Raw genomic sequence first — 288,358 nt, 5'->3', positions numbered from 1 at the left:
TTGCAATATTTGTACCGACAGCTATATTGAAACGCCTGTAAATAGTATCGTAACTTAATATTAACGCCAGCGTTAAGTTAACGACTAAATTATCTTATTGAAAAGGGGCTCAGGATGATAACAAATGCACTTATCAAAAATGCAAACATGCAACAAAGCCGAAGGTATATATTTTATACTTAGCGCGCACAACGTCAATAACAAATTTGCATATCACGTGACTTTCTTAATACAAAAATAACATTTTGGGTTATTTTTGCAAATAACATGCATTTGGCACTTGGTTCAAAAAATATCCTGTCGGTGTCACTAAACTCAGCTCCACGATGAAACGAATATTGAAGAATGCTGCGCTTAATAAAAAAACGAATCTCTCATCAGAGCGCCAGAATATACCTCGTCCAGAAATTGAATGACAACAATGTCCTTGCAAATATCGGGACACAATAATATTGTATCTATTAAAAACTATTGCCACACAATTCCAAATCGACATAAGGAAATATCCAACATCCGGTACTACCGTGAAAATACCCAGTAAAAAGTCTATGCAAAACGCTCAGTCTGAGTCTAGCCAATTCGCCAGGAATGCTCAAGTTCACATAGTCACTGATTCCACACCAAATCTCACTGTTTCTGGTGGATAAAAAAAAGATGTGTTCCAATTCACGGAAGGAATATCCATAATGCATATCCATCAAAATGACAACAAGCCATGTGGTAATCCCCCTCTAGAAAACGAATTCTTTAGTTGTGCTCAAGTACTGACTAATTAGCTGACGTTATAGAAATAGAGGGATACTGCTGATCAATTGCATAACATAAATATATCGATAAATAGTGAATTTCTTACAAGCAAAATGAAACTTGCATGGAGAGTTATTTTATGTATAAATATGTCCTATTAGTTTGTTAAATATTAAATTTATAATGAAAATTTATTCAAGTTATATTTTTTTTTTTTTTTATAAGAGCGTTATAGTTGCAAGCCACAGGCAAACTGGCTTACTGCCTTCAAGGTCGAGCATTATAGACTAAGCGAATGTTCTCAAGAATTCAGTTCCTGATGGTCATATATATTGACGTCTTAAAATAAATCTTACAGTACAGAACATTGCGTTTCGTTACTTTGTAAGGGGTGAATCATTTCTCTACAAAAAACACGTGTTGAGTCAATATTCCAATACTCAGTTATCATATGCATGGTTATTATGTTCCTCTCAAAAAGCTGCACTGACTCAGGAATTCCCCAACAACAATTAAACAATAAACAATCTATTTTACATGTCGAACATTTAAACCATTTGGACACTAGTCATTCCGCTCCTGTTAACGATAATTCATGTTAACTTTCATGAATGTCAAGAAAGCAACAGTTTATGTTTGTCCATGACCAATGTTTAAACGTAAATAACTACGACATACCAAACGCAATTTTGCTTCTTTCAGTCTCTTGTACACAAAACAAAACTGATATGTACTCCGGCAACATTTTTCACTATAACTTTTCTTTCGCTGATTTTATTTTTACGGAATATGAATGAAAGTGAAAGAAGATAAAAAAATTGAACATGTAATGTATTTAATGGTTTTATTATAACAACTTTAAACATAATATTACACATTACGTAATCTGTTAACAACTGAGCAACATGCACACGATATCATGATTTTTTTTTCGATTTTTTTCTTTTTCAATATCTCGGATGCCCACCGTTTGCGCGAAAATAATACATAAAAGATAAAATAAATTATTTACTATGTTGCTGTCTATTGTTATGAAGAGTTTTATCAGTGAAATTGGACTTTATTTCACTGTTTAAAACACCACTCGTTCACGTTTGGTATTTACTAAGCATTAGATTTCGGATAGTGCGCTGATATTGCATCCATTCTACCGCTGTACATTTCCTATTGCAAATTTGTGATAATATCAGGTATCGATCTTGAACTCGTGCCGTCGCCCTTTCGCTAGGTCGCCTCGGGAGATCATTTACACTTCCGGTTCTTCTGTGCTTTCGACCTGCAGTTTTGAGATAGTTCGCGACTGTACTTCCATCCTTCGCGCTGGAAAATGAAATGAATTTTGATTGGTTAAAGTTTTTTAATTATGAGATAATTTAGCAAATTGTATCGTCTGATCGTTTATTTTACGTATATTTTTAACGTGCTAAAAGTTACCTCGAAATTGGAATCCCTGCTTGCAAACACCCGGTGGCTTTACCACTATCTGCAATTGATAATCGGTCCTGTTTATGTTTTTAAAGTGTGGCTATCATTTGGCTATCAAATTCCATGTGTAAGTTTTTCGCAACGTAACACGATTTGTACGTGCAACTTATCTTGTTCTAGCGTTTACGCTTCAGAGCGCATTAGCTAAATAATTTCACAAAACCGGTTAGTACAAACTATAGATGTTTATCTAAAACGACAAAGTGAAAACAAAGTAATGGCAGCGAATTAAAACGGAGAACTTATTAGTTTGTGCAGTGTAGAAATCAAACGAGGCCAAATTATTCCACAAACGTGGCAGATTTCTGAAACGTACGCACAACCGGCTAAACATGTGGTTTATAACACTGTACAGAGTTTTTAACAGACCACAAATCCCTATCCGTAAAATTAAGTTTGAGTTTTAGGGAGTGTTGTTAAAAGCAGAGTTAAGAGGCTAAGTCTGTTGTTGTTGTTGTTGTTGTTGTTTTTGTTTTGTAAAATCATTTATATCCATTTCAAGGTGCTTAATTCTTACTTATTTTTGAGTAAATGTCCTGCAAAAACTTTATTACAAATATTCAGCGATTAAACTTGAATGCCCTCAATTCCGATTTCATAATTAAACCTGAAATTAAACAGTGCATTTTGGCGATTTAATTAACCTTTTCGAAATTGACATCAAAAATAAACTTGGACATTTAGGGGGTTTCGTGCCGGATGCTACTGGTCCTCTAAATCTCGTGCATTAGTGCAGTTTTCTTCGTTCTGATTTGTATATCTTGTTTATACATCCGCTCCTCCTCCCGCCCCGCCGCCCCAAAAAACGTCCAAGTTTAAATTGTATGTCAATAACAGAAGTTAATACAGGCTTGGGAGAGTTCGAATAGTTAGCTACTGCAGAAGTCGACAATCGTCGACTCCTCGTCGTCACTCCAATTTGTTTGAAGTTCACGTTCAACTATGTTGCCAGCCGTTGCGGAAACTAGGTCAATGTTGACATACAGCAAATAGAGAACGAAATTGACGTTTCACTGAGTTCACTTTTCGCTGAAAAGAAAACGCGGAGCACTTGCAATATTTGTACCGACAGCTATATTGAAACGCCTGTAAATAGTATCGTAACTTAATATTAACGCCAGCGTTAAGTTAACGACTAAATTATCTTATTGAAAAGGGGCTCAGGATGATAACAAATGCACTTATCAAAAATGCAAACATGCAACAAAGCCGAAGGTATATATTTTATACTTAGCGCGCACAACGTCAATAACAAATTTGCATATCACGTGACTTTCTTAATACAAAAATAACATTTTGGGTTATTTTTGCAAATAACATGAATTTGGCACTTGGTTCAAAAAATATCCTGTCGGTGTCACTAAACTCAGCTCCACGATGAAACGAATATTGAAGAATGCTGCGCTTAATAAAAAAACGAATCTCTCATCAGAGCGCCAGAATATACCTCGTCCAGAAATTGAATGACAACAATGTCCTTGCAAATATCGGGACACAATAATATTGTATCTATTAAAAACTATTGCCACACAATTCCAAATCGACATAAGGAAATATCCAACATCCGGTACTACCGTGAAAATACCCAGTAAAAAGTCTATGCAAAACGCTCAGTCTGAGTCTAGCCAATTCGCCAGGAATGCTCAAGTTCACATAGTCACTGATTCCACACCAAATCTCACTGTTTCTGGTGGATAAAAAAAAGATGTGTTCCAATTCACGGAAGGAATATCCATAATGCATATCCATCAAAATGACAACAAGCCATGTGGTAATCCCCCTCTAGAAAACGAATTCTTTAGTTGTGCTCAAGTACTGACTAATTAGCTGACGTTATAGAAATAGAGGGATACTGCTGATCAATTGCATAACATAAATATATCGATAAATAGTGAATTTCTTACAAGCAAAATGAAACTTGCATGGAGAGTTATTTTATGTATAAATATGTCCTATTAGTTTGTTAAATATTAAATTTATAATGAACATTTATTCAAGTTATATTTTTTTTTATATTTTATAAGAGCGTTATAGTTGCAAGCCACAGGCAAACTGGCTTACTGCCTTCAAGGTCGAGCATTATAGACTAAGCGAATGTTCTCAAGAATTCAGTTCCTGATGGTCATATATATTGACGTCTTAAAATAAATCTTACAGTACAGAACATTGCGTTTCGTTACTTTGTAAGGGGTGAATCATTTCGCTACAAAAAACACGTGTTGAGTCAATATTCCAATACTCAGTTATCATATGCATGGTTATTATGTTCCTCTCAAAAAGCTGCACTGACTCAGGAATTCCCCAACAACAATTAAACAATAAACAATCTATTTTACATGTCGAACATTTAAACCATTTGGACACTAGTCATTCCGCTCCTGTTAACGATAATTCATGTTAACTTTCATGAATGTCAAGAAAGCAACAGTTTATGTTTGTCCATGACCAATGTTTAAACGTAAATAACTACGACATACCAAACGCAATTTTGCTTCTTTCAGTCTCTTAGACACAAAACAAAACTGATATGTACTCCGGCAACATTTTTCACTATAACTTTTCTTTCGCTGATTTTATTTTTACGGAATATGAATGAAAGTGAAAGAAGATAAAAAAATTGAACATGTAATGTATTTAATGGTTTTATTATAACAACTTTAAACATAATATTACACATTACGTAATCTGTTAACAACTGATGAACATGCACACGATATCATGATTTTTTTTCGATTTTTTTCTTTTTCAATATCTCGGATGCCCACCGTTTGCGCGAAAATAATAAATAAAAGATAAAATAAATTATTTACTATGTTGCTGTCTATTGTTATGAAGAGTTTTATCAGTGAAATTGGACTTTATTTCACTGTTTAAAACACCACTCGTTCACGTTTGGTATTTACTAAGCATTAGATTTCGAACAGTGCGCTGATATTGCATCCATTCTACCGCTGTACATTTCCTATTGCAAATTTGTGATAATATCAGGTATCGATCTTGAACTCGTGCCGTCGCCCTTTCGCTAGGTCGCCTCGGGAGATCATTTACACTTCCGGTTCTTCTGTGCTTTCGACCTGCAGTTTTGAGATAGTTCGCGACTGTACTCCCATCCTTCGCGCTGGAAAATGAAATGAATTTTGATTGGTTAAAGTTTTTTAATTATGAGATAATTTAGCAAATTTTATCGTCTGATCGTGGGAGATGGATAGTATTTCAGAGAAGGAAATACGGTTCCGAGGATTTCAATCGTAAGTGGGAAGATTACAAATTTGGATTTGGGGACCTAAAGAATGACTTCTGGTTGGGCAATGAATATCTGCATCTTATGACAAGGGGGCAGCCGAGGGAGCTGCACATTGATTTGGAGGATTTCGATGGAAACAAAGCCTTTGCGAAGTATTCATCGTTTAGAATACGTTCAGAGGAAGAGAACTATAGGCTTGAAGTGGATGGATATAGCGGCACGGCAGGAGATGCGTTGGACTACGCTGGACAGGATATATGGATTCATAATGGTCAAGCGTTCTCTACACGTGACAGAGATAATGATGAATGGTCGGGAAATTGTGCGGTCACATATCCAGGAGGATGGTGGTTCAATGATTGTTTCGCTGCTAATTTAAATGGAAACTATTTTGGAAAGGGATAGAGCACTAACAGTTGGCAAGGTATACTCTGGCATTCATTCAGAGTAAAGCCGTCCTTGAAATTTGCTGAAATGAAGTTCCGATGAAAGCAGCGACGCAGTCCAACGCTCTTTTTAAGTAACCACTAATATGAGCAAATTGTACCCAATATCACTTTTTGGGGTGATTGTTTAAATGTTCGATTATAATTTCGTCAAATTATAAGAAGCTATTTGTTTAAAAATATATATCAAATTAGTAGTTTAAATGTGCACAAATATATGTATAGGGGGATTTAGGTCCTACCCCAACAAATATTTGGCTAATAATTACAGCTGAACGTCACCAAGACGTAGACCTTAGACCAACTGACCTCAAAATCAGCAGGGTTCATCTACTGGTCATGACCAACCTGCCTAACAAGTTTAAGGTTCCTTGGACTTTGCGTTGGCAAGTCTTTGTACGGTAACCATGGGGACGGACGCACGATCGGTCCGATGTCGCCTTTCGGGGGTATAGAAACCTCACAAGCCATACATGTTGGTATGTCCGCTTCTTCGTCCGTCGGAATCTATTTTTAACTTACTACTGGAAATAAATTCATGTAACTTATGTCAAGTGTGTATAACCATATTGCACGGGTACACGCGAAAGATTCACATGGATCGGGCGAGTTACAGAAGAGTAATTGCCCTTTAATTAATTATTAAAGCTAGATTTGTAGCCATCATCTTTACTCATTGACAAAAAAAAGAATCTTATATGGAGTGTTTATAACAAAAGTGCGGTATTGCACGCATACAATTCGACTAGATTGGGTCAAACGCAAGAGTTATTGCCCTATAAGTAAAAAACGTCCGGACCGATCACTGTGTAACTCATTCGTTGAAGATCGTTGAAGATCGGGTAGAATTTTGCCTCTAGAGAGTTTATGACTCCTTAACCATTGACTAATATTCAAACTTAAACGAGAGTAAACAGTAAACAGAGAAAAACATTCTGATCGAGCATAATGGATGATGTGTAGAAAACATGCACTATTCTGTAAAATTATTCGATTTTTTTACCAAATTCAAAACTTGACCTAGAATTTCCAGTTGCACATCCTCACCAAATTTCAGACAATTTAGTAGAAAATATTATGACCTCTTGAGAATCAACAAAGTATGTTTGAACACTTTATCGTTTGGCCTACTTTTTGACAAGACATGACTCATAGCTCATATGAAACATTCTCACTATACATGTATTTCATTTAGATTGTTAAGAAAATATACATGGGCTCTAAGCTCAAACTTGACCGTACAACCTTTTTTGCCAGACAAAAAAATGTTGATGACGGACAATAGCCAATCATGTCTTCTTAGATGAGCTGAAAATTGATAAAATATGCTTGCAATATAATAAGCCTATCGACATATAACTCAAAACAAGGGTTTGCAGTGCAGTTTTCAGAAGGTCGAGTTTCTAAAGGTATTAATCTCTAGGCTTTTTGCACAAATGTCAAGCATTTTTGTATAAAAATGGTTAACATTTTGGTTTGATCAAAGTTGGCCAAAATGTTATCTGATTGGTCGGAATCTATCCGAAAATTGCTATTAGCCAATCTAATCATTTAAATATCCAGACAAGCCTAAAGAGCCTAAAAACTTATCCAAGTTTAATACATTTGGCTGCTGGTGTATAAATCAATATTCAAAACAAGATTACTTAAGTTTTATTTGTGTTGATAAAATAGTATACCGATTTTTGTGCGACAAACATAAACAACTCTTAAAGTAAAAATGTTGAAATCAAATTCCTAGGTGACAGCATTTGTTTGTTCACGATATAAATTTACCTCCTAGATTGAAGTTTTGAAAAGTAATGTACTTGACTTTTGAAGTGTCCATTCATTTGTATTAATGTTAGTAGTATAAGCTTACTTCAAAGAGTTTGTGGTGACAAAGCATCCAATTGTCTACAAAGTAAATGACTGAGAAAAACTGGTAGCTACCGCTTAGTCCTTGATGGAAGTTTGGTCATGCTCAGGTCACGTTGACATTAAACACAACTGATTGTCTGGTGATGACTATTGCTTACTTGGGCATAATGTCCTCAAACTTGGCAGGGAGGTTGCTCATAACCTGCAGGTGACCCATAATGATATGGAGACCAGCATGTCAAAGTCACAGTGACCTTGAACACAAAAACCTAGTCCGACCAAGATAAAGAGTACGCTTGGACCTGATGTCTTCAAACTTGGTGGGAAGGTTGGTCATGACCTGTAGATCTCTATAGATTTGAGATCAAAGATTAGAGTCGCAAATTGGCTACAGTCATGGTCATCTTTCAAGAGAGGTATTATTTTTTTTAAACAATGATTAATAACTAAAATGCAGCCAATCCGCTGTTAGGGGAGAGGCCCGGCCCCTCTACTTACACCCAGTGATGTTTAAGTTCAGGACTAAACGTGAAATCAAAATTGAGAACATTCAGTTTTAAAATGCTGTATATTTGGGAAAGTCTGTTTATTTGCGGTACATTTATTTGTTTTAAGAGGTACCTTAAAATAAATATACTAATCAATGTATTAATTCAGCTTCAATCCAAAATACTCAATCTATTCATAAGGATTGGGATTTGTGGTATGTTATAATCTCTGTATAGCCACGATGGTGGGGTCGTTTCGGAGATCGGCCACGGTTGTGCCATAATTTGGCCACGTTTTAGGAATAACTAAAAAACGGACCGAAAGAAACTTATGTAAAGCATTCTATTTCACTTTTCTGCTAGACATTTGCATTCACTTTGAAGTTAGTCTCTTTTATCCCTCTGATTAAGGTGTCACAAATAAACTGCGGAAGTCACCCGTAGACCAAGATGAATACAATCACCGAAGATAAATTGAAACTGAGTTATATTCCGTAGAAGAAGAAAATCGGTTCTTAACATCCAGTTTTAACCAACAGAGATATCGAACCAAGCGAGTTCGAGCCAACGGGGCTCGACTGAACAGTTAAATTAACCATGTAATTATTTTAAGTTCGTTGGACTGTGTCGCTCCTTTCATCGGATCTTCATTTCAGCAAACTTCAGGGACGACTTTATGCTGAATGGATGCCAGAGAATACCTTGCCACCTGTCTCTGCCCTGTCTCTGTCCATTTATAAAATATTTTCCATTTAAAAAAGCACCAAAACACTCATTGAACCACCATCCACCTTCATAAATGTTCGCACAAGAGCCCGATGCTTTATCATTATCTTTGTCACGTGTAGAAAACTCCTGTCCATTATGAATCCATGTATCATCTCCATCGTAGTCCAACGCATCGCCTGCCGAGCCGCTATATCCACACACTTCAAGCTTATAGTTATGTTCCTCGGAAAGAATTCGAAATGAAGAATATTTTGCGAAGGCTTCGTTTCCATCGAAATCCTCCAAATCAATGCGGAGCTCCCTTGGCTTTCCCCTTGTCATAAGATGCAGTTTTTCATTGCCCCACCAGAAGTCATTCTTCAGGTGCCCAAATCCAAGTTTGTAATCTTCCCATGCACGGTCGAAATCTTCTGAACCGTATTTCCTTCTCTGAAATACAATCCATCCACCGCCGTCTATATCCACGTCACAGAAAACTGGAACCGTTTGATTGATTTCTTGCAAGTAAATATCATGTACTTGGCCTTTGTTTGACATCACTTGATCACATGATGTAGGTTTGGGGATAGCCTTTGAACGGCCATTCATCTGATCAAACCGGTTTGCTCGCAAAGTATCTAGTCCCTTTGTCTGATTGGAAATGTCTTCAAAGCATCGCCAATTTTCACTATAGCATGAATCATTTATTGCCGTTAAGTCGGCATTAACTTCAGAAATCGTTGTCCATATTGACGTCTTCTCTTGGTCTAGTTGTGACATAAGTCTTTCTTCAATACCACGTACCATCACTGTAACATTGTCGTTCAATCGATCTCTGAATGTATGAAGAGAACATTTTTCTTCCGCAATGATGTTTACAGTTTCCTCTGAAAAAAATGCAATTGTCTCTTTAAGGTTGTTTTGAAGGTTTAAAAGTTTGTTCTGCAAATGTCCATTGATTTGTTTTTCCCGCTTGAACGCATTTAACAGTACCACTAAGAGGTTGTCTTTTGATAGTGATTCATGTTCAATACACGTTGAGCATGTGTTTACATCTTCATGTCCTTGTATATCTTTAACAGAACCTGTAGTATTTGCTTCCTGTAATTTCTTTAGCACTTCGAATATTTCTTTAACGTCCTCCCGTCTGTATCTTCTCTCTCGTCTCAAATCCTCTTTGAGATCTTGAAGATCTTGACTGGTTTCCTTCAACTCTTCTTCCACATCATCTAATCGTTCTATTACACGTTGCAACGACTGATAACCATATGACAGCTTTGATACAAATAAAAAGATAGCAAAGTATCGGAGATAGAAGTTTATGGAAGCCATCGTCGTTCGAAACTGTTAAAGTCTGCCCTGTTGTTGTAATAACGTATATTTAATATATACAGAATAATTGTTAATTATTTTTTTCGTGAGAGGTTCAGATCTGAGTGACCGTGTCCTGTTTTTCAGTCCCTGTTGTTAAAATAAAATATATTTTGATATAAAAAGAATGTATGTTAATTATGAGTGTGAGAGGTACCGATTTGAGTGGCAATGTCCTGTTTTTCAGTCTTACTTCAATTATAGTAAGTACCAATAAAGCCATGTGCCACGAAATTTGTATGCAAGTGTAGATATTCAAATGATAAAACTACCATCATAACATTTTAACAATTTGATAGTTTTAACCCTTAAAGGGACACACTATAGGTAACATTTGATAAATGCATTTTTTATTTGATTGCATTATTATATTAAACTCTTTTGACTTAAATGACCAAAACTAAACAAACAAAAAATGTTTGTGCACATATAAAAATATGTTTAGAGACTTCGTGGCCACGTAGCTTTAATTAGTTATAATGGATTTTATGTTTTTACCTGTACATAAATCATATCCTTTTTTGTTTTGATCATTTAAGTCAAATCAGTTACCTTACTGCATTAAAATTTAAAAAAAAATGCGTCAGCCTACATTGTGCACCTTTAAAGTCAGATGGGCAAAAGTTAATTGTAAACACTTTTAAATTAGACGTGAACCAACAGGGATCTTAATCAGGTCGCCCTAGCCACGAAAATAAGTGATCCTCGAACACGCATATTTCCTGTTACGAACTTCATCAGTTAATGGTTACAGACCAATTAAAAAAATAAACGACTGGAGATATTATTCAAATACTAGTGACACTTAACAGTGGCTTTGACGTTTGGAAGTTTTCCTTTGCAAAAGGCTAATTAGGACTGAATGCGGTTTTGTACCAAGACGTTGAAGTTCGTAACAGAAAGTAATTTAATTAAACATGTAAATAAATTTATTCCGTACACTATCCATGATCATTCTCTGTTTCACAACTATGGTTTAATAAAAATGATATCTTCACTCGACTAAGTGAGGGATGTTGAATCAATACTCTTAACATGCATATTTGACAGAGTATAAACGTAAAACAAGAGGCCAATGGGGGCCTATGCTCTACTGGCATGGCCCTTGTGGACATTTTCAATCCAGAGCATGTATGTATGGGCAATAGGCAACAAACATATAGTTCATGTTTTGTGTTTCGGTTAGCTGAAAACCTTGCGCATTCAACATCTGAGGACAGAAAGTGCTGTAAGCAGATTAGTTGCATGAACTATTTTAATATGTGCACGGTCAAGATCATCCGGGGAAATAAAGTACTTCTTATCAAAACTGTACTCATATCAAAATTTCACTGCTGTAGCTTTAAAATTAAAAAAGTGTGTCAAAAGGTCACGGTCAAGATCATCCGAGGACAACATTGATTCTTGTTTGCAAAACTGTACACATGGTCCAAATTTTATTGTTGTAGCTTCAAAAATAAGAAAGTAGGTCAAAAGGTCACAGTCAAGGTCATGCGAGGACAAGGTCATCCGAGGACAACATTGATGCTCGTTTGCAAAACTGTATACATGGTCCGAAATTCATTGCTGTAGCTTTAAAAATAAAAATAAAGTAGGTCAAAAGGGGTGAGGCCAGCTTTGGCCCCAGGGGCATCATTTCAACTGTTTTGCTAGAGGGTCATCACATGATGCTCCACAACAAATACCAAAGATATGAGCCTTGTGGTTTAAAACAAGAAGACTTTGAAAGTTTTTCTTATAAGTCTCTAGGAAACTTGTGACCCCCGGGGCAGGGCCAGTTTTGATCCCAGGGGCATAATTCGAACAACCATGGCAGCAGACACTAAATTATGCCTTAATCAAAATAGCAAGGGTCTGCCTGGCAGTTTCAGACAAAAAGATTTTCAAACATATCCCAATTTAAGTATACCAAACCTGTGAACCCGGGGGCGTGGCCAGTAATGATCCCAGGGGCATAATTTGAACAAACATTCACAAGCAATTGTGGCCAAAATAGCTAAAAATGGCCTTTGGCCAATAGAGCTAAAAATCAACCAACCCCTTTAAACTGTAATTTTGATTTCTTTCAACAAGGGCAAGATAGAGTACAACATACAATCAACTGCACAACCCAAATAAAGTTGTCTCTCATTAATCCTAGACTTGGCTATACATGTAGACTTAGCTAAAAATAGCATTTTTATACTTCAAAGGGCCATAATCTAGTCATGCATGGGCAGATCTGGCTGGTTTTCGAAAGGACCCGAGTTCTGATGGATATCTAACTACTGTACAAATTTCATCGAGATACAATCGAAACTGAAGACTGTATTGTGTTCACATGCAACTGTTTACAGACGCACATACGCCGTACACATTACCATTGCATTAGCTCTTCTTGCCTTTGGCCAGTAGAGTTAAAAATGAGGTGTCTCTCTAACACAGCAGCCACCATCTCCTCTTAAATGTTGACACTTGTATTTTCACCAGTTCACTCAGCGGACCGAATAATATGCAGGTGTATAGGAGTTTTCCCTTTTTTAATTTTAAAACTCTTCAAGGCAAGGCAAATGCCATTACCACATTTAACCGAACACTTTTTTACCATTTAAATATCTTAAAGCGCTTTGATGTGTTTTACTATCTGATAATGTTTACTTTAAAAAAAAAAAAGTTGTTGTGAAAATTGCAAGCAGCCCTCACCAGTTTTATGACGTCAGCGGTCAATATTATATGACGTCAGCGGTCCATATTATATTTTTTGCCTGGTCTGGAGCGGCCAAAACCACGATATGGACCTCTGACTGGATTTTTTTTTTATTATACATCGATTTACGGACCAATCAACTTTATACACATAGAAGGAACACATTTATGTAAGGTATATATTAATATTCGGTATAATATAAAAAATATAATGCCTTGGTCCATATACACCTTCAGGGGCTGACTGGCTGTTCCTTATAATGTCATTTAACCCTCAGTGGTGTGTTATATTCAGAGTTCATTGGTCAGAGTGGAAGTTGTATCCTAAACCCATTCTCATTCATCAGAAGCTAGATATTGATATATCGAACGCATAGGATATTAAACGGAGTCGAGGTTTACCACAAATTATCCATAACAAGGGTAAGGATGTAGCTATCTTCCCCGACGGCTCATGGTAGAGGCTTTATACCCTATTTCCAGGAAAGTGTTATATTTTAAGGTTTTGCTCGAACTCTTTTGGTACCTCCTAGCAATATTATACGGCAATAAACAACGGTCATGGAAATATATAAACTAATTCAAGGTCCGTAAAAAGGAAAAGAAAACAATGTCATGGAAAAAGATTTATATGATACCTTTTGAATCGAGTCAATACCTCCTTAATACCGAAATGAATGGTTCTTTTGAATGTATATGAAAGAAAAATTATAGGCCTAGTTGAACAGCACAAAATCTTTGTAATTAAAACAATTTACATTTACATTACAATAGTTTAAAAATTTACAATAGTTTATAATTTTTATTTTTAGTAAAATATGAAGTTCATACTTATTTAAATGTTGGTGTTTTTCCGTTTTATTCTATTCTATTTAATAATAAGATGCCTCAGTTTGAAATCTGAATCTCGTATATAGTGACCGACCTTAAAAATAAATATGAAATACAAATTACTTGCATTCTTCCAATAGCACGAGAAAAACTTAAAGCTGTGTGACATGGAACAAGTTGACAACTCATCGAAGAGTATGTTACACCAAAAATTATCACCAACAAAATCTACATTTCTGACAAACAAAACACATTCATGTTCAATTTCAAAACATAGAAAATGTCGCACGTGATACGAGATTCTGAGAGGTTAGACTTCTTATATTACAAACAAACACTCCTTATCAGCAGTTACATCCATTTCCTATGTATTTGTATCTTTAATGCATTGGCATTGATTGCAAGGAGACATGAACAACATATTTGCACAATTGCAATTTTCATTTCTCCTTTTTCTTTTTATATCTTAAGGTACATGTAACATTAAAACCACTACTTATTTTATCCGCTCAATCGTCATTATCATTGTCGCTGTTAGGCTTATGACTTCAAAACATCTCTATATATGATTGGCATACATTTTAGGACATTTTATATGTTGGTTTTCCCTACTTTTTCTTAATTTCACAAGCTAAATATAAACTTAAGACTCTCTAACTTACCTGACTCAATAATCAATATAATAATATTTTTATAATTTTGTAAGTATTTGTAGTTTTAAGTTTTGGCTCTTAAACAGTCCGCATTTAAATTCGAAATATTTTGACGTTCATTTAGTACAAACAAACTGAAATCCTGAATATAAAGATCACAAACTACAATATTGGTCAGTACAAGAAACAGAAAATTACATCAACTGTTAATTGCTCAGCAGAATGGCCTACCAAGTGCAGTTTAATTGACTGGTTCAATTTCCTGGACTGATAAGCCCTTTTCTCAATCAAATAAGCCAGGTGAGCAACTTCCCTAGACTGGACTCACACGGTTAACGTTTGTAAATCCATCACTTTGAATTTAGGCAATTCATTTTGTGACTGATTCCTACAAAGTGAACCAACTACCCATAAACTTCACTATAAGTACCATATTCAAATCATGTCTAATATTCTTGTTTAAAATGTTTCAAGAACCATTTAACGAACTAGCATTTTAGTTTAGACTTTATTTTGCTTCTGCACGAAGAATAATGAGTTGATACACAGAATGAAATAGGATGATCAATGAAACAGAAATGTGTGATGTTAAAACTAATGGGTTAGACACATAGTCTCATCGCTGTTAGTTGTTAAAATCATTTTACAAAACCAGGGGTATCTACAAGTAACAAGAATGCAAGTAACAGTAAAATCATTATGGTATGGAGGAAAAAAACTACGAAGAACAAACACAGGGAATGTTTCACTGAATTTCAGACAAATACTTACGATGGTCACCAGACTTTATGTGGAGCAATTCCTGCCTTGACCATGACAAGATAAAAGACAGCTCCAATTTTCTCCTCTAGTCCTAATCCTAGTTTTACAATTCCAGAGATTTCCATTTCCAAGCTGAAAACTCCATACCTTTACCAGTACCCGTGTTCCCCAAAATCAAATAAAAAATGTTGGAATTCTTGTCGAAGTTGAATTTTGGGGAAGTCGAGTACTCATGGTAAAGAGCATGAATTTGAATTAATATCCATTAGATCCTTGGCCAAGATCCAGAACAAAAGTTAAAGGGGAAATGATTCAGTCCTAAGAAAACTAGGATTTCCATCCATCATTATTTCTTTTCTTACAGTATTTTTTTACAGAAACAATCACTCATCCCCCTATATATCCAAAGAATTTGTATCCTTAAATCCTGTTAGATCCAAGGGTAGTCTTTGGAATTATATCCTTAAAATAAAATCCATGAGTCCCAATCTTTTAATTACTTGCCAGATGCTAAGGATACATGCATTTTTGAAACAAATATTTTTCCATTACAGAACAATCCAAAAAAAATCCCATTTCCATCCTGACCATGTGATGATAAGGGTATATTTTTCCAATCTTGTGTAATCTTATCCTATTTATTCCTTATCCTATGTGCAGCTACTGGAAATCCTAAGAATTCCAGGAACAGTTATTCCTTCCTGGAGCTCCATTTGATCGTTATCCTCAAATCTTATCCTGGTCATATCCAAAATTATTCCTATCCTGGTCATATCCAAAAATAATCATTTCTGGGGCGTGTTTCCTAATCATTAAGTTAAGGCATACTTATCATGAAAGTCATTAATATCCGAGGTCCAAATTTAGATTTTAAATCCTCAGCTTATATTTCCAAGGGATCCATCAGAAGGTCCAAGTGTTTAAATCTTAGTACTACCCTCCATATCCAAGGCCAAATAATCCATTCCAAAATCCAAATATGAAAGTAGGAGATCCAGTTAAATCCAAAATTTCTTAATCCCTTTGGAGATCCCATCCTTATGCGTGGGCTCCTGTGGATCCTAAGGCCTGATCCATGTGCCCTTTATAATGTAAATAATAAACGTTATTAAAACAGAACTTCTAAAAGAAGTAATAAGAAGCATCGAGTCAACAAGTAATGTTAAGTTGTGAAAGAAAATTTACATCATATGACAAAGATTTAATGACAATCAAGGCTCTGAATACTATATAGAGTACAAAATTACATCATAAAGCAAGATATTATCTGCTATCTGTGATATTGAAAATGTTAATTGAACAATACAAACACATCCACATTTATACTATTTTGATGCTCTTCACAGCATACCATTCGCTTTCCAGTCAATGATTAGGATGATAATTAAGTCACATTTGTCATTGCACTTAATAGCCAGATTAAGACCAGGCTCAGAGTACATTTACAATGAAATATTACATCCAATATTATCTGTGTAAAGACTGTTTGGTTGCCACTAAACTGGGCTTTCACAACAGTAGAAAAATACATTATAAACGTTACACAACATGATCATCAAAATACTTTGTAATAAAAATTGGATTTTTAATACGCAAGGAAATGAAATATGGTCTTGAAAGGTCTGATATTGTGATTAGTAAGGTGAGCGTGATCTTGATCTCATGGGCGAGTATCTTGGCGAGCCCCGTGTGCGTCTTCCAGGTGTTGGACTCCTGCTCCGAGACCGGCCGTAGCTGCCACCACCACCACCACCACCGCCGCCTCCACGACTGCCTGTGTCCTCCTTTACTCTGACATATGATGTCTCGCCCTGCAATATTTATCAGATAATCATCCATAATCAAGCGCAAAAGAAACTGAGAACACCTATTGCATATAGATGCATTTTAAACAAACACAATTTTGTATGACATTCTTATATTATTTTGACTTAATATATTAACTATTAAAAACAGTTTTAAATATATAGATTTTTAAAACCTGTTAGTAATAATAGTTTTAGTATGTTTAATGCAAATCACAAGCATTTTATTTGAAATAGCTCCAGGGGCAATTGTTGGGATATGAAGTTATAAACGCAGCATCAGCTTCTGCCATCTATTTACAGTCATTTGCAAAAGGGAATCATTGTTGACTAAATTATTCAATTAAATGGATGAAGTGAGATCTTCACATTTTCTAAACGCATCAACTAAACATTAATCCAACCTCGTGTGATTTGAATTTGGAATCATCCAGCTTCCTGCAGGCATACTTCATGTCTTCCTTCCGGAGGAATTCGCAGACACCAGTACCATCTTTGTAAACATCTGCGTAGCAAACATCCCCTGCCTCCCTCATGTGGTCCTTCAAATCTTGCCAGCTACCAGTTGGAGGTAAACCTGCAAAAAATAAATGGAAGTGTCATAAATCACAACTTGAACCAGCTTGGATGAGTCATAAGTCAACAGTTTTGATTGCTAGCTTGAAAGTCATAAGTCACAATTTTTTATTGCCAGCTTGAAAGAGTCATACATGTAAGTCATTAAGTTTTAATTCCCAATCAGGAAGGGTCATAAGTCACAAGTTTTCAAACTTATTCCAAAACTATTATTCCAAAATTTGATGAAAATGTTTTACCTGAAACTAGAACTCTGTATTCTGATCTGCGGGAAGGAGGACCTCCCCTCCCACCACCACCACCACCACGGTCACCACCACCACCACGCCCTCCGAAACCCCCTCTATCTCCACCATATCCACCACCTCTTCCACCTCCACGGAAGCCACCAAAATCCCCAGGTCCTCCAGGTCCAGATCCCCTCGGAAATTCAACTCGAAGAGTGTAGCCATCATAGTTGTAGCCATCACGGTCTCTCACCGCATCAACTGCATCTCTGTAATTGGTGGGTAAAATTTTTATTTTTTTTAAACATCAAACATTTCAATAATTGATCCTTTAGCAATGTTGTTAGTAGTTAGCTAAAGCTGCCAAAAGGTTTTTGTTGATTTATTAGGGGGTGGTGTTATTCATGTCATTGAATTTGACTGCTGCTTACTGACTTGGTTGCGGCTTCTTTGATCTTCAGATTTCGAACAACTGACTCATGCACTGAAATTCTCCAGAGATAAGTTGATGCTAATTTGCATACTGTATACTTGGGGTCATGTACTATTTCTCACGGAAGCTCTGATCAATTGAAATCTGATTTGCCGATTTAAAAATCTTTATCGCATAGCATCATGGACCTATAAACCATGGATTGGCAACTCTCATCTGTGTTCATGCGATAATCTCAAACTCACGCGTGCAGCGGGATTTCATTCCGAAATCTTACCATGTGGTCATTTTCGAGACGTCTGACATCGGCCGAATATATACATGTAGGAAAACATTAATTAAAATTGACTCAAATGTGCAGACCTTTTATTTGAGTTGATAATATTCCAATTGAATCTGATTAAAATCACAGTTATTAATTATAATTAAATATATAACGAACAAGGCATTATTAGCAGAGTTGGCGGAAATAACCAAAGATCGCCGTTAATCACCGATCCGAAATTCGGCGAAATTTTCCAATATTTGCCAAACCCACGCTAAGGATTGTGGGTAAATTATAAAATTATTATTTCTTATCGTTTCACCTATATGGGGCAGTTGCCAATCCATGGTATATAAGTCTGTGATAGCATGGCTCATTTGCGTTATTTGTCTCCAGTAACATTAGTTATCTCCCTTTTATGAAAAATAATGAATGCATTCAAATAATTTGTCCGGATTTTATAAGCTGGCATGAATTGAATTATATCAAAACCACTTAGTAGAACAAAGTCGCGCTTACCTATGATCTTCGAATTCCACAAAAGCGAAAGGCGGTCCTCTCCTAGTTTTCAGATCAACAAATGTGATTTTTCCAAACTTGTAAAATAAATCTTCAATGTCCCTTGCTCTTATATCTGGGGGCAAATTACCTACGTAAATTCTATTATCAGGCATGGTTCTTGATCTGGAAAGTTTAAACAAAGTAAAATTTATGTAAATTTGATCTTTTTATTTTAGCAAGATGGCGTCTTTTCAAAGCGAGACTTTTCGAATTAGACAAAACGTACCTTAGTCGGTCTATAAATTTAAGCGAGGACTTCGATTTTAGCTGGAGCCTTTAATTTACACATAATTATAGGTCACCGATTTTATGAAAATAATACCTTTGAAATAAAGGGTAGATATGAATTAACATATGATCGAGTACCAGTTTGACAGTAGATTTCGGACACTTTTTAAGATACATGCTGATATTTTTCACAAACAGTAAACTTCAGCTACATTTTTTTGTATTTTTTAGTTAATACCATGCATACAAAACTAGCTTAACTTGAACATTATAGCTTCGTTTTTGTTTCTGTGGTTCCGATATTAGCTCAAGAAAGGGGGTTTCCTACAGTCACGATTTTGCCAGCTCCCACTAACACCACCACCCAACGTACCCCCACCACTATTACTTCTGAATATCGTTATCTGTCCAGCGTCCATACAGATGTTTAAGTTTTGATTATAACCGAGCCACGATGAAATAGTAAAAAGTTTCATTTGTGTATTGAATAATGGTATACATGTAAGTTTTGTTATCTGGTTCTGGATAGCGTAGTGGCTAGTGCACTCGCATCTCACCAGGGCGACACGAGTTCGATTCCCGGCCTGGGCGCATGTGAGTTTGGTTTGTGCTCACCAAGCTGTACAATGGGTTTCCTCCGGGTATTCCGGTTTCCACCACAACACAAGACCATACTATCGCGTAACATCTTGCCAACGAGAGTGATTAATATAATGCTGTAATAACCTGAAACACAATCGTTGTAAAATAAATAATTTTAAACTAAGTTTTGTTAACGTGCCCATGCATGATTATTGTATTTAGCTGATATCTATATCTCATGGAACCGCCCCTGTCATTGTGGATATAAGCTTGAGGAAAATTAACATTAATGATAGTTACATATTTTTCCATTAATAATAAACAGAAAAGTGAAAATAGTAAAATATTGGTTTAATCTCATGAACAGCTTTAATTCAAATGATATATTTTATGAGACTTACCGTATGCTTTTAGACGAATGTGAAAAAGGTCATGTAAATTGGTTAACCAAAGTAAAACTGTTATTACAATCAGCCGGTTTTTATGAAATTTGGCTGTTTAGAGACTCAGTGCTTAATATGTTTTATAAGCCAGTTTAAATTAAGACTGAAAGATACTTATATAACACAATGGAGTGAAGGTGTTAATAGCTCAACAAGTCTTACTCTATTTTGTGCAGTGAATTCCACTTTTGAAATGTCTTGCTACCTGAACATTGTTGACAATGTTAAACATAGACATGCGTTAAGTAAATTAAGATTATCTTCTCACAGGCTTAAAATAGAAGAAGGTCGTTAAATATTGGAACATTCCCCGACATGAAAGGAGATGTGGTGCATGTTCATTGAATGACATTGAAGATGAATATCATTTTGTACTGATATGTGATAGATATAAACACCTTATCATTATATACTGAGTTATTATCGAACACGACCTAGTATGTTAAAATTGATTACTCTTCTTAACTCTAAGAAGAAGTCGTTGTTACACAAACTGGCTATATACTTACTATTAAGGCAAATCAGATCAGAGACAATATAATTAATATTACAGCGTAACTTAAACTGGATGCTATTGCTCTCTTCTTGTTGTTTCTTTTTGTTTGTATTCATGTTAATTTATATATCCTGTTGTGCATGCTATGGTGATTGTTTTGATGATCATAAGCTGTGTATGCTTGCATCTATATAAATGTTCTGTTCTGTTTTGTTCATATCCAAAAAAATTTTTTTTTTATAATTTCAAGGTACTTAAATACCACAATGACATTGTGTTATGTATCTCTATGTTATGTGTTTACAGCGGGCTGAGCCTGCAGTACGTGTTTGGACTGCGGGTCGATCCCTGAAAAGAAAATTGCATCCGTAATACTTCAGACTTTTGGGAAAAGTTACATGTAAATTCTTCTTGTTATTGAAAAGTGTAAGCGTACAATTGAGTTGCCTCACTTTGACAATACAGTGTACGTGTGGCTTCATTAGAAAACGTGACTCCAAGATTGGACATTATAGTGGCATACATCTTGATTTTATTTTGTCTAAGGTGATGCACTTTGGTTAAAGCAATATGAGATAGATTAAGTTAACTAGGTTTTTTAAATATTGGAATCAACTTCATCAATCTAAATTTTATACAGGCTAGCTGTTGTTTTCTGAAAAAAATGTATGTACTTTAGATTCAACCAAGATTTTGGAGTGCTTGGTGTGCCTGACTGCCTTAATGGGATGGAAATCCTAGTTTTGCTAGGAATAAAATGACATACAGGGTAGATTGGTTTACAATTAGCGATAATCGGTTTAACAGTCAAAATCTAGCATCGGCGAATTAAGAGTGAGTTGATATATTTTAAACAGTACTAGAGGGGTATATATAACATAAATCTTACCTTAAAGCGTGCTTTATACTATACTACAGTGACTTGGAAATAAATTGTGTTCCGATTGACGATCCATGTAACCGTTTTAATTGGTGCCGTTTAAACTGCTTAACACAATTCGACTTCCGGTCTAAGCAACCTTGAAAATATTAGAATTTTAGAAAAAATAGTTTTCTACAAAATATCAGCTATGTCAAGTGCACTAAGAAAGTCTTTCTTGAAGCTGGCTTTAAATTCGATCAAGACAAACCATGCAAATCCTTCATATGCATCGTTAAAGCATTTAAATCCTTCACTTGTATGTGCACGTGGGTTGAACAGCAGTCTGTCTTGTGTTTCATCAGTGTTCAGAAGTCGAAAACATAATGCTGCCACATCGGCAGTTCCTTGCAGACAAGTTCAAACAGAAGGTACTATTGATATTCGTGTATAAAAGAGATGTTGATCGGGAAATTTTAGTTTTACGCTCAGATAAAATACTGATCATGAAATTTACTGATCTGTCAAAAGTTGTAGCCCGGAATTATAGCTATTCTGGTTTTTCCGACCTAATCCTCCGGTACAAACAAAATTAAATTGTAATATACACAAGTTACTTAGGAAACAATTGAGTCATTGGGCTGTTACATGAATTTCAATAGCTCAAAATTCGCCTTTTATTTGTACCGGCATGGGAAAACCCTGTTATGTTAATTCCGGGCTATATGCAGTGCTCCAGCTAGCCCGTTTTTCAATGGCGCAGCGCCCGTGCCCCTTTTCTTACCACCCTGCACCTATTTGAGTAGTGCCCTTTTCACAAATGCTCTATTCGCGCTAATTATCCCGTAAGTGCCCTTTTTACTATTGAAATCATTATTAAAGATCGGCAGCCGCTGTCATAATTGAGACAAATTACGTAATATTTATGATAATAGTGTTCCCGCTAGGTGTCACCATGCTGCCCCATTACCGACTGCTTAAAATATGCTGTACTGCCCTTTCATCTTCCCATGTGCCTTGTCCAAGTCATATGACAGCTAATTGTGTATTTGTGTAGTGAGCAGACGACATGTGTTTTCATAACCGGTCATCTTTTAATCCGATAATAAGGGAAAGCCAAATAGGGAACATCGGCAGGAGGCGGAGCTATTGAATACCAGCCAATCAGAATATACATTGAGAACTCGTTTATTCAATGATGAAAGTTCGTAAAATGCGACAGAAAATGTGAGGGGATGGTGAAAAATGTTGTCAAGCACAATTAAATATTTTTAAATAATTGTTTATTGTATTGTACAGACGAGACTCGCCATTTTAAACAGTGTTGATTTGAAGCAGATGGTCACTGCCGATTTATGAACACAGGAAAAGTGGCGCTAACACAATCAAATACATCACTTATTCAGTAAATGTTTTGAAAGTTTATTTGTAAAATATTGATGATGAAAATTTCTTTGTAACCCACAAAAATATGTTGATGCTTTATCTAGTGTTTACCTATCATGTCCACGATCTTGTCAAAATTCGCCGAAACCGCCATTTTGTCAGACCAAATTTAGGAGTTATTTTATCAATGTATTATGTTTTATAAGTGACTTTTTAAGAAAGGGCAGTGATTTTTATTGTCATTTTATTCTAAAACATGAGCATATTAAACATTATTTTACCAAAGACAATTAAATAACAGCCAGGCTGAATGTAACATTCGTACCCAATCCTGAACGTACCAAATTAAGATTCGTCCCTTACATATTTGTTTTTTGTGTATTTATTTATTTGATTGCTTCAAATGTTTAACTGTCTTTGTTTTTTTCTTCATTTTACATGATTTTTAGGAGAAATATGTGACATTGCACTAAAGAAGACTCCAGTCAAGTACAATCACACTATACCACAGACAATAAGACAAATTTTAATTTTGATATTAAAACACACCCTTCTAAATTTTGAGAAAAAGCCCCATTTTGTTCAAGTCTGAAAATCATGGAAAATGATTTAAAATGAGTATGAAAAACAAAACAAATTCTAGGGTGAGACCTCCCCCCCCCCCCCCCCCCCCAGAAAAAAACCCCTTGTGACAGGGGTGGACCCCTCCCACAACCACCCCCAATCGCCCCTACACGACTCATGTAGCTTGCCCTTTTCAAAACTCCATCCTGCCCTTTTCAAATCCTGGCTGGAGCACTGTATATGTATCCCTGAATCAGTTATTTTTCAGATGCAATCTATTTCCCTTAAATCCCAATTTTGAAACAATGCATGGTTTTGTGTGAAAAGTGCAATTTATATGTGATTTTTTCCAGTATTAACAATAGATGTAGATCTATATGTGACTTAAAAATCTAAAAGAAACAAAGTGTAAAAAATATATTTTATTTTGAATTTCTTTATCCTTTCCAGCCGATTCAAAATTGGGTGAGTTTCTTAGTGAAGAAATATCACGAGAGAAGGAGACGGTGCCAGAGGTTATTTCAAAGGTAGAAGGCTGGGAAGTGGAGACAGATGGTGCAGGAGTCATTCTCAGAAAAAAGTTCAATGATGAAAGGTTTGCTGATGAAGGGTATTTAATATTTCTTTCCAAACAATCTTAAGTACTTGAATAAATTCGAAAGCAAAAATTTATACTGATTATCTTATATGTTGTTTAACATATTAGTTATTTCATTAAAGCATATTTGTTTTCAATATTAATGATGACATAAACATGATGTAACTCAATTTTGAATTACAAATGTTTGATAATTTTAGTGAGTGAAATAAAACTATCTTCAAATTTTATCATTTGAAAGATAAATATAATTCTAATTCAAATTATTGTTTGTGACGATTGCAGTTTAAGAGAAAAGAAGTTGCATGCTAATTGTAGGTTTATTTTTTTTCAGTGTCAAGGTTGAGTTTGATGTAAATGACAGTGTGGACAGTGGAAGTCTGTATGATGCCCCACCTGAGGCAGAAGGGGGCAGTGAAGTGCCTCCAGTAAGTCAATTTTGCAATGTTTTAAACTTTGTTAACAGGGATAGGAAATTATTATGTAGCTGTTCAGATTTTTATGTGTAAGGGATTTCAGCGTTTTTGTAGGTAAGATTAATTTATGTCCCAAGGATGAACAATTAACATTTATAAGCTCCGAGGGATTTTTAAAGCAACATACATTTGTAAAGTTTTAGAATCTGCCTTGTGCATGTGATTAAGAACTGTTTACCATTCCTGGGTGATTACTAGTACTTAGTCATTGACGAAAATTCAAGTTAGGATCAAACCACCTACCCTCTAATCAATAGTCTGAATCACTAACCATTAGACCATCTTCGCAGAAAAGCAATTCCTAGCAATACAGCCTCCATTTTCCCCTATAATTTTGGTATGATATTTTTCCCGAAAGGTTTGGAAATGTTTTCATCTTCAAAATGGTGATGAATAAAGAAACAATGAAAACGCTCTATTTCTAACTGACTGATTAGCTTTTATAATACACTGTTATTTTATCCCAACTTGAAGTGGTATGAAAAATGTCTATTTATGGGTTAATTGACTATTTTTTGTCTCATTTTAGTAGATTTAAATTAACAAGCTTCTTAAACTGGAAAAATTTGAGGTGGGCAGTCAGGCTGAATTTTGAAATTGTAAGAAAGACAGCCCTGATATTCAATGGTTTTAAATTTGGAGTATGTGGTTAGTGACTGGTAACATTATTTCCTCACTACTTAAATATTTTACAGAAAAAATATACAAATTTCGAGTATAAGAAATTCAGCTTTCAGATCAATTGCCCATTTATGTAAATTTAAAGATGCACTCTTGCTCCCAAATTAGATTTACCACAATTAATAACTGTTTTAATGTTCCAAAAAGGATGAATGAATGTCGAAAACAATGGTTCATATGAAGGATAACGAGTTTATTTTGAAAAAAAATGAGCATTAAACACAGTATTTCTACATTATGAGAGTATAGCAGAACACAGCATATCTTTAAGCATTCACCAATCATTTAATATATTTGCGCTTTCTGCAATTAAATACATGGTTACAATCTCGTTATCAGTAATTAACATTGTCCATAAATGTATTATTTAGTAAGTAGTCTGACTATATATATCATAGGAATGCTCCAAAACAGTTTTTATTTGTTTTTCCCATGGAGCTCGTGCTAATTTCTATCACTGATTCTATATAATGTTTATTTAACTTAAAAATGTTTGTTTTCTTTTAGATGGTTTCAAGACCTCCTTTTGAAGTGGAGATCAAAAAGAAATCTGGTAGAACTCTGACATTTATGTGTGAATTCACAGCACAGGAGCCACCATATGAGGGGCAGAATGAAGAGGGCATTGGTAATTTTGTTACTTGTACCTTACCTTCAGATGTGACTTTGTTATAAATCTATGCCCATCTGCCTTGTTGTAGGTTTCTTCTTTTTTAGGATGCCTTCTTTGGCAAAATAACTGTAATGGTAAGTGATGACTGCTGAACTGAGTGCTAATTCCAGGAAAGCTATCACAAAACCTGATTCTATATCAAGTGAACTCTTTCATTTAAAGATTAACCACAGACAGTAATATGAATAAAGGAAAATAACCTCATTCACCATGCAATGAGTGTTAAGTATGAGTGACATGTGTTTTTGTTATTTATTCATTATTCAAACTGAATGTAGCTAGTAACCAGCCATTGTACAATCATTTTAGATAATTATTTAATTAGTTTTTGGATTAACTGATGGTAGATTATGCACAGCCATTATATTTTTTTTGTTTCAGAGGATCAGTTCCAGATTGTAGAAGTTCGTGTAGATCAGCCATCGGAGACCGGCACCATAGAGAATTTCTACTCGCACAGCTCTGCCGTCATGGATGGGGTAACTCGCCTTTTCATGTTCATATGATTGCTGTTAATTACATGTTAGATGTTATTTATGTCTCCTCAAATCATGGTCAAGGTCGCGGTGACCTTCAGGTGAAAAACGATTAATTGATGGACCTTATTAAAGCTTGGTTCCCGCTCAAGAATGCTTGCACCAGGAGTTTCATACTTGGTATGCCAGTCGGTCATGACTAGAAGATGACCCCTATTGATTTTGAGATCAATTAAACAAAATAGTACTTCTTACATCCAGCTATCACATTAATTCTTAATATTAATAGGATAAATGGCCTTCACTATTGAATGCGGGTGAATAGGCCTAACTTCAAGGTCACTGTAGGTTTGTCTCGAGTCCAAGGTACAAATTTCATGTCCATCATTGACATTGATAATTTCTCAGCCACAACCACACAATGAGGGAGACGAGCCCATTTTCAAAAGAGCAATATCTAGTTTTAAGTTGATGCTAATGTTTCAGAGTGGCTTCATACTTATGTGTACTCACATAGGTCTACATTCATGATCATGATAGACTATCTCTTCTAGTTTCCACATTTAAGTGTCTGTGAGCAGTTAGTTTCACCTAAGCATCTTTGAGCAGTCATGGTCAAGACAGACCAGTAACTCCCTTGTTAATTTCACTTAAGTGTCTTTGAGCAGTCATGGTCATGACAGACCAGTAACTCCCATGTTAATTTCACTTTAAGTGTCTTTGAGCAGTCATGGTCATGACAGACCAGTAACTCCCATGTTAATTTCACTTAAAGTGTCTTTAAGCAGTCATGGTCATGACAGACCAGTAACTCCCTTGTTAATTTCACTTTAAGTGTCTTTGAGCAGTCATGGTCATGACAGACGAGTAACTCCCATGTTAATTTCACTTTAAGTGTCTTTGAGCAGTCATGGTCATGACAGACGAGTAACTCCCATGTTAATTTCACTTTAAGTGTCTTTGAGCAGTCATGGTCATGACAGACGAGTAACTCCCATGTTAATTTCACTTTAAGTGTCTTTGAGCAGTCATGGTCATGACAGACCAGTAACTCCTTGTTAATTTCACTTTAAGTGTCTTTGAGCAGTCATGGTCATGACAGACGAGTAATTCCCTTGTTATACCCCCACAAACGAAGTTTGAGGGGGTATATAGGAGTGAGCTTGTCGGTCGGTCTGTCGGTTTTCATGGTTTCCGGACGATAACTCATGAAAGGCTAGACAGATTTGAAAAAATTTTGGTACACAGGTGTAACATCAGAAGATACAGGTCAAGTTCGATATTGGGGCTGGTGGGGCCAAGGTAAAGGTCACTGTTACTAAAAATAGAAAAATGGTTTCCGGACGATAACTCATGAAAGGCTTGACAGAATTTGAAAAAAAAATTGGTACACAGGTATAACATCAGAAGATACAGGTCAAGTTCGATATTGGGGCTGGTGGGGCCAAGGTCAAGGTCACTGTTACTAAAAATAGAAAAACGGTTTCCGGACGATAACTCATGAAAGGCTAGACAGATTTGAAAATTATTTGGTACACAGGTGTAACATCAGAAGATACAGGTCATGTTTGATATTGGGGCTGGTGGGGGCAAGGTCAAGGTCACTGTTACTAAAAATAGAAAAATGGTTTCGGGACGATAACTCATGAAAGGCTTGACAGATTTGAAAAATTTTGGGTACACAGGTGTTACATCAGAAGATACAGGTCAAGTTCAATATTGGGGCTGGTGGGGCCAAGGTCAAGGTCACTGTTACTAAAAATAGAAAAATGGTTTCCGGACGATAACTCATGAAAGGCTTGACAGATTTGAAAAATTTTGGGTACACAGGTGTTACATCAGAAGATACAGGTCAAGTTCAATATTGGGGCTGGTGGGGCCAAGGTCAAGGTCACTGTTACTAAAAATAGAAAAAAACGGTTTCCGGACAATAAGTCATGAAAGGCTTGACAGATTTGAACAATTTTTGGTATACAGGTGTAACATCAGAAGATACAGGTCAAGTTCGATATTGGGGCTGGTGGGGCCAAGGTCAAGGTCACTGTTACTAAAAATAGAAAAACGGTTTCTGGACGATAACTCATGAAAGGCTAAACGGATTTGAACAATTTTTGGTACACAGGTGTAACATCAGAAGATACAGATCAAGTCCGATATTGGGGCTTGTGGGGTCAAGGTCACTGTTACTAAAAATTGAAAAATGGTTTCGGGACGATAACTCATGAAAGGCTTGACAGATTTGAACATTTTTTGGTACACAGGTGTACATTTCAGAAGATACAGGTCAAGTTCGATATTGGGGCTGGTGGGGCCAAGGTCAAGGTCACTGTTACTAAAAATAGAAAAATGGTTTCTGCTTCATAACTTTAATTGGGCATGAGATATTGTGATGAAACTTGCTGTATAGGCAGCCTCTGTGAAGACAATGCTTGTGATTGAAAATGGGGCCAGTGGAGTAAAGGTTTTTGTGCACTGTTACGAAAATAGAACAACGGTTTCCGGACAAACAATACATGCATGATAAAAGAAGATGCAGTGTGCAGTAACCTTGGAGTTATGGCCTCTTTTCAAAGGAATGGTTTGCCATTCCTGTGTCCAGGCGGCATTTGGGGGTATTCGTCACTCCTGTGACAGCTCTAGTTAATTTCACTTTAAGTGTCTTTGAGCAGTCATGGTCATGACAGACGAGTAACTCCCTTGTTAATTTCACTTTAAGCGTCTTTTAGCAGTCATGGTCATGACAGACCAGTAACTCCTTGTTAATTTCACTTTAAGTGTCTTTGAGCAGTCATGGTCATGACAGACGAGTAACTCCCATGTTAATTTCACTTTAAGTGTCTTTGAGCAGTCATGGTCATGACAGACCAGTAACTCCTTGTTAATTTCACTTTAAGTGTCTTTGAGCAGTCATGGTCATGACAGACCAGTAACTCCCATGTTAATTTCACTTTAAGTGTCTTTGAGCAGTCATGGTCATGACAGACCAGTAACTCCCATGTTAATTTCACTTTAAGTGTCTTTGAGCAGTCATGGTCATGACAGACGAGTAACTCCCATGTTAATTTCACTTTAAGTGTCTTTGAGCAGTCATGGTCATGACAGACCAGTAACTCCTTGTTAATTTCACTTTAAGTGTCTTTGAGCAGTCATGGTCATGACAGACGAGTAATTCCCTTGTTATACCCCCACAAACGAAGTTTGAGGGGGTATATAGGAGTGAGCTTGTCGGTCGGTCTGTCGGTTTTCATGGTTTCCAGATGATAACTCATGAAAGGCTAGACAGATTTGAAAAAATTTTGGTACACAGGTGTAACATCAGAAGATACAGGTCAAGTTCGATATTGGGGCTGGTGGGGCCAAGGTAAAGGTCACTGTTACTAAAAATAGAAAAACGGTTTCCGGACGATAACTCATGAAAGGCTTGACAGAATTTGAAAAAAAAATTGATACACAGGTATAACATCAGAAGATACAGGTCAAGTTCGATATTGGGGCTGGTGGGGCCAAGGTCAAGGTCACTGTTACTAAAAATAGAAAAACGGTTTCCGGACGATAACTCATGAAAGGCTAGACAGATTTGAACATTTTTTGGTACACAGGTGTAACATCAGAAGATACAGGTCATGTTTGATATTGGGGCTGGTGGGGGCAAGGTCAAGGTCACTGTTACTAAAAATAGAAAAATGGTTTCCGGACGATAACTCATGAAAGGCTTGACAGATTTGAAAAATTTTGGGTACACAGGTGTTACATCAGAAGATACAGGTCAAGTTCAATATTGGGGCTGGTGGGGCCAAGGTCAAGGTCACTGTTACTAAAAATAGAAAAAACGGTTTCCGGACAATAAGTCATGAAAGGCTTGACAGATTTGAACAATTTTTGGTATACAGGTGTAACATCAGAAGATACACGTCAAGTTCGATATTGGGGCTGGTGGGGCCAAGGTCAAGGTCACTGTTACTAAAAATAGAAAAACGGTTTCTGGACGATAACTCATGAAAGGCTAAACGGATTTGAACAATTTTTGGTACACAGGTGTAACATCAGAAGATACAGATCAAGTCCGATATTGGGGCTTGTGGGGTCAAGGTCACTGTTACTAAAAATTGAAAAATGGTTTCGGGACGATAACTCATGAAAGGCTTGACAGAATTTGAAAAAAAAATTGGTACACAGGTATAACATCAGAAGATACAGGTCAAGTTCGATATTGGGGCTGGTGGGGCCAAGGTCAAGGTCACTGTTACTAAAAATAGAAAAACGGTTTCCGGACGATAACTCATGAAAGGCTAGACAGATTTGAACATTTTTTGGTACACAGGTGTAACATCAGAAGATACAGGTCATGTTTGATATTGGGGCTGGTGGGGGCAAGGTCAAGGTCACTGTTACTAAAAATAGAAAAATGGTTTCCGGACGATAACTCATGAAAGGCTTGACAGATTTGAAAAATTTTGGGTACACAGGTGTTACATCAGAAGATACAGGTCAAGTTCAATATTGGGGCTGGTGGGGCCAAGGTCAAGGTCACTGTTACTAAAAATAGAAAAAACGGTTTCCGGACAATAAGTCATGAAAGGCTTGACAGATTTGAACAATTTTTGGTATACAGGTGTAACATCAGAAGATACACGTCAAGTTCGATATTGGGGCTGGTGGGGCCAAGGTCAAGGTCACTGTTACTAAAAATAGAAAAACGGTTTCTGGACGATAACTCATGAAAGGCTAAACGGATTTGAACAATTTTTGGTACACAGGTGTAACATCAGAAGATACAGATCAAGTCCGATATTGGGGCTTGTGGGGTCAAGGTCACTGTTACTAAAAATTGAAAAATGGTTTCGGGACGATAACTCATGAAAGGCTTGACAGAATTTGAAAAAAAAATTGGTACACAGGTATAACATCAGAAGATACAGGTCAAGTTCGATATTGGGGCTGGTGGGGCCAAGGTCAAGGTCACTGTTACTAAAAATAGAAAAACGGTTTCCGGACGATAACTCATGAAAGGCTAGACAGATTTGAACATTTTTTGGTACACAGGTGTAACATCAGAAGATACAGGTCATGTTTGATATTGGGGCTGGTGGGGGCAAGGTCAAGGTCACTGTTACTAAAAATAGAAAAACGGTTTCTGGACGATAACTCATGAAAGGCTAAACAGATTTGAACAATTTTTGGTACACAGGTGTAACATCAGAAGATACAGATCAAGTCCGATATTGGGGCTTGTGGGGTCAAGGTCACTGTTACTAAAAATTGAAAAATGGTTTCGGGACGATAACTCATGAAAGGCTTGACAGATTTGAACATTTTTTGGTACACAGGTGTACATTTCAGAAGATACAGGTCAAGTTCGATATTGGGGCTGGTGGGGCCAAGGTCAAGGTCACTGTTACTAAAAATAGAAAAATGGTTTCTGCTTCATAACTTTAATTGGGCATGAGATATTGTGATGAAACTTGCTGTATAGGCAGCCTCTGTGAAGACAATGCTTGTGATTGAAAATGGGGCCAGTGGAGTAAAGGTTTTTGTGCACTGTTATGAAAATAGAAAAACGGTTTCCGGACAAACAATACATGCATGATAAAAGAAGATGCAGTGTGCAGTAACCTTGGAGTTATGGCCTCTTTTCAAAGGAATGGTTTGCCATTCCTGTGTCCAGGCGGCATTTGGGGGTATTCGTCACTCCTGTGACAGCTCTAGTTAATTTCACTTTAAGTGTCTTTGAGCAGTCATGGTCATGACAGACGAGTAACTCCCTTGTTAATTTCACTTTAAGCGTCTTTGAGCAGTCATGGTCATGACAGACCAGTAACTCCTTGTTAATTTCACTTTAAGTGTCTTTGAGCAGTCATGGTCATGACAGACGAGTAACTCCCATGTTAATTTCACTTTAAGTGTCTTTGAGCAGTCATGGTCATGACAGACGAGTAACTCCTTGTTAATTTCACTTTAAGTGTCTTTGAGCAGTCATGGTCATGACAGACCAGTAACTCCCTTGTTAATTTCACTTTAAGCGTCTTTGAGCAGTCATGGTCATGACAGACCAGTAACTCCCATGTTAATTTCACTTTAAGTGTCTTTGAGCAGTCATGGTCATGACAGACGAGTAACTCCCATGTTAATTTCACTTTAAGTGTCTTTGAGCAGTCATGGTCATGACAGACCAGTAACTCCCTTGTTAATTTCACTTTAAGTGTCTTTGAGCAGTCATGGTCATGACAGACGAGTAACTCCCCTATTAGTTGCACTTAAGTGTGACTGTCTTTGAGCAGTCATGATCATGAGAGACGAGTAATTCTCATGTTAGTTTCACTTCAGTGTCTTTGAGCAGTCATGGTCATGACAGACGAGTAACTCCCCTGTTCATTTAACTTAAGTGTCTTTGAGCAGTCATGATCATGACAGACGAGTAACTCCCCTGTAAGTTTCACTTAAGTGTCTTTGAGCAGTCATGATTGATGGGGTAACTCATCTTTATTAGGCTCACTTGAGTTATGAGGAGCTGTGACAGCCATGATTGACTTTTCTATGAGCAGTCACGCTCATTTTGGAGAGGCTAACTCACCATCTAATGTTCACACAAGTTTCTTAGAGCTGTCATGATCATGATGGACAGAGTAACTCGCCTTTTTGTGTTAAAACATTTTTTAAATAACAGTTATGATTGATGGGGTTACTCGCCTTCTAGTGTTCTCAGATTCTTCTATGAGCAGTCATGTTCATTATATATGCCTCAAGTATTCACATAAGTTTCTATGAGCAATCATGGTCATGCTGGACGGGGTAACTCTCCTTTAAGTGTTCACATAAGTTTATCATAGCTGTGATAGCCATAAAAGGATGGACAATTAGCCTTCTTGTGTTCACATACATTTCTAAGAGTTATTATGGTCATGATACACAGGGAAACTAGCCTTCCTAGTGTTAACATAGGTTCTTATGAGCAGTCATGGTCAAGAAAGAAAAGATAGCTCACCTTCTAGTGTTCACATAGGCTGCTAAATTTTAATATTGGTCTTATGAGGTTACCCTTAAATGTTTGGTGAATTTGTAAGTCAGACAGAATTGATTTGGTTTTAGTTTAGATGGCATATGATTAGTAATTCAGACAGAAAAAAATTACTAGTAGTACATGTAATAAGTTTGATTATATGAAAGCAAGACATTATCACTGTTTAATCTGCATATATATTTAATATACCATTATAAGGTGTAAAATTTAAAAATATTATTACAATTAGTAACTGCCTGTTTACAAGAGTACATAGTTCCAGTATAAATCCTTATTTCGTGGCTATATACTTTTATAGACTTATAAAAGTATTCATGGGGCAAACGTGTGTGAATTACATCCCCCCCCCCACCACTCACCAGCACCCCAAAAAAAGATAATCAACAATTAAACATGCCACCTCATACTTTTCAGAATCTGTATGAGATGCTGATGGACATGCTGGATGAACGCGGAATAGACGACAACTTTATCAACAAAATGGTCGACTTCGCCACATCATATGAGCAGCAACAGTACCTTAATTTCCTACAAAAGCTTAGGGATGTCATCCAGGAAAAGTGAAGCTTGTTGAAAACTTGTAGAGAGTTTAATAATTGCGTGGAAATGTGCTAAGTCCATCTATCTTGTTATCTTTATATGTAAAAGAGGTGTTGATGGTACTAAATGTGACTGTCAGTGTGTGTTTTCATTAAGATTTTGTTACACATGTTTGTGATTCATATCCATGAGAACAAGTGAACATTATTGTTTAATTGAAAGAAAGTCTAACGAGCAAAAGCTTCACAAGCTTTGAAATTCCCTTAAAATTACTTTGTTTATTTTAGCATTGTAGTGTTATTTCCTGAAAACCCTGAAATTGTGTATTTTCACTATCAGTATGGTTTGTTTTGTTCTGGTAAGATTACAGTGTAGCATTGTAAGTTGTTGAACTTTTACTAGTGTAAGATAGCCTTTTGTAACAAATAACAAAATCTCATTGTGCATGAACTGAATAAAAGTTTCAATATACATAAATTGTTTTTATTGTCCAATAAGTCATGTGAGGTGGTATGGCAGAACTTGTATTTGTTATGAAACATAACGACAGGGAGGTTTCTGCCTCATTTCGCACCAATCGGGGATACAGAATGTCAGTATAGCGTATTAAAAAAGTAATCTTGTATCAATATTAATGATGTGTAATTAAAGGGTGTATATGTGAGGCTCTTCACTGCTTTACCAAGAACATTATTTTATAAACTTGTCCTAAACCTATGATAGATGACCATCCATGTATTAAAGCTACTCCATTTAACAACTGATTGTTAATTGGTCATAGTGAAAGACCTACACTTGATCCTGCCCTGCTACTCTAAAAAGTTGCCATGGTCAAGGGAAGATCTTGTACTGTTACTTATTATGCTTGTAACCTCTACCAATAATAGTCATTCTAGTAAAAAAAACTGAATTACAAGTTAGCATTTAATAGTGCATACATATACATAGCATGACATAAATGACACTTGGCAATTATGAACCACTCATCATGCTAGTAATTCCCCCCCTCCCCCAATATAAATCCAAGAAAAATTATAGAAGTTTATGCTACAACGTCGTGACTGGACTACAACATCCTTCAAAACTTCATTTATGACTTGATTAAGCAGATTTGGTGAATTAAAGTAGTTTATGTCACAAGAATGTGGAAACTTACAGACGGACAGTGGCATAGTGACAATGTACTACAACATCCTTCAAACCTTCATTTATGACTTGACTAAGCGATTGGGTGAAATTAAGTAGTTTATGTCACAGGAGTGTGGAAACTTACAGACAGACTGTAAACTTCATTTATGACTTGATTGACTAAGCCGATTGAATAAAGAGTTTAGAAACTTTGAAACCAGGTACAGGAGCAGGTACATTGTCATGGGTTTAGTTTGCTTTTTTGAACACGAGATCAAACTTTGACTTATTTCATTCCTTGGGAGTTGAAGATCTGGAGTATACAAGGCTCAAACTAGACATGATATCGTGACTTTGGCTTTGTGTGGTTCCAACATGTATTCAGCATGGTTAATAGAACAGACGAGAGAAATTTTAACTGGCATCCTTCCACGGTTGTTCAATTTAGGGTTGACTCGAAAGTAAGGGTCCAACACTGCACCCAGTGTTTGAATTGTGACCCTGGGGGCCATTTAAGAAAAGATCGTAAATTAAAATTATCTGAAGTGAACCAATTATTTTGCTACATATTTGAGTGATTTGAACTTGAGTCAGTATGATAAATAAGCACAAAGTTGTTGAAATAAAAAAAATCATTGTGTTGACATTTGTTGGAGCTAAAATCCACTAACGAAACAGCCCCCAGACATTTAGGCATAGGTTATGAAGTTGACCATGTATTGTGACCTTCACTTTGAGCTGGTGTGGTTTCCATGGAACACAATGTTTGAGAGCTCTGCAGGGCTTTTTCTGCCCATTTTGGGAAAAAGACCCTAGACATTTTGGGAAATTTTGCGTCGAGAAAATGCCGAAATTGGGAAATTTTACAGTTAAAAGAAAAAGCTGTCTAGTCTCCTGCGAATTAGGAAATGATTTAATATTAGTTTATTTTCCCTTTAAAAGACCCACAATGGCTGAAATATCAATCCTTGGGGTGTAAATATCTATTGCAATAAATCATGACAGATAATATTTCATGTTTCAGATCTCTGAATTTGATAAAAAAATCAATGATATCTGAGTTCAATTACCAAAAAAACTTCATTATCGAGAGCCAGTACAGGTTAAAAAAATCTCCAAAAAAAATATTTTTTTTTTTTTTTTTTTTTGATTGGGATTTTTTTCTCAAGATTGGGAAAAATATCTTATATTTTGCTTTGGGAATGGGTCCGATAGTCGGACCCGTGGGTACTATAGAAAAAGCCCTGGCTCTTATGCAGATGAAATCTTCAGTTCTAAAATTTTTGACTATAATAATTATAGCCTTGACTTCTAAGTGGGCACAAGTGATTTTTTTTTCTTATTGGTTGTATTAAACACATACAATCCCCTCTTCACAATAATACAATACATATACAGGTAAAACAACTATATCAGTGGGTTTGATATATATAAAGTTTATTCAATTTCATGCTGTACTCTCTTAAAAATGAATTACAAATTTATGATAAACATGTTTGGCAGAAGTACATCTTATTGCATACAATGAATGATTTACAAAGAAAGAAATAAGAAGAAAAGAAACAAGAATTTCAGCTGTGAACTTGAGAAACATAACTAAGAATAAGCAACAATAAAGCAAATAAATGTTATATAACAAAATATTAAGCTTGGAATTGTAATCGCATTCTATGCACAAGGTTATGTCATAAATCTTTATGTAAGTAAATATGAAGAATAAATTCATATAACAGTCTCCATTTCTTTATAGATGAAAATGATGTCTTCATTGTGAAATTTCTCCATTACTGCTCTGGGTTGCCACCTCCAACCACTTAACTTTCCATCTTTTTACACAGACGAAATCTTGAAATTCACAAACCAAAGGTGCATTAATTCTGTTGACAGATTGCTTTAAAGGCAAACAACTGTATTCATCAGTGTTAATTATTCATTTAAATCAAATCTCAGAAATGACTATTAAATAATTGTAAATGCATTTATTCATAATTAGAATATAATTGTGTTTTATCATAAAAACAAAACCATAAGTCAACTTGAACAATTTCGATTTATTTTTATGTCAAGTTTATTTGCTTAGAATATTTTTACTATTACTTTTTTGATAATAAAATTTTCACTGAACATTTTTTAAAAATTCTCTCATTTTGAAAGTCTTAGGAAATAGATGTTACAATTATTTGGCATCTAATTAAGCTATACAGTCAAAACTCTTTGGCTCGATATCTCATGGCTCGATATCCTCGTTGGCTCGAACTAGATTAAAAGGACCAATTTATTTTTACCTCTTGTTCATATAAAATTCGATCAGATGGCTCGATATCATGAGGGTTGATATTTCTCCACACTCAGTCGTTTTCGCGGTCCCAAACAAGAATTCCACACTTTGTTTTGTTTGCTTGGGTCGATGTCATTTTTGCGGGTTCAGTTAAGAATCCCTCACCTTGATTTGTTTGCTTGGCTTCATTTAGCACAAGGCGCTAATCGATTAAACTTGCTTGAATGGTATTATAATTATTATCAAATTTAAATGGTTCAACAGTTTGAATAAACATGCTATCACTTAAAGTTCTGTCTCTAATTGTTATCCATCTATAAATTTCTATGCATTTTGAAATAACTTATAAGCTATGTTTGTGTTACCCACTGTTTACAATTGCTTGTTTGTTGTATTCGCATAAATGTATTTTAATAATAAATAAAACAAGAGCACCGCGAAACGGAGCATTATACGCCCGAAGAAGATTCGGCTTGAGGTCTTTAATAAACATTTAGGTTATGCTAGTATACTGCTTACTAGGTGTGAAGTGTTTACAACAAAGGCTTAAACTTCCAATATTGAAACTTTAATGATACTTAAGTTAGCAGTGCTAATAAAAACCTTTGTTCAACAGTATTTTTTTACAACATAGAATAATTGTAAAACAACATACATACTGGTAAGTAGTGCAATGAAGGATCTACTAATATGGAATCAGATTTTATGAAATGAAATATTTTTATAAAATCAGCATACAAATATGGTTGGTACATATCTCCTGGAAAGCATGCTTGACAAATCCTTTTAATGTAGAGATTATTTGTATAAAGTTATTTGAAAATTGCTTTAGTAGTAACCCAGTTATGGCCTGGACATGGGATTGCTAACGTCCCCCCCCCCCCCATGGTGATTCTAGTGTTTGAGGTATGGACCTGGAAATTGCGCGCGACACATCCTTTTAATGTAATGATGCTTTGTATAAAGTTATTTGAAAATGACTTTATTAGTGACCAAGTTGTGGCCCGGACACGGATTTGCTAACGCACCCCCATGGTGATTCTAGTCTTTGAGGTATGGACCTGGAAATTGCGCGCGACACATCCTTTTAATGAAGTGATGATTTGTATAAAGTTATTTGAAAATCGCTTTATTAGTTACCAAGTTATGGCCCGGACACGGAATTGCTAACGCCCCCCAGTGAAATTAGCCTTTGAGGTACGGACCTGAAAAGCATGCTTGACAAATCCTTTTAATGTAGAGATGATTTGTATAAAGTTATTTGAAAATTGCTTTAGTAGTAACCCAGTTATGGCCTGGACATGGAATTGCTAACGTCCCCCCCCATGGTGATTCTAGTGTTTCAGGTATGGACCTGGAAATTGCGCGCGACACATCCTTTTAATGTAATGATGCTTTGTATAAAGTTATTTGAAAATGACTTTATTAGTGACCAAGTTGTGGCCCGGACACGGATTTGCTAACACACCCCCATGGTGATTCTAGTCTTTTAGGTATGGACCTGGAAATTGCGCGCGACACATCCTTTTAATGTAGTGATGATTTGTATAAAGTTATTTGAAAATCGCTTTATAAGTTACCAAGTTATGGCCTGGACACGGAATTGCTAACGCCCCCCCAGTGAAATTAGCCTTCGAGGTACGGACCTTGAAAGCATGCTTGACAAATCCTTTTAATGTAGAGATGATTTGTATAAAGTTATTTGAAAATTGCTTTAGTAGTAATCCAGTTATGGCCTGGACATGGAATTGCTAACGTCCCCCCCCCATGGTGATTCTAGTGTTTCAGGTATGGACCTGGAAATTGCGCGCAACACATCCTTTTAATGTAATGATGCTTTGTATAAAGTTATTTGAAAATGACTTTATTAGTGACCAAGTTGTGGCCCGGACACGGATTTGCTAACGCACCCCCATGGTGATTCTAGTCTTTGAGGTATGGACCTGGAAATTGCGCGCGACACATCCTTTTAATGTAGTGATGATTTGTATAAAGTTATTTGAAAATCGCTTTATTAGTTACCAAGTTATGGCCTGACTTTTTGTAACAAATAAAAAAATAACATGTAAGCAATCCCGCTTGGCTCGATATTCTCGAGGCTCGAAGTATTTTGGCCGGTCCCTAGAATATCAATCCATCGAGTTTCGACTGTATGTCAAACTTAAACAAGTTTCTTATCTAAGTTTATACAGTACATTCTATAATGACCGATGAGTGGGGTAAATATTTTGAAAATTACGATATAATTATTTTAAAATCAACAAATTTAATTGAAAGTATGATTTCAAAAAATAATGAAAACAATTAGTTATAATGATTCAAATATCTGAAACTACTATTGAACACAATCTGGTGTATCAAAAACAAATAAAATTTTGAAACAGGTATTTTTGTGACACTTTCGTTTTCAATCTTTAAATTGAAATTTACATTTGCAAATCAGATCCTGCAACAACAAAACAATATACAAATTTACATTGTACATAGCACATGCACTGATAAAACATAACAATTTAATAGGTACATCTTTAAAAATTAAATTGGTTCATCACATGTTCTGTTTGGCACGAGCCTGCTGTTTGAGTACTTTCTTCTGTAACTGCATGGCAGTTTTTTGCAGATCTACATCTTCGTAGATCTCAAGGGCCTGCAGCACACATACAAGTCCGGTCTCGTACTCCTTCTGCTGACAGAGGACCCTGAAAATGGGATAAAATGCAAGTTGCATAATAATGAAATGTTTTTTTCGGATGAGGCGCAAGCTATTTCTGTAATCATATATGAAGAGGGACAGGGCCTGTGGCACCGACATGGGTAGTGCCAAATTATGACATATCGCTGACAGTGGAACCGGAAAATAAAACATCTACTGGTAAAATACTAGTGACCAGTTACCAAGCTGTGAGGTGGGTGTTACTGTTTTTACACTAACCTTCATAGGGCAGAGATTTTACCCATAATTCCAGGCCTTGCAAGTACATATCATACATGTAGGTGTAATGTGTGTAAGTGTCATATTTACACTTTTTAAAAGGATTTGAACTCCCCTGACACAAATTCTTTGATAGTTTTTTTCTTTCTTGAGCCCAGTCCAATAATCTAAAACTATCAAATTTTTACATTTGTTAATCAAAAGAACAAAACAATTGGTTAAAATAAGAGCTAACCATTTACATTTTCAAATCCAATTTTAAATTCACTAAATTCAGCAGTTAAGACATAATTGGGCTTCATTTTTGCAATTTAAACGCTGTGACTTTGGAGAACATTTCTTTGGCAAGAAAACACAACTAAACCACTGAATGTCTTCATAATCAAATACCCCAACAACATACAACTTTGCCTCCAGCCTTCTCTGTTTGTTCAGATTGTGATTTTTAACTAAAACATGGAATTCCAATATTTCCTAGAAATAAATGCTGTAAAAAAAAAATGAAGTATGTTACTTAAAAGAAAAAACAAACTTTTGAATACAATTTTTTTTTTCTGGGAGTCAATTTTTTTTTAATTTGGGAATTTTCACAAGTTTACAGCAAATTATGAATGAAATATTAATGTTTTAGCATTGGGAATAGGGCCAAGTTTCAGCCCGAAATTGGTCAGATGTAAAAAACACTGGCCTACCTGCCCCTCTCAACCAGCTCATTGTACTCCATCTGGTCCTCCTCTGGCAAGTCTTCAAACTCTGAAATATTATCTCATCTTTCACACATACGATAATTAACAGTCAATTTCATGCATAATTTAGAATTTAACATATGTGACTGTGTAAAGTGAAATAGTACTCAGCATCATATATATCTGAATCATTTCAAATCTACTTAGTAACATTGTTTAAATCTTCACTGAAATCATGATGCCAGCTTGACTGTTAGTGTAGCAATTATTTATACAATAGCACCAGAAATGGGTGCCAACACTTGACTGTTCTTGTTCTTTCCAGTCAACCAAGGGCCATAACAATTATTATTAATATCCGTAATGGACCTTTGTACAAATATGGGTAGTCATACTAAATTTTGTGTGAATATTGAAAGGTTTTTGAGATATGCTCAAGGTCAAAATTTTGCATGTCTGCATTGTTGTCAACAAGGCAATCAAAATAAACAACAAAAAACAAACAAAAAATAAAACAAAGCAGCAACTTCTCTTGTTGGCCACCTATCATTTTGCTAATTATCTACGTTTTGTTTTAGATACATCACTTTATTTCCAGAACCACTCGGACTCACCTAATTCTCCTCCCTCCTCCTCCTCCTCCATGTCTTCCTCTTCATCAACATGATCTTCCCCATCTTCTATAGACTCTGATAACCCTTCATTAGTATGGCTCACTTCTCCCTCCGTGTTTTCTTCATTCCCATGTTCCTCAACAGCCATACCATGCTCATTATCTTCTACATTTGTACTAACTTCATTAACATTCCCACTGGTAACACTAGAATTGCTTTCTCTATTCTCTTCATTGTTAGATTCTCTAGCCCTACTTGTGTTAAAATGTTGCTCCTGAGAATCATCATTATCTTTTTCAGTCTCTTCGCCATTTTCATCACCAGTATGGTCAATATATCCATCATCATCGTCATCATGACCATCCATATCATTTTCACCATAATCATTCTCATCACCATCACCACCATCAATTTCATCTACACCATCATCATTTTCCTCATTAGCAGGTGATACACTCCTTTCACTTGTTTCATCTTCCTCATCTGAACTTTCAATCACCCTTCTTTTAAAGGCTGTAGACTTCCTTCGTGACTTTTTCACCACTGGACTTTCAGCAACGATGCTATGGTTTGCTCTAGTGCTATTTAAGCTCTTCTCCAAAATACCCTTAATTTCAGTCACAGATATATTTCCAGGTTCAATATTTTCCTTATCCTCATCATCTGATATCACCAGAGAATCTTCTATAACTGATACTTGATTGTCAATTTCATTTTCCAAAGCTGAGTTGTCAGTACTGCTAGAATTTCTTTGGTGTGTATTTGAAGTCAGAAGTGGGGATTCCCCTACAATGGTTTGAAAAGGCTTTCTTGATGACTGATTTTGTTCATTCGAACTCCTGTTCAGTCCAAATCCCTTTGAATGATTCTGATCACTTGTATTGGGGCTAACACCTGTTCCTGACATTGTAGTGGAGTTGAACATTGGGTTGAAGTTTGTTACATTGGGTAATGATGTGAAGGAAGAGTTTGCCGAACTGGAAGGTCTTGTCTTGATCATGTCCGTTCTAGGATCGGGTGAGATTATTATTTGCTCCTCCACAGTTCCTACATCTTTGCGGCTTGGAGTTTTGGGAGAGACCAATTCCTTCTGGCTAGTTTCCAGGCTATTAAACTCCTCAGCAAGGTTTTTCATGCCTGTGCTGTCCCTAGCGTGTTTGGCGGGTGTTTTTATTGGTGTTTTTGCTGGTGTTCCAGTTTCCATTCTGTTTTCATCATCTTCATCACTGGATATAACATGTTCTTCCATATCTTCATGATCTTCAGAACCTGAAGGTGAGCTCTCTTCTTTCTGTAATGGAAAATAATGTTGAGTGCATGTTAGGGCCAGAGTATGATTTATACACTGGTACCTATTATAGACATGCAATAAAAAAGACAAGGGAAAAGCTGAGTGAACACCAACAATTATGAATAAAAAAACAATTGTGTTTAACTTTTGGCAACCCCATCCTGCCTGGCAGAACCCATTAACCCTCAAGTGTTTTTTTTTCAAACCTTGATAAAACAAGAGGGCTAAAATGGCCCAATATTGCTCACCTGATTAAAATGACCAACAAGTCAGTGGTTATTATGGATGTGGCTGCTTGGGCCAAAAAATAATTATTGTGTTATATCTTGCTATATATATGTAAGAATGTTATTGCAATCATTGGGGAATGGCTTTAGAGTAATATTCAGTATTAAGCATTAGATATTTTTAAACTACATATTTAAACACACACTAACAATTTTTTTCATTCTTTTTTTTCAAGGTGGACAAAACGTTAGGGACCAAGCTTATTTCATAGGTAGGGTCGAGAAACCCAAACCAGAATTAAATTAACTAGGCATTATATATCTGAGTTCCCTCCACTGTAGTCAGTTTTACTCCAATATGATTTTCAACACCACATGGACTCAACTTGGGACCCCTAAGGTGGGGCCTTTGCCACTGCCAGGCATGACTGCCGGGTCCGGACCGATTGAGGTTCCAAACTTTTAAGAGCCCTGTCTGAGATCCCCAGTGCGCGGCTAACCTTGTCCTCAGGGACATAATTTGAACAATCTTGGTAAAAGGCCATATAAGCTATCAGCTTTAGTCATAATCTAGCTAAAATAAATTAGTATATACTAAGAATCACTATCTGAGGCTGCATATCAAATATCATGGGTCATAAATTTCAGAGAAGATATTTAAAAATTTCAAATGAAGACCCTGGACAATAAACAATCACAATGGCTCTCCTTGAGCATTGTGGTCGGGTGATCTAAGAACAAACTTTGTCCCTAATTTTTCAGCATTTATGAGACTGCTGCCCTAAAGTCAGATATTGTTTTTAGGCCTTGCCGTTGTTTTCCGAGAATCAAGGGGCATTACTCAATGATTATTTAGCAAGAAAAGTGCACCTAGCTATACAATATGTGTACTAAGTTTCTTTGAATATCATGAACTTCTTTTTCTAGTTATGGCCAAGGTTAAAGATTTTGCATGAAGACAACAATGAGGCAGCTGACAACACTGAGGCAGCTGACAACACCATGGCTATTACAATATCCACTGCTGACAACACTGAGGCAGCTGACAACACCATGGCTATTACAATATCCACTACTGACAACACTGAGGCAGCTGACAACACCATGGCTATTACAATATCCACTACTGACAACAATGAGGCAGCTGACAACACCATGGCTATTACAATATCCACTACTGACAACACTGAGGCAGCTGACAACACCATGGCTATTACAATATCCACTGCTGACAACACTGAGGCAGCTGACAACACCATGGCTATTACAATATCCACTGCTGACAACACTGAGGCAGCTGACAACACCATGGCTATTACAATATCCACTACTGACAACACTGAGGCAGCTGACAACACCATGGCTATTACAATATCCACTGCTGACAACACTGAGGCAGCTGACAATATCCACTACTGACAACACTGAGGCAGCTGACAACAGCATGGCTATTACAATATCCACTGCTGACAACACTGAGGTAGCTGACAACACCATGGCTATTACTATATCCACTGCTGACAACACTGAGGCAGCTGACAACACCATGGCTATTACAATATCCACTACTGACAACACTGAGGCAGCTGACAACACCATGGCTATTACAATATCCACTACTGACAACACTGAGGCAGCTGACAACACCATGGCTATTACAATATCCACTACTGACAACACTGAGGCAGCTGACAACACCATTGCTATTACAATATCCACTACTGACAACACTGAGGCAGCTGACAACACCATGGCTATTACAATATCCACTGCTGACAACACTGAGGCAGCTGACAACACCATGGCTATTACAATATCCACTGCTGACAACACTGAGGCAGCTGACAACACCATGGCTATTACAATATCCACTGCTGACAACACTGAGGCAGCTGACAACACCATGGCTATTACAATATCCACTGCTGACAACACTGAGGCAGCTGACAACACCATGGCTATTACAATATCCACTACTGACAACACTGAGGCAGCTGACAACACCATGGCTATTACAATATCCACTACTGACAACACCATGGCTATTACAATATCCACTACTGACAACACTGAGGCAGCTGACAACACCATGGCTATTACAATATCCACTGCTCACAACACTGAGGCAGCTGACAACACCATGGCTATTACAATATCCACTACTGACAACACTGAGGCAGCTGAAAACACCATGGCTATTACAATATCCACTACTGACAACACCATGGCTATTACAATATCCACTACTGACAACACTGAGGCAGCTGACAACACCATGGCTATTACAATATCCACTGCTGACAACACTGAGGCAGCTGACAACACCATGGCTATTACAATATCCACTACTGACAACACTGAGGCAGCTGACAACACCATGGCTATTACAATATCCACTGCTGACAACACTGAGGCAGCTGACAACACCATGGATATTACAATATCCACTGCTGACAACACTGAGGCAGCTGACAACACCATGGCTATTACTATATCCACTGCTGACAACACTGAGGCAGCTGACAACACCATGGCTATTACAATATCCACTACTGACAACACTGAGGCAGCTGACAACACCATGGCTATTACAATATCCACTGCTGACAACACTGAGGCAGCTGACAACACCATGGCTATTACAATATCCACTACTGGCAACACCATGGCTATTACAATATCCACTACTGACAACACTGAGGCAGCTGACAACACCATGGCTATTACAATATCCACTACTGGCAACACCATGGCTATTACAATATCCACTGCTGACAACACTGAGGCAGCTGACAACACCATGGCTATTACAATATCCACTGCTGACAACACTGAGGCAGCTGACAACACCATGGCTATTACTATATCCACTGCTGACAACACTGAGGCAGCTGACAACACCATGGCTATTACAATATCCACTACTGACAACACTGAGGCAGCTGACAACACCATGGCTATTACAATATCCACTGCTGACAACACTGAGGCAGCTGACAACACCATGGCTATTACAATATCCACTACTGGCAACACCATGGCTATTACAATATCCACTACTGACAACACTGAGGCAGCTGACAACACCATGGCTATTACAATATCCACTACTGGCAACACCATGGCTATTACAATATCCACTACTGACAACACTGAGGCAGCTGACAACACCATGGCTATTACAATATCCACTACTGACAACACCATGGCTATTACAATATCCACTACTGACAACACTGAGGCAGCTGACAACACCATGGCTATTACAATATCCACTACTGACAACACTGAGGCAGCTGACAACACCATGGCTATTACAATATCCACTGCTGACAACACTGAGGCAGCTGACAACACCATGGCTATTACAATATCCACTGCTGACAACACCAAGACTATTGTAATATCCGCCACTGTCGATACCAAGGCAATCACAATATCCAAACTTTTATTTTGGAAAAATAGATGGTATTTATTTTGTTCAGTGTAGACTATTTTGTAGTTTTCTCAATTTAAAGTGTTCACTTTAGCAAAAGCAATGCAAAGGAGCTGACAACGCTCATCTATTATAAAATTTGTCAAGGAAATTATGTATATATAAAAGCCGAATATCATAACAAAACTTCTCAGAATGAATAAACAATGTACAAACCTTGGGCTGCCAGGGAAGGTTTGAAGTATTCACCTTCACATCTGGGGAGTTAGTGAGGTCAACCATCGATGGACCAGGTACATCTAGAGCAAGAGATCAACTTAGAGTTGAAAGGGTTCTTTATTAAAGTGAATATCTACTTATAAAATATTGCACAAAGAGAAGTTCTACCACTTTTTATGATCAGCGTGTAGTTAGTACTTTTTCAGCTTTTGAGACAGAACATAATTGATTGGCAGACCTTTGCCAATACAGACATTGGGCCAATTGTTCAGAACTTTGTTAAAGTTAAATAACAATGTGGTAAATGGGATCATTGTTAACTTTTAAAGGTGGAATATTTTATGATGTGCTACTATATTTAAGTTAAACAAGCAGAGCTGAAACAGTTGTCTTTATATGAAGTACTGCAGATCATAAATGTATCAATGAAATTTTCAAAGTAATGAAGAAACATAAACAAAGCTGCAATGTCGACACATTTTCAAGGTTTCTAACATTTCATTTCCACCCCCACAGAGCACAACTATTGGGAAAATACCTTCTTCCCCTCTGCCAGTGTTTGGTAGCTGGGGTGGTATGTTCCAGTTCTGAAATCTGCCGGCCACTGACCCCTGCTGGGGGCCCTTCCCCAGTCTCTCCTCTAGCGAATTGCCTTGTTCGGACTCCATCTGTATCAACTCACGAGCCTTCTGAGCCTGCATTATGCCAAGGAAAGGGAATGGTTTAAATCAAAACAATGTTTTATTTGACTAGAAACAGCAGTGTTTCTGTATGAGTAATGCAAAGAAACTTAAGTGACAAGAGCCCTAAAACTTACGACGATACTTTTTAGCAGTGCTGTCATTCTAATGATCAATATTTGGCCCTGTTCCCCACTTTAACAAGAGAGCAACTGTCACAAAATATGCTTGTCTTATTGTTAGGACACCAAGTTGGATGATAAGTTTTTGTACATTAAGTCAAATTTAGAGAGCAAAACCATATTGCTGTTTATCAAACTTGTCTTAGATATTATGCCCATACACATCCTGACCAAATTTGGTGATGATAGGACAAATGCTTCTCAAGTTATTGATCGGACAACATACTGGATGCTGCCCACCCACAAGTGAAACTATAATACTTCTTGTTCTATTAATTGGCATATATAAACACTAACTCTTCAAGGGCAACCTACCATTGAGGTTTCATGGTTCTATCATTGACCTACAATTTTCTTTATATTTCTACATCATTCAAATGTTGATATATTGTTGCAGAAGCTTATGGACATTTACTCCAGTGATTATCTTTAATAAGCATTGATGGTGCCTTACCTGAGCCAAAACTATTTCTAAGTTTGAGATTGCCTTTTTCTTCTAAGCTACATTTATTACGAAACGTCTCAATTTCAACAACAGGTAAATAATAAAAAATCCGGTTTTCCAAAATTGAAAAAAAAATTGCAGTTTTTGGATATTAATAAATGAATATAATAGCCCCATATAGAAAAGTTCCTCACAGGAAATCTAATCACAGAATAAAAAAATATCATACATGCCATATCCCCCGGCGGGAGGGAAAATCCCCCGAAATTTCGATCCATCCCCCGGCGGGAGATGAAAATCCCCCGGAATTAAAAAAAATAAAAAAATATTATTTTTTTTGAAATTTTACATCAGGCAATAATGACAAAGTGAAACCACAGTATGTGAGTGTAACTGAATGTACAAATCCACGTGGGTGAAATGACAACAAGTGATCAATTACTTTGTAGTAATTATCAAAGGCAAAGAAATATTACTATTTTGGAAGGAAGAAATAATAATATTTATTCTATTATCTTATTGTCTGAAAGTCATCAAAGCTGATCTAATTAAGCACAATTTTTTAATTGTCTCAAAAACATATTTTTGCAATGACATATTTTGTTCTGAAAGTGCATTACAGTATGAAATGACAGTGTATCATAAGAATATGATAAATCATGACATACAATAATTCTGTGTAATGAAAAAGTTAGGTTTTCAAAGCAAACTATATGTGAATACATTTTTTCGTACTTGCGTCTAAAAATACTTTAATATTTCGCCAACTTAGACCTGCTAAAAAAAATCCCCCTGAATACAACCAAAATCCCCCTGAATTTTCAGCCTTTTGAACAAATCCCCCTGAATGGTCTCCAGAAAATATGGCATGTATGAAATATCTATTTAAAAAGGTATACTTTCTTTGTCCTTCAGGGTAGTAAAAACTTATTATTACTGCTTGAAGACTGCCATTGTTACTAGATTTGTATCCTGTTCAGGAGAATCATTTTCCCCAGACATTTCCCAGATTTTTAAAATTCATTTTTTCTGACCATTATTCAAAATTCCCTGAATATTATCACTGACCACTAACATATGGGGTAAACTGGCTGTGAGTACTCAACCCCTAACACTTGTTTATAAACTCATATCAAATTACACTTAAATATGTGCATGATATTATCTTAAATATTAAAATGTGTTTTTTTCCGTACCCTATTCTGTATGTAGTCTGTCTCAGCATCGTGACTCCCGACTTCCGATCCATCATCCTCATCCTGTTCCTCTCCCCCTGTCCCTCCCTGGCTAAACATAAGGTCATGGTCACTCAGACCAAACATCTCTGAAAATACATAGCAATACTTTAGTTAACTACTATCTTACTATTCACTGCCAAATTTACTTCAATTTCTTATCTTATTTAAAATACCTTTTTAACTATTCATTGCAGAATTTATATGAATTACTTAATATTATTTAGGCTATTGAACTTTGAAGGTCACTGCTTCATACCGCTGTCATGAAAAGCTGTTATTTTTGGGTATATAAATAACCGCCATTTGTGTTGCAATCCTGATTTATTGTTTGCAGTGGACAGGCTTTTTTGGTGGGGTTGATAGGGACAGTAGACATGAAGACATAATGTTGTTTACTCAAGGTCTTTATAAATTTTGTCTTTGCATTTTCAATAAGCCTATGCAAACAATTTTTAACATTTACATCACAGTGGGAAATACGTTTTTAGTAATGAAATGCTTGTGAAACCAAGCAACATTAAATCTACTGATCTTAATTCACGACACAAACTTTCCAAACTATTTTTCTGAATATTTTTTGGATTCTTTATTGGAGAGTGCATCAATAAGAACTGCTCCAAGAATCGTAAAATTGTCTTAAAAGAATGTTAGATTATGAGATGTCTCACAGTTCTATAAATAACAAATATAGATTGTTTGAATAGTCTGTGTCCAGAGAATAAAACCTTACATTTTTTGTTGTTAAAATTGCAATGCTGGACTCATTTTTTGTTCAAGTAAATGGGGGGGGGGGGGACTTTGTTGTCAAGTGTTCCATAAACTCAAACCGATTTAAAAAAAAAATTGTGATTGCATTTTGTCATTCATTTGTAATATTGATATAGAATTAATAAATATCTTATTACCACATGATTTCAAAGCCCTTTAATCCAGTGTAAAAATACTAGCAAGTATCTGCATAATTCTATTAGTTGCGCAATAGTATGCAAAGCTGATTGATGACAGATAATCCCTGGCATGCAAAAGTGGGATTATCCAGTCATGCTTAGCTTCCTTTCGGATTTAAGCAGATTAAGTTTTGGATCATCAGACAAGAAATTGGTAAACAAGCCCTGGCGAATTTCTATGACAACAACAGTAGAATAACAAGGGATTATCTCCCTGTGCAGTAAAAACAAGCTTCTGATCATGTGTGCACAAGACTGATTTATAAAACAACACTGATATACATTATGTAAAACTTCAAACTTACATTTCGAAAAGTTTTCAATATTATAAATATTTTTTGTTTGCCTTTTTTAAAGAAGGAGAATATCCAGAAAATTTCAGAATTTGTATAAAAAAGAAAAGAAATCTGTTCTAAGGTCTAAGCAATTATAAATTATACAATTTGAGTTTAACAAAGAAAAACACATTCCCAAGTATTATGTTATTATTTATGGGCAAATCCTCCTGAACAGTCCCCCACCCCACCAGTAAATTTAAAGTAGTTATGCCATTTTCAAAGGTCCGTTATATTTAATATTTTGTGAATAGCAATACTAGTCATGTTTATCCATAAACAGTATCAGAGTTGGTATAATAGCATAGGGGTTACTTTGTCCCTGACTCTACAGTCACACAATGATGTTGTATTTATTATTAGGGTTCCCCTGTTTGTACCAAGGGAATAGAGATAGGCGATGTGTTCATCCAGACTCGGGTCAGTGAGACGTTGACCGCTGTGCATTGCCTCCAACTGTTGTTGGGTCGTTGATGACTTTGGATCGTCCATGGTGAACAGTTCACGCAGCTCATATTTGCTGAAATACCTGCAATGACAGCAAAGTGGCCATGGATGACATTTATTTAAAAGTTTTTACCATGTGAAATAAATAACATACCATGTATAAACTGATTTTTCAAATCTACAATACCATTTATTTTAAAAAGGTTTTCAAAGTTAAGCAGTACAAAAGAAAATGTAGAATGTCTTATTTAAATTTCAGTCTCTTCATTCAGAATCCTACTTATATGAATCTTTTTTGTTTCTTATTAAAACTTGAGAGGTAAGTTACATTTTCTGTAATATGGGAATATTTACTATTTATAATAACTAGGTAAGGATTTCATGTCTTTAGGACATCAGAAATATTATACAGATCATTGTCTCAATAACATGTACAAAAAAAAGATAATTCAACAGAGTGGGTTTTTGCAAAAGTAGCCAAAGCGTCCTTATAACTGCATAAAAACAAAGCGTTTATTTACAGATTTAACCCTTGTTCTATAAAACGAAGAGCTTATCTTTTAAAACCATCGGGTATTCAAATCTAAAATTACAAATAACTTATCAAAGATGACCAGTTTAAATGAACTAACACAAAACAAATTGCTATTGACACAACAGTTTTTTAATGATAATTAGTAAAACAACAAAAGAAATTATATTGGTATAACATGATAAAATCATGGACAAATTCCTTTAGAGACTAGATCATGAAAGTTTGTTCATCAGAAATTTGTCATAAAATTCACCATTTCTAACGTCAATTAACTCAAAAGGGGATTTGTAGGTCTAAAGACATGATTTAGCACTTATGAAAATGACATGTGCATTCAAATTACTCCTGATTGGGGCCATATTCTAGTCCTGCCTGAACTGTTTTACAACACTGTACATGATAAGTCCATGCCACAGTAGGGGCCATATAAGTGCCAGTGGGTGACAAGTCTGCCAGACCATAATCAGGGACATGTGAGCAGGGCCTCATCTGGATGGGCCTCTGGAATGTGACACTGGCTAGTTGGAGTATAGTTGACTAAACATTATGAAAATGACATGAAGAGTAGATATTGTTGGATAGAACTTAAGAGCATGACACCTATCCAATAAGTGGCAGATTTTGGGTGCTTAAGTTATTACAACTCTTCAATGTTGCAATTGGCCAGAGTTAATTATTAGCAATACATTTTTGATATAATTGACATCCTATTTTACAAAGCAAATTTAATTATTGGCACCTTTTAAAAATAACTATTAAGTTTCCTAGTTTAATAAACATCACTTATGTCACAAATACATGACAAAATAAGGATGAAAAAAAATACAATACAACATAATGAACATATTTATCCAGATAATTATTTACATTTTCCAATTATCAATACATTTTAGGTTATATAAACTTATTATATCTGTTCAAACAAACAAACATTTTATTTATGGAGGAGTACATAGTTTTACATTATTAAAACTAAATCTATTTACATTCATTTTATGAATTTTGTATTAGATTTGGGATTGTCTTTCACAATTTCCTTAAATATAAATACATCAGGATATTGGTACAATTTTCTCTCAATGAAAATTATTCTAAATCCTTTAAACTACCTACATTTTGATGCAAAATGAAATTCACTGTTTTTATTACAAAGTTCACATTTTTTCACTTTAAAAGGGCATAGTTTGAGTGACTCAATAAATTGTGACACCATCTATACTGTCACAAAATTGTACTTTTTTCAGAGGCATAGTTCAAATCTCTCATGATTGAGTTTATGAGAAAATTTTGCCATGTGTAATAATCTGACGGAAAATTTTCTCAACAAATATAAGATCAATCCTTAGTTTATTCAAATGGTGAATTATATCCTAGAAAACTGTGACCATTACACCACACTTGCAAGTGGGTGTAGGATGATATCCCCCCCCCCCCCCCCCCCGGATGATTGCCCCCCTAGACATTAGCCCCTAGGACCATATCCCCCCTGGATGATAGCCCTCCCAGACAATAGCCCCCCCCCCAGTCAATAGCCCCCCTGCATATATATAAATTACTTTACATATAAAACATCTTCAAAAGAAATAAAACATATAATGTCGCATTAAGGATTACCACCCTATTAAATAATTAAAGGTCAATGCAAATGATAATTAAAGGTGAGAACTTACTGATCAAAGATTATTAAATAAGTGCTTAGTCAACAAATTACAGAGAAAACAATTCACTTTTAAAATAATAAATGTTTCATTGTAAAATCACATGCTTTTTCCGTTTATTTTTCACTATTCATGATTTTTTTTTCATTGATTTATGCCTTTGGGTTGTTTCATTTTATAATAAAAATCATTGTTTTGCAAATTTGCTTAAATAAACTGGTTATAATATGCATTTTAATATTGGGGGGATATCGTCCGTTTTTTCACTAAGACGGGGGCCATCTTCCGGGAGGGCTATGGTCCTAGGGGCTAATGATTGGGGGGGCAATCATCCGGGGGGATATAACCGTACCTCCTTGCAAGTCTACCTATTATGTGTTATTTGCAAAGATATTGGCATGTATAATAATAATAATAATAAAAAAAAAAGTGCCTTGCGGAATTATTGCATAAAACATTTACGATAAAATATATGTTAAAAACCTGATTCATTAAATGCTTAAATTTATCAAAAAAATATTTTACAAGTAATTAAATGTCAATAATAATAATTATATCATAGCCGCCGTCTAAGACGAATAATTATATCAAAACATGTTTGTTTAATTGCATGGTATGCTGACATCAAAAAGATGCATTCCTTAAATCATCTTTTCAAAATAAATCATATTTAACATTATCCAAGCATTTAGGTCATATAAAAACATTATTTTTCAATAAAAAGAAATATAACATCAAAGGCAACCTATGTAAAGAAATATCACAGGTACAACAAATGTGTGAGATTGTTGTAATACCATAGATTGTCACTATGCATGCATTGTTAATGTACATTCCTACAGATTCCACTGATAACAGGGGCCAGGTGCTAAATACCTGAACCAGCACCCCAGGCAAATGCTGTATAAGGCTTCAATTTTTATCTCAACAACAACCAATTTTAATATGCCCTCAAAATGGTTGATAAAAATTTAAGTTATTAAGATAATTATGATAGACAATAAGGAATGTTTAGGTTTCAAATTCTTTATACGAATTGAGATATTTAACATTCATCACATTTTATTACAATTTCAACACAGTTCCTTTTAACACTTATTTAGGACTCTATGCCAATTATCAATTGAAGAATTTCGTTAACTAGCATGTCCAAAAAAACAACACTTGTAACTACTTGTTATTCAACTAAAACCATTTTAAAAAAATATATGGAGAGGTTTGAGGGTACTTGATTGTTCCACATAAAACAAGATAGGGCGATGGTTCCTTTTATCTTTTTTTCCATCCAGATATTTTTTTCGAAGAAAACTTTGAAAAAGGCTTTTCAGTAACACTAATTATGGCATCTGATGGAATGCCTGTTTTTCATTCAATCCTTGATTGTTTTCGTTCACTCCAATCTATATGGACTACACCTGGGTATATTTAAAACTGACTTGGACATAAAACACAAAAGTTTTTGTTTATTTAAATTCTGTTTAAGTCACACTTGGGGATGTGACGGGGTCAAGCCATAATACAGCCATTATAGGGTGCGGGCAGACCTTTATAAACTCAACAACAACAACAATAAAACACAAGTGCCAGAGTGCCAATGCTTGTCTGCACTGTTTTTTTTCAGTCAATAAAGGCAAATTATACGTTATTTAGCCAAGTCACAGTTATGGTCCTTGCATAGATGGTGCATTTTGTCTCATGAATATCAAGTTGCATGTGAATATCCACAAAAAAAATACAGCCATGCATTAAGTTTCTGCTTCATGATGCTGATATCACTACGGAATTAAGTATGTTGCCTTTTTTCTAAGTACCCTTACAAAATTTACATCCATCAATTAAATGCAGGTATAGACCTGAAATCTAATGGATATCTTTTAGCAGTAAAAAATTGTTGTATATTGGTTGATACGGTTTCAGTTTAATTGCTACATATTTTTATTCATAAATTTCGAATTATGAAGAAATGCTCAGATTTGGCATCTGTCAACTGTTGCTTTTTATAATTAATTAAAAAAATATCATTGAATCTACTCAAAATATTGAAACTTGACATGTTGAATAAACAGTGAAAATTTGGAAATTCCTGGCATTCTGTGGATTTGCTATCAGATTATACAATACCCCATGTCACAACATTGGCATGTGACACTCGACCAATTAGAGTAGCTCTAATAGTCACATGACCATGCCACAGCCAATGAAAGACAGTGGGAGGCTCAAGACACTCTGATACCAATTTTTGATTGGCTAGATCACCCTTAGGGCATTGTTTACAAAGAGCTATGATGCAGTGTGACAATCAGTCATTGGTAGCCCTTTGTTGTTCTCACAAGTTGTTTACTCTCTGCATAATGTATTGGATTAATTAATAGTTGTTAGAACTTTTTCAAAGAGAAATATGCAAAGGATTATAAGACTTAAGACTTCTTAAATGTCACATGCATGGGGTTTGTATCCTAGGGAATTGGTTGACCTGATCAGTTGAAGACAGGAAGTGAACAACACAGGATGTCTATTGGAGCAGCTACAATTAACATTGGATAATTTTAAAAGTTAAACTTTATATCATTTTAAATTAAACTTGATTTGAAGGACAATGATTGTGGAGCAGCCTGTATCATATTGAGTGCAGGGAAGATCAATCAGTCTGCACCAAAATGATGCCAGGTTTCATCATAGTCAACAAACAGTGAGCCAAAACTTTATTAACGCAAGTAGAGAGTGTCTTCAATTTGGATAAAAAAGAGGGACATTGGAACTTCATCCACATTCACCATGGTGAATAGCATGAACTTGGTATCTTGCAATTCAAGGTTTGTTTTAGGACCTTGACATTGTTTATAAGGAGAACCGTGTTACCGAAATAGATACTGTTTGGTTTCTGACCTTGGCATTGTATTGTGTGTAAGTGTTTTGAAGATCTTGCACCAATATAATGCCAGGTGTTTGCAACATATCAAACAAACCAACTGAATAAAAACACTGTACGATCAAAGTTATGAACTAACTCCATAGTGGTTTCCAGACCCTTGCATTTCTAATGTGCTTGCATGAAATTGCATAGCTAGCACTTACTAATGCTGGGGGCCTGTGGACCACATGTAACATGTTTAGTTGTAAAAGAAAGAGGTAAACAAACTTGAAGATGGCTTATATGTTGAAGAATAACAGCAATGTATCCTGCATTTAAAATGTGCTAGCTTTATAGTTTGCAAGCACTTATAAATGCTAGGGGCATATTGCTTGTTACAGCACCAACCTTTCAACCATGTCAACAGGCAATATGATTCTCAGTATCTCAAAGGGCTGGTGTGTTAACAAAATTAGCACTTAGATATGCTGGGGGGTTCTTTTGCCTAATTTCCACAATGCCAAAATGATTGAGAAAAGCTTCATATCATTGTTGCGCGTTTGTACCTTGGTATTCAAAAGTGCTTGTTCGAAAAACACTAGCACTTATGTATGCTGGGTGCTAACATGCACAAAATCATCAAGAAGGCAACAAAACTTCAATATATCTTAACCATTTCGACATATATTTACTGCCCGAAAATTGTTTATTGACAAAAGGCACACAAAAGAGTTGTTTACGATGCCTGGTATTTTTAAGTGGATTGTGTAATATTACATAACAAGCACTTACGAATGCTGGGGGTTGTGTGACAATGTCTCATCTTACAAAGAACCAAGAAGAAACATGAAAGGACGGTTGTGTCATAAGCTTGGCAAATATTTTTCCTTACTATTCCTAGTATTTTCAAGTGCAAGTGTTTATTTGACTACTAGCACTTACAAATGCTGGGGGCAAAAAAGGAATTGTTCTACAATGCAAGTGTGAAAATCCCGTATTGCCAAGCTGTTAAAACCAACTGTCAGATGATACCATTGAAATGACAGAATAAACATTAAATTTCCATTTCAATGAGATTATTTTAAGGGTAAATAAAGTGAGACTCCAAGTAAAATCCAAGCATATTTTCTCAAATATGTCTTCAGTAAATGCACTGTTTAAAAGGTAATTATTTAATGATAAAGCTAGAGTTTAGCTCTTCATATTTTACTGATTTTACTTAAAACATTTTTACACCAGGCCAACAAACCTGTAAGGATTTTTGGAATTGCCAGTTGTTTGTCGTGTGATGGAGTCCTTGAAGATTTGCCTTCTGTAAATCTTTTCTTCAACAGTTGCACATGTAATCAGACGGTAGATGACCACATTCTTGTCCTGACCAATACGAAACACACGGTCCACTGCCTGGGCATCAGTTGCTGGGTTCCAGCTGGGGTCATCTGGGGAGAATTTGAACCAATTTATTAATTAAAGAAATTATGATATCCTGCTTGATACACATGCAAGAAAGTTAGGATTCCATATTGAATTGGAATATGGAAAAAATAAGTTTCCTATCCATAAAATATATGAAAACAAAGATTTTCCATCCATTTAGTAAGGTATGATGTGACAACATCCTTTTCGTTTATAAGAATATTAATGTTATTAAGAATGAAGATAATGGGCAAGTTAGTCCATCCTCATCGTTATCACATATGTTTTAATGCTGAATAAACACTAATAGAATTTCTGTTTTATTGATATTATTTTATTTCTTTCTACTTTCAATTTCATGCCTATCACATAGTTGTATATATATTTATATCAGTGTGTGTACACCACATGACAAATTGCACCATAAATGCTATGCCTGAAGGAATTTTTTTGACTCAAACGAAGACATTAAACAAAGATACTATTTCTTCACCATTTCAAATGAAACATAGCGCAGTCAACGCTGCTTACGGGGCCCCACCCTGGTCTATTATTGGAGTTTGATTGAGAGTTTAGTTTCTTATTGTATAACAAATTTAATTATGTTATGAGAATAGGTGTTCAAATTATTAAATAAGTACATTTTACTTAAAATTGAACCTGTTTGACTTACAAATCACCACCCGATCTGCGGCAGTCAATGTCAACCCAACTCCACCAACCTGTAATATGCAATGAAATGCAGGTATATTGATATTTTAATGTTTTAATTATTAGTACCAGCGTTTTGTGAATGTGGCATGGGACCTATAAATAGTGAAAATATTGCAAAAAATGCCCATCATATTTTAAGGACACCAAGTTCACTGACTGGTTGTCGTGTTTAGAGATCAGATACTGTAAATAGCTTTTGCCAATACACGGATCACAACTCTTGAGTGACAGAGGCTTGTTTTCAAATCTGATAGAGTATTATACCTTTACACATTCTGACCAAATTTGGTGACCATTGAAACCATTTATGTCTATGAACAAGCATATAAAAATCCTGACTTAATAAAAAATACTATTAAAAACACTTCAAATGGGGCATGCAATATTGCTACTCACTATTGTTCAATACAAAAGTACACCTGTAGAAGCCAGGCATTGACTATACAGTCAATGGCCAAAATTATGAAGTAAAAATCTAGTAACTTTCAGAATTGTGAAACAAATATAATCCTTCAGGATATGTGAATGAGGCATAACTTGCGAAGTATGAAATCCAGACATTATGCTTTGCAACACATGGGCACAAGTGTAATTGTGATTAAAAGTTTTATTTGAATATCATGAAAGTTTTTATCATTCTGGTCAAGGTCAGCTATGAGTCATAGCCTATGACACCAACCAGGGCTGTTAAAAATTTGAAACTCAATTGGTCCAGCCTCTACTACCCCAGGATTTTACGATCTACTGCATGGTAAAAAAATTACAATCCAATTGGTGTTTTTCAAAAAAAACATATTGTTCTTTGTGTGCTTCTTTAGTTATTTAAAACTGTCCTAAACTGTTGCAACAGTTTGGTTATCAACAAACAGAATGATGTGGTACTATCCATACACCCAGCTTAGCAGTGTGTTATATGACGTCATTTGTTTTTGTCCCCTGTGATCTACTGCATGTTTGGACCACCAATAAACATATCGATTGATCTGCATAGTGGATTAGCAATGTAAGAGTGGGTCTATTGGTTATCTGGACATGTTTATTGAGGTATTTAAGAATCTGTGAAGGTCAAGCAAGGTTTGTGCATTATATTTTCTACTGACTTAGCCATTTTGGATCCAAATTACATTTTTTTTTGAAAAAGTGGACTTATTTTTTATTTTACTGTAACTATTATCAGTCAAGCATGGTCAAAATCAGTCAAAACCGACAGATTGTTGGATTTTAGCAGCCCTGATGCTAACACAGTTGACACCAAAGCTATAACAATATCTCAGTTTTGGGCTTTAAAAACAGATAAGTTAAAAATGTTTCACCCAGACAAACCTGTGTGGTGAGTAGGAAGACATTGTACGAACTATCTGTCTGGAACTTCTGTATTCTGGCCTCCCGTTCCTGTACTGAGGAGATCGTGCCATCCAGACGCATTATCTTGTGACCCTAGTGTGAGGTGTGTGGGCAAAATGAGATCTCGTAAATTGAATTTCCAGTTACATCCAAACAAATATATGGTGAATATTATGAGTGGACATTCAATACAGAATTTATCTAACATGTAACATTATAAAAGAAATAAAACCAAGTTTTAATTGACTTAAGAAAACAAACTTTAATGTCTTTTGAATTGAATGACCAATTATGTGGTATACTATTTACATCATAATCAGTTATTTTAAGATTTTTATCATTTTTAGCACTAAATACAATGCTATATAGGATGTACATTTTCAATGTTATCAATTCATTTGTGACGTCACATCAAAAGTTATTACTCTTAATTCTTGAAAGTCTATCAATTATGATATAAGAATTGTTTTGCACAACAAAAAGCCCAGGTTATCTTAATGATCACAATTGTTTTAAAGCAATTTCAGAAAAAAAAATTCAGACAAACAAATCCCAAGATGCCATAGCATTGTTTTATTGAAATATTTACTATGACTATCAATTTGGGGAATATTTTAGATAGGAATCATCATGACATGCCTCATGCGTGACTATTGTCCAACTCCTAGTTGACAAGTTTACCAAGTTTCATGTTAATCTAATAATAAAAATAAGTATTTTCACAACACCTTGAAGACAGTGAGGACACATCAAGCCTATCACAATTTCATGTCTTTTTTCTCCAAAATACAAACAAGGTAAATCAAAGTCTTAAGTAAGGAAACGCTTTGTTTACCACATACCTTGTTAGTAAATACTTTCTGCATGATGTCCAGCATCCTGCGTGACTGTGAGAAGACAAGGCAGCGGTGGCCCTCAAATTTCAGCCTGTCTAGCAGCTGCATGAGAAACAAGAGCTTTCCAGACTCCTGGACGAGGGTGTCGTCTGGGATGTGCTGTATACGGGTGACTGCACTCAGACTTCCTGTCTCAGTTTCCAATAACTCTTCATCAACTCTAAAATATAGGTGGAGGCAGTGTTATTATTACATGACATTAGCGTGTTGGACTCCTGCAGGAGTGTGTGATCAAGTCAGTGCTGTATACAGATGACATTTCCCAGGCTGTATGTCTGTTTCCAGAAGCTCTTCATCCACTCAAACAGAACAGCTACATATTGGGTTAATTTTCCATCATGTCAGTTTGCCGGACTCCAACATAAACATGTTGCTGGGGATCATGGGATGTGCTGTATTCGAGTAACAGCAATTTGGCCTCCTATGTCTGTCTCTAGTAATTCTCCATGAAGGCAAGAAAGAGAGAGAGGTACACATAGGATTCATTTTACATCAAACAACCTTGCCAGACTTGACGGTGCTATATATGGTTTAAAACACCCCTGCTGCCTGTCTAGGTTTCTAGTGAATCATTTCAATTAACTATTTATGCTATAATGTCCATTCTCAAATCTGTAGTCATTTCACAAATGGCAAAAAAAGTCATCTGACTTTAGTACACATCTGACTAAAAAAAAGACACTAAGAGATTTTTGATTCACAAATAAGACCTTTGTATGTTACATGAGCTCTGTACAGAGTTCTTTATGTGTGTGGAAGCAGAGATAAACAAAAAATAAAGCACTTGGAGTCTGACCTTTTTATATTTAACAAGAACAGAGTAGGAAAGTGGTTTGCACATAAATTTTCTTATCAGAAATTATGGAATATTTTGATCATAAAAAATGAAATTTGCTACCAATATGGGTATTTCATCTTTGTATGTGCGTTTTAAGTTTCATTCAATTCTCTTTAATGAATTTCTGAGTTATGGCAAATGTTTTAGTTTCTTGAACGATATTGACACCTATAAATTTATGTAAAAAAATGCCCTTTTAAAAAATGTTCAATGACATAAAATGTTCCTAAATTGGTATTTAAATTCAATTCCAGTTTTTCAATATCTTGTATTCATAGTCTATCAAATCAAGATCAAAGCCAAAACAATAACAATGAACTCAAAGTGAAATTTGATACTTTGAACTAGTAAAAGAAAAAACAATGAAATTACAAACCATATGCAAATGAGAATGAAGATAAATAAGTGTTGTCTATTCTTTAAACATGTGGAAGATCAGAAGATTAGAAGACCATTACCATACTATAATATAGTTAAAACTTTATGGCTGAGACACAAATGCTTGCTGTCATTTTGTGTAATAAGGAATACGATTCATAACAAGACAATGGGGTGCTGCTCAAGCAGTGCTTCTGTAAGTATAACAAATATATCAATAAGTATTTTTTATTTCAACTTCAAAAAAGGCAAAATAATATGTACGGGGGTACATAATAAATCTATTAAAATTATAGACATAGTTTTATTTCCAAACCGGGGGGAAATCTGATTTATTTAAGCCAAGCTTAAAGGAGTCTAAATTGTGTCATGTATCAATTCAGTTTTTTCTTCTCTTTTCTTATCAATAATCTTGTCCTGAAGGTTGTCAAGTAAAATCTCTCTTATCTTCTAAGCAACCTTTCCACCAAGCATTGTCAAGATCCATTAGAGATGATTTTTTTTTTCTATATTTAATGACAGTTATCTTGACCTTAAATGCAATTCCAAGCAAGATGTGATAAAATAATCTGTGAAGACAAATTCATTAAAAGGAAGTGGTTCTGGCTTATTGCTAACAAGAGCCACGCAGAGCAAAACAGACTTTTTTTTATCAAAAAAGTGGCATTATTTAAAATGGTCTGGGTTAAATTTTTGCACAATATTAACTGTCATAGAAATAAGTCTTTTGGATGAACAAGCCCAAATTCATATACTACTGCTTGGCTTTACACTTTTGAACAAGCCCTACTATATAAAACCCAGAAATTGAGCAAGCCCAGAAAGCATTTTACCAGTGCAGGGCTTGCAGGTTTGTGCCTAGTTAGATCACAATACATTGACTTTTTTCTTTGAAACACAGGATAGCTAAAACATCAGAACAGACATTACTCGTTATTAAACACCCTTATAGAAGCCAATCCTATGTAGTTTCCCTTTATCTTGCCACAGGCTGGAGTGATTAGCAAGGAGCAGCTACATGGGGCAGCCGCCCAGCTGTGTGGGATACAACCCAGCCACTTTGTGCTAGAACTCAGCTTCTCAAAAGGATTAGGACTCAAACAGGCCCTCAGCCTTATCAAAGGTAGGAAATACAATACTAATCTTCCTAAAAGGAGCAGCTCCACAGACCAGAGTGTTTTTAATGAGCAGCTACATGAGCCATGAGCCAAGCTGTGCAGGATCAACTGGGCCATTTTGTGCTAGAACTGGGCTTTTCTTATGGACTTAGGCTCAGACAGGCCCTCAGTATTATCATGGATAGGCTATACAATATGTCATCCCTAACTAAGACTTTTAGCATGCCAAAACAACAATGTTTGACATTGTAATAACCAGGTTTCACCAGATGACTCGTACCTTACATTACCTTACATCTGCTTACAAACATTAACCTGTCTTTACAATCAAGCTAGAATAAACAACCTTGAACCAAACAAAACTTTCTTGATGCAATAAGCCAATACAGATTACAATCTTGTGAAGAAAGTTGTTTTTTCTCTAAATGAATAAATAGAACCTTGACTAACTATTCATTATTCACTAATAATTTATATCTGCAGGAGGGACAGGGCGTGTAGTTGGTACGGAAACCTCAAAATTAAACATCTCCGCAGTAACGAGAGAGCTATGTGAAGATATAGAACTGGGGGCACTGGAGGTTTGCCTTCAGGATTCAGAATTGCTTCCCTTTATTCACAACATGTTTGATGTGATATATACAGTGAATGGCAACCTCACGTGGGCTGACCAAACGGCTGCATTGAAGGAAATATATCGGGTGTTAAGGCCGGGGTGCCTGTTTATGACTTGTGTGTACAAAGAACCGGTGGTGACTAAGAAAAAACAATCTAAACAAATACAAATTGAAAGAGAGTTTCATTCTGATGAATATGTGCAAGATTTAAAGGAAAGTGGTTTCACAAAGGTGAAGATTAAAGAACACAGAAATGCTGTTTCTGGGTATAAATATCTAGCTGTGTATGCATATGCCAGGCAGATGAAATGAAAAACAAACAGTGTCAAGGTGCCAGGACTTAATCAGTCTATGTGCCTACTATCCGTAACATATTTCATCATCATTCCTTGTTCAATACAAGCTGGGCACAAGCTTGTGTGGACAGCGGGCAAGGATTGTCACAAGTTTTCTTCAGCATGTTCAGGGAAACCAGTAAAGATTTGCTAAAAAACAACAAGCTAATCTAAATTTGTAAATTGAAACATTTCTCAGCCCAAACTTACCCTTCATCCTGGTCAACTCCAAGCTGGGCACAGGCTCTTGTGGATAATAGGCGAGGATGATCACAAATCTTCTTCAGCACATTCAGGGCAACCAGAGGGGACTTTGTAGTCATCAGCAGCTGAAATATTGTCAAGATTTTCTATGAATATTTTGTATGGGCTGGTATGAATTCATTATATGACATGGTCGAAACTTGTTGAGATTGGTAAATTTTTAGACTCTTAAGGTCTAATGCCTTTTTTAATGATAACAACACTCAAGAAGATGAATTTTTTCTACAAATTGCTCTTGACATCGCCCTTCCAATTAACTCCTGAATAAATTGCTTTCAAGATATAAAGTTGCTATCTTTTATCATTTTGATAAGCACGTAATTATATCATGAGTATGCTACGCCCTGGTTAATAATATCAGAAAGGCATAATTTAAATTTAAATATCTGAGTGATGGTGCATGCACACACATTATGTGAATTCCTATGTGTAGAAAGTGTTATGTATATAAAGCTTTCGATACCTTGGGACGACGACCTCTGCTTTGTCTATGACAACAGTTTATATTCTCCAAAACAAAGACATGCCATTTATTTCCACCAAAACACAGACATGCCACTTATTTTCTCCAAAACACAGATACTAGTATGCCACTTATTTTCTCCAAAACACAGACATGCCACTTATTTTCTCCAAAACAAAGACATGCCACTTATTTTCTCCAAAACACAGAGATGCCGAACCCACCTCCTTGACGGAGTCTAGTGACAAGAAATCCTGGTAGATGGACAGCTGGGTTTCACCAAGGAATGTCCACACTATCAGGTCATTCTTCCGAGTCATATCTGGCATACTGAAAGACATGTAAAACATCACTGAAGAAATACTCAGAAATTACCATCACCCATTTATAATATTAAAGCAAACACAGTGAATTTTTTGGAATTATTTTTGCTGCCTGTACCTTGCCAATTGGGAAAAAAGTCGACTTTGGGAAAAATACAAAATCAGGCAAAAAAAGCTACGGTTTTATAATGGCAAATATACATTTTTTTTACTTTTTATGCATACATTATGCTGTGAAAGAGTAAGTCTTGTCTAGATTTTGTTTATTTTTCAAGAAATTCATTTTTTAATCATGAATGTAATCTGCATTTATCAAATTGGGAAAAAATTATATAATTTTGGGAAAATGGACAGTTTTCACAAGGGGAAACAAGCTTTAAAAGGCAGTGAATTGCATAAAAAATCACTGAAACAGGAAGATACATACATGTTAAACATAGACAAATCTTGTTTAACTAAAATGATTTATACCAAGTGATTTCGCGTTTGTGAATAGACTTCAAGTACACTGCAGAAAGTTAGGGGAATAATTAAAGTAATCACTACAACGAAAGGTGTTGGAAAAAAATATTGCACATACATGGCACATTTGATGTTCTGGTCAACAGGCTGGTCTCGTCCCTGCTTCTCTTGCTCTTTCACCTCGGCCTTGGTACGCCTGAGAAAGAACGGGGCGATCATCCCTTTCAGCGTCTCGGCCATTTCCATTCCCAGCTTCTTCTCGCCCACAGTTGCATCCTTCTCACGAGCCTAAAGATACAATTGTTGTTTATGACAATCTAAGATAGATCTGGGCTATGACATTCTTAATCAAGCAAATTAATTATATTTTTTATCTAACAGCTACCCAATGCTGGTCTGTTTTTGTTTTTTTGCATTCAAACACAGTATTATTTCCCGTCATTATAGGAATGGGACCAGGGCCTTTCTGTGTCATTTTCACTGAAATTGGGAATTCCTATTTGCCTTGAAATGAACGAAAATACTTTAAAAATCGGCATAAAAGAATGTGAATGTTCGTTTCTTTAAGAATGCACATACAAAATATGGTTTTGGGGTCTACCGTAATGTTTATGAGATTTTTTTTATCTTTTTTTCAAAAACAGAAATAGGGAATTTTTATTTTTCACTTTGGGGATAATGTACCTGGTACATGTTTTAGCACTAGGAATAAAAACCCTTATACAACAGGCATAAATTGACAAATATGATATCAAATATAAATCCTACAAACTCTAAGAATTTGGTCAAATAATCAATTAAATGTTTTCACTTTACAGGATTGTATTATACATGGACAGCACGAATCATGAACATTTTGAGATATGGCATATGTCTAGCATTTTTTCAAGATGACCGCGCTGCTGATCACACTACATCCCTCATATTTATGTAGATAACATGATAAACGGATGACCACCAACAATAATAAGTTACTTTGTTAAACAAAAAAATACACTGAACTCAAGTGCATGCGTTTTGTTCAGCAAAAGGTGAATCTCCGTTGGTTTGATAGTTCAGCCTTCTGGCAATTATTGTAAGCCCTTAAATAGATGTTTGCCTTTCATGTATGGATATACACCTCAATCAATCTTAACTGCTGTCTACTGAATACAAATCTTGTCGCTTACCCTAGTTATTGGGTTATCAAACTCCATTTTGAATGTCCTCTGTGTGCCCAGCAGTGACCCCTGGTGGACAAAGTCAAACAGAGCCCATAACTCCTTAAGGTTATTCTGCACAGGGGTACCAGTCAGAATAATCCTGTTGTGGGCCGGGATGGCATGCACCCCTTTGCTGGTTTTTGTTGGATTTTTTATTTTATGTCCCTCATCCAGTATCATGTAATCCTGAAAATTCATAAAATTCAGCGTTCATTCCATTCTGAAACCATAAAGAAGTTGTCAGCTGTTCTAAAAATGGCAAAAATTTGAGTTGTAGTAATGTATTGCATTTTCAAGTGTTTAAAGCTACCTGTAAATAGGCGAGAAGTTGACAAAAAAGGGAAAAGGATTGAGATACCAATCAATATGAAAATTAAACATTCCGATGCAGGAACATGTAAACCTTCTATTGACGTAACACTACCTGTTATCATGTGAAATTTTGACGATCATATTGACTTCATATGGTACAAATAGGGGATGAACAAGTTGAATGTTTGCTGAAGAAAAGGCCGTTTTGGGTGAATGTTTCATTGTCAAATGACCAGCCATTGAACATTATTGCCATAAAAGGACTTTTCGGATTTTCTATGAATATTATACATATCTTTGACCATACAGGACACTTCGGATTTCTGCGAATTTTACACATATCTGTGACCAAACAGGACACTTCGGATTTTCTCTGAATTTTACACATATCTGTGACCATACAGCTGCTTGAAATGAAAATTTGCAAAGCAAAACGTGAGAAATCTATTTTTTATCTGTTGAATTTTGCAACTTATTTTTTTTTTAAACAAATATCACGATTGAAAAATTGACAAACACAATTTTCCTTATCACCTCCATTTTAAATTTTTTTTTTACCGTTTTGGAACCAGACGATAATACATAAATTATGGTATGAAGTAACAAACACCACAAAACTTAATAAAATCAGCTTAAGTACCCACCCAGATGAACTCGGAGCCATTCCTCTGCCCAAGTTGTTCCCAACTGGTGACAACAAGCCCGTATGTGGTCAGACAGATTCCGCCACGACGCTGGACCCGCATCAATGCACGCTCTTTTTCCCTTTTGCTGTTTCCATGGAAGGCAACGACCTTCAAGCCTGGCGCCCTGAGGATGATTTTAAAATTAACATTAACCAAATCAAAGACCAACCATATTCATAGTACTTGATACCTGAATATTGTTGTCAATGAAACAGTGTCAGTGTGATAACCCGCAGAGCTTCCCTTCAGAATTCCTTGCCATCAATTTAGTAAGTTTTTCTACCAAATATGGAAGTTGAAGTTTCTCGAATGTCAAAGATTTCTCCATTATTGCACAAGTCAACTATTCTGATAAAATATGAAATAATAGAAGATTGCAAATGGCAAACCCATAGAGGTTTGTAGTATGCAAACAATAAATTTTAATTCATGACCTTAAATGTAACACTAACTCAAGGTCTTGGATATTTTTAACATCCAAGTCTTCGCCTTTGGTAGTTTTCTCCTATACTATGGAAGTTATTGTATTTCCAAGGACTCGATTTGGAAAGTTATAGCCCATTTTATAGGGAGTAATATATTTCCAAACTTCCGTTAACAGAAGCCTTGAACACAGGAGGGATTCAGAGTTGATCCCCATACAAGTGAGAGCTATCTTGCCCCATAATTAAATTTTTAAAGTACAATGAAAAGAGTGATTTATATCAGCTTAAAGATGTCTATATAGCTTAGCAAAACAAATTACTTAAAGTATTCAGTGCAATGTAAATGAAAGCAGCCCATGTTACTGTACAAACCATTTGTTGAACTCCTTTTCCCAGTTCACCATGACAGCCACAGGCAGCACAATCAGGACAGACTGTATCTTCTGCATGTCAAACATCCCCGATAGAAATGCTATCACCTGGATCGTCTTTCCAAGCCTGCAAGCACACCATACTTAGTTGACCAAAAAATATTAGTAATGTTCGATGTTAATTCTAACTGAAAATCAGACGAAAAGGTCAAAATCAACCAATATAGAGTGATCTCATCATAATTGGTTATTGAAATGTAGTTATAAAGCAATGAAGCAAAAATGCAAAATAAAGTATATGTTGTAGCAGAAAATAATGGATTATTAATCAATCATCGAACGCTTTTCAATCCCGGATAATAAATACCAATATGGTCAAATTCCCAAGACTGATTGACATTGTGTTCTGCATTCAATATTCGAAGAAAAACAATTCAATCTGGTTTAGCATTTTTTTGTGAATGTGCTGTTTTTCTGTCATTTACGATAAATAAATGGTTTCTGCGCTTTCAAAAATAAATGGAATCATCAGTTCTTTATAAACACTCAATAAACCAGCAACAATGCACCTACCCCATGTCATCCCCAAGTATTCCGCCTTTCTTCCTGCGAAAGAGCGACCACATCCAGAGCACACCCTCCTGCTGGTGGGCATACAAGCTGGCATGTAGGTCCTTGTATAGGTAGAAGCCCTTGCCCAGGTGAACCATTCCATTATCCTCCTCCTCTTCCTCACTTTCATCCCCACATGCTGACAGGTAAGCCTAAAAATCAATTACCATATGATAATTACTCTTAATTCTGGAACACCTTTTATTGTAGTTCTTGGAAATTTTCTGAAAAACACATAGCAAAAATTGTGACTGTCCAAGACTTACAACTGTCCAAGATCTCCTTCTGCCCAAGATCTATTCCCCTTCTGGTAAGCATATACAACAGTTAATACAGATAGTGATTACCCACATCACATAGAATTTCATAACAAATTATTCCTTTTGTTCCATATATTATAACTTATTAAAAGCAAGGGATCAAGTACCTCCATCTTTTCAATCTTTCTCGCCAGTTTGTCTGTATGGCATATCTGTAGTGCCTTTTTATGGCAGGCTAGGGCCTCCTGTATTTTGCCCTCACCAATCAGCTGTTTACCCTTAGCCAGGTATTTCTTGAACCTATCCGCTGGACTCCTTTCCTCATCCATGTTTGCTGTCTGGTTTTAATAATTCACCTGAAATTTAAAAAATGACCAATATTTAACAAAAAAGTCATATTTTGGAAATCAATGGAAAACCTTTTCAGCTATTTTTAGAAAATTAAAAAAGCTACAGGTTTTTTTTAATGTGTACAAAAAATTAAAATGGAACCTCATAGAACTCATGTTGGTGAACTGGATGGAATTTTAAATTGACTGGCAGTTATTTTACTTTTCCAAGGCTTTGGGCTGGTGATCATGACCAACCTGCCTACCAAATTCGAAATCCCTAGACTCCTGCGTACTTTAGTTACCACAACCTTGACCTTTGACCTCAAAATCATAAGGGTTTATTTGCTGGTCATTACCAACATACCTACCAAGTTTCAGGTCTCTGGGCCCAAGATTTATTCAGTTTTTGTTTGGAAACACATTTTCAGCTCAAGATCACCATTACCTTGACCTTCGACCCACTGGCCTTAAATCATAAGGATTAATATACTGGTCATGACTTACCAGCATACCAAGTTATAAGTCCCTGTGCACCAGCATTCTTCAGTTATTGATGGAAAATGGATTTCAACTCATTGTCAACAAAAATTAACTCATTTTGCTGTTTTGTCAACAGTGTCAATAAAAACAATATCCTTGCATGACGGAAATGAGTTGATTGTATTGTCGGAATACAAATTAAATGAAGAAAAAGCTATTTAACCTTTATGCAAATATATTTCCTTTAGATCAGATTTTAGTTGTAATCCAAATAATTGTACGTTTACGGATTTTTTTTAGATTTTTGATATGGCAAATCCTACAAATTGTTTAGTATCAAAAGTGGGTAGTTGTTCCGATTAGGATTCCGGGTTAAAGCATATAGCGTCTATAAAATATCATAAAAACAAGAAATATTACCAGATAATGTTATATATTTTATATTAGTTCCGTACACAAAAAATAAATATCCAACTTATAATTATGAGTTTGACGGCTTTTCTTCATTTTATTCTGTCAAAACATAACAATATATACATGAAGGGCACCTGCAAGGCTTCAGGGCACAGTTTTAAATCGCTCGGAACATTTCGGCCATCCCGACGTCGATTTTTTTTTAATTTTCGTATCCAAAATGGTGCAATTTCCTGCATTTTAAACAAGTTTACAGTTATGTTCCTATGATTTAGAATTACCAACTCAAGTCCGATTAACATTAAAAATATTTGTGAAAAAGTTTAATGGTTTCTCTTCATTAATTATTGATATTTCTCAAGTTTTCCGACAATACAATATCGACGATATCGATCGACTCATGTTTCGTTTAGTGCGGGTATTATTTTGACACCGTTGACGTCACAGCAAAACGTGTAAAGCACGCTGCATGCTGGAACACAAAAAAGCCCGGAGCAAAGCGACTGCTCGTGGGTGTATTCGTATTTAAAGCTGCTACAGCTAATATTTTTAAAGCCGGGTCGGCTAAATAATTACATAAAGGGAATGTAATATGCATTTTCAGATTTATTTATCTTTTTTTCTAAATAAATTAAAAGAACAATAAAATAATCAAAGTTTAATAATAAGCAACACAAAATATAACGTAACCCTTTTAAACTAAAGACGGGAACGCGACTCAATTACATACGACGACATAGCATAACCCTTGTTTATAATAACACAGATATCTTCACACGGTTCTCAATAATAATTTAATAATTGGTTAACAAACGGACTCGGGATTAAGAAACAATATAAAACGACACATGATTTATGTTACCGAACTCAATTAAGACATATTGTTTACTTTGCGTTCATAGATGATTATAGTGATGAAGGTCGCAATTACGGCAGTGGTGTTTTTCACACATTCCCATTTTGATAAAGAATAGGAGGAGTTTGGTTAATTGCACTGTTGAACCTCACCGACACGCCTTCATGCTGTCGTCGATCCTGAATGGCTGATACAAATGCCGTATTAGTCCAGACACGCCTTCTGGCTGTCAGTCAACCGTTGCAATCGCAACAAAATTGTGTATTGTCAGAACTGATGATTGTTTTGATAAGGGTTGTCGCTTAGCGGATTAAAGCATGTCGGCATAATAAACGCACGTCGGTAATTAGCCTTGCCAGCGGAAGGCACGTCGGGCCCGACAAGCCATAAAGGGCTGGCGGAAACCCTGACTGAAACAATTTCAATATTTTTAAAACACCCCCGTTTTTTGCACATTCCTGTTTAGACGTTAGGGATTGGAAGAAACCCGTATAACATGTCTATTATTTAAGACTAATTTTAGTTGGTAATTCTAAATCAAAGCAACATAACTGTAAGCTTGCTAAATTACAGGATATTGCATCTTTTTGATTACTAAAAAAACAACAAATAGCTGGCAGGAGGGGACCACTCCTAAACCCTCCCCATCCAACAAACCTTTTGAATTTCTGGCGGAAAGCCCTTGACTATTCAGGGGAAAAAAAACTACATTCATGATTTGCAAGGGATCCATTAATTTAATAACCATTTGATAATCAAATTCAAAAATCCGTAAGGCGTGTTTGAGAATGTGGCAGCTTCCGTTGAATCTACAGTAATTTGTAAATGGACAAAATAGAAACAGGCTGCTCGTCAGTTGATAATTGAACTTGAAGTGGGCAGTGTGACAGTCGATTAGTATTTTAAAGGATTACATACAGTTGATATAATTACTTTTGGCTGATGACACATTCGTCTTAGATTCTTTTTTTAAATGAAATTTCCTCCAAAATTATTTCTAATACGCCGCGTATTTCTGTCACTAAAATATCGAAATGTTGTAGAAACAGCGAATATCTTAAACCCCGTCCACATTCCGTACCATAACAAACGTACCTGTCAAATACGTAACCCCATTCTATAGAAACATTAGTATTGAGTTTGAATTATACATGCATTATTATTAGACTACCGGTACTTTATTTAAAGTGACAATACGAATAGAGTTATGGCATTGCCTTTGAATGATACATGCAAATTATAACATAACTTATGTATTTAAAGGCGCCCATTGTAGGTTGATGCAAAAACATTTTTTTTTTAATTCATTATCATGTTTTACTCATTTGACATTAATGATAAAAAACGTATGATTGAAGTTCAGATAAAAAATATAAGCGAAATTTTGGTGATTTTTTAATGGGGAATTTGTGGCTACGCAGCTATTTAAACATCTGAAAAAGTGTTGTTGTTTTTTTCATCTGTACATAAATCATACTCAGTAGTGCTTTTTTGTTGAATCATTTCAGACAACGAGTTAAACATGAAAATGCACTAAAATTGAAAAAAATAAATATGTTGTCAACCAATCTATATTGTGCCTATTTAATATGGCAATAAGAATAGTGTTATACTACTTGCCGTTATATCGGACACCATGATTATTGGATTGGTTATGGTGATAAACCCTTACTGAGTATTTGGGTCAGTAGGTCAAGACCATGTCGAGTTTTACTAGAACAATTATGGGACCTCCCGACAGGCAAGACATGTAATCATTTACTGAATGCTGATGCAAACAATTAGCCTTGCATACCAAATACCGGTACACTCCTTCACTTCATACCGGAACCCGAGGTAACAATGTTTTAGAACCATTATGTTGGTCAGCATACAGAATAATGCCACATTTTGAGTTTTGCGTATCGCTTTAGACAGGCTCTCCAGTGGGTACTGGCTGTTTCCTCACTTTATCAGTCAGTCTACCTTATATATTTTATAGTACAAAATGGGTAGGTGTTGCCTCAACATATCTTTACAGTTTGTCAACTTTATTATAATTACCAACTATTATATCATATAATGTATAAGGTTTGAACAAACACGAACTTATGAAGAAAGGATTAATGTTAGTCGACAATTTGATTGATTTCATACTGGTGATGGGTATTTTTCCAAGCAGGGTGTTTGAAGTCTTACATGTCGATGCATGCCTAATTTAATTGTGCAATGTTTTCTTTATGCGCATGTTCTAATGTTTGGATATATTCGACGAGAGGATGGTGACGGCTTATTGATACCATCAGAAAAAATGAGTGGGACTCCAGGGCTTATAAATCGGTCAATGCACCAGTGAGTTATTTTGAATTCATCAGGAGTGGGTGGGCCCCAAGGCATTGTTAATCGTTTGACAGATTGAAATTATCTCTAAGAGATAATAGGGCTGGGGTAAGGGAATGACAGAGAAGTGGGAGAATAGAAATTAATCATAAGATCCTGTGATAGTTATTATATGTATGATTATTAATGATTATTTTCCTTAATTTGTCATTCAGTTTGCACTTGAAAAAATGATAGTTAAAGTACAAACTTGAGTATGGGTTCATACTTAAATGGCTACGTCCTTTGGAAAGTCGGTCCTTGCTGATCGCTTGGCTGTGGGCTTTCATCCCAACTGCCTAGGGGATCTTGTTGCCTCTTTCGTATACATATTATGCAAGGGTTATTGGATAACTTTGTCTTAAACATGAACAAATGTTTGTGTCAATAGAAACAAATTCTCTTCATATTTAAAGAAGTCTATAGAACATACATAGGATGACTTCTCCAAATCTGGTGCGACTTCCAGCTAGTACGAGTTCTCCTGTACCTTTGTTTAAAAACTTGCATGCCCAATTTACATTGACTAACCAACATTGTGATTGTAGCCTTGTTCACAAAGCGCCACCAATGTCGTGCTCACTCCTGAATAATAATACAGTAGTCTTGTTGGTGTTATTCCATCGCAAAGTTGTTTTAGATCCCTAAAATTGTGGCCAAGTTAAGCCCAAAGGAGATACAAAGAAAAGAAATTGACAAATGACCTGTTCGTATGGCCTTGACTTTTGATATATTGACAACATACCAAAAGCTCAAAACAGTGAACAGCTGAGCATTAAAAAAACACAGCCAAGTTAAAGCCTGGACAATGCAAAACATAAGGATTTTTGACAGACTCCCCAAAGTGTAACCTAAACCTTCTCATACTGAGGACATGACTTTATTAACTGACTGATAAGTACGCTTTGCTAAGATAATATGCAAACAGAAGTTAACACCGACTGACGTATGGCTGGCAGTGTGATTTCTTAAATAAAAAAAACAAAACTAAATTTGAGTTTATTTATTTTGCATTACACGTCAATTTTTCCATTTCTTCGCAATGAATGTGTATTATAGATGCATTAGTAAACCAAATACATAATATACAAGTTGATTGAACATAGCAATCTATGAAGAATTCAAACATGACTGCAAAAAAGAAAAAAGAACCTGTTAAAAATTTCTGCGGCAAAGAATAAATAGACACACATGCTTGATTCCGTATTGACTAGTGGGTTTTAATGATATGTATGTTGTCAATGGGATTATGAGGCTATTTCTGTATTATGTATTCCAGTGTGTGATCGAAGACATAAAACAAAGATAACATCACTACTTCTTCACCATTTTTAATGAAACATAGCTCAGTCTACGCCCCTTACTGAGCCCTGCCTTTGGCCTTTTACCAGAGCTTGATTGAGAGTTTAGTCTCTTAAAACACTTTGAAAAACCTTTTCACAATACGACCGTCTGACAGAGTACTGTCAAAACATTATTTTGGAAACATGTTTGATGAAACTCATCACCTTATCAAAGTCCGGTAATAAAACGAAGGTGATGTTATTTAAGCAGCATAGACTGCCCTTTGTTTTATTTAAAATTGTGTAGTAAAAGAAAAGTTATCTTATGATTTTAGTCTTCATTTTAAGCAAAATTTTGCCTTCCAATGTAGCATATATGATATAATTTAACATGTGGTATACACACACTGTATTCAAATGCTGATCATCTTATTTAAACATTTATAAAAACCTGTTGTTCATATCACTTAATGTAAATATACCATAGCACTCAATGTAAATATGCACACACAGGAGATGAAATGGTGTCATTTTCTCTAAACCAACATACAACAGCAGCAACTTGGCATCATAATCATTCATAAGAAGTTGGAGAGAGGAATCTTTAAGGCTTAACATGAAACTGGCGCAACAAGATTTGACAACCAATTTTCAACAACTATACTTCGAAAGGTGAAAACAAAGGTTCCAAGTGACTTTAAATAAAGCAGATACTAACTTTCACTTTCACGCTTCGACTTGAACATGCATTCTAAGGGCAAGTCTTAAACAAAACAGCAAAAAAAATAAACATATATTTACAAATGGAAGAATAACATGCATTTCAATATTGACAATTGTTCATTACAATATAGTTACCTGAAATTTGTTGTACAATTTTTTTTTCCCACCTATATGTATATTTAAGAGATTCACATCACACCGAGTAAATGCATTTATCAATTTTATATCAATAAAAGATATGGATAATTAATAAAACTTTTACTTCAGTAATCAATCAATATAAAAATAGTATTTCACATCACAGTTTAAGACATTTAAACTTATATCATATGATAGAATTTCACATACAGATTTATACCTTCAACAAGCTTATCAGAGAGAAACGGACACTTGTGTCCAGCTTCTTTAATACCCTTTTTTTAACATAACAAACTATTTGAATATTGCAACAACAAAATATATCATCTAAATTAGAGGACTAGTCCCAATCCAAACAGTATTTTTAGGTTTTTAGAAGTTAAACCCACTTAAAAAAAGGACGATGGGTGACTTTACAAACTGATTCATTGGCAAGTTATCTGCACTCATCCTTAATTGTTATTCTAAATCCAGTCATCAAATTTAAAATCTTTGATGAAAAAGTATAATTTTTATCACTAGCACTGGCTGCAGGCATCTACAACAAACTCTGCCATATAAAATTTATTTCCAAGTGCAGGGCCTGAAGGCTGGGGCTAATTTTCACCACCCCATGCATTGGATTTGGATACATCAACAGGGATCAAACATTCTCCATCTGTACTATTTTAATTCAGTAATCACAGCATATACATGTACGTGGCATACAAAACCTTTGAAAAGAATAGCACATTTACTCAAAACAATACCACTTTCACTAGTTTTTTAACCTTTTTGGAATGATGTGCCACACAGCTGATCTCTTCAATGACTTTGTAGGCATTTTTGACCTAGTTACTGGTTGAGAAATGCACAAGGCTATTCAATTGATGCTTTGGAACAAAGTTACATATATGGCAAATGTTTATAGCGAAACTAAGAGCAAAATATTGGCAGAAAAAAAATTGTTCGTATCACGACAAGTACCAAAGCGTTCAATCATGCGTCAGGTCTGTAAAAACACAGCAGTTCTTTTAATGTAGGACAACGTTAAGTACACAAATCCAGATTCCCCGGTAGTTTATGACACTGTTTATTGCACCAATTACAGAATTTGAAAAAAAAACCCAACAGATGTGACATTTAATACACCTGTAAAATATTTTTGTTAAGAGCCTATGATTAAAAGACAACCATGGTTTTACAGACATAGATGTATAACATTGGTGGCCCTCTGCACGTGGTGAAGGAAAGCAGCGTTGTTAAGTCCGCAAAATAATGTCATCACATAGTAGCGAGGTCTGTGTATGGAAGGACGGGCGATAACCACTGACACACTTGTCTCTGTTGATTCATAGTGTTGCTTTGGTAACCAACAAATGTCACACATCAATGTTTCAGCTATCCACCCTCACTGTTGTTTACATTCTGCCGGCTTTTCCTTCTGTAAATATAAAACACAAAATTTGTATGCATCTCGGGAACAAAGTCTAGTTTAACACATGCACAACAGCAATGACATATTGATATATATATTATTGCTGATAAAGGACATAAATAAAGTGGGGTTATAATCAGGTTGGGTGCTGCAGAAGAGGGACAGGATGCTAAGGGCATCTTGTGTCAGGCTTTGATGAACTTGACCACCATGAATTTTACAGAAAAAGTTAGCAATTGTGTTTATTTGAAGAAATATTTGTTTTTAACAGCCAAATAATTAAAGCGTGTATGTATTTAAAATCATACTATATAAAAGTTTTAAATTTAAACAAAAGAAATATTTGGTTATCTTAAGCATTTAAGTCTGTTAAGGCTTGCTTTTTTCATGAGGACAGAAGGGTGGTACCAAAAATGGACAGGGTGCAGAACCCCTCCATAACTTGATAAAACTCTATAAAAGCGATCCAGATTGGCCTGAAGTAGGTACAGGATTCTTCATATCACACTTTGTATAACCAGGTAGGTGCAACTTAACAGTATTTAAACTCAATAATTAAGCTAGAATATAAAAATATTTATTTAAATATTCTTAAATTATCAATATACAAAGTGATAATTATACAAAGTGATAATTATAATAGAATTAGTGAGTGAGAGAGGAAAAGTAATCTTTGCAATGCTTTATCTTTAAAACTTGCTACCACACAATGGATGCTATTCATGGTTTAAACTTGCACTTTTTTAAATCAGATAATATTCTCAAATATGTAATACTGAATAGAAGTGAAATAACAATAAAGAAATACATGTTTAATCATATATGATAATAAGAAAATAATTGGCTCCAAACATGAACACAGGCAGTGGGGGAGAACTGATGGCTGACTTCTACACTATAAACTCCAAAAAGCAAAAAAAAAAAGGCATTGACATTTCAACTATTCAAATTTTAATGCAAGAAATGCACTTAACCAAAAATGTTCAGCATGTTCCCATGTCAGAGACTTGGAAGTATACTGTGACTACAGAAAGATAATTGAGACAGAGAAAAAGACTTAAAAGCCGTATAATAAATTTCAAATGACATAATCTCTAAAAAGCTTCTGACTGTGCAGATGCAATTAAAATTCAAAGCCCAAACAGAATCAAAATAACTGAAAATATACATGCTTTGATAATAAATGCATTAACAAAACAACAGTTATACAGCTTACATTCTATAAACAAAGGATTTCCAAAATACAAAGTACTATTCATACATGAAGCTCGAACCACAACAATGCACTCCAAATATAAAAGAAATGATCATGAAACTTACACGACACTTGTTACGAATGCTTTTCACGAAACTTGAATATTGAAAACAGTTATACATATACATGTACAAGCAAACAGAAAATGTAACAAAATCAGACTATGGGCAAGATGCTTCAGTTACATTGCAGTGGTCAATACCTATACACATAATCCATCAGTTGCACCTACACTACTGTGCGTTCTATTTGGAGCCCTAGGAAAAGAAAAAGTCTTCACGTAATACATCAGAAATGTTTGCATTGAAATGAAGGTAAAGCTTTCAGAAAGTTAAAGTGAATGTCATAACTGCACATTGTTAAAACCAAGTGTGATGTATGATAAACAAACCTACACTCCAACCATGATCAGTGGGTGGTGTAAATGATTAAATGGTCGGGTTTTATGGGATATAAAATTGTCATGATGGTTCGGACATTTGGGTACACCACACAATGGTTATAACAAAATATACAGTTACACATATGGGCTCAGTTGTTCCCAGGTTTACTGTCTTTGATTGGGTCCCCCTGTTCAGACCCAGACTGCTCACTGTGCCTATCGCTAGCCCCAGGCCTGCGCCTTTGTTTCCCTGACTGTAACAGTGGATTGTCTTTCAAGTAGGGGCTATCCTGGTATTTGGGATGGACAGTCGAATTTGCGGAACTTACAGAGTGCCTTGAATGCAAACTTTCTGTTTCAGCAGCAGCAGCAAGAGATTTTGACACCTCCATGCTGGTCGAGATCATGGCATTTTGAATTCGTACTGATTTATGATTTTGTGGGCTTTGGTTTGAAATGGCACCCGTTCCTTCACTAGTAGAGGGTTCATCAACTTTTCTTTTGTGTCTGCTTAAATCAAGTGACCTTTGCAATATTTTCTTCTCTCTCAAACTAACATAACTGTCTGCTTTCCTGGGTTGCTTTTCAGGACTTTTGTCAGATGTCTGAGTTTCTAGAATTTCAGGTTGGGGATTCGGTGGAGCAGAAGCAGGTTTGTGATGTTTGTCGTAAACGCCACTCATTTCTTCCCGTCTTCTAACTGAATACTCTGTTTCATGTTTGCTACTTGCAGCTCTTTTCACAGCAACAGGTTTTTGAAACGGACCTTGTGCATCTTTATCACTCGCTGACTGGTTCAATGGATTGCTCCATTTGAACTTTCGTCTACTATGCTTTGACTGTGTACCATGAGGACTTGTAATGTCAGTCACATTTTCTACTACCTTTGAAATTTCAGCACTTGCAGCACCCTCTTCAGGCCTAGGTTTCTTTTCCTTTTCTGGCTTAGGCTTTTTTACAAGCATCGGTCTGTTAACATTAGGCACTTGCCCAGGTTTATGGGCTCCGGATTTTCCTTTACCTGTCAATTTTCTAAGGATTGCAAATGCTGTAGCTTTCGTACTTTGTTTCACTGTTGCACCTGCACTCTCTACTTTATTCTCTTCCTGTTTTTCCTCCTTAGCTTTTGGAAGTTTTACATTCAATTGAGTTGGATCTTTATCTTTTTCCTTTTTATCTTTCACAAATGTATTAGAACTTTCAGCTCCCAGCAAGGTGCTTGCTGTGGCCTTTTCATCAGGTTCTGATTTTTTTATAGAGACTGCTTTTGTTTTGACCTTTACATCTGTTTTATTAGCCATATGAGCTCTAGCACCCATTTTATCAGACCCTGTATTCAGTCTTAGTTCACTGCCAGTTGGATTTATGTTGCTTTTATTTCCCATATTTGCCCTGGTGGCTTGTTTTACATCGCCTTTACTCACCAGATCCGCACCTGGATTGTGACTTGCTCGTTTAATATTGCCTGCAACATCACCCTTCTTGACACCAACAGCAGCTCCATCACTATCATCAGTATCTGTATCATTCTTTAGTTCAAGCGAAACTCTGCGACGACTAGGTTTGCCCTGCACCAGCCCACGGGGACTTTTTACTGACAATGTTCTTGGACTCTTTCCTAACTTCACAAAATGTTTCTCTCTCGTCATTTTAAGCATTGGATTCATATTCACCATGCTCTTCTGGGCCCTCATTTGCACTTGTTTACCAGACATTTCAACGCCTTCTGATTCAATAGAATTAGGCAGGAATACTTCAGTGCTTTGGTTTACTACTGCTTTTCTTGCCTTCTGATCTGAATGCTTTTCTTGAGAATTGTTTGCCTGCAGATCATGCATAGACATCATGAAGGCAGCCTCAGAACTTCTCGGAATTTTGTCCTCAATTTCTGGTTGCTCTGGCTTAGGTGGTTTTGAGGGTGCCGTCTTTGGTCTACTGGTAAGATCAGTATGAGATGTCAATTCTCTTCTCAAGGCAGACCCTGAACTGGGCCTCTGCAGCCTTGTGTCACACGGGGCACTAGATATGTGGGAAACGCTACCTAGGGCTAGCTGAGCACAGCGTGCATGAAATTCTTGGGTCATATATCTAACAAGCTGCAAAGTAGCAAAACCTAGAACTTCAGTCACTGAGCAACTAATTTGTGTTGTGTTTGTTTTTCAGCCTCTAATATTATTTTAGAAAATTAACAGCAATAAGAAGCATAAAAGAATGCAAAGATATAGGGAGGCTAACAGTGATAGAAAGTTGCTAGTGGAAAATTTCAAAATTCTTATGATTTAAATGTGCTTTTTTTCATACATAAGAATATAGAAATTCAGGCAAGTGCTTAAAAATCTGAAAATACTAGCAGCTAGCACATTGTCAAGTACACAGTTGGTACACTTACCCCTGGGGAGAAGTCTGGGTCGGCATCCTCATCATATTCTCCCTCCTCTCCGCCTTCCTCCTCCTCACCATCCTCATACTGAAATATACACAATGGATCTTAGTTTGAGTGTGAGGATCACACCTATACAACCTCCCTTTCCATAAATCAGCACCCCTTGAATCCATCAACTGCACAATGGAATGCAACCACGTGGCTGTTTATAAATTAAGCTTTTGGAAAAAGGGCAAAATTGTTTTCATTTTGAGTATATACAGAATATTAAAAACGGTGCAAGTTTCAAGACACATACATCTTATGTGTCATGCAAATGTGAAAGCTCGTCACCTTTTAAGCCACACTGATCATGATCATGAGCCTTGGAAACCTGCAAAGTCAACCAATAAACACATAGGCCAGAACTATGTCTCCTTTACTGACAATAATTAGGTTGATCTTAGCAGTAAATGTGCAATGTATTTTTTATTTGAATCCTCATCTATCAAGATTTATGTTTCCATTATCAAAGTATGCTCAAATGCGAAATTCCCTTTTATTTCAGGTTTTGACTTGCCGATCTCATGTATGTATTTCTTTTGTATAATCAAGGGTCAGTGTGATGTTTTTCATTGTATATAATAATGTTGAAGGTTTGATTTTAAATATTTTTTTGTTCCATTCTGTACTGCCAGTTAATTGACTGAAATGCTTTACTCAGTCAATAACCAAAAAGGTTGGACTTGCAAGCAAAACTTGCAGTCAGAAACTTGTAAAAAGACGTATATGATGTCAAACATTTCATAGCATAACACTTCATTAATAAATATTAAGCTTACATCATCTTCATTTTCCATGGCTTCGCCAGTGAAGTATAGGACAGCTCGTGGCACAATGCGTTCCCGGATGAAATGGCCAATCTCAAAGTCTGCTGCCAATAGTGCCTCTGTGTCCTCATCCATTTCTTCATCTTCTGGTGCTGTTAGATGCATAATATATGTACATGTTGTTTGAATATATAGCCCTGGTTATCATGACAAAAACAGCTTTTAACATACTGATTGGTCATATAGTCATTTGAAATAGACTCTCATCAAAACCTATACATAAAACAGTTAAAATGGCTACCAGAACGGGACTGTGTGTTGACAATGTCTAGTTAGACAGATGAATCTGCATTTATAAGCCTCATTAACATATTTATCTTTACAGTTAACTGTTATGGTGTTTTTGACAAATTTTACTAAAATTAGAAGCATATCCAAAATATCATGTTCAATTAGGACATTTAACGATTTGGGGAAAAGGGCCTATACTCGACTCATAAAATAAAGGAGTAAAAGAATTGAAAAAACAATTTTCCATACCTGTGGGTGGGTTGAAGAAGTTGAAGAATGAATCACTCTGGACTGTCTTCTGTATGGTTCGGGTCGTGCCACTGGCCTTGTGCTTCTGCTTCTTCTTCACCGTCTTCACGGTCACATTCTTCCCCTTCTTCCAGTCGATCTTACATCTGAAATATGGCATTTCTGTCAGTAAGATATAAATTACTGCAAGTCTTGTCATTGATCCAAACAAAAACAGATATGGAACTCTTTCAACAGTATATTGTAAATTGATCATATGGCAAACTAATGTCAAAACAGTCAAAAACACATACACTGAATAAATGTGGGAAACATAACATAAAACAGCACAAATTTTCAATTATCTGAAAATGGCAAAGAATAGATTTCAAAAGCAGTAGGGATATAACGAAAATCCAGATATGTCAAAAATCCATCAATTGCCTTTAAAAATGTCTGTGATGATCGATTACGACATCGAAAACTGATTATCGATACTAAATACAAAAAAAATCATTCATGAAAATCTTTATAATGATATTCTCACTGGGAATTTTTATAATTTTATTAAACTAAAAGAAGCTTTAGATATCACAAGCAATTATGCTGTAAGTGTGTAGCTTTGATTCAGAATGTCACTTTTACAAAATATAAACAACTATTGCACAGAGTGAATTTTTTTTTATAAATGTTCGGACACAATTTACATGTATACCAGTTTGCCAAAGACATATCGGCATCAGTTGCGTCCAGATTTTATCTTGCACCTGTGCAAATGTCCAATAGCTATGAAGGCTACAGACAGATCAAAGATGCTTTTAAAACATTTGTATTAAAGTATAAGAGCATCAGAGGAAGAGGACTCTATCAGCAGTAAAAGGTTTATTAAATTAAGTTATAAATAAGAGCACCAACTGTCCAAAAATATGCCAGTCCTATTTTCAGGACTCCATGTTTGACGATAACTGGTCAAACCATACATTAAGCCAAAGGAACACTGCAGTGTTTTTTTTCACTTTTAGGGGAATGGGGCCAGTGCCCGTCAGGAGGGGAAAATCGCGTCGTAAAAGGGCAAAAAGGGAAAAATGTATAAATGCAAAAATCATTAAAGCTTTGCCTTCCTCTTTAATAAATTGATCATGGGACGATTGTTTTTTCGTATAATCGTAATATAATTAATTTTCCGAGCGCTTGAACGATACCGATCAATCAAGGGAGGCTAGCACGTATGATCACTACGTGTAAAATGCGGTGCCAAACTGCGTTTACCGTATTGAAAAGTGCCGTAATTATGATCGGCAAAGTTATTTTAGAGGACGATTTTGACATCGTCGGGAGGGGAATTTTTTTTACTGAAATAGGGGAAAAATATATACTTTTTGGAGAGGGGAATGGGGCCGAATTTCGGCCCCAAATCAGGCCTAAAAAAAACACTGCACTGTAAATACAGTTTTTACCAATTCAAGGGTCATAACTCTGTAGTGACTGGGGCGACATGGCTGGTTGTCAAACCGGACAGAAAAATTCCACATTCTGACCAAATTGGGTTACTCCAGGCCAAAAAAAAAAATAGGTCTGTTTCCGGTCGCCCGACCGACCCTCTTATTTCCGCGCCGACCCTATACTTTTTATTGGTGTAAAAGTTAACTGCGCGCATATTTAGTACTTTTCGGTACTTTCTTTCCGTTAATTTTCTTATCTTTGGTCTCATTTCGAATTCGGTAATTTGATAAGCAGTCTATTAAAATGGCGGCACCCATGTCGAGTTCGTCAGTGTTGGGACTGAAATTGAAACGTTGCTCCCACAATAAAACCGATAAAAATATTTTAGTAAGCCTGCCAAACAATAAAAATATTGAAGATGTTTGGCATATCTACCATGATACGAACGTTGGTAAATCGAGCGTGACGATAAAATGCTCTACGGAAATGTCTGGTGCAACAAACTTTGATGTTGAAGGTATAGTGTTTGTATTTTGGCAAACCATATATTTTTCGTTCAAATTTCAAAATAATGGCCATGTTTTTAAGATATCACCTGCAATAAATTACTGTGTCTTATCAACTAAACTTGTATTTGTCTTTTTGTCACTGTCATATTCTGCTATTAATGTTAATTCTGCAAAGCTTGTGAAAATAAGTTTGTTCTGGTACTTCGTTGGAATGAGCTTCGGTAGGAAATTATTCGGCCTGAAAACACTTGTAGAAGGACTTTTATTTAATATAAAATTTAAAATAATTCCCAAATTGTATTAAATTTCCTTGGTACAATTTTTAAAGGAGTTCCACTTTAAAGGAATTAAAAATAAACAAGGTTTTAATGTTGCTTTTATAAAGGTAGTATGACAGTTGGGACCCTAGTACAGAATTTTGGAATAAAATGTAATGAGACCATTTGGAAAAAGCAAACTGAATTAAAGCTTGTAACAATTGTTAGGCCACCGCTATATAGATCTTGGATCTACACTGGATCTACACTGTTCTGTTTCAGATTCATTAGATTATTTCTGACCTGGCATTGAAGAAGCAAACAGTGAAGTTCCAGATCAGACAACATAGATGTTAACTTCTGTTTTTTTTTCATTGATATTTCATGCATTTATATTCTAGAAAATGTATATCTATACATTATAATTAATACACATATACAGTTCTTAATAAATGAATGGACTTGTATTTACATTTTATGCTTTAGTACCTTTTAAAATTGTCTCATACGCAGTTAATATGGTTGTTTTTGAATAAAAGTCAGCCGCCTTCTATTCTAGATCACTCCCCCCCCCCCCCAAAAATGCCTACCTACCTACCCTCTTTTTTTTGGGAAGGAGACCGGAAACGAACCTATTTTTTTTTTTGGCCCCAGCGATATTGCTGGTTATCCAACTTGTAAAGATATTATTACCATAGACATTTTGACCATATTTGATGATGAAACAAAGGCTTCTTCAGTTCATGATCAGAAGAGACAGTTGAAAGGCTATTTCTATAATTAAAGGGTGATAACTCTGGAGTGACTTGAACAGTATGACTGGTTAAAGAACAATCACAATGAATCAGACCAAATTTGGTGATGATGGACAAAGGGTTCTAAAATTATTGATCCGACAAACTGGGAGTCACCCATCTGCCCTAGGTGAAATTGTATGTCCCATTTTATGAACAAACCAATGAAAATACTTCAAGATACAACAGATTATAAAATTCATGTGTGGAAACATGTACAGCAGTTTGCCAAGACAAATCGGCATCTGTTGCGTCCAAATTTTATCTTGCACCTGTGCAAATGTCCAATACCTATGAAGGCTACAGACAGATCAAAGATGCTTTAACAGAGTTGTATTAAACAATGGGTGCCTCGGAGGAAGATGACTCCATCAGCAGGAAAAGCTTTGATTTACTCTCAAGTTAAAAAGACTTCCACACAAGACAGATAATAATAATTCATATTTGGAAACATGTACACCAATTTGCCAAAGACAAATCGGTACCTATTGTCTCCAAATTTAATCTTGCACCTGTGCAAATGTCCAATACCTATGAAGGCTACAGACAGATCAAAGATGCTTTTTCAGTGTTGTAATTAGCAATGAAAACATCAGAGGAAAAAGGTACCAAGATTTATGGTAATATGTGTATCTACTAATGGTTAACTTACAAAGTATTGGCAAACATAAATGATTTGCAAGACAATGAAAATGACAATAATGTCAAACACAACAGCTGTGACAATACCTAGATATTTCTTTGCAAAATAAGCAAGTGAAAGTGACTTATATAATAGGGTTATTAGTTCTGCGTTTTGATCTGGGAGGTTGTATTCGACTCGAGTGGATTTTTGCAGATTCGGATTTCACAAGGCGCAAGCGGAGTGCTACCAAAAAAAACAACAGGGTGCAGCATCCTTCCAATCTCTTGAGCTAAAACTCTACATTTGCTGAACAAGAATATGGTAACGATAAATATGCTTATAATTGAGAGGCAAAGTTTCAAAATGCAAGAGCTAGCTTACCCGACACATTTGATGATTTCAGGCCCCTCGAAAGAAAATGGATCGCCTTCCTCTGGTTCCGACCTCATAACATACTCCTTGGTTAGCTTTTTGTTCTCGAAATATTCATTTGGTTCAAACAAAAATTGTAATGTGAAGCCCTGAAAACACAAATAACATTGTGCTTAAAAAAGCTTAACCATTTGCTATGAACATTAAGTAAATGATGGAAATCCAACAAGGTTTTGCCTTAGAATACTAACAAACTGATGAATAATTTTTTTTAAGATATTCTTAGTGTGGATCAATTCAACATCTAATATATTATCAATCTAAATGTCAATGCAAGAAGAGAAACTTGAGCTACATATTGAATTGTATATAAAATGTTATTTAATCACATATAAGAATGGACCAACTTTAAACGTCACACCAGCAAAAAGTAATCTGAGCATATTTGTACAGCTAACTACATCAAATTTAAAAAAAGAGACAAAAAATAATATATGGTTCAAGGCTTGTTTATACTAACTTTTATCTTTGTAATAAGGTCTGATATCAATTATATAACTTACCATTGGCTCTTTTTCTGTAAATTCTACTTTGATATCCTGTAGATGGTTGAGTATTGCTTCGTCATTTGGCTGTATCATCTCAGAGAGCATATCTACATTCTTGAATATGGTCAGCCAAAAACCAGGAATGCCTTTTGTATTCTCATCATCTTTGTCTGCAAGTTATTTTTCTAGTTTATATATGGCATTCATATAATTATGTATTAATCTAATACAATGCTATTAGAGTAACACAATCTCAACATTTTTTAATGCCAAAAAAACAAGAGATGTTTGTCAAACATTATGCCCCCCCTGAGCGCCATGTTGTCAGGATTATATGGACAATTGAATGAAATATGCATGGACCGAAATGACAGCTGATTTGTTGCCGTTAAGGCAGTTTTAAGATTATGACCATTAAAGTGTGAGGAGAGAGTGTGTTATAACCATGACCTTTGACTCTATGAACTCAAAATCCAGAGTCATCAGCAGGTCACCAGAAACCTAAATGTCAAGTTCGAGGGCCATGGGTGCAGGCATTGTCAAGTTATCACACAGACAAGTTTTTTTCGTTCAAGGTCACTGTGACCTTGACCTTTGACCCCTTAAATCATAAGGGGTCATCTACAAGTCAGATGCAACTCCAAGTCAAGTTTGAAGGCCATGGGTTCAGGCATTGTTGAGTTATCACTCGGACAACCTTTTACCATTCAAGATCACCATGACCTTGACCTTTGGCTCTATGAATCCTAAAATCAATAAGGGTAATCTACTGATCAGGCTTAACATCCATGTCAAGTTTAATGATCATAGGTTCAGGCATTGTTGAGATATCAGTGGGAGAAGATTTGTTAACTTTTTTGCGTTAAAGGTTACTGTGACATTGACCTTGGTCTGATGACCCCCAAAGATGATAGGGGTCATCTACTGGGCAGGCCCAACCCTCATGTCAAGTTTGATGACCATAGGTCCAGGAATTGTCGAGGTCGCTTTCAAGGTCACTGTGACCTTGACCTTTGACCCCTAATATCAATAGGGGTCATCTACTGGTCAGGCCCAACCTCCATGTCAAGTTTGAGGGCCATGGCTGCAGGCATTGTTGAGTTATCACTCGGACAACCTTTTATCATTCAAGGTCACTGTGACCTTGACCTTTGGCCCAATGACCCCTAAAATCAATAGGGACCATCTTCTGGTCAGGCCCAACCTCCAAGTCAAGTTTGAGGGCCGTGGGTGCAGGCATTGTCGAGTTATCACTCGGATAACCTTTTACCATTCCAGGTCACTGTGACCTTGACCTTTAGCCCAATGACCCCTAAAATCAATAGGGACCATCTTCTGGCCAGGCCCAACCTCCAAGTCAAGTTTGAGGGCCACGGGTGCAGGCATTGTCGAGTTATCACTCGACAACCTTTTACCATTCCAGGTCACTGTGACCTTGACCTTTGGCCAGATGACCCTCAAAAACCATAGGGGTCACCCATCTCCTGGTCAGGCCAATTCTCCAAGTCAAGTTTGAGGGCCATGGGTGCAGGCATTGTCGAATTATCACTCGGACAACCTTTTACCATTCAAGGTCACTGTGACCTTGACCTTTGGCCAGATGACCCCCAAAAACAAAAGGGGTCATGTACTGGTCAGGCCCAATTCCAAGTCAAGTTTGAGGGCCATGGGTGCAGGCATTGTCAAGTTATCACAAGGAAAACCTTTAACCATTCAAGGTGACTGTGACCTTGACCTTTGGCCCGATGACCCCCCCAAAAAATAGGGGTGTTCTACTGGTCTGGCCCAACCTCCAATTCAATTATGAGGGCCATGGGTGCAAGCATTGTCGAATTATCACTCGGACAACCTTTTACCATTCAAGGTGACTGTGACCTTGACCTTTGGCCTGATGACCCCCAAAAACAATAGGGGTCATCTAATGGTCAGGCCCAACCCCCATTTCAAATCTGAGGGCCATGGGTGCCGGCATTGATGAGTTATCACTCCGACAACCTTTTACCATTCAAGGTCACTGTGAACTTGACCTTTGACCCGATGAGCCCCCAAAACAATAGGGGTCAGCTACTGGTCAGGCCCAACCTCCAAGTCAAGTTTGAGGGCCATGGGTGCAGGCATTGTTGAGTTATCACTCGGACAACCTTTTACCATTCAAGGTCACTGTGAACTTGACCTTTGACCCGATGAGCCCAAAAAACAATAGGGGTCAGCTACTGGTCAGGCCCAACCTCCAAGTCAAGTTTGAGGGCCATGGGTGCAGGCATTGTCAAGTTATCACTCGGACGACCTTTTACCATTCAAGGTCACTGTGACCTTGACCTTTAGCCTGATGACCCCTCAAAACAATAGGGGTCATCTACTGGTCAGGCCCAACCTCCATGTCAAGTTTGAGGGCCATGGGTGCAGGCATTGTTGAGTTATCACTCGGACAAGCTTTAAAATTATTTTACCATTCAAGGTCACTGTGACCTTGACCTTTGACCCTATGACCCCCAAAATCAATAGGGGTCATCTACTGATCAGGCCCAACCTTCATGTGAAGTTTGATGACCATATGTCCAGGAATTGTTGAGTTATCACTCGGACAAGCTTTGGTCTACCAACGGACCGACCGATCGACCGACATGCCTGTGCAAAGCAATATACCCCTCTTCTTCGAAGGGGGGCATAATAAATGGTTTTGTTTGGGTTACATCCTTTTCAAAAGCTTTATATAAGAACGTAATTGTCTTCATTGGAGAACGTTGTTTAAGTAATATTCTGCATAAAGATTTAAAGTTTTTAAACTACATTTATATATAAAATTTTTTTATTAAAACACACACTTTAAATATATTTTTATTTTATTTTTACCATCTGTTAAAACGGGTTGGTGCCAATTTCGTAGGTAGGATCGGATAATCAGAATCATGTATTTTTTTAGGCCCAATCAAAATGACATATATTAAGATCTGTTATTGCAAGGACCTTGGGCACTATATGCATATCTGCCTATTTTTCAGTGCTCAATAGTCCAATAGGTAAGCTGAAATATGTGAAGTTTTAGTTACATTTACCTTTATCCATATTCCAGCTACACATGCATATATTTTCATATAAGTTCTCGTCATTCAAGAAACCTTTTTTCTGTATTTATTATCATCACACTGTTGCCTCTTTCATGTATCTTGAAAGTCGGTTTTAAAATGAAATAAAATAGCCCTTTCATTCATTAAATATTTCTTTGCAAGAATCAGCTAATTCAGAGATTATTTTTTTTAAATGTCAATCTGTGAGAGTGCAGCTTTAAGACATAAAATCTTGCTTATTTCAAAAGTTATAAAGTTTAAATCACATGAAGAGTACTTGGTTTATTTACATATGTTTCTACCTTGTGTCTTCTAGGGAAATGTTTAGCCCTTTAGGCTAGTTGATCCCTTTAGACTACTTCTATGCAAATCTCCACTCCGATCTGATTTTGTTTATCAATGAAAATATTGAAATTTACTCCAGTCTGATTTTTTGCTGATGAAATTAATACACATCACTTAGATCAAAACGTTTGTGTGCCCATAACTTATCCAGTTGTGATTTAAAACTGTTCACGGTGCTGCATGTAACAATATTATGTGGAAGGCCGTTCCAAATGGATATAGTACGATGTCCAAAAGAATTTAATCGAATAGACTTGTGAGCTTTAGGCATTGCAAGCTTCAAACAGTGACCTCTTGTTCCACTATTGTCCGCAAAATTGAAAAATACACTTGCATTGATGTCGTCAACTTCGTGAATAATTTTGAAAACTTGTATCATGTCAAATCTTTTTCTACGGTAGTCCAATGTTGGGAGATTCAGTTCTTTCAATCGTTCTTGATAGGAAAGTCCACGAAATTCAGGTATTAGTCTTGTGGCTCTACGTTGCGCATTCTCCAGAACTTGCTTACACTTCTTCGTGTATGGGAAGTATATTAAATTTCCATAGTCCAAGTGGGAACGAACAAGAGACTTGTACAATGTTAAGAACAAGGATTTGTCCATGAAGGTGAATTTCCTTCTAATAAGCCAAATGTTACTTAAGTGTATTATTGTGTAATTTCCTATTTTATTCCTTCTATTTATGAAATGCAAATTTATAAAGATAGTGACTTGACGTTCTAGAACCAGTCCTGGAGATCTGCACAGGTAAAATACGTTCCACACTTCCTCAAAATCTGGATTTTATATAACAGAGCTTGTACAGAAGAGTTAAAATTAGGGTTTGTATACCCCAGTCTGTACGAACATACCTTCAGCCTCCTCCTTCTTGTCTTCTATGCTGGCCTTCTTTTCCACTTCATCCTGCAGTAACATGAGAAGACATGGTAACACACATCACATTACATACATAGACACTGGCTTCAAGACACAAATACTGTACCACAGATATAAGCAATCATGTATTTGCAATTATGATTTTTACAAGTCAATTGATGAAATGGATAAGACGGATATTGTATACCTTGTTGTCTCCTGAAGCCAGTTCTTTCTTGTCTTTCTACAATAAATTTGAGAGAAGACAACTAGAATATTTCTTATCTAGGGTAATGAATTGCCTTAATTGGATATAACACATCTTCCAATTTCATGAATGTACAAAAAATTGCATAACATTATTGTCAAGTGGTGCAATGGATATTAACACCAAACTTCAAATATCTTTTGTTTGATAGGAAACTTCGACCAGCACAACAGTAATGATGAAACATCTGCCATGCTATGCACACTACACATATTCATCAATTCATAACATCAATGATAGCATGGTTACTTACAGCCAGATCCTCGTCCTTCTCATCATCACTAGGCCAGTCAGCTTCCTCATCATTAGGCTCGTGTGTCCCAGTCACCACCAGTGATCGCTAAAATTTGTCAGACAAAACATTTCAATCTGATTTAGACTTGAGCAAAAAAAAGACGTGTTTCTGACAACTACACAATTAGCAGTTTTGCGCAAAGGCTTTCCAGAACAATGGAGGTTAATAATTCATAAATAAAATGCCAGCTAATTGAAGAATTAAAATTAAGTAATATAATGAAACATCAGGGCGATCAAGAACATATAATTATAAACATTATTATAGAGTTAAAATAAGAAAGAACAGTTCTCATGTTTTTCAATAATCACACAGTAAAACAGAAAACAACAACCTCAAAACAAAAACACTATTACTAATGGAAGAAATGTACCGCACAGACAAATACCTTTTCGAACAGAGGAGCATATTTTGTGGCATATTCACATTCCAATCTGTGGACCTCCCTGTAGAATTCAGCCTCAATCGTTGTTGCCTCAAACTGAATTTTCTTCAAGGCTTTGATTCTTCGCTTCACAGACTTGGGCAAGCTATAAAATTGAATATATGTTTACCTTAAGCTTAATGTGAGGGCTCAGGTTGGGATTGAACTAGCAACCACTTGTGTGACAGGCAGCAACGTACACCACTAAACCATTCTCACCCTTGATGTCAAACTTCAGCCACTAAAGAAAGCCAGTACAAACGGATATTCATATCAGTTCACAGGGCCTTTTCAGCTAAAGTTGGGAAAAGACCTGGCCTATGTGGGACTTTTTTAAGCATAACCGCTTCAAATTTGGTAAATTAAACAAGCGCATTATTATGATTATTTGTTCCAATGATGGAAGAATGACATACAGAAACAAACACCACAAACAATAATAAAAAATAATAATATTATTTTATTTATGTTTGGGAAACACATGTGTAGGGAATAAGGAAGTAGCTGAATTTTAACCCTTGCTAAGGCTACATCCTTTTCAAAAACAGGCAGAGTAGGCTTTTTTAACCCCGAACCAATGAATTTTTTTAAGCCTTAGTAAGGTGAAAAAGTATTGAGTTGTGTAACCCATTTAACCCCTGCACTACCAAATGGTCCAGTCTCTATGTATTAACACATTTGGCACAAGCAAGGTTGAAGCATACACCAATGTATGAAATCAATGAAATCAATTCATAGTAAGTTAATTGTCTTACCTCTGTATATACCCAGAGTTGTGTCCAACCATGGATCCTAGTTTATCCTGTAGGGCTGCGAGCATCTGTGGATCCCGCATCAGCTGACTAGCCAGAATTGCAGGTTGGGCAGAGTCATCTCCTTGGCCTGTGTCATGAGTAAAGGGGTTAATTACTTGTTAAAGAAAAACACTAAACAAATCAAGGTAAGTATATTCAGGCCTTCCAGCAGCCACTAACAAAAAAAGTAGGTTTTCTGACAGAAAAGAAATAGTAGGAATATTTTTTACAAAGTAGGAAAAGTAGGAATATTTTTGGTTAAATATGTATTTATTAATAGCTATTAACTTACCTACAGGCAATGTTTTTAATGCAAAATCATACCATCTATATGCCACATTGAATATTTTAGTGAATGATGCTTGGTCGGTTTCTGTTGCTGAACTGTGTGGGTGAAAAGATGATGCACGTCAAAGTGGAACATATTGCCACACCTTTCAACAACAGAAACCAGCCAGTTTGACATCTTTTGTTCATTTTCGGCAAATAAAACTAGCACAAAGATCAAACTTTAATATTTTTGCGGACTTTATTTTCAAAAAAAAGTAGGAATAGTAGTTTTTTAGAAAAAAAGTAGGAAAAAGTAGGAAGCTGTTAAAAAAGTAGGAATGCTGGAAGGCCTGTATATTACTGAGGTTTGACCAATACTACAAGAGGTCACCATTGTTTTTAAGTGAACTTTTGTTCGTATCTATTTTTTTTAAGCTTTTTTTTTTATAAATCTTATTAACTGACTAAAATTAATCCAAAAAATTACTACTATTGTGCCACTAAAAAAAATCACTAAGACAATATCTAAACAATTTTCTTTGAAAAAAAGACACAAAGTGAAACTCAATCAAGTAAGAGAGCATTACTGCTTGGTTCCTCGCTAGTTGGGTTTTCTTCACTGGTTGGCTCCCCCACCAACTCTTCAGGTTTCCTGTAATCAAGGGAAACATAATTACCTTATTAAAACATAAACTCAGTCATGAAAACTTGAGTAAGCTAGGTAGTTTTTGCCATTTTCACATTGCACAAATAACAAAACAATTAACATAATGTATTTAAAGTTAAGACCTGGTTTATGCCAGCTGTGATTAGTGGCGTCGACTTATAAAGATTAAATACACAATCCACAATCCTCAGATGTCAATGTCCTTTATTATTAATTTTATCTAAACAATAGACAATCATCATCTTCAACATACCCTTCAGGATCAGCCATGTCGTCAGTTGTTAACCTGGAAGACAACCTTATCCGTAAGAACAACTCAACTCAGCAGATACAAAGATTTCACATATCATTATTACTGTTCAATGCTTAGTTCTAAAATATTTATGGTGATGACATCAATTATAAAGTTCGTCGTTTTGTTTAGGAATTTACGTTAGTTTATATGACTAGTTGTGTCAATAACTTTTAATATTATTTGAGGTCAGCATTTAGGTATTCTATGACAGTGGATTGATGCCAGACATCCTCTTATTATAAAAGAAAATGAGCTTTCTCTGTAAACCATACCTTGACTCCGCAAACACGAGGGATAAATGGACGATTAAAGGGTATTTATGAAAGAGATACGTTCATTGGACATTGTCAAAATATCAACCAATCACAGAGACCGTTGTTTTGTACAAATAACATTCCATTTGGCGGGTCACATGGGTACAGTTATTAATTTACCAAAAAGTAATGACCGGCCGAACGAAGAAATGAGAATCTGGCTACATAATTTGTAAATTTTGATTCTTTTTTTTTAGTTTGAACGGTCTAAAATACTGTTGTGACTGTGATGACAACGCAACGCTATGTATCACTTTATCTAGAATTTCATTTAGTTAATTTTGACCGCCGGTTTCTGACGGTACACTTAATTACTACTAGGGATCGATCGAGCTCCGTATAGCATAGCTTGATCAATGACAATAATTTCAAAACTAAAGTCATAGTCAAACAAGTTTAATATTTCCTCTTGAACTAATTAGCATTTTATTGGTCCGAGACATCCTCGGCACCCCACCCCGAGCGTACTCCATGACAACCCATTATATAGGTTACACGGCGGGGAATCCACGTGACCAAATGGTAGGTTTCAGTGCAAGATGGCGTCACCAAAACGCTCGACTCGAGCCGAAAATCAAGGCAATACATATAATTATAAAAGTTTCTTTATTTTTTAACATAGCCTATCATATGCCCACCTACCTAGTGTGTATTAGCATATCCATGTTTTCCTTGAAACTTTAACCGTTCTCGAGAACACTTCGGCAATGTTTCCAAAATGTACGAAATCCAACTGGTAGGTTACAGTTCCATTTATCATTTTGGCTCGGATTTAGCAGAAAATGAGGTTATAATTTGGGAAAATCGCAAAAAAGCACTTTAGTTTTGTTTAAACATAACAGGCATATGCATTTGGCAACGAATATTTTAATGCGCGCATTGTTGGTCTGAAGAGTCAGATGGCCGCATTTAGTCAAAAAGCACTGTTATCAAGTTTTATCATGATTGGCTAATCATTACTAAGAAGCCTGCACAAGAGGTACCGGTATCTCTAAGGTTTCTATTTTTTAACGTATTTTTTTAAGGGGCACAACTCTGGAGGTAATAAGCCGATTCACCCGAAGGCGAAGATCGAACATGACCAATACGTTATGCCAACAAACACTGTTACGATACACTACAAAGTAATTCAAGTTTACTGATGCCGCTGCCAATGCCAAAACCGACTTCAAATGTTTCCTTTTAAGATGATATGGAAGTGGGGTTGTCAAAGCAAAGTGATGGGGCCCGGTGGGGGTGCTTGTTGTATAAAGAAATATCAAAATTACGGGCGCACAAAGCACGTACGGTACAATTATAGTGATGGAATGAGAACGAGTATATATACTGCAGTATGATTACAATAATTGGTATTGATATGACAGAACTTACGAATATCAGTAAGAACTAACCCAGTGGTCTAGCTATTCGAAATAAGACTGGCGCAGTAATTTACCCGAGCTGTCACCGTTGTATCCGTCATGATCTTTTCCCGCGCAGAAGTCTCCCTGGCAACACATAAATTCAAGGGCCAAATGAAAGAACAGCTCATACACTAATTTATGGGGTATCCTAGGTCACGAGATCAAAATGATATGTGCAGCTTGAAGTGCATTCTCCAGTTGATTTTTGATAAACTACTGCACTTGTACGTCATAGACCGACCGGACGCTGTGCACAGCTTAATTTTAGCGACGAAAACACTATATTGACGACGGAGGATGATGGCAACGATGCTGATTTTGTTCTTGATGATGATGATGATGATGATGATGGTGATGGTGATTGTTTTTGTGGTGTGGGTGATGGTGATGATGAGATGATGATCATGATGATGATGATGATGGATATTGTTTTTGTGGTGTCGATGATGATGATGATGATGATGATGATGATGATGATGATGATATTGATGATGATGATGATGATGATGATGATGATGATGATGATGATGATGATGATGATGATGATGATGATGATGATGATGATCGAACGTCGCTTTGTCATTAAACTTTTTACTATTTCATTTTTCAAGATGGAGGACATGGTAACAATAATTTATCTCTTTTAAAAATATTTCAGTTTATATCATTTGACTGGTATGCTACTAGTTTAGATTAATTGACATATTTGTTTAAACACATTTCTCTATGAATGTGCAGTAAAATATTTTGATAACATGTACTTCTTTGTCTCATTTGTCAATCTTTTCCGTTGTCAAATTTTGACAGCTCCGACCAGTCATAATTTTAATGATCCTTAGTATATTTATTTATAAATTCTCGACTCTTTATGTATTTTTATTCTAACAAGCAGCTCTAATTTCGAAAAAAAATCAGTAACTTTGCACTTTACTGATTGACCAATTATCAGTTTGACTTGGCACAATCACTCGCATTAAGCCAGTAAAGCCTAAAGGGAACTTTTTTAACATGTGGATATCCAATTTGTTCCCTAAATGCCACAAGTCAACTGATTTATACCAATGTACGTCAAAGACTCTGAAGCGACCGTTTATATGGACTTACTAAAGACCAGTTTGTTTGATATCTTTTAGATTGCATATATATCTTGCACTCGGGAGCAGGACTTTACAACCCCAAGACTTAACAACCCCCCAAGACTTTTCAACCCCTTCTGAAAACGAAGACTTTTCAACCCTTAGACTTTTCAACCCCTATTTCAAAGACTTTTCAACTCATACCTGTTTGGACTTTTTCAACCCCTAAATCAAAGACTTTTCAACCCCTATTTGAATTATTTTAATAGCCATATTGAAGACTTTTCAACCCCTAAATCAAAGACTTTTCAACCCCTACTCTGTATTATTTGATTTTTTTTGCATAAAACTTAACACATTAATTTATTTATTTATTTGTGGGTTATGTAATTCTTAGAACCATACACATACTTATGTTAAAGTAAAGTCAGATTTTGATGCTTGGTTGCCCCGCAAAATTGTTGTATTATTATTTAGTGTATTACATATTTGAACGAATTAACATATATAGTGGATAAAGTTATGACCATACTTTTGTTCTTTAAGAAACAAAATTTAATAGTTGCAAAAGAAAATAAACACATAGAAGACAACATAGAATGATTTACAGAACAAACTCCATATTTTAAAAAATGTCAGGGGTCAAAACATTTTGTTTTAGTACCATATTACTATTTCAGTACAGTTCGATTTTTGTTGTTCATAATGTAATCAATCGAACTATTCTGAGAATTGGGGGTAGGGCAATAAGTTCAAATGAAGCTTTTTTTTGTTTGGTTTTGAAATCCAGAAATCATACACAATAGTTAACAAGCTGCTCATAGTTTGGAATGATGGCCATCAGGGTATAACATCTTTAATTAACTGTCACTTTCAAGTCACTATAACCTAAATTAAAGGTGTTATGAAGCACCTTAATCCCTTAGGAATTTATGACCATGTCACATGTTTTACTTATTAAAGGGTGTGTGATCTTCATTCCATAATTTTATTGCATAAAACAATACAACACTTATATCATTTTTTTTACATATATACCACTTCATAATAGAATGGGTTTTTTTAACCTTAGAAAAAAACATTTATAAAATCTTATGTTACACCAAGTAATGTTTCTTATTTTATCAACACAGTTGAAAAGCAGTTAGCACTTAATGATATAGAGCGTTTATTCTCTTCCGGATATTTTTGATAATTGGCATAATGTTGTTTATTCACTCTTTAAAAATGTTTCATCCTGGCTTGACATAATTATTATTCTATGTTATTCTTTTTGTAATTTAAGAGCATTTAAAACTCAATGTATAATGCATTTTGAACAACTTTGAACTCAATGTATACTTGTGTATTTCTTAAACTTTCTCTGCTAAATATAGATAATATGAAGAATTTTATTTGAAGTTCAACTCATTTTGTGTTTTAAAAAATGTTTTAGTTCTATGTATTTTGGACAAACATAAAGAAAAGATATTCTGTATCAATTAATTGTGGGAGCAGTAAAATGCACATGATATATTGTGTGAGGATTTCCTCAGGGAGGTAAGGGAGGTTTATTTCCAAGCGATTGAACAACAAAATGAACAGTCATGCATTTTTTTATTAATTTCCATGTAAATATTTTATGGATGATTGTACTATCATGTGTTTCAAGAATGTATATTTTGTGTTTGTTATATATTGTTATTAATATATTCTTGATTTTTAAAATATTTTTCAGAATCTATTGCTTATTGTTGTACTTATAATCAAAGAAAGATGAGATATTAAGGGGTTGAAAAGTCTTTGTTTATTGGGCAGGGCTTCCATTAAGAAATTGAAACTGGAAGTATGAACTTCCTGTCTATCACTTTTGAGAGTTTTACACTAAATAATGGAAGTTTAAGTCTTCATAATACAATATCTAATAACTTTTTTTCAACAATATATTAAAAATCAAATAATTTGCACTTTAAGTTATATTACTATAATTCATTACTTAAAAACACTTAAACTGATTGAAATTATGACAATAAAAGTAATATTGACGAAAGGTTTTGATATTTTGAACTTCCAAGCTTTCAACTTTGGAAGTTTTCTTCAAAATTATGGAAGTTTTTGTACTTCCAAGGAATCATTTTTGGAAGTTTTAACCTATTTCTAGGGAGTAATATACTTCCAAAATTCCTCGGAAGCCCTGATTAGTGGTTGAAAAGTCTTTGTTTTAAGGGGGGTTGAAAAGTCTTAGCACTTTTAGGGTTTGAAATGACAAAGGGGTTGAAAAGTCTTTGTTTCCACAAATGACAAAGGGGTTGAAAAGTCCGACAGCCTTGTACTCTACCCCTAAACTTTTTAAAAATATTTCAGCATTTGCTTTTATCGCATTGGAGATGATATCTACAACAAGATGTGATTTTCGAAACAAGTTTTAAGTAGATTCAAGATGGGTTCAGGCAGTGGACAAAAGAGTAAAGGGGCGGCATTCCATGCTGTCAAATACACATTCATAGGATTCAATGTTTTGATTTGGGCATGTATTATTTATATCAAGTAATTACAGAATATTGATTTTTTTGTTGTTAATTGATTACTATTAAAATTGTGATGAATAAACTATGAACAAGATTTATTTAGAATCAAATGCATAACCACAAAATGAAAAAGCATGTGGCTCACAATTTTTGTCATATACAGAGTTAAAAAAAAGAAAAAGTATCCTTTTGATCCAATATGTCAGCTATGTTGTTCAAGTAGCTGAGGTTTCAAATAAGCTTTACGCACCTTTATCTTGACAATGAAAAAAACCAAATGTTATGAATTAAACAAATGTTATAAATTGTGTATATTTTTCATAGCTACTTGGCTTTGGGGTGCTGACAGTGGGTATATGGATGCACTTAAACCAGGCCCCTTACTCGAGTTTATTGCCCAACTCTTCATTTCTTGGGGCCACAGTGATCACCATCTGTGCTGGAGCCCTTCTCTTCATTGTCGGCTTCACAGGCTGCTGTGGGGCCATTCTTGAGTCACAGTGCATGCTTATAACGGTAAGAGATATTAATACGGTAAGAGATATTAATTACAATACCTTTACATGTACCAGCAAATGAAGTGAAATTTGTGCAATAACATGTATAGAGAACTTAAATATATATATTATATATATCATTTTAATTAGTGTCTTCAACATTTGTACGGTAGTACTAGTCATTTAGCATTAACAGAAAATAGTGTATAAATGTACACTGAAGTTCCCTAGAATAGGGCTTTGAAAGATTTAGAAAGTAAAAAGAGTTTTGTTGTAGCTGATGTAAATAAGTGATTTTTTTGTACAGGTTAGAACTTAAATATTAAAAATTGAGTTATTAAAACAAAATTTATTGGAATACAGTAAAGGTTATTATATTTAAATATAGCCCCCTCCCCAGAATAGTAATCTTAAATTGGACTGTTTGTCTGCCTGTTCTTGTCACAAAAACAAATCTTTGCAAACACAGACAGGATTTCTTTATTTTTCTGTACTGGGCTGGGTGGCATGTTTAAATGGAATAGCCCTTACTCCACTATCCCTTAGTTATCATTACTTGAAGATTTATTTTATTTTCATTGTGCAGTATTTCACCTTTGTGTTGGTGATATTTGGTCTTGAAGTAGCAGCCACATCGGTATGCCTTACACATAAGACTGAGGTATGCTTTTGTAGTATAACAAATATTACACGCAAGTAAAGTAATATTTTTTTTATGTCATGATTCATGGCTTTTTGCCATTTTTAGCCTTTCTGTTTTGTCAAGAAATAAAGACAATGTGTTGTTCTAGCCTCGATCTTGTTGCAGTTGTGCAAAAACTGAAAACTTGGCCATAACTCAAAAACCATTGAGACTTGGTACACATGTTGACAAGAGATATTATGCGCATATATAGTAAGGCCTGACTTACCCTGACTTAAATAATTTACAAGTTATGCCCCTTTTACAAAAAACAAGAACAGACAAGCATTGGTGTTCACAGAACTAAGGTTGAATTATAAAATCCACAGGGTTTTTTGGCTCAAGCTTGCCTTCTCCTTTTTTGGAAGAATGAGTACGTAAAAACTGTATAGAAATATTGTTACTTAACAAATTTTCAAAGAAATTTTCTGAGGGGAAGATACCAAATAATTTCTGATGGCATTTCTGATTGCATTTTATAAAAAAAAAAAATTAAAAACCTTGGCACTGCAACTTACATGTTGTTTTATGTCAGTAACTGGTTGAGAGCTCAGTTACTAAAGGTATAATAACAGTTCCAACCCTCTTTGTACCACTCAAGATTAATTGTTAAAATTTATTCTTAATTAACAGATAGAAGGATACCTGCGTGAGGAAGTGATGTTAAGTCTATATCGAGATTACAAACAGGAGCTGGTGGGGACTCCAACTGGAGGAGTTGTGGCTGTTGTGGACAACATTCAGACAAATGTAAGTTGTTTTAAAATTGAACATTTGTTTAGTTAAATGCAATACATAATTACACAGTGGTCGAAATGAACACAAGCCATGCACTGGTAAAATGGCTTCCGGGCTTGCTTAAATTCTGAATTTTATATAGCAGGGGTTGTTAAAAAATATGAAGCCAAGCAATAGTATAAATATTCAGGCTTGTTCATCCATAAGTCTAATTTCAATGTCTGATTACATTGAATAGAATTCAGATCATTAAGAACATGCCCCAACTTCTAAATTTTCTAAAATAAAACATTAAAGAACATACTAGCCCGACTCAAAATAAATGAGTAGATTTTAGGAGTTTGTACTGGCTCAAAGATAAAAACCTATCAACACATTTCCAGGCTAGTATGAATTTTGATTACTGATGTTATGTACAAAAAAAAAAAAAAAAAAAAAAAAATGGTTTTGACTCCAATAATTAAAGCTTTAATTGCACGTAAGTGTCAGATTATCTTTTTATTGAAGAAGTCACAGTATTGCCAACTTCTTCCTTAGTCAAGCAAATGTTTTAATCTTGGCCAGTTCTCAAATCCATTCTAGCCTAATGAAACAGAATGAGTACCATGGATGCTTGATTATATCATGTCTGAAAATTTACCCAAGGAAACTAAAAGCATAGTGAGAAAACATTTCCATTAATAGAAGTCGAAAATGTGAATTGATCATACTGGAGAACCTCCTAATTTATTACTGAGTACTTCATTTGTTCTTTCATCAAAAGTAATTGGTTTGTTTGATTTGTTTGCAGTTTGAATGCTGTGGTGTGGACAATCACACAGACTGGTACAATCTGCCCGAGTGGCCTCTGAAAGACAATGTGCCAACCTCTTGCTGTGTTCATCAATACGAGGGTTGTGGGGAAGCAGGCAGTCAGGCAGTCCTATACTCTAAGGTAAACAACTGTTTGCTATCTGAGTTCCAGTCTGTCATAGATGGCACTGTGGCATGTGTGTGATATTAAAACTATTTTCGCTGGCCTTGTTTTTGAAAGAAATTATCAAGCTTATGTCACAGTTTTTGTGTCCGCAACAGTTATGTTCAAATTTGTTTAAGTCATAACTGGATATAAAGATTTATACAAGAGCAATCATACACTTGTTTGTTATGCAAAATTTTGTAAAGTAATTCCACTTTGAAATCAAATGAATCTATCCTTGTAGTGATGTTACAATGATCGAGGTCAATATCTGAAGCTATTGATAGTGATTTTGTCATAATCCATAATAAAAAAACATTTCCATGAAGCTGCAACTTATGTATTATTTAATCAAGACCCCATTTCTCTACCTTTTAAACAGAATTTTGATCCCCTAATTTTGGTTTATAAAGTTGATTTAATCATGATGAATTGGTTGGATTCCAACACTTTATTTGTGTATCGTGGCCTATGCCCTCGAATTAAACTGAGCTTTATTTTCAGGGTTGTCTGGAAGAAGTACGTTACTGGCTCTTGAAGAACATGTACACTTTAGGAATGCTGGCTTTAGGGCTGGCTGTTTTACAGGTGAGATACAAATGTACCACAATCAATATTGCTATACTAACATCAAAATGATAATATTTATACTATATACCATTTGTCTGGTTTGATTTTGTTCTCTTTCATATCAAGGCCAATTATGTATTTAATCTTTACAAGAAATGAGAAAATCATGCATCTTCTGAAAGTCATAAATTCTTGTAAAGATTAAATGTTCTTTTTGAAATAAAATTATTTTAAGCGAATAATGCTTCTAAAGATTTAACTTTCATGTACATGTATTCTGACTAATAAGCAGGTGTTCAAAGCTATTTTTACATATTTTCCATTTTTTCTTTAATTTTACATCATTTGGACGATTTTGTTTTGTATGGGTGTTAATCAGTCATTAATATATGTAGACTCACACTTCTCTGTTCTATGTAGGTGTTGACAATGACTGCTGCTGTGGCCATGTTCTGCTGTCTCAGGAAAACCTCGCCACATTTCTGAGCTTGAAAGTGTGGTTATACTCTGATGTGAACCCAAACTCATCTATGTTAAGCTGTTGACCTTGGTTAAAACCTCATGTGAACTCTGGCTATATTTGTGTGAACCAGGTCCAGTTATACTTAGCTGTGGACCATGGTTATAAACTCCTCACAATATCTATGGTTTCAATTAGGAATTTAATTGAATATTGTGGTCGTCGGTGAATAAAAATATTTGGTCAGTGATCTGTAAGTTAAGTCTGATAGACTTAATGATTATCTATGCATTGACCAGACTTCATAAAAAGATGAGCTGCAATTCTAAAATGTTCAGTGTTTATATTTACATTCATTATTTGCATAATTTCAAGGGATAATTCAATAACAACTTCCAATACAATACTTGCACGTAGTATAAATTCGGCTGTTTGAACAGTGGCCGCGTCCATGACAGCACCTGTTTCATAGATGTCACATACATGTTACTGCTTTAAAACCTCATTTGACCAATCACAATGTTTTTGTAAGATCGCAGGTCTGCCAAAGATACTGTGTTATCAGGAATAGGAATGCATCAGAAAAATTATGCTTTCATCTGCTTTATAGGAGTGTAAATATTCTTGTGTGAACCTAGATCCTCTGTGCTAGAAACTAGGTGTAGTGTGTAATCAAGATGGCATTGGAAACAGACTGTGTACTCAGGCATTATGCAATGTATCAATTATTTCAACATTAAAGCTACACTGTCATGAATTGACAGTTTTAACCTTTTTGTCTCAGAATCAGCTCATTTTGGCATCAGTGCCTGCAATGTAGTTCAATAGATCTGAATTGTTTGGTAAACTGCTGAAAATTTCATTTTTCTTAAAGCATTAGTAGCACTTTCAGCCGAAAAACATCAATTTTCAAATGTTAATCTAAAAACTGCTTTCTCTCTTTTGTCAGCAGTGTTATATCACTGGTTTCCAGATATTTACGCAAAAACTTCTATTAAAAAAATCATTAAAAAGTTGTAAAACAATCGATCTGTGAGAGTGCAGCTTTAAGTTAGGATTTTCTTTGGCTAAAACAATGTTTTGCTTTTACATTGTTGGTAACTGTTTTCATTCATACTGTAAATTTTGAGTTAGTGATGAAGTTCACTTCAAGTTCAAATAATTATGCAATGATTAAATGTTGTGAATTTGAGAATTTCTTTTAGGATGATCTACTTTATTTCATGATTTTAGTAATTTCTGAATGTTTTGTATTTATTAATATGAATTCCCTTTTTTAACATTATGATTGTGATCTGAGCATTTAAGATCTGAATAATTTAAAATTCAACATAAGAAACAAGAAGATTTATATTCTTTAATAGATTGTTGTTGTTGTTTTTCAAAGAAAATAGTATTGCAAGAATTTTTGGGTAATTGTCAAAAAAAACTGCAAATGGTGTCTGATTGCAGTGCTGTGATAATAAATGTTTCTTTTAATTCATTTTTTAAAGAGAAAACATATTTTACAACTTTTCTTGAGAACTTAAACTCATCATTTCTTATATTGTTTATCTTGCCTCATTACCACAATTTTGCCTGAAGATCACATTTTCATCATTGCTGGATTATATCCCAGTCATAATCTATGCTTGTGCAATATGTTAAAGCTTTAATGTGTCATATTGAGCTTATCAAAGCATCTGTTCCTACATATCATACTTTGTAATATTGTTAAGTACATTTGTACTTACATACTCATGTGCAGTACAAGTTTCACTCTTAAATGCATTTTTCACACTTGTATGTTTCATTTGCAAGGCCAGTGGGAGTCAGCAGCATCATTTATGCATTGTATTTGTTTTGAAACTGTATGAAACATTTGAATTGTGTTTTATTTTTGAATCAGAAAATGAAAACATTATATAATTTTCAAGGATAAAGTGTTATAAAGTAAAAAAATAAATAATGTAAGTGTTAAGTGACAATTAAGTTCAGGGTTAACCCTAATATCAGGATTGAGGGCTTTAAATCAAATCGTTGTTAGGTTTGACTTTGCTGTACGTTTGCATTAGCAATAGTAAGAAGTGCCTTGAAATGGATATACATGGATATACATGGGGATGATGGCTTTGGTAACAATATCAACAGGCACCAATTTCTCAAATATTCTTATTAAAGCACAAAAGGCTTAAGTAGCTTATTTCAGTATACAGCAAAAATACATACTTAAATTGGATTTTGATACATGAAAAATGGTTTATTGTAATTATCATAAAGACAATTCCTATGTATAGGGCAAATTCACAATATTTCTATGTATTTATTTCTTTTATTTTTTGTCCTATACAATTTTGTATTCACAATATTTGTGAACAAAGAAAAAAAAGAAGTAAATTTTACGCAAATTATTGAAAAACAAAAATAGTGAGCTTAGCTTAATCCTGTAATAAGGGACTTAAGGAGTTGAGAGAAATTGGGACCTGCTTGGGGTCTAGAACTCATCAACCATTTTTGAGCCTGTCAATCCCTCATACTGGAACCAAATTTTTGGGATTTATGGGAATTTGATTTTCGCTGTATTATCATCCCAGGTTATTTATTGTGTAATTAGCCATAACCAGTGAGCCATATTCAATGGAATAACCAATAAAGTTTATTTAATAGTGCATAACTATTATATTCTACTTCTTTTTATTTCACATTGCATTTCTGTGTTTTGCTAGGATCTCATAACCTAACTTATATCTCTTGTACTTGTTTCATGTGATTTATAATTGTTTACATTTGGTTGTATCAGTGTATATTCAATGTGAAATAACATTATTCTAGCTAACAACTTTAATTTTTGGAACAGCTTAAAACGGCACTTTTACACATGCTGTAGTTTTGCATTTCAGATATTTTTCTCACACAAACTTAACGGGAAAATTTTCTCCGATTACAAGATATGAGGACAGTCTCAAGGGTTAGCTGGATTTCACCCATCACAGATTTAAATATTTGAGGCCCTCATTGATGATTTATCCTGATAAATGTTAAATTAATCCATGCTTATTGCCTATGCCTTTCAAACAAGTTAATCTCAAACTATATTTGACCAGAGCCTCACAAAGAGTGCAGCAATTATATTCATGCAATTTATGTATCTAAAAGTGAAATTATACATTCATTAGATAAAGCTTGAGAAAACTTTCTCTTTAATGTAGTCTATGCCTTCCTTTGCTGTATTTATATCATGGTAGTACACTAATTTATTTTACAAGATTTTATGACTGTACAACTAATGAAATTTATAGTAGTATGTAATAAAGATATTTAAATGTAGATCTTGTTTTTTGCATGGCATGACATTTACCCAATCTTCTAAATACAAATAAGTCATAGGCTAGTGATTTTAGAGTAAAGTTACACAATGTTGTCAATGATGACATAAAAATGGTACACCGATTGTTTAACATTTTAAAAAAATAAGGAAACGAGTATACAACAAAAGTTTGACCATGTGTAATAGGACCGCTGCTACAAACATACAGGAAGTTTGATTCTCGTTTACGAAAATCTACATTCTGTATTTCTCATTATTCAAAAAAGAACATTCAGTTTCGTACCTAAATATACTCTTATTATCCAATATATGCCTTTAAATAAAGCCCAAGGTCTGTAGCTCAAAGGTCAAGGTCACACGTTTTGAACTTGTCATTATGTCTCCCCCTTCTCATAACTTAAGAACGCTTGCTCCCAGGAACTTTTTACTTGATATGCCAGATGGTCATCACCAGTAATGACCTCTATGTTGGTTCATTTCCAGTCAAAATTGCATCTCCATGATTGAATATTTCTCAGCTACGACCACACAATGGGGAGACCAGCGCTTTTTCAAAAAAGCAAAATCTAGTTTTAAACTACTTGTATGCTCTTTGTTTTTGACCTTGGATTTTTAAAAGGTTCATTCAATTCCAACAACAGTTAAAAAGGTTTACAAATGTACTTGGACAACTCCAACTGAACATCACAAACAGTATTCATATTCCTGGTCCAAGATTTCTGAACTATTTCAAACCATCTATGATATGACATTTTTTACAAAATATCTTTGATTGTAGAACTGATTATGCAACAGATACAACAATTTTTAGCATCTTTGCTTTTACACGAGCATTTTTACAGCAAAATTCAGATTTTCCGAGTCTCAAACTCAATATGTTATTGAATATGATCCCTGAATACAGTATAGAGGACAAGGAAGAAAGTATATCATAAATAATTTAATTCCAATTGTTCATTATGATTTCTAACAACAACAACACACAATGAAATGTTAAGAAAGCAATTATTTTCATGCGATTTAATACAACACATACATGTAAAATTGCAAAAACATCATAAATCTATTCCAAGGACTGAAAGTCCTTACATCAAGTAAAATATTTAGGACGGAAGGAAGATTTAGAATTAAAAAAAAAACTTGTAGTAATTTTGATCATGCGTTTCTGGTCTGGATGGATAAATCCGACCTAGGGGACATTTGTATGCCTGTTCAAAGGCTACCTGCAACACAGCACGCTCAAGGGTAGAATTTTTCAGTCTGGACCTGGAAACCCATGATTGATATTTTCTTGAAAACTTTGAATTTTATAGAATAAATACATTTGTTGTTGTGCGCAGCATAAGGGTTTATTACTTTAAAAAGAAGTTCTCTATTGATCTATAAAAAGCATTTAGTTAATAATGGCTTTAAAGCTTCAGAAAAAGTTAAAATTGCTGTGTGATTATAAAAATATTCACAAATAAATTTGATGTCCTTTTAATTAATTACACTTTCAACAGGTAGTTAAATTTTACAATTCAAATGGTTAGTTAAAAAACAACAACATAAATAGTCATCAATTTCAATCAAATTTCTTCAAAATTTGCCTGCTCGAAGGGAACTGTTTAATCACTTTCATGCAACCGTCAGAAAATCTTTCACTTTAAATTTGTATGGCCTGGAGCCTGAAAACCTTCTTGATTATATAATTCACTAAATGACTAATACAGGAAGATCAAACCTTCTTGATTATTTTATTCATTAAATGACTAATACAGGAAGATCAAACCTTCTTGATTATATAATTCACTAAATGACTAATACAGGAAGATCAAATTCTGGAAAATCAAATTTGACTACAATTATCTCTCCAGATGTCTGATCAGCCATCAGTAATAGCCCCATAGCTCATCACTATTCAGTATAACCATAATATTCCAGGCCAATGAAAACGCATATAACCTTGTTTATTTCTTATTTATATTAAGGAAATGATGTGAAATATACAAATTTTGGAGTCTATCAAAACATGTGTAAACGCCTCTTTTCCAAAACCTGGGTTTTGTATTAGTGGCTGAACTTTACGTCTGATCTGTCTGAAAAATAAACCCTACAATCATCTTACAATTGACACAAATTTTTTACAACATATAAAATATTCACATTTTACAAAACCAATTTTTTAAAAAATAATAGAGAAAAAAAATGTAATCCTCGTTAAAAAATTCATTGGTAAATGGCTTGAATGCTTGTAAAAAAAAAATCATTTTCATTCACACCAAAATAGTAGGGTCAACAGATGGGTAATATGCTTTTATTTAAAATAGCTGGTTATCAGGTGGGGTAGAATACTTGTTTTCGGAATAGCCTCCCAGTTGCAATATGTTGTGCAGCTTTGTATGATATAAAATAAAACACACATATTTTAGTCAACATTTCAGTGTTGATCATTTGGTCAAATTTTCCCTGAAAACAACCAAAAATCATCAAACAAAATTCAAAACAAAATAAGCAAATTAGAAAAGAAAATGATAATTGTAAAACATTCAGAGTTAACTCTTTGACATACATGTACATTTTATATACATTTATAAAAAAATATGGAATTATAAAACAGATATTTGCATTGAATGCAAAATACTATGATACGTTTATATAAAAGTAGGCAAGTGTCACAGAAATGTACATGAACTGAATATTGCTTACAATGATTTTACAGAAAATAACAATATGTGTTTGTGCACACATCCAATTAAAAAAATGGTTCCTTTTCTACAAATGAATTGGTATTAAAAATGATTGTGCAACACAATGTAAATTCATGTTTATGGCACAAATCTAACTTGCTGAAATCAGATTAGCCGTGAAGCAAACTCCAGCGCTGGGCTTCATTTTTTTGGAAACAGGGCTGACAATTATAAGAGTCACAAGTTATATACCTAGCTATACACATGAACAATTTTATGGATTCTGACAACATGTGTACCAAGTTTCATTTGAACATTTTAGGTTCAAGTTTTTGCATGTTGTTGTTTTGGTTGAAAAGGGCCATATCTAACAAGTACTAAAGTCATATGGGCTTTGCTAAACATGTATGTATTGCCCTGGCAACAATTGTGCCAAGTTTTATTAGAATATCATTCACTGTGTTTGAGTAATAGTAAAGGTTAAAAGTTCTAGCATGATTTTTTTGTCAAAAAAGGGGCATTTCTGTACAATTATAAAAGTCAGATTAATTGGCCTTGCTATATACCTGCAAACTGTCTCTAGCAATATGTATACCAAGTTTCATTTAAATACATTTAGCGTTTTTGGAGTTTGGGCTAAGATGAAAGATTTTGCATGTTAATGTTGCAGATGCGATGTGGCCACCAATCTATTTACATTCATTGCAAATGTATTACAATTTACCATTACCGTACATCTGGATAAAACAGAAATAAAAAAGAAGAAAAAAAACAACAAATTGCAAGCAACTATTCCAGATAATCGCCAAGTTGCTTCAATATAAATAAAGATATAAATACATTGTAGTAAAACGATGTTATCAATTTATAAAACAAGAGCTGTCGTAAGACAGCGTGCTGGTCTTCGCCGCTTTGACTTAGAAGTGAATACAATAACAATGTAATATTACTAAGTTTGGTCTATTTATGTCAAACCTAACTAAAATTATTCAATACATTATGTGACTTTGATGCTGCCCTCCCACCACCCGAAAAATGACGCAGGTCATTCAAATAACTTGATTTCCCATTATGAAAATGTGGATAAGAATATACAAATATGCCTTTCAAAAGAAATTTAAAAAAAAATAATAAAAAAAATTCAAGGGCCATATAGTATAGGCCTCCTTGTTTTCCCTTGGTAAAAAACTGGTTAAGAATGTAAAAATGTGCCTGTCAAAAGAAATTAAAAAAAAAAATATTCAAAGGACATAATTTGTATTTAGGGTTAAAATGGAGCTATGTTTCTTGTTGTAAGCTGGTCGTAAATGCTTGTGAATTTTATTAAGTGCATTGAATGAAAGGTATAGAAGTTTTTTTATTAAAATCTTAACTTGACCTCAACTTTTACTTGCCTAAAACTTTAACCTAAGTCAGTCAGGGGCCATAGCTTGTTTTAAGGATATGGAGTTATGTAACCTCATTGGGTGATGGTCCTGAACAATTGTGTGAAGTATTAAGTCAATTGAATGAAGGGTATAGAAGTTATTAATAAATATCCCAACCTGCCCTGAAACGATAACCTAAGTTCCATAGTCAATCAGGGGCCATAATTTGTATAAAAGATAATATGGAGTTATCTAACCTCATTATGTGATGGCTCTGAACAACTGTGTGAAGTATTAAGTCAATTGAATGAATGGTATTGGAGTTTTAAGTGAAAATCCCAACTTGCCCTAAAACTTTAACCTGCCTTAAAACTTTAACCTAAGTCAATCAGGGGCCATAACTTGTATTAAGGATAATATGGAGTTATGTAACCTCATTGTGGGATGGTCCTTAACAAATGTGTGTAGTATTAAGTCAATTGAATGAAGGGTATAGAAGTATATAAATATCCCAACCTGCCCTAAAACTTTAACCTACAGTAAGTTTCATAGTCAATCATGGGCCATAATCTGTGTATATAATAATATGGAGTTATCTAACCTCATCATGTGATGGCCCTGAACAACTGTGTGAAGTATTAACTCAATTGAATGAAGGGTATTGGACTTGTAAGTGAAAATCCCAACTTGCCCTAAAACTTTAACCGGACGCCGACGCCTGGGCGAGTAGTATAGCCCACCTATTCTTCAAATAGACGAGCTAAAAATTACTTTGCAAATCTGATTACGGTACATGTCAACTACAATAAGAATGTGAAAATGTTTCATAGTTTTTTTGTACTGTTTAACACATATTTATGATAGTATAATGCACATACATTCATGTATCTCGATGCCATTGCTATACAGTCATGTAGACATTAAATAATGAGTAGTTCCTTAGTACACAGTGCAACATCTATACAGTGGAGACAGGCAGTGGAGACACAGACTGGAAACTCCAAGCTGATATAATAGAGGATAGTCATTGTAACTTGCCTATAAACACAACCATTTCTAGACCCAAAAACCATCCCCTACCCCGGCACTCTGTTCTTGTACCTGATGGTTTTCTCCCCTCCCCCTCAACCCCACAACATATCTGGATCTAATCAAACTCCAAAAGCCATGGTGATGCTAGTCTCTAAGCCCATGGTTGTTGCCCCCGTCACTGGGGCTGATGTCGCCAAACGCGGCCTGTTCCTCCTCTAGAGGCATCATGCCCTGTGCCATGTTGTTGTCCCAGTTGTCAATGTCGTCCATTCCACTACTGTACAGGCTACTACCATCATCCTGTTATTAAAATAAGAGTATAAGAATGCAATCAAAGGCCATCACATTGGTTTGATTATGATAATGTACAAACATTGAAAGGGATACTTTTACCTGAAAACACCAGATTTCATAAGACACATGCTCAACATTTCTTAGAAAAAAATACAGGTAAAAATGAGGTAAAATGTGCCTGTCAAAAGCCATAAAAAAGTCAAATTAGATAGTGAACAATGCAACAAAACCAGGTTTTCAATGCTTGCCAGAAGAATTTCAGCCTTTGATGTGAGATTCAGTATGAACTGGTTTTTTTTCTATTTTTAGTAACTGTGACCTCGACTTTGACCCTAGGGGCTCGAAACAGGACATCATGCAAGTACTACATATCACAATATACATTGTGAGTCCATATTCCACTTAGTGCAATATGGCTGTATTCCACTTTACTGATGTCATAAGTATTATTGTGCATGGTCAAATTGCATAAGAGAACAAAGAAGTTTTTTATTTTGTCTTCTGTGCCATCTAAACCAGTAATAAAAAAGGGTCACTAGTAGTGTGTTTTAATCAGGAATAGCATATTTGACTCTCATGAATTTTGCAATTTTAGTACTGCATTTTGATCCTGAAGGTTGTACTTGTCTCGAGACTTGAGTGGATTTTTGCAATATAAGTTGTCAAAACTGTCAATCTGTGAGCGTGCAGCTTTAAAATACATGTTATGAAATGTACAGCCTATAAGTCATTTGCACTGAACTTAAACACATTAATTGCATCAAAATATCTTAATTAATTTTATTATATTTTATGTTTTGATTGGGCATATCTTTATTTTAAAATCACTTATACTTTTCTTTTAATTTGACTATGAACAATTTCAGAAATCGACTCAAGTTAAGAAATGACTTAAGATGTTTTATGAAGACCGAGCAAAGTTATATGACAGAAAGAACAGAAGCATTCCTACATTTAATTCCTTTAAACAAACATAAATAATAATACTTACAGAATGTTTCCCTATACCAGACATCATCCTGCGATCGAGATCCCTCTCACTCTGAGTTGTTTCGACCATTTTGTTTGTGCATATGTCAATATGTTTTTTTGCATGCATGTTATATGGTTCCAACTCCAGCACTTTTTGGAAGTCTTTCTTCGCTTTTTCATACTCCATCATTCCAAGGTATGCCTTAAATATGAATCATGGGTAATTAAATTCAACAGAAGTATACATTTTCAGCCTTCCTAACTGTTTCTACATGAAGTTTAAAGATTGTGCATTAAAATAAAATATTCTTAATATACAATATTTATTCTTTTAAGTAAGTATTTCTATAAATAAACACATCATGAATGACAGCAGGATAGACAGAATCAACTACTACTTGTTGCAAACTTCCTTAGGACAAAAAAATAATAGTTGTTTCTGATATCACTACCACTGGTAGAAAGTGAATGTGTGTGTGGTAGGGTTGGTAAGTCGGGAAAATTTTCGGTAAAGCTGCTTCTGAAAATGTTATTCTCACACTTAAAATCATCGCCATCTTGTCTAGGTCTATGTTAACTAAAGATTTCTATAAAAACAGTACATTTAAACCTCTTGGTAGTACTAGAAACAACCAAAAGATACACATACAAGGTGGCAAAAGAATATATAAATGGTGTGGGTTTTTTTACCTTATCAAAAATTGCACACAGGAATTGGAGGTCAACACATGGTCAAGGCTGGACAAATACTTTAGCCAAAATTACAGTACTGTATGGAACCATGTCTAAAACAGTCGAGTCATGGCTATGGATAAAGCTTTTGCATGACGGCGCTGAACACTAAGGCTATCACAATACCACAACTTTTTATTCAAAAGACAAAAAAGCTAAAAAGACAGAAAAGCTAAAAAAATAGCAACATGCAGCCCTACCATGCCCCTTCTGAAGAAGGCCTTTACGTTTTTTTCGTCAAATGTGAGAGCTGTATCACAGCAATCACGAGCCTTTGTGTTTTTATCAACCTTGAGGTATGCTTGCGCCAAGTTCAGATTTCCTGAAGACAGATTTGGTTTGTCATTAACTAAAAACATAGAATGTAATACATAATTCATGCTGTGGTCAGCGATAAGGCCATCATTAAAAAAATGTTGGTTTGCGGTGTGCCTACCCACAATTTTTGGGGTGGGTAGGTAGGTAGGGATTTATTTTTATTTTTTTATTTTTTTTTATTTTTACAGACGACAAAGGCAAATCTATAAATATGACCCATAGTCTGATGTAAGGGGCATTGCATATTTTAGATAACAGCACTGAGAATTCAACGACAGAACCATTTTATTATTTTTCAGATACATGGATACACTTTAATTCATTCTAGGAAGTCTTTTAATAATTGGTCTCCCAGTCCTTTCAGGGTTTGCAGGTTGGCAGTACAACACGGTTGGTCTGTAGAGCATCAAAGGACCAAACGCGAAATTGGCCCAAAGATACGGATTGGGACCAAAAAAAAAAAAAAAGACGGTAGCGGTAGCGATAAAAAAGATTGGGTCGGGGCTTATTTCGGTGAGTCGGTCGGAGCACCGCAAACCAACATCTTTTTAATGATGGCCTAAGCTGTCAAAACAAAATATGTAAGTATATGTCATAAAACTGCCCCCAAAAACTGTACTTGTATATAAAGTAATAGATATTGTATGAGTTTTTTTATAAGTGTCCTCCTACAGACGTAAGAAGCCGTTTTGCTAAATAGAAATATTTTTCCGAAAAATAAACATTACATTATTATCATGGGGTTTCTAAATACAATGTATCTGCTAGTGGGATTACACAAATTCTCATGCACGTTTAATAGACATGTAAGTTGTATATTAAATATGTGTCAAGGTAGATGCAAAGAGTTCTTACCAACAAGAAGTAAATTGCGCCTTCTCTTCTCCTCCGCTCCCTCCATACACAGGTCATGCTGTACAAAGTCGATCATCTCCTCGTAGAACTTTGACGCTAAATCGTACTCCCCATTCTGGTAACAATATACGATTCCAATGTAATAATCTCATTGTCACATTTATTCCTAGAATGGATCTTTTCGTCATTTGATTGAAACCAGGTTTTTAATTTGAGCAATCCAATTTTTTTCTCAATTTAATTTTTGGGTGTCTTAATACAGGCAGTGTCCTTAAACATTTTCAAACCAACACAAAATCCAATCAACATGAGCTTGCTACCGGGTATATACCAATTTTAATAACTGAAAATCATTTGTAACAAAAGTTAATGAATCAAAACTGTTTCCCATTTGTTTGTTATATTTACCTTGGCCTTGACCAAACTAGCCCCAAAGGTATGCCTATACACTAAGTTAAATAAAAAATATGATCTCAACCTTCGTCTCAACATGAGCTTACTTATAAAACATTTAATAATTATGCATCATTCCTAACTTATAAAATTCATTAGTAAATACTTGTCTGTTTTCAGTAACAGTGACCTTGACCTTGAATCCATCACCAAAATGCAATGCAAAGGTTCATCTGTTAAGAAATAGCATCTTTGAAATTGACCCCACCTGTCCCTTCATCGGATTAGAGGGTATGTTTGCAGATGAGCCTCCTTTATAGATTAAATAGAAACATGCTAGTATATAAAACAAGAGGGCCAAGATGGCCCTATATCACTCACCTCAGTAAAACTTTGTGCTATAGACTTGTTGATAATTAAAGGGCAATAACAGGGATTTGTTTTCTCTGATGTATGAAATTGTTACCTCTAGAGTGTTAACAAGGTTTTATCATATTTGGGCTCTGTGACCTAGTTTTTGACCCCAGATGACCAATATTCGAACTTGAGCTAGAAATCATCAAAACAACATTTCTGACAAATTTCCAGGATATTTGGGCTGAAAATGTTACCTCGAGAGTGTCAACAAGGTTTTTCCATATTTGGGCTCTGTGACCTAGTTTTTGACCCCAGATGACCCATATTCAAACTTGAGCTAGAAATCATCGAAAAACCCTTCCTGACAAATTTCCATGATATTAGGGCTGAAAATGTTACCTCTAGAGTGTTAACAAGGTTTTTCCATATTTGGGCTCTGTGACCTAGTTTTTTACCAGAGATGACCCATATTTGAACTTGAGCTAGAAATCATCAAAACAACCTTTTTGACAAATTTCCAGGATATTTGGGCTTAAAATGTTACCTCTAGAGTGTTTACAAGGTATATATTTCCATATTTGGGTTCTGTGACCTAGTTTTTGACCCCAGATGACCCATATTGAACTTGAGCTAGAAATCATTGAGACAACCTTTCTGACAAAATTCCAGGATATTTGGGCTGAAAATGTTACATCGAGAGTGTTAACAAGGTATTTCAATAGTTGGGCTCTGTGACCTAGTTCTTGACCCCAGATGACCCATATTCAAACTTGAGCTAGAAAGCATCAAAACAACCTTTTTGACAAATTTCCAGGATATTTGGGCTGAAAATGTTACCTCGAGAGTGTTAACAAGGTTTTTCCATATTTGGGCTCTGTGACCTAGTTCTTGACCCCAGATGACCCATATTCGAACTTGAGCTAGAAATCATCGAAACAACCTTTCTGATATATTTCCAGGATATTTGGGCTGAAAATGTTACCTCTAGAGTGTTAACAAGGTATTTCCATAATTGGGCTCTTTGACCTAGTTTTTTACCCCAGATGACCCATAATCGAACTTGAGCTAGAAATCATCAAAACAACCTTTTTGACAAATTTCCAGGATATTTGGGCTGAAAAACTTACCTCTAGAGTGTTAACAAGGTTTTTCCATATTTGGGCTCTGTGACCTAGTTTTTGACCCCAGATGACCCATATTGAACTTGAGCTAGAAATCATTGAGACAACCTTTCTGACAAAATTCCAGGATATTTGGGCTGAAAATGTTACATCGAGAGTGTTAACAAGGTATTTCAATAGTTGGGCTCTGTGACCTAGTTCTAGACCCCAGATGACCCATATTCAAACTTGAGCTAGAAAGCATCAAAACAACCTTTTTGACAAATTTCCAGGATATTTGGGCTGAAAATGTTACCTCGAGAGTGTTAACAAGGTTTTTCCATATTTGGGCTCTGTGACCTAGTTTTTTACCAGAGATGACCCATATTTGAACTTGAGCTAGAAATCATCAAAACAACCTTTTTGACAAATTTCCAGGATATTTGGGCTTAAAATGTTACCTCTAGAGTGTTTACAAGGTATATATTTCCATATTTGGGTTCTGTGACCTAGTTTTTGACCCCAGATGACCCATATTGAACTTGAGCTAGAAATCATTGAGACAACCTTTCTGACAAAATTCCAGGATATTTGGGCTGAAAATGTTACATCGAGAGTGTTAACAAGGTATTTCAATAGTTGGGCTCTGTGACCTAGTTCTTGACCCCAGATGACCCATATTCAAACTTGAGCTAGAAAGCATCAAAACAACCTTTTTGACAAATTTCCAGGATATTTGGGCTGAAAATGTTACCTCGAGAGTGTTAACAAGGTTTTTCCATATTTGGGCTCTGTGACCTAGTTCTTGACCCCAGATGACCCATATTCGAACTTGAGCTAGAAATCATCGAAACAACCTTTCTGATATATTTCCAGGATATTTGGGCTGAAAATGTTACCTCTAGAGTGTTAACAAGGTATTTCCATAATTGGGCTCTTTGACCTAGTTTTTTACCCCAGATGACCCATAATCGAACTTGAGCTAGAAATCATCAAAACAACCTTTTTGACAAATTTCCAGGATATTTGGGCTGAAAAACTTACCTCTAGAGTGTTAACAAGGTTTTTCCATATTTGGACTCTGTGACCTAGTATTTTACCCAGAAAACCCATATTCGAACTTGAGCTAGAAATCATCGAAACAACCTTACATACCAATTTCCAGGATATTTGGGCTGAAAATGTTACCTCTAGAGTGTTAACAACGTATTTCCATATTTGGGCTCTGTGACCTAGTTTTTTTACCCCAGACGACCCATATTTGAACTTGAGCTAGAAATCATCGAAACAAACTTTCTGACAAATTTCCAGGATATTTGGGCTCAAAATATAACCTCTAGAGTGTTAACAAGGTTTTTCCATTTTTAGGCTCTGTGACCTAGTTTTTGACCCCAGATGACCCATATTCGAACTTGAGTTAGAAATCATCAAAAAAACCTTTCTGACAAATTTCCAGGATATTTGGGCTTAAAATGTTACCTTAAGAGTGTTAACAAGGTTTTTCCTTGTTTGGGCGCTGTGACCTAGTTTTTGACCCATATTCGAACTTGTCCGAGTAATTACTGGGACAAACATCCTGGCCAAGTTTCGTGACAATTGAGGCAAAAATGTGACCCCTAGAGTGTTAACAAGGTTTTTCCATATTTGGGCTCTGTGACCTAGTTTTTGACCCCAGATGACCCATATTGAACTTGAGCTAGAAATCATTGAGACAACCTTTCTGACAAAATTCCAGGATATTTGGGCTGAAAATGTTACATCGAGAGTGTTAACAAGGTATTTCAATAGTTGGGCTCTGTGACCTAGTTCTTGACCCCAGATGACCCATATTCAAACTTGAGCTAGAAAGCATCAAAACAACCTTTTTGACAAATTTCCAGGATATTTGGGCTGAAAATGTTACCTCGAGAGTGTTAACAAGGTTTTTCCATATTTGGGCTCTGTGACCTAGTTCTTGACCCCAGATGACCCATATTCGAACTTGAGCTAGAAATCATCGAAACAACCTTTCTGATATATTTCCAGGATATTTGGGCTGAAAATGTTACCTCTAGAGTGTTAACAAGGTATTTCCATAATTGGGCTCTTTGACCTAGTTTTTTACCCCAGATGACCCATAATCGAACTTGAGCTAGAAATCATCAAAACAACCTTTTTGACAAATTTCCAGGATATTTGGGCTGAAAAACTTACCTCTAGAGTGTTAACAAGGTTTTTCCATATTTGGGCTCTGTGACCTAGTTTTTGACCCCAGATGACCCATATTCGAACTTGAGCTAGAAATCATCGAAACAACCTTTCTGACATATTTCCAGGATATTTGGGCTGAAAATGTTACCTCTAGAGTGTTAACAACGTATTTCCATATTTGGGCTCTGTGACCTAGTTTTTTTACCCCAGACGACCCATATTTGAACTTGAGCTAGAAATCATCGAAACAAACTTTCTGACAAATTTCCAGGATATTTGGGCTCAAAATATAACCTCTAGAGTGTTAACAAGGTTTTCCATTTTTAGGCTCTGTGACCTAGTTTTTGACCCCAGATGACCCATATTCGAACTTGAGTTAGAAATCATCAAAAAAACCTTTCTGACAAATTTCCAGGATATTTGGGCTTAAAATGTTACCTTAAGAGTGTTAACAAGGTTTTTCCTTGTTTGGGCGCTGTGACCTAGTTTTTGACCCATATTCGAACTTGTCCGAGTAATTACTGGGACAAACATCCTGGCCAAGTTTCGTGACAATTGAGGCAAAAATGTGACCCCTAGAGTGTTAACAAACTAAGTGTGGACGGACGACAGACGACGGACAATCATCGATCCTAAAAGCTCACCATCAGCCTAAGGCTAAGGTGAGCTAAAAAGGAACGCCTATGCTTGTCTGTTTTTCCATCAAACAATGTCCATAAAGCAACAATAATTAAAGCCAATGTTATGAGTCTTCCTTTTCATGTGCATATTGTCTTTGGCAACATTTAAAGTTTTATTTGAATATCTTAAAACGCTTTCAAAATATGGCCAAGGTCAAGTTTAAACATGACATGGGGCATTTACAATGATATTATGGCTTTGACAAATCCATTATTCTATTTGAAAAGGGGTCAATCCACAAAATTGGTTTTAATAAGAAATGAGTGAGGTAACTAGATAAGGTCTCATTGTAGGAATCTCTTGTGTGATGACGATCAAATACCTTTTCCATATGACCACCATTAAAGGATAGAGTGCAGCACTCTTCGTTATCTCTTTAGCTTAAGCCCACCGTTATATTAATTTGTATTCTAGGATGGGAGTATAACCATGGAGGAGTACCTTGTGTGGACGTTGAACAATTTTCTCTGTGATGACTTCCTAGACCTTCTTAGTCAGGTATACATACAATAAATAAACAGGAACCTTGACTTCAATTTACAAACATGATGCATGGGCAAATTAATTACCCTATGATTTTAAACAAAGGAGCCAGACATGTATATCTGCCAGTCATATAAGATTAAAATTAAGACTGGCAAATATGTTTGATAAAAGAACTGAACTGACCTTGAAGTATTTGTTCCCCTTTATCTTGTACTCGTCACTACGGTCCATCTTTTGTTTGTAGTCAAGATCCCAGTATTCTTGGACCTACACATCAACAAAGGAACAATTTACGTTTTGGCATTATACAGCATACATGCCATATTTCTGACTATTTCCAGGGGATTTTGGTCTGAATTCCAGGGGATTTTGATATTACACAAGGGGATTTTTACGAAGCGAAATTAAGCGCAATATCTACATTGTTGATATAAGAATAAATACAGAAACACACTCTAATTACAATTATTTTTAGACTTAGTCATCATGGTCCTTCATGGAATTTCACACTAATACTATTATGGATGCTTTCCTTTGTTAACCTTGAGCTACTAGTTTAAAAAAAAAAAAACAACTTTTTTTTCAAATTCCAGGGGATATGGATCCACCGGCGGGGAGACAGGGGGTGGGTCGGAATTCCGGGAGATTTTTCCCCCTGCCTGGTGATATGGCATGTACGATACAGTGATAAAAGACACTGGATATGATCAAGAGATCCCAACACACATCTTTGTAAAAGAATTATTTAGATAACATGGTTAATGAATGCATATTTCATACATACACCCAATCCTCTTTATCTAGTTCCTTGATATATGGTTGATCTAAATGTCAAATTGTAAAGTGTCTTATCATATTTTTCTATTGGTCTATGCGAAATACTTCATATTTTTTGGTCTAAATAGAGCATGAAAATACCCTTTCAAATTTTTTCATGTTGATCCAGAAGACGAGATCTTTGTTGGGCTCAATGCCATACTTAGGGCAGCCTGCAGCTCCATAAGCATGTTTTGCTGCATAGTTAATACGAGCTTCCTCTCCATTCTTCCAGTGGTCCAGATACGGCTGAAAACGAATGAAAGAGTAGCCTTGTATTCATCAAGTGAACAATTATCACTTGATATTTAAGTCTGACCTTCAACACAAAATTTACCACAAATATAATTACTAAAAGGCTCTAGGCAAAAGGGCTAACTAAGTGTTGTAACAAAGAATATTATAAAAATTGCAGCAGATACATGTCGACCATGTCTATAAATGAAAACCACCACCAATTTCATTTTTTTCTAACCCAGGATCAAACAGAAAATTTCCCCAGATAACCAAACCCACAACATCACATCTGCTAGCAGTACATATGGTTATAAGAACATAAATGACCACATATATTAAACAAGAGGGCCCTGAAGGCCCTGTATCGCTCACCTGATCTAATAAAGATCATCAAGAATAACATTCTGATCAAGTTCCATGAACATATGGTCATAAATGTGGCCTCTTATAGTGTTAACATGCTTTTCCTATTATTTGCCCTGGTGACCTAGTTTTTGACCGCACATGACCCAGATTCGAACTTGGCCTAGGGCTAATCAATATAAACATTCTAACTAAGTTTCATGAACATACAGTCATAAATGTGACCTCTAGAGTCCTTACAAATTTTTCCTAAGATTTGACCTTATGACCTTGTTTTTATCCACACATGACCCAGATTCAAACTTGACTTAGAGATTATTAATATAAACATTCTGACTAAGTTTCATGAACATACATTCATAAATGTGACCTCTACGACGGACGATGACGGACGACAGACACAGGGCGATCACAATAGCTCACCTTGAGCACTTTGTGCTCAGGTGAGCTAAAAACAGTGAAATTAAATTCACCAAATACCTCAATAAATGGTGGAATGCCATACTGCACATACCTCAATAAATGGTGAAATGCCATTCTGCACATTCCTTAATAAAATGGTGGAATGCCTCACTCTACTTACCTCAATAAATGGTGGAATGACACACTGCACATACCTCAATAAATGGTTGAATGCCACACTGCACATACCTCACAAAATGGTTGAATGCCACACTGCACATACCTCAATAAATGGTGGAATGCCACACTGCACATACCTCAATAAATGGTTGAATGCCACACTCCACATAGCATAATAAATGGTGGAATAACACACTGCACATACCTCACCTAATGGTTGAATGCCACACTGCAAATACCCCAATAAATGGTGGAATGTCACACTGCACATACCTCACCTAATGGTTGAATGCCACACTGCACATACCCTAATAAATGGTGGAATTCCGCACTGCACATACCTTAGTAAATGGTGGAATGCCACACTACACTTACCTCAAGAAATGGTGAAATTCTTCACTGCACATAACTCAATAAATGGCGGAATAACACCTTCCATATACTTCACAAAATGGTGGAATTCCTCACTGCATATACCTCAATAAATGGTGGAATGCCACACAGTGACACCGCACATACCTCATTAAATGGTTGAATGCCACACTCCACTTACCTCAATATGGTGGAATGCCACACTATACATACCTCAAGAAATGGTGGAATTCCTCACTGCACATACCTCAATAAATGGTGAAATTCCTCGCTGCTCATACCTCAATAAATGGTGGAATGCCACCTTCCATATACTTGACAAAATGTCGGAATTCTTCACTGCACATACCTCAATAAATGGTGGAATGCCACACTGCACATACCTCAATAAATGGTGGAATGCCACACTGCACATACCTCAATAAATGGTGAAATTCCTCACAGCACATACCTCAATAAATGGTGGAATTCCTCACTGCACATATCTCAATAAATGGTGAAATTCCTCACTGCACATACCTCAATAAATGGGTGAATTCCTCACTGCACATACCTCAATAAATGGTGGCATGTCACACTGCACATACCTCAATAAATGGCTGAATGCCACACTGCGCATACCTCAATCAATGGTGGAATGTCACACTTCACATACCTCAAGAAATGGTGGAATTCCTCACTGCACATACCTCAATAAATGATGGTTACCACACTGCACATACCTCAATAAATGGTTAAATGCCACACTGCACATACCTCAATAAATGGTGGAATGCCACACTACACATACCTCAAATAATGGTGGAATTCCTCACTGTTCATACCTCAATAAATGGTGGAATGCCACACTATACAAACCTCACGAAATGGTGGAATTCCTCACTGCACATACCACAATAAATGGTAGAAAGCCAAATTGCACACACCTTAATAAATGGTGGAATGCCACACTGCACATACCTCAATAAATGGTGGAATGCCACACTCCACATTACTCAAGAAATGATGGAATTCCTCACTGCCCATACCTCAATAAATGGTAGAATGCCTAACTGCAAATACCTCAATAAATGGTGGAATGCCACACTGCGCATACATGTACCTCTATAATGGTGTAATGCTTAACTGCACTTACCTTGATAAATGGTGGAATGCCACACTGCAAATACCTCAATAAATGGTGGAATGCCTAACTGCACATACTTCAATAAATGGTGGAATGCCACACTGCACATACTTCAATAAATGGTAGAATCCCTAACTGCACATTCCTCAATAAATGGTGGAATGCCACACTGCACATACCTCAATCAATGGTGGAATGTCACACTTCACATACCTCAAGAAATGGTGGAATTCCTCACTGCACATACCTCAATAAATGATGGTTACCACACTGCACATACCTCAATAAATGGTTGAATGCCACACTGCACATACCTCAATAAATGGTGGAATGCCACACTACACATACCTCAAATAATGGTGGAATTCCTCACTGTACATACCTCAATAAATGGTGGAATGCCACACTATACAAACCTCACGAAATGGTGGAATTCCTCACTGCACATACCACAATAAATGGTAGAAAGCCAAATTGCACACAACTTAATAAATGGTGGAATGCCACACTGCACATACCTCAATAAATGGTGGAATGCCACACTCCACATACCTCAAGAAATGGTGGAATTCCTCATTGCCCATACCTCAATAAATGGTAGAATGCCTTACTGCAAATACCTCAATAAATGGTGGAATGCCACACTGCGCATACATGTACCTCTATAATGGTGTAATGCTTAACTGCACTTACCTTGATAAATGGTGGAATGCCACACTGCAAATACCTCAATAAATGGTGGAATGCCTAACTGCACATACTTCAATAAATGGTGGAATGCCACACTGCACATACTTCAATAAATGGTAGAATCCCTAACTGCACATTCCTCAATAAATGGTGGAATGCCACACTGCACATACCTCAATAAATGGTAGAATTCCTAACTGCACATACCTTGATAAATGGTGGAATGCCACACTGCACATACATCAATAAATGGTAGAATCCCTAACTGCACTTACCTCGATAAATGATGGAATGCCACACTGCAAATACCTCAATAAATGGTGGAATGCCTAACTGCACATACCTCAATAAATGGTGGAATGCCACACTGCACATACCTCAATAAATGGTAGAATCCCCAACTGCACATACCTCAATAAATGGTGGAATGCCACACTGCACATACCTCAATAAATGGTAGAATCCCTAACTGCACATACCTCAATAAATGATGGTTACTACACTACACATACCTCAATAAATGGTGGAATGCCACACTGCACATACCTCAATAAATGGTGGAATGCCATGCTCATCAGAGGATCCCTCACCCATAAAAAAGTTGACATCTTTGTCAATAAACACTTGCCCATCACACTCTCCCCTGATATGTACTGCAACAATGTAACAGAAATATATGTAACACTTACATGGTTTTATTAGAATGAAACATACAATATTATTGTAAGTGCTCTTAGTTTATTACTGGAAGCTGTATTAGTAAGTGAATAACATTGAATGTTAAGAACTACAAGTAGCTGTATTATCAAGTAAATGTCTCCACAACCCATCCTGGCACATATGCAAATATAGATCAGGGACCATTTGTATAAACATTATCAACATGTAATCAATACAACCATACATTCACTATTTCATGCAATGTGTTGTCAATTTAGATAAAAATAATATTAAAAACAATTAATTATGTGTTGTGTTGTGGAAATCTCTCATATGTTCAAAGGCTGTCGTTTACTATATGTATACTAAATATAAAATGTAAAAGAAATATCATTCAATAAATCGATTGTTTTTACAAAATGGCCATATTGCAAAGCAAAGTGACAAAAAGTAATTCTTTTCAGAGATTCCGATGTTGGATCGATATGGTTGTGTTTATTCATATTTTTATTACTCATTTACATTTCTTACAACTTACTTCTCGTAATTTATTTCTCATAATTATCTTCTTAAATGCCCATATCAACTAATATCGGTCATGCGTTAACAGTGTTAAACGGTTTTTCACACCTTGTCAACTGTCAATGCAATTTTTACAACTTGCGAAAATTTGGATACCTAGCAATTGTTTGTTCATTTTGGAACACGCGTTCAGAAAAAGTGTGAAATTATTACCTCGAGGGAGCCATAAGGTTTTGTGCATGATTTGTGTACTTGGGACCGAGAATTTTGCTCGACTCCTCGACATAATTAGGTTTCGGTATATTTGATATTAAAATACAAGGAAAAAAGTTCGGGACCAAGCTTCGACCTCAAGGGAACGCCAGTTCTCGAAACGACCGCTTATTCGAACGACCGCAGTTTTACTGTTATTCAATTGTTTGATGGTTATGATTATCAAAATCAGGATGAATTGCTTTCATGTTGTTTGAGTACAATTCACTTTTATACCGGAACATATGTGATTAAAACTTGGAGTATGATTTGTAATTTGTCCCAGATTAAAATTAACACAAGCCAACTGGTAAAAGCTCTTGATACGGTTATTAGGTAAGTAGAAATTCAAAATATAAAATCTCCCTATGAATTATTGTAAATACTTTGGTTAGATGGTTTTTTTTTAAATATTACCAATTGGGCCTGAGTGCTTGAAAACCTAATTCTTTACTTACACTCAACTGGGCACCCAAAGTTCGCATGGTGGTGACCTTTCCCTCTGACTAACACTTTTCTCATCAGAGTTTGATCTTGGTCTGGTGATATGTCTGAACCTATAAATTGCGAGAAAATAAGAGCACATACAGTAGTAACATTTATCAATCAAATGTATTACATGCAACTGATTAGTAAGCCCTGTTAGGAGTTTAGGTTTCAAGAGGACTACACTTCTAATAGCCTCTTTCTCTAAAACATTGTTTTTAAAGAACCTTATTCATGCTTATTATTACAAGAAGATACATGCAGGGTTCTAAATAAGTTTCGGTTGAACCGTCTCAAATAGTAAAGTAACCGAACAGCTACTACTTATTCTACTTAAAATTAATTTATTTTTCCCGACTTGAACCAGTCCAATTGCCATTTGAACCGTCCATTTTGGCCAGCAGCTGGTTCTTATTGGGAACACTGTACATGCATCAAACTTAATTTTGCCTATTCCTTACAGAACTGATAAACAACATAAATGTGTACGAATATTTTGTATGTTATTCTTATATACAAAATGAACATTTCATAATAATGAGACTAGACCTCTATCGAAGCAGAATACTCAAAAAATCTATATTTGCCATAATGACAAAGAATTTACATATAGGCATCGTACATTCTTGTCAACTTACACTCCACACTGACGATTTCTGTATCAAAGATAACATTGGTGTCTGGAGGGACTCTTGGGGGAGCACCACTTTTACCAAATCCCCACTCTGGTGTAAGGTAGATCAATGATCTTTCTCCTGGTCTCATAGATAGCACTGCCAATTCAAAACCTCTGATAACCTTGCCTGTTGAAAATGAAAATAACAACAACAATGGGTGTGATAAGACACAAGTTCATTATGTCTCAGAAACACATTGACTTTGCTATAATGATATATAAATAAAAAAAACTTCATACTCATATTTGAATACGGTTAAAAACCAAATTAAAGATTTTTATAAAGGAATACTCAAACATTTTGTACTATTTAAAATTAGCCATATCACACCATTCTGGGCCTTCGGACACATTCATTAATTATATGCCAAAATTAATGGGGTTTTTTAATGAGCCTGAGAGCCTCTTTGTCATATACTGTACATGTGTAAGATACAATAAGGTTTGATAAGAAAGGCATTGATTATTTCAAGTTGAAATAAGTTTTCAGGATTATTATTTTTTTGTAATAAGGACAAAGACACTCAAAATTTTCGTTTTAGTAAAAAAAAATATCTCTCAGTCTCTGACCATATGTGTTTTACCTCTTAGGCAGTCATATTCAAACTGTTCTCCGTCTTTCTCTGATGAGTCAAAAATGTTTTCTTCTGTCATTTCATCCCCTTTGTATGCAGTATAATTGAAGAAAACTTTGTCACCATAATTCGGAAATTCGTCCCCTACCCCAGCTTTCATCAACTTTTTTATCACCCCTCCATCTTTATTCGGTGTACAGTCGACAGAGTCCCCGACCTGCAAGTTACAGGCTTCAGGGCATCTTTTCATATCAAACACTACCGCCATCGTTTCCTTTGAATTCTATAGTAACAAAATGCTGTTGCTTCGGATTGAAATGAAAAGTGTAACTCTACTTTCGCTTTTAGTCATCTGAGTCGGCTAAATGCTTGGTTTGCAATCGCTCTTGATTTAGTAAAGTTTAGAACCCGGAGTAGACAAGACATAAATTGTTGCACAAAGAGGGTTTACCGTACATAAGGTTTCCATCTGATCTGGGACCGAATCCTTGTACCAGATCGGATTTAATGTTACTATAAAAATGGATAAAGTCACCAGACAGTAAACGAAAAAAGAATTTCAAAATCATGATAAATACGAAACATATACATCGAACAATAATTAATAATTAATTAACGTGTTTGTTGACACCGTACCGTTTATATCTCGAACAGGAAGACTAACCTTGCCTGTTTGCGGCGATCTTGGAGGCTGTCTAACTGTAGTTTCTTCAGCATTGCTGTGACATGACCATCTCACCGTGAGGAATAGTCATTTTGTATAATGCGAGCTGCAGGTCGTTGTTCTCTTTCCAGTGCTTTGTAAACCATATCAGTATGGACCCCAAATTATAGCACCACATTCCTGCGATGGACGTACTGACAAGTGAAATATATGCTATTTTGCAGCATTTGTAAGACCTCTTTTTATGGCAAGTTTCTCTTTAAAAATCCAAGAGCTGAGTTTGCTTTCTTCCAGATATTGGTTACGTGTATTACATGTTAGATACGGTTAATCACGAAAATGGGCTGTAGTCTACTTGTTGTAAATTGGTATTGTCTATTATAGCTACATGTACTTGGTTATCAAATGAGGACTTCAAGCGAACACTTAAAATAAAGCACCTTTTGGCATTGAATTTTCGTGCCTCAAAGACTTGCCCATTGTAATAGTTCTTATAAGCCTTATGGTCTTTCATTGAAGCCAATACAATTAAGTAAGTAGTTATCTGTGAATACTCTAACTAGACTTTACAGTGTTTGGTAGATCATATATATGACATTAACCGTAAAGTTTCCAAATCCAACCCTGAATGACATTTTAAGTTATGGACCGGACAAGAACCAATATCATCAGTAAGGTTTATTTAGCACAACTGGCAAAGTGCTGGTGCACACACAGGGGCGTACCTGAAATATTTTGAATTGTACGCCCGTATACTTTAGAGCGGTGAAAAAAGTAAAGGTATTTCTACAGTCTGGCCCTTATATTATATACGGGGTTGGAGCGGGACCGATATCCCCTGACGTGAGACTTTTTTCCGTGCCATTTCCCATGAACCTTTATTCACATGTACGCCTGGGCGTACTGGAGTATGCCTAGGTACGCCCCTGACACAGTAACTTGACACTGAAGCTAGTGACCCAGGTGTGGCGTACGACACGTTGTCATGAAATGGTGGTCACTGATACCAAATCATTTTGAAATCTCATTATAAATGACAAAGTTCCTGACCAGTCACAAATCACTTTTATTATCGATAGCAAAACTGACAAGAATATTCTGAGGTTCTCAGTGACCAGGACCTTTCAGGTAGAGACAAAGGCATTATGCAGGACATAATTGACAGAAATCCCCAAAACCACAAATCCCTAAATAAACTACGGAAAAAATCCCCCTTAAACACGTTAAATATTGATTGACATGCAGCTTTTGCGCATGCATTACAAAAAGTTGCTTGAATTATCATCCCTACAGTTGTGAAATAAATTATTCATACGCGTATTAATCTGAACGAATGCTTTTTTATTGCGGTAAATCTACTTTTACTCTTAGAATTTTATTGACATGTCATATTAATACTTTTTAAACAACATCAAAGGAGAGAAGGGCCATACTTAAGTGTCGAAGCTATGTGACGTTCACCCATGGATAAGATAATTTTGCGGGGTTAAGGGTTTATTAAAAGTTCTACACTATCTTATGATATGTACGATTTGGATATTTTTCACGCTTGGCATGTACCCCCACATGCTTTAACAATTTTATGCCATCTAAAATTTTCTTTTTTCACAATCGAAGTACTCCTGGAATATGGGAGTATGCCCGGCACCTGGTGCCGAGTCGACTTAGCGCCGAATATATGTGTGCCGAATTAACCTGGCTATTTTGTGCCGAATTAACCAGGCTATTTTGTGCCGAATTGTTAAACGCGCCAAATATACCGAAGTGTCGTTCCATCTTTTCTTGGTGAGTTTAAACAAAGTTATTGGTCTATCTCAATAGTCTTTCTAACTATCTTTAAACCCCACATTATTTTTTCAGATACTTTTGTAATAATAATGTAATATTCGGCGTAATACGTTTCATGTAATATGTTTTCGCGACATACGTACGAATTACACGTGCGTGACTAATAAGGAGAGCTATGCTAGTTACCCCAGCGTCGGCGGTGGTGGTGGCGTCGGTGTCACAACTTGGCTAAGGTGTTGCATCAGTCCATATAAACAGCCGCTTCAGAGTCTTTGACGATTTTTGATTTGGCACCTGTAAGCGTCCATATCCCACTTTTTGTTTTCCTAGCCAAGAATGACAGATCCCAGCACTAAGTATATTGAGCGGAAAGATAACGGGAATAAGTGTTTCATTATGCACCTGTCAATTGTAACCACGCCCCCCCCCCCCCCAGGTCCAGGGATATTCCGGGGATAGCCGGGTAAATGGGCCGTGTTTACAGCCATCGCACAATTAGGTCACATAACTCCATATTAACTAGGGATGCGAACAAATGGCAAAAGTGATATTCGAATATTCGGTTATTCTTTCGATCGAATATTCGAATATTCGAACACCAAAATGAACCTTTAAGAATTGTAGTAAACTATTATTATTCACTAATGTAATAGCGGGAGCACTGTTACCCTTCATGGTCGTATTCAGTACACGCGACGGACCCTTATAGTTCCACAAATTAGCCTCTGAATTTCCCCATTTTCAAAATATATCCCAAGAAAAAGCGATATATCTTTAACAAAAAAAAACGAATTGTACCAATTCCACTGCGTTCATTTTTGTAAACAATGCAAAATAAGATCAGGGAATTGTGTTTTTCCCGGTTAAATGACGATATGCGCCAACGTGGGACTTGCAGCCTCGTTCTGGGATTGATGTTTACGAAATATATTTATAGAAAACGACACCATGTGTTAACGTCGCCTTTGCCTTAGGTATTGTACAACAATACAGGACATATATCTTTAAACGTTAAACCATACAGTTAATTTTTGTACGCAAGAGCGTTATATTGAAAGCATGGAAACAGTTTAAAGCACATAACTAGCACATGTCCTTCATATCATCAAGGCGATTTGAGCAATATCGCCAAGCTTGATAAGCAGTGAAGACAAAACATTGGTATAAAGGCCGATCTCTTAAACGGTTAATTGGCATGGTCATTTAAATGTACCCAAAATAATTGGAATGTGTTTTATTTCACTTGTCTAACATCCAATAAATGCAAAATTACGGGGACCGTTTATAGTTCCCGGCGATATATCCAATATGACGCGTGTATAGTGTCATCAAGTTCACACCTATGGCATTAGGGGTCCATCGTTGTAAAAACAAGACAGACGAAGATGACAGTTGTAGGCAAAAAGTTAATTAATTTATTAATTCAACAAAAACACCGAATATTCGAAAACCTATTTTGACATTCGAATACCAAATGTTCGATCGAATATTCGAATATTCGTTTGCATCCCTAATATTAACCCTTAATACAAATTATGGCCCTTGATTGCGATTCTTTATTATTTCATTTCTTATTGCTTTTCACAGGCACTTTTTTATCATTTTTACCAAAGTGAAACCTGGTTATAAGAATGATGTACGCCATTGTTGGGGGCAGGCCAGCATGAGGGCGGTGTAAAACTTACCAATGTTAAAGAATAATTTTAGTTAGGTTTGACAAATGGTGACCAGACTTGGTATGTAGGAAGAGTTTATTGAGACCCTTCATTGGATTGTGTTTGGGGCCCCTAGTGTAAAGGTCACTCTTATTTAAATTTAAAATAGAAACATGGTTGGTACTGAATAACTTAAGTTAGGGTTGACATATTGCAACCAAACTTGGTAAAATATAATTAAGGACCTTTCATGGGATTGTGTTTGGAGTTCAGAGAGTCATTGTCAAAGTCAAGGTCACTTGATAAAAGGTTGGTACTGATGACTTTAGTTTGGGTTGACATATTGTGACCAAACTTGGTATTTAGGAAGAGTTTATTGCCTTTTGGGCCCCTAGGTTCCAGGTTACTGTTACTAAAATAAGAAAATTGGTTGGTACTAAATAACTTAAGTTAGGGTTGACATATGTAGGAAGTGTTTATGGAGGACTTCCATGGGGTTGCATTTGGGGCACCTAGGGTCAAAGTCAAGGATACTGTTAATAAAAATAGAGAAAAAAGTTAAAACTGAATCTCACAACAAAGGCTGAAGTTCTTCTGTCAATTATTAAAAACATGGTTTCAAAGCATTGTCACATTTCTTGTTTACTTTTTAATTTGTCTTTTTTCTATTGCTTTTGACAGGCACATATTACATCATTATTGTATTCATTTCTAAGACACAGCAGTGTATAGTCGAGCGTGCTGTCATACAACAGCTCTTGTTTAATTTTGAAAGTGCAGTGCATTAGAACCATGATCCTGCCTTAGTGCAGTTCCCAAGAGTAAGGCCAGAGGCCAGAAGAGCTTATGCGATGGTAATGTGTAAGTCGTATGTGCGATTGTCAATGCAACTGTAAACAATTCCTTGTGAACACAATATAGTCTTCAGTTTTGATAGTATCTTGATGAAACTTGTACAGTATTTAGATCTCCATCAGAACTTGGTTCCTTTCGAAAACCAGCCAAATCTGCCCATGTATGACTAGATGATGGCCCTTGAGAAGGTATTAAAAAAGCTATTTTTAGCCAAGTCAAGGATTATTATAAAAGAGAGACAACTTGTTATTTGGTTGTGCAGTTGATTTTATGTTGTACTCTCCCTTGCCATTGTTAAAGGAGTTCAAATTTACAGTTTAAAAGGGTTGGTTGATTTTTAGCTCTATTATCCAATGGCCATTTTAGCTCTATTGGCCAATGACTAGAAGTGTCTGTCATTCATGCATCCATCTAAACCCAAATGCTCACGAATGTTCATTCAAATTATGCCCCTGGGTTCATTTCTGACCACGCCCTTGTGCTCACAAGTTCGGTATACTTCAATTGGAAAATGTTAAAAACCTTTTTGTCTGAAACAGCTACATTGTATGCAGACCCTTGCTATTTTGAATAAGGCATAATTTAATGGTCCGCTATCATGGTTGTTAAAATTATGCACCTGGAGTCAAAACTGGCCATGCCCTGGGGGTCACAAGTTTCCTAGAGACTTATATAAGAAAAACTTTCAAAATCTTCTAGTTTCAAACCACATGGCTCATACCTTTGATATTTGGTGTGGAGCATCATATGATGACCCTCTAGCAAAATACTTGAAATTATTCCCCTGGGGCCAAAGCTGGCCCCACCCGTTTTGACCTACGTTTTTATTTTTAATGCTAGAACCATGTGTATAGTTATGCACACGAGCATCAATGTTGATCTCAGATGACCTTGCAAGTGACCTTTTGACCTACTTTTTTATTATTTTTGAAGCTACAGCAATGAAATTTGGACCATGTTTACAGTTTGCAGACAAGCATAAAATTTTGTCCTCAGATGACCTTGATTGTGACCTTTTGACCTACATTCTTATTTTTGAAGCTACAGCAATGAAATTTGGATCATGTATAGTGTTAATAAACAAATATTTATTTTGTATTTTAATGACCTTGTTTGTGACCCCTTGACCTACTTTGCAAATTTTGTTTTTTCTCTGATGACCTTGACTTGGAACATATTAAAATAGTTCATGCAACTAATTTGCTTACAACACTTTCTGTCCTCAGATGTTGAATGCTCAAAATTTTCAGCTAACCCAAACACAAAACTATATGTTTTTTGCCTATTACCCATACATACATGCTCTGGATTGAAAATGACCACAAATGCAATGCCAGTAGAGCATAGGCCCTCATGGACCTGTTGTTTTGGGATACATTCGGAAACAAATTTCTTTAACTATACGCAGGTTCCGGTGAGAATTCTGGTTGCTGTTGAAAGGTTGTAGGGTTATGTGCATGTAGGCTGCATGTTTTTGATGTAAGTTTGGATACTTTTCTTTTTCTTTTTTTTATTCAAATTTATATTACAGTAATATGTTGTGCAGAAGAACATCAATATGTACATTTCTTGAAGAAAATGATAATTGATTAGGTGGATATTCGAAAACTTATTAGCTATACATTTATCAAAAAAGGGCATTTGAGCATTTCACAATAAATTTGTCATAATCATTGGATAACTAAATAATATGAAAAAATATGAAATATGTAGAACATAGTTTATCATAGTTTATTCTGTGTTGTTTTTTTATAAGAAAAGAGAATTATGAACACAAAAAAAGGGGGATTTGGGCAGGTGATGATTAAGACTGATTAATATTAGAACGGATGTAAAACCATTTATTATCATGCTGCTTCATTTTATCATTTATCAAGGCAATTTATTTCTCTATATTATGACTAATTATCATGTATTTCCTGTACTGAGTGAATTGAGGCGTTGTTTTTCTATACTTTGAACCAAAGATGTAAAATTTCATCAGCACAATTAAGAAATTAGTAATCGCTGTGTGTTTTTCATTGCTGACTATTCCGATTTTTTAATGTTAAATTTATATTAATATGATTATCTTTTAGAAATTGGTTAAGTCTACTCAATAGCGGTTGTATTTTTGGGCACTCCCAGAAAAGATGTTCCAGTGTTTCAATATTGGATTGACAAAAGTCACACACACTTTTTGCATTTATTTTGCATTTATAAAGGAATTCATTACAAGGAACGATTCTGTGTAAATATTTATATTGAAAACTTCTTATGTTTGTGTCATTGGAACATCTGTACGTGTTCATATTTATATTTTCCCACTCTTTATCTGTTATTTCATTTAAACCTAGTTTTTGTACCCACTTCTGTTTAATTAATATACATGTGTCAGTTGATGGGATAGTCTTTGCATATAGAAACTTATTAGGTATTTTACAACACTTTAATTTGTACAATATTGATTTTGAGTCATTGGTAGGGATTTGATAATTGTCTGTAGATAAGTATATCTTTATTTCATTTGGAATGCTATGTATTAGGGACAAAAATTAAAGATAGTCGTGTTGATTTATTTGATATATTGATTGAAATGTTTCAAAATCATACCATGTTTTTGACCTAAAATCAAATAGTTGCCATATAAATTTAATCCCTCTTTCATACCAAGCTTCATAAAATAGGCTTTCGTCATTTAGTTTAATGGACTCGTTATTCCAGATTATAACATTTCTTTCTATAGACTCCTGATCAGTTTTTGTAATTTGCTTCCATGCATTTAATATATCGAATAAAAAAGTGTTATTTTTTGAAATTCTTTTTATTAAAGTGTTGTCCAAGTTGCATTCAAAACTTAAACTCCCTCCATTTCTTATGAACCTTTTTCTATAGAATTCTTTCCAAAGACTTGTGTTTGATTCGTCAATATAACGCTTTATCCAGCAAGCTTTTAGTGAGTAGGACAAACTCTCTATGTTTGGAACTTTTATACCGCCTTTTATTATAGGTTGAATTAATGTATCTCTGTTGATTTTGTCTTGGTTTTTTTATCCCATATAAAATTAAATATTTCCTTTTTAATTTCTTGTAATATTTCATTTGGTGGATTTGGCACAAATGATAAAGGCATAATCAGTTTTGGTAGTGCAAATGTTTTTATTACAGTCACTTTTCCTAGGAGTGTTAGTTTTCTATGTTCCCATTGCTTTAAACAGTTTTTAAATGAAATGATAATCTGTACAATTTTCAAATGATTTACTAGTGCGCATTTGTGTTCATGTAATTTTAATTAAAAAAACATGGTTTAAAACTATGAGCATGTTGCATATAATGTCAATGTTAATGAGATTAACATTTGTGTTAGTCGTTGCTACGGTGACATTATGTGTAGAATGACTTCAACTTTCATGAGTCCTATACGCATATTTTGTCAATATTAACTATGAAATGATTATCTGTACAATTTTCAAATGATTTACTAGTGCGCCTTTGTGTTCATGTAAAAAAAACATGGTTTAAAACTATGATCATTTTGCATATAATGTAACCTTTACTCCTTACTAAATAATGCATTCATGGAAAATATTAATAACTGATTACAAGATTGTAACTGTGTATTTTAAATAGGAAAAAGCGCAAAAATATTAAATGATCGGTGAATGCTATAAGATTTACTGTGGTCCACTATAATCTCAGAAGGTAGAAATACCGTGATTTATGTCAATTTCTTTCAAATTAAAGTTGGTATCCGTCATAAGAACCATTGTTTTTGACATTGATTCATACCTTTTGGAATATTAAAACAATATTATTAATTGTGGTAAATCTTATATGAAAATAAGAGTGCATGTTTAACATTTTTTTTTAATAATTGGTGCTCTAATGATCGGACCATGTCTTTGGAATGAAACTTCAAATATAGATTAATGGCAATGAGAGAAAGTGCAGTATACAAGAACCATTATCCTGCCCTGCATATTTTTAGTTACCTCCCTTTACCTGATATTTTTCAAAAATACGTACTTGTACGCGCCATATCTTTGAAAATACTTTATTTATTGAAATGAAACTTGAAACGTAGATAGATGGTAAGATAAGGAAGTGCATTACTGAGGACAAATAAGCCTGCCCTGCAATTCTTTAAGTTAACTCCCCTTATCTGACAGTTTTTGAAAATCTTAGTTTGTCCGGGCCATATCTGCGGATATTTGTGAATTTAAATTGCCGCTTATTTTCATTTCTTGAAAAATACTTTTTATGCCCCGGAAGGTGGGCATATTAAAATCGCACCGTCCGTCCGTCCGGCTCAGTAACTTTCCCTTGTATGGACAGATTTTAAAATAACTTGCCACATGTGTACCACATACCAAGACGACGTGTCACGTGCAAGACCCGTGTCCCTACCTCAAAGGTCAAGGTCACACTTAGTGTTTATTCACAATGGAGTGCTGCATATAAGGACATAGAGTATAGGTTGTCGTGTCCGGGCTGTAACTTTCCCTTGTATGGACAGATTTTAAAATAACTTGCCACATGTGTTCCACATACCAAGACGACGTGTCGCGTGCAAGACCCGTGTCCCTACCTCAAAGGTCGAGGTCACAGTTAATGTTTATTAACAATGGAGTGCTGCATATAAGGACATAGAGTAAAGGTTGTCGTGTCCGGGCTGTAACTTTCTCTTGTATGGACATATTTTAAAATAACTTGCCACATGTGTTCCACATACCAAGACAACGTCGCGTGCAAGACCCGTGTCCCTACCTCAAAGGTCAAGGTCACACTTAGTGTTTATTCACAATGGAGTGCTGCATAAAAGGACATAGAGTATAGGTTGTCGTGTCTGGGCTGTAACTTTCCCTTGTATGGACAGATTTTAAAATCACTTGCCACATGTGTTCCACATACCAAGACGACGTGTCGCGTGCAAGACCTGTTTCCCTACCTCAAAGGTCAAGGTCACACTTAGTGTTTATTCACAATGGAGTGCTGCATATAAGGACATAGAGTGTAGGTTGTCGTGTCCGGGCTGTAACTTTCTCTTGTATGGACAGATTTTAAAATAACTTACCACATGTGTTTCACATACCAAGACGACGTGTCGCGTGCAAGACCCGTGTCCCTACCTCAAAGGTCAAGGTAACACTTAGTGTTTATTCACAATGGAGTGCTGCATATAAGGACATAGAGTATAGGTTGTCGTGTCCGGGCTGTAACTTTCCCTTGTATGGACAGATTTTAAAATAACTTGCCAAATATGTTCCACATACCAAGACGACGTGTTGCGTGCAAAACCCGTGTCCCTACCTCAAAGGTCAAGGTCACACTTAGTGTTTATTCACAATGGAGTGCTGCATATAAGGACATAGAGTATAGGTTGTCGTGTCTGGGCTGTAACTTTCCCTTGTATGGACAGATTTTAAAATAACTTGCCAAATGTGTTCCACATACCAAGACGACGTGTCGCGTGCAAGACCCGTGTCCCTGCCTCAAAGGTCAAGGTCACAGATAGTGTTTATTCACAATGGAGTGCTGCATATAAGGACATAGAGTATAGGTTGTCGTGTCCGGGCTGTAACTTTCCCTTGTATGGACAGATTTTAAAATAACTTGCCACATGTGTTCCACATACCAAGACGACGTGTCGCGTGCAAGACCCGTGTCCCTACCTCAAAGGTCAAGGTCACACTTAGTGTTTATTCACAATGGAGTGCTGCATATAAGGACATAGAGTATAGGTTGTCGTGTCAGGGCTGTAACTTTCTCTTGTATGGACATATTTTAAAATCACTTGCTACATGTGTTCCACATACGAAGACGACGTGTCGCGTGCAAGACCCATGTCCCTACCTCTAAGGTGAAAGATACACTTAGTGTTTATTCACAAGGGAATTCTGAATATAAGGACATAACAGTGTAGGTTGTCAAGTATGGGTGGTAATTTTTTATGTTCAGAGGCAATTTAAAATAACTTGCCATATGTATTTGACACGTAAAGGCAAGATCAACTTTTCATGTACTGACCTTGTTCGTAGGTCAATGTCACATTCGGGGGCATTCGTCACATACTGTGACAGCTCTTGTTAATTTAATTCTTAAACCTGGCCAAATCATACCATGTTATGAGTTCTTCCAACTGTGTATAATAATGCTACAACAATCGACCTTTTATCAGCACATTGTTTTTCAATTTCTGCCTTTTTATAGAAAATGGGCGTATGGCTTTTAAGGATATTCTTGTTTATTAACTAGGAAATGATCGTTAATATCGGTTGATCAATTCGTATATTTTTGTTTTTAGATTTCAAATTGCTAACCGACAATGAATGTCCATCACTTCACCATTACCAGAAGACTCTCATGTCCCCATCAAGATAGAACTGTCTCGGTCACTTTCGTTGCTGGTAAGAATGAGCACAACCATCTTTAAAACGTCACCAGAGTGTCAACTGATCTGACCAAATATTATCATGACCACCTCATCTACTTGCCAGACCTAAAGACCTTACTTACCTGACACATCCACCCTTCTTGCACTGGCTTGATGATGACAACTTCACCAATGGTAATTAAGAGAGCTTGAATTCACCAACTTCTTTATATCGCATTTTGTTAAAACTCAAACAATATGTTTACAATTGTAGCAATTGATATGGTGAGCAGTGTGAATATGCAAGCATTGTAAAAGTTAAAGGATCATGTGCATTTTGCATATTGTGAATACGATGTGAATGAACGATGAACGTTGTATAAAACAATGGTATGAGTTACTGGTGACCATTATGTGTATGATGAACATTACAAATATGATGACCAATCTACGAGGGGTGTCCAAGAAGTTCACTGAATTGTATAATAACTTTTGCAAATATACTGGTTATTTTGAACCATATGAATATGCATTTAATGCCCTTTTTTGCTTTGTTTTCCCTGTCAACCTACACATTCCACTTTAAGGAAAAAATAATGCCCAAGGCCTGTTACTGAAGGACTTGACCCTTCCCCCAAATGTTAAAATAAAGCCCTAAAATATGAAAAACATTCACATTCTTTTGTTAAAAAAATCCATTCCTTTTGATCACGCTCATGTATAAGCATCTGAAAAATTCATTATCATTTTTAGCTCGACTAGCCAAAGGCCAGAAGAGCTTATGCGATGGTAATGTGTACGTAGTATGTGCGTCCGTGCATATGTAAACAATTCCTTGTTAACACGATACAGCCTTTAGTTTTGATTGTATCTCGATGAAACTTTTACAGTATCTACATATTAATTAGAGCTTGGTTTCTTTCGAAAATATTATATTATGGGCCTTGTACAGTATTCAGATATCTAAAAGAGGTTGGTTCTTTTCGAAAACAGCGATGTTGACCATACAAACACAGCCAGTAGATCATAGGCCCTTTTGGGCCTCTTGTTATATCAATAATGTTACAACCTGGCTTTAAATAGAAATGTATACATACAAATATACTAGTAATATAATTATAAAGATATATAACTTGTTAATATGTAAGTGTACATTAAAGGTAGTCCATACATCATAAATACAAAACAAATAATGCAAAAGTTTCTTTTTAAAGAACAGTTTCTAAAACAAAATACCAAGAGCTTGTTAATAAAGAGATTAATGAATACATAACATTTCTATATAAACATTGTAAATGGGTTGTTAAAGAAATTGATGTATTTCTGGTTTTCAGCATTTCTCTTGACATCACACTTCAAGACTCGAATGAGGAGGCTGGTGATGATCCAGATTTTGAACCTGACTTCAACTTGTCAAGTGTACTGTAAAAGTGTGCTGTAAGTACAGTTACTGCCAAAAAACGGGGGAAAAAAATAACTTTTCAAATATGGAATTCAAATATGGAAAATAATAGGTAGCATTTTATTAAATCCAAAATCCAAAGACCCTATTTTGTCACTTTTTTCAATAATTAAGAAATATTACACACCATTGAGGGTCATATGACGTTATGAGGACGGTACAGTAAGCCAACGTAGGTGTATATGGACCGCGGCGTTATCTCAAATCTCATTATCTTACTGTTTTTACTTGCTTCATGTACCTCACCAATTATGGTAATATATATATACTGTATATATATTATGTAATCAAAAACCGCAAAGTCTAAACTCATTTAGTTTGACACATTTTTGAAACAGCTTAAACCTGCACCCAAACAGATTGACAATTTTGACTTTTATTTTATTTAATTTTTTCCCAGGATCAGCTGTTTTTGATGTCAATGCCTTTATTTGTTTCATATAAGACATTGACCCTCCATTGAAACAAATCTCAATTACATGGAAAATTGCAAAAAATCTTTGTAGCCATAAAACATCAATTTCGAATGTAAATATGAATAACTGCAGACTTATATCACTGGTTTCCAGATAGAAACTTAAAAATTGGCTAACGAATTACAACACAAAAAATTAAAAAAAGCTGTCTATACAGTCAATAGGTGAGAATGCAGCTTTAAAAATCATAAACAAGACGGTGAAAAATAGGTTGATATCCTTTTATAAAATAAGGCCTGATATTTGTATCATGAAATGTATAATGAAAGTGATGACTGATTTGAGTTGAAAGTATATGTTCCTATATTGATAAGTATTTATAATATTAGTAATTCACATATGATATTTATTGATGATATGAATAGATAACGAGATGTTTGAAATGCTCTTATTTTTAGGACATCTGGGCTGCTCTCCTCTGTCATATGACAGGTGTGCATGAGTGGCTCCTCCCGATTCAGGATATATATTATTACGAGTGTTCATGGACCCCAGAATCCAGAGGAGAGGAATAAACCATGGCTATACAAGAAAAAACAACTGTAGTACCCTTAAAGCCCTCACAGCCATTGTCCTTGACAACACCATCTATCAGAGATGTCATACTATCTAGACTTCAGGTAAATAAATTAAATGTAGTAAGCTTTGACTCTTTCCACATCTTCTATTAGTCAAAGTTTGAAGTCATGACCTAAATTTGTATTTTTATACTTAGTATTCAAAATCAGGGAATTTAGGCTAATTATAGAGAAAGTGCATCATAATTCATCAAAAGATCTGAATTTGGTCCCATCTTTCAGACATAAAGTCTGGGTCCCTAGCAAACTTTTTTTTATTTGCTTCAGTTTGTGCTGAGTGGAAATATATAAATGGTAATAAGTCGATCCCACATCGATATTTGACGTCACATAACATCCCCAAAAGTCAGCCATTTCGGATATGGAATCATTATGTTGATTGCCTGGGAAAAACGAGTAAATATGATGCATCTGTAACGGCATTTCATTACAACTGTTTAAATTGGTTCTTGGTTTGCAACAATGCACAATCAATATCGTCAGCTCTCAATATGCTTCAGCTTTGGTCAAAATGGCGGCGGTTGGTGGAACTACTGGAAGACCGAAAAACGGAATACACCTAAATGGCTGCTGTGTTGAAATATTTTTTGGCTGGACAAAGTGTGTTTATTTATACTAAATATTTATGTCTTATGTGTGTTTATATGGTTATTATTGTGAGAATGATCAGGAAAGCATTTAAACTGTTTAATATTCATTTTTGTTTACTCTCTTTGTATACTCTTCAATGACATGTTTGTTCGGACAGGTAAATATTTTTTTCAGACAGGCAAAAACTTCCAAAAGTAATTTAACAATTTCAGGAAGATTATACATTTTGGTCTTTAAGATCTTTATGAGGCCACTGTCAAGTAATAAGATGCTCTGGGTGTGCACTGGGTGAGAAAAGCTGTCCTGCTCTGGGTGTGCACTGGGTGAGAAAAGCTGCCCTGCTCTGGGTGTGCACTGGGTGAGAAAAGCTGCCCAGTTAAAGTTGTTTCTTTTTTTCTTGAGAGATATTTCCAGTGAATTGCCCAGTTGCAGTGGTTTTGACGCCACAGAACCAGGGTCAGCTCCATGACAGAGATACCTTTTTCGGCATTTTTGTCAGTTCTGCTGTATTGGAGTCCTCACAATTTTTGTATAGAAATGTCATCTGACACACTCAAAACTGCCTGTGTAGAGAGGCGTATATCAAGCTTACATAAGTGCATAGACATTCTCTGTCATTTTCAGGTACACTGTGTTGTGTAGGAAGAAATGCAGAATGGTACCATCATTTACTTAAGCCACCATTCCTCTCACAGACAAAAGTCTCATGGGGACGGTCCCTACAGTTTACAGCAAAGCTCTCAATTGTAGCCCTACAAATTTCGGGTAATTGATAAATCTTGGCTTCAAGATATTTATGCACTTGCTTTAAGTTCATACTTAATTTGAGCGAAACACACAATTTCAGCATCAAAATCCAGGTTTAGATCCCACTCCGAAACTTGTCTCCTTCAAAAAACTTGAGATGTTATATAAGCTACAAGCATGTTCTCTAATTATAACAGATAAGAATTTTCTCAATTTGATCATTAAAATGCGTTATTCCAGATTTATACCATCCTCTTGCAGATACTGATGAGGGCATAGCTTTGGTCACCGGGCGGGTTTTCCAGCCTTGTGGAATCAACATTTCCAGCTGAACTGGGCCCAGGAATAATATCAGACTCTTTAGCAGCATGGTGAGCTTTTACCTATTTATTTCAAGGCTGGTATACTCCACCTGCGTTAAAGCTTTCCTTTCGTCATTTAAAAAAAAAGTACTTTAAGTCTTTCAATGAAATCACAACTGTGACACTTTTTGGGACTTGATACAAATTAAGGAACCATAATGTGTAGAAAGCCTTTTGGGTGCTTTTAAATCAGATAAGTAAACAGGATTCTCATGGTTTATAAGAGGTTCTGAACTTTAGCATTTTTTCATGATTCAAATTTGAAAATGCATTACTTTTTTAGTGAGAAGTCCAAGTTTTTCTATCATAAAGCTCTTAAAATTACATTTCAAATGGTGTGAAGGGACCAAATCAGGGATAAGGATCAAGCATGACACAAACACTGTAACATGTTCTTTATTTCATGTAAATATATAAATTATCTCTAGGGAAACATCAAAATTAGTTTGATCTCCATTTCTCAGAAAATGTAGATGTCCAAGGGCCTATTCCACCAATGAGCATCACTGTCTTTAAATTGCTGTTGTGGTACAGTTTTTAAAAGCAAAAGAAAAATAAGTGTATTTCTTTTTTAGATACACACTAGAGTTAGGAAAAGTACCGTAATGATTTTTAATGCATACAGAATTTAGTTTTGCATAAATGTGGCGGCCCACAACGAAATGCTTCCTGATCGTTGTACCCTTTCAAGTAGTTCTGAAAAAATTCCCAATTCAAGTAACATTTGATGATGTGTACATTGTATTCTTGTATGTATTTTCGAGATTCACCATGATTAATCTTATATTTAAAGCTAATATTGTGGTTTTGAATATTTTGCAGGATCTCTTTCTTGGGGATGGAATCAAAGATGGCTCCAGAGATCATCCATGACTGTGGCACATGGACATTATAGATAGTGACTGTAAAGAAATGATGAAAGCAGAAAAACGAAACCATCTTGATATGGTTTCTTGTGTTGAATCAACAGACAGTGTTCATGATTTGTTGAAAAATAGTATCATATCTGAAATCTATTCTGCAAATTCACATTAAATTGGTGAACTTGAGTGATTTTACATATAACAAAAGTGGCAATTTCGTTGTGTGCCGTCCCCACATGTTTCAGAGAACCGAAAACTGCATTACTTGGCTCGTGTTACTTAAAAATCCAAAACTCTTTTATCATAATTCATGAAAACTTAGGGCAATATTAATGGGGTGTTGAAATTTTGCATTTTTTTTTTAGATGCACTTAATAAAACATGTGTTATCGCTCTTGATTGAGCAAAAAACTGGTATTTCTTGTCCAGATTCCAAAACTTCAGTATATAAGAAATAGTCCTGAAAGCTTGGGAGAAAATGAATGGGGTAATTAGTTGTGCATCTGGTGTTTTGTTACCTGCTGCAAAAAGTAGAACAAGTGAAAAGCGCTTGAATGAGCAAAAAGTGGAATTTTTGGATTGCTCCACTAGGGTCACTCATTACTTCACCTTTCAGAAAGATATTTGACATTAATATGACATTTCTTTCAGTTCTTTACACCCCCCCACTTGTTCTTATTTATCAGGGATTAAAAGAAGTGTGCAAAGTGATACAGTGTTATATTTCACTCTGTGACAAGAACTATTTCTTTGCCCTAAGGGCCCGTGCCCCAATTGGGCGGCAAGTGGGGCATTGGATTAGGTCTAGCTGTAAACTGATATTTATAATATATTTTAAAAAAATTGAATTATAAAGGGAGACTATATACGACTTGATAACTTCAAATCAATGTAGCGTTTTACAAAAATATAACACCAAGGAGCATAACCCGACCAGAACATTCATGAACAGAACAGAAATTTTAATTGATTTAAACCATTACAGTATGTCGTTAAATGCGTGCATACGCGTTAATAAATAAATCAATAGTGCATGCGAATATTAATAAAAGAATATTGGGTTCACAAGCTTTTTCTAGCCATTTCACGGGTCAGATATTCTGACATATTCCCGATTGAAAATTACTTTCAAACCATGCAGAAATTCCAATTTTACCAGGTTACCCCTGGATTATCATTCCCAAATTAAGGAGACTATCTTCTATTTATCTTCTATTTCTAAATACAGGTGTAATTATGTATATATGTGTTCCCAAAATGAAAAATCCTGGTACAATGCTAATATTTAGCATTATAAAACTTTAAAAGCAATTGGATTTCTCCAATAAATCATCGTGCACACATGATAGGCACATTCATCCATATCAATCCCCCCAACGCATCTTCCCGTTTCAGTCTGTAATGGGTATGCACACATAGAGAAAGGTTTGGATCTGATAAATCGTCATCCAGTTTAGACGTTTCTTGAGTAAGGAAGGATGGGGATAATCGTTGACCATCGAGATGGAAGTGGTAATGCGTTCAAACTTAAGCATAGCAACAGCAATGTACAGCATTTGCAAATCCGGCTATTTTATGACCAGTTATTAATAGAATTACTTGATATCAATATATATCTTTATCTATAGTTGGCTCATATTATTGTGACATCGGAGTGTGTTTTTTTAAATAATACTGACCGTAAACAAATGTTTTTGTTTTAATTTCTAAAATAAAATTACTTTTCTGGAATAAAATGATTTCTGGAAGCTAGGCAGTGAATAAAGCTATTATTTCTGTAAAAGAGTTTTTGAAAGGTCTGATAAACTCAAAATATGTAGTTTGTTTGTAAATTGCAACGCTTAAATTATCGGTAATTAAGATGAATAATATTCATCAGGTGATAACCGGTACTGTAAGATATCTCGATGCTATTCATTTTTTTTATTATTGAATAAGCTGTGCATGAAGTAAGAAACATGTCCAAGGGTCATTGTGCCTATTACACAAAACGATATCTACCATTCTTTTTTCTTGCTGCAAAAATGGCAAATCACAGTCTAATTCAAATTTTATTTCAACACAACAAGAATAACTTGTGTACGTGAAATTAATAGTCCGTGTTTTTAACTGTAGAGAGGGAACTTGTTGTCACACATGCAATTTCAACCTCACAAACTGGAATAAACATTGCATGGTGAGTTGTCGCCCTTGCTATTCCGGTGACATAAGCGGGACCAAGACTGTTCCTTTTGGTACTCCGGTTAAGACTGTTACAAATCATAGTCGATCATAAACAATAATGAGACAAATAATTTCGACTAATGATCAATTATGTAATATAAATAAATAAATAATACTGCTTAAAAGAAGGTGGTTTTAATAATTTACAAACTGCATGTACATATAAAATGCTTCACTTGAATAATAAATAAAGCAGAAAATAGCGATTTGATTATCGGTGTCCTCAGTAAAACGCCGTTTCATAGGCAAAATGAGTGTATTTAAAATTACTTATATGCGCATCTTCAAAATTTCACTTATATTCTACTATGGATTTAACATCACATACCAGAATATATACGTTTTTTATCACAATACGCACACAAGCACGCATGGGATATCTAAAGAAGGTCGAGATACAAATTGGACGATTTGTTTGGTTTAAACATCATTTATTCATATGATATTAATACATCAGCATATAACAAGTATACATACAGGAAACAGCGTTTGAACAGCTTAGAGCTTTGAGCGTATATTGAGACATCTCTTCTTATTTGAAGCATTTATACATTGATATGGTATAGACAACTAATAGCATTACAGACAAAGAGACATGTCGGAAATGATCACAAAAGTAACGTTCTGTAGACGATTTGTTTGGGGTACATCAGAAAAAAGGGTTAAATACATTTTGAAGACTATCCATGCTGTAATACTCAACTCTCTAAATGTGAAGTTTATGTTCTTATGTACTGTACACTGATCCATTTGATAGCATTTAAATGGACGCTCACATGACTTTTCGTTGAGTCATTCTGTCATATACAAATGTTAGTGAAATGTCTAAAATTGGGCGTATTGAACATTTTGCCTAGTATGACGACATTTGGTCTTATTGTTAAAAGGTGGTCGGCCGTCGACAAATCGTCATTGTAGAGTTACTGTCGTATTCAACATACCGTCGGATTTTGTAATGCATGTGTCTGTCGAAATATCATGTATCGAAACGGAATTGACCAGTTAGGTTGAAAAACACACGTTTATTACTTAAAAAAATGTGGGGATAAAACCAAGAAAGGCACTGAATTGAACTTTTAGGAAGTATAATATGCTGTATAACATTCTTCAAATCAGAAGTTTTCGAAATGTTAAAGGCGTCAAATAACTTTTGTGACACACCAAGGTACAATGTGTGTATTCCTGATATGCTGAAAGTAAAACATCACTAAATAGACAATTAAATGTTATTCAATTTACATAAACAATCAACCAACAACAAACTTACCTAATACATATACATACAATGCACATGTAATTAAATGCATTGCTAGAAGCATTCATATGAATTATATATTTCATAGTGCTTATAGCTCATTATACAGAGTAAAAATCTCGCTAGACTTCTAGGCATGTATTCACAACCTAGTGGACAATTCCGTATGTGAACATTTACATCATTTTATACACTGTGCAACATGTCTAATGGATACACACAGTGGAGACACACAAACGGAAATTTCAAACTAAATATCACAGTTAACACAATTGTCATTGTAACCTGCCAATAACAACCATCAATCCCACCCACAAAACTATCCCTTATCACGCCCCCTGGGGGTCATAGTCTCTGGTAACACCGAAGGTTATTTGCCCCAAGAGCTGGAGCTAACCCAACCCAAGACCTGGTGGTGTTACACAGCTTCTAATGCGGTGATTGTTTTCACTGTCGCTGGAGCTGAGGTCCCCAATCGCGGCCAGTTCATCCTTAAGAGCCATCATTCCTGCTGCCATTATCACCCTGTTTGTATAAGATAAGACTGTAAGAATGCATTTGTTAAACACTTATTACTTCCATTATAACGTATAAGCATAACAGTAATATGCAATAAATATGTCAAGCCCGTCTAGATCACAATCATTGAACAGTTATGAGAAAGATTGCTCATTGACCTTGAATGTATTTTTGGAAAGGTAATGGCTATGCATACCATCGATTACCATGTCAAAATATCTGACCATGATCCCTGGACACTTTGAACCGGACTGACATTGACCTTTCACCTACATGCCTTAGTGTTGCACGGGACACGCCATATTCTACTGGGAATGCAACTACTTTCTATGGTTGATCACGTGATCACGTATATATTTGATCAATGGAAAGTGTGAACATATATCATTTGTCATGACCAAAGAAACTAAATACCACCCCTATACAATACAGTTAAATCCAGATGAAAAAGACAGTAACATTCCTGCTTGCATTTCAATTAAATGAACGTTAAAAATAAGATTTACAAATTGTTTTCCGATGCCAGACATCATCTTGCGAGCAAGCTCTCTGTCACTTTTTGGCTTTTCAGCCATCTTGATTATGCATTTATCAATCTGGTCTTTTGCCGGTTTGTGTTGTGGTTCAACCTCCAACACTTTTTGGAAGTCTTCCTTTGCCGTTTCATACTCTCCATCTGCAAAGTTTGCCTGAAATAAGATTCATTTATAAATCAACAATTTCAAAGTACACATTTTAAAAAACAATACTCATTACAGTTTAACGATTGTACATATATCAAATAATAAAAATTATAATATTAGAGTTCACGTTTAATCACATCACCCTACCATGCCCCTTCTGTAGTAGGCCTTTATATTGTTTCCATCAAATGTGAGAGCTTTATCACAGCAATCGCGAGCTTTGGAGTTTTTCCCAACCTTCAGGTAGGCTTGTGCCAGGTTCAGATTGCCTGTACAAAAACGAAGTAAATCCATATATTCTTATTTCGTTTTTTTCCATAAAATTTAAAGTATTAAATATGCAAACAAATGCATGCTGTCATAATAAAAGTATGTCAAAATCAATACATACACATGTATAACACACATCAATTTTGACTGATAAACCTTAAACTACTTACTAAATAATGGATTTATGGAAAATATTAATTACTGATAACAAGATTATAGCTGTGTATCTAGTAGCAGAAAGCACAAAAATATTGAATGCTTGGTGAATGCTAAAAGATTTACTGTGGTCTACTATAGTCTCATCAGGTAGAAATACCATGTTTTATGCTCATTTCTTTCAAATTAAACTCGGTATCCTTCATAAGAACCATTGTTTTCGACATTTATTCATCCTTTTTAGAATATTACAACAATATTATTAATTGTGGTACATCTTATCTGGGAGTAAGAGTGCATCTTAAAAGAGTTTTGGCATGAAACGGCTTAAACACAAACTTTATCATTTCGGCTATAGGCCGGCAATTTTTCCTCCCTCTTCCTCAAAAAGTGAGAAAAGAGTAATTTCATGGTGTCTGTCAGACACTAGTGTATATATTTCAAGGATGATGACCAAAGTATCACCCGTCGTGGATATCACTATGCGTATATCCCGTCTTCTCTGCTCTTTCTCACACCCGTAAACAGGTCGTACTGTAAGATGTCTATATTCTTGTAAAACTTTATCTTCTTATCGGATGTACTTGTAAATTAAATTCATGTCACGGTATTTGAACCAAATACATACCAACAGAAAGTATATTTCATCTACACTTTTTCCTCTTTTCTCTTTAAACACGTGTCATTTGAAAGTTTATATACATGTCAGTGGTATATTATATCAATTATTGGTTAAGGTACATGTACCGTTATCTTACCAACGACGACTAAATCGCGCCTTCTCTCCTCATTCTCACCCTCCATACACAGGTCGTGCTCTACATAGTCGAGCATCTCCTCGTATATCGTAGACGCTAATTGGTACTCCCCTTTCTGAGGAAAAAATATCATTCCAATATAATAATCCCAAAGTCTTGTGTTTGTTTGTTCTCAAAAATATTAGTCATATAATTTTTTTTAGCACGGATGTTTTGGTCATTAGATTGAAACCTGTTTTTTAATTTGTGCAATCCGATTTTTGGGAGTGTCTAAATATAAGCTGTCTTCTTTACCTTGTTCAAACCAACTCAAAATCCATTCAAACCCACTCAAAATCCAATCGAAATGGGTTTGATTTACAACAAGTTTAATCATTCGTAACTTAAGTCAACGAGCCAACATGTTTTGCAATTGTTAGTAATATTTCCATGTGTCCTGACCAGACTAACCCGAAATTAAATCCAAAAGTATCTATATATACTTTTATTATACGTTTATTCACAAGTCATCAATCCCAACTGAAGCTATTGAGCAGAAACTGACCGTCTATATGGTTAACAATAGTAACACATTTTCTGGCAAAAGGTCTACCAAGTTTCATTCGAATATTTTCAAAGGTTTTCGAGTTATGGTCAAACTCAAAGTTTGTAAGTGAAGAAGACAACGCAATATGACTTTTGACATTCGTGTAATGATTTCTTTTGATATGGATGCTATCCACAAAAAATGGATTGCACAGGGAATGAGCAAGTTGTCAGATATATAAGACATCGAAGTAAGAATATATTGTGTGATGACGAACAAACACCTTTTCCATACTTTATAACATCTTCTACATACCTCACCTTAAAGTATTTATTCCCCATTTCCTTGTACTCGACACTTTTGTCCATCTTTTCTTTGTAGTCCATCTCCCAGTATTCCTTGACCTGCACATCAACAAAGGATACTAATAAAATAACATGTTTAGTACTTAATCTGATCAAGGGATCCCCGTATAAATCTTCGTAAATAATTTATTATGTGTATATACTATAAAAACGAATACATTTTTCATACATACATACATCCTATTCGAGTCAATATAGTTCGTTGATAATGTAATTATGTTAAGAATTGTATCCATTTTTTATTTTTATATATTGCAAAATGATTGACATGTCTTTGTCTAAATTAATAATGTAACAATACCCTTTCGAATGTTTTCATGTGTATCCAGAACGTGAGATCCTTGTTGGGCCCGATTTTATACTTCTCACAGCCCGCTTCTCCATAAGCCTGTCTAGCTTTGAAGCTAACACGTGCTTCCTCGCCAATCTTCCAGTGTTCCAGATAGCGCTGAAAATTAATGTATTACATGCAATTCACCATGTGAACAATCCCATGAATTTAAGTTCTGACCTAGAACACAACAGCTACCACAAATATATTTCTTTAATGCTATAGGTAAATAAACTGTTAAAGTATTTTGAATAATTAATTACTAGCTACTATATATACACTTAAAGGGCCTAGACACCAGATTGTCCCAATGTCAGCCAATACAGTATCCCCCCAAAAAAAAAATAATAAAAAATTAAATAATAATAATTCATTACTCGCTACTATATATACACACTTAAAGGGCCTAGACACCAGATTGTCCCAAAATCAGCCAATACAGTATTTCCCCAAAGAATTGTCAATACGAATTGGTTCGAAACATATAGTACATCACTTAACATGATTAAAATAATATCTTGTCGCTTTCTCAGCTGAGTTTGCGTTTAAAATTAGTGCATAATGGTTTCCCAATTTAAAGTGTGTACATTAAGCATGTGGAAGTCACGTGATTAGTACATACATATTAACCGACGCTATTTTTAAATTTACTGATAATACCTGGTTAATACTCAATTATCGAATTAGAAAAATACGCAAGCACTGCGAAAGATCCATGTGTCGTAAGCGATGTGACACACTAGTAAGTAAATTCAATGCGTAGTACACAACGCTTACAATTGTATGTATGTTTTTGACATTTTTCTTTTTTTCTTGCAATTTTAACATCTGGTGTCTAGTCCACATGTAAACGTCAAACATTGACTGCTATTATAAAACAAGTTTATTTTTATTGTAGAGTAATCTAAAAATTGCAAAAATGCATTTTCCACATTTTCACAAATGAAATGGACGAACCGTTTCAAACTTTTTAAGCCAGAATCGAGCACTCTTTAGTGAGCACATTAACCAATGGATTGCATTACAAACAGTAATAATTAGAAAATGACTGACCACCATTGTCAATTCACCAAAAACAACTCAAGAAAAGATCGAATGCATTCTCCTTGTACCTCTATGAATGGTGGAATATCACCATCCGCAAACCTCAATAAATTGTGGAATGTCACAACCAACCAATCTCAATAAATGGTGGATTGCCACACTCCACTAGCAGTATGCATTTGTCAGTTAGCATACAGGCGAAAGCATCTACACGAATGGTATTAAAGGGAACCAGTAAATATTGGTGTCCTGTGACTTCAACACCTACTTGGATAAGAAACCTAATGTTGGAACCCTTCTTATCATGCGATAAAGGGAAAGCACTGCTGCGGCAATTGCTATGGTAGCAGCCAACAATTTAGGGGTAGTAGTGGTCATTTTTCTATCCGGAAGCCACTGTAGGACTATTTGGGCTTTTTCCGGCCCTATGAACTTAAAATGCAAGACTTTCATTGAAAAGGCTGCTTTCTGTCGATTTAGTTTTCATTCCTGGATGGTTAATTTGAAACTGAGTAAGACACACATCATAAGCGTTTTTCCAAATTTCATTTCTTTGCATTATTTAGGACATACACAGCGTGTATGCCGGGTATTTTTTTTTCAGCATTTTTGTGAAACCGAAGTCCGGCATAAAGTGTGATGTTCTTATTCCATGTGGATTGCGGCTCAAAAAACGTCGATATTCATCACACGAAAATCGAGATGGCCATGGTGGCCCTGAATCGCTCATCTATGACTTTTGAAGAAAAAAATGCTTATAAAATCTGTGGTACGCCAAATTGATATGCCAAAGAGTGGGCGCCACCTATATTATATATTGGCATAGATATAGCTTAACTTAGGCCCAGTTTATAAATTGCTAAAAAGTGCAGTTGATGTTTTCCACGTTGCACGTGAAATGTGATAGACGTTGAGTTTGAACTGTATAATTTATTACAAAGTTTTAATTTTCAAAAGCCCTGAAAACATTGATTTTTAATACCAACTTTTTCATGAATACTACTATGTACCTTACAAAAATATTTTTGGAAAATGGGCTAGTTCAGTGAAAAAGTATGATAATTAAATTCAATATTGGGTAAAACAATATAATTCGACGAACTTTAAAATATAAATACCTTAACCTAAAAGTCTATAGAAACATAATTACTTTAGAAGTGACTTATAAGAATACTTAAATTCCTAAAGTATAACATATATTCTCTTGTTACTAAAATGAGACAATGATGCTTTGCTGTATGTTATATATAGATAATGAAAAGGGATATTTAAGATTGATTTCTAAACGTAAAACAGAAAGCAATTTTTGTTGTTATTGTAGGTCAATCTGTCGTGTCATAACTGTTGACTGCTATCATAGCTTATGTCGCCAAAGTGCTTTTCTTGTGGATAGGAAGGGTACCAGCATCTAGACTCCGTTCCCATTATGCGTTGCAATCGCAGGAAACAAATATTTACTGGTTTCCCTTTAATTGTATTCGTTCGTCTAAGTGTATTGGCAAATGCAAACTGCAATTGATGTAAAATTAGTTTCCCTTATTTAGTCTTATATCATTATTCAAAATACTATTATAATTAGTAGTAGAAGAAGTTGTGTATTTTGATAAACACCGTAGTCAATTAAAAGTATACATTTGCCATTAAGCACTTATCATTTAGGCATAACACTAAGAAATAAATAAAAGGCAACCTTAAGGTGAACACATATATATAGACAAATGCGGTAGTCATTTTCAAAAAAGGCACAAAACTATTATATGAAGGCACTTCCCATTTCAACGAATGCGCTTAATTGCAAAGAAACATGAGAAATGTCACGAAGCAGCATGCATTTCACTGGAAGATAACCCCTTATATAATGTCCCACGAGTACCTTTATAGCCTAATCTGGGAAAGCCAAATTGCACATACCTCAATAAATGGTGGAAGGCCATTCTCCTCAGATGATCCCTCACCCATATTAAATTTGACATCTTTGTCCAGAAACACTCGCTTACCACACTTTCCCTTGATGTGTACTGCAAAAAGGGACAGATATGTGTAACGCTTTATTATATAACATTATTCAAGTAAATTGTTGATAGTGTTTGTAATTAATTATTGAACGCATTATTTGGGAGTGAAATACATGGAATCTAAATTACAACTTTTCGAACACTTATAATAATAATAATTATATAAATGTCTCAACATACCACCCTGGCAAATGAAATATTATAAGAGAAATACTTGAAAACACTGGTCAGGTTCACTTGTACAAACTTTATCAACTGTTTATAACTATATACATTAACTATTTTAAAATGCATTTTGATTTTCATAATAATAATAATAATGGGATATGATGCATACATAATTTAAATAAATTATAGCAATTTTATATGAAAGTAACTAAGTATTGTCGACGCGGAACATAAATCATTTTCACTAACTTTGACTAGAGTCCCTTCCTTAAATGGTTGGAAAAAACATGAGTAAAGATTGATTATTTTCAATAAGCTCAATAAAATTAATTTTCCGTATATACATAAAGCGGTAACCAGCCCCGCCCCTGGCAACCATGTTTTTTTAATTTACAAAGGATAAAGGAATTTGACAGAGGTTCACATTAGTAACATTTCTGTGATAGTATTTTGAATTCGGGCCTAAAGTTTCTGAAAAAATGTTTTTTGATGTTTTTCCTTTCGGTTGTCATGACAACCAGAGTTCTGCATGGAACCACTTTTATCAAAAAAGTCTGGAAGAGGACCACCCAAGGAACATTCTTGTGTAGTTTGGTTGAAATTGTTCAAGTGGTTTAGGAGGAGAAAATGTTTGAAGAATGCTGACGACGGAAAAACACGCTATCACAATGTCATAAAATAGGACATCAACTTAAAAGATTCTTGTGCACTGCACTTCTCCTCAATGATAAAGATAGCATACCGTTTCTATTGAAAACATCTCAATGTTAGGCGTAGTTCCACAAAATGTAATGAGTTATAACTCCTTCTTTACATAGCAGGTTTTTCGTTTATTTCATGAACGTTTTACTCTTATAATATCAATATTTTTACATACATGTAAACAAATTAGCGCCTTGTCATTTTAAAACAGTTTATCTTTCCAAAACACAGTTTGAACAAACATGTATCTTAATGTTAAATAACCTACCTTTCAATTAAAAAAACAGAAAAGAAAACCCTTAAAATAACATCTTCAGTGAATTTTGGCTCAATGAAACTTTCCATACGCTATCTGTATGGTTATCTTAATTCAGTTATATTTTAAACACATTTTCGTTCAACTCAAAGGCTTATGATTTTATCATTGAATTTGCATTGATTGAAATGTGAGATACTGACGATATTTCGATTAGCATTTTACTCAAACTAGAAAACAATTGCTTAACTTTCTATCATATGTTTAAAGACATGTTCAGCTACCGTCTAATCTACACTTAAACAATTTTTATTTTCAAAATATTTTTTTTCGGTTTACCATTTTAAAGTTACTACTAAAACAAACAAAAATGATTGCCAGAAGTTTGAAATGATTTTGCTATATTTATTTTAGAAAATTGTTTGGTGACCAATTAGAAAAGTGGTTCAAAAAAATCGGGGTAATGCTTGAAATGTTTTGTTTCTTTACTTACTCTCTACTGGGCATCCATAGTTTGTATGGAGGAAACCTTTCCCTCTGACTAACACTTTTTTCTGCACAGATTTATCTTGCTCTGTCGATATGTCTGCACCTATAAATCGAAAGATTATTATCGTCTAACGAATGTAGGTACACATTTTCAATTGATAACATGTATACACACCACTTATGTGAATGCACTATCATGAGTTTATGCATCTACAGGACTCCAAAAAACGTCCATCTCGTTTGCATTCATTTTGAAGAAACTTATTTATGCTACAAGACTATCAAGTACTTGTTCATGCATCAAATTTAATTTCGCTTTTTCTTTACCAAACTGATACCCATAATGAATCTGAACAAATGGTAAAATGTGTGTAATTGTATGTACAACATCAATATTCAATTATTATGAGAATTTAACTGTATGGAAGAAGAAAAGTCAAAGAATCTTAATCGTATATGAATAAGTAACATGTAAGTCACACAATCTAGTCAACTTACACTCTACTTTGATGATTTCCGTATCAAAGAGAATATCGGTGTCTGCAGGGACTCTTGGGGGAGCACCACTTTTACCGAACCCATACTCCGGTTTAATGTGTATCAATGATCTTTCTCCTGGCTTCATGGTCAACACTGCCAATTCAAAACCTCTGATTACCTTGCCTGTTGAACATGGAAAAAAACAAGGAATATGTGGTTGAAGGACACTAGTTTAATAATTATGTCATAAAAAAGCATGGGTTCTTCCTTGTAAAAAATAAACAAAAGGCCCTTAATACCCATAATTTTAATGCTGAGGCCTAAAAAAAAAATACATTTGGTTCGGGTTACCCGACCCTACCTACGGAATAGGCGCCGACCCTACCGTTTTTATAGTCAATTTGAAAAAAAAATGAAAAATTAAAAAAAAAAAAAAAAAAAAAAAATCTCGTTTTTTTTAAATTGCTTTTTAATATTAAGTTTAAACCTTAAATGCTTATACAGAAGATAGCTTTAACACCATTCTCCAATGATGAAAATTATTTTCTTATATAAAACCTAATAAAAAAAATAAATAATAAAAAAAAAAAGCCTACCTACCCTACCTATTTTTTTTAAGGATGTAACCCTAACCAAACAATTTTTTGTTTAGGCCTGACAAAAAACAAAATAATAGAGATTTGTAACGTTTTTTCAGTCATATAACTTGGAAGGAAAGAAAGTGTTTGAATCCTTTTGACCTAATGAAGGAAATAAGCAAGTAACCAATGTTGTTTATCTTGTGAATTACACCTACCTGAAGCATGACAATGATTTTGAAAATAGGATAATTCAATTAAATATATGAATGAATAAGCAAGTATGTAGATTTTGAATGATCGCATTCCAGAAGAATTAAATGGCTATACGGCTAGTAAATTGTCAGCACTGTAGATTGTTTTGTGTTTAGTCCAACTTTGTTTGATGATGTTGTAGAATTTTTAATGATTATTTTGCATGTAATCTTATGCCCATGGATGTTACTTTAACTTTCCAATGTAAGGAGCCTTTGACAAATGACAAACGTGACAAGCCCCAAAATGCGAGTCATGGGAGAATGACAAGGGTTGTATTTTTTTTTAAATTAACCGAGATAAAAAAATAAAATATTTAAGACGAATTATACAGTTTAACTTTATCTAATAGGATTAATGTTGACACTATTTATACTATTTGAAACATACTGTTTCATATTACACGGTATAGGGTATTTTTTAATTTTATCAAATCTCATTTTATGTTTATGGCAATGTACATGTATTATATTGATGATATACATGTTCAAGTATGTATAAAATACAATTTTGGCTAGTAGAAATTATTTATTATGACTTTAATGAGCCTTTGTCATCAAGCCTCTGTGGTTATGTACAGTATAAGGACTGAGAATCTGTAACATATTTTCTCTCTCAGTCTCTAGCCTAACATTTTACCTTTTAAGCACTCATATTCAAACGGTTTTCCGTCTTTCTCTGTTGAGTCAAAAATTCTTTCCTTTATCCTTTTATCGCCTAAGTATGCGGTATACTTGAAGAAAACTTTGTCACCGTCATCCGGGTATTCGCCCCCTATCCCTTGTGTTAACAATTCTTTTACTATTCCTTTATCTTTGAACGGTGAAAGGTCGGCAGATTCCCCGACCTTCAAGTTACAGGCTTCTGTGCACCTTTTCAAGTCAAATACTACGGCCATTGTGTTTATGAATTCTTTTACAAATATGTTGTTGTTTCGGTGCAAACTGAAAATGCGATCTACTTTCGATTCAGTGATCTGGGTCGGTTGACTGCTTGAGTTGCAAATGTCCTTGATTTGGTAATGTTTAGAACCCGGGGTACACCGGCAATGTGGCACTAATAATAATATGTGAAATAATATGTACCATACTACGAATAAATTCAAGTGACAGTAGACTAAAATGAAAATTAAAAAAAAACACACCATATATTTGATGAAATCAGACTGTGTTGCATAAAAACACACCAATCTGGTCACGTAGAAATTTATTTGGACTCAGTGCCCTAATGAATGATTGGTAGTACAGTAGATTGTAATTTGGAGTACTTCAGTATGGGTAAATAAAGCTTTTCTGGTATTTGATATAGTGGTATATCACATGTTATTTTTGACCCAACATGGCTACAATCAAACTTCACTTAGATTTTTATTAAGGTAAACAGTTATATTCTGGCTAAGTTCCATGAATATTGAATAACAATAGTAATTGGCGATCAGGAAAACGTGGTTATCATTTGGACAATTTCATGCCACGAGGCTGCCTAGTAACAAGTTACCATCACCAAAACTGGTAAAATGTCCCCTGGAGCCTTATTCATAAAGTTTTTTTACAATGAATACTTTAAATACTCTCTATTTTCATCAAAATTATTCGCAAACATAATCATAATTATTATTTTGACCATTTTTGCATTTTTTTTGTTTTTGTTTTGAAGCCATTCCTTAAAATTCAACTTAGAAAAAATACATTTTTCAATAAATCGTTTTTAATTTCACGAAGATGAATATGGCCCCTGGCCCAATTTTCTTGAAACTTCTTAAGATTAACAGGCTTAAGTAGCTTATTTCAATTAGCTAAAATATACACTTAAATTAAATTTTGATAAATAAAAAATGGCTCATTGTGATCATCATAACGATTATTCCAATTTTACGGAATAACAACTATTAAAGAAGATTATATAACGCAAATAATTGAAACACAAAAACACTGAGCTTCGCTTAATCCTGTTATAAGGGACTTAAGAAGAATCAAGAAATTTGGGCTTTGTGTCTTTTTATATGGACTATAATATTGCGTAGAAGTGTTATCTAGACTTAAAACAAACACATAGTTCTGTATCTACAGTGTTAACAATTAAGGACTTGTTTACCTTCTAACATTTGACCTAGTGACCAAATATTTGATTGGTCATAAGCCATAGTAAGGTATAATAATTTACTAAGATTTTTATGGTATTTCTGACACTGACAAGTCCCATCAATTCATATCACTTGGATGAAACCACTCATGAAATGCAACCAGGTCCGACAGGTGAAAGGTCAAGGTCATTTTATGTGCAACCCTTTTTAATCTGTTGGATCAAATGTATGGTGCATAACTAATGCCGTTAAATGCTGAACACTGAGTGTATATGCAATTCCAAAACAATTTCCAATCATTCCTAGATTGCACTTGCCTTTAAGACAATACTCATTTCTGTCCAGTTTTTTATCGAGTTCCTTATACGGCCAACCTATTTGTTATCTGAAAATTACAAACACCAAGGATACATGACCAGAATGAACAATATCCGTAGTTCTCTATGTAATATAACATTTAAGGGAGTGTCCATCAACAAAAATACAGGGAACATCTTAATTATGTCAACCTTATAAAATTCGAACGAATTTTTGGAAGAAAAAAATAAGCCCTTTTAACTCTTTCACTCTAAACGCTGGATAACGAAAATGATATGCGTTTAACAAATTGTTTTTTTTTTCTTAAAATTATATTGATTTGACATATTTGAATACTTTCAATTTACAATTAGTGGAATCTTAATAAGTGTTTATGGCGATACCTATAACGGCATGGTATGGGATGATGTAAGCAGATGACAGTTTTCAAGAGGCTTGATTTCATATTTTGTTCAGACTACCCCTTTATTATTTTCCCCAATTATATTTCCCCGTTACGTTCGATTATATCAAGGAAACAACGAGCGATCATAAAAATCCAATGGCATTTTGAATGAACAAATGTTTAACATGCGGACATTATTTAAGTGTATTAGAAAAATAGACAGGTGATGTTACTATTTGATTTTCCATCCTTTATACACTCCTACGCACAGGGTACAGAAGGTAGAAAATTCAGCTCTCTATATGCTTATAAAATATTGCTCTTCCTGAGCCAATAACTGACCAGTGTGCCATACCTGATTTTCTAAAATGATTTTTTTCTTAAAAACTGCAATTTTATTTAATGTGAACGAGTTCCTTATACGGCCAACATATTAGTAATCACCAAGGATACATGATTAGAACGTACAATATAGGTACTATAATATCAAAAAGGTAGTTTGTTAATGCTCACAATTACTGGGGACATCTAAAGGAGGTCAAAATAAAACAATTTGTTCGGTTTTAACATTATTTATTCATATGATGTTAATACATCAGCATAATAAATGTATACATGAATAAGACTGAAGACGTAGCTTAGAGCTTAAGAGCTAATATTAAGACATCTCTCCTTATATTGTGACGGTCAAGCAGTTGTGTGGTAGCATGGCGTATTATATTGACTCTAAACACATAGATATTAGTACAGTAATTTATTCGCATATAACTCAATAAATAAAACTTCCAGCAATTTATATTATGCAAATATCAATATCATTTCATCGGTTATTTCATTCTTAGAAATAAATATTATATCTCAAAGTCAAGCCAAAATCCCAATGTAATCCCATTACAATATTATGCATACAGCATAGGATTTCTGCTTATTTGTAATTCTAATAATAAATATGCACCCTGACCCAGTAAAAACTCTTGCAAGAACTCCTGATATAAGAAAAACATGATGTTATATACATAAAGTGAAGTCCCGCTAACAAGTGAGCGTAACCATTCGAAACTCCTCAGTCATTGTTATCGAAAACAACCTCGGATGTATTTGGACGGTTTACATACTCAAAAAGAGGTACGTTTAAGTCCGCTGCAAGTAGATCGCGTAGTAATTTTCTTTAGCAGTTAAACTTCATGACTTAACTCTTGGGAATCTTAATTATATTTGCAATAATACAGTTAACTGTCAATAAATTTCAATTTAGATCAATAAATACAACTCTAAAACACTACATTTAATTAATGATATAATTAAAAAAAATACGAACAACTTCAACTGATGTACCGGCATACATCCGAGGTTGTTTTCGATAAAAATGGCCGAGGAGTTCCGAATGTAGCGTAACTTGGCGAAAAAAAAGCGTGAAACTGCAAGATTTTTTGAATAACTGAGGCTGCGAAAAATGGAGGAAGTTGCATTGGTAGCGGAATTCCGCAGATCACGGCAGAAATATCTGACAGAATTTACGAAATTAAGTTAAACGTATGGATTTTTAGCTTGCATTTAATCAACAATATATTAGTCGACAGCTACAATAATATTATCTATAGATGTATCGTCTGATGTAAACATACAAGACGTCAAAACATGAAATGGTGACGCAACAGCAAATAGCACGAGATCAAAGATGGCGGACACTATGAAACAATATGAAAACTTTATCGGAATTTGTTACAATCGTGGAACAATTATTTGAAGACTGTAAACAATGAGTCGGTATAACAACATCCCAAAGGTCAGGTAATCGTATAGTACTAGCAGTATGTACATAAAATCTTACTTAATCATAATAATTAGTAAAATGCTGCTACCGTTAACATTCTGAACAATTCTGAGTCAGAAAAAGCCTATACTAACAATATCATTAATACATCGATATGGTAAAGACAACTTATAGCAGTACAGACTACGGTACATGTCAGAAATGATCACATAAGTAACGAAGAGACGATTTGTTGAGGGGGAAACAGAAAACACATTAGCTGGCGCTGATGGTGTTAGTCTAATGCGGTGGTTGTTTTCTGTGTCGCTGGGGCTGATGTCACCAATGGCGGCCAGTCCATTCTCAATAGGCATCACTCCCGGTGCCTCTTTTATCCTGTCTATAAGATAAGAATGTTAGAGAGCAGTTATGTAAGAACAATGGCTTCAATTATGACATACAAGCATTACAGTAATACACAATTATTGACTGATTATGAGGTATGGGCTATAGAAAGCGATAATAATCGAGAAGAAGTATCAGAAAACGGGTTATACGGCAATGTCATCCGTCTGTGTTTTATTATATAATTTTAATGACTAAATGTTTGTCTGCGAAACGCCAAAAATGCCGAGCGTACAAATATCACAATCAAGGAACAGTTCTGAGAAAGACTGCTCACTGAATACAATTTTTGGAAAATAATGGCAATGAACACCACCGATGACCATGTCAAAATAGCTGACCATGATCCCTGGAAACATTGAACCGAGTGTGTCATTTGTTTTTCACCTACATGCCTCGGCCATTTTCCATCGAAAACAACCTCGGTTTTTTGCCAGTACATAAGTAAAAGTCGTTCGTAAAATAAACAATAACACTAATAACTAGTTGTAGTGTTTTAACGTGTTATTTGTATTTCTGTGTTCAAATTGATTCTCGGTGAAGCATACTATTGCACAATTATTTAATAATCCTTAAAGTCCATACTAGGTTAAACCGCTAAATTGAAATAACTACGCCTATCTTCTTGCAGCAGCATAGTTAAATGTTAAGAATTCTGATATACCGCCCATATATATGCGAGATTGTTATCGATGGTAAATGGACTAGGAGTTCCGATAACTTCATGCTTTAGTCTGGCATGCGACACGCCATGTGTATTACACTGGAGACGCAACGGAAATAACGTCCCGTTACGCACTTGGGTTTGTTTATAAATTTAGCACTTTTTGTTGGTGTAAATAACTTTCTATATAACATCTAAACAATCCAGTTAAATCCAGATGGGACAGTAACATTCCTGCTTGAAACTTAATTAAATGAGCATAACAAATAAGATTTACAACTTGTTTCCCGATGCTGGACATCATCTTTCGAGCCAGCTCTATGTCACTGTTCGCCTTTTCATCCATCTTGATTATGCATTTGTCAATCTGATCTTTTGCCGGTTTGTTTTGTGGTTCAATCTCCAACACTTTTTGGAAATCTTTCTTTGCTGTTTCATACTCCCCATCTGCAAAGTTTGCCTGAAATAAGATTTATTTATAAAATCACCAATTTCAAAGTAAATATTTTAAAAACTAATGCTCAATACAGTTCAATTATTGTACATTATATTTATGTAAAAGAAATAAATTTATTATATTATATTTCACGTTTAATCACATGCACCCTACCATGCCCCTTCTTAAGTAGGCCTTCAGATTATTTTCGTCAAATGTGAGAGCTTTATCACAGCAATCACGAGCTTTGGAGTTTTTCTCAACCTTAAGGTAAGCTTTTGCCAGCCTCAGATTGCCTGTAGAAGAACGAAGTAAATGTCATAATTATTTTTCATAAAATTAAAGCATTGAATATGCTGTCATAATAAAAGCATGTATTAAATATATGTGTAGGTCATTAAAAAAATATTGAAATATATACAGAAGTGTTTGTAACGTCATCCTTAAAATACTTCTGGCATGACAGGCTTCAACACAAACTTTATCTCTTCGTCTGTTGGCCGGCAATATTTCCTCCTACTACTTCAAAAGTGAGAAAAGAGTTATTTTCATGGTGTCTGTCAGACAATATATATTTAAAGCTGCACTCTCATATATAAACCGTTTTACAACTTTTATTTTTTGTTTTGGAAAGACCAAATTTTTGCGTAAATATCTGCAAACCAATGATAAAAGATCGCAGATTTTCATATTTCCGTTCGAAAATTAAGAAAATTGCATAAAACATCATTTTTAATCTTAAATATAAAAATCTGCGATCTAATGTTTTGTCAGCAGTCTTATATAACTGGTTTCCATGCATTTTCGAAAAAAATGGTTCGTTCCAAGACATAAAATAAAAAAAAATGTCAAAACGTTCAATCTGTGAGAGTGCAGCTTTAAAGGATGATGACCAAAGTTTCACCCGTCGTGTACATCACTTTGCGTATATCCCGTCTTCTCTGCTCTCCATCACACTTAAACAGGTCGTACTGTAAGAAGTCTATATTCTTCTAGTAAATTCATATCAGATGTATTTGTATATCAAATTTATGTCAAGGTATTTTAACCAAATATATACCAACATGAAGTTTATTTCATCTACATTTCTCCTCTTTTCACTTTATACACGTGCCATTTGAAAGTTTATATACATGTAAGTGGTATATCAATTATGGGTTAAGATACATGTAACGCTATCTTACCAAAGACGACTAAATCGCGCCTTCTCTCCTCATCCTCTCCCTCTAGGTCGTCCTGTACATACTCCAGCATCTTCTCGTATATCGTAGTCGCTAATTCGTACTCACCTCCCTGATGAAAAATATATCATTCCAAAAAATAATCTCAAAGCCTTGTGTTTTATTTTTTCTCAAAAAATCGTTTTCGTATCAAATTTTAGCAAGGATGTTTTGGTCATTAAATCGAAACCTGGTTTTTTAATTTGTGCAATCAGTCTTTTTTATGGGTGTCCAAATGCAAGCTGTGTCCTTGACCTTGTTCAAACCAACTCCAAGTCGACATGATTTGCTTTATACCAATTTCGATAATTCGTATCTTTAGTCAATGAGCCAAACTGTTTTGCAATTGTGAGTGATAACTTCTTTGGCCTTGACCAAACTAACCGGAAATGAAATCCAAAGGCATGTATATGTATTTAATTTAATCAATCCCAACAGAAGCTATTGAGCAGAAACTGGCCGTCTATATGGTTAGCAATAGTCACCCTTTACATGTTTGATAATCTCATATGTAACATTTAACAAAATCATCATTGCTAAGCACATTTTCTGGCTACCAAGTTACATTCGAATATCTTCAAAGGTTTTCGAATTATGGTCAATTTTGAAGTTTTTACGTGACATGGACGTCAAAGACAACGCAATATGACTTTTGAATTTCGTGAAATGATTTCTTTTGATATGGATACTATCCACAAAAATGGTTTGCAAAAGGAATGAGTATGGTGTCAATTATATAAGACATCGAAGTAAGAATCGCTTATTTGATGACAAACAAACAACTTTTCTAAATATCTCACCTTGAAGTGTTTTTCCCCGATTTCCTTGTACTCAACACTTTTGTCCATCTTTTCTTTGTAGTCCATCTCCCAGTATTCCTTGACCTGCACATCAACAAAGGATACTTATAGAATAGCATGTTTAGTACTTAATCTGATCAAGGGATCCCCATATAAATCTTCGTAAATAATGTATTTCTCTATTTATATGCAATAAAAACGAATAAATATTTCATGCATATATCCTATTCGAGTTAATGTAGTTTGTTGATAATGTTAAGAATTGTATCCAGTTTTTTTATTTGTATAATGCAAAACGTTTGATATTTTTTTGTCTTAATTTTAACAATACCCTTTCGATTTGTTTCATATTTATCCAGAACGTGAGATCCTTGTTGGGCCCGATGTCATACTTCTCACAGCCCTCTTGTCCAAAAGCCTGTCTAGCTGCAAAGAAAACACGTGCTTCCTCGCCAGTCTTCCAGTGTTTCAGATAGCGCTGAAAAAAAAGAATAACATGCAATTTACCATGTAGATAATGGCATGAATTAAAGTTCTGACCTAGAACACAACAGCTACCACAAATATATGTCTTCAATGCTATAGACTGTTCAAGTGTTTTGAATAATTTATTACTCGCAACTGTATATGCATTTTAAGGGCCTAGTCACCAAATGGTCCCAAAATCAGCAAATGCAGTATTTCCTAAAATGCCTAGAATTGTCAATACAAACTGGTTTGAAACATATAGTACATCACTTAACATGATTAAAACAATATTTTGCCACTATCTCTGCTCACTCGTTTAAAACTAGTGCATAATGGTTTCCCAATTTAAAGAGTGTATATTTAGCATGTGCTAGTCACATGATTAGTACATATACATATACCTACGTTATTTTTAAATTTACTGATACTACGTGGTAGAGAAACCCAATCGGATTGGAAAAATACGCAAAAACTGCGATCCATGTGTCGCAATCGATGTGACACACTAGTAAGTAAATGCAATGCGTTGTACACGAGGCTTACAATTGTATGTAAGTTTATGACAATTTTCTTGTTTTCTTGGAATTCAAACATCTGGTGTCTAGTCCGTTTGAGTTGTGAACATTTAACATTGACTGTTATTATAAAACACATATATTTATATAACAAAGAGTAATCTGAAAATTTGCATTTTCCACATTTTCACAAATGAAACGGACGAACCGTTTCAAACTATTTAAGCCATAATCGAGCAGAAAACTTCTTCGAAAAGCCAAAAAATAGCATCTCAGTGTTTATCTATACTTTAATATTTCTTTAAGCTCGGTCTCGACGAAAGCTGACAGATGATAGAAGCACGTTAGCGTTATATTCATGGGTAGAAACCAGTGCTCTTGTTCTTTTGAGAGGCCATGAGAAAGGATACCATGACGGGGATCGAACCTACACAGACAAGAATTGCGTTCAAGGTCACTGTTACCTTGGCATTTAACCCGATGCCCCGTAAATCAATAGGGATATGTACTGGTAAGGCCCAACCTCCAAGACAAGTTTGAGGGCTATGGGTGCAGGCATCGAATTATCACTCGGACAACCTTTTCACATTCAAGGTCACTGTGAGTTTGACCTTTGGCTCGATGACCCCTTAAATAAATTGGGAATGTCTTTTGGTCAGGCCCAGCTGCCATGTTAGGTCTGATAACCATAGGTGCAGACATTGTCAAGTTATTACTCGGACAATCGTTTCACATTCAAGGTTACTGTGACCTTGACCTTTGACCGATGACTCCTAAAACCAATGGTGGTCATCTACTGGTCAGGCCCAGCCTCAATATAAGTTTTGATGATCATAGGTCCAGGCATTGTTGACTTATCACTCGGAGAAGCTTTGTCAACCTTTACGCATTTAAGGTCACTGTGTCCTTGACCTTTGACCTGATTACCCCTTCAATAGGGGTCATCTACTGGTCAGGCCCAACCTTAATGTCAAACTTGATGAGCCCTAAAATCAAAAGGGGTCACCTACTGGTCAGGCCCACTTTCCAAGTCAAGTTTAAGCGTCATGCGTGTAGGCATTGTCCAGTTTATCACTCGCACAACCTTTTAGCATTCAAAGTCACTGTGACCTTGACCTTTGACCCAATGACCTAATAAATAAATAGGGGTCATTTTCTTCTCAGGCACAGCCTCCATCTGAAGTTCGATGACCACAGGTCCAGGCATTGTTGAGTTATTAGTCGGACAAGCTTTGGCTACATTTTCCCGTTAAAGTTCACTGTGACCTTGACCTTGACCCGATGACCCCTAGGTCCAGGAATTGTGGAGTTATCACTTTGACGACCGAGCGACCGACATGTGCAAAGCAATATACCCCTCTTCTTTGAAGGGAGAAATAATAGAAAATGACTGATCACATTTATTTTCCCAGTACCTCAGTTAATGGCGGAATATCACCGCTCACAAACCTAAATATACGGTAGCTGTCACCACCAACCAACCTCAATAAATGGTTGGATGTTATGCACCATATTCCATACTGAAATAATGGAATGCAACACTCCGCAATCTCGATAAATGATCGAATGCCACACTCCACTAGCAGTATGCATTTGCCAGTTAGCATACAGGCGAATGCGTCTTCACGAATGTCATTAAAGGGAACCGTTGAATATTGGTATCCTGTGACTGCAACACCTACTTGAAACAGAAACCTTATGTTGGTACTCTTTTTATCCAAGAGAAAGCACTGTTACTGTACAACAATTCCTACTGTAGTAGTCAACAATTTAGGTGTAGTAGTGGTCAAAATTTGATATAGAAGACACTGGAGATATTTGGACATTTTTTGACCCTATAAACTTTAAAATCTGGATTTTCATTGAAAAGGCTGCTTTTCTGTTGATTTAGTTTTCATTCTTTGGTGGTTTATTCGAAACTGAGTAAGACACACCTCAAAAGTGTTTTCACTCATAATTTCATATATTATTTAGGACATCCACAGCATGTATGTGGTATCTTTTCCAGTATTTTTCATCTCTATATATTGACTTTTGTACAATGGGCTAGTTCAGTGGAAAAGTATGATAATTAAATTCAATATCGGGTAAACCAATTTAATTCGACAAACTAAAAAATATAGATAATTACGTTAACCTTTGAGTCTATAAAAATATCAATAATTCCTTTAGAAGTGACGTATAAGAAGAATTGAATTCATAAAGTATAACCTTTACTCCCTTGTTACTTAAAATAGACAATAATATTTTGCTGTATGGCATATATAGCTTAAGAAAAGGGATATTTCAGATATATTTCTAAACGTAGAACAGAAAGTTAGCCGTCGTTGTTGTAGGTCAATCTCTCGTGTCATAACTGTTGACTGCTATTATAGCTTATGCCACGAACGTGCTTTTCTTGTGGATAAGAAGGGTCCCAGTATCAGGATTATGTTCCCATTATGTGTTGCAGTCGCAGGAAACCAATATTTAACAATATTTAAATCCATTCGTTCGTCTATGTGCATTGGCCAATGCAAACTGCAATTGATGTATAATTAATGTCGCCTTTATAGTCTTATTTCATTATTAAAGTACAATTATTATTAGTAGTAGTAGTAAAATAAGTTGTGTATTTTGATAAACACCGTAATCAATTAAAAGTATACACTTGCCATAGGGCACCATTTAGGCTAAGGCATTATGGAATAACCTTAAGGTGTACACACAGACAAATGCGGTAGTCATTAACAGAAAAGGCACAGAGCAATTGCATGAAGGCACTTATCATTTCGAAGAATGCACTTAATTGCAAACAAAAGTGAGAAATGTCATAAAGCAGCATGCATAAACTGGCAGATAAACCTTTATATAATGTCCCACGTATTACCTCAATCTTATAATTTGGGAATGCCACACAGCACATACCTCAATAAATGGTGGAAGACCATGTTCTTCAGATGATCCCTCACCCATTTTAAATTTGACATCTTTGTCCATAAACACTCGCTTACCACACTTTCCCTTGATGTGTACTGCAACAATGTAACAGACACATATGTAACGCTTTATTATATAGCATTAATAAAATGAATGTTCTGCGTTGAAATGCGTTGATTGATAATGGGCATTTATTGAAAATGCCATAAAATAAAATCAAAGTCAACAAGAAAAGGTTGACAAGTGTTACGTTATGTTTCCCATAATACAATACCTGGGTGTGTAAACAGCCCCCCCCCCCCCCCCGTTTATGATACACAGAGAAATACAAAGTTGTAAATAACGTAATATTATGGCAGTACATGTATAAACAGGGAAGTAATACATTTTGATGAAACACAAGTGATAAAGAATCAAATGAAACAAAGTAAAATGTGTGGCACCCTAGAGAGTCAAACTCCTTTTTTCAAGATGAAAAAGAGGTGGAGGACATGGAGGTGGTGGCTAGTTGCAAAACATAAACCAAATTGTCGAACGCTTCTATTATGCCGAAGTAAACAAAGGAGATGCCTGAAGCAATCCGATTGGTTTACAGAGATCACATGAGAGGTCAAGTGACCTGATAAGCACGTGTTCCTAAAAGTCTCCTGATTGGCTGATCGCGGTCAGCTGACTGATAAAGACACTGCTTATGTTGCACAATGACATAAAGAATTTTATGTGTAAATAAAATATTATTTATAAATTGTAAACTTATAAGGTTATAGATGCCGCCGGACCGCAATCCGGATAAACTAGTAACTTGGCATTGGTGACGCAGAACGTGGATCAATTTGATTAGGGTCCCTTTCCCCCAAATGGTTTGAAATAAACATGAGTAAAGATTGACTATTTTCAATAAACATTAGTTTCCAATATAAACATGCAGTGGGAATTAGCCCCGCACATAGCAACCATGTATTTATAAAACAATATAATTATGATAAAGAAATTTGACATCGGTTCACATTATATAAGTAACATCTCTGTAATACTATTTTGAATTGAGGCCAAAAGTTTCTGGGGATTTTTTAAAGTGTTTTTCCTTTCGGTTGCCATGGCAACCAGACAGATACCAATTTTATCAAATAAAGAAAAGTACCACCCAAGGAACATTCCGGTCAAGTTTTGTTGAAATAGTTCCAGCGGTTTAGGAGGAGAAATTGTTTGAAGAAAAAATGTTGACGACGGAAAATCAACCTATCACAATGTCATAAAAAGGCACTTAAAAGATTATTGTGCACTGCACATCTCCCGAATAAGTTCTATCTGTATTTGAATTTTGACGAAAATTCCACATTCTTCTAGTAATGCTCTTAGACGAAACATAAGTATGACTATTAAGTTATTAACAAAGGGCAATTTCTCGAAATATTCTGCAGCCGGAGTTATGGCTACTGTGCCTTGCACTTCCCCTCAATGAGATATAGCTGTATATGATGTTTGAAGTCAATACCTCAAAGACATTAAAAGCAATGCCCAGGACAAGATTGTCCAAACGCACACTTTTCTATACACATTTTCAAATTTAAAAATATTTGAAGTTCATATATAGAAAATCAATTCAAACTCAATGACGGAGATTGCATACCGTTTCTATAGAAAGAAAACATCACAATTTTAAACAAACTCCACACAATATAATGAGTTATAACCCTTTCTTTACATAAAAGGTTTTTCGCTCATTTCAAGAACATTTTACTTTCATAAGATTGATATTTTTACATAAATGTGAAGAAATCAGTCCCTTATCATCTTAAAACATTTTATCTTTCTAAAAACACAGGAATAGTTTGAATTGTATCTTTATGTTAAATAAACTACCTTTCAGCTGAAAAAGAAGCGAAAAGAAAACCCTTAAAATAACATCTTCAATGAATGTCGGCTCAATGAAGCTTTCCATAAGTTATCTGTTTAATTCAGTTATATTCTAAACACATTTCCGTAACTCAACGGCTTATGCATTTCGCATTGAATTTGCATTGATTAAAATGCGAGATACTGAAGATATTTCGATTAGCAAGCATGTTACTTTTAACTAAAAAACAATTGCAAAACTTTTCATATGTTTAAAGACATGTTCAGCTACTATCTAATCTATAATCTAACATTTTTTTATATTTTCAAAATCAGTTTTTTGGTTTTCTGGGTTACCATTTTAAAGTTACCATGAAATGTCAACAAAATGTTAAACAGGAATTTCTAATGCAAACAGGAAAGATTGCAAGAAGTTTGAAATGTTTTTGACAAATTTATTTCAGAATGTATTCTTTAGTGACAATATTATATGAAAAGTGGTTCGAAAAAAATCGTGGTAATGCTTAAAATGTATTTTTACTTACACTCTACTGGGCAACCATTGCTTGGATGGAGGAGACCTTTCCCTCTCACTAACACTTTTTTCAACACGGATTTATCTTGCTCTGACGATATGTCTGCACCTATTAAATCGAAAGAGTATTATCTTGTAACGAATGTAGCTACACTTTTTGAGTTGATAAGATGTATACACACCACATATGTGAATTCACTATCATGAGTTTATACATGTACAGGACTGCGTATCAAAAAAGTCCATCTCGTATAAAAACATTTCGAAGAAATTTATTTATGCTACAAGTATATCAGTACCTCTACATGCATCATTTTTTTTTCTTTACAAAACTGATACCCATAATAAATCTGAACAAAATATTTGTTTATCATTGTGTGTACAACATCAATATTCAATACTTATGAGAATTTAACTGTTTTGAAGAAAAAAAGAAGCTTAATCCAATATAACTACTTCACATGTTAGTCACACAGTGTAGTAAACTTACACTCTACTTTGATGATTTCGATATCAAAGAGAATATCGGTGTCTAGAGGGACACTTGGGGGAACACTTTTTCCGAACCCATACTCAGGTTTGATGAATATCAATGATCTTTCTCCTGGCTTCATGGTTAACACTGCCAATTCAAAACCTCTGATTACCTTGCCTGTTGAACATGAAAAGAAAACAATAAATATGTGGTTGATGGATACAAGTAATTTATGTGATAAGAAAAGCATTGGTTCTTCCCTGTAAAAACAAAACAAAAGGCCCTTCGTATCCATGACTTTAATGCTGACAAAACAAACAATAGAGATTTTAACGAACTTTTCTTTAACAAACAATTTTGTATTTCTCAAATGTTTTTTTTTTCTTTCAATCATATATTTTGGAAGAAACGGAAAGGTTTTTTTTACCTTACGAAGGAAATAAGCAAGTAACTAATGCTGTTTATCTTGTGAATACCACCTACCTGAAGCTTGACAATGATTTTGAATATAGGATGATTCAACTCAATACATGAATGATTAAGCAAGTATGAATATTTTGAATGATCGTGTCCTAGGGTAATTAAACGGCTACACGAATACACGTGCCAAGGAAAAAATATTATTCCCATTATTTTTAAAACACATGTACTGTATATGTGACTTTAAAAGTTTGACTCCATTTCCACACCCTGTGAAAGTGCCGAGAATAAAAAATGATTTTCATTATTCTTTTAATACATGTATGTGACTTTAAAAGTTTGGCTACCGTAATGTTTCTAATCTAGCCTAACAGATATATTTTACCTTTTAAGCACTCATATTCAAACGGTTTTCCGTCTTTCTCTGTTGAGTCAAAAATGTATTCCTTTATCATTTTATCGCCTAAGTATGCGGTATACTTGTAGAAAACTTTGTCACCCTCATTCGGGTATTCGCCGCCTTTCCCTTGTGTTAACATTTTTTTTACTATTCCTTTATCTTTGTTCGGTGAAAGGTCGGCAGATTCCCCGACCTTCAAATTAAAGGCTTCTGGACACCTTTTTAAGTCAAACATTTCCGCCATTATGTTTTTATGAATGCTTTAGCAACAGACTGTTGTGGTTTCGGTTCAAACTGTATTTAAAGTGTAACTCTACTTTCGATTTAGTGATCTTGGTCGGTTGGCTGCTTGAGTTGCAAATGTCCTCGATTTGGTAATGTTTAGAACCCGGAGTAGACCGGCAATGTGGTACTAAAGGTGTTTACTTTTCATATATTATTTATCTGAAATAATACGAATAATTTCAAGTGAAAGTAAACTAATTTAAAACAAAACATGTATTTGATTAAAAATCAAACATGGAAAAACACACCAATCTGGTCACGTAGAAATTTATTTGGACCCAGGGCCCAAATACATCATTGGTAGTAAATCTACAGTAGAGTGTAATTTGGAGTGCTTATTCGGTATAGGTAAATAAAGCTTTTTGGGTATTTGATTAAGTGGTTTATCACATGTTATTTTTTACCCATCATGAATTAACTTTACTTAGATTTTCATTGAGGCATGCAAGCAGTTATATTCAGGCTAAGTTTCATGAATAATAGGTAACCCTAGTAATGGGCGATGGGGAAACATTTTGAACAATTCATTGTCCCGAGGCCGCCAATTGTCATCAAATTTATTCCCAAACATATTATTTTGACCTTTTTCTTGCACTTTTTTCATGTTTTTGTTTAAAAGCCATTCTAAGTTATCTTAAAACTCATTTATTTAATGAAACGTGTTTAATTTCACTTATCCGCTTCATGATTACGGCCCCTGGTGTCTATTTATATTGACTATAATATTGTGTAGTAATGTTACCCTGACTTAAAACAAGCACATAATTTGACCTTAGTTTCATAAATACCGTCTCCGTGGCCTAGTGGTTAAGGCGTCCGCCTACGGAGCGTGAGGTCATGGGTTCGATCCCTGGCCGTGTCATACTGAAAGACGTCAAAAGTTGGTACAAGTAGCTCCCTTGCCTGGCGCTTGGCTTTTAAAGGGTAATGCTTGGAAAAGATGTGTACTATGTACTGGTTTAACCAAGGAAAGTTGTACCCCATGTATCGGTGCTTTACACCGAGCACGTAAAAGAATCAAGGTGTCTCTTCGAAAAAGAGCTGGGGTATCGCACCCGGACTTCCTTGTATCCCAGCATTTTCTCTTCCGCGTGATGTCCCTTCAGCAAAAACAAAAAGGACTTGCACTTTCACGGGTTATTCTTGACCGCAAGGTCTAAAGAAATACAACAACAACTACAATAATGGTTAGAAAATATTGCATCTGCAGTGTTAATAAGAATTTGTTTCCGTTATTACATTTGACCAAATGATTGATTGGTCATAACCTATAGTAAGGTATAATAATTGACTTATATTTTTTGGATACACACATGTTCTTTTTAACACTGACAAATTCCATAAAATCATATAACTGGAATTAAACCATTCATGAAATGCAGACAGGTCATATAGACAGGTGGAAGGTCAAGGTCAATCCATGTGCAACCCTGTGGAATCTGCTGAATCAAATGTATGGTGCAGAACTTCTTCTGTTAAATACTGTACATTGAGTGAATATGCAATTCCAAAACAATTTCCAATGAGGTCGAACGTAAGTTTAATCGTTCCTAGATTGCATTTGCCTTTAAGACAGTACTCATTTCTGTCCAGCGGAGTAAAACAGAGGTATCATACTTTTACTCTTTTTATTGTTTGACATACACTATTAATACCAGATATATATTATTGTGTGAACTATGCAAAATGTACAAAAGTGCTTGTTATTGGGATAATTGTCACAGTTTTGTCCAATATGTTTTCATGAACTTATTCTTATCATCTTACAATGCCTTTTATACAAATTACAAAAATAAATTAAAATGATGAACAGATCAACAAATCATTGATGAAACTATCGTTGACAGTAGTAGATACCTGATATTGAAAATTGGTCCAAATCATAATCGATCATCGAAAATAATCAGACAATTGATGATTAATTATGTAATACAAATAAATTAACAATATGGTTTAAAAGTGTGTAATTTAAACTTCTTACAAGATGAATAATATAGAATACTTGCCAGCTGTCAATAACTTAGTTTTACACTTCAACAATGTCCGTAGTTCTCTAGGTAATATAACATTAAACGAGATATGCCCATGCACACCAAAACACAGGGTACATGTTAATAACGTCAACATTTTAAAATTGGGACGATTTATTGATGAAAAAAAGAAGCCTTTTTGACTCTTTCACTCAAAACGCTTAATAGCGGAACTGATATGCGTTTGACAATATATTTTTTTTCAAAATGATATTGGTTTGACATATTTGAATATTTTTAATAAAAAGTAGAATCTCATTAATTGTTTATGGTGATACCTATAACGGTATAAAATGGGGAAAATAGTTTGCATATGACAGCTGTCAAGTACCATTATTCGTGTGTTCTTATGTGACAATACCAATTACAATACCCAATCAAGTTCGCTCAAAATAAGTCGACACTGAGGGATCATACAAATTCAATATCATTTAGATAAACCCATGTTTAATATGCGGACATTTATTTACGTGTATTAGAAAAATAGACAGGTGCAATTATCACTTGAATTTCCATTTTTTTATACACTCCTACGTACATGGTATAGAAGGTAGAAAAATCAGCTCTCTATATGCTGATAAAATATTGCTCTGACGGAGTCAATTTCTGACCAGTGTGCGTAAGAGTGTATAGTGATCCACATAATAGTTGTTCAATTAATCAGTGGAATGTTTTTGTCATGTTATTAATGATGGGATGGTAATCATGATTGGGAGTTTCAATATTACAGTTTTTTTATGTACTGGTCATTTGCATTTCGTTTTTAATTAGTATCTTGAAATTAATATAAGTTGTTCATTTATAATTTCAACAAGATTAAGAGCATAAAGTCCTTTTTGGGGTCAGGGACCGGTTGGTCAAGAATCGTAGATTGATTTCGTACCTTGGAGAGATTTTCAGCAGTGTAGCATTACAATTTTAAAGGCACTTAGTCACCACATGATACCATTGCAAGAAAAAAAGAAAATGGTAAAAAAACTTGCATACAATTGATATCGTTGTGTGCACGTGCTTATGACATACGTATCTTTCGCAGTTTTTGAATATTTTAATTGGGTATGTCTACCACGTTAATCCAAGTAAAGTTTAAAATAACTTTGGTATATTTATCTGTACAAATCTCGTGACGTTCACATGCTAAATATACACACTATAAACTGGGAAACCATTATTATTATTAAACGGGTTAACTCAGATAAGACAGCGACAAAATATTCTTTAAGAATGTAAAATGATATATTATCGGCATCATACTAGCTTATATTGACAAATCCAAGCTTGTTTTGACGAAATTCTGTATTTGTCGATTTTGGACCATCTGGTATATAGTCCCTTAGGTCTCTCATAGGTACGAAATTGCTCTTAGGGATCTTGATGATATTGCTGCCTATTATTTATTGTGTAAACATGATTTCGAAAGGCTATACATATAATGAAACGTAAGGAAAGCATTATTTTGTTAAAACACATTGTACATCAAACATTTCGAAGAAAAATCTATAAAATCTTAACAAACTGTATAACAAAATATTAAAGAAAATTTACATGCAAAATGACGACTTTTGAAAATTGAATGAACAATTTTCGACAAACATATACACTGTATATACATGTGATTGGAACTAAATGAGCATATGCCAGAAACACAGCATGGAGTTAAGTACAGATATAAGCATTAAATGCAAAAAAAACTATGATAGTTTTATATCAAAGAAGGCACAATGTCACAGACATTTAAATGTTTATGTACTGAACCTTATTTACAATGATTCAACAGAAAACAACAGTACAAAATGTGTACTTATCCACCCTTTATAAGATGTGTCGATGGAGATGGAGATGAGATGATTGTGCACCACAATGTAAACTTATATCCATGGCAAAAAAATGAACTTTCTAACACCAGATTAACTTATCAACTGTGCTAAATTATACAATGATTTGTTAAACTAAGACGCATTTAGATGCGTGCACTTCACCAATGACAATGCCACTCAACAAAATGAGCTAATCCTAAAACAGCTATTTCTATTTTGCTTTCGAAGAAATATTGCTTAAATTAATAGGAAACAGTCTATTGATTTTAGCCGATGCATTATCATTGTTCTTAATCGTTTGTAAGATCAGACTTGTATGCAGTGGCTAAATTACAAACGAGACCAACGCAATGCGTATAAAACAAACTTGTTGCAATTTATGTTACTGTGACTTTCTTTCATTACTATGTACTGTCAAATTTGTATTGTGTTTGTAAATATTCATGCTTGTGTATGTATTACCATATACCATGTACATCTCCAGAAAATGGGGGAAATAAAGCTATATATATGTGTGTGTGAATAATTGTCTTGCCTCTGGCAACATGTGTACCATGTTCCATTTAATCAATTTTTGCATACTGTTTAATTTTCGTGAAAAATAGGCATTTATGTGATATGCCTTTGAATGGACACGACAACGCCGCCGTCGCGACGCGACGTATGGCATATTTACTTGCAAAATATTTAAACAAATCCAGTATTTTACTTAAACTTGAACATAAAAAAACTAACAAATGACAAGCGGCAAGCAATTATTCCAGATAATCACCAATAACAACCAACGTTGATGATCCGATGGTATTTACAAGAACGTAAATGAACAGAAAAATGTTATCATTGTATCACACATGATTTTGCAAATCTGAAAACTCAACTAGGAATGTAAAAAATACAACTGCTTTTTAAATATACATATATACATGATCGTGTACCGGTTTAATGCACAACAATTCATTAATGTCAATCAGTCCAACATATATGTACTGGTATGTCATTACTACACGAGTAGACTTTAACAAATTCGGAATACCTCGGCCATTTTCCATCGAAAACAACCTCAGATGTATATGGACGGTTTGTAATGTCAAAATTCTTAACATTTAAATACGCTGCAAGTAGGTCGCGTAGTAATTTTAATACAGCAGTTAAACTTGATGACTTTTCTCTTAATTATTTATGCAATATTACACTTTACCGGTAATCAACTTAAATTCAGTAATACAAAATTCACGTTAAAACACAACAATTAATTAATACGATTATTTTTACGAACTACTTCTACTGATGTACCGACATACTTCCCTGGTGGTTTTCGATGTAAAATGGTTGAGGAGTTCCGATTGGACATTAACAATGAGCTGGTCCTTAGCATATAGTGCAACATATATTTACAGTGGAGACATGTGCAAGGAAAGTCCAAGCTAATATCACAGAGAACATAGATAATTGTAAGTGTAATCTGCCAATAACAACCACCAATCCCGGCCCAAAAAACCGTCTCCTCGGGGCCCAAGTCTCGTAAGCGATAGTTATCCCCCGAAACTCTACACAGTAGCGGGATCTAACATAACCCAAGCCACCTGGTGGTGTTAGACTCTTATGCGATGGTTGTTTTCACTGTCGCTGGAACTGATGTCTCCAAACGCGGCCTGTTCCTCCTCCAGAGGAATCATGCTCTGTGCCATATTGTTGTCCCAGCTTTCAATTTCGTCCATTCCACTACTGTACAGGCTCCCATCATCATCATCCTGTTAATACGATAAGAGTGTAAGGATGCAATCAAAGGCTAATGAAAAGAAAACTCGTGAAACGGGATACTGGTATACAGTAATATAATCAACAACATTGCGCCCACCGCCAACATCACAATAAAGGAACAGTCCTGAGAAAGATTGGCTATTGACCATGAATACTTGAATTATTGGAAAGTTGATGGCTATGCATGACATTGGTGACCCATGCAAAATATCAATGATCCCTGGAAAAGTGGAAACCGAGTGTGCCATTAACCATTTACCTACATGCGTTGGTCTTGCATGTGACATGCCGTCTTCTCACGGAAGATTTGTTTGCTATTTTAAAATCACCAAAGGAATGAACAAGTATTGGCCTGGGCAAGCATAATACAAGGGTCTTTTACCAACGATCATTGACTGTGACCTTTACCGTTGACCTACATTTATAGATATTGCACACGACAAGCCCTCTTCTCATGGTGAACATTTCGGCCAAGTTTGTTTAAAATCCCCCAAATGGGTGACCAAGTTATAGCACGAATAAACAAAATCGGAAGGACTAATGGACAGACGCACACTTATACATCTAGGCAATATTGTGAAAACTATGTCTAGCTTATCGCAAGCAGGCTCGAATCTATTCTTCCAAAAACTATTTTTCAGCATATTTTGTTCATAACACCCGAAAACGCCTTGCTAAGAAACTGACGTCACTGATTGTAGTTATACTTGCGGTACCTTACTTTAACATAGCGTATAATGGGAATGACTTCATGTCCTTTTACGCACCCGAGTTGGTTTACAAAATATCAAATTGTACAGTTGATCCCGTGACCGCTATGCGACCAATGAAAATAGTTAAAACCAAACAGCAAAACTATGGGTTTTCCTTAGGTGCCTTATTGATGATGGTCTCTTTTATGTACGCATAATTCAGATCATACTTATCAAGACATACGTCTGTCGGTATTCAACCTAGAACAATTAGACCGTATTCCACTTTTCTGACGTCACTTCATAACAAGTAGTATTGTGCGTGGTAAATGACGTAAGAGAACCATAAGTGCATCCTTACAATGTAATTTATTACGTTATTATGTGTCCTCTGTGTAAATTAAACCAGTAACATAAATAATAAATGGGTTTTTAGAAATGTGTTTTAATCTGAAACTGTGTATTCAACTCTCAGGGATTTTGCAGATACTGCACAAGCCCAAGCGAGTCGAATACAACAGTGTCTTCCATATCAACACGCATTACTATCAACCACATTACATTTTCTTTCTTTTATATTTTTGTTCCCTGTCTACATATAATCAATTAATGAAACAGTTTGCTAAATTATTCTGAAAATTGATACCTTGAATTACACGTATAAATCCCCTTTAATGTATATTATCTTTCAGATGTTCCTTGTGGTGCGACACCGCCCTGCACCTACGGATATTTAAACAAAAATATGTTCCTTTTGGACACAAAAATACATGTTATGAGACTGAGATTGAAGTCATTTGCCATGATCTAATGCACATGAATGCTTTAAGAAGAATATTAAATAGCAACCCTTTATTATCCAGTTAAATGGCCAACCAAACAATAGTAAGATGCTTACATTTACTTCTTTTGAATAAACAGAAAAACTAATATTTACAGATTGTTTCCCGATGCCAGACATCATCCTGCGTTCTAGCTCTCTCTCACTCTGTATTGTTTCATTCATCGTTTTCGTGCATTTGTCAATCTGGTTTCTTGCCTGCTTGTTATGTGGGTCAATCTCCAACACCTTTTGGAAGTCTTTCTTTGCTGTTTCATACTCCATGCTTGCAAAGTTTGCCTGCAATAAGATTCATCGGTAAAATCAACCAAAGCACAATTGCTTTGCCTTAAAAACAATTGCTAAATGAAGTTAAATGGCTGTGCATTTATATGCAATCAAATATCCTTATACAATATTCCTTTTTTATTTTTATATTAGCAAAGTTTAATAACATGCATTCCTACCAGGCCCCTTCTGAAGTAGGCCTTAACATTGTGTTCATCAAAAGTGAGAGCTTCATCACAGCAATCCCGAGCTTCCCGGTTCTTCTCCATCCTGAGGTATGCTTGAGCCAGGTTCAGATTGCCTAAAGAGAAAGTAAATCCATACATTCTAATTCCAGTTTTACATGAAACAAAAACATTGAATGCAACACCACATTTATGGTTTGTACTCTTTAAGTTATCAAAAATAAAAATATTTAATTAATATGTAACGAAAAGAGACAAACAAAAACGAATGAAATATTAACAATTATTATATTTTAATTTATCGAAGATTCTACGTTTTCTTCCTTTATACCTATGTAACACAGGTGACCCTCAGGGCGGGGCCAACTTTGAAACAATATGCATAATTTGAACAAGCTTAGAAGGGGAACATTAGACAATTCTACACACCAAATATCTAAGCTTGATATTTGTTTGCCAAACAATGTACACATGGTCCAAATTTCATTGCTGTAACTTCAAAAAAGGAAGCTGGTCAAAAGGTCACAGGCAAGGTCATCCAAACACAACATTGTTATTTATTTTATATACTGATAACATGGTCAAGTTGTTATTGATTGCTGTAGTTTTAAATATAAGAAAGTAGGTCAAAAGGTCACAGTCAAGGTCATCTGAGGACAGCATTATACAAGTTTGCAAAACTGCACTCATTGTTCAAATTTTATTCCTGTAGCTTAAACATAAGAAAGTAGGTCAAAGGTCACGGTAAAGGTCATTCAAGCTCATAGCTGTAGTTATAAAATAAGAAAGTAGGTCCAAACGGGTGGGGTCAGTTTGACCTCATGGCATAGCTTCAACAATCTTGGTAGAGGGCCATCAAGATGCTACATATTTAATGTCAAAGGTAAGTCTCCGGGAAACTTGTGATTTGAACATTCTTGTAAGAGGACCACTATATGATGCCGCATACAAAATATCATAGGTAGGTTTCAGACGAGATGATTTTTAAAAATTTCTCTATATGTAAGTATACCACACTTGTAAACTCCAGGGCGTAGCCCAGTATGCCCCAAGGGCCATACTTTGAACAAAAGGTCTCAAGCAATTTTTTTTTTCAGATTAACGCACGGGTGTCGGATACTGATATCACATTAGCTCTTTTGGCCTTAGACCAGTACAGCTAAAAATCAACCAACCCTGTAAAACGGTAATATAGACCTCTTTTTAACAAGGGCAAGGGAGAGTAAAACATAAAACCATCTGCACAATCTTAAAACAGGTTATCTTTCTGCAATTGAACTTGGCAAACAATAGCATTGTTTGATCATTTCAAGGGCAATAATGCAGGCATGCAAGCGCAAAACTGGTTTCGAATGGAACCGAGCTCTCATGAATATCTAGCTAATTAACACGTGTTATTGAGACACAATGAGAACTGAAGACTGTATCGAGTTCACAAGCTATTGTGAACAGACGCACATACACACGAAAACACAGATTCAAAGCTGAAAGAAAAGTCTAGCCATTTTCATGGTGTTTTTCCGACAACTGAAAATAAAATTTATTTTAAAAGATGATCGCCAAAGAGTTTGACTTACCCGACATGTACATTAGGCTAGTCTATATTGTTGTACCGTTGTAAAACTTTGTATACAAGTAATAAGATGCACTTGTATATTAAATACATGAAAAGGTAGTTTAACAGGAAGTATATTGCAGTTTCGTTGCTCCTCTTTTCACTATAAAGATGTGTCATGTTGCAGCCATATTTTGAAATTTAATATACATGTAAGCCGTGTATTAAAAATGTGTCAAGGTAGATGCAAAGAGTTCTTACCAACGAGAAGTAAATTGCGCCTTCTCTTCTCCTCCTCACCCTCCATACACAGGTCATGCTTTACAAAGTCGAGCGTCTCCTCGTAAAATTTTGACGCTAATTCGTACTCCCCATTCTGATAAAAACATACGATTCTAATAATAATACTACTAATAATAATCTCATCATTGTTGTTGTTTATTTCTCAAAAAACTTAGTCACATCAAATCTTTGCATGAATGTTTTGGTCATTTGATTGAAAAGAGGTTTTTTCGCTTGTACCATCCGAATATTTTCTATTTGAAGACATGGATATCTAAATACAAGGAGTGTCCTTTACCTTGTTCACACCAACACAAAATCCTACCATCATGAGATTGCTATATACCAAGTTTGAACGCTGTATATTGTTCGTAATATAAGTTAATGAGCCATAACTCCATTTTTTGTAATTCATGTACATGTATTTACCTTGGACTTAACCAAACCAACCCCCAAATACAGTCAAACAAGTATGTCTACAAACTTATTTAAATCACAATACATAATTCGAAACATAATTGTTCACCAACACATGTTGTATTGAGTACAACTTTTTTCTATTTAATTTAACAGCGACCCTGACCATGACTACTAATCCAAAAAGCAATTGTGAAATTTGTCATCACATTAACTTTCTGCAAAGGTTTCTTCACCATCTATGAATTCTGACTATTTTTTAACAGGGAATCATTCTTGTTTTTATAGCAACATCGACACGACCTTGACCTCAGCCAACCAAAAAAAATAATCCCAAGGGGCTTGACCGCTTTCCTTCACATAAAATTTATTCACTTATCTAAAGTTTTATCTTAAAATTTGAGAGCAAACCATAATTTATTTTTAGAAAAAGGTGACGTTGACCTTTAATACCTCAATTAACTTCTAAAACAGTCAAACGATATGTTATAACACACCATTCAGGTATAACAATATAAAGCCCTATACATCGATTATTTCTAAATTTATTGAGCAGAAACCAGTTTTCGTTTTTAGGTAATAGCGAACCTAACCTAAACCCCAAATGCGATTCCAATGTACGTCTTAAAAAAGGTTATATACCAAGTAAGCATAAACATGTTGTATATTTTTAGTAACAGTGAACTTTACCATAACCCATCCAATCATATTTGTTTGTATTTTTTGTAAAATAGGTGCGGTTAATCTAACAAACAAAACTTCCATTAGATGTAGCCTAATTATCATAAATATGTTTCTTAAACAACAAAAATACTAGAAGGTTACATGACCCATAATTTCAAGCTAATGTAAAAACTTCCCCAGTAGTATACTGCAAACTTTTCGTGAATTTATACAAAAACTGGAGCTATACCCTAGAACACCGCCTTAATACAGGACAGGATGTTATTGTTTGACTTTTGTAATAAAAATGATAATAACAATGGTAGGAGTTTTAAAATTATATCAAGGAAATAAATTCTTATTGGGCACATTCTGAACACTTATATTATAGTGCGATTCTGAAGTTCCGGGAACATAAATGAAAAAGAGGTTTCCGGGGTCAATACATACGAAAGTAATTATGGGTAAGGAAAAAAAAGGTATTGTAGTTATGGGTCAGAAAAAAAAACAGGTGCTACTTACCATAATTTTAGTAATGTGTATTAAGTATTAAAATGATATCTTATAAATTGTTCGCTACACAAAGTGTAATACAGTCAAGAGCAAAACATGGCATATATCTCTAAGACGAAATGACCTATGGTCGTTAGGTTCTAATACACATCAAGATGGCAACGTTTACCAAGTATCCGCGTGATGGAACATATATCCAAAAGTGTAGAAATCACATTCAAGAGTATATATCCCTACGACGAAAATTATGCCTGGCTTTGCTACCAAGCATGATGTTATTGTTAACAGGGGTATATAAATGAACAGACAGCTTTTTAATACCCTTTGGACCACCATAGCTATGGGCCTTGCTAAACATACGCATATTGGCTATAGCAACTGATTTACCACATTTCATTTGCATATCTTGAAAGGTTTACGAGTTATGACCAAGCTCCTAGATTAACGTGATGATGACCACGATGACAACATCCACCAAATTTGTTTCAATAAGAAATAAGCATATGTGTCAATTATATAAGACCTCCAAGTAAGAATATATTGTGTGTTGACGAACAAACACCTATTCTATATGACCATTTTATATCACCTTCTAAATATCTCACCTTGAAGTATTTGTTCCCCTTTGTCTTGTACTCGTCACTACGATCCATCTTCTCTTTGTAGGTTAACTCCCAGTATTCCTCAACCTACGCATCAACAAAGGATACTAATAAACTAGTATGTTTTGGAATTTAATGCGATCAAGGGATCGTTCCATATATCTTCGTAAATTAGTTATTCTAGTTACATGTATATCCAATAAATGGAAAGTAAATGCATCAACATGTAACGTGTTAAAGTGTTGAATCCAGTTTTTCTACTGTATAGTGCAAAACGCTTGATATTTGTTTTCTGAATAGAGAATCAAAACTGAGAATATTAAATAATACCCTTTTGTATTTTTTTATATTGATCCAGAACATGAGATCCTTATTGGGCCCGATACCATACTTCGTGCAGCCCTTGGGTCCATAAGCGTGTTTGGCTGCAAAGTAAATACGCGCTTCCTCGCCATTTTTCCAATGGTCCAGATACGGCTGAAAATTTATGAAAACAATTAGTTTGAAAATCCGGTGCCAGTGGGACAACAAACAGTACATAACTGAACATGACTGGACACATATCCCTATAAAAATGAAATAAAATCCAGCAAACACCTCAAGAAAAGTTCGAACCCATACCCCAACAAAGGTGAAATGTCAAACTGAATGGCACCATGGCAAGGCTGTAATGCCCTGCTCCCCAGGAGCAGGATATAATGAACCTCAAAATTCTATATGCCACACTGCACATATCTCAATAAATGGTAGAATGCCGCTCTCCATATACCTAAATTAATGGTGGAAGGCCAAACTGCACATACCTGAATAAATGGTGGAATGCCACAGTGCACATACCTCAATAAATGGTGGAATGCCATGCTCCTCAGAGGATCCCTCACCCATAAAAAAGTTGATATCTTTGTCCATAAACACTCGCCCATCACACTCTCCCCTGATGTGTGCTGTAACAATGTAACGGAAATATATCTAACACGTGTAAAGTATTATGAATGAAAAGCATAATCTTATTGTAATAATGTTTGTAGTTCATTACTGTATGCTTTATTTGTTGGTAAATAGCATGGAGTATAAATTACTACATGTAGCTGTAGTATCAAGAAAATCCCTCCTCAATACTAATTATGATGATTTTTTTAAAAACATTCACACAAAATTCCTTAAAAATACGATTGATGGCATTGTTTTTGTACTTTCAATAACAGTGTTGAAATTCGGGCAAGTGCTTGAAACTTCATTTTCTTTACTTACACTCTACAGGGCACCCGAAGTTAGCATGGAGGAAACCTTTCCCTCTGTCTAACACTTTTCTCAGTATAGTTTTATCTTGGTCTGGCGATATGTCTGAACCTATAACCGTAAGAAAAATAGAGCGTATAGTAAACTTCATTTGTTAAATAAATACAGTAAAATACTTAATTGTTTTATTTGAAAAAAGCGCGTGTCTCCCAAATTGTCTGGTCGTTACTGAGATATGATCAATGGTGGACATGATATTTGTACATTTAGACTGGAGACGAACCAACATAGGGATTATCTGCTGGTCATGATCAACGAACCTGACTATCAAGTATGAAGTTCCTGGGCCCATGTATAAAGTTCCTAGGTCCAAGGGTTCTATAGTGATTGAGTGAAATGCAGACTGGTGACCAACGAATCACTGTGAGTTTGACCTTCTGACCCCAAAATCAACAGGTTCATCAACTATTTATGACCAACTAGCAAACAAAGTATACAGATCCCGTTCCGAAGCGCTCTTAACTTATTGAACGGAAACCGTTTTTTTTTACCTCAATGTTATGGCGACCTTGACCTTTTACCTACTGAATCTTCTATTTATAATCAACTGGCATATCAGTTTAAAGATCCTGGGTGCAAGATTTTTGTAGTTATAGAGAGGAAACCGTTGTACAGCTTAAGGTTATCGCCATCATAACGTTGAGTCATGACCAACTCGCAAACCAAGTATAAAGTTCCTGAACTCAAAGAATCTTCATTTATTGAACGCAAACCGTGTTTTTTACCTCAAGTTCACCTCGACGTTTGACCTATTGATTTCAAAATCAATTTGGGGTCAACTTCTAGGCATGACCAACCTGCATACCAAGTATGAATTTCCTGGGTCCAAGCATTCTATAGTTATTGAGCGAAAACGAAGTGAGACGTTCGGACTGACGGACATACAGACAGGGCAACACAATTAGTGTCCTACATTGGGAGGTGGGACATAATAAATAAATGGTTTGATAAATGCGTTTCCGAAAATTGTAACTAAAAATAAGGGACTCCGGAAGTAAACTTCCGTATAGCATGATGCTGATTTCATGAATCAAGAAATTTTACAGTAGCGGAATTTTTTACGGATACACACGTTATGTTTACTGCGTTTGATAAAATGTAATTAACTGATATTTGTTTAACTGTTTCGTTTAAACTGTTTCAAACTTGTTTCTATTTCATCAGCTCATGCATGCTATTTTATGACATTAAGAGGTAAATAAAAACTTGAACTTGAAACTAAATAAATACTACCTTTTCACAGTCATTTATATAATTATATCATCTATTTTTGTGCTGTTTTTTTTCTAAATATGTTTTCATATTTAATCATTGATGAATATTTTGATTTTTTGTTTTACACAAGAAGTTGGCTCAGTCTATTGTGTATTTTGCCATACTGAAACGTCCCTCATGTGGTACATTGCACATTAATGATCACAGTTCCTTCTTCGTATATACCACAACAAGCGACGGTTACATCTTTTGTGGCGTTTTTCTACCCCAACTTAGTAAAGTCATATGCTGTATGGTTTCACATTACAAGCCTTGTCTATAGTTCCCACAGGTCCGACTATCGGACCCATTCCACTAGAGAAATATATGATATTTTTATCTGGAGAAAAAAGTCCCAATCAAGAGTAAAACAACAACAAACAAACACTTTTAATGAAAGTCTTGTTACCTGTAACGGCTCTTTCAACATCCTAATGAATTGTGTGATGAAAAGGTCTGGGGATTATTGAATTTAGAAATCGCTGTTTTTATTACATTCAGAGATCGGTATGCAATATAAACTGTCCTGATTTATTGTAATATATATTAATACGCGCACGGATTGAGATTTCAGCCATTTCAGGTTTTATGAGAGGGGAAAAGAAATTAATATTCATCTAATAGTTTCCTTAATTGCACGAGACAGAAAAGAATGTTCTTTGAATTATACAATTTCCCAAATTTTAATGTTGAAAGTGATTTTTTTTTCTCGAATGGCATATTTCGCAACGCAATTTTTCCCTAAATGTCTACAGAAGGGTATTTTTTTCCAAAATGGGAAGGAAAAGGCCTGCATTGTGTGACGAAATGTTGCTCAGTAATTTTAACAAATAACTGACATTTTCACTTCATATATGCCATGGCTTCTTATTTGGTCTACCTGTTAAAAACTACTACACTGTGACCTTTACGGGAGAGTATGAACGCCTATATAGTGACACATTTTCAATGGACACCAGATAACTCTAATACCATTTGCAAGAAAAAAGAGCTAACAAAAAAATATTGATAGCGTTGTGAACAACGCATTGAATCGTATTAACTTATGTATCACACCGCTTACTGTACGTGTATCCTTCGCATTATTTGCGTATTTTCAAAAATATACTGGGATTATCTACCACGTAAACATCAGGAAGTTTAAAATATTAGCGACAATATTTGTATCTGTACTTATCACGTGACTTTGCTAAATATACACACTTTAAACTGGGAAACCATTATGCGCTATTTGTGAACGAGTCAACTCAACCAAGATAGCGACAAAATACTACATGTAGCTCGTATTGACAATTCCATGCTTGTTTTGAGGAAATAATGTATTTTCCTTTAAAGAACTGCGCTCCGAAGGTGTCTTTATCTTATACATACATTGTTGAAGAAACTTATTTATGCTTACAACTACAAAAAGATCAAGTATTTAATAGGTAAATACAAACAAATGCATGAAACTTAATTTGGTTTATTCTAAACAAAACTGATACATATAATAAAATATGTACAACTAATTTGTGTATCATACTTATGTACAAAATTATTATTTACTAATTCTGAGACTAGAACTGAATGGACCGCAAAGATGTATAGTCAAGGTAACTATATTTGCAATATTAATATGAATAATATAAAATGATATGTATATATGTACATATATGTACAGTATCACACAGTCTTGTCAACTTACATTCCACACTGATGATTTCCGTATCAAAGATAACACTGGAGTTTTCAGGGACTTTTGGGGGAGCACCGCTTTTACCGAATCCCCAATCCGCTGATAGGTAGATCAATGATCTTTCTCCTGGTCTCATGGATAGCACTGCCAATTCAAAACCCCTGATAACCTTGCCTGATAATAACGGAAAGATAAAAATGAATGTGTTATTGTTAACGCATATTTTAATGCTGAAACCATATTATAAATATTTTTAACGAATACCCGAACAATTTTGTATTATCTCAATTTTTTTATCCAAATATAACTGTTGTAAGAAACGGACTTGGGTTAAAACTTACTGGGCCCTAATGAAGGTAATAAGCAAGTCAATAATGTTGTTTTATTTGCTGAAAGCATGTATCTGAAGCATGACAATGAATGAAATCAAGATGATTCCATTAATTATTCAATTCATTAAGAAATGAGCAAAAGACTGCATAACATGCAGGTAGCAGAGCTGATATTGTCAAAAAAATATATTAAACTTTGCAATGACAAATTAAGTTTTGTCAAACATTATGGACTCTGAATGCAGTTTTGTCATACTGGATGAAGGTGTTATAAGACAAAAAATGCATTGATTAGTAATAATTGCAATAAGTCTTCGGGAAAATGAAAACACAACTCTGAAATGTGAACTAAACACTGTTAACTGTGATCTCATATTAATTGACCCGCCCCCAAACATATGTGGCATCTGTTGGTCAAGGGCAATCACCACTCAAGTTGCATGGTTTTCATAAAATTGTTGACCATCACCTTGACATTTTGACGTCAAAAGTAATAAGGAGCATGTTCTGGTTAAAGGCAACTTCCTGCTGAAGTATCCTGCTGAAGTATCTGGTCTTAGGTCAGAACGACTTACTATGCGGACAAAGTTTTTACAAAGCTGTTGACCATGAACTTTCGACTACTGAGCTCAAAAGCAGTTGGACAAAAAGAGGGCATAATTAATTGAATGGACTGGTGCCAGAGAATTTAGATATTTCAATTATAAAGGAATGCTACTTGTGACTCCTTTTCCACGAGAAATTCCGATTCTGCATTTACATACATGCCAAATAATAAAAAATAAATTAAGCTCGGGATATGTTGAGCAGAAGTGGACATTTTTCTTATAAGGACTGATAATCTATAACATATTTTCGCTCCCAACAAATATCTTTTACCTCTTAAGCAATCGTATTCAAACAGTTCTCCGTCTTTCTCTGATGAGTCAAAAATGTTTTCTTCTGTCATTTCATCCCCTTTGTATGCAGTATACCTGAAGTAAACTCTGTCACCGTAATTCGGGAATTCTTCGCCTATCCCTGTTTTCAGCAACTTTTTTATTACCCCTCCATCTTTATTCGGTGTACAGTCGACAGATTCCCCGACCTGCAAGTCACAGGCTTCAAGGCACCTTTTCATATCAAACACTACCGCCATCGTTTCCTTTGATAGAAGACCAACAAAATGTTGTTGTTCCCGATTGAAATGAAAAGTGGCACTCTACTTTCGCTTTCAGTCATCTGTATTGGTTGAGTGCAATCGTAACAACTCGGCCATCTCCGGCAAGCTTCCGGATTCACATTCGGAACCCCTCGGCCAATTTCTCGAAACAACTTTTTTTCAAACTCCGCGCAGTGTTACTTCCCTTGCAGTACAGTAATCACTGCCTTCACAATATCACGTGATGATAGATAAAACGGCACGTGATTGCAATTTACAAAATGGACGGAACACCTTTAAAAGAAATTCCAGCAACATGTTTTGTCTTCCTCTGCAAGAACATGCCGCCAACATTCGATTTGTTTTGGTTTTGCTTGCAATCCTGGTTCAAAACGTTCGATACATGTCTGAATAGCTAACAACACATCCATGTTGATATTGTAATTTGTAAATCCTACTTTCAATTTGAAAAAAGACCGAACATTTCCGAATGTTTTTTTTAATTGTTATTTTTTTATAAAACATATTATGCCTATCAACTGGCGTAAAGTAATTATTTAAGAAAGGATATAAGAATAAATATATATGATTAAAAAAAATGCCATTAAAAGTTTTCATCCAATTTTGGATGAAAATCTTGTGGTGGCAGTGATTACTGTACTGCAAGGGAAGTAACACTGCGCGGAGTTTTCTTTTTTTTCGATATTAAAGCCAAGGAGCTCCGAATGCGAAATACAATTCTGTTTGATAATGGCCGATGCGTTCCGATTGGGTAATACCGTGAAGTAAAACTGTTGACTGCTCCGTTACGGTTTCATAATGAAAGGCACGATAATGATAACAATAGGGCGGAGGTACGTCTGCAAAGTGTTAATTTCATATCTGAAAAGAGTCTAGAATGTCTGTCTTAAGGGATAAGTCTGTAAATGGTCAATTCAAAACTGTTTAAAGACTTTAGAGTCGAATTATGTACTATGGGACGTCTTTAAAGTCCAATTCATATGGGATCCGTATAGTCTATATAGAGTCCAATGCATGCCTTATTGATTGTTTGTATAAGTGGAATCAGAGTCCAAATACATGAATATCTCTTTGACACATACTTATTTAAAATAAACGACCAAAATGCACCATTTTCGGTTCTGAGGAAGGGGCGCAAGTCAAATATGCTTTCGGACTTAAATTACGCCCCAACTAACTTCAAAAATTGGAGCCGGCCCTGAAAAAAACAAATATCTGGCTAGTAAGAAAATTAATTGGGCTGCCCAATAACGAAAAGAAGGGGATAATTCAAGGTTATACTGAGTAATTAATTGGAGCACTCGGTCAATACTGCTTAACAAGGTATTTCGAGTATTTGACAAAGTGACCTACAGATAGTTTTTGAACCAAATAGACAATGGGACAAGCATTCTAACTACGTTTCAAGAAGTTTGTGTAGCAATATTGACTTAAGGGTGTAAAAAGTCCCGCAAACATAAGACCTAGCTTAAGGTATCCGATCAAAAAATATCATATTCATCTCAATGAGCTATTGACATTTATTTTAAATTCCGATGCCTGGTGACCCCATGTAAATGTAGCATGAACGTGTTGATTACTTATATGTAAAATAAATGACCGCACTTTCCTCTTTGAGATAAATCTATGGTTGCTTGTATTTTTTCTTTATCTAAAATATAACCGGAAGTGAAATGATTGTATATCGCAAACATTAACTGCCATGCTTTAGAATCAATATTGACTAATATATGAGATTCAGGGCCTAGTCAGGCAGTACTCGGTACTCACAGTCTCTGTAATTAATTCAATACAAGCATCTTGTAATGATTTCCGAGTATAAAAATGATAATCAAATTTAAAAAATGGACAATGCTATGCTTACGTTGTACTTACGCTGTGTTAAAGAAGTAGAGATACTTTCTTCTCGGTTTTCTTAAACTAGAAAAACGTTTTCCGGACAATTTGACAACGTTATCCTGGTCGTTTTGATAGACGCAGTCTCGAATTGCCGTGCACTTATATTGATCAAGTGGACATGTGCAAGAGGTTATGAACTATGACATACTGACCTAAATATGAAAAGGGGTCGTATGCTGATCATTTTGACCGCATGACTTATCATACTTTAGTTACCAATCGGATTTTGTTTCCAAGGCCTTCATGGCCTCTTATCTATTGACCTTAAAATCAGTAGAAGTCATCTCCCGGTCATGCCGAACCTCCCCATCATGTTTAAGGACCATACGCTCAACCATGCTATTGTTTATCAATCAGATAAGGCTTTTGTGACCAAGGTCACCGAAACCATGATCCAAGACCTTTTGCCCTCAAAATCAATAGGGGTCGTTTGCTATGGCCAACCTCTGTGCTAGGTATGAGGCCTGTATGAGAAAGTATACTCACGTTTCCAACCGGATTCAAGGTCACCCACGACAGCGAACTTGACCTACTGACTTTAAAATCAAGACCAACCCCCCTACCATGTTTGAGAACCAATCATAATCTATCAATCGGACAAATTAAGCTTTTTGTTTCCAAGGTCACCACAAACGTGACCTTTAACATCTTCGACTTCAAAATCAGCACCAACCTCCCTACCTCCGGCCTAAGGTACTCCAGTTACCAATCGGACACTATTTGGTCTACTGACAGACCAACCGAGAGATGGACATGTGCAAAGCAATAACCCCCCCCCCCCACCCTTTTTCTTAATAACCAAGTGAGACTAATCAAATATACATGTAGCTGCTTTAGAAGTTAGGCTATCTTTGCAATAGCCCTACAGACGTTTCTTTCCGATGGAGTAAAACAAAATTAATAAACAATGCTCTTTCCATGGGAGGAAAACAGCAAATAAGTGTTTCCTGTTTCCCAAACTACCCTATTTTTGCACCCTATTTTTCTTTAGGGATACATTTTGGGATAGTTTCTTGCATGGAAGATGCATTAGTGTACCAGACCAAATTGTGACAGTTTTTTTAGCTAAAAAATGATACTAGACAAAAAAAATATCCTGACCTACCTACCATATATTTTCCTCACTTAACTACCCACTAGAAAAAAATCTGTTTAGGGAAACTGCAAATAACAACAATAATGACCATTTACTAAACAACAAGGTGTTTTTTATACATTTAATTATTATCAGTACTTTATTTTTTATGTACACAATCACAGTTTTCAATTGTTTTAAACTGGTTAACTCTTCAAAGTTAGCCAGAACTCGTTTGATATAAATTTGAAATGATTTTATCTTATTTACAATATAACAACAACAAAAATTACAAAAGAGTAACAAAAGCCTTTTTTGTTTTAGAGATTAACAGTACGTTGAAAAAAAGAAGATAAGGTATCATACCATTTCAATGAAACAGTTGATTATAAACACCGGTTTTTTAATTGACAAACTTAACAATCTATATTAAATAATTTACGTGTATCATTAAGGAAATAGACATATCATAAGTTGAATATAAATCCTTTACTCAAAAATCTATGAAGGCCCGGTTTTATTGCATGAGGGCAGAGGCTAAGAAACAAACAAATATTGAAAACCACAATAATATTCTTGTTACAATAGAGTGAGAGATATAAAAAATTAAAATTTTAAAAAGTTAATGATGGTATTATATGGATCACATACATCTACAGCATTTTAAGTAAAGTCAGGCATATTTTTTTTCTTTATTTGAGTCAAAAAATAGTACCACAATTTTTTCTCATCTATTGAACACAACATCGTCAAAGAAGTGATCTTTGAGTTTAGATATGGTATTTCTTTTTTAATTATTTGATTTTTTTTTTAAATATCTTTTGGTTTATATCAATTTCTTTTGTATAGATTGTTTCAGACGGCTATATGCTGATATTATTCAAAACAAACATCTTTCAACTAAAGCAATCCTTTTTTTGACAATTTAAAATAAATAGAACACTATTCAGGCAGGGATGCAAATGGTTCATTAGTTGACAAAAGATGCAATATGAATATAAACAGTATGGGTAATCAGAAAAATATGTACAAAATGATATCAACTGTTTGTTATTCAATTCAATATTTTATCTGAAACTGTCATGGAATTGCCCCTTAGGTAACTAAGGGGGTGACGTTTCAAAAGATAACCATTTTCATAATTAGTACATACATGATTCATTGAGCAATATACTATAAATTATAAATACAAAATACATAATATTATATAAAATGTGCAAAATCAACAAAATTCTCTTTTTAACTATATAACAATATCATGAACAAAGCTGCCCAATCGATCATCATATAAGAATATAAAACAACACAAAATTTAAGAAATAAAAGATCTCTCATTTTTTTAAAGATTGTGTTACTTTGTGATAGTTTCTTTATATCAATATTAAAATCTCTTCATAAGTGTATTATATTATTCTTTTAAGGCCATTTTTTTTCATCATAAAATTACAATCACCACAGATACATGCCCATAATGATCAGTATCCGTAGTTACCAGGTAGTGTCGCATTTCAGGGGCTAGATTGACGATGCACACAAATTTACTGGTTAATGTAAGGGTTTAAATTACAAAATTAGGATGATTTTTTTGGTAATGCATCCAAAAAAATAAAACATGGTTATTAGCACTGCCTTTTGATCAGGAAGGTTTCTTTCGCAGATTTCTGCAGATTTGGATTTTACGAGGCATTTACTTTCTTCATATCAGGAGAGAGGTGAATGCAATATTCCGGATTAAAACGCAGTACTAAAAACACTTTTATTATATACATAAGTGGTTAAAATCGCATCCAAGACATGTAATAACATAATAAACTACATTTATTAAAATAACACATTTTTTTTTTTACGTAATTTTAACATTGCACAATAAAAACCGGTTACAACCTTACGTCATTGGAGTATTTCCAGTGGATTGGAATACAGCATACAGTATTTTGCAACACATATTGGTTGCAGATTTATGATTCATCTTTAATAAATAACAATATTTCACAAAGACAAACTACATTTAGAGGATTATCAAAGAACTATACATGTAGATTAAGTCTCTAAATGTGAATGTTCTTATGTGTTTTCGTGTAGTATAAGCAGTACTCTGATTCACTTGATAACCTTTGATTTAAAGCTGCACTCTCACAGATTTACCATATTTACAACTTTTTTATGGTTTGTCTTAGAAAGGGCAAATTTTTGCGTAGGTATCTGCAAACCAATGATATAAGACTGCTGACAAAAAATCAGATCGTAGATTTTCATATTCCCGTTCAAAATAAATGTTTTATGGCTTAAACCGTTACTAACGGTTAAAGAAAAATGCATAAAACATCATTTTTTGTACTTAAATATAAAAATCTGCGATCAGCAGTCTAATATAACTGGTTTCTATGGATTTTCGCAAAAAAATAAAGTTGTCAAAACATTCAATCTGTGAGAGTGCAGCTTTAAAGCTCTCATGACGAAAGTCGACAGATGTTTGGTCAATTGCAATGGTTGGTTCAATACCTAAGATTTTGGAGTTTTAAACATTTTGCCAAATAAAACATTTGGTCTTGTTTTTTTTTCAAAAGATGTTAAAAGTTATGAACAAACAGATGTAATTAGTGCTGAGAAATTTGTATTCTGTATAACTATTTTATTTGATCAATTAAGGTTACACAAAACCAAACCAAAGCACCTACTGAGGAACTAAGGGTTTTGATAAAAGGCTGAACACTTTAAACATCTTTAATCTAAATTTTATCTACATGTAGCTTTAAATGAACTAAAATCACAACTTTACCAACTGTCTTACTTTTTCCATTGACAAATTAAAGAGTTATTGTCTTATTTGACACACCGTCCGATTCAGTAATGCATGTGTTTTTCAATGAAGTCTCAAGCATCGAAACAGACTGAATCGGATTCGTTGATAATCACACATTTTTGATAGCCATAAAACTGTGAGGAAAACCCCGGGAAAGGCCCTAAATTATAATAGAAGTATAGTGCTGCTGTTTAAAATAAATCAAGTTTTCTTTATGTTCAAGTCATCAGATTGTTTTGTGACATATTAATCTGATATGTTATAATGTAGAAAGTAAACTTCAATCAAAATACAATTAAACGTAATTCAATCTTTATAAACAGTCACCCAACAACCAATCAACCAGTTGTTCATAATACATGGTAATATATTGGAATAGTATGTTAGTCGATTAATCTGTGGGGTCGTTTGTGTAAAGATACATCACATTTGCAATACCACAGATTAACCAACTATCATATAATACACACCTTTTTTCTGGTTTCCGTATTTCATTTTAAATCAGAACAATATTTTTAAAGGAATATAACAGTAATGATATAAATAGAAATATTATGAAATACATGTTATAAAATTGTATTGCTAGTGTCTGGTATATATTGTATTCATATAAAGTAAGACAAAAATAACAATATTTACAGCACATTCTACAGAAATAAAATCACTGGAGTTCTGGGCCCATATTCATAAAACATCCTATTTCATTTCTTCACTGAAGACATTTTCTTAAGTTAAGTTTTTAACTAATCGTATAATTTGATTAAAATAATATACTTCTATGTAATAAAATACATGTACTTTACTTTTAATTTAAATATGTATATTTTAGGACATTGACTTAAGTTAAGAAATGACTTAAGATTTTTATGTATACCTCCCCTTTGCACATATTCACAAAACAACCCCGTCGAAAATTTTGAAAACCATGTATTTAATAGCAGAAAGTGCAAAAATATTAAATGATTGATGAATGCTAAAAGATTTACTGTGGTTACTATGGTCTCATAAGGTTGAAATACCATGTTTTATGCTCATCTCTATAAAATCAAACTCGGTATCCTTCATAAGAAACAATGTTTTTCGACATTTATTCATCTTTTTTGGAACATTAAAACAATATTATTAATCTTATTTGGGGGTAAAAGTGCATCTTTAATCTTTGAACAAAGCTAAAATAATACTCTAAAATATTTCATGAATACAGGCCCTGCACATGTATTGTGTAAAATGCTTTAATGAGATCACAGATCACATGGCAACAAAGACAGAAGTTTAACAAGTTCCTAGAACTCATTATATACAACCAATATGGTCATAGTGTAAGAAATTAAGGTTAACAAGCTCTAGCCCAAATTTCTATATTCTTGTGTATAATACCATATAAACATACTAGCCTGACTATTTATATCTCATAGCAATTTTTAAAATGTGATCTAACGGCCCAAAGCGGTTAACTAGGTTTTTTTTTTCCTTCAAGCTAGTAATTACCAGTAAGATAAGCTTGTAATGCATAAGATAAAATAAATCTTCTGTTCTGGTCTGTAAAATGCACCAGTCAATTGTAACCATGGACCCTCCAGGTCCGGGGGTATACCAGGGGTAGCCGGGGAAATGGGCTGTGTTTTTACCTTTCAGAAGGCCCCGCAGTGCCGGATGACCGCGGTGGTTTTATCTTCGCTTTAAATATAGCAGGGAATGGGGCTTACCTAGGGTCCCTGGGGTGCGGGGGCATTTGTCGGGAATTTTACTATCTGTTCGTCCCCGCAGGGTGGTGATTTTAGCGGGGGTTGGCTGGACCGAAAGTCAAAGTCCCCGCTATTTCTCGGACCTGGGGGGGGGGGGGTTAAAATTGACTGGTGCATAATGTTATTAAACATATGTTTGTTGATGTATTTTCTGCATTTTAATAGAATTCAAAACAGCTAAAGGATCAACATTTCCTTCATAGTTGGAAGAGTTACTTTCCATTATTTAGATAATTATTTCGCTACTCATTCAAAATTTAACCCATTTTTTCATTTAGATTATAAATGTCAGCTAGGAACTCATGCTACATAAGTGTGGTTACTCTACAGAATATATATTGTATAGTCTGGTTACAAAAGGTGACAAATGAAGTTTGACACAACAATTACATACATAATACATGTAGCATGAATGTTACCACAATTATAATTAAGTATCATTTTAATTCTTAAGTAAACCATTAAAATAGGGTTGAATGAAATATAAGAATTAACCTAACTTAAAGATATTTACCTGTAAGAAAGGCAGATCACAATTTTTTTATTATAACCAGGAACATGTACATGTATGTACAAACAATTGAAGCTGACAGAATTTCTAAACAGTCATTATTTTTTAATTTGGCTTCAGTCAAAGAGACCCTGTATTAAATATTGTTAAATTTAAATCATGCATTTTATGAACTTGTATAATTGGGCTCAAAAAGTTGATGGGGTGGGTGCAAAAATGTAAGGTGTTATGAGCACAATTATTACCAAGGTAACCTATTTTCCCAAGGTAATTAAAACAGAGAATCTTATTAATTAAGGATATTATAAGCAGAGTTCATTCCAATGAATGTCAAAAATTACATGGGAAAACAGATCAGAAATGAAATGAAATATTATGTTTATTAATGCCCATTTAAATGCATTTGAATGGTAATACGGTAGCAATGAAAATAAAAAGTTAAAAAAACTCATCCAGAAAATATGTCAGTAAGTTTATCAAAGACTCGTTTACCAAAACATTTCCTTAACTTGTTGAATTAAATTCCTCCTTAAACAATGACTTCTGAAAGATCAATAATTTTTTTCATGTTACCAAATGATCAAAACAATGGTCAATATCTTTTTATTCGATCATTGTCACTTTTTAAAATACGCATAGGTTGTTAACAAGATTTATAAGAGTATAAAAAATCTTGCTATGAAACTCAATCATGAATAACTTTGTGGGGTTAGTGCTAGAGTATACCAAAACGTTTCTATATTTTTATATCATTTTATACCTTCTGGCATTAAAGCTGCACTTTCACAGATTGACAGTGCCTTCATACAGCCATATAAGATAACTTACAATAAAACAGATCTTAATTGTTTGGTAAATCGCCAATTTCTTTTTTTATTCTTAAAACGTTATTAACGCTTTAAGTTATAAAGAATCAATTTTAGAACATATATATGTGATTGACTCTTTTGTCAGCACTCTTATATCACTGGTTTCCAGACATTTACGCAAAAAATGGCTCATTTCAAGAAGAAAAACAAGTTGCCAATATAATCAATATGTGAGAGTGCAGCTTTAGCCCAAAGAATTTTGTTGATTTGATTTTTATGGAGCTAAATGTATAACATGCATAAAGTTATGTCGCTCATGAAAACATGCCAACAAAAAGGTGCACAGCACCCAAATGTAAAAGAAAAACTATAAATATATTAACAAAGTAACTAACAAAATTACTGGTGCATAATCTTGCCACTAGTATAATTAGTCAATAGTATTGCATGGCATTTGAATTACTGTAAATGTCCTATGAGACGCCTGTCTTTTTGAGAACTACCCGGTATACATGCAAATAAGAACCACTTTTCCCCATTCAGCAATCATATATAGATTTATAAATATGAAATACCGACTATGCTTGTAACAATTACCCATCACCTAGATGCTAGGCTAAGTAAAAGCCCGCGACTGACCAATCAGCCATCAGTATCCACTTAAGAATAGCTGTAAACACCCCCTGGTGCGTAAATCAGTATAATTGTCTGGATACATGGCTTCAATACACAACTTTTGCCAAGTATGAGAAATGTTTATGTAGAATGTAGATGGCGTGTAACCTCAATTAAAAGTTAGGGTATGGGTTTATATGCATGATGTCAGCAACCGGAGAAGATGCATTATACACTGCAAACAAAAAGCAGCGATGGTTTTTTTTTTCATCTGAACAATTTCATTTTTTATAGCTGAGAGTTAAGGTATATAAAGCATTGTTCAAGTTGAAGAATTGAAAAATATACCTCTAAAAAGACTACCTGATTGTCCATTAGTGCGTCTAATAGGAAATTTACAGGAAATTTTATGTTCTTCTGAAGCAGATGGGTTACAAATATTGTAAGGGTCACTAGGCCTCTATATTTAACATTAAGGATAATGGAATAGCTAGCTCAGTTATGTATCGGATACCTCAAAAGGACAGGATTTCAACGATAAGAGGATTCTGCTGAATCTGAGACCACATGAGAATATCTTGGGCAACTTTGGCGTCCCACTCCGACAGGCTACGAACACGTACAAGCATGTCCATAAGCTTGGCAAAGCGTCGTCGACTTGGCGTCATCCGCTCCAGGCAGGATACCAGTCTAGACTGAATCTCGTCAACAAGAGTTGGTCTGTCAAGTTTGCAACGGTCTGGAAACAAATGGGATTTTACTTAAAATGATAGTGATTTATTCACCCAAAACAGTTGAATAGTTACATTAAAAAAATTAATTTATATTCAGATTTTACACTGACCAATCAATATCAATTTTGACTGACTTTCACTAAACATTTTAAATAATCTCAGTCAATGATTTATAAAAACTTATATTCCAATAAACTAGTAAGACACAGTCATGTATAAATTGTAAAAAAGATTCTTATAAAAAATTTTTTTATGAAATATTGTAGCATTAAACAATGACTTATTTAAAATGAATAAGGCAAATCCTGTCTGAAATGTGAAAACATCAAAATTTAAAGAAAAATTAAATGTAAAGATACACTAGCATAATAATTGTGTCACATTTCATCAAAGCTTCCATGACAATTTTACACTGATGTATATATGTGAAAATCTAACCAGAGAATGTCAGCGCAATGGCCTGCAGGATGGCAATCTCCTGTTTACTCATGGCAAGCTGTTGCCCCGACCAGCAGAAAGAGAACACACTTTTTACAAAGCCAGGGTCAATGACAGCCTGCAGCTCTTCCATATGGAAGCTGTTTCCAAGTGGGCCTGTCACCACACCCAGGGTCATGTTGAAAAAGTTGATCCCGCCTAACATCCACACGTCAAACCGGGCAGCTGAAATGCAGGCAGCCTTATTATCTACAGAAGAACTGAATGGTGACCTATATAAACAGAAACAAGAAATGCCACAATGCAACCAAACCAGGCTTTCAATGATTGCCTGAAAAACTTCAGCCGTTATTATGAAATTCAGTTTTGACTGTTTTTCTATTTTTTGTAAAAGTGACATTGACCCTAAGGGCCCCAAAAGCAATCAAATGAAAGTCCTACTTTGAGCTCTTTCTATATACCAAGTTTGCTCACAATATATCAACACTAACTAAAGTTATTCAGTTTTTCTTCTCTTAATTACAGTGACCTTGACCTCTACCTTAGGGGCCAAAAACACACGAAAGGTCTCATTAGCCTTTTCCTTTATACCAAGTTTGGATGCAATATATCAACCCCGACTATAGTTATTCAGTTTCAACTGTTTTTTTCTTTTCTAAATAAGATTCTGTTTTTCCTTGACCTCTATCCTAAGGGCCCCAAATGCAATCACGCTATTTAATCCGTTAACATCCCAACATTGAATAGAGCAATGCTAATTTATCCGTTAACACGCCAACACTGAATGGAGCAATGCTAGTTAATCTGTGAACACCCTAACACTATATGGAGCACAAACCTAACAGCCTTTCAGCAGGTAAAATTGAATTAAGATCAGGTTCATGGTTTATTTCATAACTTTAATGACATGTCGCAAACCTGGATTAGGCATGTTGGACCAATTAAAGCATGTCTGGAATCCAACTCTGTCTGTAAAGGGATGTCATACGGACACCTGATAAGGCCCTTGGGGAAATACTACCGTACTCATGTATTTATTAACAATCGGATAACAAAGATCTTACATTTAATGAGAGCTGCCTGGTCATTCAGGTTCAGGTTGGTGAAGCCAGGTAAAGACTTGGCGTATTTGACAAAGCCCATGATCACAATTTCCATGTGAGAAACAAGTGAGTTCTGGATCTCCTCCGGATGTTGTCCTACCCTGTTTGCATCACTACCTGTGTTACCAGGCATTCGTGTACCGTTTAAACCATCTCTCCTTTCCGTACAGTCTGTTGAGTGATGTTGTATGGAAACCTCATCATGTCCTGTACCATTTTTCCCTCCTGTTTGTGAGGATGTTTTAGCTGATGATACTTCCTTCTGACGTTGATATTTTTGCTGAAATATATTTGGAAATATTTACAAATATGCCTTCTTTCACCCTTAGAAAAACAATAATTGTTTATGGATAATTCAATATTCAATATTCACATAAGGGTGTATACATTAGTGTTTCTTAAAGGCCTTTTGACCACAGCATCACACAGTGCTGCCCTTTAGACTGCTGGAAATGTGACTTGGGATTTGGGTGGGCTGTGTGCACACCCAGTTAAAGACGTCCAATGCATTACCAACAGATTTGTTCGTCTGATAAATCGATATATACAGTGGTCAAAGCACAAGCCCACAAACCAAGCACTGGAAAATGCTTTCTGAGCTACCTCAAATTGTGTATTTTTTATAGCAAGGCTTCTTGATCTTTTTTAATGCTAGGTGCTAGTGTAAATTTGGCTTTTTCATCCAAAAGACGAGATATAAGGTTTACATTTTGCTTGTCCCAAAGAGTTTGTTTAAAGCAGTTGACTAAAATTTACTTTCTTATTAAATGTAAGGACAAACATATCTTCTCAATCTTACAGCATATTGTTTGTTGATATGGTCATACGCTAACGAGTCTACACTCATATGCCAGCGTTGGAAAATTTCCTTATGAGCACTATAGAGCTGCCCAAGGATCTGAGTAGTTTCTGGGTCCAACAAGATATCTTGGGGTGGGGAATGGCCTCTCCGGCCACGTACAGGTGCTGATGTGAGGACTGGCCCACCCTCCAACCTCTTAACCTCCATTATATCCTGAGTTCGCTTCTCATGCGTATATCGTCCTGTTTTGATTGCTGAAATAGAAAATGGAAAGTGAAATATACTTAATACAAGTGATTAAAACCTTATCTATAAAGCTAAACAAAAGACAACATTTTACATGCATATATATCCCAAAGGCCTTCTGGTATTACTGACTTGATCACAGGGCATAACATAATTTTCCATTTAACAAAAACAGAGAAAAAATAATCTTTCTATAAGCACGCACACTCAAGTAAATATCATTCCAAATTAGGAATTAACTGATAGGACTTACATACAAAACTGTTTTTAAAAGTACAGGTACAAACTCAGCTACACAACTAACCATCCTTTGACATGCCAACAGCCAGGCATTTCTTGTATCTGCACAAAGCACAGTTGTTTCTGCGCCCACTCTGTATTGAGCAGTTGTTGTCCCCGTTACATTTATACTCGATGGGCTCCTTCTTGAGGCTCCTGCGGAAAAAACCCTATGGGAGAAAAGTTAGTTTTGTTATAATTAACTACTATCCCACATGCAAGAAAAAAAGAAAATTGTTGAAAACTGACATAAACTTGGTATTTATGTGTACAATGCATTGAAACTTACAAACTGAAGTACCACATGGTTTACAATTTATTTAAGTTTAGCAGTTATTTCGTATTTTTCCATTAAAAAAGTTTACTGGGTATGTCTACCTAGTAGAATTCATTCCTTATGCGTGATTGGCTAGTCGATGTTATCACGTGATATTACAAAGTTAGGTATATAGCTTATATATATACCACTCATTTAGAGTAATCCTTCGTGGCTCAGTAGATACAGCGCTCGACTGCAATTTGGGCGAAACGGGTTCAAACCCGGTCTCTGACACAATTTTTTTTTACATTTTGGTACTTATTTTACAATTAGGTACATGTATGATATAAAAGCGTAACACAATTTATTTAAGAATTGTCCTGAGATTCATTACAGAAAAAAACTTTTTTTGGTGCCAATCTGGTGTACAGTCCCTTTAAGATCATGCTTCACTGAAAACTTCAAAAATCTAAGGCACTTGATTAACTTTACAAGACAGGAAGAGCACCACAAGCAATTGCTCTTACATTTTTTCAGTTGACAAAAGGAAATAAATTAACAAATATTTTATAAAAGTGATTTATCTTACTACACAAGACTGTGCAGTATCCTCTACAGAGTAAATAATCCTAATATCTCAGAAGGTCTTTGACTTATGTTAAAATAAGAAGAAAACTTATATGGAACAAGAACATAGTATAGCAAACACTTATGTTCATTTGTTCTTTTTTCCAAGTCAAACCTGAGGCATAACCCAATAATATTAGTAAGAGTTGCACTGTTCGATACATGTGAGTATTGTATCTGGCAACATGGGTACGTAAGTTTTATTTAAATACTTTGAATGCATTTTTTAGTTATAGCGAGGGTTAAAATTTAGCAAAACAACAATGCTGATGGCGACACCGAGCTACAACACTGCATGTTTTGTTTTTCTGATAAACAGACAATCTTAAAGCTTAAACCTTACTTTGCAAGCCTCACAAGTGTTTGCTCCATAATGGAATCCTGATGCATGGTCACAACAAACTCTGCAAGGTGGCAACATATTTCTGAGCCTCCCAGGTTTTGACCGTCCAGCAGGTATAACCCTGTTGGTTGACTCTGGACTATTGATGGCACTTTCGTCAGGCACTGAGTCTGGTACAATGTCAACTACGTCTGACTTTGGTATCTCTTCCAGAGAGAAATCACTCGGGAAAGTTGTACTATCTGGATTTAGGCCTTTGAGAATCTCCGCAGTGGTTTCAGAGGGCTGGCTTTCAGTCTTTGAGACTGAGTTGTTAGATTCTGCGAAGGTTGAGTTGGAAAATATGCTATCTTGAATTTCAGACTGGTTGCCGGAAAAAAACGTCAATGGTGAATGATCTGAGTTCTGGGAGGCATTACCATTTGTACTGCTTTCATGCGATATGGAATCGGTTGTATAAGATGTGCCGTTTGGCCTTTCTACAAATGATTCCGAATACAATCTTTCCCGTATGGATGAGATAATTTGGCTTGTGAGCTGAACGTCCTCAGGACTAAACTTTCTAGATCTGATCATAACATCTTCAAACACAGTGCCACTGGAAGGAGATAGCTCTGCTTGCTCTCTAAAGCTACTTTCTGGGATCTGTGTGAAAATTCGCGCATTAGAAGCATCCGAATTTGGACCAGCATGTTCCTTGAAGATGTGCTCAGCATCCTTTGGCTGTCCACTGTGTTCATACATGTCAATATTCGAGTTTCTGTCAGAGTATGTCTGTCATCAGATAATGTCCATCCTGCCTGAAATGTGTACATACTTATAATTATACTATTATTTGTATGAATGATCGTATTGCCATTCTACAAAATAAATACCACACTGAAAAAGCTGATGATGAAAGAACATCTTTGCTGTACCTGTGATGGTATTAGGTCAAATCATGATGGTACCTATCAAATATATAATTCTGTTTTGTAATGTGTATCACATGGGTAATAATATGCCAACTGGTTTACAAAGAGCTAGTGTTTCGTGGTTGTGGCCACAGTTCTGGAAAAGGCAGGAGTTCAGATTTTATATACTATAGTTACCATTGTCGTCAAAAGTATGCAATGTATTAGTGTGTGTTTGGCACATGAAATCATTCTTACAAGCATACACAGGGTACCATACATTTGTTCCATGGAGTGCATGCAACCTCTCGGTAAAATTTTGGGGGTGCAAGACATTTTATGTGGGTGCAGTAAATGAATTATTGCTTTGGGAGGATATAAAACACACATTTATAGGAACAAAGAACTGTAGAACAAAGAACTGTATATTAAATTTTTACAACATTTAATCTTCAGCATTGAGAAGTTACCGCCTCTCTGTCATTTTGTCACATTCTCTACCAAAATCAAAGAATCTTTTCTTTGACCTTGTTTACAGACAACAAATTTCATAGACTGTCTTTCTTCTATAAAATCATTTTGATTTGTACATTTCACAGCATATTAGTTGTAAACCAGTTGCAGAATATGCCAATTTAAAACTACCACATGACCTGAAATCTGCTTAGCTTTAATGAAGGTACATTAAATTTAAAGATCACATGCCTCTTTGGTCATCTTCAGCATTGTTACGGTGGCTAACGAAAAGTTTATTTTTAGAAATTCGAACATCTGCTTCAAATTGAAAAACATAAGGATCAGTACGATTTTCTATGTACATGGCAATAAGAGGGAGGTAGGGATTACAGAATTGCTGGGGATTAGAAGAATCCAGTATTGAATGTTTATTTTTTTAGACTAACTCCAAGTCCACCTAAATGGCCGTCAACAAGTCTTTTGACGATATTTTTACTATGGCAGACTCTATACACAAGAAATGTCAAATAATAAAAAGTATCTCTGATAGCTCATTATTGTTGCTCCACTAGTTTAAAATAATAGAAGTGTTATACGGGCTTCTAATCCCTAGCTAGTCCATATAAACAGCCACTTCCGAGTCTTTGATGATTTTTTATTTGGCGACTCTACGCGTCCATATCCCACTTGTCGTTTTCCTAGCCAAGAATGACAGATCCCAGCACTAAGTATATCGAGCAGGAGATAACAGGCACAGCTAGACGGTTTGAAATGGTGATGCTTCATTGACAGAAGTAGATCTAAATTAAACTTATTATGTGTTTCATTAAACACTTAAGTGTAATAAGTAAAAGATATTGGCTAAAATAATTAAAGTGTAACTTTTGTGTTTTTATTTAACAGTAAAGTGTTAAGTACTGTGGAGTACCAGTTGACAAATATATTTTATATTGGTATGGATCAGTCGACTTTTGGCGTTAAGGGAACAAAATGAATATATCCAAATGTTAAAACAGTTCCCTATATGCGCATTATTGTGGCTTAGTCCAAATAATTGTACATTTACGGATTTTTTTTACATTTTTTGATATGGCAAATCCTTCACCAGTATAACACGTCTATAATTTTAGACTATATTGTGGCTTATCCCTAGCTGAAGGATTTGCCATACATGCCTCTAGTTAGTTAACCAGTTCCATATTTATTCAAGTTTACTTTTGTTTCAGGCATTTTAGAATAACCTAGTGAAAATAAGATAATTCCAATTGTATGACCTAAAATTGAAATTATGTCATTTCCACTAGCTTACATAAAAACTAAAATGTGATAACAACAAAAAATCGATCTGTGACATAAATGGGAACAACGATTGTACTGAACATTTATTGTCATTTGTTTCAAAATTCCTAACGCAACGCAGAACTGGATGTATACATTCATGAACAAGTGAAAATGAAATGCTTTGACGCTTGAAATATGCTCAAAATGAAACAAAACGTACTATCAAAACAATTTGAGCTGTGAATCTTCAGGTAGCAGTCAACTATTTCGCGGAGTATCAAGGATTCGTACAACGGCAATATCGTACCAAGATACTTCGTACCATTATGTTGGTGATATAATACTAAATACATATCGAAAAGTCATAAAGCGTTAAAATCCTCAATGCGTATGATTATAAATTTTGTTTTAGATACTTATATGAATAAAATGTGTTTTGTGTTTGTATGACTGAAAACGATCAAACTGTTTAGGAAACCTTTTCGTCCGGAAATGAAGTGTGTTTTTTTTTTCAAGAATGACATGAGCAATACTGATGTATTTCCGATTGAAATTTCCTCAGGTGTAAGTTTAGCCATGAATTAAAAATCTGATTAAAACGACCAATAATCTATACTTATTTTAAGAAGAAATCACTAGCGCCCCCCACCCCCCAACTGTTCTTGAAAGTTTACATGTTATTTCAATATAAGTGAAAAAAGTTATCAAATACCAAATGCAACATTTCTGACTAGAAATTGTAAAACAAAAATATTGTGGGAGTACCCGTCCCCCTCCCCTGCCAACATTTAAAACCAAATTTATTTCGGTTCAGAAGAAGGTGCGTAAGTCATTAGTCAAAAGTTCACGCCCCTAAGTAACGCCCCCTCACGCCAAATCCTGGAGCCGTCCCCCCCCCCTCAAAAAAAAGAAAAGAAAAAAAAAGAGTAAATCCACTGAAACGACTGTGTATGTAGGTTAGATACCACTAAATGGTTTTTCTATTTAATTTACAGCCAATTGACCAATGGGCACAGGAATTAACTATTGACCAATTAACACTGAATTCTAGTGCTTCACTTCCCGCAACACCATATACTGCAGTATATATGGGGAGAAAGTTCCACATGTGTACTAATTGGTTAAACGTAACAACTGTGTATTCGATATAGTAACCACATAGGGTACGGTGTAGGAGTACAAACAATACGGTGAAAATGTGAAAAAGTAGTTCAAGTAGATCCAACATGTTTTGTGGTTTTTGAAATCACAAACCATTCAGCTTCAAACCCTATAAAGATGGAAAGTAGCCAATGGTCTGAGATGGTATATCCATGCTTTGATTCGCCGTCATGTGTAAAAAGAGAAGGAAAAAGGCGCCGTACAAGTATACAAGTCCCTTCCGAATTGTTGTAATTTGCCCTCACATCACAGTAGCGGTTAATTCCTATTGCAGTATAGCCTTCGCTGGACCAAAGGACAAAAAGCACCGGGGTATTCACTGCGTTGCATGACCTCGCAAACACATGATGTTAGTTATAACGTTATGAGAAGGTTGTGTCATGACACCGTACACTTATTGCATAACATTGTCACAACGTTGTGACAACGTTAATACCTAAATGTAGTAAGCTATTTTCCACTATTAAATTAACATTAAAATTATTAGTTATGTAATAAATTATTCAATGCAAGCAACGTACGTATAATGATTTGCTAGTATTGAAATGATAATGGAATCTTAATGATGGGACAACGATACATGTATGTTAATGTTTTACTCTTTTGTAGCTGCTTAATTTATATATTTTATCCATATAATTTGTTAAATAGTCGGTTATAAAAGCTCATCAGAGCTTATGTTGTCTGTATATCTGTCTTGCCGACTTTAAATAAATCTTATCTTATCTTATCTTATCTTATCTTATCTTTGTCTTTAGTCATACTGTAGTTTTTGCATATATATATATATTTTTTTAAATCAACACTCCTGTTTCCAGGATGCTTGTTTGTTTGTTATTGGATAATCTTTGATAGTTTTGTCGAACAATAGCTTATAGCTCTTATATTACTGTGTTTGAATGTAACCGTCGTTAAATAAAGATTATCGTATCTTGACACTTATATATTTTACACACACACGTGCGCACGCACGCACGCAACACGCACGCACGCACGCACGCACACACACACATTTATTTTTAAAAATACCACATTTTGCAGACTTTTTTAAGGGGAGATCATCTGTATATCATATATTGCGATTCAAACCGTTTTAGTTTTGCGCCGTCTTGGCTAGATCCTTAATCAACAACAACAACTTTTCAAAAGAAATTTGATTTACATCTCTTGAACCGAAGGTTTTATTATTATATTCTGAACAATGACGAAACTATAAATACATCACACACATTGGATCAGGTCAATTACCGGTTGCACAGTTCAGGATTGTGTAAATAGAGTAACGATGTAAGGTAATGTCTGAAATGTCATATGTTTTCGCGTTCTATTATTTTAAAATGAAACAAAAACACATCCTGCGTGTGTATTTCGTTAGTAACTGAGGTTTTGCTTTGATTTAAAAACTATAAACATTTAAAAATGAAACACCATTATAACTCTGTTCAGATATAATTACTTTCAAATTCCTGAAGATAAACCATCTGGTGGTCAAGTTCCACTGCTTCAGGACTGCTGGAACAATAGAATGGCCCCCTGAGTATAAAATATGGTTTGGTATAAAAGACTGGCCAGACTGGACTAATTCCGGACCAACTGAAATCTCTGTACCAATCCGGAAAAGAAGGTCTGGTTTTAAAGACTTGCCAATCTGGAAGTAGTCTTAAGATTATAAGACATGTTATTATAAGTGATTCTTCCAATCCCTAATGTCCAAACAGGTTTGTGCTAAAACAGGGGGGTTTTGAAAAATATTGAAATTATATTAGGCCAGAGTTTTTATATCTTTAGATTTACGGGAGCGCCGTACCTAAATATTGCAAAACCCAAATAAAAATAAAATTCATTTTCGTAGTTTTATTTTTATTTTTTCCGACGAACAATGCTCCAATGTTAAGGAAAAAATAAAATTAGTGTTCTATAACCCATATCTCAGAACCAACTTGTGTACCAATTGTCATTCATTATCGGTCTTTTTACCGCACAAACCACGTAAACCAGTCGGAAATACGCAGGGAAACAGAACAGGTACCCGTTACCATAACAACGTCCTGTCAAAAGTGAAAGTACTTTTTGTCATACCCCTTATTTCTCACAATTTCTGCAGCTATATAGAAATGTTTTACTACAAAAACGTTCCGATGTTTATGTTTCATTATTTAAATCAAACCGTGGTGAATTTAGAGCATGTTTATTGTGATTTTTTTTGTAGATTCAGTATGTTGTTCGCGTTTCGTGGAATGATTGCGAAACTTCCGGTCAAAATAAGGAGTCAGAAATTCGTGGGTTGTATTGTCTATTAAAAGTCGTTGGCGCACGTCGTATATTAACAAGGATGAATTGGATTACAGCGCAAAAATGTATAGCTTCTGACAAACACAAACTGCAAAATGATATCAAAAAAGTCAAGTCAAAATTTTATTAGCATTATTCAAATTGAACATTGCCAAAAACATATATACAAGATGGCATTTAATGATATCAGTATAACATCAAAAGAGAAAAGTATGTTTTATAATATCATGGTATAATAGAATTTATACAATTAAGCATTTCTTCTATCTGTAGCAAACGATATATATATGTTGCTATGTTATTTAACAGCTTAACATTGTCAGTACTTAACAAAGTATTAAATTTGGTCATGTTTGGCCATTGGCAATAATATCTTGGTAAATATTTGACACGAAGGTCTCTATACTTTGGGCATATCAAAAGAAAATGATACTCATTTTCAACAACATTCATATTGCAATGTACACATTTTCTATCTTCACGATTAATATTCCTATATCTCCCTTCTTCAATATTAAGACAGTGTGCTGAACATCTAAATCTAGTTAAACACATCCGTAATTTGTTATTATTTATACAAGACAAGTATTTTTCAATGACAAAATCGTGTTTAAAACCAACATAAGATTGTAATTTATCTGAGTTTCTAACACTCGATATCGTGTTCATCATAGTCAAAATGGATATTTTTTTCTGAATTTGACTCTGGAGAGCATTGAACACACTGCTTCACGATCACATATTTGAAGAGAAAAACACAAGGTATCGTGATATTCGTAGTTGTTAATTAGTTTAATAATGATTTAGAATTAAATCGTTATAGAATACTGAAAATGATGTAATAATAACATAGTGTGTGTTTCCGATAAAACAGAAAAATCTGAACATAAGATATCTGGCAGTCAGTGCAAGAAGTCAAACTTATCCGTTGTTTATTGCCAACGGGCATAGCTGGAATTAGAATGATATTTTTCAGGACTGATTCTAAAATCAGTTCTTAGACCTGGTTTTTTGAAACATATAACACTTGTAAAATTTATCTTAATGCTCCCGAATTTTCTTTGGTGAAGTACATAAATGTAGATTTTGACTGTCTGTGTATCCGTAAGCCCTGTCAAACTTTGAAGTGAAGAGGAATTTCCATCAGGTCTTCTACTTTTTTTGGTTATATTTTCTATATAAAAACCACATCACAGTCAATTGTCACGGTGCTATTTCGTTAAAGACAGAAAAACTTATTATACTGTGTCTGAAACTGTGTTCAATGTTTGATTACTTCACAATGGAAAGGATATGCTTATATTGTGGGCAGAAAATTGGCCATTTAAACTTCTGTATTACACTGACATGTTTCATAAAATCCATGGGTTGATAATATATGCACCTCATATGCATTCGAACAAATACATACAATTAATTTCAATGAGCACTTGAACTCACAGTGTTGAGGTCAATATTTTCAGTCATTAAAAGGATCTTTTAATTATGCTTTTGAAACTTTATGGTGATCTATCACTCTCTTTTCAGCCTATGAAATAGCTGACACAAGTAAGGTGTGTTTTGTCTTCATGATATAAGAAGATTTAGAAAATAAAAAAAATCGGAGAAAAATCCGTTTTATTTTTATTTATTTTTCCTTTGGGACATTTTATGCATTTTATTTTTATTTTTATTTCCTCCTCCTTACCCAACTTTTTGAAAAATCTCCCGTAAATCTAAAGATAAAAAAACTCTGGCCTTACAATCATCGAAATTAGACTTTTGGATGAACAAGCCCGAATTTTGATAACTATTGCATGGAATCATATTTTTGAACAAGCCCTGCTATATAAAATTCAGAATTTGAGCAAGCCCGGGTGTCATTTTATCAGTGCAGGGCTTGCGGGCTTGTGCTAATTTCGACCACTGATATTAAGTATTTATGTTTGAAATAGATAATAAAGGTTTATATTAATATTTTACCATATAAGTACAAAGATATTTTGCACAAAATAAGCATTAGATACATTAAAATTCAGGAATTACCTTTCCAATAAAACGAAACTTGGCTGACACAGACAACAATTATGCCAAGTGTAACAACTAGGCCATCTTCAGCAAGTTTCGAGATAAACAGTCTTTACAACTCGGCCATGGCTGAAGTGTTCCCATTGTTGTAAAACTGTGAAACGCAGCCTTGCAGGTACCCTTCATGTATATATCGTTACGTTTTGACAGTATGAAATGAAGAAAAACACATCAAACTCATAATAATTCTTTGGATATTTATTTTTTGTGTATGGAACTAATATAAAATAACATTATTTGGTAATATTTCTTGTTTTTATGATATTTTATAGACGCAATATGCTTTAATCAGGAATTCTTATCGGAATAATAACCCACTTTTGGTACAAGACAATTTGTACTTTAAGGATTTGCCATATCAAAAATTGTAAAAAAATCTGTTAACGTACAATTATTTGGACTAATCTGGAAGGTGTATTAAAATATGAAAAAATGTATTGTTTTGTGAAGGGCATTATTTTATTATTTCAAAACAAAATTTGTAAAGAATACATCTTAATCTTGTGCAACACTTAAATGTTGTCCGTTTCATGTCTACTAATTACTTCTGATCAAACATCAGTTTCAGATAATGATTACAAAAATTAAATGTACAAAAGAGACAAATTCAAACGATTATTACTATTTTTTAACATAGTGGTTCTGTGAAATAAAGTAAAGTCATTTGCATCAAAAGTGTAATTGCTTATTGTTTGACTCGTACATTTACTCTGGGAGAAGGTTTGTTATTGGTCCCTGAATAATTTGAGCTATTTTTAGCTCGACTACTCACCCCAGCGTCGGCGTCAGCGTCCGGTTAAAGTTTTAGGGCAAGTTGGGATTTTTACTTATAAGTCCAATACCCTACATTCAATTGACTTAATACTTCACACAGTTGTTCAGGGCCATCACATGATGAGGTTAGATAACTCCATATTATTCTTTACACAGATTATGGCCCCTGATTGACTATGGAACTTAGGTTAAAGTTTTAGGGCAAGTTGGAATATTTATTAATAACTTCTATAGCCTTTGTTCAGTTGACTTAATACTGCACACAGTTGTTCAGGACCATCCCACAATGAGGTTACATAACTCCATATTATCCTAAATACAAGTTATGGCCCCTGATTGACTTAGGTTTAAGTTTTAGGGCAGGTTAAAGTTTTAGGGCAAGTTGGGATTTTCACTTAAAACTTCAATACCTTTCATTCAATTGTCTTAATGCTTCACACAGATGTTCAGAGCCATTACATATGATAATGAGGTTAGATAACTCTATATGATCTTTTATACAAATTATGGCCCCTGATTGACTATGGAACTTAGGTTAAAGTTTTAGGGCAGGTTGGGATATTGTTTAATAACTTCTATACCCTTCATTCAATTGACTTAATACTTCACACAATTGTTCAGGACCATCACCCAATGAGGTTACATAACTCCATATCCTTAATACAAGTTATGGCCCCTGATTGACTTAGGTTAAAGTTTTAGGCAAGTAAAAGTTAAGGGCAAGTTGGGATTTTAACAAAAAAAAAACGTTCATTAAATGCACTTAATAAAATTCAAAATTATTTACGACCATCTTACAACAAGAAACATAACTCCGTTTTAAGCCTAAATACAAATTATGGCCCTTGAATTTTTTTATTATTTTTTTTTAATTTCCTTTGAAAGACATATTTGAATATTCTTAACCACATTTTCATAATGGGAAATCAAGTTATTTGAATGACTTGCGTCATTGTTTGGGCGGGCTGGTGGGAGGGCAGCATCAAAGTCACCTTATGTATCAAATAATTTTAGTTAGGTTTGACATAAAGAGACCAAACTTGGTATTTTTATAAGTTATTGTATTCTAAGTCAAAGCGGCGTAGTCGAGTCACTGTCTTACGACGGCTCTTGTTAATGTACCTTTCTCTGTATTTTTTCTTTTAAATGAGTATATTGTTCAAAGGGTGTCTATCCAAACACCATCAAGTATTATATGTAGCTTATGTATTATGTAATTAATACATATATGTAATAAGCTGTTGTTTATTGTTGTTTGAAGATATTATCATGATTTGGTCTGGTCAGGCCAGTCCTTTACACCCAAGACCTAAAAAAAAAATACATTTGGTTCGGGTTACCCGACCCTACCTACGGAATAGACGCCGACCCTACCGTTTTTATAGTCAGTTTGAAAAAAAAAATGAAAAACAAATTATTATTTATTTATTTTTATTTTTTTTCCGTTTTTTTTTTATTGCTTTTCAATTTGTAGTTTAAACCTTAAATGCTTATACAGAAGATAACTTTAACACCATTCTCCAATGATGAAAATGATATTCTTATATAAAGCCTAATAATAAAAAAAAAGAATAAACAGCCTACCTACCCTACCTATTTTTGAAAAGGATGTAACCCTTACCAAACATTATTTTTTTTAGGCCTAATTGAAATTCTGAAGTCTTAAGGAACGATTTCCGGACCGGTACAAAAACTTCCGTTGGTCTTGAATTGGTCCCCACCTGCCAGTCTTTTATACCAAACATAAAATAATCGATGCTTTAAACGGGATTTTTCTAATCCTTATAATTCTTAACAGGTTGATGATAAAACTGGATGTTTTATAAAATATTAAAATTGTATATCATTTGGAGAAGTATTTGATGTTTGAAATAGATAAATTTTTAATAAACGGTTATAATAATATTTTACCATGTAACTGCAAAAGTAGTTTGCACAAAATAAGCATCAAATCCATTAAAATGATTTATTTCAGACTTTGCTAGAGGTTGCATCATGTCAGAAATAAACATAGAGGAAACAGGAAGGAGGAAGCATAGGAGACGCTCTGTGCGCTTCCTGAGGCGTCAGTCGGACATTGCTGCTCCAAACCCACAAGGACAGCCTGATAACAATGAAGTTGAGGGTAGGTTTGAAGGCCCTGAGCAATAAGCCCAGAGTAAAGTAAAAATTGCTCTTATTCCTATTTAATCAATTATGTTATGGTAAACTTTATACAAAATCGTATTGGTTTAATATTCATGATGTTTTAGGGAATCGTTTTCGTTTCAAATTCAAACATACACATATGTTTGAAAATGGTTTTGTAAATTATTCTCTTAAAAAATGGAAAAAAGTGAAATATCTGGTGAAATACAAACAGTTGCGACCGATTTTGCACACCCTGTAATGCTATATTTTTATTGAATGTATAATTAATAATTGGTCATGTCTATTAATTTATAAATTTCGCATTGACTAACTTGTTTTATAGCCCAAACAATGCTTTATTAATGAATCCTCTTTTAATTACACCCATAAAACTTATGCAACATTTTCATGTCTTAGAAAGCAGTAAGGAGCCAGAAAATGTGTATGGGAGTGTGTGGATGGAACAAGCATCACCGATGGTAAAGAAGCGACGACGCAGGTCCAGTATGTTGGTCCGAGCACCAGGAAGGGCATTGGATGAGTTAGCAGATGGGCGAGCTGGAGTGGAGAATGGCCAGGACAGTGATAGGGTGAACACAGAATCTTATTTGCAGCAAAGTTTGTCTGAATCATTCAGTAACACAAAAGACTCTGACCATAAAAGAGGCTTCACTGATAACTGTGTACCGGTCAATAGTGCTACAAATCCATCAACAAGTAAATGTAGCTCACCAGGACGAAAAGAAGCTACCAGTCCATGGAGCTCTCTGGATGGAAAAGTAACCAGTCCATGTAGCTCAGTAGGACGAAAAGTAACCAGTTCTTCATTACCAATAGAAATAAAAATATCTACGCCACGAACTGAGCAGGACATTTCACTTACATCTAGGCCCTCACCTGCCTCAATGTCTCCAGACTTCCCTGTTTCTCCAGGATATGACCTTGAACTTGATCATGCCATTGCTGCCAGTCCAGGCTTGTCTGATTCATATAAGAATCAAAATAAAAACATTGATACCAATCGGGTTACTGAAAATAGAAATGAGTCATATGATAATTTAAGTCCAATAAAAAAGAAACTATTAAATGAAAGTAATGATTCAGAACAAGATGTAGAAAAAAGAAATGCTAGTGAAGAGTCTGTTGAAAGGGAGACTAGCAAACAGCACTTGGGTAATAATTCCGACCTGAGCTTATCTGACAAAGAAAATAATGAGACAAGTTTGAATGTGACTCCAGTGGACAAAGATCATCCTGAGAAAGAATCTCCCGGATTTATGTCCCTTTGTAAGGTATTTGCTGGGAAAGTCGTGAATTTTGTGAAAACAAGTCCTTCCTACCTTACTGGTGCAACATTAGACACCAGTAATATTTTAAATGTAAGTGAATCTCCGAAGTTGAAAGTTGACAGTTGTAAAGAGAAGTTTAATGATGCAATGAGTCCCTTACAACACCTTTTCACCATGGAATCACCACACTTGCCTGAAGTTGTTTGCAATGCTGTTGAACAAAACATTCATACCCCTACATCTAAAAATGTAAATGAAGGTACTGAAAGTAATAAAGGTGAGAAGAAAGTGGAGAAAGGAAGACGACACAGTGTAGACTCAGTATTGTTAGGGTCAACTAAGAAGAATAAAGGCAGAAAGGTATTCATGGACACATTTAATGCTGTAAGCAAGGTATTTAACAATGACACTTCTGAAATTCAGCAAGATACATGTAAAGTGAAGACTAATACTGTTAAATCAAAAAGTGAAAGTGACATTGACTCATCTGAAGCAGTTTTAAACCATCCAGTGATGGAAAAAGTGTTTGAAGATGTTCAAAGGGAGACTGAAGATGCAGGTAAAACACAAACTGGTGTTAACAGTGAAACATTTGAAATGGCTGGGAGGAATGTTGTAGAAGAATCTACTGATATGATCATTGACAATGGCCCAGCTTCTGAACTTGGGTTTGATAATGATCTTACTACAGATGACTCTATTAATATGGTCACAGATAATCTTCCAACTGCTACATGTAAATCAGACTCTGATATTGCACTGACTACTGAATGTTATTCAGATATCCAGACAGTTGTGCCTGTTGATACAGTAAAACCAGTTGGTACCGACTCATGTGCTGATAGATTAACAATGCCTCCGATTGGACTTGAAATGGAAGGCAATAAGATCCTCGTCAGTGATGAGAAACTTGATGGTAATCATGAAAAGGAAAGTAGTTTAGACTATGGTAAAGACAAACAAAAACGAAGAAAGAGACGTGCTATTGTAATTGAACAGAAATGTAAAAACGAAAATATGGAAAAGTGTCAAACTTCAATTCCAAAGCTTTCTGACTTGGCTAATAAAAAAGTAGATGAATTTCAACTGCAAGCTAAGTTTTCTGTAGGAGTAAGAGAAAACGGCAGCAAAACTACTAAAAGAAAAAAATCTGGGAAATTTGATCCCAGGAAAGCAGATGATAAAAACAGTGCGACTGATCATACAGATGGAATGCAAGTTCTTGAGGAAAAGTCAAGAGGAAAACCGAAAAATAGGCGTAGGTCTTTTGGATTTGTAAACTTAAATTTTGAAACAATTGCGCAAAGCAAGGATTTGAAACAGTTTGATTCTTGTAAAGAAGACAATAAAGACAGTGCTACTGATCATACAGATGGAATTCAAGTTCTTGAGGAAAAGTCAAGAGGAAGACCGAAAAGTAGGCGAAGGTCTTTTGGGGTTGTAGACATAAATTTTGATACAAGTGCGAAAAGTAAGGGTTTGAAACAGACAGCCTGTGACAGCATCACTGATGATATTGTGTCAAAATCAGATGTCACAAATAGATTGACAGAAAACGAACTGGCTGTGGGAATTGAAGGTTTAGATTTAGAAAATAGAGGCAATATCGAAAAGACAAGCATTAGAAAGAAGAGAAGATCATTAAAAATTGAAAAATTGGACAAAATTGAAGAAAGCGAGGAGAAAGTTGAAATTTTGGAAACACAAGCAAATAAACCTACCAAAAAACCTAGGGGGAGACCTCGAAAAAGTATCGGTCCATTTACAAGTAATTCTTCATCACCAAAGGTGTCAGAGAACAGTGGCTACTTAGAAAAAATCACTGAGGAAATTTCACAAGTGTCTTTGGTGGACAATAGTGCAGTTACATCAGGTAATAAAACATCTGATGAGCCACCAGTACGTATGACGATTGAATCTCTAGAACTACCAGATGATCTACCAGCACCAAGGAAGAAACGAAGGCGATCAGCTGAGGCAGCACAACTGAAACTTCAAATGTTTGTTGAGGAATGTGAACAATCACCACAAAGAGATGAAGCTAAGGGGTTGTTTTCAGAATTCAAAACTGGCAGGAAACGCAAACATGTGGAAGAATCGCATGAAGAAATAGAGAAAATTTACAGAAATAAGAATTTTGTGAAACCTGAAGAACAAAAACCTTGGCATACAATTTTAGAAGCACCCGACAAAACTGGTGACTTCTTTGGGAAGAAAAAAATATTGAGGCATATAAACTTTGAAAAACCTACACAAATGAAATTGAGGCGGAGACTTCAAAAGGCTGTTAAGAACGGCTGGGACCCTAAAAAGAAACAAAAATCTAGGCTGAATGATGACTTTGTTTCTGAGAAACTTGATAATCTTTGGTCAGAACTGGATAGTGAAGGGTCTGAGTCCTTGGTAGAAAAGTTGAAAAGTATTGTAGATACTGAATAGTGTTCAATAGTACATAACATATATATTGTGTATGTGAACTTGTTTTTTGTAAGTATAATGCACTTTTTGTTGAGAAATGTCCCGTGGGGGAATTACATGTCAAAGGGACTAGACACCAGACGGTACAATACAAGCCTAGAATTGTCAATATGAGCTGCTATGAGGCCAAAAGTACTTAATTATACATGATTAAAGTAATATATTGTCGTCGTCTCTGCTGAGTTAACCTGTTTTAAAATAGTGCATAATGATTTCCCAGAGTATGTATCTTTAGCATGTGAAGGTCACGTTATTTGTACAGATACATATACCGATGCCATTTTTTAAAGTAACTGGGATTTTCGAATTGGAAAAATATGCAAAAACTGCGATAAATAAATGTTTTGTTATTGATGTTATACATTCGTAAGTAAGATTCAATGGGTTATACACAACCATTTTACATAAGTTTTTGACATTTTTCTTTTTTACCTGCAATTGTATCATCTGGTGTCTAGTCCCTTAAATGTTGCATGATCTGTCAAAGAATGTGTCATTTGCTGAATTTATGTAAATTATTTCAACAAATAAATTTTATGCTTAAATTATTTCTACAAATGATGAAGTTTCAGTCACTATGTTATGGAACAAGCTCCAGTTTTATTTTAAGTTTAGCAAGTATTTTTAGTTTAATATTTGTACACCATATATACATATTTATCATTTATGATGTAAATTTCCCTATTTATGTTTGTACATGTATCTGTATACTGTTGTAAGAGTCGGTGAGTGATATTTATCCTATTATAATATTCGCTTTATAGTAAATATATACTTGCATGCAGATACTATAAAATATCCTAAAATTGAACAACTGTTTCGTTTTCTTCAGAATTTGACTAAGAATGAAAGATCTTTACAATTTTAGGTTTAAAGGGTTTTTATAAAGATAATCAACCTTAATTGTTTATACATTTATTTTGAATTTAAGGAATCTTTTCATATTATATTAGGATCATACTTGGATATAACTGCTTATTAATCTTGATGGAATTTAGACAGTTTGTAATGGTTTTATCAACTGAACATTAAATGTAGACGATATATTCCTTTTATTTTGTGACTGTACATACATGTACATGTATATTATAGGAACAGGAGTACTATACATGTCTGTTGATTTTGAAGTTCTTACCCCAAGGTCAACGCGATCATATTCTTGTCAAGGGCAAGCAACCTCTTACCAAGTTTCTTAATCCTATGTTTTACTACTGTTGAGAAAATCTGAAGCTACATGTTTAGCATTATCTTGATTCTTTTACCTCAAACTTAACAAAAGTTGACAAATATCGTCAGATGATTTGAGTGCAATATTCGTAATTAAACTTTCACAACATGATTCTGTTGATGACATTGACCTTGATATGGGATGACCTTGACCTTTCACTTCTTTACAGAAGTCTTGGATCTCTATGTGGATATGTTCTGCAGAAGGTTTGTGCCTGAACAGCAGACTTACAGTTGGACCCTCATGCCTTTAAGTTCGTCTGGCCCGAAGTATTGTGATAGCCCAGGTGTCTTGGTGCAAAACTTTTGAGTATGACTCAATTACATGAATAAGGTGAATAAAGATATTCAATTAACACCTGTTGCCAGAGAAATACGTATATGTGTTAAAAGGCCCATAACTCGACCTCCAATATCTGTCCAGAGCTGCCCCTTGTTTGACTTGAATCAGCAGGCTGGGATTGGTTTTCGCTCTGCAGCACTCATGTTTCAAATCTTATAAACGAAAACACCATATGTAATGTATGAGATCAGTAACGGTGGACGAGCGTGTGGGTGCGTTTGCCTGAATAACAATCAAGCCGTTGAACCTGTTGAATCTTCATGCCCTTTAGTGTGTCTGTTTGGATGGAAAATGTCAAGGTATTGTTATAACCTTGCTGTAGGCGTTTTCGGAGGTCAAATTCTAGACAAACTTAGGAGTACCATATGTGACGTATAATGAAAGTACCGTATATGACGTAAAATGAAAGTACCGTATTTGACGTATAATGGGAGTACCGTAAGTGATGATTAATAAAAGAACCGTTTGTGACGTTTAATAGGAGTACCGTATTTGACGTATTATGGGAGCCGTATATGACGTATTGTGAGGGTACCGTATGTTACGTAATGTGAGAGTACCGTATGTGACGTATAACGAGAGTACCGTATGTGACGTATAACGAGAGTACCGTATGTGACATGGAACGGGAGTACCGTATGTGACGTATTACAGGAACTACATGCGATGTATAATGAGAGTATTGTGTGTTTCGTGTTGTAAAAGTATAGTTTGTGACGTATAGTTGGAGTACCGATTGTGACGTATAATGGTTTACCGTATGTGACATATTATGGGAGTAGCGTATGTGACGTATTGTTGGAGTATCGTATGTGACATATTGTGAGAGTACCGTATGTGACGTATAACTGAAGTACCGTATTTGACGTATTATGGGAGCCTTACGTGACGTATAATGCAATATCGCATGTGACATATTATGGCAGCACTGTATGTGACGTGTTATGGGAGCCGTATGTGACGTATAATGGATTACGGTATGTGACATATTCTGGGAGTACTGTATGTGACGTATTATGGGAGCCGTTTGTGACGTATTGTTGGAGTACCGTATGGGATGTATAACGGGAGTACCGTATCTGACGTATAACGGGATTATCGTATGTGACGTATTACGGGAGTGACGTATTGTTGGAGCACCGTATGTGACGTATAACGGGAATACCGTATGTGACGTATTACGGGAGTACCGTATGTGACGTTTTGTTGGAGTACCTTATGTGACATATTGTTGGAGTACCGTATCTGACGTATAACGGGGGTACCGTATGTGACGTATTGTTGGAGCACCGTATGTGACGTATTGTTGGAATACCGTATGTGACGTATTGTTGGAGCACCGTATGTGACGTATTGTTGGAGTACCGTATGTGACGTATTGTTGGAGTTCCGTATGTGACGTATTGTTGGAGTTCCGTATGGAAGTATTATGGGAGTACTGCATGTGACGTATTGTTGGAGTTCCGTATGTGACGTATTATGGGAGTACCGTATTTGACGCATGGTGTGAATACCGTATGTGAAGTATATAGGAGCACCGTATTTGACGTTTTGTTGGAATACTTTTGTGACGTATTGTGGAATTAGTGTGATGGGAGATCTGTGTGTGCTGTATAATGGGAGTGTCGTATGTGACGTAAAATGTTACCCATGGCGGACTAACGTTCAGCCTTATGGGTTTAGTTTGTCGATGTAGTTCCGACAACTTAGTTTTGACCTTGACCACACTTAGTGTTATGACACAATTTATAAATAGTCTGATCACTGCAATAACATGGGAAATGACATTTAAATTCTCTTATGACATTTTTTACTCCGACCCTGAACAACTTTAGTAGCAAAGTTTATGGAAATTTGATCGCAATTGTTACCTCCCGAATAACAACCTTGACAAAATTGTTTCTTCCGAATCTCACCATTATATGTCAATTATGCGTATTTGAAGGGCATATATTGCTCACTAGTGGTCCAGGTGTTGGGCGCACCTGGAGCGCGCACCCCACCCTTAAATCGTCGAAGTTTTCTTCTATTTTAATATAGGACAAAAAAGGGGAATAAAACAGGCAAAAATGCACCATTTTGGACTATAAATTGTTAAAATATCCCCTCCCCCGCCAACATTTCAAACCAAATAAGTTTTGGCTCTGAGGAAAGGGCGCAAGTCAAAAGGTTACGCCCCCTCTAATGTCAAATCCTGGTCTTGCCCCTGTTGCCTGGCGCTCTTGTTTTTATAAAGTAAAAAATATACATTGAAGAAGGAAACATAGCTTTATTTTATTACAAAAAATAAATTTTATAATAACCTCCGTCTTTGAAACAAGAATCGGAAAAAACACCGATAGTTAATACACGTAAATAATTATGTTTAGCACATTTTCAACATGCAATTGAGGAGTTCCCTCAGTAAGAGCTACTATTTGGCAATTTGTTGGCCAACTGTTAACCGAATACTAGTAATACATATACTTTGGACAGACCGTTATTCGTTGTAATATTATATAACAACAATATGCTTGAAGAAAAGTTTGCTATTCATCTTTGACTCGATCCGTCAATTCAACACCGGTAGGGAACATATTCATAAATAGTATAATTTATACAGATGTGATTAGCCACAGAATAACAATAAATCAATTTTAACAAAAATCAGTGACATTTCATCTCATGTCTTAAATATCTTGTGCATCTCAAGCGCGGCCTCATATTCTCGCGCTTTCAGTCGAAGCGAGGCAATACTTCCGCTCCTGTGCGCTTCTGGTGGTCGATAGCCATAGTATCCGAGGGGCAGTCCTGGGAGGCCGTAGAAGGGGAGGGAAAGCAGGTGAGGGTAGGGCGGCACCCCGAGGCCAAGCTTTAGCCGTGCGTCCGTCAGCGCATTTTCCGAAATATCCTCGCCGTCAGCACGCGACCGGGTACACTGGAATTACAGATACGCACATTGATATATGCAGCCATTTTCCAGTCCCTTTGTATGTTAAGGTAATGCATTGACAAAAATAATATACATTAATGTTTGTGGCGCCTTTCCTATTCCATGGCGGTTGGGTGTGTACGTTTATTTATACTTGCATTCGGCGAGTGCTCCAATAATATTGTTAGTCAAATTAGGTTTTTGGAGCATAGTGCACGAACAGAATGTAGCCCTGGTGAGAGCTACTCTAATTCTTTAACGTGCTCCAGTGTATACCACTGGCACATGGGACCCCCGCTTAACGTCCATCCGGGAATACGATTAATATTGTTTTTAGTGGTACCGATCGACTGAATCGAACCTGCGACTCCTTCATTGACATTCAAATGTATGACGAATAAACCACGAAAAAGGCGGATCGATTATGGCTTCCTAAGGCGTAGCAAGGGCCGAAAAGGTACAATGTATAACCAAGTACTCTGCAAGTAGTTTGAATAAACACCGAACTGGCCAGGGTTAAAATCAAACAAACTTTTGTTCAAAGTGTTTGGGTAGCTATAATTTTTATTGCATTTTTTGGTTATTTAAAGTTTATCATTTTTCAAAAAAGTTGTAGGCCCAGGCATACAAGGCCTATATGTTGCTACGCCACTGGCTTCTTTAAGGTATTAAAGACAACCAAAGTTGCCCAGCATCGACTACTTGACCAGTACATTTTTAAAGAATGAAACAAAGCTTACCTGTTTTAGACGCGGGCACAATGATCAACCAATTAACGTCCTTGATCGCTTGAATGCCTTTTAAAATACTAAACCGGGTAATAAAGTTCAAATGCCTTACTTGTACCTGTTTCGGTGCGGGTACGAATGTTACATCCTTGAGGTCCTGAAGGCCACCGAAGTTTCCCAGCTTCTCATACTTCCGCCATTTTGCGCGCCTGTTCTGGAACCAGATCTGGGAAAACAAAATTCAAGACAGTGTAATCAATAAAGGCCTTCCTTTGATCAGTGTTATAAATTAAACACCAAAATGAACTCCTTCACGTCAATCGTGACTAAAGCTAAAGCTACCGTTCATTGTCAATAACAAAAATAATACACACATAATCATTCGTTAGAAAAGTGTCAATGTTATTTATAATGTTTTATCATCGACAGATTTATAGGCAGAATGACATCAACAAATACGGTAGCAAATTGAATGCATAAATAATGCATGTCTTTTAATACTAAAAGCCCTTTTTTAATTCCATTTAATCCAAATTCATTGGCAAAATAACACATGATAATACAAGTATACCACCGCCACAAACGGCAGTGTATGTTAGGTTTCTTAAGTGTAGTCAGTCAGTACTGACAGGGTTGTCCTATTAGCACAGTGGTTAGCGCACTCGTTTCTCACCAAGGCTACATGGTCGGGTTCGATTTCCGGCCTGGGCGCATGTGAGTTTGGTTGGTGGTCAACAAGCCCGAAGAGTAGGTTTTCTCCTGGTTTTACGGTCTCCCCAACAACACAAGACCACACCCTCGCGCAACATCGTGCAAACAAAAGTAACTTAGTTTAAGTTAATATATCTTTCTTCATAATCGTTGTAAACTAACGCCGAGAGCTCTATATGGGCCTTAAAATATACATCCGTCCCTCTACCGCCTCATACCTGTACGCGTGCTTCCGGGAGGTTCGTTTTCTGTGAGAGCTCCTCCCGTGCGTTAACATCCGGGTAGTGCGTTACCCGGAACACGTCCTCCAAGCACTTGAGCTGCTCAGCCGTGAACGTCGTCCGGAATCGACGCTTCTTCATGAAACTCTCGTCTGAACCTAATGAAGATAAATTGCATGTATTTTATGATAGTTTTGTGTTCGGGCCGTCCCGTGTATGTTTCAAAATCGGTCAAACGGATGTATCGTTATGGCTACGAAGCAGGATTTAAAAAGGGCAGGGTGTTAGGTCAGAAAGGCACTTGTGATGCACATTGCATAAGCCATACTAGGCACTTGCAAGGGTCAATGTTCGAATCTTATTGTGCATGTGTTGTAACTACTTTCAAAACTAATACTAGTAGTTTGCTATGTATACATTGGCTGTTATCTTTACTTTATCGTCAAAATTATGTATATTTATTATTTTTATACTTGTTTCGGAAAATTGACTGTGTCAAACAAAAGGGCTCATCAGGGTGAACATTTTACATAAAAGGCAACAGAGTGCTTGGAAAAGACAGAAGGGTGCTGGAAAAGGGCAGCAGGCTGCCCCTCCCTGCTATTTTGGCATAGCTGAAACCGTGACTGACGAAGGCATGATATTAGTTTGGGGGAATTTAATAAAATGAAGTATCATCTTACCATTTGAAAATGACGAACTTCCGGTAGGGCTGACAGGCATTTGTCCGTCATCTACGTCAAAATCACCGCGGCTGGAATATGTCTCCATTGACGTCGATGTGACGTGATCGTTTTCTGCTGGGTCTTCTTTTGGCACCATCGATTCAACTAAAATATAATATTTAAGTGTTACATGATTTCCCTTTGGATCTGTAGATGCATTTTACATTAGTTTGTAGGCTTTCCCTTAATCGACGTATGATAAATTGGAGGTTGGAGGCTCTTGAAACCGGAACCACTCTCGTGAGGGGTAGCCTGGACATATCTACTGCTTCACAACACCTCACCGGCTTTGCATTTAAATGCTGCACTCTCACAGATTTAACGTTTTGACAACTTAATTATGTATGTCTTGGAACCGTGAAGCCAATTTATGCGAAAATGCATGTAAAATAGTGATATAAGACTGCTGACAAAATATTAGATTGCATATTTTTATATTTAAGTTAAAAAAAGATGTTTCATGGATTTACTTGAACCATTCATAATGGTTTTAACCATAAAGCATTAATTTTGGAACGGAAATATAAAAATATGTGATCTGATCTTTTGTCAGCAGTCTTTTATCACTGATTTGCAGATATTTACGCAACAATTTGCTCATCCCAAGACAAAAACAAAAAAAGTTAATAAAATGGTAAATCTGTGAAAATGCAGCTTTAATATGAGATTCTACAACCAGTCTTTGAGAAGGTTGACAGCACGCGATCTTGAAAGTAAAACTTAATGCACGTGTCATCCCAGGGTGCAAGTGCGGTCGTAAAATTGTCATATTTTGAATATACTAAAATTGCGTAAAAACGTAAAAATATTTGGAGGAAAATCTGACATTTACGACAACATTGTATTATCCCGCTATACCGTATTAGCATAACACTCCTAAATAATGATACAGCAATCCACATGGCACTTCTAAAATCCGCCGTATCTCCTAAACGCTGATAGCACCAATTATAATTGAATACCGGGCACACGTTAATACTATTAATTGACATTCGGCCTTTGATTATTGTTTAGGAATTAATGATTAACTCCTCCGTTACCCGATAGCGCAGTGCGAATCCCATTTTCAGTTTCTGAGAGACCATGGAACAACGTCTTTAATTGAAATTTTCGTTGAAATTATTTGAGTAGCGGATTTATAGGTATACACTCTGTGTCATGTTTGAAAATTTTGAAAGAGGAACTGAAGTGGAATCACGATTTATCTCTGTAGAAATTAAGGTTTGAATTACCTAACGCGCATTGTAATCCTTTGATTCAGTGAAACAATAATTTATATCGAGCTTTGATACTCTACAATGTGTGCATAATTATTTTTCGCTTTGTTGACTCAGATAATGATACATGTATATTCTAATAATTCAAAGACGTCTTAAAAACCAGGTGGGCTATGCCCTATTTGTCCTGTTGCTTTATAAACATTTCTTATGATATTCAAAATTGATATCATATTATCGTGTTTTTTTGCTTATGAAAACAAATTGTGCCTTTTTTCAAAGGGCAAATCGTAGTGAACCGTGCATAGTTCTGAAACATAGCTATGGTAACGGAATTCTGAATATATCTGAAACAAAATGTAAATACTGGGGATATATTTAAACTGAACTCAAGTCTGAAAATAAATTTTTAAATTCGTTAATGAAATTCGGACATGACCAGTCTAAACTTGATTCTTTCATCCTCGTCTTCCAATCCACTTATCTAATTCGTTTCTAATACATTTGTACTAAATTAAAAAGAAGATTACTGAAAATATCTTTGTCCTGCCTCAGATGCTTGCATTCATTAGTACATCAAACATATTGTTTTCTTTTACAACAGACGCAACTATTACAACCTTTGAACTACTTTGCCTTGTATTTAATTTCGGTAAAATGTTGTCTACACGTTTGCTTCTTTCAAAAGAAAGATAAAAAGAGAGGTATACATATTAGCTCTAAGCTTTCTCCTCAATCCTTAATTATTATGTATGTAATGTATCTAATTGCTTAATGTACTTATATAGTATAAATACTGTTTAAACCAATGAATAAGGATATATTTAAAAATAAATCAGTTTTCAAAATACCTCATCAATATAAATGAAACGGGCGTGGCTATCCGTCATTTTTAAGTGATATTTTATCCCAAAAACAAACTATTTGAAAACTGAAGGTAAATTATTTTCTGTATACTATAAAGTTTGAAACATAGAAATCATATGTTGAAATAAAGATCACATTTAATTTTAAGTGATATTTCAGCTAAAAAAAACAAACAATTTGAAAAACTACAGGTAAATTGTTAACTGTTTACTATAAAGTTTGAAAAAAAAGGAAATCAAATGTTAAAATAATTGAAAACATTTAATGTGTTGATGATTTAGAGAATTTCAAATTACATACATGTATTATAAATTTTAGACGGTTTGACGTCAAAACCACTTTAAATGTTATTTCTCCGTAAAGTAACCGATTTCAATTATTTTTACTAATTAACTCAGTTTGTAAACATATTCAATTACAGTGCATATGTCTGTTAAGATGCACTCTTACTCCCAGATAAGCCGATGATTAACCACAATTGATAATATTGTTTTAATATTCCAAAAAATTATAAATAAATGTCAAAAATAATGGTTCTTATGAAGGATACCGAGTTTGAAAGAAATGAGCATAAAACACGGCATTTCTACCTTATGAGACTAAAGTAGCTCACAATAAGTCTTTTATCACTCACCAATCATTTACTAGTTTTGCGCTTTCTGCTATTAAATACACGGCTAAAATCTTGTTATCAGTAATTATTAATTAATATTTTCCATAAATGCATTATTGAGTAAGCAGGTAAAGGTTTATCAGTCAAAATTGATGTTTGTTTTACATGTGTATGTAATGATTTTGAATAGGAGTGTCACGACATCCTTCAATCTGTTAGTATAGATATGTACCATTTACGTTTTGATTTCGATAATTATCATTTTTTTTTTAAACGTTTTCTTCTCTTTTTTGTGTGTCTATTTTTCCTTTGTTCTATGCCAGTTTTTTTGGTCATGAACGTGTTATTAACATGTGTACGACAATAAACAATTCTGTTTGTCTGACTGTCTGTCAGTATTTTAAATAATGGTATTGAAATGAAGTTCTGTTAACGAAATTTATTAGATGGAATTACCATCTGTGGAAGCAAGGCAAATCTAACAGCCTAAATTAAAGATAAGAACATCTTGCAGTCCTTAAAACATACTACGCGTAAGTCGGGTGCAACATTTAGACAAGATTTTACCCGCTCATTCAAGGGGCGAAAAACGGTTCAAAGTCATAAAATAATTTAAATCGTTTTAGCACATTAGTTTTATTAGATAGCGTTACATGCGGTGAATTTTGACAAATTTATTGTTGGAATTCAAAGGAGCGAATGAAGTGTTCTGTAATACTGGGTATCTAGTGAGTTATTGCACGGATTAAGACTGCAGGAAATTATTACTTTACTCCACTCTCAAAAGCTCTAATCGTACCTCAAGATGGTTAGAATATTTTCACTCACTGTTTGGCCCTAAAGTACCATGCTAGAGTAAATACTTTAGCATTGCCACCAATGAATTATTGGCGTTCACAATCAGGTATATTCCTTTAATTTATTCGTTCGTTCGGTTGTTCATGCATTCATTCGTTCGTTCGGTTGTGCATTAATTAATTAATTAATTAATTAATTCATTCATTCATTCATTCATTCATTCATTCATTCATTCATCCATCCATCCATCCATCCATCCATCCATCCATCCATCCATCCATCCATCCATTCATTCATTCATTCATTCATTCATTCATTCATTCATTCATTTATTCATTCAACTCGTTCGTTCGTTCGCTCGCTCGCTCGTTTGTTCGTTCGTTCGTTCGTTCGCTCGCTCGTTTGTTCGTTCGTTCCTTCGTTCGCTCGTTCGTTCGTTCGTTCGTTCGTGCGTGCGTGCGTTTTTTCGCTCGTTTGGTTGGTTGGTTAATTCGTTGTTTGGTCGAACATCAATTCAATTTATTTGTCCGTCATGTAGTACTCTTTATTATGATGATTTTAAGATGTTGAACATTAATTTGATTATTACTGTTTCAAAATGCATAAGCGCCTTTCGCTTTTCAACTGTATGGAAAATAAATATTGTTTAATTATTATATATTCTAGTAAATAATTATTGCAGTCAAAGCTTAAAGCTGCACTCTCACAGATATACCATTTTTTCAACTTTTTTTTATTTTTTTGTCTTGGAAAGAGCAAATTTTTGCGTAAATATCTGTAAACCAATGATTAAAGATTGCTGACAAAAGATCAGATGACAGATTCTTATATTTCCGTTCGAAAATTAATGTTTTATGGCTTAAACTAACGGTTTAAGAAAAAATGCATAAAACATCAATTTTTGAACTTAAATATAATATCTGCGATCTAATTTTTGTCAGCAGTCTTATTTAACTGGTTTCCATACATTTTCGCAAAAATTGGCTCGTTTCATGACAAAAATGTTGTCAAAACGATCAATCTGTGAGAGTACAGCTTTAAGTCTGGGCACAACGAAGGACGGTGTCTTTTATTATAATGATTTGCGGAGACGGTCGTATCAGGCACGTGATCTGTGACCGCTGCAAAGCACCGGACCGTTCGAAACCGGTGGCCGCGGCAAGCAATTCCTAGCTCCAACAATACACATCTGTGTGTACAGTTTGATTAAACATTCCGTAACTTCTTTAACCATTTTCCATATTAAAGCCTGAACTATTTTGAAGTTCTCATGAAGTTAATTATGTTATATTTTCCCTTAAAATAGTTTACTTCTCATATTGATATTATTCTAACATATTCATACGCGCAAGCCATTCCATATTTGGACATTTGACAGATAGCGGTAAATTTAAATCAAATTGAAACCGAAAAAGGAAAATTAATAACTAGTAAGGTATATTATAAATGGAATGTTACGATATGACGCTTTTCTGGTGAACTGCATCACGTCTCATTCGGTGGGTAAACACGTTTCCGTCTCTACTTGCGGTCTCGACGGATACGCGTTTACACACGGAATTCGACGTGATACAGGTCATAAGAAAAACGTCCCATCATAATATTCCCTATTTTTAAGGCTGTATTATATCAAATGTCTCTGAAACATTACATTAGCACAGAAGAATTAGGTCAGGGGTAGTTTTGAAACAGACATATATTTCAAAATATCCCAGCAGTAACAATTGCCTTATAATGAGACGCAATCGCATTCACACGAATGGAAAGGTAACCTTTTTCTCCGCAAGTCCCATTTTGGCAGCCCATGCATAAAAAAGAGATACAATTGAGCATTATTTTCTGACAAATGCGTGCTCTGTCGACCACTTCATACACGTATTGCGGGTTAACAATTAGAATCACGTATTTTTCTCTTAAAGGTTGTTTGGTGCTAAGATGTATCGCTTAATTTTACTAATTTAACTCCCTAAATCTTTTTAAATTAACTGGTAGACATTCTAAACAGCTCTCTTAAAATATGCATGTTAACTAATATATAATATCTATGTTATAAGCATTGGCGTATACATCCGATATACTACTACCGTAACGATATGCGTAGCATATATGAAGTGTTACTACTACAACAACTACTACTACGAGTACTACTATTACTACTAATAGTACTACTAATAATACTAATAAAATTTAAAGTTATACTGTTAATAATACTAATGATAATGTATCATCATGAAAAAATGCAACCTTCATTGTATAATTCATGTACATTAATAAATTTGCTGCATTAAATATATAAGACTATTCAATGATCGATCATTGATAAAAGTAATCTGTACCACGATGTATAGTTTATATTACTTATATTTAGGGAGAAAGCAAAGCGACGCACTAACTTTTTTATGAATATTATTGATATTTAAGAAGAAAACTCAAGCGGAGCAATAGCTTTTGTTTATCAAATATTACTAGTATTTAGGGAGAAAACAAATGAAGCACTAACTTCAGTTTATATTATTGATAATTACGGAGAAAACACAGCGAGCACTAACTTAAGTTTATACACCATTCTTTACGCAGGAAGAAAAGCGAGCATTAACTTAAGTTTAGATCATTATATACGGAGAAAAAAAAGCGAGCACTAACCGAGTCTAGCTTATATTATTAATATTTATGGAGAAAACACAGCGAGCATTAACTTTAGTTTCGATCCTTTACGCATGAAGAAAAGCGATCACTAACTTAAGCTTATACATTATATTACTAATTACGGAGAAAGAAAAGCGGTACTAACTTTAGTTTGTATTACTGATATTTAGAAAGAAAAAACAGCGAGCACTAACTTGATATTTGATCATTATTTACGGAAAAAGAAAAGCGAGCACTAACTCTAGATTATATTATTAATGATATTTACGGAGAAAACACAGCGAACACTAACTTGATATCTGATCATAATTTACGGAAAAAGAAAAGCAAGCACTAACTCTAGATTATATTATTAATGATATTTACGGAGAAAACACAGCGAACACTAACTTGATATCTGATCATAATTTACGGAAAAAGAAAAGCAAGCACTAACTCTAGATTATATTATTAATGATATTTACGGAGAAAACACAGCGAGCATTAACTTAAGTTTAGATCATTAATTACGGAAAAAGAAAAGCGAGCACTAACTTTAACTTATATTACAATTTACGGAGAATGCAAAGCGAGTACAAGGTACAGATGATTTTATTTATATGTACTGAGAAAGCAAAGCGAACCTGTTGGGTAGTGTCTATGAAGCGAGAAAGCATCTTCCTCCGAGACGTCAGATAAATTTCCATCCCCTCGTTCCTCTTTTGGCATCCTTTTGTGCTCACTGTAGCTGTCATTTTCTTGGACGAATTTATCACATTTCTGGCCATTTTCGTGTAGATCTTTGTCTTTATCAACTAAGCTGTCTTTGCTGATGTTTTCTGGTTGGCTGTTTTCACATTTGTTGGTCATTATTCGCCCGAGTATCATGTCAATAGAATACTTGTTGCTACTCTTAGGCAAAGATTTAGTGCCAGTCCTTGCTTCCATTTTTGAATTATAAAAACGCTCGTTTAGTGTTTTATTATTTTTACATATAAATATTTTATAGAAACTAGTCCGAATAGTTCACTCAGATTTTTTAGCCTGCCATGAGTTTCTTATATCTGTTTCTAAATTTATTTTGATATATGCAAGAAAACTTTCAGATTTTTTTTGAAAATAACGAATTATGGATTCACAGATTTTTGCGAGAGCAACTTGAAAGTGATGCCTTCGAAGTTTCAAAAGAAAGTGAATTTTCAGTGATTTAACAATTGCACGGTATCAATTTAATAGGGTCGATTTAACGCGTTTGTATTTGATTAAAGCCCTGTGAAGTGCCCGAGAGCCCGTCAATTTTCGGCGACTGATAAGCACAGAGCCGTATATTGGCCCGTCGAAGTGGCTGGGAATGGCCTAACAGGGCAATATGGGTGTTAACAGAGAGTTGTGAATTGGAAATATTTATTGTTTATTACCGGAGTTAATTTCTTACCGCTTTTGTTTTTAGAATATTCGTGCAGTGTTATTGATATGAAAATAACACCTGTGTCGTCCGCGTAATTATGACTTCTAATCATGAGACCAAGTTTAAAAAGATTGAGATTTTTAAAGCGAACACTGCTATCCATTATAATGAAGCTGATCAATGTTAGGTTAAGCGTTTATTATAATTATTTTTATATTGTTACTTTTAATTGATTTCATTTAATTTTCATTACATACTTCAATGTATCTCGAAATGATGACTTTTCGTAACACAGATTGACGCTTAGTATGGAGAAGAAAACAAATAGAAAATATTGTACAGAAAAGCATTACTTATTGTTACACGTATAATAATAATAATAATAATAATAATAATAATAATTCTTTATTATTATTATTATTATTATTATTATTATTATTATTATTATTAATTAATATTAATAATAATAATAACACCTATATATTAATATTAATTAATAATAATAATAATAATAATAATAATAATAATAATAATAATAATATTATTATTATTATTATTATTATTATTATTATTATTATTATTATTTTTATTATTATTATTATTATTAGCAACATTATTTTATACTTAAAATAGAATGTGAATGTATTTTTTTCCCGCTTTTTACAAGATGTATCTTAATCTTCATTTATACAAGTTTTCGTACACTGCATTGATTGGTACTGTTATGATTTTATGCAGAAACTCGGAAACATGAATTTGTCCTCGGTCAAAGCCCGCAGTAAGTTGCTAGTGGTAAAATTGTTTCAATTACTAAGGTTATTTGTTATTCAGAGATTTTGTTGAGAGTGAGATGTTGAATATTAGCTTGATGTTCATGAAATTTAACAGTATTAAATTACAATTTTTGAAAAAATAAGACAATAGGCAAGGTTAATTTTCACGAGGTTTGTGCTTTTGGGTGATAAACACCGACAACTTGAAATATCCGTTTTAATTCTAGAATATATGAATATGTAACAAATATTTATTGATTTTGTTTAATACTTTTAAATATAAGACCTCACTTCTCTGTCAAAATGGTCAAAAAGAAATATTCTTTATTCCATCATATTTTGGTATTTATAGATGAGGAATTTTTGCTTGTTTCTTATTCAAAAGTTGGAATCAATTGCTAGATCGTTTTCAGGGATATTGAGGGCTTGTGAATGTGGGAAGATTACTATGGATTTGACAGACTAATCTTCCTTTATTATTGCAATTCGCATATCGTAATATCAAGTATCTACAGTTTATTTGCTATTTCTAAACAATTGTATTGCATTCTAAGTGTAGTGACGAATATTCATATTCGGGGGTATCTAGAAGTACGTATATTTACTGTTTTATAGTACTCCGATATTTTTGCAAAACTAAACTTTGAGTTATTCTTTCTTCGAACATATATTAACGATGATTTAATTACAACTAGAATGAAATCACCCCAAAACACGAAATTCTTGAATACTAAAATAGCATATTTTTTTTGTATTTTGGCCAAAATCTTATTTTAATACTGTTTTTATGAACTTTAAAGTATACAAAACTCAGATCGTAGGTTTTCATATTTTCGTTAAGATTCGATGTTTTATGCCGAAAAACTCATTTTTCTTAAAGTGTTAGTAACGCTTTAGCCATAAAACATTTATTTTTGAACATATATATGAAAACTGCGATCTGATGTTTTGTCAGCAGTTTTATACACAGTTACTTGGTATTTGGACTGCATTTTTTGGCCTGTGATCTCTTGGACTGAGAATCATAAAAAATGTGTTTTAGTACTCTATGATACACATAATAAATAAGTAATCAACTTTTGGTCGTTTATTTTTATACATTAAATATTTTGAAATTTCATACAATCTTTATCATTCACTTATCATTCATTCATTTTAAAGTGAATGATAAAGATTGTATGAAATTTAAAAATATTTAATATGTAAAAATAAACGACCCAAAGTAGATTATTTGTTTATTATGTGTATCATAAAGTACTAAAACACATTTTTTTATTCTCAGTCCAAGAGATCACCCTAGAGACCAATCGCTCGACTGGCCAAAAAATGCAGTCAAAATACCAAGTAACTGTGGTTTTATATACACCTGATTTCCAGACTTTTACGAAAAAATGGCTCATCACAAGATAAAAAAAGTTGCCAAAACGGTCAATCTGTGAGGGTGCAGCTGTTTTCTTAATTTTTAAATGAGAAAAAAAGATAACGGTATTTAACAGTTGCATTTCTTTTTTTTCGAAGTATGTTTTGTTCATGCCACTGCGCATGTCTTTCATTGCTATAAGTTAAGTCAAGCTTTGTTATATTATTCTTTATTCAATATGCATATCACATGCAGAGGACCGTTGGACTACTGTAACTATTGTGTGATGCTCTCATACAATAGAAAGGAGGGTTTTGACGAAAAAAAAGTTTTATTTTTAATAAAATTTCATGGAAATTCGATGCTTTTTTAATTGGACCACTCTGCATATGCACTCATTTTTTATTTTAAAACAAAAGTTAAAAATAACATGAAACAATATTTTGATAGGGAACTTTCCATTGTAAATCCAGCCACCATTTTGAATAAGAACATATTCTAATCCAAGATCTGTATAAAATGATAGTGTTTGATATATCTAAATTTGGACATTTTATAACGTATTAAAAATAATAAGAAGAAAATAATTAATATTTTCATAAATTTTGTCTCTATGAAAATCCAAATCAAATTAGACTTTTGGCTTAGAAATCTGAAGTTCGAAAATAGATAAAAAGAAAACGTGTCAAGTGTGATATCCAAAAGAACATTATTTTCAGCAAATATCATAATAAATGTTTATTAAAAGTGTGGACATTTTTGGAAAAAAACACCTGTGATCAACAGTATGTTGACCTCGGCTCACAATAGCTTGTTTACTATTTGAACAAAGTTCATCACTCGAAACCATTTTCCTAGCAGAGGCGCTGTGTCCTGTATGTAACATTATCATACATAAAAGCAATTATATATTGGTTTTATCTATGAAAGAGCATTAAAGCAAATATTACATGTTGCTTTCTGGCATGCACATCTTGCTTATTTAGTTGTTTATCTCGCTTCATTGCACCCTGATTTTGTTATTTGAGCAACTGCATTGCTTGCTTCGTGAAAGTTAATTTCTTATTCTCGGATATAATCGTGTTTAAGCTTTTTTTACTCTAGCTTTCTTTATAGCTAACTTCCTGGCCTACTCTCTTTACTAGCTTAGTTTTCCAACACTCAACATAAATAACAACTGTCAACGAACGTCAGGACGAAAACCACATAACCTACTTTATTATAAGCATGGTACAATACGTCATATTTACAAGTGTGTAATTTTATTACACAAAGTGGCGCTACAATTACGATGTCATTAATTTTCTGTGAGTTTCTTAAAAAAGGTTATAGCAATCGTAACAATTCGGCCATCTCTGGCAAGCATTGGGATATATATATATATATCTGCTAGAAAATGGCCGAGGTGTTCCGATTTTCGTATTATGTCGATAGATTCCGTCTATTTCCGTAAAACTTTCGAACTTGGACCCTTTGGTGTACGGAGCTGTTTTGTGTTGCTTCGTGACTCGTGCATACTTCTACTTTTCTACTGGAATTGTTAATATATTAAACCTATTTTACGCGAAGTTAAACATACAAATTTTGCATTTATTTACAAAAAAACTGATTTGAATATAGTAGGATTATCAAGGATTCAATAAAACAAGATCAAGGACATATAGCTCCGTTTTAAAATGTACATGTACGAAAACAAGATGTACAAGCCACAGTGTATAATAAAGACGGCAATATATACTTTTTGCTTAAATGCGTTTCTATACAATATGTTCGGCACCAGACATATCACAACCACAACAAACAGTGCCCTACTGTAACACAAGTATATATAGAAATGACGCCACTGAAGTGACCTCAGTTATTTATTTCTAGATTCATTTGGTAGTTGACAACTAGAAAATGCTGCGTACTTTCAATCTTAGCTCAAGGCCTAGACTCGTTTGTTTATTTTCGGATCTACACTAAAACCCAGGGGCGGGCCAAACGTTTACCCTAGCCAAGGCATGAACTGGATTGGACGAGACCTACCAAACAAATTTACATACCAAATAACTTATGGAGCTGAGTTTTCAGTCTTATTGTTGCACCTTATTAAGTAACCAAATATCATGATAAAACATTACTTGTTTAAAGTTTTCTCATATAAGTAAACGCAATATCCATGGCAGCACCAATATTGATTAGGATCAGGGTCAAATTTTGAAGAAAAAAAACTAGGTCAACACTTGTCACAAAGCAATGAAATGTTACAGACTACATAAAACATATCTTCAGAATAGAATGAGGGCTTTGGAATCTTTATGTTACATTGTAATACATTTCATTCCTTGAAAATAATCAAGATGACAGCAAATAATGATTATTCTTAATACTTTCAGTTGTATATAGCTGGCGGAAGAACTCGCATATAAGAAAAAAAACACGTTACAAAGGATATTAATAAAAACGTCATAGCCATATTGTCATCAAAAAAATAATTATTTCATTCATTCAAATATCATTAAAAAGTTAAGATACCTATATGGAAGTTCATTGAGAATTATCAAGTAGCAATATAGCCGTATGATTTACGACTCGGGGTACAATTATGACAAACGGTGGCCGATTATTCATCTTAGATGTTCAACAGGTGTGCGCACCTACTTTGGGCAAGACAAGACCCGTTTTATCACACCTGTACGCCCGTTAGTTTCAATTGTAGCCCATTAAAGACTTTAATTGCCACTTTCGTAAAATTAAATATTGCTGCATTTATTGCTGCAAGTTTCTAACACATTTGAATTGATTATCATGTGGTTGTTGATGCTAGTAAAATTTTCTTATTTTTTATTTCAATGATTTATGTTTGTGGATCCTTTTGAAAATGAAATAAAAGATACCGCAAGGAAACAATATAATTTCGAAAAAAGGCGAGGCAGGACAAAATTGGAATGTTTGCAAAAACTAAAACATCGCTTTGTTTACCCGGACAGAATATTGTATAATTTTGAACAAGGCTAGGCATTAAAAATAAGGAGGTTTGCAAATCTTATACTGCACTTGGGTATAACCCCACTCATGCATACGTCATTACATATTATATTTTTATTGTTGTTTAAATGTGAATTATTAGTCTCGTATTATTCTTCCCTTTCTTGTACCTTTTTGGGACCTAATGGTTGTTTCTTGTATTAAAAGTAGAACTAGGTCAGTCTTTGCAACTCGGTTGATTAATCGCTTCAGTTTAATTAGTTTTATAGTGCACGTGTACGATGTTTATATTGATTACATGTTTAATAAATTTATTAGTAGACATGTATGTACATATATGATTATTTAGTAATGGTCTTCCAGGCAATTCACTTTAAGAGGGACAGGGTGCGAAGGGGGAAAAGGGACATTGTTTTGGGCTGAAAATAGTTTTGTGTTTAAGGAGTTATATTAGGTCCAACTGCCAAATAAGTCAAGTTTGTATGTAGTTATAAACGTATTATAAGTTTGAATCAAAACAAAGGATATTCTTATTATTCAATTTTACGAAAGCAAAGGGGAACACATGCTTGTCTCCACTAGGGCAAAAGGGTGGTACCAAAAAGGGACAGGGTGCAGCGCCCTACCAAAACACTTCAATTTAAACCTTACATTTATTAACACACGTAACCAGCTATAAAGATGTAAGGACCATTAAATATCATTGAATTACTTATAACCAATTGTTCACATTTTCAATTTTCTCTAACAACAAACTTGTCCATAAAACCACAGTGACGAAAACAATGGATGTTCGTCAACCTATCCTCTTCCGAAAATTAAAGTAAATTACAAGTGGTTGACGAAAGGTAAGTAGGCAATAAAAACTTAATATAGAAAATTGAATCAAATTTTGATTGAGTAGTCAAAATTCATGGCTTCTCAATGAAAGTACTTGCTGCTGTATAATGTCGCTATCAGTTTACTTTGGATTTGGCACAATAACTCGAGTGGGTTATCAGACGCGGAAATTATTTGTTTGGTATGTAAAATCCAGTTATATTGTCTTATGAAAGATAAGCAGCTCAAATAATAGACCGAATCTTAAGAATTACCTGATATGATTATATATTAGGGCTTTATAATACTGTCAAACTGAACTACTGAAGGGCTTAAAGGACTCAAACTTTTCCCCACCACGTTGAAATTAAGTGGCATTTAATGGAGAATGGGTTTGGAACTGGTCCTAAGAGATTGCAGGCTTCCAGAACAAATACTCCATATTAGTTTATGCTGATATTGTTTAGAAGTACTATTTGAATTATTGATGTTTCATCTTACGATTCATAATAGGTGAAACGCGCTTCAAAACTTGCAACTGAAAACAAAAGCCAATAAAGTCTTAAAGGGACTTGCTTACAGATTGTATTTAGGCAATTTTTTCAACTTGTTCAAAATGAGTTATTTTACTTACTTTTATGAATAAGCACCAAAAAATCAACTGGCAGATATTCTTATAAGCAGCATTTCTGAGCCTTAAGGCATTTGACTTTCCATAGCGTTAAGCGATTTTCGTCAAACTTTATGTTTCAACTTTTGATTGAGTTCTATCGTTATTACAATAATTTTGGTCACAATTCACAAGAAATTAATATTTTTGATATCTGATCGTTTAAAACGCGAAAGAGTCCTTCTAGGATGATGTGTCGTGTTAAGTGTATAGCGGCATGAAGCAACTGTGTTTGCAAAACACATACTGGGTCTAACTGTTACACCAGGCTCTACGCTAGGCACGTGGGTAAATGTTGCAAGTATGAGTTCAGTCACGGTTGTAGGTCTATAGGGAACGGTTTGAGACGTCCTTTTTTGGAACCATAATCGATTGTTCTTACATTTCGGTTATTCTTTCACCTTTTTTGGAATTAATTTATTGTGGATGTACACGTTATGATATATTTGATTATATGAGTCATAGCTGAAGTACTAGTGCACCAGTCAATTGTAACCACGCCCCCCACCCCAGGTCCGGGGGTATACCGGGAATAGACGGGGAAATGGGGAAATGGGCCGTGTTTGTACCTTTCAGATGGCCCCGCAGTGCCGGGTGAATGCGGTAGTTTTGTCTTCGCTTTAAATATAGCGGGGAATGGGCCTTACCTAGGGTCCCTGGTGTGCGGGGCATTTGGCGGGGATTTTACCATCTGTTCGTCCCCCAGGACGGGGATTTTAGCCGGGGTTGGCTGGACCGAAAGTCAAAGTCCCCGCTATTCCCTGGACATTGGGGGGGGGGGGCGTGGTTACAATTGACTGGTGCATAGCTTTTATAAATATAAGTGCATATGAGTTAAGAAGTTATTTCAAAGTTTCCTACTTTATGCTATAAAAACTTGAATTTTATTATTAATCAGTCTAAAGTCGCGTATACTTGTATCATTTTATTCATTGGTTAAACATGTGTACATTGTTACATACAGTCAAAGATATGTCTTAATAACCGTCCGATCTGTTCTGTTATGTTCTTTTATGCTATGCGTTTTTTAAGTTATTTTAAAACCAGGTCAAAGTCTAAAACGACCAAAATAAACGTCTCATGCATGTAAATTCGTAAATGTTAGTACCTCATTCATGACTTATATAATCGAAGATATCCATTATTATGAATTCTCAGTATACAAATAACCAGAAAGTAAAACATTACTTCTGTTACAAAAATGCTCGTCTTAAACCGTGACCTATATACCTAAAACAGTGACCTATATACCTAAAACCGTGACTACATATACTGCACCGGTATGTTAGGAGTCGACACAAATATGCAAATAACGCTGCTTGAGCATATAGTTTTTATTGATACTATTTTACTCATTTAATACGCTGACATTAATACGATTCATATTAACATTATGAGTATTAGCAAACAATTGTCATATATTTGTATGCCAATGAAGGAAGAAATAAAATAATTCAAACTTTACTCACCGCAAGTTTTCTGCAGCTGCGTTAAGGGTTTAAAGGGGCCATAAATCAGAGTTGATGGCCCTTATAACTTTTGACAATCAGATATAAGTGTCAGATTAATAATTCATACAACAAACGTTACGCCAATTCAGGTGATATCTCACATTTTAGTATCAACAATAAAATAGCCCCCAAACATTGATTTCGATTCAGTAAGAACCCTTCAATGGTTTCAAAATGCTGATAACTCCTGTGAACACGAAATAATAATGGTTTTACTTTAATGGTGTTATATAATACATTCTTGTAGGTGTTGACAAAGAGAAGCGTTGAAATACATCGTTAACATTTGATTCGATTGAAGATTTGAAGGGTCCTTAAATGAATGTCGTTTGAATGTTAAAAACCTTAATGTGCATATCGCTTAGAAAAAAGAGATATTAACATAGGGCACACATAGAGGATAATTGTTTGTTTCAGTGTAAGATCGCAATATATTTCACCGAGTGAGCACCAAAAGCTATATTTCACGAGTGAGATATCTACTTCTGGTGTTCACGCAAACTATTTTGCGATCGTACATTCAAACAATGTTGTTTTTTTGTTTGTGTTTTTATGCCTAAAATGATATAACATGACCTGTTATTGTACTTTTTCAGAAAAAGGCGCTAAATTGTATGCAAACGTCGTTTAAATTGTGTTCCAGCATTGTGCACGCTTATGTTTGATTTTGAATTTTTAATGTTTTAAATTATAATGGACACAATGTTTTTGAAATTAATCTGACATGTTAAATGAAGCCGAATAAGTATTAAATGGGTCCGTCCCTTTGCTGCTGTGGTTATTCAGACTAAGCTGTTAATAATGGCGGAATTTCTATGTTAATGTAAACTCGTACCATATATATAGCAAATTACTGTTATTAATTATGTATAAAACATTTTTATTGATTATTTAGAAAAACAAAACAAGTTGTTCTAAGCATTGAAAAAACACTGTGTGATGAAAAGGTTTAATTGAAAGTATATGAATGATTATCTTTTCTGTTGCCTTCGGATGGTAAAATATACAGCGTGACATAAGCATGTCAAACTTTACTTTCGTTTCAATATGGGCTCCTCATTAGCGAACATGATAGACCCGATCCCCGTTACCAGTCACTTGATACCACGCCCCCCCTCCCCTCCCCAGGTCTAGTGGTACACCGGGCATAGCTGGGGAAATGGGTCGTGTTTTTACCTTCCAGGTGGCCCCGCAGTGCCGAGTGTATGCGGTGGTTTTGTTTTCGCGCCGAAAATAGCGGTTTATGGACCTCACCTAGGATGTCCCCGGGATGCGGGGGCATTTGGCGGGGATTTTTCCAGAAGTTTGTCCCTGTACGGCGGGGATTTTACCTCGGATTGGCCCGAAAGGCAATGACCCCGCTATTCCCCGGACCTGGGGTAGGGGGAGGGGGGTGTGGTTACAATTGACTGGTGCATTAGCTGGGTATACCACTTGCAATACGGTTTGTCCCTACAGTTGCTTTTGTCCCTAAGTTTGTACTGGACCCCTCTGACTTACGATAACTTTTTAACACATCCGCTTTTTTCCGGCCGATTGGGGTCTCTATCCATGTATTTATGAAAACAGTTTATGGCTAAAGTGCTAAATAATGTTTGTGGTGGAAATTAAATCCGGTATTTTAAATTCGTGCGGCCATATATTTTACCATGCTCAAATACGCGCCTCTTCTGAAGATTTATTCCAATACAGCCTATTGCGCGTATTTGTTTTTGTTTAAATAATTAGACCTTTTACAACAAATGTGTACGGGGTCCAATAAACCAAATTTCCTAATATTGAAATAAAATTGTAAAAGTAAATACCAAATAAACGTGCGAAATTAAAAACATGAATTTATTGCTACTTGGGACGCGTTCTCAAAGTGATCTAAATTAAACACAGAAATGCAGTCGTGATTTAAATGTTTATTAAATTATAAATATTGCAGATTTAATCTTCTAGTTTCGAGCAGTGGTAATTCAGTGTTTGATCACTGTTAGATTTGCTACATCACCAAAGCCTGAACACAGCTAGAGGAGCACCTTGAACTGAAGAGCGCTACAATTTATTTACTTTCCAGCCAGAGGCCAGGTACAGTATAAGCATTTCTGTTTGAAGCACTGATAGAACCGAAACCCAAATAGCATACCATTTAGAAATGTGAATCTCGCGTATGTCAAACATGTATTGTTCCCGTTAGTTTTAAATATTTCTCCTTTTCTTATTTTTCTTCTTCTTCTTCTTCTTCTTCTTCTTCTTCTTCTTCTTCTTCTTCTTCTTCTTCTGCTTTTTCATCATCATCATTAATTTTCTTTTACGTTTTTTCTTCTTCGTTTTTTTCTTCTTCTACTCCTTATCTTCTTCTTTTTATTCCTCATAATTTTCTTCTCCTCTTCTGCTTTCTTCTTCTTTTTCTTCTTTTTCTTCTTTCTTCTTTTTCTTCTTCTTCTTCTTCTTCTTCTTCTTCTTCTGCTTCTTCTTCCTCTTCTTTTTCCTTAAAATCATCTACTTCTCTTCTGTTTTATTTTTTCCTTCTTCTTCTTCACCTTCTTCTCCTTCTTCCTAAATTTCTTCCTTTTCTTCTTCTTCCTCTTTTTCTATTCTCAATACTATAATTATGATTATATAATATTACTCTTAAAATATAATATTTTGTTTTTGTAATGACTTTCGTGATCCATTTTGTCGAAACATAATCAATTAGCAGGAGTTTACTCATTGCGAACATGCATGATCAGAGAGCCCGTGCCCCCCCCCCTCCCCCCCCCCCCCTACACACACACTCCCCCAACTGTACAAATAAGTCGTTTTGTCACAATTTAAATTTTATATAAGCATTTGAGCAAATAAACAGTTGAAGCTGATTATCGAGTATAATATAGTATACGACACGAAAAAGTCTCTTGAAAATGACATCGGGGCCCGAACATTCGATAATGAAAAATCGGCACCGCATTTTACACAGACAGCTGATCAAAAGTAGGCAAATATGGCTGCAGTTATACGCGTAAGTTTACTGTTTTCAGAATATATCATATACCAGAAATATAAGTTGTTCTAAACTGTTAACATGTGAACATTACATGATTGTCATTGCTTTTAATAATGTCATCGTGTGTCAACTAGATATGTGTTTGCATGAAGTGCATTTAACAAAAGTTTAAATACAAAACGTTGCCGCCTTGAAACTTTCCATTTCGGCCTTTATTATCGTCTAGTTCTCGGAATTATGCTAGAGCATTTGTAAATTAATACAATAATTTATTTAAAACTCTTTTTTGGAATTGTTGTCAAGTTGTTTTTACTTCAGTTAACTTAAATGACAATGACACCCGTAGTACCTACAGTATGGTTGAGCTCAAACAATATACTGTAGGTCTATATTGCATTTATTCTAATGCATATATGTGCGTGTACGCGTATCAGGTGGTCGAGTGGTTAACGCCTTAGTTTGTTAATCCGTCGACCCTGGTTTTCCCAGACCGGCAAGTTATCATTTTTTGTTATCTTAGATCAGTAAATGCTATATTTTTAATTCAATTGACCTGCCAAACAGCATTGACAGTGAAGACAAATGTTAATTCCATGTCATTATATGATTAAAATAATGCATTCAAAAAGTTTGTTTATATATTAATGTTTATAATAAGTTGTGCCTCCACCATTTAGAAAGTCCTGGACCCGCCACTGATGATGCTTATAGAAGAAATAAGCGGACTCTTTGAGAAGGTCCTATGGTAGCATGATTAAGAAGAAAACTTCCAATTCCAAATCCATATATGTATCCGTGAATGTAAACTCTAATACTTAGGCAAATATTTCTACGAATTGAAAGAAAAGAAAACGGTCAAACGGTTCTGAATAATGTATTATGATAATTATCATTATAAAATCATTCTAAAATGTCGTCTGTAATTTGACATTCAAAATTACACTCACAAGGTAAGAAGAAATGTATATAATTAACATACATGTCATGATAGAGCATTTGAAACACAAAGTATCGCAGACACACACTGAAGGAATGATATATCAATTATGTATATCCTCAAATACTAGGAAATACTACGTGTGTCAATAATTTCATTATGACACACACACAATGTATTTTTGTTGCTGCAAAAATCTTCAAAGATCAACAACACTTAAACGCTTTTACAACAAACACGGACATAACTGTTGCCAGGATAACGGTCGTTAAGGAAACTGTTGTCATAGGAACGGCGGCGTTGCAGATGTCAGTGTCGCAGGCGCAGCCGTGACTGTCGCAGTTCTCTGGCTTCCAGGTGGACGAACAGCCTCGGCTTATGTCTGAAGTAGAAGGCCAAGGCTACCAATAGCAAAAGCAAAGGGCACGATATATATACCTGTACATCTTAATAAAGATATTAATGTGTTATGCACCAGTCAATTGTAACCACGGCCCCCCAGGTCCGGGGATATACCGGGGATAGCCGGGGAAATGGGCCGTGTTTTTACCTTTCAGGTGGCCCCTCAGTGCCGGGTGACTGCGCTGGTTTTGTCTTCGCTTTGAATATAGCGGGGAATGGGCCTTACCTAGGGTCCCTGAGGTGCGGGGCATTTGGCGGGGATTTTACCATCTGTTCGTCCCGGCAGGGCGGAGATTTTAGCCGGGGTTGGCTGGACCGAAAGTCAAAGTCCCCGCTATTCCCCGGACCTGGGGGTGCCGTGGTTACAATTGACTGGTGCATTTCGTAGAGTAAAACAAGGGAAGGCCCATTGTATTAAATGAAGGAAACAAAGAGAAGAAATTGTCAAAACATAAAAATTCGGAGCTCCTCGGCCATTTTTATCGAAAACAATCTCGAATGTATATCTCGGTACATCATTAGAAGTAGTTCGTAAAATTTTGAATAATATTATTAATCAAATATAGTGTTTTAGCTTGTATTTGTGTATCTATGTTTAAATTGATTGCCAGTGAAGTGTATTATTGCATTTATAATTAAGATTCCCAAGAGTTAAGTCAATAAGTTTAACTGCTCAATTGTATGTATCTATTTTTTTAGACCTTGCGGTCAAGGATAACCCGTGAAAGTACAAACACTTATTTCCAACGGGGTCCTTTGTTTTTGCTGAAGGGACAGCACGCTGAAGAGACAGTGGTGGATACAAGGAAGTCCGGGTGCGATACCCTAGCTCTTTTTCGAAGAGACCCCTTGGTTCTTTTACGTGCTCAGTGTAAAGCACCGATACACGAGGTACAACTTTCCTGGGTTAAATTAGTACTGAGTACACCACTTTTCCAAGCACTACCCTTTAAATGCCGAGCGCCAGGCAAGGCAGCTACTTGAACCAATTTTTAACGTCTTTTGGTATGACGCGGCAAGGGATCGAACCCACGACCTCCGGCTCCGTAGGCAGACGCCTAACCACTAGGCCACGTAGACGGAGAATAAATCAATTGAAATTACTACGCGATCTACTTGAAGAGTAGTTAAAGAGCACCAATTCCTGACATCGTAAATATACAAACTTACCTTTTTTCGATAAAAATGACCGAGAATTTCCGATTGAAACATTATGAGTTAAGAGTTCAAAGGGGGACAAATCTCCTAACACATCTCATAGAACACCAGCGGTGACTGCATAATACAAGTAAAGGGAAAAAACCTCAAAGCGCAAGGTTTACAATATATAAAAGGGCGATCAATCCTACAGCAGAAAATTTAAATTGGGAAACCCTAAGATAATATATGATAAGTTTTGCATAATATGAGAGGAGAACACTGTAGGTTTCATTATATAATAGGGAAACAACCAAGACACAGTGTATGACATACTTCAAACGGCTGTGGTTACCACCGTTTACACATTGCAGCAGAAACAGTGTGACAATCACAAAGCCTGGTCGGCCCCGTTTTAACCGGGGCTGACCCGTCTATAAAACACAATCTCAGGAACGTAACGAACGAAAGCGAAACAAGAATATTGCCAAACCACTACTTGTAACATAGTGTTATGCACCAGTCAATTGAAATCAAGGCCCCCACGTCCGAGGAGTAAACCGGGGGTAGCGAAGTAAATGGGCCGTGTTTTTACCTTTAAGGTGGCCTCGCAGTGCCGAGTGAATGCGGTGGTTTTGTTTTCGCGTCGAAAATAGTGGGGAATTGACCTTATCTAGGATGTCCCTGGGGTGCACGGGCATTTGGCGGGGAATTTACCAGCAGTTTGTCTCCGCAGGGCGGGGATTTTACCCGGGATTGGCAGGACCGAAAGTGAACGACTGGGTCGTTAGGGGTTACAAATTGCAAAAAAAACCAAAACAACAAACAACAATTGGCTAAACGTGATTACTGTATATATTGTTTATAAAATCAAACTGAGCTTGAGGGGAGACATCCAACACCCAAAATGAGACGTATCTTAAAATTTGTGTAATATGAACATTGCTCGTGTAAACAAAACATAGCAAGTTTGTTTGTTGTCTCTATGAAATGTAGATATGGTTTAATTACATAAACATGTTTACAGAATCCCAGAACAGCTTTAATACTATTGTCAGGAGTAAATACAATCACATAAACTGAGCTCTTATGAAATAACTGTGAAACTATTGTAACAGCCTACGCGTGTTTCCGTTGTGCATGTACTCATTCTTGGTGCATATCTGGCATGGCATGAAGGTGGTCGGGTCGATAGTGGTTCTCTCCCCCTTATAGTCCCCCTGCTGAAACCGCCCCGCACACGTGATGTCCATGTGAGAACCACAAATGTAACACTCCAGCGCGTAGCTGCCCATCGCTGTAAACACAGTTAATGAAGGGTGAAAATGCAATCGCATACTATTCATGTATAAGGGATATGACCATTCACGCTTGTAAGAAAATTCCTGAAACAATGTTTTGACACCACCACCCCGTCGTTTTTTTTGTGTTTTTTTTTATCATTTTTTTTTATAATTTTTATTAAGAATATGATGTAGTAACTGTAACTCCTGAAAATTGGCCAATTTTTTATTTTTTTTATTTTTATTTTATTATCTTTGTAATCTTTGTACAAATTTCACAAGTTACAGTTACCACATCATATTCTTACTAAAAATTGATAAAAAAAATTGATAAAAAACAAACAAAAAAACAACAACAAAAAAAAAACGACGGGGGCGTGGTGTGTCAAAACAACGCAACCTGCCCCTGTGGTTTCGACGACATAACCTGTGTAGTAACTAATATTAATTATTCGTAATAACCAGCTTAAAGTCTTTTTCGCGTCTTTCCGGTGAAATTACATATATACCAAAAAGGATTGGTCGCCTCACAGTCTTTTAGCAATCTAAATATTCCATTGATAGAAACTGATTTCTAACAATTTTAACAATGACATTTATTTGGCAAATATAAGGGACGGCGTCAAAATGGTTAAATGTTTGTGGCGACATGCTAAAAACGTGATAGATATATATTCCATGTGATTCCCATCCGGGGAAACTTTCAGATTTGAAAAATGAAATAAATCCCATTTCCAATACATAAACTAGCAAACAGTGTATCCTCCAATTTGATTAGAACAATCTAATACAATTAATAAGATCAACATGAATAATGACAAACTCCTACTTTTGATTAGTTAGTTGCACTCTTAGAATGAGACATACTATTAACTAAACAGGACAGCAGACATTGGACATCTTCATTGCTTAAAGCGGCACTCTCACAGATCGACCGTTTTGAGAACATTTAAAAAAATGCCTTGAAATGAGCCGAATTTTGCGTAAATGTCAACAACCGGTGAAAAAGACTGCTGATAAAAGATTGATCAGATCGAAGTTTTAATATTTACGCTGGAAATTTGATGTTTTATGGCTAACGCTTTAAGAAAAACGAAAAAAAAAATCGGTTGTTTTCCAAACAATTGAGTATGTTCTATTGTGAGTAATCTTATATGACTGAATTGAAAGCACTGGTGCTATAATCACCCGATTCTGAGACAAAAATGAAAACGTTGTCAAATCGGTCAATCTGTGAGAACGCAGCTTTAAGTGATATTCTATTTTCAAAGAATCATTAAAACACACCAAAAAAAACCCCTGAACAATATAACGCTACTTTGGATATCTAAGGAGCATCTTATCAACGCATGCATGGTAATATCGCTTTTACAAACTGATAATTCTCTTTTTGATTTATTTCGATAAAACGAGCTTTATTGGTCAGTTTAAGCAGTTTGATTTGGCAACTTTCATAGTCAATTCGTGACACTGACTTAATATACGTTTAATTGTTTTATGTCTTACCATATGATTTCGAACACTCGTTGATAAAATGACCCTATTGTTTGGATGGGATGACGTTTTACAGTACATTAGGTGAACTGTTATGATAGTTGTAATAACTGGAATCGGAAGATACCCACATATGAGAGTGTGCTCTTATGCTGTGGATTACCCGAAAGATACCCTCATATGAGAATGTGGTCTTATGCTGTAAAGTACCCGAAATACCCACATATGAGAGTGTGCTTTTATGCTTTGGACTTCCCGAAAGATACCAACATAATTATTAGAGTATGGTCTTATGCTGTGGAGTACCGCGGAAGATACCCACATATGAGAGTGTGTTATTATGCGTGGAATGCGCGGAAGATACCCATATAAGAGTGTGGTCTTATACTGTGGAGTACCGCGGAAGAAACCCACATATGAGAGTGTGTTATTATGCTGTGGAATGCGCGGAAGATACCCACATATGAGAGTGTGGTCTTATGCGTTGGAGTGCGCGGAAGATACCCACATATGAGAGTGTGGTATTGTGCTGTGGAGTACGCTGAAGTTAACCACATAATTTATAAGAGTGTGGTCTTATGCTGTGGAGAACGCGGAAGAAACCCACATATGAGAGTGTGGTATTATGCTGTGGAGTACCCGGAAGATACCCATATATGAAAGTGTGGTCTTATGATGTGGAGTACGCGGAAGATACCCACATATGAGAGTGTGGTCTTATGATGTGGAGTACGCGGAAGATAACCATATATGAGAGTGTGGTCTTATGCTGTGGAGTACGCGGAAAATACCCACATATGAGCGTGTGGTCTTTTGCTGTGGAGTACGCGGATGATACCCACATATGAGCGTTTGGTCTTATGCTGTTGAGTACGCGGAAGATACCCACATATGAGAGTGTGGTCTTATGCTGTGGAGTACCCGGAAGATACCAACATATGAGAGTGTGGTTTTATGCTGCGGAGTACCCGGAAGATAACATAATATGAGAGGGTGGTATTATGCTGTAGAGTACGCGGAGGATACCCACATATGAGAGTGTGCTCTTATGCTCTGGAGTACGCTGAAGATACCAACATATGAGAGTGTGCTCTTATGCTGCGGAGTACCCGTAAGATACCCACATGTGAGAGTGTGGTCATATGCTGAGGAGTACGCTGAAGATACTCACATATGATAGTGTGGTCTGTTGCTGTGGAGTACCCGGAAGATACCCATATATGAGAGTGTGGTCTTATGCTGTGTAGTACCCGGAGGATACCCACAGATGAGTGTGTGGTCTTATGCTGTGGAGTACCCGAAAGAAACCCACATATGAGAGTGTGCTCTTATGCTGTGGAGTACTCGGAAGATACCAACATATGAGAGTGTGGTATTATGCTGTCTAAAATACCCACCTATGATATATACTACCTACAACTGTATTCCTTTTGATAGTATTTCCAGTCATCATAGATAATTACATTATTTTGTTAGATGTTGACTCCGAAGTAGATGCAAAATCTATTAATTTTGTATTTACATATTTTAGTGTCAATGTCATTTTCTGTATTGTAAATAAAATGGCCCTGTAATCATAAGCGCAATTATGTCAGCGCCCCTAGCACCGAAATTGTGGAAACATGTTTGCAATCGTTATGAAACATTCCGTAATCTATAAGGACCAGAACAAATTCACAATTTTGACTGATTTTTGCAGGTTTAAACACACTCAATATACAATCTGTAATGCAAGACATTAAACGCGCTTGGGTGGTATTCAATATCCAGATTAATTTAATCGCATGGTCATACATGATTGACTTTATTCACCTTGAAAACCAGCACCGGAGCTTATTCATATGATTTTCTTGGTTCTTTATAAAATTAATATTTATTAAACATGTATACAATTACAAATCATTTATAAAATGAAGATGTATGAATAAAATTAATCAGGCGATGTAGTTGAGGAATTTGAAATTGAAGGATACTACATACTGTTTCTAAACCTACGACATTTGACATTTCTATGACAGTAAGTTGTATAATGACATAGCATATATATTATGATTCCAGTCTGACTGAAGTGCACAATGTTTCTTACGTTCAGCTTATGACAGAGCGTATATTAGGATTGACAAGGGGTATTTTGCTTTATCCAGCAGATGTGTTTTAAAGGTAGTCTCTCATGCTTTTGGACCAAAATTAATTTTCCCGGTAATGCATCTAAACACTTATTTTATCATTATTTCACTCTGTGATATCGAAATTGCAAATGGACGCCCAAACCTCACGGCCACCGGGACTCGAACAAAAGTGAGGATATTTTGACATATTAACAATGCATATCAAATATCAACATTTGCAGAAGGGTTCCTGATTTCGGTATCTTAGTTTTTACATCCCTAATTATTTGCCACACTTTATTCATACAAAAAAGTGCATTTTACAAAAACATGAGCAAGTATCTTTAATTTAACATATTTTTAAAACGAAAATGTTTGAGATATTTTATGTCAGATGCAAAGCAAAGCCTTCAAGTCTATTATTGCACTTTAGAAGGCAGAATGTGAACATGAAAATTCCACACGATACTGTATACGAACAAAATGGGAATACTTTCTAGTTATCAAGCACTTGTATTCATACACTCCAGGCATAATACTATTATCACGACTTTCTCCCGATATGAATCTGACAACAATACGACCTAGATAGTTAACACACTGTGAGAATTTGAATATGTGACTATTACAAACCGTTCTAAAATCTTTAACTATGCTTTTATTTTCGTACGTATTAATGCACCAGTAAGTTGTAACCACGGCCCCCAGGTCCGGGGAATAGCGGGGACTTTGACTTTCGGTCCAGCCAAGCCCGGGCAAAGTCCTGTGGGGACGAACTGCTTGTGAAACCCCCGCCAAATGCCCCCGCACCCAAGGGACTCTATGTTAGGCCCATTCCTCGCTATATTTGGCGGGAAGACAAAACCACCGCATTCCCCCGGCACTGCGAGGCCACCTGGAAGGTAAAAACACGGCCCATTTCCCCGGCTATTCCCGGTATACCTCCGGACCTGGGGGCTGTGGTTACAATTGACTGGTGCATAACCAATATAAGACTTAAAAGAATGATCGTTCTTGTAAAACAAATTAACTCAATCCTTTGATATTTTTGTTCTCTTTTTTAACATATATCAAATATTATTTAATTGTTATAAAGTACTTATAGTTTACCTGACAACACCAACACTATTCCTGACACTCTTAAACAATGCATGATATCCTTAATTTACTTTTATAAATTTGAATTTTAGTGACCATAACCATATAAAGAGGTTCTAGTCCTATTTAGGTCACGACATTATCAGTAGACAAATAATAATAATTACTTTATTTCTAAGTTACTCGCATATGGTGATCATAAATTAGCCTATCACTTTGATAAGGTTAGATACATAGCGATGCCTGCCGCTTGCTACGTTACTATTTTCGTTTTTAATTTTTACATACAGAGATATACGTAGGAAACACTGTATAAATCGAATTGGCCTAGCTTAGTTAAGTTTAAGATATTGCTACATATTCAAGTTTATTAACGTATTCATTTTCGGTGTTTATAACTTCCTTTAAACTGTATGACATTGTTCATTGCATTGATAAAATCATTTGTTTACAAATGTTTTTGTTTTGGCCATATACTAGTAAGTTAGTAATAATTATATACCCCTTAACTTCCATTTCTTAAATGAACTGCCTTTCGGCAATTGCGCATATTTTCCGATGAACGCAACATCTTCGGATATGTTCAGATCGCGAATCATCGCATAACAATATACATGTAAATTGAAATTGTTGATCTTTTTATTGTTTGTATTGTGTCAACAGGCCCAGAAAAACATAAATCAATACGTTAGAAAGTGTTAATTTGTGATACGTCTAAAGTATCGTTGTCATTAGTGATTAACATTTACGTTTAAAAGTGATGTAAAGGATTGTTTTTCCCGCGTTATTGTGACGTTATTTGATAAATGTTTCCGGTTACGGTCCGGTCGTTCTATGTACAGAATGGCCGAGAAAGAATTACTGTTATGTTTTCTTAAATAAAATGAAGTGGTTTTTTTAACAATTCTTGAATAAAATAATGAACTATTGGTGTAAATATAGTTAGTTTATTTCAGCTGACCGTTACAATGCGGGGGCTGGGGGAAGGGGGTTTAAACTCCCTTTTTTGAAATAATTTTTTAGGCCTTCAGAGAAAATGTCGCGATGACATTTAAACATGACATATTTGTAACGCCAAATGAAGGTTGTTTCCCAACGAACTTAACAAATATGTTCCTTGTTTGTGATTTCTAATTTGTTTTAGTTACCTTTTATTTTTTAGTCACATCTCTTACGTAATGCTGGCGTAAGGGCAATTTTTTAAAGTGACACTCTTATTTTAAATCAATATATACACATGTACAGCAAACATACGTTTTGAGTTATACACCTCTTAGGCTCTTACTACTAACTATATATGTAATTCATTTATGGAAAATATAAATTACTGATAACATGATTGTAACCGTGTATTTAAAAGCTGAAATCGCAAAAATAGTAAATGATTGGTTAGTGCTAAAAAATGCTGCGACCTGCTTTAGTGTCATCAGGTAGAAATACCATGTTTTCTGCAACTTTCTTTCAAATTAAACTCGGTATCCTTCATAAGAACCATTGTTTTCGACATTTATTTATCTTTTTGGTATATCAATACAATTGTATTATTTGTGGTTAAAGAGTGTATCTTTAATAGGATAGGCTGCTAAGAACGGTGGTTGGGATGATATGTTGGCAGTAATGCACTGTCAACAGACAGTCAGACAATCTTATTGATGCTTTTTTATTTCATTTTGTTTAACTTGTAGTGGTTTAGCTTCCAGAGATCAACGTCCTCCAAATGTTATCTTGGTACAGGAGTGGATCCATTATTTAGCGTATGAGGCGGTGGAGATTGAGCTGTTATCTAGGTACAGGAGTGGATCCATTATTTAGCGTATGAGGCGGTGGAGATTGAGCTGTTATCTAGGTACAGGAGTGGATCCATTATTTAGCGTATGAGGCGGTGGAGATTGAGCTGTTATCTAGGTACAGGAGTGGATCCATTATTTAGCGTATGAGGCGGTGGAGATTGAGCTGTTATCTAGGTACAGGAGGGGATCCATTATTTAGCGTATGAGGCGGTGGAGATTGAGCTGGTATCTAGGTACAGGAGTGGGTCCATTAATTAGCGTATGAGGCGGTGGAGATTGAGCTTTGGGAGTGACACTCTTTCCACAGGAACAAAGATAAAACACTCTGCACAGGGGAGATAGGAGAGGGTTGAGGGTGGCCGCTGTGAACATTTTGCCTTAGTTAAAATCGTGCATTTTGGTGTAAAGTTATACGTTCAGCGGTAATTAGAAAAATACGTGAGCATAAATAAAATTAAAATTTTATGATATACTAGTTCATATCATATTCATTTGACGTTACATTTCATTTTTTTATAAAGAAAACTCGCATTTGTTGATATTTTGGAGATCAAAGATATCAACTTTCGAATTACCCGCCACAGTTCGTAGCCGTTCGTAGCCAGCTTCGGAATCGATCATTTGCATAATACATGAATAAAGCGCCCGTATGTAAACAACCGATACTGGCGATAGCGACTTTCATTCAGCTACCAACATGATCAAAAGAAATGTTTCTACCAGTTACTCTTGAGGTTAGAGCGTTATTTTATTTTACTTCTAACCGACTTTTTAATGAGGTAATGAACGAACTTGCATTTTATTGTTTATATTTTCTAAATTCTACCATAAATCAAAAGGCATGTCTACAGTAACTGAAGTGGGTGGGGTAAAATTAAGTTAATATTCAATCGCGCCTAATTTATCATAGATATCGCACATTATTATGTTTGGAGCAACGCATACTTGTAAGTAAACGTGCATTTGATTTCTGGACCATTAATTCATGATTGATTGACTTATTTCTATTGTAAAAAAGATGAAACTAAAAGTAAATCACGTAGTGATCTGCATGGGTGTCAGGTAGATAATTTACTGTACAGTATAGATAAAATTCTTATTTTTGTATTTTCAGTCACCTCCAAGCATTCCCTTATCCCAAATTGATATTAAAAGAGAATGTTGATGAGCCTGATCCGTCGATTCAAATACCATAACACAGCCAACCCAAAAAAAAACAACAGCGTAAGTTTATAACACGTACATCATCTTAGAAATCCATTTTAAATGTGTATTTGAATGTACTTGAATGATGCAGAGAATTAAGAATCCAAAACTAGATCACTCTGTAATTTGACACTTCACATAAGTGAAACCACAAGTTGATCAAGTAATAATTAATATGTTTGGGGGGGGGGGGGACACAATTATGTTTGGTGGGTACTCTTTTCCATATTGTTTTTTATATTGTATATTTTAAAGCTGAATTCTCACTAATTGACCGTTTTGACTTCTTATATATCATTTGTCTTTAATTGCCATTATACTTCCCAAATGTTCTTCAAGTTTCCAAAACATGTCAGTATTTGCAATTGAAATGTGAACATGTAAGAATTATGCAACAGTCAATTGTAACTACGCCCCCCAATCCCCCCAGGTCCGGCGAAATGGGCCGTGTTATACCTCCAATGTGAACCTGGGTGAATGCGGTGGTTTTGTCTAGTGCTTAAATAGCGGGGAATGAGCCTTACCTTTGATCCCCGTGGGTGCAGTTGCATTTGGTGGGGATTTTACCAGCAGTTCAGGGATATTTTCTGGACCTAAAGTCAAAGTCCCTGCTTTCCGCACCGGTGGGGGGGGGGGGGCATGGTTACAACTAACTGGTTTGTTGTTTTGGAATAAATGTAAACAAGTTGATCAATAATGAGAGTCAGCTTCAGGGCTTTTTCTATAGTACCCACAGCTCAGACTATCAGACCCATTCCCAAAGCAAAATATACAATATTTTTTCCCAATCTTCAGAAAAAAATCCTAGTCAAACAAAGGCAAAAAAAACAAAAACGTTTTTATGGAAGTCTTTTTACCTGTACTGGCTCATTCAGCATCCTAATTAACCATGTGTTATGTAATTTAAAGTTTTGGAAATATATGAAATCAGAAATTATTGATTTTCATCACATTCAGAGATCGATCAGTATGAAATATTTTGTGTCATGATTTATTGCTAAAGATATTTATACCCCAAGTATTGATATTTCAGGCATTTAAGGTCTTTTGAACGGGAAAATAAACTTATTTATAAAAAATTCTCTATTCGCAGGAGACTGAAAGTCTTGTTTTTTTTAACTGTAAAATTTCCCTATTTAGGAATATTCGCCACTCAAAATTCCCAAAATGTCTAGTGCCTTTTGCCAAACAAAGCGCTGCGCTATTTTAAAGGTACAATTTTACTTGTAATATTATTTATTATCTTTAGAAACAAGTGAGCAAGCTGACAAAGCTGCAACTTCAGGGAGCAATTATAAGGGTCATCAAAATGGAGCCAGGATTCATGATGCTCGTATTAGAGGTGCTGGACCAGAGTCTGAGGAAGGGAGTAGAACTCCAAGCTGGTTTGAGTGTGCTTCAACTGCCGGGACATTTCAATGCAGAGTTAAAAAGTTTGTTGTCACCGGGAGGCCAGTCTTTCTCAAACTGCTATAAGAACCTTATAGAAACTAAAATTCAGTATAGATCTAAGACATGAGTGTACCTAAATGTTAAATGAAGTTGATATTTATGAACAATATTATTTCATGTGAATTTAAAAGCTGGTTTTACATTATTTAATACTGCTAATGAGTTCTTGAAAATTTGTACTGAAAAATGGATACTTGACAACTCATTTGCATGTTTGTACTTCATAGGAAGTCTAGTGTTGTATTTTTCTAAAAAATATGGTTTTAAACATCTTAACATGCATGTAGTCACACACAGGCAGACCAAGTTGAATTGTTGGCATGTATGAAATATGGGCAGTGTTATTTTATAAACGTTTAAAAGCTATTTTATATGCTGGCAAAGTTTGTATCTACTAAGTTATTAAAAGCACTCCTGTTTAGGTGAGTGCTGAGAACTTTCTTGAACATTCGTACTGAAGTAAGTATGACTTAATAGTAGCACATCACTGGATATTTCTTATTTTTAATCTTAGTATCTGTGAATTATGCTACTGACTTTTGATAAACCTTCCCTCTTTCAGGACTCTGACCTCCTTGTTTTGAATGAAGAAGTTCTAACCCTTGCCCATTTGATGAGGCAGGATTTCTTGTGTTCATTGATGAGGAGGACCAGGCGCAACCCAACCGCTACTAGGCGACTTATATTGTGTTCTGACACAGAGTTATTTTTGGGCTGGTGACAAGAGGGCTATTCCCTTATGTTGTGTGGAGAGTCCAGGAAACCTTCCCGATTCCCTAAGAACAATACACTGGCCTTGTGCAAAGGAGGGTTCAGTAGATGAACACAATTTTTGCAGACGGATCGTATCTGTTCTCTTGATTTTCTTAAATATTAAAATATGATATAAACAATATCAGATCATTTTTGTATACTTTTGTGAATGACTTGTTATTTTATAAATACTGATTTGTACTGTCTTTGGTTGCTAAACTGTCATTAAGTAATTATCTCGTTTCAATTTGAAAGCCAGAAAACCTGCATGTTATGTAAACTCATGTTATTGTATATATTTATGCCCCCTCCGAGGAAGAGGGGTATATTGCATTGCACATGTTGGTCGGACGATTAGCAGCTTTGTTGGTAGACCAAAGCTTGTCTAAGTGATAACTCAACAACTGAAGGACAGATGGTTATCAAACTTGACATGAATGTTGGGCCTGACCAGTAGATAACCCTATTGATTTAAGGGGTCATCAGGTCCAAGTTCAAGATCACAGTGACCTTTAATGGTATAAAGTTGTTAAAGCTTGTCCGAGAAATAACTCAAAAATACCTGAACGTACGGTATGGTTATCAAATTTGACATGGAGGCTGGGCCTGATTAGTAGATGACCCCTATTGATTTTAGGAGTCATTGGGCCAATGGTAACAGTCACAGTGACCTTTAAGTTGAAAAGGTTAACAAAGATTCTCTGAGTGATATCACAACAATGTCTGGCCCTATGATCATCAAACTTGACATTGAGGCTGGGTATGACCATAACTGATTTAAGGAGTCATTGGCCCTAAGTGACGAAAGTGCGTTAAGAATGAACGAGTGATAAATCAACAATGCCTGCACCCATGGCTCTCAAACATGATAAGGGAATTTGGCTTTACCAGTAGATGGTTCATTTTGATTTCAGGGGTAATCAGGTCAAAGGTGAAGGTTACAGTGACCTTGAAAGCATATTCGTGTGATTACTTGACAATGCCTGCACCCATGGTTCTCAAACTTGCCATCTAGGTTGGGGGTGACCAGTTGATGATCTTATAGATCTTGAAGTCAGAGGTCAACCTATATGCATGATTAAGTATTTTGTCATATTTACTTATTTCCTGCTGCTGAAAGGATATATTTTTATCTGCAAATATCAGTCATCATCTGAACTTGATTTAGAACTTTACTTACTATCCTCACACTTTGAACGGTCATAATCTTAAAACTGCCGCAAAGGCATCTAATGTCAATGACAAGTCAGCTGTCATTTCAGTCTTTGCATATTTAATTCAATTTGCGGAATAAGCCTGACAACTTGGCGCTCCTCAAGGGGAGGGGGTTCATATGTTTGACAAACATCTCTTGTTTTTCTGTTTAAAAACGCTCTCAAATGACACTCAAGCAATATGTCTGTTTGAATCCAAATTTCACATTTTATCTTTAAAATGTGTCATACCTTTCTCAACCTTGTTTAGAAATAATAAAATGGACCTAAAGCAGGCTCAATTTTGATACAGCCCATTTCTTAAGTAGAACAAAGATTAATGCAAAAAACACTTTCCCACAAAGAAGTAAATAACTGAAATAAAACCATGAAGATCCCACAGTTTGTTGACTTCTTCTTGATTTAAAAACTCAAATCTTATATATCCGATAACTTGTGTAAGCAAAATAGTAAACAAGAGGGCCAAATGGCACTGAATCGCTCACCTGTCATATATTGCACATTCTTCCATTATATACAAATATTAAAAACCTAAGCCTATGAACACGGGGCGTGGCCAATTTTGACCCCAGGGCTAAAGTTTGAACAATCTTAATAGTGGTCCGATAAAAAATGCTTCATACCAAATATCTAAGGCCTTCGCCTTTTGGTTTCGGAGAAGAAGATTTTTTAAGTTTTCATCATATACATATATATAAGGAAACCCATGACCGCCCGGGTGGGGCCATTTTTTGACCCCAGGGCCAAAGATTGAACAATATTGGTACAAGTCAACTAGATGATATATCATGCCAAATATCTAAGCTCTTGTCACTACTTGATTTTACATGCGTATCTATTTATGTATATTTGTTATTAATTGTTGTATGTGGCCCATATTGAAAATTTGTATGTGCACTAAATATGTTATCCAGTTTAAATTAAGACGTTACTTGTCTTTGTGAGTTTGGAGAAGATTTTTTAAGTTTTCACTATAACACATATAGAGAAAACCCATCAGCCCCGGGGTGTGGCCAATTTTGACCCCAGGGCCATAATTTGAACAAACTTTGTAGAGTTCCACTAGACGATGAATCATGCCAAATATCTAAGCTCTAAGCAACGTAAGTTCAGAGGAGATGATTTTTGAAGTTTTAACAATAAACATATAGAGAATACCCATGACCCCCCGGGGCGGGGCCAATTTTGACCCCACGGCCATAATTTGAACAAACTTTGTAGAGGTCCACTAGACGATGAATCATGACAAATATCTAAGCTCTAGGCCAATTAAGTTCAGAGGAGAAGATTTTTGAAGTTTTCACTATAAACATATAGAGAAAACCCATGACCCCCCGGGGCGGGGCCAATTTTGACCCAAGGGCCATAATTTGAACAATCTTGGTAGAGGACCATTTGGTGATCCTACCTACCATATATCAACGGCCTAAGCCTTGTGTATTGGGAGAAGAAGATTTTTAAAGTTTTTCCTTTTGGTTGCCATGGCAACCAGAGTTCTGCATGGAATTGAATTCTTTGAACAACTTTGATAGAAGACCACCCAAGGAACATCCCTATGAAGTTTTATTAATATTGGCCCAGCGGTTAAGGAGGAGATGTCTTTTAAGTAAATTGTTGACGGACGACGCACGCCGGACAAAAGGCAATCACAAAAGCTCACCTTGTCACAAAGTGACAGGTGAGCTAAAAAAGAGCTGCCTCTGTATGCACCCGAAGAGTTGTTCGGAATGGTCAGTATGTATGATTTGCTGGTATGTGACAATTGCTCCTTAAGTGCTTATTATATTTTGAAAGTTAATATAAACAGATGAATTCTTGAAAATGCTAGTCAATTTACAAAATACCCAACCACAACACTGTTCTGAAATGGTCTTAAAAACGTTTGTTTAGGTTAACATCCCCAAAATTATAAGGCAGGTAAGGTAGAGATGTTATTAAAAAAAATTGCTCTATCTTGTGATTGTTGTCATTTCTCGCAAACATCACTATTTCTAGCCAGTGTCACTTATATAAAACTGTTGTTACGGAGCTATATAATGTCAAAAGTCAATGAGAGTTAATGTTTAAAAGAAATACTAATGTTGGCCCAGTTATCTAAAAGCTTACTTGTCTACATGTTGTGTTCTTTTTCTTTTACAGAAAGATACCATGAAAAACAAAAAATTAATTTGACATTTTGTTTATTTTTGAGAACTTCACCAAAATAATCATCACATATAAATCAATATACATGTATGAAGTTCAACTTTCAAAGTATCCTATGTGCTTTTGATATACCCTATTTTCAAAGGGTTTTGGTCAAGTTCCATCCACTTTAATATAAAATCAAACTTTTTTTAAATACTTAAAATGCGTTAGCATGTCGCAGGTAACACGACTTATAAAGCTGAAGAGAACAAATATACACACAAATTTACATGATTGCGAGTACATATTTTGCTTCTAGTACCCAAGTATTTCTTAAGAAGTGACCATATTTTTTACCGTATGTGACAAACTTGATCTCCCTTAACATTTCATCAAGGTGATCATTCTCACTAAGTTTGAACACATGTAATCTTACAAAGCAATATCAAGGTTTGATTCTATAATGTTTTAAAAATAAAATCAAGTGACTTCCATTCAGTCCACATGTGACCTAGTTTCAAACAAGACAACAATGAGACCATTGTCATTAAGTTTCATGAATATTGGAGCACATAGTAAACCTCTAGAAATGTCTCTTATTAAACCTAGATTCTTGCTCGCTGTACAATTCCCTTCTTGGTTAAGGAGATAACTGTTCAAGGTGGCTAGAGATTTGTCGAGGATAGTGCTTCTCCATAACAGCCTTTCTACCCATATCGAAAAATTGTTGGTCAAGTGACACATGAAGATCAGTTTCTTCAGCGACTCTGTATGGATAGGTCTTTTTTCTTTCACTGCGTTTACTGTGGAATATTGCCATCCTCTTCTATTGTTCCATGCACGGTTTAGTCTGCATACAAAACAAGAAATGTTTCATTTACAGAATAAGATTTGACCACATCACACACACACACACACACGCACAATTATCTAGAAGTAAGATAGTTATCGAAATAAATATTTCCACTTATAACCAGACTTAAAGCTGCACTCTCACAGATAAACAAATTTTACATTTTTATTTTTTTTGTCTTGCAAAGAGCACATTTTTGCGAGAATATCTGGAAACCAATAATATAAGATTGCTGACAAAAAAATCAGATGGCAGTTTTTCATATTTCCGTTCGAAAAATAATGTTAAATGCATAAACATCACTTTCTTTAACTTAAATATAAAAATCTGCTCGTTCCAAGACAAAAAAAATAAAAGTTGTCAAAACGTTCAATCTGTGGGAGTGCAGCTTTTAAGCCTGAAAATGTGATCAGATCATTTCAATTTCATGAATTATGATGCAGTTATTTTATGAAATGCTTATTCTTGTTTCCTGTATAAATAGCCTGAATTCCCTGATTTTTAATATAATAATATATAAAAGGGTATAACTTCAAACTTCTACTAATATAAGATGTGAAAAGAGTCAAAGCTTGCTGTACATTAAATTTATTTACCTGTATACTAGATAGTATGCATCTTTGATGGAAGGTGGTTGTCAAGGACAATCACTCTGAGGGCTTTAAGGGTACGAAAGTGTTTTTCTATTGTTAAGCCATGGTGAATTCCTCTCCTCTTGGCTCAATGGCCCATGACTTTACTCATAATATTGAATCGGGGGAGGCCACTCATGCTCATCCGTCAAATGATGGAGAAGAACAGCTGAGATGCCCTTAAAATAAATAGCATTTCATTTTATTTTCATTTATCTACTTATATCATCAATAAATGTTATATGTTAATTATCAATATTATAAATACTTAATCAATATATACCAACATATACTTCCAAGCTCAAATCACTGCATTTTCATGACACAAATATCAGGCCTTATTTGATAAAAAGGATATCAACCTCTTTTCTACCTTTTCATGATTTTTAAAGCTGCATTCTCACCTATGGACTGTGTAAACATATTTTATTTCAATTTTTGTTTTGGAATTCATTAGCCACTTTTTAAGCTTATATCATGAAACCAGTGATATAAGATATGCTGACAAAAGAGGTGAGTGCAGTTATTCATACTTACTTTCAAAAAGTATGATGTTTTTTGCCTAAAAGCCTTTCTAACACTTATGAATAGAAAATGAGATTTTGGAGTTGATAAAACGCTGCCTTTGATTTTCTATATTTGAAAAGTTCGAATGATATTTTTTATATTTGCAAAAAAACTGTACTTACAGTACACTTGGCATGTTCAAGCCAGGTTAAAATCTGTGACATCACCAGCCTCCTGACATCGGAGTCTTGAAGTGCATGTCAAAAGATACTGAAACCCAAAATACTGTAAATTTTTATTAACTATTATTATATTATGTTTATATAGAAATTTCAGCAAATCATTCATCTTATAATAATTAAACCCTTGGTACATGTATTTTGTAGAGTTCATATACAAAACAGAAATATAAAAAGAAAAGAAATATAATTTTTTGCATTATTTTTTTACATAAAAGATGGATGGACTACCTTTAACATGTTAACTAGTATCACATATGTACCAATTTCTATTTAAAGCCAGGTTCTTACATTATTGATATAAAAAATGATAAAATATTTTTTTCAAATGCCATTTCAATCATGAGCAGGATCAAAACAATCATTGAAATTAGACTTTTTGATGAAGAAGCCCTGATTCGTATACTTTAGCTTTGAATCAAATTTCAAGCAAGCCCTACTATAAAAAATCAGAATTTGGGTAAGACCCGAGGCATTTTACCAGTGCATGGCTTACTGGCTTGTGTTAATTTCGACCATTTTCAAAAGGAATGGATTTTCTTAACAAACGAATGCTTTATCACAGCTTATTGAAGGGCTGTATTTACACATTTGGGGGTTGGGCTCAGGTCCTTCAGTTAGTCAAAAAAGACATCAAATGCAATTTTTTGGTAATGAAAATATTTCAAAACAAATTACATATATTGAAATGCCAATAAATGTGCTGTATACAATTGTTCTTTTCAATTGAATTGCAGTTGCTATTGGATTTAGCTTGACTTTTTCAAGTTTTTGACGATATCTCTAACTTGCATATGATGCCAACTATTTTGCCCTTTTAACATTTGACTTAGAAATTCTGGATTTTGCATGTAATCTTATTTTACAGTGATCCAGGCATGTTTTGCCAAAGCCTGCCAGAGGCGGATCCAGTAATTGACACAAGATTGGAGTCACTCAGGGGTTGTAACCTTTCAACGTGTGTCCCCCCCCCCCAGAACTGAATAATTCTGGTCAGCAATGATGGCAAACGGCCAGGTTCACCCCCGAGGAAATGTACATAATATCTAGTCCGAAATGGTACATTTTGGGCAATTTATTTCTTTTTACTCCTATATAAAAATATGCCACCTGAATGACTTTCAACGAGCCTTTTGACCATTTTTATTACTTAAGCGTACAGGGAGAAGATAAGAAATGTCAAAACAATAAAAAAGTATGCCTGATTGCTTATTAGTGTACCAGTACCATTGAAATAGGCAGTAAACAAGGAAGTTATGGGGTTAGGTTTGGGGTGTGCCCCCCATATTGATATTGCAAGTGCTGAAATCCTTAATGCTTATGTACCAGTCATTTGTAACCACAGCCCTGTAGGTCCGGGGAATAGCAGGGACTTTGACTTTCGTTCCAGCCTACCCCGGGTAAAATCCAGTTGGTAAAATCCCCGCACTCCAGGGACCCTAGGTAAGGTCCATTCCCCACAATTTTTTGCGAACATAAAACCACCCCATTTACGCGGTACTGCGGGGCCACCTGGAAGGTAAAACCACGCCCCATTTCCCCTGTATACCCCAGGACCTGGGGGGGGCGTGGTTACAACTGACTGGTGCATTATAGCAATGAAAAAAGTCGATCATGCTGCCTCTGACAGCTCTTGTTTGTTTTCGAAATTATTTTGGATTTTGAATAGGAACTTTCACTAACATTTTGGCGAATAAGTACATCCGTTCTCCAAGGAAATGGGGTATGTGCACCCGCCCGAAAGTGTGTCGAAAGATAGCCCTACTGACTGTTAATAAATAAACTATCAATGTTTTTCAAACATCAGGTAAAATGTTAAAGATAAAACACAAACCTATCGTGATGTTTCGTTTCCACGCCCTCCATTTTCCCACTCCATCTGAAGCTTTGAATGCTATCCTTTTCTTTCAATGAATGCCTAAATAAACCATCGACGTCAATATCTTTCCTACATTTTTCATTTACCGTCGCTTTCTGATCGATTTTGGCAATCTGCCTCTGTTTCTCTTTTCATTTTCATCTGTCCATCTTTGTTTTGATTTGCTGACCTCATTGATTATTCATAACTGTCACGTGCTTGTGCTCCGTTTACTTTCGTAGGCTTTCGGAACTGCTCGGAATAACTCCGAGTAGGCCATAGCGGATTTTTTGGTAACCACCAAAAAATAAATATGGTCTGAAAATCGTGTTAATATCAGGCTATCGGAGTGGAATCTAGAGACGAAATTTCGCACAACGCTAAAATAAGGATGCCTTTTCACGACAGTTGTGTTATTTTTGTGTTTTATAACCAAAATTCTCGCTGAACGTACAACTTTAAGTACAGTATATATTTATACCACCTTGACACAAAAAAGATCACTTAGACAATTGAAGGTTGAACTAATTTTGATGTGGGGTGGGGAATGGGAGAAACATGCGTTTTATAAATAAGACGTACATAACTTAATAGTAAAATAAAAAAAATTCTAATAAGGAAGAAGGCACATATTCGCATTCAAATGCATTTTCTACAAAATAATATGTAGCTTACTTAATGTTCTTAAGTTATATTCTATATTCACTTCAACATAGAACATGTTTGTAAATTGCACTGATTCTGACGTTACGTCAAAGTCATATTTAATGTCAGTTAAGATACTTTATTTCGAAGCAAAAAAATATTCACACATGTGAAGTAGACAGCGAAAATGAGTCGTGGTGAGGTAATCACGTTACCGAGATAAAACGAGATTTAACAAATAACACAATTGCAGAGCAGTTATCGTTTTATTTTTCAATGATTATTATTTTAACACCATTTACAAAATCGCAGAGTGTACACTCTACAAAGTCCTATCACTCTGCTATCAGTTGATTATTATCGATAAGTTTCATGCTGTCTGACCTTACATTCTTATTTATCGCCCTTGATTTGAAGGTGTGGCTCTCCGACATTTTGATGAAAACTATTTATATAATATGCATTTACAAAACAAAACAAGGTAAGATGCAAACAGCAATCAGCTCAAAGTAATATTTAATGTAATTTAACACTCTTCGTTAAAATTTGATTAATCACAAACAAACAAGAAATACACAAATACATTAAATAAATATACGAAACAAGCCACGACTGTAAAAGGCAATTGGTTCATCACAAGCAAACAAAAACAAAACTCTCACAGTGAAATTGTGAAAGATACAAATGATAATTGATCCATTCTATTGATCGAACTCGGGAAAAGCATTCACAGCTCACTTAACATGATACTTCAAGCAGCAAGCACGTGCATGCAGGTGAAATGATTCAATGACTGAATTTAACTTTACCACACAAGCTAGTGAATTGTAAAACAAACAAACACTATAATAACAATATAGGTCTTGACAAATACATGACCGCTAAACACTAGCTCCACCACTCAAGGGTGGTGCAAAGAAAATGAGCTGTCGACACTTCCGTTGTGGGGCTGTGCTCTATGTTTACATGAACACACATGAGTATGGCTTACATTTTATTTGATAATTTTATTTAACGGACATATTGCGAAAATCGGAGAATGTGGTACCGTGTAAGAACACTTCTTCTTCAGGCTGGCTACCATTTTGTTTCAATATTGTGCGAACTGTGGAGCTGGCGTTTAGAGGCCGTGAAATAGGTTCATAAATCACTAGTACGTAATGGTTTGAAATAACAAAATATATGCAATAAATTAAAGCTTGTTGTTGAAATGCAACAAAATATATGAACTATGCAATGTACCTTATTTAAGAGTGTGTTACAATAGTTTCAAAATATATTTGTATGTAATGCCGCAAACATTATAAACTTGCTTTGACGCACTTTATCACCAAACAAACAAGACATACATACATACATTTATGCAATTAACAAAAGAAAAATGATTGTAAAAGGCAATTTGCCCAAAGTCATATTTAATGTTATTTCATTCCCTTCGTCAAAATGTGATTAATCCTTAACAAACAAGACATTTACAAATATATGCAATTTATTGAAATAATAAGCCAAGACAGCTAAAGGCAATTTGGTCAGTGCGAAAAAACTAACTCAAATTGAAAATGTGTGAAAGGTACAAAATTAAATTTGATTCATTCTTTTAATCGAATTGGGGAAAAGCATTCATAACTCAAGATTTAAATTAACATATCAAAATAACTTCACCCAACTAGCCCGTACATGTAGGTGTAATGAAAGGAGTGATTCAGTGAGGGACACAAGCTAGTTAATTAAAAAAACACCACTAGATCAAATATAGGCATGATAAACGCGTTTCACGATTTGCTAGTTTTAAATGAGAAAATATTTTATGATATAAAGATAAAGCTCGAAGTTGAAATCCTTGCAAATATCAAATCATGTAATGTATAATTTCCAACAGCGTCTTGCCATAGTTTCAAAACATATACGTATGTTATGCAGCAAACGTTAAGGAACTTAGTGCTGTGACGCACAATGTACAATGTACAATCCAACTCACAAATAAACTAGTTTTCAGTTAACTCCTTTAACCTTCATGTTAAACATTGATGCCTGATAACTTCATACACTTACTAGTTCTGTGTTACGGAGTATAGCACAGCAGTTATGCACCAGTCACAGTCAATTGTAACCACGCCCCCCCCAGGTCCGGGGAATAGCGGGGGCTTTGACTTTCGGTCCAGCCAACCCCGGCTAAAATCCCCGCCCTGTGGGGACGAACAGATGGTAAAATCCCCGCCAAATGCCCCGACACCCCAGGGACCCTAGGTAAGGCCCATTCTCCGCTATATTTAAAGCAAAGACAAAACCACCGCATTCATCCGGCACTGCGGGGCCATCTGAAAGGTAAAAACACGGCCCATTTCCCCGGTATACCCCCGGACCTGGGGGGCGGGGGCTCTCAACGAATCTCAGGACAATTATCTAATATAATGTGTTGCGCTTTGATATCATTATTGCAAAAAAGTACTAAAATGTAAAAAAGTGTGTCGGAGACCGGGTTCGAACCCGTGTCGCTAAAATTGCAGTCCAGCGTCGTATTCACTGAGCTACGAGGGCTTACTCTAAATGGGTGACATAGTTAAGCTATACAACTACCTCGGTAATATCACGTGATAACAACGACTAGCCAATCACGCATAAGGAATGAATTCTACCTAGTAGACATACCCAGTAATCTTTTTTAATCGAAAAATACAAAATAACTGCTAAACATAAATAAATTGTAAACTATGTGGTACTTCAGTTAGTAAGTTTAAATGCATTGTACACATCGATGCCAAGTTTATGTTAGTTTTCGACAATTTTCTTTCGTTTTTCGCTATTTTATCATACGAAGTACAGCCCCTTTAAGGAACGATGGATACAGCTTTCGACAGCATGCTTTCACTCATAGTTTTATGTAGAAAACAATTTGTTAGGATGTTGTATATTAATTAGACGATGACGTTTGTATTACTGTAACGATATCAGTTTTGTTTCTGCAACCCACATTTTAAAATAATACCAAACAGTTTGGGATAGATATCAAAACTTATTTAATTTGTTTACACATTGAGAGGTTGCGGAAATTGAATGATTGTCATCAGAACAAATCAAATACTGTATTCAAACTCATTGTCTAATGAATACAATATTGTTTTTAATTGTAAATTACAGCCTTAGGGACAACAGTTTTAATGTCTACCCAATTATCAAAGTCAGCTCGTTTCACCTTCTCATAAGATGTGTGCCACATATGTTCGGTGAATGTGAATCTTGAATGGTCCTTCTTTGAACGCCCTTCTCTTCTAACAATTTCATTACATCCTCTTTTCCACATGTCACGCGATTGAAAGAATTCAAATGGACAAATCGTCGCCATGTCACGTATTATACACTTAGAAAACCAGAAAAAGCTAAAAACTTTGTTTTTATATATATCTTTACAAAATTCAAGCACTTCGTTGGTTTTAAACTTCCAAGCAAGCGTATTCATGAAAAAATGGGTATTTGGCACAAGCACATTGTCTTGATGATGTAAAGGATATTTAAACTTGCCTTGCAAATTATATGGCACAAGTCCATTTATGTATGAATGATTTTGAAATGTGTAAAGATCCTTTTTTTGTATGTTGTTGTACACTAAAAAGCCTTCTTGAAGAAATACAGGACCAGCCACTTCCAACAATCCGGATTCATCTTTTGTAGCTTCAAGCCTGTCAATCAGCAATTTGAAGAATGGGTGTTTAGGTCGGCTTAACATTATAGCGTTATTTGTGAGGAGCGGCATTTTCAATCGAAACACGCTGTGCTCAAACGGTTCTGGTGGAATAATAGCAGCGAACGCCTTAGTAGCATTGTCCAATGAACGTAGAAATCTCATATCACAGTCCGCATACACCCCGCCGTATTCATAAAGCACAAAGTATCTCAGAGCATCTGCTCGATTTATGGGATGTTTGTATCCATCCCAAACATTGAGAAAATACGGAAATTTGTGCGCAATTAGCTTTCTAGCTGAAGTTTCTGACCAAAAGTAATACGTCCAGTTTGGATGGTATTTAAGGAAAGAATTGATCTGTGGGACATAAGCTTCCGGAATTATTTCAGATTTGTAGGTTTGGTGTAGAATATGTGGAATTGGTGAAGCATTTTCAACAGTTGGAAAGTCATCATGTATTTCGGCCTCAAAATAAAGAAATTCCATTTTTTCATCAGCTGAAACAAATGCGATTTAAACTTTACTAAACAGTTCAAATGGGACTTTGAAATCACCAAATCACTATTAAGTCATCAATTCGTACAATGTCATAAAAAATGAAAACAAAAATAAAATAAAATAATTTGCTTACATTTGATCATCCAGGGAATAATATTCACAAACATAATAACAACAGAGATGCATACTACAATTCTCCAATAAAATTGAACTTTTTTCATATTTGAAGTTTCGTCAAAACTCGTTTCAAGCGTTCCAACTAATGTAATAACCAAAATCGAAGCGCGCATACATGCATGGTGAATCCTTTTATATCAAGGTTATGTCCATTCATAGCTGGTATTTGCATACATCAATGCTTTAAAGTGACAAACTGACAAGGAATGAGTTTTGATTTCATATATAAACTATGTAAAGCAGTTTTGTATCAAGCAATCACTTGATATTGGTTTGTAAAATGATACAGAGCGTTATGCTCACAAAATAGTGCTGCGGAATTATCATAATATTTTTTAAGAGGTTATAAAAAACGTGAATTGAATGATGGCATTGAAATTATGAGTGTGCTTGCACGACTGAGCTTTGACATGATCGACTATACTGAAAATATATAACGTGAATGCATAGATTAAATATGCTAATGAGCCCTTGGTTTATTGATATAGCTGGATGGATTGGTAATATAACCTATACGAATACCATTCAAACTGAAATTTAATGCTTTCCTTTTTAAAATGGTTGAAATGATACTCGTATTTCAATCAATACATACACATGTATAACAAACATGAAATTTGAGGCATAACATTTCTAATAGCTGAAACGCGCGAATGTTAAATGACTGATGGGTCCTAAAATATTTACAGTGATCAACTATCGCCTCATAAGGTAGTAGAAAACTTGGTTTAACAAAATGTACAATTTATAGTGCCACTAAAACACGGTTATATTGAAAACACTGTTATGTTTTTGCCATAGGTATATACTATATACAGGATGTTCCAACTAAATCCAACCAACACTATACATAGGTATCTAAGGTGTGCCGGTTCAAGAAAATTATAAATAAAAATACGACATTACATGGGTTTAAAGACAAGCAGCATTGCCAAGTCAACACATATAATCAGTTTCTAACATTATTTGCAAATGTAAGAAATTTAATGCAAATTAAAGATACAAGAAGTCGAGAAAATGTAGCAATACATGTAGATGCAAACCATGTGAAGTAAGCATACACATTTGGAAAGTTTGTGAAGTTTTGAAGAAGCAAGCCAAGTTAAGGATATAACATGATTTATAATGAGCAGTAATATTTGGGGTTCATCTGTCCCACGACACAACAACAAAACTTTTTAATGTCAAACTAAGGTATTTCCGCATCCCACAATACTTAACTGTGGTGTTTTTTTGTTTGTTTCAAGTTTGCGGTTCTCGACAACCTCTATTTTTAACATAAACACTGTGTAAAAGTATGAATGCATGTATCGCATTGTTAAAATACATCTATATGCCCACCCTGTTCTGTGCAAAAATGCACGTTTCAAATATGGTATAATGTATCCATGTATATTTGGCTTCTGTCCATTTTGCAATGTTCGATCATTAGTCTTTCAATTCACTTACTAAATGCCCTTTCCGTTTATAACAATCATTAATTCCGTTATTAGAATATATATTTTTTAAATTGTGAGGCAGATAAAATGCTTACATCGATATTAACAAATATCTTCTATAGAATATTTAGGAAATGATACTTCAAATATTTATGTTAGTGTTTACTTCACCATTTGCTTGCAAACGAAGGTATTTTCTTTAGTCTGTATTTATTTATTTTTTATTGCATTTCGTTTTTGTCGGTTTTTGATAAAATATAAGATGCCCGAAATAAAATATTACCACGGTAGATCACCGTACACCGGATATAGTAGCCATAGCGAACTAGATAATTCTCACTTGTAGCAGAAATATATAATGCTTGCCCGTTCGTCCGCCTGTTTGTCCGTTCATTTGTCCAGACTGTGTTAAAAGCAGACATTAGCTGTTTTTAAAGGATGAAAGCAAAATTCACAGAAGTGTATAACATATAACATAAATCACACAGGTCATCAGATTAAAGGTCAAAGCCCACTTTGGGGTTATTGTATATATGTCACTATTGATTCTTTTTAATGGAGTGTAAACTTTTAAAACGGAAAATTATCTGCATTTGGCATAGTTTAAAATCCATTATATTCATCATGTGCCATCAAATCAGTGTAAATTATGGCGAGAACTTCCATCGTCGTGTGGATGTGGCCAGGAGTTTTACTTAAGTCTAGATAAAATATGGTAAAGTATATGAAAGACTTTCAATTCCACATCGCGAGAGTATGATTGTGTCCCATTTTTTTCACAAAGTATTGTAAGTCGGAAAAAAAGTAAAACAACAAAATATGGAACATATACTTTCTGTTACTTATTATCTTTGACTAAAATGCCAAATATCAACATTTTGTGTGATAAGAATATTCATAGAGCGCATGTTAATGCAACAACTATCCCCAGTATATGGAAAGGCTATACTCCGTACTTTATCTGGGTTTAAGTATCTATACTCAGTACATTACCAATGCGAATGTAAACGAGAAATTCTCACATCTTACTAAGAAGTTCTTAATATGCTTTTAAGCAGATAAACTTGACTAACAAATTAAGAATCTCTTCGATTCAGAATTTTGTTATTCACAAGCCAAATTATAAGACTAGTTTTGTTGAAACCTTCCTTTGCCCATGAGCTAATTACTTTTCAATATTTTACTGGTGTTTAAAGCCATGCACCACAGGTTTGTTGATGTCTGTTGACTTCAGCAATTCTATTCTCGATACTGATACTTTATTGTGTCAAACTTCGGTTACATACAACATAAACAGGTAAAACTCAATCCTGTAAGAAATGGCAGTCTTCGCTTGGGTTATTATGTTCGCCATACGGTGTTCAACCTTGATTACTTTTATGGGTTTCTGAACATTTCAACTAACTAAGTTCCATGTAAATAGCTGACTGCACTGGTCAGCCATTTAAATTAATCTGCTTCTTCGGACACATGCTACATATGCACACATACATTATCAATATCACCATAATTACGGTTAAATCTTGAAAACACTTTATAAACCTTATGAGACAAGACTAAACCAAAACTTTGGGCAAAAGGTTTAAGTTTTCGCACGACTCAGCTATATGCACCAGTCAATTGTAACCACTGCCCCCCCCCCCAAGTCCGAGGGTATACCGGGAATAGCCGGAAATGGGCCGTGTTTTTACCTTTCATGTGGCCCGCAATGCCGGGTGAATGCGGGGGTTTTGTTCTCGCCCAAAATATAGAGGAGAATGGGCCTTACCTGGAGTGCGGGGGCATTTGGCGGGGATTTTACCATCTGTTCGTCCGCACAGGGCGGGGATTTTACCAGGGGTTGGCTGGACCGAAAGTCAAAGTCCCCGCTATTCCCCGGACCTGAGGGGGGGGGGGGTACAATTGACTGGTGCATAACCACGGCGAAACTGATAATTCCTTCACTTGTACATGGAATACCCGATACAAAAACTAGCACGATATAAACTTGTGTCATCAGAAATCTTACTATATTTAGAACGTCCTTCCATACTTCCTTAATTCGTAAAAAAAACTCGTCTACATTTACTTTTCATTTTCTCGATAATGCGCGCAATAAACGTATTAATTTGCTCCAAAACGTACACAATCTCAAGTTATATTTAAATACATAGACTAGTATATAACTGCTATAATTACCTGCACTGATAACTTCGTAAAGATAATGTCTATTCATAAAAAAAAACATTTAACTTTTTGACTCCATCATTTAACGACCAAAAGTCAATTTTTGATTCTTCGTATAGAAAATTTAACCCAGAAGCGAATTTCATTGTTTCGACTGATTTACATGGCCCCGATATTTTACTTCCATGTTCAAGTTCGGTCGATTTCAGGGTCGTTTCAAATACTACGTTATATCTAAAGGAAAACTGTACGGACTTCCAAACAGACCAGGTCCCAGACACAGATTTGATGTTAAAGTTGTCACGGATAGAAAAACAAACAAACCGATTCTCACTTATGATATTGATCAATAGTTGGGCAAATTAACTTTAAATGTTGATATCTTTCTTTGTGATTAAATGTCTATATTATCGATTTATAAGTTGTGAATACCTCGTTAGTCATCGTTGTTATTATAACTTTTGTTGAATGTATGGTATAAGCGCAGATAGATTTTATGATCCTATCGCACAAATCACGATATATAAACTTTTTAAAGGGATTTGTTCAAGTTTTAAAGTGTCAAACAGCAATTTATTTTATTTCTCGAGAAATGTAAACAAAATCCTTTTAGCAATAATAACATAAAAAACATATACAAAGTTCAAACATGCCATCATAAAATTCAAGTTGCGGTGGCTGTTCAAGGACTTTCTAAATGGGGGCACGACTAACTATAAACATATAAAACTTTTTTTGAATGCATTATTTTAATCATATAATGATATGGAATTAACATTTTTCGTCGCTGTCAATGATGTTTGACAGATCAATTGAATTATACAAGATATAGAGGATATTTGTTTATTTCGGTGTAAGATCGTATTTTATTTTACGAGAGTCATAGTTTTTCTATGATCACGAGTGGAATAAGATACGATCTTACACTGAAATAAACAAATTTTCTGTTTCTTTTATGCTTATTTTTTCAAGTTTTATAAAAAGAAATTTACTTTTTTGAAAAGGGTGTTAATTACGCCGCTACCTGTGGGGCGCCTCTCTTCAAAATTATTGCTGTCAATTTTCTATTTCCGGTTTGTTGAGAAAGAGTTCTCGGATATTCTTTTTGTAGTTCACATTCGCTTGTTTTTCAGTGCAAAGATTTTATGAACATTTATCAATGAAGTTTTAAAAGTACATCCATGTTCCAAAACATAACCCAAACACTTTAATTTTAAGCGTGGTATGAATACATAACCAAATTACTACGCCGCCATTTATTGAATGAAAATTTGAAAGGTCCAATGTTTTGGCAAAACATTTGCTGATAATCATTGGAATTAAAACATTTTTCTTAGTTTAAGAGTGTCTTTCATGATACATGGATATTCAGTTATCTTATTTTCAGAGACCAGTCTGTTTTGCTTGAAGACAGGCCGATTTCCAGGTAATAATGAACACCACGCTAGTTTGTTGAAACAATTTGAGGCGTGGTTGGGGTAAAAAAAAAATCAGTAAATTGTTGTGTGAATTTTCCGGGAAGTTCGTATTATGCATTACAACGATAAACAGTTAAAATACGTTTGAGCGATGAGATAACATTCTATTTATGTTCGAACACTTGTTTTCGTCTGTTATTTGTTTGGTATGGAAGCAAACGTTCGAACATTCAGCTTCAAGATCAAGAAAACGTTTAAAAAAACGGGATAACCATTGTTCTAATAAATTTACAATGTATTTTAAAAGTAGTTCTGAAAGTTGATATTTTCACTACTTATTTTGCAGTAAAAATATCAAATTGATATTTGCTCATTGTTCAAACAAATGCTCAAGCATGATTCCGAGAACTTGACGTTAATAAAAGCCGAAATGGAAAGTTTCAAGGCGGCAACGGTTTGAATTTAAACTTTTGTTAAATGTACGTCATGCACACAAATATCTTGTTGACACACAATGATATTATTAAAAGCAATGAATAGCTTATAACGTGCACATGTTAACAGTTTAAAACAACTCATATTTCTGATATAAGCTATATTCTGAAAACAGTCAACTTACGTATAGCTGCAGCCGTTTACTTTTGATCAACTGTCTGCGTAAAATACGGCGCTGATTTATTATTATCGAATGTTCGGGTCCCTATGTCGTTTCAAAGAAACATTTTTATGTCATATACTTTATTATACTTTGAAATTTGCATACCATAAATACTGGAACAAGACAATTAGGTTCATTTGAATATTTACTAAATTAATTATATTAACTTGTAATTGTGACAAAACAACTTATTTGTACAGTTGAACCAATAAAGATGTTCCCCAAAAAACATTTCTTGCAGGCCAGCATAAGGCGGGTGGGATTCACGGAGGGCCGTGACCCCCCCCCCCCCGGTAGATCCGCCAATCGTTAAACTGTCGTTGTTTTTCTTATTATTACATTTATTGACTGTGATACATCGTTCTTGTACAGTTACAATTCAATGTAACATTACTGAGGGAATATATATGCTGTCAAACAATGTTATTACATTGTACTGTATTTATATTGTTACTGTATTTGTTCCAAATAAACTGATTACATAAACTTTTTGCACAATGTAGTTCTTAAAATATGATTTTGAGACAATATTTAAGCGTCACTGAATATTTTCATAACAAATACATTATACCTTAATATAATCTTATTATTAAAGTACTCTGTTCAATTCGCTCTCGCATGGTATAAAACCAATAGGGGTGTTTATCAAATACCCCCCCCCCCGCTACTAACAGTGTAAATAATGATACTCGAACCTTCAATATAAGCTAGTCAACTTTGATATACAAAATAAGTATTCAATCTGGAGTCGACAAACAATTATATGATTTTTTGACGCCGTGTGGTGTTATCCAGAGGTTAGATACCAAGCAACTCAATTAAACGAGCCTCAATCTACATTTCAAGCACTGCCCGTTAATCTCTACGCACAGTCACAAAACTAACGTTCCATTTGTTGATGATGTTTGTGTTAAGACTGACAAGGAAGCTTTGTCTTCAAACCAGAGTCTTCGTGTTCGCTAGTTTATAGAAACCGGAAGAACACATTTTGCACTAATATCATAGATATATCTCCCCCCTAAGACAATCACTCCCACCCCCTTCCCCGGAATGAATAAGGAAACCAGACAGCACCCCAAAGAAATGCTATATCGTGACATACTAACTTTATGCCGCTAAGCCGCTATCTTCACGTTTATGGTAAAATGTGAAAAACAACATTTTATGAGAAATTGTAACCTTGAACGTACATTTACTACATCAAAGTTTGTTAAAAAGTTTTCAATTGCATAAAATAAATTTATTATATTCTTTGGCTTTATACGGTAAACTAAAATGTAACAAAAATATAAACGATCCTTTGGATACAGTATTTGATTAACTGTATTAGTTAGATGTAGTTGAAGACTGAACACTTAAACTTTGTAAAATAGTTTATAATAAGGTCATTTAATAAGCCATCGATAAGGAAGCATTAATGTGGTTCGTTAAAAACGTTTGATAACATCTAAAATAAAACTTAATTTCCATTGTATTTTCCTATTTTTTAAAAACACGGACAGCAAGAGTACATGGACAATATAAAAAATGAAAAGAAAAGTGTTTACTTTAGTTCAGACAGCAATCCATAAGCAAGTTAAGCTAAATTAGAAACAAATATATTGGACATGAATCGAAGGTATAGATTAGCTGCTATCTCTTTATGTAGATGTATATTATGTAGGTGAAGGATCATCTATGTTTAATGTTTCAGACTTACATGATTAATTTGAACACTTAATCATTATTTCAGAGGTTTATACAATATCACGGTTTTCCTCATCCGTGTGGAGACGCTGCAATGGCATCCTCCCCATCGACACAACGTGATTTAATCAACTCCAATTGGCTATTCCTGAACCTTGCGATGAAACTAGACTCCTCTCTTCATCCAAAACTAAACACTCAACTGAAAAACTTCAAATTATTCAATAAAAGTTGCGCTTTGACGGAAAGGGAAGAACTTATACCAGTTGGAAGCTGTATGGACGGATCAAAGATCAACATCCCGACAGATTATGGAGATATTGACATTTTACTTGTACCAAGAAAACATGTTTTGGACGAAAAGTTATTTAACTATGATCCTGATTACCCAGCATTTCTCCATGTAAGAGGGGAGAAGGATCATGCACAAATCTTTAAAAATGTTCAGTTAGTAAATGGCCATGTTCCAGTGATGGTTCTCAAACAAATACAAAGGAACTATTTTCATCTTGTTTCGTTATCTATTTATGCCACAATGTCAAACGGTATACGCCCAAGAAAAGACCGTACTATTAGTGTCGTGAAACGATCCGGTGTAGGCTTGGAATTCGTCAAACTTGACGTTGGTAACTTTGATTGTAAAGATTCTGTAGGACAGCTATGGAAGCATGTCAATAAGATCAGGCTTCTCAAAAAATCCATGGATTCAATTATTGACGTTTTGACAGGTTTCTGGTTGAATAAAGACGAAGATGAGCAAATGCAAACAAAAACATGCAAGCATGTTCCGAAAGAATGTTCTGTCGAACATGAAGAAATCGATCCTGAAGACGGAGAAGTAACAATCAGGTATGACAATAATTTAGATATAGACGAACCTGATGAAAGCTACGAAGATAACGACGACAGCAAAGGAAGCATGCCATTAGCAAATGAATCTAACTTTAATGACGGGGATCCTGATGACCAATCTGTGTCTTTGCCAAAATTAATGTCGGCAGATTTTGTTCCAGCCTTTAAGTTTGATGACTGGCCCAGACCAGCAGCAGAATGGAAAACGAGAAAAAGACAGTGGCCGTCGGAGGAAATAGTTCAAAAAGTTGTAGAATGTGGTTGTCACATTGTATCAAAACGACCACTCTTCTCTGACCTCAACGGCGATCCAACAAAGGAAGACAATTCACCAGAGTCAGACAAAACAAATACATTCTTTAGACTTTCTTTCTCCAGATGCGAACTCATTCTTGCAAATAGTTTGACAGAGAGTCAAAAATATTGCTGGAGAGTATTAAAGGCCTACCAGAAAAAGTATCTTGGCACAGAACCAAAAGTGCTCGCCTCGTATCATTGGAAAAATATCGTGTTTTGGGTCAGCGAAGAGACAGACCCTTCGTTCTGGACGGAAGACAACGTTCTCTTTGGTGTTTGCAAGGCTTTAGATTTTATGATAAAATGTCTCCGGGAAAGATTTATTCCAGTTTATTTTGTAAGAAATGAAAATTTGATCGCTGGATGCAGACAGGAGGTGATTGAAGAAGCGCTGGCAAAAGTCATTTCAATAAGAAACGACCCCATTGGAAAGCTGCAGTTTTTTCTTGAAAATCCTCCTCAATCCCCTCCTTATCGCGTTAGTAGAACAGAACTTACACCGTCGCCAGAAAAAATAAACCGTACATCTGAATATGTCGTAGATGTAATCGCAGATTTAGTTCGACAAGTGCCTGAAAACGCACGTGACGAAGATTTCCTCGCAGGGTTTTCATGCAAAATGCTCGAGTTATGGCAAGAAGCAAAAACTAGAATAAATGAACATGTAACGTCAAACCAAACGTCTGTAGTTTTAGGAAACGTGGACCACTTGATAAAACAAATAGTAGATAAACATGAGAATAAGAGTTCCGAGGTTGGTGACAGTATCGCCAAAACGGCTGTAAAAATTGCAGGAAGTATGTTACCTATACTAGCCAATAAAACAGGCAATACTGCATATATCAAACGAGGAGCTATTCGAGCTGTTTCTGGGATAGCAACAGCTTTTTGTGAAGACAAGCCTGTTGATCCCAATAAAGTGGTTGGGGGCTTTATTTCTTTTTTCACGTCTACCATTGATGACCGCTTATAATCAAAACCTTCATCTGAATCAAGAGTTTTACGTGGTACAAACCGTTTTCTCAAAACCTTTCAGGAAAACCTCCTGAAGAGTTCTAAAAAATGATCATCTACAGCCGTAAGGTATACAGAGTGTTTTCAGTAAGCACGAAGAACGGCTACCATCGCATAAACATGCACAAAAGGAAGACTGTGATTTGGACTGATATAGCTTTTGATTTTTCAGGCCATTCTATATCTTGTTGAAAAAGATTGTAGAACTTTGGTGCTGATATTGCATGTTATTTAATAAGTTAATATTATTTTGTGCAAGGTGTATTAAATAATCATGCATATACATTAAATACTCTATCGATCTTGTTTTCAATCTCAATATACAATATGCCACTATCACCGGTGATTTCAACCTTGACATTACAAAATTCTATTCTAGCTTAAAGGGTGGTCATATCGGTCAAATAGACTGGTTGACACAAATAACACTATTTTTGGTGTCAGAGAACCGTTCTAAGATCAGAATTTACGTTATATCTGTCCTATCTCGTGATCTTTCAAATTCTCAAAGCTACTGGCACCGGATTATTCCGGTCTAAAAACAACAATGCAAAACATGTGAAACATTCTGGGTTTTTTTCATCAACATGTACTATGTACTGTCTTTATATTCTCACATGGAACTGAACGCTTCGTTACTCGCGTCTTGAATCCTCTAATTATTTCATTCATCTTCAGCAATTCTTTATGCACTGGTGCGGACTTTTTTACTCCAGTTGACTGAAATCGGTATTTTTGGTTGTAGGCCAAACACTACTGAAAACCTGTCATATAAACATTGTAACAAAATGCATTTATAATAACAAATCGGGCAATACAGTATTGAAACAAAATATTGATAACATGCGGCAAACAATTATGCACGTGGAAGTATAAAGTGTAACCGTCAGAGTTATAATTTATTGTTCATTGCTATTTTTAACAATTAAAAAGTAAATATGCTTACAAAAGACGTCCTTGTTGCTTAATATATCTATTTAAAAACATTTGACAAACATTAGCAGAAAATAACTGAAATCTAAGTAGGTATGAAATTGCTTCAAACAAATCAACTTCTGTCGAAGAAAGGGCGTCTAACATTGGAAATAAGAAAAAGGGCAGAACTTAAAACGTGTCTCAAGTAACCACTGTCACCATTCAGCTGGGCTGACTCGTAGATAACTGTACCGGTTGATGCGAGTTTCGCTTTTGTCATGCCATACGTCAACGGATTATAATCGGCTGTGACTGTGAAATTATTACCGTATAAGTAGTCATGGAATTTTTCGGTTACCGCCCACTTAAGCGCATGGATTTCAAATTTATGGGCTATGTTGATTCGCTCACTTGAGCAGGGCCATTGGCTTAATGTCTTAATTTCATAATCCTGCTCCTGCAACAGAATCGCGCCTAACCAACAACCACTTGCATCAGTATGGACAATAAAGGGTTTTGTAAAATCTGCAAATGCATGGACGGGGAACAAGTTAAAATGTTTTGTTCAATCAAAGGCAGACTGTTGATTGGCGTTACTCGTAATTTAAGTGACACTATTATTCAAAATCAATATATACACATGTATAGAAAACAAAGTTTGAGTGATAAACCATTAACTACTTACTAAATAATGCATTTGTGGAAAATAATTATTACTGATAATAAGATTGTAACCTTGTATTTAATAGCTGAAAACACAAAAGATACTAAATGATTGCTAAGTGCTAAAATATTTACTGTGACCTACTATCGTTTCAAAAGGAATATGTAACGTGTTTTCTGCACCTTTCTTTAAAATTAAACTGGTATCCTTTGTATCCATTGTGGTAAATCTTATTTGGGAGTAAGAGTGCATCATAAAGGCGGTAAAATCATCGATTGCCTTAAAAAGATATTGGTTTTAAAATATTGGTGGGGAGTGGCCAATTTGTGATAGAATTAACTTTGGAGGGTCAGTGGCTGTTCCGTTCTCTGAATGTATATGACCTTAATATGAGCCTGTGGCTTTAAAGAGTTCGCATTTAGAACTTATGACCTTGTGACGATGAGAGGAGAGACGTTGGAATACGTTCTCGAACCGGACAATATAGTCATCAAAATACTCTGAAAAGGGCGAATGTCGTCGATAAATATAAGGCAAAGGTGAAAATCGTCAAAGGCTTTTTCTATTGCAAGAGGCACCACTGATGACTAATCCAAACGTCACACGCTCCGAATGATAAAATCCAAGGTTGCCTACGGGAAAGGCAGTGTATTGCTTTGAGTCTGGATGTTCCATTATCCCGAACGAAGGTCGAAAAACATAGAACCTACTAGGAGGTCTTTAGAATCATCGAATCTAGGAACATATATGAGTCTTTTACTAATTCTTGCATTTAGCACCTGAAATCAAAGTAGAATCGAAGTGAACCATCCTTTTTTCTTACCAGGACAACATTGGACGAGAAGGGACGGTCAGATTATTGGATGGCCTAACATTTTAGCATTTCCCTTATGTGTTAAGGGACCTCCTCATACATCCGGCGTTTTTACGGTATGGTTGTTCAAATACGGTGTTACCAGTGTAGATAATCTTGTGCTGAAGAAGATAACAATGATCTTTATCTATTGGTCATGTAGAAAAGACAGGTTGCCAATTTCCTAATACAAGCAGAAGCTGATCAAGTGTGAAGTGTTCTGTTTCAATCTTCACGCCTATTTCTTATTAACTGGTGAATCAAGTTGACGGTTGAGAGGTGACGCTAGATGTAAGGTCACCAACCAATAATACTTCATTTATGCTACAAATGTCAAACTTTGTTAGTTTTTCATATAAGTATTGATGAAAAGGGTTTAGCTGAAATATTAGAAACACGGAAAGGGAGTTTTGAATATCTACCATGCCATGGCACTTTCATAACATGGGGCGTAACCAGAAAGAACTGTGGATTGAAATATTTTCAGTTATGACCTTTTTCATGTTGTGGCCAAGACCTTTTGCAACACCATTTATTGTGACAGTTTTAAACGGTGCAACTTAAACTGTATGCTCATTTGCTGGTCGAGCTGTGAATTGGTGTGATACAAGTGAGTCGATATCCATTAGCCAGGGAGCTGGCAGCGGCGTATGACATACCCAAAATAACAGGTTACAAAGAGTTGGTATTGGTGTCTGGGACTACAAAAACTGGGATTGGAATATCTAAATCAAGTACAGCAATTGAAATTTCATATATTCTTATGTTGAATAGTTGCCATTGACAACAGCGAAATCAAGATTAACACTAAAAGTATTTGGTTTAAGTAGTGTTGGCTTATTTGGCAAAGACTGATAAAAAGAATTTAAAATTAATTCCATTCTGGCAAGTTCGAGGTCAAGTAAAATATACGTGAAAGGATATATTCGCCACAGTTTTAGATATTCAGTGAAAAGAAGTCTTGTTTTGAAAGTAATGTAAATTCATAGTAAGTGTACATCCCAGTTGATGGATATTTGTGTCCATTGCTTTTATTCATTTTTAAAGGCTGGGAGCAATTTATAAATGTTCTTATGTTTACGTGATCGTTTTTACAAGAGTTGTAAACACAACTTCCAGCACCGGTGGTATTTTCCTCAGCTGATCTATACAAATACAGCATAGTCGATACGGAACACGTTACGAATCATAAACACCAATAATGCTTATAGAACGGATGTAGTTCCATGTTCACATGTCCTTGCTATAGATCTGCCAGCAATAGGTGTTCCCGACAATCCGGCTGTTGACAGATACGGTACCCAGGCAGGCGTGAGCATTTTTTTCTAAAATACTTGTGTATGTTAATTGACCCCATCCCCCAAATAAGGGGCGGTGTGATATTAAATTTTGATTCCGTCAAAATTAACCCCATGTGTCATTTTTAACGGATGCTTGTTTAATGTGTAACATTGAAATTTAACCCCGGCTGTTAATAAATGACCCTACCTCGCGTTAAAAAATGACGCTTGTTGAAAACTGATCAAGGTTGATATTCAATATCAAACATACAATATTGACTTAATTCATTATCATATCGGATTAAATTAATCCATCTTTAGATCATTATTAACAATTCACTCCAATCTTAGTGGGGTCAGGTTTTAACGTTATAAGAGACCCAAATAGTCGCATACAAGTCACTTATTACTATACAGTTAAGTTCACATCTTAGTTGATACAATAAGTTAAACTCTTTAAGGGTAACGTGTGACACAAGTAGAACATATTATATTTTGTTTGTCAAGTCAATAACCAAAATTCTGCGGATACGAGTCGGATATAGAAATTAAACGTTTGATGATACATGCTGATAAGCATTTCTGTGAAGGTTGGTGACTGTATTATACACTTTTTAGTAAGGGTGAAAGGCTGTCCATTATGTCAAAGAAAGAATAGTCCGAGGCACGCGGTGTCGGGTCTGTTTTTTTTCGCTGACATAATGGAAAGTTTGTGGCGTTTTACCTAGTACTTAAAACATGTAAACAACAAGGTCAAAATAATGAATTTCATGGCGCTATTTTCAACTCATTTGAAAAGATACTTATAATGTGAATCTCTTTGGCCAATCAAAATAATTTTGCGCTTATATACATGTACATATAAATTAAAAATAAATATTTTGGTTACTATATAAAATAATCTTTTTTTTTAAATTCAACTTCTACGGATATATAACAAGTCCAAAATGTGTTTTTTTATTGTGCATTATTGACTTAATACGGGAACTTCTAAATTAAAGATTATTTATTTTCTACTCTTTAAGGGACATACAACAAATAAAACTGTTCCTTTTCCCTAATGGCTGCGCAAACCTCAGTCATATCTTCATTAGGCATTGAGCTGTTACAACCTAAAAATCGAAATATTACATAATACATTATACATAAAAAAAAATAACAATTTATTATTATTTATTTAACCTAAATAAAAAAGGGGGTTTGAAGTTATTTTTCATAGTTTTACACAATACAAGAAAAAACAACTTGTCAATACATGTCTTGATTCTATGATACTACTATTTCTACTGTTTGACCATTATTAAAACAATGACTGTCCATTGTTTAAACGATGACTGTTCATATTAAAATATTGGACAGTTCATTCTTTAAAAATTGGACAGTTAGTAAAAATAAAGTACAGAACGCAGTCCATAACCCATAAAGAGTACAAAAACAATGGATGAAGTCACAGACATGTTTTAAAGTCACTGAGTAGCGGTGTTCTAATTTTCTAAACTGATAAATAGATAAAAGTGAACTTAATACATAACACTTTGTTTAATTGAATAATCACTATATTTCCATCACCTGAAACACGACATGTCTCCATAGGGTTTTTCGGAATACCACATCCCCACCATTTTCACGAAATTTTTCAATTGCATTATGCCCCCTGTGCATTCTTTAACAGCTACTTAAATGCTTTGTATTCATGACTGATATATGTTTAAAAATTGTCTAGCTGACACAATTATATAATTTTTCTATGCTCAGTTATGAAGTTTGTTTAAGAAAACAATTTGTACTACATGGATATGAAAAACGAATATTTTCATGTATTTTTACTTACGCCTATTCCATTTATGTTTTCGCTGTTCTTGCACTTGTTTGTAACATTTTCGTCGAACAAAATTGATGCTATATCGTGATCTGGCAAACAAAAAGTTTATTCAGATCTTTAACTGGAGATGGAGAGCCCCTCAAAACTGTTCGCATCACCATGTACCTATCTTTATATTTATAAAATACTCGAATCATCGATATTGTGGAACAATGACTGAGTCTGTCTTTGGCATAAATCAGCCGTTTGTGTATTGTGTATTCACAAAGTTTTCATTCCGTCTTTGATAGGTGAAATCTATAGACACAAATCAGCAAATAAATACCACACTTACAATGTTACACAATGTAATTAGAATCATCTTGTTAAATGAATCTTTTACGTTTTGATATATTTCAAATTTAATTGAGTTTTAATAATCTTGGTTATTTTTCGTTTAGTTTGGTTAAAGTTTAATTTAATAAAACTCATACGCATTTACGCTACAATTGGACTCTTAAATAGTAACACATACACATTCACACATTACTATATTTAATGTGTTTCATTTCACACACACACACCAGTGTTATCAATACATACGTACAGTAGATTTTCAGGCTACTGGTGACGAGGATCCTTCACAGATATCGAAACAATTCGTGTTTGTCAAAACAATATACATATGTGCAATACTATGCATACTTTTCTTTCAAAATACTGCACCTGGCCCCTCTCATTTCATTTTCTCCCATACTCCTAATGGTGTTTTGGGCCTACCAGCAGCGCGTTCAGTAAAGATGTTTGCGGCGAACGTTTGCTGTTTGGTTTCCAGCTTAACGTGTATGCGCTGCGTTGCAACAGGGATACAAAACAAAACGTTTGCGAGCGTTTTGTAAACGCTCGCCTGACTGAACGCACTGCAGGATCCCTTTCGTCCTAGATCCTTGATCCTGTCCCAAAGATTGAGAGACTCGTAGAAAGAGAGAATCATAATTTCTACATCAAAGCCCAATTCACATGTTCAATTATATACTCAAACTTTCAACAGCAGCTAATCAACTTAGAACAGCGGTTTAACAACAACAACATTAGTAACATTCAATCTAGTGTAAAAATAAATTAAAATATCTTTACAGCGGTTGACAGTTTCGCCGTGTTTTGTTATCCAGATGTCAAATACCCAATAACTATATTTAATAAACCTCCAACCTAATTTCAAGCATTGCCATTTCAGCCCTACCGAAAGTCACAAAACCAGCCGGTTCGAGGCAACAAACCCAAAGTAGTAGAAGTTACAATGGTAATATGCAGCAGTTCCCAGACCAGCCAACAGGTCACACAAATAAGCTTCCGTTTATGATACTGTTGTACTAGAAGTAGTATTCAATAATGGCCAATTTAATTATATGTCTTTTAATGATTAATGTCCTTCTGTTAAACAACCAAGTACTTTGAAAGGTCGTATTGTTGGTGATTGAAATACTTGCTCTGAGGTTTTCCACAAGCTATCCACAACTGGATTACTTGATACTGTACATATGGTTTCAACAGTTTCAACTTCTTTTTACCAGTATTCACTTTATCATAGAACATGTTTGTAAATTGCACTGATTCTGACGTTACGTCAAAGTAATATTTAATGTCGGTTTACATACTTTATCCCAAGCAAACAATTTATACACACATATGTGACGTCGTCAGCGAAAATGAGTCGTGAAGTAATAACGTTCCGTGATAAAGCGAGATTAAACAAATAACACTTTTGCAGAGCAATTACCGTTTTATCATTCAATGATTATTATTTTAACACCATTTACAAAATCGCAGTGTGTACACTCTACAAAGTCCTATCACTCTGCTATCAGTTGATTATTATCGATAAGTTTCATGCTGTCTGACCTTACATTCTAATTTATCGCCCTTGATTTGAAGGTGTGGCTCTCCAACATTTTGATGAAAACTATTTATATTATATGCATTATACAAAACAAACAAGGTAAGATGCAAAAACCAATCAGCTCAAAGTAATATTTAATGTAATTTAACACTCTTCGTCAAAATTTGATTAATCGCAAACAAACAAG

The 288,358-nt window shown here is 35.1% G+C and overlaps 19 protein-coding genes and 3 long non-coding RNA genes across 32 annotated transcripts in view; 8 read left to right on the top strand and 14 right to left on the bottom strand.

Annotated features, from left to right (window-relative positions):
• Positions 1 to 3,985: 3,985 nt before the first annotated feature.
• On the top strand, positions 3,986 to 5,881 carry LOC128230790 (ryncolin-1-like). Its single transcript, XM_052943229.1, has 2 exons — positions 3,986 to 4,003; positions 5,408 to 5,881. The coding sequence occupies exons 1-2, from the start codon at positions 3,986 to 3,988 to the stop codon at positions 5,879 to 5,881; spliced, it is 492 nt and encodes a 163-aa protein (XP_052799189.1).
• Positions 5,882 to 7,596: 1,715 nt separating this feature from the next.
• On the bottom strand, positions 7,597 to 10,409 carry LOC128231731 (angiopoietin-1-like). The gene has a single exon (XM_052944868.1). It carries the CDS (start codon positions 10,308 to 10,310, stop codon positions 8,907 to 8,909), a length of 1,404 nt encoding a protein of 467 aa, XP_052800828.1. The 5' UTR covers positions 10,311 to 10,409; the 3' UTR covers positions 7,597 to 8,906.
• A 4,603-nt stretch (positions 10,410 to 15,012) lies between these two features.
• LOC128232218 (serine/arginine-rich splicing factor 1-like) lies at positions 15,013 to 19,350 on the bottom strand. Its single transcript, XM_052945653.1, has 4 exons — positions 19,106 to 19,350; positions 17,901 to 18,157; positions 17,490 to 17,662; positions 15,013 to 17,091 (listed from the first exon to the last, which is right to left on the bottom strand). Exons 1-4 carry the CDS (start codon positions 19,258 to 19,260, stop codon positions 16,915 to 16,917), a joined length of 762 nt encoding a protein of 253 aa, XP_052801613.1. The 5' UTR covers positions 19,261 to 19,350; the 3' UTR covers positions 15,013 to 16,914.
• Positions 19,351 to 21,879: 2,529 nt separating this feature from the next.
• LOC128230072 (complement component 1 Q subcomponent-binding protein, mitochondrial-like) lies at positions 21,880 to 34,644 on the top strand. 2 transcript variants are annotated; one of them, XM_052942069.1, is made up of 6 exons: positions 21,880 to 22,186; positions 24,156 to 24,315; positions 24,638 to 24,731; positions 25,968 to 26,088; positions 26,515 to 26,612; positions 34,042 to 34,644. In XM_052942069.1, the coding sequence occupies exons 1-6, from the start codon at positions 21,967 to 21,969 to the stop codon at positions 34,189 to 34,191; spliced, it is 843 nt and encodes a 280-aa protein (XP_052798029.1). In that variant the 5' UTR covers positions 21,880 to 21,966; the 3' UTR covers positions 34,192 to 34,644. The 2 variants fall into 2 exon arrangements, with proteins under 2 accessions (XP_052798029.1, XP_052798030.1); XM_052942070.1 differs by having other exon boundaries at positions 21,881 to 22,186; positions 24,156 to 24,300.
• Positions 34,645 to 36,711: 2,067 nt separating this feature from the next.
• Positions 36,712 to 72,432, bottom strand: LOC128233102 (DNA excision repair protein ERCC-6-like). The gene is made up of 20 exons (XM_052946986.1): positions 72,348 to 72,432; positions 69,500 to 69,688; positions 69,034 to 69,224; positions 68,462 to 68,587; positions 67,623 to 67,788; positions 66,634 to 66,852; positions 65,583 to 65,752; positions 64,904 to 65,009; positions 64,163 to 64,281; positions 60,613 to 60,826; positions 59,750 to 59,863; positions 58,386 to 58,434; positions 57,546 to 57,735; positions 51,186 to 51,334; positions 49,482 to 49,609; positions 47,517 to 47,673; positions 46,976 to 47,058; positions 41,806 to 43,096; positions 41,198 to 41,258; positions 36,712 to 40,272 (listed from the first exon to the last, which is right to left on the bottom strand). The coding sequence occupies exons 2-20, from the start codon at positions 69,659 to 69,661 to the stop codon at positions 40,122 to 40,124; spliced, it is 3,846 nt and encodes a 1,281-aa protein (XP_052802946.1). The 5' UTR covers positions 69,662 to 69,688; positions 72,348 to 72,432; the 3' UTR covers positions 36,712 to 40,121.
• LOC128233103 (ubiquinone/menaquinone biosynthesis C-methyltransferase UbiE-like) lies at positions 61,921 to 64,451 on the top strand. The gene is made up of 3 exons (XM_052946987.1): positions 61,921 to 62,078; positions 62,873 to 63,005; positions 63,484 to 64,451. Exons 1-3 carry the CDS (start codon positions 62,052 to 62,054, stop codon positions 63,927 to 63,929), a joined length of 606 nt encoding a protein of 201 aa, XP_052802947.1. The 5' UTR covers positions 61,921 to 62,051; the 3' UTR covers positions 63,930 to 64,451.
• A 2,328-nt stretch (positions 72,433 to 74,760) lies between the features above and the next one.
• LOC128231513 (nucleosome assembly protein 1-like 1) lies at positions 74,761 to 94,839 on the bottom strand. Of its 3 annotated transcripts, XM_052944447.1 has the most exons (15): positions 94,784 to 94,839; positions 94,470 to 94,502; positions 94,137 to 94,201; positions 93,241 to 93,367; positions 92,450 to 92,591; positions 92,020 to 92,106; positions 91,707 to 91,742; positions 91,495 to 91,546; positions 87,245 to 87,399; positions 86,691 to 86,830; positions 82,703 to 82,848; positions 82,175 to 82,314; positions 81,360 to 81,437; positions 78,791 to 78,845; positions 74,761 to 77,339 (listed from the first exon to the last, which is right to left on the bottom strand). In XM_052944447.1, exons 2-14 carry the CDS (start codon positions 94,484 to 94,486, stop codon positions 78,834 to 78,836), a joined length of 1,197 nt encoding a protein of 398 aa, XP_052800407.1. In that variant the 5' UTR covers positions 94,487 to 94,502; positions 94,784 to 94,839; the 3' UTR covers positions 74,761 to 77,339; positions 78,791 to 78,833. The 3 variants fall into 3 exon arrangements, with proteins under 3 accessions (XP_052800407.1, XP_052800406.1, XP_052800408.1); XM_052944446.1 differs by lacking the exon at positions 78,791 to 78,845; XM_052944448.1 differs by lacking the exons at positions 78,791 to 78,845; positions 91,707 to 91,742.
• A 4,296-nt stretch (positions 94,840 to 99,135) lies between these two features.
• On the top strand, positions 99,136 to 107,022 carry LOC128232516 (tetraspanin-4-like). The gene is made up of 7 exons (XM_052946102.1): positions 99,136 to 99,810; positions 100,136 to 100,327; positions 100,895 to 100,969; positions 101,624 to 101,740; positions 102,519 to 102,662; positions 103,191 to 103,274; positions 103,677 to 107,022. The coding sequence occupies exons 1-7, from the start codon at positions 99,724 to 99,726 to the stop codon at positions 103,740 to 103,742; spliced, it is 765 nt and encodes a 254-aa protein (XP_052802062.1). The 5' UTR covers positions 99,136 to 99,723; the 3' UTR covers positions 103,743 to 107,022.
• Positions 107,023 to 107,948: 926 nt separating this feature from the next.
• On the bottom strand, positions 107,949 to 128,197 carry LOC128231764 (peptidyl-prolyl cis-trans isomerase FKBP5-like). Of its 2 annotated transcripts, XR_008260434.1 has the most exons (11): positions 127,836 to 128,197; positions 127,214 to 127,378; positions 126,548 to 126,646; positions 125,202 to 125,308; positions 121,388 to 121,534; positions 120,653 to 120,736; positions 115,263 to 115,377; positions 114,290 to 114,411; positions 113,377 to 113,559; positions 108,795 to 112,391; positions 107,949 to 108,746 (listed from the first exon to the last, which is right to left on the bottom strand). XR_008260434.1 is itself a non-coding variant. In XM_052944944.1 (10 exons), the coding sequence occupies exons 1-10, from the start codon at positions 128,092 to 128,094 to the stop codon at positions 112,236 to 112,238; spliced, it is 1,437 nt and encodes a 478-aa protein (XP_052800904.1). In that variant the 5' UTR covers positions 128,095 to 128,197; the 3' UTR covers positions 107,949 to 112,235. The 2 variants fall into 2 exon arrangements, 1 of the variants encoding a protein (XP_052800904.1); XM_052944944.1 differs by having other exon boundaries at positions 107,949 to 112,391.
• Positions 128,198 to 138,524: 10,327 nt separating this feature from the next.
• LOC128231763 (uncharacterized) lies at positions 138,525 to 144,405 on the top strand. 2 transcript variants are annotated; one of them, XR_008260432.1, is made up of 7 exons: positions 138,525 to 139,335; positions 140,475 to 140,577; positions 141,477 to 141,698; positions 142,157 to 142,256; positions 142,872 to 143,012; positions 143,256 to 143,365; positions 144,179 to 144,405. It is a non-coding gene; the product is annotated as an uncharacterized LOC128231763 (long non-coding RNA). The 2 variants fall into 2 exon arrangements; XR_008260433.1 differs by lacking the exon at positions 142,157 to 142,256.
• Positions 144,406 to 146,862: 2,457 nt separating this feature from the next.
• On the bottom strand, positions 146,863 to 158,259 carry LOC128231762 (peptidyl-prolyl cis-trans isomerase FKBP4-like). Its single transcript, XM_052944943.1, has 10 exons — positions 157,932 to 158,259; positions 156,478 to 156,642; positions 155,984 to 156,082; positions 154,261 to 154,367; positions 151,276 to 151,422; positions 150,930 to 151,013; positions 150,084 to 150,198; positions 149,047 to 149,168; positions 148,723 to 148,905; positions 146,863 to 148,222 (listed from the first exon to the last, which is right to left on the bottom strand). Exons 1-10 carry the CDS (start codon positions 158,188 to 158,190, stop codon positions 148,190 to 148,192), a joined length of 1,314 nt encoding a protein of 437 aa, XP_052800903.1. The 5' UTR covers positions 158,191 to 158,259; the 3' UTR covers positions 146,863 to 148,189.
• A 2,385-nt stretch (positions 158,260 to 160,644) lies between these two features.
• On the bottom strand, positions 160,645 to 173,255 carry LOC128231761 (peptidyl-prolyl cis-trans isomerase FKBP4-like). The gene is made up of 10 exons (XM_052944942.1): positions 172,910 to 173,255; positions 172,120 to 172,281; positions 171,640 to 171,738; positions 169,247 to 169,353; positions 165,688 to 165,834; positions 165,357 to 165,440; positions 164,521 to 164,629; positions 163,511 to 163,632; positions 163,178 to 163,360; positions 160,645 to 162,231 (listed from the first exon to the last, which is right to left on the bottom strand). The coding sequence occupies exons 1-10, from the start codon at positions 173,166 to 173,168 to the stop codon at positions 162,223 to 162,225; spliced, it is 1,281 nt and encodes a 426-aa protein (XP_052800902.1). The 5' UTR covers positions 173,169 to 173,255; the 3' UTR covers positions 160,645 to 162,222.
• A 1,574-nt stretch (positions 173,256 to 174,829) lies between these two features.
• LOC128231760 (peptidyl-prolyl cis-trans isomerase FKBP5-like) lies at positions 174,830 to 191,204 on the bottom strand. 2 transcript variants are annotated; one of them, XM_052944941.1, is made up of 11 exons: positions 190,274 to 191,200; positions 189,072 to 189,236; positions 186,086 to 186,184; positions 185,672 to 185,778; positions 185,165 to 185,311; positions 184,838 to 184,921; positions 182,619 to 182,733; positions 180,797 to 180,918; positions 180,447 to 180,629; positions 180,156 to 180,232; positions 178,670 to 178,807 (listed from the first exon to the last, which is right to left on the bottom strand). In XM_052944941.1, exons 1-10 carry the CDS (start codon positions 190,530 to 190,532, stop codon positions 180,191 to 180,193), a joined length of 1,323 nt encoding a protein of 440 aa, XP_052800901.1. In that variant the 5' UTR covers positions 190,533 to 191,200; the 3' UTR covers positions 178,670 to 178,807; positions 180,156 to 180,190. The 2 variants fall into 2 exon arrangements, with proteins under 2 accessions (XP_052800900.1, XP_052800901.1); XM_052944940.1 differs by lacking the exon at positions 180,156 to 180,232 and having other exon boundaries at positions 174,830 to 178,807; positions 190,274 to 191,204.
• A 4,296-nt stretch (positions 191,205 to 195,500) lies between these two features.
• Positions 195,501 to 207,744, bottom strand: LOC128232162 (nuclear receptor subfamily 1 group D member 1-like). Of its 2 annotated transcripts, XM_052945567.1 has the most exons (8): positions 207,695 to 207,744; positions 204,845 to 205,644; positions 203,641 to 203,785; positions 203,088 to 203,344; positions 202,250 to 202,568; positions 201,186 to 201,410; positions 200,528 to 200,752; positions 195,501 to 200,248 (listed from the first exon to the last, which is right to left on the bottom strand). In XM_052945567.1, the coding sequence occupies exons 2-7, from the start codon at positions 205,586 to 205,588 to the stop codon at positions 200,529 to 200,531; spliced, it is 1,914 nt and encodes a 637-aa protein (XP_052801527.1). In that variant the 5' UTR covers positions 205,589 to 205,644; positions 207,695 to 207,744; the 3' UTR covers positions 195,501 to 200,248; position 200,528. The 2 variants fall into 2 exon arrangements, with proteins under 2 accessions (XP_052801527.1, XP_052801526.1); XM_052945566.1 differs by having other exon boundaries at positions 195,501 to 200,752.
• A 2,024-nt stretch (positions 207,745 to 209,768) lies between these two features.
• Positions 209,769 to 220,817, top strand: LOC128232967 (uncharacterized). Of its 2 annotated transcripts, none has more exons than XM_052946785.1 (3): positions 209,769 to 209,922; positions 215,744 to 215,893; positions 216,316 to 220,817. In XM_052946785.1, the coding sequence occupies exons 2-3, from the start codon at positions 215,764 to 215,766 to the stop codon at positions 219,624 to 219,626; spliced, it is 3,441 nt and encodes a 1,146-aa protein (XP_052802745.1). In that variant the 5' UTR covers positions 209,769 to 209,922; positions 215,744 to 215,763; the 3' UTR covers positions 219,627 to 220,817. The 2 variants fall into 2 exon arrangements, with proteins under 2 accessions (XP_052802745.1, XP_052802744.1); XM_052946784.1 differs by having other exon boundaries at positions 209,769 to 209,927.
• A 2,690-nt stretch (positions 220,818 to 223,507) lies between these two features.
• LOC128232693 (dorsal root ganglia homeobox protein-like) lies at positions 223,508 to 233,601 on the bottom strand. Of its 2 annotated transcripts, none has more exons than XM_052946392.1 (5): positions 233,296 to 233,601; positions 226,490 to 226,636; positions 225,804 to 225,964; positions 224,987 to 225,100; positions 223,508 to 224,152 (listed from the first exon to the last, which is right to left on the bottom strand). In XM_052946392.1, exons 1-5 carry the CDS (start codon positions 233,597 to 233,599, stop codon positions 223,898 to 223,900), a joined length of 981 nt encoding a protein of 326 aa, XP_052802352.1. In that variant the 5' UTR covers positions 233,600 to 233,601; the 3' UTR covers positions 223,508 to 223,897. The 2 variants fall into 2 exon arrangements, with proteins under 2 accessions (XP_052802352.1, XP_052802353.1); XM_052946393.1 differs by having other exon boundaries at positions 224,993 to 225,100.
• A 12,423-nt stretch (positions 233,602 to 246,024) lies between these two features.
• Positions 246,025 to 253,725, bottom strand: LOC128229791 (uncharacterized). Its single transcript, XM_052941613.1, has 3 exons — positions 253,608 to 253,725; positions 248,736 to 248,909; positions 246,025 to 246,455 (listed from the first exon to the last, which is right to left on the bottom strand). Exons 1-3 carry the CDS (start codon positions 253,648 to 253,650, stop codon positions 246,280 to 246,282), a joined length of 393 nt encoding a protein of 130 aa, XP_052797573.1. The 5' UTR covers positions 253,651 to 253,725; the 3' UTR covers positions 246,025 to 246,279.
• Positions 253,726 to 256,029: 2,304 nt separating this feature from the next.
• LOC128230120 (uncharacterized) lies at positions 256,030 to 260,819 on the top strand. Its single transcript, XR_008260177.1, has 4 exons — positions 256,030 to 256,119; positions 256,500 to 256,609; positions 257,841 to 258,024; positions 258,606 to 260,819. It is a non-coding gene; the product is annotated as an uncharacterized LOC128230120 (long non-coding RNA).
• Positions 260,820 to 262,185: 1,366 nt separating this feature from the next.
• LOC128229705 (uncharacterized) lies at positions 262,186 to 266,555 on the bottom strand. The gene is made up of 4 exons (XR_008260120.1): positions 266,203 to 266,555; positions 264,312 to 264,399; positions 263,587 to 263,801; positions 262,186 to 262,987 (listed from the first exon to the last, which is right to left on the bottom strand). It is a non-coding gene; the product is annotated as an uncharacterized LOC128229705 (long non-coding RNA).
• A 2,962-nt stretch (positions 266,556 to 269,517) lies between these two features.
• Positions 269,518 to 271,458, bottom strand: LOC128229704 (uncharacterized). Its single transcript, XM_052941508.1, has 2 exons — positions 271,185 to 271,458; positions 269,518 to 271,050 (listed from the first exon to the last, which is right to left on the bottom strand). The coding sequence occupies exons 1-2, from the start codon at positions 271,339 to 271,341 to the stop codon at positions 269,993 to 269,995; spliced, it is 1,215 nt and encodes a 404-aa protein (XP_052797468.1). The 5' UTR covers positions 271,342 to 271,458; the 3' UTR covers positions 269,518 to 269,992.
• A 7,190-nt stretch (positions 271,459 to 278,648) lies between these two features.
• LOC128232536 (uncharacterized) lies at positions 278,649 to 280,725 on the top strand. Its single transcript, XM_052946162.1, has one exon. The coding sequence runs from the start codon at positions 278,690 to 278,692 to the stop codon at positions 280,715 to 280,717; it is 2,028 nt and encodes a 675-aa protein (XP_052802122.1). The 5' UTR covers positions 278,649 to 278,689; the 3' UTR covers positions 280,718 to 280,725.
• A 7,568-nt stretch (positions 280,726 to 288,293) lies between these two features.
• Positions 288,294 to 288,358, bottom strand: part of LOC128232120 (uncharacterized) — a 3,563-nt gene continuing 3,498 nt past the window's right edge. For both annotated transcript variants that reach the window (XM_052945492.1, XM_052945493.1), the window contains exon 2: positions 288,294 to 288,358. This exon is cut by the window's right edge and continues 3,071 nt beyond it. The gene's annotated coding sequence lies outside the window, so the exon portion shown is untranslated.

This window comes from Mya arenaria, chromosome 4 (genome assembly GCF_026914265.1).
Source record: "Mya arenaria isolate MELC-2E11 chromosome 4, ASM2691426v1".
Taxonomy (NCBI): Eukaryota; Metazoa; Mollusca; class Bivalvia; order Myida; family Myidae; genus Mya; species Mya arenaria.
The sequence above is the reverse complement of the archived record's forward strand: the minus strand, read 5'-3'. Positions and strand labels throughout refer to the sequence as shown.

Excerpts from the sequence above, each read along its gene's own strand:
- LOC128231731 (XM_052944868.1), bottom strand. The coding sequence starts at position 10,310 with ATGGCTTCCATAAACTTCTATCTCCGATACTTTGCTATCTTTTTATTT.
- LOC128232218 (XM_052945653.1), bottom strand. The coding sequence starts at position 19,260 with ATGCCTGATAATAGAATTTACGTAGGTAATTTGCCCCCAGATATAAGA. Across the intron at positions 18,158-19,105 it reads GTGGAATTCGAAGATCATAG|AGATGCAGTTGATGCGGTGA; the intron begins GTAAGCGCGACT and ends CACCAATTACAG. Across the intron at positions 17,092-17,489 it reads CCAAATTCAAATCACACGAG|GGCGAGACATCATATGTCAG; the intron begins GTTGGATTAATG and ends TAAATATTGCAG.
- LOC128230072 (XM_052942069.1), top strand. The coding sequence starts at position 21,967 with ATGTCAAGTGCACTAAGAAAGTCTTTCTTGAAGCTGGCTTTAAATTCG. Across the intron at positions 22,187-24,155 it reads CAGACAAGTTCAAACAGAAG|CCGATTCAAAATTGGGTGAG; the intron begins GTACTATTGATA and ends TATCCTTTCCAG. Across the intron at positions 24,732-25,967 it reads GGGGCAGTGAAGTGCCTCCA|ATGGTTTCAAGACCTCCTTT; the intron begins GTAAGTCAATTT and ends GTTTTCTTTTAG.
- LOC128233103 (XM_052946987.1), top strand. The coding sequence starts at position 62,052 with ATGGGGTGCTGCTCAAGCAGTGCTTCT. Across the intron at positions 62,079-62,872 it reads GCTGCTCAAGCAGTGCTTCT|GCTGGAGTGATTAGCAAGGA; the intron begins GTAAGTATAACA and ends ATCTTGCCACAG. Across the intron at positions 63,006-63,483 it reads GGCCCTCAGCCTTATCAAAG|GAGGGACAGGGCGTGTAGTT; the intron begins GTAGGAAATACA and ends TTATATCTGCAG.
- LOC128233102 (XM_052946986.1), bottom strand. The coding sequence starts at position 69,661 with ATGGATGAGGAAAGGAGTCCAGCGGATAGGTTCAAGAAATACCTGGCT. Across the intron at positions 68,588-69,033 it reads ATACTTGGGGATGACATGGG|GCTTGGAAAGACGATCCAGG; the intron begins GTAGGTGCATTG and ends GTGTGCTTGCAG. Across the intron at positions 67,789-68,461 it reads GAAAAGGAGTTCAACAAATG|GGCGCCAGGCTTGAAGGTCG; the intron begins GTTTGTACAGTA and ends AATCATCCTCAG.
- LOC128231513 (XM_052944446.1), bottom strand. Across the intron at positions 93,368-94,136 it reads AACTAGCGAGGAACCAAGCA|GCCAAGGAGATGACTCTGCC; the intron begins GTAATGCTCTCT and ends CTCATGACACAG. Across the intron at positions 86,831-87,244 it reads TTACAGAAAAAGAGCCAATG|GGCTTCACATTACAATTTTT; the intron begins GTAAGTTATATA and ends TTGTGTTTTCAG.
- LOC128232516 (XM_052946102.1), top strand. The coding sequence starts at position 99,724 with ATGGGTTCAGGCAGTGGACAAAAGAGTAAAGGGGCGGCATTCCATGCT. Across the intron at positions 99,811-100,135 it reads GATTCAATGTTTTGATTTGG|CTACTTGGCTTTGGGGTGCT; the intron begins GCATGTATTATT and ends TATTTTTCATAG. Across the intron at positions 102,663-103,190 it reads AGGCAGTCCTATACTCTAAG|GGTTGTCTGGAAGAAGTACG; the intron begins GTAAACAACTGT and ends CTTTATTTTCAG.
- LOC128231764 (XM_052944944.1), bottom strand. The coding sequence starts at position 128,094 with ATGGCGGTAGTGTTTGATATGAAAAGATGCCCTGAAGCCTGTAACTTG. Across the intron at positions 127,379-127,835 it reads TGAATATGACTGCCTAAGAG|GCAAGGTTATCAGAGGTTTT; the intron begins GTAAAACACATA and ends CATTTTCAACAG. Across the intron at positions 121,535-125,201 it reads GCATTCCACCATTTATTGAG|CCGTATCTGGACCACTGGAA; the intron begins GTATGTGCAGTG and ends ATTCGTTTTCAG.
- LOC128231762 (XM_052944943.1), bottom strand. The coding sequence starts at position 158,190 with ATGGCCGTAGTATTTGACTTGAAAAGGTGCACAGAAGCCTGTAACTTG. Across the intron at positions 154,368-155,983 it reads CTATGGATGCCCAGTAGAGA|TACACATCAAGGGAAAGTGT; the intron begins GTAAGTAAAGAA and ends CCCTTTTTGCAG. Across the intron at positions 151,423-154,260 it reads GCCTTCCACCATTTATTGAG|CGCTATCTGGAACACTGGAA; the intron begins GTATGTGCAATT and ends ATTAATTTTCAG.
- LOC128231761 (XM_052944942.1), bottom strand. The coding sequence starts at position 173,168 with ATGGCGGAAATGTTTGACTTAAAAAGGTGTCCAGAAGCCTTTAATTTG. Across the intron at positions 163,633-164,520 it reads GCGCGATTTAGTCGTCTTTG|GCAATCTGAGGCTGGCAAAA; the intron begins GTAAGATAGCGT and ends GTTCTTCTACAG. Across the intron at positions 163,361-163,510 it reads CCTACTTAAGAAGGGGCATG|GCAAACTTTGCAGATGGGGA; the intron begins GTAGGGTGCATG and ends ATCTTATTTCAG.
- LOC128231760 (XM_052944940.1), bottom strand. The coding sequence starts at position 190,532 with ATGGCGGTAGTGTTTGATATGAAAAGGTGCCTTGAAGCCTGTGACTTG. Across the intron at positions 180,630-180,796 it reads CCTACTTCAGAAGGGGCCTG|GCAAACTTTGCAAGCATGGA; the intron begins GTAGGAATGCAT and ends ATCTTATTGCAG. Across the intron at positions 178,808-180,446 it reads CTGGCATCGGGAAACAATCT|GATGATGATGATGGGAGCCT; the intron begins GTAAATATTAGT and ends TCGTATTAACAG.
- LOC128232162 (XM_052945566.1), bottom strand. The coding sequence starts at position 205,588 with ATGTATGAACACAGTGGACAGCCAAAGGATGCTGAGCACATCTTCAAG. Across the intron at positions 202,569-203,087 it reads ATATCAACAAACAATATGCT|CAAAAATATCAACGTCAGAA; the intron begins GTAAGATTGAGA and ends AATATATTTCAG. Across the intron at positions 201,411-202,249 it reads CCAGGCAGCTCTCATTAAAT|CTGCCCGGTTTGACGTGTGG; the intron begins GTAAGATCTTTG and ends CCTGCATTTCAG.
- LOC128232967 (XM_052946785.1), top strand. The coding sequence starts at position 215,764 with ATGTCAGAAATAAACATAGAGGAAACAGGAAGGAGGAAGCATAGGAGA. Across the intron at positions 215,894-216,315 it reads TGATAACAATGAAGTTGAGG|AAAGCAGTAAGGAGCCAGAA; the intron begins GTAGGTTTGAAG and ends TTCATGTCTTAG.
- LOC128232693 (XM_052946392.1), bottom strand. The coding sequence starts at position 233,599 with ATGGAAGCAAGGACTGGCACTAAATCTTTGCCTAAGAGTAGCAACAAG. Across the intron at positions 225,965-226,489 it reads AAGTTCGTCATTTTCAAATG|GTTCAGACGAGAGTTTCATG; the intron begins GTAAGATGATAC and ends TATCTTCATTAG. Across the intron at positions 225,101-225,803 it reads TCCCGGAAGCACGCGTACAG|ATCTGGTTCCAGAACAGGCG; the intron begins GTATGAGGCGGT and ends TTGTTTTCCCAG.
- LOC128229791 (XM_052941613.1), bottom strand. The coding sequence starts at position 253,650 with ATGCATTGTTTAAGAGTGTCAGGAATAGTGTTGGTGTTGTCAG. Across the intron at positions 248,910-253,607 it reads AATAGTGTTGGTGTTGTCAG|CGATGGGCAGCTACGCGCTG; the intron begins GTAAACTATAAG and ends CTGTGTTTACAG. Across the intron at positions 246,456-248,735 it reads CATGCACAACGGAAACACGC|ACATAAGCCGAGGCTGTTCG; the intron begins GTAGGCTGTTAC and ends CTTCTACTTCAG.
- LOC128229704 (XM_052941508.1), bottom strand. The coding sequence starts at position 271,341 with ATGCGCGCTTCGATTTTGGTTATTACATTAGTTGGAACGCTTGAAACG. Across the intron at positions 271,051-271,184 it reads TATTCCCTGGATGATCAAAT|CTGATGAAAAAATGGAATTT; the intron begins GTAAGCAAATTA and ends CATTTGTTTCAG.
- LOC128232536 (XM_052946162.1), top strand. The coding sequence starts at position 278,690 with ATGGCATCCTCCCCATCGACACAACGTGATTTAATCAACTCCAATTGG.